This window comes from Pleurodeles waltl, chromosome 9 (assembly GCF_031143425.1).
Source record: "Pleurodeles waltl isolate 20211129_DDA chromosome 9, aPleWal1.hap1.20221129, whole genome shotgun sequence".
NCBI classification, from domain to species: domain Eukaryota; kingdom Metazoa; phylum Chordata; class Amphibia; order Caudata; family Salamandridae; genus Pleurodeles; species Pleurodeles waltl.
The window spans coordinates 974,153,437-974,441,794 of NC_090448.1; the positions used below are offsets into that span (position 1 = coordinate 974,153,437).

Sequence of the window (288,358 nt, forward strand, 5' to 3'; positions counted from 1 at the left end):
ATAGGGGCATGGTCAGAAAGGCCACAGGCAAGTATCTGGATTTGGGTGACTAGGGAAAGGTCAGTGGCAGGTGTAAGGATCATGTCTATACGGGCTTGGGTGTGATATGCCGCTGAAATGTGAGTGGATTGCCGGCGGCAGGGGTGCCACATCCGCCAGGTGTCACAGAGGCCCGTGCTCGTCATCCATTTGGTGAGAGATAGGGAGCGTCTTCGGCACGTGTTTGACAGGGGGCCTTTAATGTCAAGGCTCGGGTTCGAGACTGCGTTCCTGTCGCCACCCATAATTGTAAACCCCACTGGCATCTGGGCCAGTAATGCAGTAAGAATGAGAAGAAGCCCCTCGAGCCCTGTGGGTGGGGCATATCTGCTGAGTAGGTTGAGTTTCTGTCCGTCTGTCCAGCCCGTCGGGGCCACGAACCTCCCCTGTGGGTCCATCCATGTCTGCTGTATCACTAAGGGGCAGTCTCAGTGCAGAAGTATCGCTACCCCTCTGGTTCCCCTTGTGTACCCTGCATGGTAGACCCGGTCAAAGCCATAGAGGGCCAAGAACGGGCGTGTGAATCCCAATAGATCTGTTTCCTGGAGTAGTATAAAGGGGCGGAGGCGCTGCGCATAATTTTGTCAAGGAGACCGCTGACATTCCACAAGACCACAGTGGTGGGCGCCATACGGTGTCGTGAGAAGGAGTTTTCCCCGGTTTCGCTCATGCAGGTGGGGGTACCAGACATTTGCCCGGGTGGGTCGTTGTGAGCAGTGGACCCTGTATAAGCCTAGTGTATGAATAGCGTGTATCTTCCGATGTGCGACATCCAAATGTTAAAGATAGAGAACAAACAACAGTATAGTAACGGAGTCATGCATTGATGAACACCTCCCAACTCCCTCGTCCCAACTTGAAGACGCATCTATCACCCCAGAAAGACCCTGAAAACCAAGGAAAGATTAGGTAAACCCCAGGTGGTGTGGAGTGGCGGACCCCTCCAGTGGGTGGATCTCATATGTCTCCAACTAGTAGACCCATGCTGTGCCACCGTCACCCCGCCGGACAGTCAAATGGGTGGAGTTTGGCTCAATCTTACTCCTTCTTCCAGAGTCGTCTGCCCCAGAGGCCCTGGACCATGGGAGGCCATCCTCCCCCACAGGGGCGATGGCGAGGTGGGGCCTGCACCAATAGCTTGTGAGGCTCGTTGGGATTAGCGTCTTCTACGGTGGGAGCCAGTGCAAACAACAGGACGATTGGAGTCCCTTAAGTCTGCCCCAGGCACGTTGGCTGGTGTCCGTCCGGAGAGAGGGGGGATCATCCCACGTTCCCTCCCCCCCCCCCGCCCGGACCATCCGCTCCTCTGTCACCCACTCCCAGGCCACCTCCGGCTTGTCATAAAAGTGTATCTTGCCTGCATGTAGTCTGTAGTAGGCTGTGAAGTGGAGCATATATTTTACATGTAGCGCCTTCAGTTTTTGGTTCACCTGCTCATATGAGAGTAGCTTTGCTGGACCTCCTGGGAGTAGTCTGAGAAGATCAGTATCTTTGAGTTCTGATAGCAGAGCTCTGACTGAGTTCGGCCTCATGCAGGATAGCATCCTGGTCTCGAAAGTTGAGGAAGCGGGCAATAAGTGCCCTAGGTGGTGCCCCCGGCGGAGTTCTGGCGGAGGTGGGCTCTGTGGCCCCGTTTAATGACAAACCATGTGGACAGTCTGACCGAGGGCATCCATGATCTAAGCCAGGCCTTAAGGAATTTGACCGGGCCAGGTCTCTCGGTCATCTCCGGGAATGTCACAAAACGCAGGTTATTCAACCTTGAGCAGTTTTCAGCATCCTCTGTGTGTTGCTGTAGCTCGTGCATAGGGTTTAGGCGGCAGGACACCTTAGTCTTGAGATCGCGAACCTCGTCCTCCACTTTTGACACACGTGTATCTGCCTTGGTGAGTCGTGCCGAGACATTTTTGAGGTCCTGTCTCAGCAACGCCATATCTACTTTCACCTCCCCAATTTTGTTCTCAACCACTGTCTGGGAGGACTGTATGGCATGTAGGATCTTGTCGGTGTCTCCCCCGTTCTACTCAGTCAGGGCAGGGGCCCCATGGCACCTCCTCTGAGGGCCCCAGCTGGAGTTGATAATTTATCTTTACAAACTTGGGAGGAGAGTGTTTTCCCAGGTTTGTCCTTCCCCATGGTGCCAGGGGCCAACATGCGACAAGTATGGCTGTGTCTGTGGCGCACCGGTAGGGCCCGGTCTCCTCTCTCTCACCAGGCCTCAGTGGAGCTGTAAGGCCTAGTCCCTTGGGGCCATAGTGCCTGTAGGCCTGACAAAACAGGACCCGGGTGGCCGGGGCCAGCAGGCGAGCCAGATCGGCACCAAGCAATTCTTAGTCGTGCCCTGCAGGTCTTGAAGTGTTACGCCGGACCTAGGGCGTCTGCGCACCCAACAGTGCAGGTCCAGTTTCAAGTCCGCCCCGTGGCCCAAAGCCCGACAGCCAAGTGACCTAGCGGCCACAGATTCCACTTGCGGCACCTCTGCACCCCAGGAAGCACCAGGGAGAGCAGTGGCACCCTCCCAAGCCGGTCAGGGAGGCCACCACTTCCCATCTTTATTGTTGGGTCCACAGGCCGCGAGTCAAGGCAGGGGGGCGAAGCAATCCCTCCCGCGGACCAAGGGCCGCGGAGTCCCCCATGCCAGATCTGCTGCGGCCAGCATGCAGGTCAGCATCGTCTGGGCCTTCTTTGCTGGCCTGTGCTCCGCTGCCCCTTCACGGGCCGATATCTGTACCGCCAGCCCAGGCGAGGGGGGTTGGCTGTCACCAGGGTCCTCCAGCACGTGGCCCCGTCTCACCACCAAGTGCGTGAGCTCTCAGGGCAGCGCCGCTCAGGCCTAGCGGTGCCCGCCATCTTGGATGCTCGTCATCTGAGGCCCTCCAGAAGTTCGGGTGCTCCAGCTGGGGGAGGGCTTGCAGCACCTCACCATTCATTCTAGGGCTCCTCCTTAGATAGATAGGGGTCCCGGCACAGGTCCAATGGGTCAACATGCGGCTTGGGTAGCGGCAGATGACGGAGGGGTCCGGAGCACTCTCAGAGTGCGACCGCCATCTTGACGTCCTAAGCCACACCCCTACTGGGGACTTTTAGTGGCATCTAGAGGTGTTGCCAATTGTGCCAATCCATTACTACAGTTTTGGGAAAGAGATCTGGTCTATGGAACCTTGTTAGCAGGGGCCCTGGGACTAACAACTTTGAAACCACATCAAATACCAGGCAAAACATCAGAAGCTAACCATGTCAAAAGAGACACTTTCTCACAGTAATCACTGAATGAAAACCCCTGGCATCTCTTCCTTCACCAACTGCATAGAATTAAAGAATAGCACCCCATTTAGAGGAATAACAGATGGCTGTCAAGTATTGCCTTGGAATTGTCAATCAAGATTATGCAATCCTAAACACAAGGCAATCATGCTTGAAGAAATGAGGCATTAAATGTGACAGCCACTGACACAACCAATGAGGAAACACAGCAGAAGATAACAAATTCTGAACACCATATGTCAAAGAGTGACTATACTTTTTTATCAAGGTTAAATTATCACACCCAGGCTGCAACAAACAGGAAAGCTGAGAGACTAATTATAACCCTAATGAAGACTAGCACTGCTGAAGGAAACAGAAATATCATGAATTGGCTAAGTTTTTATTTCATACAAACTGATGTATGGTTGTCTGTATATTAACACCAGGCAGCCAATGAAAACAATTCATGTAAGGAAATACATTTCCCAAAATTTCCATATTGGCAACATATCTTCTGTGCCCATGATGGCCAACTGTCACCTCTATATAAACCCCTTAGCACCATGCTCATCCTCTTTCTTTGCAGCTCACGATTACAGATAAGTGCACTTTACCATTATTATTTCATGAACCCAGTGTCACGTGTATCTTCCACAGTTTGCATAGTGTTGCCGCTTTTGTTCCCAACACCTGACGAGGGTGCAAGGAGGCAGGGAGACATTGCGAGCTATCATGAGGACTGTTCAGTCCTATTTTACCTCACTGCCTGCGTGTGTGCTGTTCACGCCGTGGGCTCTTTCCTCTATCTGTAGAGGGACACCAGCGAGTGTACGCCTCAGGGCTCAGCAAGTTGATCCTGCTGCCATGCTTCTGAGGCCATAAACTGCCAGATCTCCTCACACGCATCTCTGATCATCTACCCTACGCCCGCTGCCAGGGCAAGTTCAGGCCATTTAGGCTTTTCCTGAGGGGCAGTATATTTTCACATTGTATATATTTACCAGTAATTCTACAGCTTGTGCTGTAGTTGGTTAGCTTTGCCTCCTCTCCTGCAGCCATTATCTCTGCGTTCCCCCCCCCCATCTACCACCCATTTTTGGAAAACACTGAATGCTGTATTTTTCCCACCCATTAAAAACGGCAGCACAAAATATGCTCACCAACCTGTCCTTTGACCAGGACAAAGGTCTTATACTGGCTGGTGACATCATCCATGCCTTAGATGCATCGGTCACCCAGTCAGTAAACAGAGTGCTAGCTCTCGCTCTCAAGCCCATTGCCCGCCAGTTAAAGAGGTATGACTTGTCATACCCCACAAAGTAGCAGACACCCCAGAGCTGGACCCCAACCTCACCACCTTTCTCAAAAGATCCTCCAAGGATCCTAAGAAGGGGATTGACAGGTCCTGGGAGGCCTGTCAAGACAAACTTCTTGGCCTTTGAGGACCTTTGTGTAAGGTACTAGACATGGCTGTTGCTGTGAAACAAAACCACACTCCCACTGACCCTGACACACTGGCAGGCTAGGCTTAACGTGCCCTATGCGTTCTAGGGAATGCCAAATGTGCACTATCAGTAGAGCGCAGACAGTGAGTGCTCGTGCACATTGACCCAAAGCTTACTGAACTGGCAAATGCAGAACCAGGCCCATTGGGGAATGGAACGTTATTTGTCAAGAAATTTGTCAAGGACCTTCAGAAATTTGTTCACACATTCACAGCATTGGACAAAGCCCAGTGTTTGAGCCAAAAGGTCCTTAACCAACACCTTTTATCCATGGCCGGCCATTATAGAGCGCAAACTTCTAGCCGCCTTCCCTCTTGTAGCCTCCACCCTTCCACCTCAACCAGAGGCTGTGGCTATACTGTCCCACCCCAAGAGACCTTCTACCGCACCAGAGCGTGAGGTGGCCGACCTCGCTTCAACAGAAGTTCCTTCTGCACCCAATCCGGCTACAACTGTGGATTTAACATCCAAGGTAAGGCTGATTTCTCCCACCTCAGTGGTATTGGGGAGCAGGACATGAATGTTCATGAACAATTGGTCTTCTCTGACATCAGATCCCTGGGTGCTAGAGATGATTATGGGGTACAGACTGGAGTTCTTTGGTGAACCATATCAGACTTTCCTTCTGTTGCCATTCCTCTTTTCCCAACCAGATCAGATCTTTATTCAGCAGGAAATAGATCAACTGTTGCTGAAGAAAGCAATCTGTCCTTGCCTCCCCGACCCCTCTGGTTTCTGCAGCAATAACTTTGTAGAAAACCAGAAGGGTAGTGGTTCCCGCTTGGTCATCAGCTTGAAGGTCTTCAACAGCTGGATTCTCTACCATCATTTCAAGATAGAGGAGATCCATCTCCTCAGAGATATTCTTCGTCAGGGTAACTGGATGGTTCGCCTCAACCTGAAAGACACCTGCCTTTCAATCCTGATTTGGCACCCGCATCAGAAATTACTCCAATTCAGATGGAAAGACCAGTGGTTTCATTTCAAGATTCTCCCCTTTGGGTTCTCTTCCGCCCCGTGGTGCTTTACCAAGGTCATGCACCTGGTAGTGAAGAATCTACATTGCAAAGGCGTTCATCTGAATATTTACCTAGACGACATCCTGATTATGGCCCAGGACCCACAAACTCTAACTTGTCACCTAGATTGGACCATCCAACTCTTACAGAGTCTAGGCTTCATCATCGAAGAAAATAAGTCGGCTCTTTACCCATCCTGTTGTATGGAATTTCTGGGATTCCAGATCAACTCAACCACCTCCCAAGAGTTATTTCCCACTCACAAATTAAAGTCAGTCCAAAAAAAGATCAGATCCATCCTTCTCAGGACCCAGTTCTCTCTCAAAGCCCTGGCCAGGATTGTAGGACTCCTGGCCTCCTCGATCGAGGTGATCTTCCCAGCCCCTCTGCACTATTGAGCACTACAATGCCTGAAGATACAAGATCTTCAAAGAGGTATGAGTTACTCGGAGCTCATTTCTCTCACTCCTGAGACCAGGACCAAACTACAATGGTGGCTAGACCACATGTCCGCATGGTATGGCAGAGCCATTTTTGGCACCCAGCCGGACATCGTGCTTGAGTCAGATTCCAGTCGATAGGGCTGGGGCACCAGATGTGGCAATGTTTCCAACGAGGGACGATGGTCACAAGAGGAGTCTCGTGTACACATAAACTGCTTGGAACTCTTAGCCAGTGTCTTTGCCATTTAGGCTTTGGCTCCACAGTCCAAATGCTGCATCCTTCTGAGAATGGACAACATATTTGCAGTCCTCTATATAAATAAACTAGGGGGAACAAAATCCCAGGTTCTAGCAGAGATCACAAAGAATTTTAGGCAATATTGCCTTCAACACCACATTTCTGTAACAGCAAAGTACCACCCGGGTCAACACAATGTGGTGCGGACTGGAATATGAGGTTCTTCAAAGATGCCAGCGAGTGGAAACTTCACCACCAAGTCTTTCAAGCCCGTGGAGTCACTGCCACATAGATCTATTTGCCTCACGTCTGTCTCACCAGTTACCCCGTTTTTTCTCTTGGAGACCGGGTCCGTTGGCCACTGCCACAGATGCATTCCTACAGCATTGGAAGGGACCTCTCGATTATGCATTCCCACCTTTCCTGATGATCCAGAGGGTCACAGCTCAAGTCCTTCACCAAAGAATGAAGCTGATTCTGGTCACATGCCAGAAGAGGGCTCATCCTTGGTTCCCCATCCCCTTGGAAATGTCTCAGGACTCTCCAATCGAGATCCGGTCATTTCCAGAACTGTAAACAGACCCAATGGGGAAATCTCATCCACCTCTTCTTCAGCACGGCACCCTTCAGCCAAAGGCTTGGTGCATTTCCAGACACGCTGGTTCGTGCCAGACCTTCCGGACCAGGCTGTTAAATTCACCTCCGCATCCTGGTCAGAGACTACCCATATATGATACGCCTCAGCCTGGCAAAAATGGTTGGGTTGGTGCGACTCACGGGGTTAGGATCCCTTGGGGGTGCCATTACCTCTATCATCAACTTCCTACCTGAAATGGCGTCCAACAGTATTGACTATAGCTCCATCAATAATTATTGATCAGCTACTTGCGTGGGTCACACCTTTCTTGAAGGTAAGTTTATTGGGAAACATTCTCTGATCAGTAGGGTTATGAGAGGGATCCGCTTATCCAACCCTGCTCTTTCAAAGTATTCTGCTCTGTGGGATGTTAATATCATCCTCAAATTCCTCCAACAATGGCCGGCTAATTCCGATTTGTCTCGGAAACAGTTATAAACTAAATTGACGATCTTATTATGCTTGGGCTCCTGCAGAAGGGTGTCTGATGTCAAAGCCCGTAGACCTTTCAGGTAGAGTCTATTCTCAAGGTGGAGTTACCTTTTCCTTGATTAGGCGTACCAAGACCCTTTCAAAACAAATTACCTATCCTAACTTTCCAGTGAATCCTAAACTATGTATTGTTCAATGCATGAAAAATTAAGAAGCTTGCACTGCAGAATTTTGCCAATCCATTGGGGGTCAGCTCCTAATTCCTCTCCAGAAGCCATTTCATCCCATGTCTCCTGCCACTTTGGCTCACTCGGTGAAATAGATTCTATCAGAGGCAGACATAGACACTTCCAGGTTTGGAAAACACTGTTAGAGGAGCCATGGCATCTAAATCTTTCAAACTAGGATCTTACCTTCAAAATATCATGGGGGCAGCAAATTTGTCCGCTGATTCTATGTTTAAAACCTCCTACTACAAACCGATTATTGATGTGGCTTCCTTGGTTCTCCAACAGCTTTAAACAAGCACAATCCGAAGCCTCTGATCCTGACATAAAATAAAAGTTTTTCTAGCTAATGTGTAAATAATTTTCAGTTCTATTAAGGACACAGAGGTGAGGATTATCCTGCCCTTTCATCTCTCAATACAACAGTTCATTATTGTGTAAGGTTGTTATATGCATTTGTACTGATGATTTGTTTCCATCCCACCAGTACTGAATAATGTTGGATGAAAATGTTAATTCGGAGATCTGGGTGTTATGATGCCTTCAGCTCTCTCTTTTTCAGAATCTGAACAAAAGAACGGGTAGCGGAATTTGGTAGCTCCACTTTTGCTTCCAGTTAGGGGCCCGGTTGCTCCTTTGACAACATTGGACTTGTCTGCTCCACTGAAGTTCGCTGTGGATTGTTCTGCAATTGAGGAGATCCAGTGTCTGAAAAAGTTCACAAGAAGAATCAATTCAGGCAAAGAAAAAGGATGATCATGGTGCTCAGGTGTTTATATAGAGGCTACAGGAGGACATCATGGGTGCAGAAGATATGTCGTCAATATGGAATGTTTGGGAAATGTAGTTTCTTACACAAATTGTTTTAATTGGCTGCTATGTGTTTTGTGTTAATAAACATAGAAGAAAGAGAAGCATAATCCTTGCCTCCATGTCCTTAAGTGAATGAGAAATTTCCTAGCTATCGTGAAGGAAAGTTTAAATTCTATTAAGGACACAGAGGCGAGGATTATGCCTTATCTTTCTTCACTCTTTATTAACAGCAAGTTCAAAGTGCAATACAAAAAAACTACAACACCCATGGTACAAGTAGCCATGGCAACCAATGTCCAATCATAACAGTATCCGACAGTCTGTATATATATCCCTGCAAGTCGGTGTCCTTCCTTGTCTTCACTGCGACCGGAAGTTAGTGTTCCTAGGTTGGTGCAGGTTCTGTACCTATGAAAAAAGGAGAATAGTAACATAGGGAACCAAGACCTGCAAAGCATAGGCAGGTACAGTAAATTACAATGGAGCGAAAGCCCATTATCACCCTCAAGAAATTCCCAATAGAATGTTTTCGTCACAGAATCCAGTTATATCATGTACAGTATCACAGTGATTTCACTTCAAATTAATAAATAATGTATACCACCTCCAACATGCCCATTCGGTCCGGGTGGGTGACATGTCCAAAATGTCAGACGGGATAATCCTCACCTCTGTGTCCTTAATAGAATTGAAACTTTCCTTCACAATAGCTAGGAAATGTATCATTCTATGTCAGGACCGGAGGCGAGGATTATGCCTGTTCAAAGCCTACTCACCACCAGTGAGGTTGCCTCGTGGATCGGTTTAAAATAAAATCTTTTTAACGTAGACTCTGATGACCAGTCAGCTGCGTTCATGATGTCTTCCAGCCTTTCCCCTACCTGGATGGCTTTCGAGGCCATCGCCCCCCGAGTGGAGTGCGCTCTGAAGACCTGTACGTTGATGCCAGCTTCCATTAGAATCCATCTGACCCACCTGGCAATGGAGGGGGAAGAAACTGCTTTAAAGGGTTTCCTTAAGGAGATCAATAAGTGACGTTCCCCCGGTGGCCGAAGTTCGGCCGTCATTTCCTCGTAAGCCTTCAGGCATCTTACTACACAGAGCTTGGGGCCTGGTCGAAAGCTGGATAAGTTACCGACCTGGTATTACATTTCGTTCTTCTGGAGACAGTGAACGTTACTCCTTCCGGAGAAAACACTCTGGCTGAAACATCCAGTGCCCTCACGTCCGAGACTCGCTTACACGAGATGAGGCATAACAAGATAGCCAGCTTCGCTGACAACTCTTTGCGTGAGAGATATCTGTTGTCCTGCCAAGAAAAGTTGCAATACCAGGTTAACGTCCCACAATTCCGAATATCGGGGCTCAGGGGGATGGCTTAGTCTGATACCCTTGAGTAACTTGCACACCCATGGGTGTTCCCCCACTGGGCGATTGCTGATTGGGGTGGTGTCCCGCCGAAATCGCTGATCGTGGCGAATTAATCGAGCAATAGGCTTGGCCAGCCTTCGCTAGGTCCACCGAGAAGTTTACGATGTCTGTAATTTGGGCCCCCATGGGATCGATGTGTCTTCCCACACACCAACGAGCCCAGCGATTCCAGGCCAATCTGTATGTTTTACAAGTGCTTGGGGCCCAGGCCTGTCTGATAAACTTTTCAGCCTGTTGCGAAAGTCTGTGGTCCGACCAATGAGACCTGAAATCTTCCAAGCCACCAGAGAGAGATGGCCCTGAAGGACCAGTGGATGAAAATGTCCCTCCGGATTCAAGAGAATGGACGGAAAGTTCGGTAGTAGAATCAGGAAGTCGCAAGAGAGTTCCAGAAGCGCGGGAAACCACACCTGTGACCTCCAGAGGGAGTGATAAGGATCACTGTTGCACCCTGGTGACGTACATGCGCTGTCACTCTCGGAATCAAGAGGAAGGGGGGAAAAGCGTAGGTAAGGTACCCGCTGTTACCGATATCTGCCGCTGTAGGCAATAATGCCAGAAGTCCTTCGCCAACTCGCTAGAGCCTTCGAGCGGGTGTCCCCCAAGCGGTTCACATATTGCACCGCCAAAATATTGTCCATACGCAAGAGTATGCAGCATGAGACTCTGTCCCGCGTCAGGGACTTGATGGCGAATGAGCCTGCCAGGAGCTCTAGGCAGTTGATATGAAGATGGAGCTCCTGCTGGGTCCAACGTCCCCCAAAGGAAATGTTCCCGCATCGAGCCCCCCAGCCATAGCGACTGGCGTCCGACTCTATCACCAGGTCTGGTGAGGCCCGAAGATCGCCCTGCCGTTCCAAGCCTCCATGTGATCCAACCACCATTGGATCTCCGTCGTGCCTCCTGGTAGAGGGAGATCAGCTCGGAGTACGTTAGACCCCGTCGAAGGTGGTGAGCCTTCAGACGCTGAAGGGCCCTGTAATGAAGTGGCCCTGGAAATATGGCCTGTATCGAGGAGGAGAGGAGACCACCTATCCTGGCCAATTGCCGGAGTGAGATCCTGTTGCGCCGTAAGACCTTCGACAGTTCCTTCTTGATTTTGGCTATCTTCAAGCCCGGAAGACTGAGGGTCGCTGTCTGGGAATCAATGAGGAAACCCAGGAAGGTCATGGATTGGGCTGCTGAAAGATCGGACTTCTGGGTGTTTATGACAAACCCCAAGTCCTGGAGGAGCTGCATAGTTATGTTCGCATTGGATACCAGACGTGTGCGCGATTGGTCCATCAGCAGAATATCGTCGAGGTAGATGATCAATCGGATCCCCCTCGACCGAAGGTACTCCACCACTGGTTTGAGAAGTTTCGTGAAGCACCAAGGTGCTGATGACAGGCCGAACGGCAGGGACGTAAACTCGAACACCCGATTCCTCCAGACAAACTGCAGAAATTGGCGATGAGGGGGGAAAATCGGTCCCGTCAGGTAGGCGTCCTTGAGGTCGAGGCGAATCAGCCAATCCCCTTGCAATAGCAAGTCCCTGAGCATGTGGATGCCCTCCATTTTGAAGTGGCAGTAGACCACCCATTCGTTGAAGGCTCTGAGATTGATGACGGGCCGAAACCCTTTGTCCTTCTTCTCGACCAGAAAGAGGTTGCTCACAAACCCCCTGGGATGTCTGACAGATTCGCAGATAGCCTCCTTGCGCAGGAGATCCTGCACCTCTGTGTCTATCAGTGCGGCATCTGGTTCCGAAAAGACGAGCGGACGAGGGAGAACTTCTTGCACAGGAGTCCCCCAGAACTCTATGTGAAACCCTGACACTGTCTGGAGAACCCAGGCGTCCGAAGTTAACTGGGCCCATTTGTGCGTGAACAGACGTAGCCTGCCCCTGATCACCTGAGGGGAAGAAAGGAGAACACTCACCGTTGGCACCTCCGGGGGCGTTTGCTCCACCGCGGGCACCTCTTCTGCCTTTGCCTCTACCCCGATTGGGGAAGAAGGCGCCTTGTCTGCCATCTCTCCATCCATTGTTTCTCGATGGGTAGGAGTTGGGGCCTTGTTGAAACGAGCGGCCGGAGGAGCGACCCCTGCCTCTTCCAGCCCCTCCAAAAACCTTCCCGGGGAAAATCTTTTTGATGGAGGTTTGCGCCTTATCCAGCGCTGAGAAAGTGGCAACAAACTTGGCCAATTACTTTACAAAGGGGTCTCCGAATAGATTCCCCTGGGCAATAGCCCCTGCTTCTGAGCTGGAGAGTTCTCCGAGTTTAGGGTCAACCTTGATGAGAAGGGACCTTCTCCTCTCTGCAGAAAGTGCACAATTCTCATTGCCCAATAAGCATACTGCCCTTTGGGCCCATCCTGCCACAATGTCTGTGGGCAGGGGAGAGTTGGTGCGTTTCGCGTGTTCAGCTAGTTGGATGATCTGGGTGAGGGGCCCCAGGACATCCAACAGCTTGTCCTGGCACCCACGCCAGGAACGATCGATACCCTTTTTAGGATCTTTTACGTACTTAGCAAAAAACGTGCACATTTTAGGGTCGATCTCTGGCGTAGCCACCACCCTGTCAGGTAAGGTCAGGCGCGGGCATTCCGCTCTCAATCGGGCTCTCACCTCTTTATCAAGAGGCTGCCTGATCTTACTGGCGACGTAGTCCACCACCCGTTTCTCAGGACGCCACTCCGAGGACCTGGGGTGGTAAACGTCCTCCGGTTGAAACATGTCCGTGTCGGAGGTCTCAGCCTCCAGCGGGTCTGAAAGAGTAGAACTCGGATGCCACGGACACCCTGAATCACGTTCCTCATCGGAGGAAGAGTCCCCTTCCGTGTCCCCGCCGACCCGCTTGGGAGACCCAAAGTCAGGGTCCGATATGTGGTGAGCCACCTCACCGGTCTCTCCGGGGTCAGAACCCTCCCGGAAGGGTGGACACTTGAGCGTGCGCGCACTCTAGTAGAAGACTTCAGTAAGGGTGGTGAAGCCTTCAAGGTGTCCCGCGTCACGCTTGCGTACAGTCTTGGGTCCCGCCGTACCCTTAAGGCCGGGCCCCATCCCCCCCACCGCCCTCGTCCCCTTAAAAACGTGATCTGAGAGTTTGGCCACGCTCTCTCTCAATGGGCCCAAGGCCCTGGAAATGGCCTGCGTGAGAAGGACGTCCACCTCTGGAGGCAGGGTCCGTTGGGAGGTGCCCTCCCCAGGGGACATGGTGGGGTAATTCTCTTGGTCTTGCATGGACTGCATAGGGTAGGCACGGAAGGGTCCAGACAGGAGGATTCTCCCTAATTTGTATAATGGGAAGCCCCCCGGCGCTCCTGTCAAGCAAAAAATGGGGCGGAGACTAATGTCCCGCCGCGACGCGCTATTGCCACGTGTGCCCACTATTTATTCACAAATCCACCGAAAAACGGTGTCAGAGTGGGGGTTGGAGGGTTCTGGTGAGCAAAAGTCCACTGGAACCCTAGCGCGTCACTCAACAGCGAAACGAGCGCAAATGCGGCTCTAAACGCTGGGAGAACACGTCAGGAACCGAAGTGCGCGAAAGAGCGCCCTCTGGTAGACCTGACGTAGATTAAAGCAATCTGCGCTCGGGCGAAGAGGAAAACGCATGCCGCACGATGTGGTTGCTAAGCAGCCACCAACAACACAGTGAAACCCTAAACAGTCAATTATCAAGTCAAAAAAGCGAAACACAACGCAAGAACAACACTTTCTGTACTCAGAGCAGTTAGGGATAGCACTTAACTGACACGTGAGCAGTGAAGAAAGAGGAAGGACACCGACTTGCAGGGGTATATATATATATATATATATATATATATATATATATATATATATATATGGACTGTCGGATACTGTTATGATAGGACATTGGTTGCCATGGCTGCGTGTACCATGGGTGTTGTAGTTTTTTGTATTGCACTTTGAACTTGCTGTTAATAAAGAGTGAAGAAAGATAAGGCATAATCCTCGCCTCCGGTCCTGACATAGAATTGAAAATTCTTGACGCGTTAGCTGGAAAAAAAATGTTGTTCTCTCCAAACCGGAACACAAGTTCCAAGACCGGTTGGTCGGGGTGCAGAAGCTTCAAACGTGAACCGGTGCCGGTAGCTTTCTCTGGGAAAGTGGCAACTTGCGTGTTTATACTCCTAGGGAGATCGACGTTCCGCTTCTGTAAACTCATGATGCTCGCTGGCGCCACCTGTGCTCCAAATGAAAATGCCAAGCTCACCTACACAAACATAGTTCTATGTAATTGCCATCCCAGTGCAAAATGGCCGCAACGCTCGGGCAGCGCTAGTGAAAACAAACATATCACTTCCAAGATTTTACTCTGTTACTGTTCATTTGGTAATTCTAGCGGAGAGCTCTAATGTCCCCATTTGATAGTCATCACATTATTGATGTCCCGTTTAAGCATTTCAAGATGTCTGCCCTTTGTAGTTGTTCATACAAACAGATGGGTTACGATCCTCTCTTAGATTGATTGCTGCCTTAGTTGCCAGGAGACGCGTGTTGACTCAGAAGACTCACTGTTTCGTCATGGCCGGTCATAACAAATCTACTCCTTAAGAAACTTTTATTGGCTGTTGCTATGGAGACGTTTAAAGCCTAGCGCAGGCTCTGCTTTCAGGGCTTCCCAACTCTGGTGCCGCGTCTGACTTTTCAGAGAACGGCGGGCAGAAACCCAGAAAAGCTATTCTTCGGTTATGTTTGTAATCTAAGAGAGGTGAGCGTCGTTACTGTAAAGGAGAGATTAACAAATTTGGTGGAGAACGTTAAATGAGTTACTTTCCCTGTGTAGGGGCGGTGGTGGCCTGAGTGGCCCAATGTGGGGAGGGAGATGGGTTTCTTTATGGGGGTAACAGATGTGTGTTCTCAAGAGACGGTGTAGAGGCTGCGGGACTGGCCTTGGGTTCAACAGAATCGAGGGTGAAACAAAAAAGAACCCAAGCTCAGCCTTTTTTGTTCTCAGCCCCTCCCCATCTTCTTGTGATTGGTAAATAGGTCGTATCTTTACCCGTCTCTCTTGTCCTCGTCCCAGTCATAACTTTTGAAGTGTCTCATTCTCAGGACAGGCGAAAAGAAACCTCGAAGTATACTATTTGCCAACTACGCCCACCCACGTGGAGACCATAAGGGATTACTAACCCAGCATCCCTCATGTTCTTTTTTTTTTTACTGTCTCGGGCTGAGGAAGAAAACCTGCAGTATGGGATCCCTGCTAAATTTCAGGTCCTTGATGTCACTCCCGTTGTCTGTGCTGGACACGTAACGGTCTCTGTAGCAACGTGTCTTTAAACAACCAGGAAGGGTAAGTAATAGACCTGTAGAACAAGCATTTGCAATACAGTGGGTCTCGAATTTGCTCGAGTTAGAGCTATTAGCGTTGTAAATTTCTAACCGGACTTTTCTTGCCACATAAATTAAAAGTAAAACTGTTTCACATATGCGTGCTGATTCACAGCGCCTCAGCCGCCATGCGTGAAGAGAGACACAAAAGGAAAAAGAAGTTTGTTCACAGTCAAACTTATAGGCAAAAATGCAATTAGCCATGTAACGGGGTGATGGCCAGGGCGGTGACAAAACCTTCCCAAGGAGGGACAAAGGTAAACCATTTACCAGGGTTATCAAAGGATTTTTGAAGGGCAAGCCCTTCAAATGACTGGTAGTGATGGGCGTGAGGTGGGCGTTGTTAAAAGCCCAGATACATACCAACACGTCGGAAAAACAGCACTTGTGCACTGCTATGCTCAACCTTAAAATGACACCGTATTAGAGAGGCTCAGCATTTGTGGAGGAATGAACCCTGATGAAGGGGTTGGGCCAGTCATTGCATAATCAGACACCCAGGGGTGGGTTAGGTTTTGTGCCTGTCACTGTCTCAGCAACCATACAAGACATCACACCACAAAGGCTTGTAAAGGGTAAAATGTGGCTGATCCAGAAGGAGTAGTGGAGCGTGTCTTTGTAGAACTTCCAGTCAAAAGCTAGAGCACCCCGCTTAGTGTGCTTAGGAGTGGGTATGCATTGGAATGGGTAAACAGAATTTAAAGGTAAGGATTCTGTTTCAGTGTGTCAGCAACAAGAAAGTTAGTTTTCCTACATCGTCCAGTTATATTTTCTGTATGCGCATGCTAGCGCCCCTGGTCATTAGTAAGTAAACTTACAAGGGGACGGGTATAGGTCGATGAACCTTTTGAATCGCATGGAGTATCCTAGTAATGCAGTGACTACTGAATCAATAGCTAAGATCAATAATCAAGAAACATTCTATGGAAAACAGCTTAAAACCATCTACTCATGAATAACCACAACTCAGGAATGAGTTAAACAATGTTATTTCACTATTGATTATAATTCTAAATCATCTGTTAGTTCAAGCTTTATTCAATCCGCTCAATTTATTAATTCATTAATAGAAACATTATCACTTGAAAGAAACTTATGTGACAATGCAATTTCATAAACTAAGAATACCACCATTATTAGCGAAGTTCAGCTAATAAGTTTGTCAGTCATTTGTCCCTGTCAACGTCACCCTTAACAGTCTACCTAACCAAGATTAGCATCAGCATGTGGGTCTTCATGCAAATGTTTTTTTGGAGAAAACATTAATTTGGAAAAATCTATCTAAAGAGAATTTCTATAATCAGCGCAGTTGGTACCTAGAAAAAAAGCCATAAAAATTGTCAGTCACATTTTCATTGCTACCTATCCAGGATGGATCAGCAACAAGTCAGTCTTCGTCTTCAGGTCATCAATTAGTCAGCCACAGATCAGGCTCACAGAGTATGAGCCCAATGTCAGCACCTCGGACAGCGTCTCCTGACGTCATCAATTCTCCCCTCTGGCTCTTTCCATCATCATCGTCTCAAATTTTAGCCGCTTGTCATGACTTTTTATTAGGGTCTCCCAGTCCATCCCCCTAATTTCTAATTGGTCAGTCAGTCAGCAGATATAACGTTAACCTATAGTATTTGTTTACCGAATCGACTAATTTCAATGTCAGTCTGTTCACAAGATGCGGATTGGTTCACTTTATGATGTCCTCATCATCCGGCTCTTCAGGTATCGAAATTGTTGCATGTTCCTCTTCAGTCAGTGCCATCATTGTTCAAGTCCTGGGAAAGTACATTTAGCCTACTCTACACATAATTGTATCAAATTGTCTTCATCATCTCCTGTCCGTCGGTACATTGCAGAAAATTCTAGCTAAGCAACTTTAACATCGAGCGGGTCAAGGCTAGTTTGTAGCAGCTTCTTTGCAAATGCGGTTATTGTTTTCTGCTCTCAGTGTGCAAGGCCTAGGGAGACTAGGCCTTTCGTTAAGCTAATTTAGCACTACAAATTAATGCAAAACATAGGTTATACATCTCATTATGACATATTATTAAAATTTTCTCATATATTTTCATTATTTCTTACAGTTTCAGTTCTATTAATACACATGGTGATCACACCCGAGGGCACATTTTCAAACATGCACATTATTTTCTCTATGATTAATTTCTCTACGCATTTCTCATTAGTAAACACATATACATCATTAATAATTTTCTTGATTAGCATATCTGCTTCAACATGCATTTGACGGTCGAGCTATAGTGTTGGTGGCTCCTAGTACATCCTAGTGCAGTTTTTTTTTGGTGTTGCTTTCTATGACCACCTTCACTGATTCCCATACTACCACCTGGCAAAAGTGCCCCTCATCTCTCTATAGCCCGTCTCTCACATACATTTCATTTGTTTTAAAGTGCTGTTAAATACTGTCTTTACTAATCCACTCAGCTACCCAGTACAGATCTGTTTTTTTGCAGCAGGCACATCAACCCTTTGCACTACTTTATGACAAGTCAAAACTTCCACTAGACAAAACTCTGATCTCTTTCTAGTCTAGAAGGAGCATTAATTAAAAAAATTATCTTGCCATTTTTATTGCTGCCTGAAAGCTGGACGCACAAGGTGCTATGCACCCGGTGCTTGCTTTTAAATCGTGTTATTGCTAAACACAGCTCCCCCCCAAAGTCGGTGCCCCCTCTCCAGGTCAGCACCCAATGCAGAAGCACCAGTCACTCCCCCCTAATGCCAGCCCTGAGCATATGTATTAAAGAATAGTGTTTTGATTCATCCTATGCAAGCATGACTTTACACTTTCTTTTTGCCCGTCTTTATATGCCTTCCAGGCTTTATTGTGAAGCAAGTGGGTTTTCAAAGTAAGACGTTATGAGCGCATTCTACCTGTGATTTCAGTTTTTTTGTGATTGTAGCTGTGATTACAGGCAAGCATGCTAAGAAAAGGAATTATGCGAAGGAGTCCTTTTCTTCTTCTTCTAGGTCACCCTCTCCAAACGCCCCGAATACTGCAACATAGATTACCAATTTTAGCAACTCAATTTAGCTGCAGAAAAATCAACATTTAACAGCAATTTATTTTGCTACTGGTAAACATTGCCTCCAAGTTAAACTTGTCTGCTCTGTTCCATAACTACTAGGGTGTTTAACTCATGTTTAATTAGTTACTCTAGTGGTTCACCATGACAAGGATTATCATTATTTACTTGCGCTGGGCACTTACCATAAAATATGTCAGTGAGGTCCTAAAAAATGTGGTACTCACTGGTACTCCTCTTCAGATATAGAACTTTTTTAAACTTGCTAATTGGGTGCACTTTTTAACTCGCTAATTGGGGTAACCTTTTAAATATAAAATTCATCCCCATTAGTGAGTAAGATAGCGTAAAAAGTCTGAAAATTGAATTCATTTTAGACTTGTAGAGACATGCTGTATAAGTGTTTTGTGAGGTATGGAATTGGCATATGGACGCCGTCCTGAAATCTGCTTTTTATATTTACATTTTGAATGAAATAAGCTCTGTGGCTCCGAGATAAAGGGTAAACCTCATGTACGAATAGGGAGAGAAACAGTCTTCTTTCTGTCAATAGCGTTCTTATTCTTTATCTTCTTCTGCCCAGGCATCTGCAAGGTCTTCTTTGCGTCAACCTTCCAGTAGATCTCCTCTCTTCCAATATGAGGAGACAAGGTGACAAGAACTTCTTGGGACATTTTGAGCAAAAGAGCCCCTAACAAGCCTCAGTGCTCCTGACAATGCCAATGATGGCCTGTGGTTGTCAGCTGGAGGCTGTATAAAGCACTTCAAGTCCACCTGGGAGGAATTTACCTCAAATGTACATATACTGAGAGTTTTCAAGGAAGGTTATCACATAGAGTTCTCTTCCATTGCTCCAGATTCTGGGACCATATGTACACAGTGTCCTCACAATTCCTTCAACACGTCTGCAGTGCCTTAAGCAGATCAGTCTGTTTCCGAAGGAAGCCATCACTTGAGTTGTGCAGTAGCATGGGATGGGAGTCTACTTTATTATTTTTCTTGATCCCAAGATGACAGATGAGTATTCAGAATAAAATCAATCTTACCAATAAAATCAATCTGAGAGGTGTCAAGAAATTGACTCAGAGTATTCCATTCAAAATGAAAACTACAACAATAGTAATTCCTTGATTTCTGGAAACAGCCTTCATAATCACAACAGAGTCCAGGGATGCACAATTTCATATTCCTATTGCTGTATCCCATTAGACATTTATGTTGTCTTGTCTAATAGGAAAACATTATTATTTTGATGTATTACCATTTACAATCAAATTTACCTCAAATAATTTTACTAAGGTGATGCCATATGCCATATTACAACTTCAAGCTTGGCATGTCTACCCTCGAATCCATCAAATTGTAGCATGTCACACATGGCTTTGTGTGTGTGTTTTCGATTCTCTGATCATGAATTCATCTTTGTCTGCTGCTTCTTCTCAAGTATTGGAATCCTGTTTCTTAAGACTTCGAAACACTGCTTTCAATGATTGTTCCTTGCTCCATCTTTCTTCAGTGGTCATTGAAGCCGGAATCTCTGGTTAGAGGTTTGCCACTTCATAATGGTCTTTATTTGGCAGTAGCAGTGGTTGTGAGCGGAAAGAGACAGGGAGCAATGCTGCACTATATTTCTGTTCAGGACAGACAGAACTTTAAAGAAGGTCATCTCTCTTTATAATGTCTGCTGTTCTTCAAGTACTGTATCATTTCCAACCCCTTCTGAAGCATTAGCATGTTCTGATTTGGACAGACAGTTTAGTGACCGTGGTCTGTATAAACAGGCAGGGAAGGACACCATGAATCTTTCTCAATTTGGTGGCATTGGAGGTAGGGGCTTTGCATGAACTTAATTTGCTACCTATTAAAGCTGTCCAAATAAGAGGTTCGGAAAATGTTCAGGCAGACAGACTGTCCAAATCAAAAGTCAGAAAAACGCCCAAGCAGGCAGGCTGAACAGAGTATACCTCGCACCTTCAAATCTGTCCATCTAGTGATCTTCATGGTCATTTGCCAGAGCATCAGGACATCTTCCCTAGATCTATTTGTCTCTCCAGAGAATGTGAAACTTCCCAGATTTTGCTCTGCATGTCCTGCTCCAAGGTCTTGGGGTGTGGATGTTCTGTCCATTCCTTCTTCTCTATGCCTTTCTTCCTGTTCTTCGTATTTCTCATTTTCTTCTGAGAATTCAAGAGGATGCAACAGATGTGATAGTGTTTCTTCCTTTCTATCTTTACATTATTTTTAAAGAATTTTATAGATTTCAAAAATATGAATAACATAAAGATTAATTTATTAGCTCAAAAAATTAAAATATATGTATGGCATTCAAATAATTTGATCAATTAATAAAAAAATAAATTACAATAAATGTACTATACAAAAAAAATACTTCCTAAAATATATTGTTTATTTATATTAAATATTAAAACAATAAGGAATAAAACAATGAAGAAATGTATAGATAGTAATAATTTGAAAAATCGTAGGACCCATATTTTAAAACGAAACTATGGTAAATATTTTTTGAAACTATGTAGCATTTTTTATTTTTAAAATACTAAAAACAACAAATATATTAAATAATTTAAAAACACATGTATAAATCCGGAAAGTGTGGGGGCCGGACACACTCACTATTCTAGCCTCAGCCCATGTGGAAAGTGTATGCATTGGTTGGTAAAATTCACAACACCCAAATACTGTAAGTACACATTAAATATTTTCCAGAAATTAAAAAAACACATTTCCAACATCTACAACTCAGTTAAATATCTTAAAATCTGAGAAACTATTAAAAATGTAAAAAGTCTACAAAGGAATCAATCTTTTAAAAAGTGAAATAATAGTATAAATAGTTATAAAAGAAATATTATGCCTCAACCCAATAGCACACCTAAACCTCAAAGAATAATATTTTAAATCTGTTCTAAAATGAAAAAAATATTTCAATAATCAAATAAGCATTCACAATTTTGAACATATTCAACTTTGTAATTATGATTTAATAATATAATTCGCCCAATATGCCCTACAACTCTTAATAAACATATAATAAACATATAATAAATAGTTTTTAAATTAAACATATAAATAAATCATTCAATAACGTGAAAAGTAAACATTGAATGAAAAAACTATTAAAACTTAAAATAATAATATATGAATCGATTAATAATATTAATATATATTTTAATTAAGACTGACCCCAATCTCAAATAAACCCTCACACCCCAAAAATTAAAAACAATAGTAAAACTGTAAAAATTGGAAACAATTATGCCAAAGGACAGTATGTGTATCAAAATGAACACTTTCTTGGCGTGCTTTAACATATGAAAATGGCCACAACTTTATTGTATTAGGCATTTTTGTCACGTACTTGTGTCTAAATATAAGTGCCAGTTTGCTAAAACTTAAAAATAAAAACAGCATTACTTTTTGCTTTAGTTTTGGGTCTGTGTCTGTTTGAGTAAGCACACATTGATGACCTTTTAGCTTTGACATGTTAACTCCTGCCATAGCCCTCCATTCCAAAGGACTGCTTGTGCGCTCACTACTTACACAGCTACACAGAAAAAATATGTGATTGCCTGAGAAGCATGTGCAAAGTGTTCCACCTGCCCGCACCTTGTAACTGTAATAGTCCTATGTTTTTGTTTGGTTTTGGGTCTAGTAGTCATGCATTTATAAGAAAGCAAAACCACACGTACAAGAAGGGAAATAATAAGAATATTCTTTACTTTCATAGCTTAATATAAGTTTAGGATAAGTGTGCTATGTCGAAAACCTTGAACAGAACTCCCAGAATGGACAGAGGTAGTTGTTAAGTATAACTCCCAAGTCTGAAAATTGGTGGTCTGCTGAAATGTAGTGATTCAGCTCTAAAGCCATGTGTTCTTCGTTTGGAGAGGGCCTATGTTGGACAGAACTACTTGGGTAGTGCTTCTACCAGTGCATCCTTGCCCCATCAATGCTAAAAATGGATTTGAGTTTAGAGGAAGCTTAATATATTATTGGAATCTGGCATGAACAGAAATGGATAACTATGTTCCTGTGATGGGGAAGGACATGGAGTGTGCCTTTTTCAGTACAGTGAAGACTTTTTGGGGAAAGTGGTGGACCATTATGAAAGAAAGTGAGGTCTCATTATGAGAAGGAATGGGTCAGTTAAAGCTACGATCGCCAATTGAAAGAATGCCTTTCTAAAACACAAATATATTTATAATGCTTAGACACAAATACACTATATCCATTTCACTTTAGAGTGTACAACAAATGTTATCCTATGGTTGAAGGTTTCAATCTGGCCTTGAAGGGAGCTTTGATGATTCAATAGGAGTATACCCCCTCGGTAGTTCACAAAGGGAAACCCTAGCCAATTAGTCACAAGAACAGACAGGACACTTAAAAAAAAAAAAGCATCGCTCCTTGATCTTTCTCCTTGATACTAGCAATGGCAAGGGGAGAAAAAAAGCTTCACAGATTGAGGGCAAAGATATCACAGTTAAAAACCTGGCAGTTTGAGTTCCTCGTGTATTGTTTGCAAATAACTACACCTATCATCAAAGCAGGAAATTGGGCTTGAGCCAAAAAAGCAAGCGCTCTAGTTGGCAAAAGGAATGTGCAAGATGGTTGATGGGGAATTGTCTAGTTAACTGGGTTGCGTACTGATCACAGCCCATGCCAGTGGTGCTAGCAACTATATAGCAGCAAAGATTGTCACCCAAGTGTGTTATGCGAAGAAAAGATCCCAGGACCTGCAATCTCAGAAATTACACTGTTGCAGCATGAATCCCTGGCCAGAATGAAGAAAGAAATTGAAAAACTAAACTGTGCATTAAGAATGGGCTTTCCAAATTTGAGTCTTTGAGATCTAGCAATTTGGTTACCCATGTGGCTGAGAAGGTTGATGTTAGGTCAGGGCCTGTTGTGGTTGTTCAAGGACAAGGCCAATCTGAACCCCTCACATCGTTTTCAGAAAGGTTGGGATGGCTTGATTGCAGAACTCATGTTTCCAGATTCTCAGTTTTATTAAAAGGGAAAATGTCGTAAAGGAAGCATGTTGTACAAACATGCAGTGTCTTCCCTCTAGCCCTGGTGATTATTGCTTGAGAATACAAGATCAGCGCCCAGTTCAACACCTCTGTATAGGATTTCCTTACACACTGTATTCCCCATGGTCGATCAACTTAGAATGCAGAGCTTGCATTAGAATTGTTCAATGGGGCCCTGATTCAGTTACAGTATGGAGAGTAAATGATCTTAGACTGGATGGGGAGCTCACGAGCCACATGACTTCGCATCTTTAGATTCTGTTTCAGAGCCACTGCCTTCTTCAGTGTGGAGTCTTACTTAAGGGTTTGAAAGGGTCACAATGATGGTGCTGCTCTCTTCAGCATTGAAGGTGCTGGTGACCATGATGGCAGCCTGTGTGTTCTCTGTTTCATATCAACGTTTTGAGAGCCATATTACCTAAGCTGTCTCTTTAAAATGATTTCATCACCTTCAGAATGGTGCTGTAGGTGGGTGATATTTTACTGTCTTTTCCACAAAATTAAAACCTAGTATCTTGAATATTTTTTGTTATATTCCTGGGGTCCAGAAAATGTGCACCACAGTGCGTGCGTTGAGTGAAGCTAAGTGCATGATACAGTAGCAGCTTTAGGCGAAGGTAGTTTGTCATTACCCTGCCGTAAGAGGTTGAAGAGGTAACGTGGATAGAGCTGGAACGGGGCTCTGGAGGGGTCAAGGGATTTGTGCATTGGTCTTGCTTGCTCCAGAATGAGGAACAGAAGTCAGTGATTCCTGCTGAAGTGCAGGTGGGAAAAATACCTGATGAGAGACGGGGAGATTCCTAATTGTGGAAATTATGTAGGTGAGTAGTTCTAGTAGCAGTGTCTCTGTTTTTATTTATTGTGACTTATAAAACGTGAACCCAGCTGGAAAGCAACAGAACTGTAAATAGTGCAGATGTAGGGAATGATTCAAGATTGTGTATAAAGCAGAAAGGAGAGTGGTCTTTATATCTTATCCTAGAAATAAGGAGGAGCTTGGAGGTTCAACAATGTTAGAAATTGAGATGATCTTTGGAAAAATGAATTATCACCTTTCTGAAGTGAAGGAGTGAGACTGATCTACAGAAGAAATATGTTTCTTGTTTTGAACGTGCTGCTTGAAAAGGATTGCCATCTGATCTCTTCTTATTTTTTTAACTTAAGGTCTGGTGAAGGCATGTTTCATGTTTTTGTGCTGGGCTTCTTAGTTGGAGAAATACTATACCGGGTGGGTGGTTTTGTTTTCATAGCTTCATAAGCGATACAGAATGTCTTACATATGGTATCAAAATATTGTTGGCAGAATAATTTCCTATTAAAATATGTGTCCTGCATATTGTTTACAAAAAATAACTCAACTGGTATTAAGCCAAAACCTGTAACCAATGAGACAATATTTTTGTAAAAGGTATTTACGATTCAATGTTTAAATCAGACAATATTTCTGACAACAGTATTTTGACATACAGCCACTTATGAATGAGGTTGTCAGGGGCAAACAGTACACGTCCTATAGGGTAGGAGTTTTGTGGTTGCATTTCCCCTGGGCATTTGCTAGGTTGTGCTGTATTATGCATGGCACTATTTTGGAGCCCTTTTTTCAGCAGAGAATGCCAAAAAGAGGGCGTTACCACAATCAAGGTGGGAAGGGACCAGAATTTGGACGCTTATTCGAAGTCAACCTAGTAGAAGTATGGAAAGAGAGAGCTGCCACCAGTTTAAGTTTTCTTGACAATGCTATTTCTCGAGGTGAGGTCACTTTTGCTGAGGAATCAAAGAGATTTTATATGAGTGGGAGTCAGGTAAGCTTCTTTTTAGAAAAACAGTCATGGGTCTCAACTAGTTTGATTCTGTTGGCCATTGGGATGAATTTGGTTTTAGTAGGGTCCCTTTGAGGTAGACACTCAACATACATGTTTGGTTACGTATGAGATAGACGTTTGAGTGAATTATTTTTCTTGCTAGTTGGGGATTCCATATAGTTGGTTACCTTCAGTGTAGTAACGGACATTGATTCATTGCTTGGACAGTAGTAAGCGGAGAGTGTATTACATTTATAGTTTGAAGATCAAAAACAAGACAATAATTTCTTTGACTAATCTGCAAATCACTGGTAGGAGCGGTGACTTAAAGTTGACCACCGGGAAGAGTTGGTGACAGTTACAGAGACAAAGTGGAAACCCAGTTTAGCCAGTGTTATCAATTCCTATCCATTTTAATAGGAATTCGATCAAGGCTTGATGACCATTTACATATAAAGCTGCTGACAGATCAAGCAAGGTCAGGCTAAAGGAGAACTGTTGCCTTTGATTAGACAGGACTCATCGATAACATGAACAGTTGCCATGTAAATGCTGCAAGGTTGTCTGAATTCTGACTGTCTGGTAGGACTGTGTTGCGACTGAGTAGGTCTTGCAATTAGATGCCAATTGCTTTTTCAGTAATCTTTCCAATAAAGAGGATGTGCCAGTGTTCGTTGCGGTTATTGGGGATGAAGTTTGTTTTTTTCAGCAGGGTATGTTTATTTAGAAGTGCATCGCTGGCTTACTGTGATACAGTTGAAAATAACAGTGAGCAGCAAAGTGAGCGCTTCCTCGGAGCAGGATGCTATGATGATTGTAGGAGTGATATGGCCTTTGCATGTGGTGGCTTTGAGGGTGATGAATATATCAATGTTATCTTTGTGTCTGGCCATTTTGAAGGTATTTTCTTTATTTAGCAACATTTATTTATTATTTTTACAATGTTAATGAAGGTATCCTTTTCAATATGTTGTGTGGCTGAGTGGCAGGAATGATATCATTTACTTGATAATGTTGATTGTACATTCTTCAATCTTATCAGTTTGTTGGGTAGTTGGGATTTTCGCCATTTCCTCTCTAGTTTCATAATGGTTTGTATGCAGTTGGTGAATTCTCTGATGTTCCAGAATGTCGAGGGTCCGGGTTTCATGCAGTACAGGTCTATGGGGATGTGAATGTAAACATTAAGGGCCAGATGTAGCAAAGGGTTTTTCCCATTCGGTGTCAATGGGAAAATGTGTTTGTACATATGGCCCTAACTTTCAGGGTTGAGATTGAGCGAGTCAAGAAGAAGGTTCACATTGGCTCCTCTGTTGCTTGTGCTGGCCAGATTGCAGAGGTCATGAGAGTGTTGATGGTAAAATCCTTTGAAAAACAAAGCTGCTCCTTAGTCAGTTTTGATTGGCCAGGTTGGTACTGGTAGATAAGGATTGGAATGGCTCTCTGGTCTGACCGGTCTAGTGGCAATAAGGGTGATGTGAGAGTGTCTGCATGGTGTTGAGGAGATCAAGAACTTAAACCCTGGTTTGGGTTGGTTCCATGAATTGTTGTAAGATGCTCATGATGTTGATGATTTCTACCGAAATCCAGAAATACCTTCACTCAGTGGGCTTAAAAGTGACAGATGCAACACTTGCTTTTTAGGTTTTGTGTTCTTCTGCACTTTCTCCTAGAAATCGTTCTTTTGTTCTCTTCTGTTGTCCGAAGTCGATAATCTGCTGCAACAGCCGACTTTGTTGTTTGAGTTGTTCTTTCTGTCGTTGTTGGAAGTCTTGACTTACTCTAAAGTCCTTCCGACTGTTTCTGCAGGGCTCCTCCCTGCCTTAAAATGACTCGAAAGTTAAGAGGCTAAACAAAACCCAAACATTGTCTGAATTTTGACAACAGCATGCAAGATGCTAATTAATTTAGTGGTCGTCCTTGCATATATCAAAGTACAGTCACCTCTTTAAAATTATTTTATAATTTGAGCATTAGTGGCTCTGTTATTTTCTGTTATCAAATGGCTGATCGTTTTAATAATGTGATAAATGTAATTGGAAAAAGGATTCGCAGGAGGGCTTTATTCACCATATGTGAGCATAATAACATGATTAAAGCACAACCGCTAACAGTTTTCAGTCCTTTATAGCATACATTTGAGGAGTGTGGTGCTAATATATTTATTGTGTCAATTATTAATTGTCTTCCATGCATCTCACTTAAGGATATTTGTTATTTTACTTTGGTTCGTATGAGATCCATCTGTGAGGAAGCTGTTTAATCTTATAGACAGATAAGAACACAGATATGACTATTAAATCATCCAGTGATCATACCTACCTAGGAGGTGAGTGATGGGCAGGTCACTCGATTTCAAAGTCGCATGATCAGGGAAACCAATTGACACCAACCGCTTCTGTCCTGCTTGAGATTTCTTGAGGTAGGGTGCTTAAGACACTGGTTTTGCAATAGGGATGAGAGCTTATGAACGTTTATGTCATGTGATGCCACCTTCTGCCAAAGCATAAAAGGGCATTTCTTATCTGTGCTGAAAATGTAGCTGACTGTGTGACTTTTACTTGGCCTTTTCTTAAAGAGTGGGACCAGAGACTTCTTTGCAGTCAACAAATCAAACGTGGTCTGTTTCTTATTGGAATGGCGCAACTTTAGCAGCCTGTGATTGTCTCAGAAGTTTCTGAATTCTCCATCCTATTATGGCATTAATCTTTAACCTCGGTATGCTGTGGCTGTCATGTGCATGCCCTCTATCTGAAATCCGGTTTGCCCATAACAACCATATCCTATCACAGCATGAAGCCATTCTCTTGTCTCCCAAAAAATTGCTACTGCTGCAAGCAGACATTCATGCAGAATTTCACCAGATCTTTTTAATGGTATTCAAAGACTCAAAAAAAATAAAGGTGTAACCTCTCTCTGGTGGGCTCAGGCTCTGAGTTTCTCATTTTTGGTGTGTTAAGCCTCATCGGAAGCCCAGGTCAACACCGTGTATATGAAGTTTACTTAAAGGCAAGTTAAGTTCTTTCGTTTTTGAACACAGGTCTCTGTAAGCCAGGAATAACACATTGGACTGACCACATTCTCTCTGACATTACTTGTGTATAGCAGAATTCAGATGCAGCAATTCAGTTTTTTTCAATATGGGATTTATCTTTTTCTTTGTTGCTACAGCCATTGCTGAATCTATGAACAGCTCCTGACATTTGGTAACTGTTAAGGTTTGAAAGGTTAGTAGTTTGTAACATGGTGTTCTCTACTATGCAGGGTCTGTCATACTACTCTAGCAGCCTGCAATGGCTTTGGACAAATTGGACATCACTGGGGACCTGAAGTCTTTTCAGTTTGAGAACGGAGTCGACATCAGTCACTGGCATCTCCTGCCCCTGAGGGAGCGTTCTAAAGGTCTGATGGTGACTGCTTGTGCACATGCTGTCTTCTTCTGCAAACTCCTGCACTCCATGAGGTAAGGTGGGTGTTCCATCTTAGGGTGTGATATGCTTGAAAGGGAAGTTCAACCAAACTCTTTTGGTATTTAATCGACCACTGTACCAAACACTTGGTAGCCGCCATGTTCTTCTTCCTTTCTATTCTCCATTGCAAGTGAAGAAGAGGCACGTGTTTCTTTGTTACTTTATGTGGATGCCTTCCCATGAACGCTTAACATAATGCAACATGTAAAGTTATGTGTGCTGCTCTTGCACTGGAAATGTGGCAGAGAAAGATAGCTGCTGCCAAGGGTTAAATTCCACCTGTTGAAGTAGAAGATTCAATGGAAAAAGTGAAAGAACTGGATGGATCTAGAAATTTGGGCTGTGGGTCATTTGATAGCCAAACAATGTAATGTATGGAAATACCATTTGAAGAGCTACTGGTTTCGAGTCCTGACTAGTCAGCTATTCAAGGTGAATGATCTGTAACCGGTTGGCAGCTGATAACAAGTAATTGAAGAGTGTAACTTTATAAGGAGAAAAGATGTGTATCACATTTCAACTGAGAGATGTAATTTGCACTTAAGCAACACCGCTTACCTGAGTGGACCACCAGTGAAGCTCACTGCAACTGTCATGGATAGCTCATGAATGCATTAACCAATTATGCAAGGGAGGGCACTGTAACAGGAAAAATGTTGCTAATAAAAGATTCACTGCTTCTTTATTACCAGAATCAATAATAGGTACAGGAGGGAGACCAGGTTCAGATTTCTTGCATTAAGAGAACCTGCAAACATCCGTTGACACATTACGGAGAATCATTCACAGGAGATAACTATTATAATTTACAAAAAAATAAAATATCTGGCCTGTATCATCTTTGTGAGTGCATATTAACACATAATCAGAACTATACTTGCGTTCTGCTTTCCTAATTATCTCATATCAGAGCTTACAGAACCTCTCTGGAATGCACTTCTGAGTTCAAAGAAGACCTTTATTGTTGTTAATTCTTCCCCACCCACAAGTTCTTGAGAGACGAATTAATAGACTTCAAGCACACGTTTAAAAGAGTAAAAGTAGTCGCAGCAATGAAAACAAAATATATCACAGTACTTCTCAGTTGCAATGTACACAGCATGTATATATCTTTATATGATCATATTAGCAAAGCATAAAAATCAAAATTCATCACCGTATGAGCAAGTAGGACCTATCTTCAGCTTCATCTTTCTGGGGTCTGCAAGTTGATGACTCCAGTCAACTGCGAGAAAGAGATTATCTACCTACACGGGAGACTGGCAACTGGCGCCTAGTTCCAGCCTGAAGTCAAGCAGATTCGAATCTAACTCACTGTAGCCCCGAGTCATCCTTACAAAAGCGTGCCCCCTCCTCTCAGACTCAGGAAAACTACGCAAGCCTTTGGAGACTGGCCAGATCTCCTAGACTTCTCCTCTTCCCAAGCCTGAGCAGAAAGGAAAACACCAAATGTACTCTCTCTTATCAGGTCTAGTCTGGTGTGAAGAAAACAGCTTGGTTCATCTTGTGGAAAAACATAGCTTGGAAAAATACAGACATCTGCGATGTTTCAACTGCAATGTCTAACTCCACGTTAAAGCCAATAGGCAGCTAACCTAAATATCAAATGTAATGTCTAATGTCATGTCAAAGCCAATAGGCAGCTGAGCTGATTACAAAATGTAAGGTCTAATATAATGTCAAAGCCAATAGGCAGCTAAGCTGAATACAGAATGTAATGTCTAATATCATGTCAAAGCCAATAGGCAGCTGAGCTGAATACAAAATGTAATGTCTAATATCATGTCAAAGCCAATAGGCAGCTGAGCTGAATACAAAATGTAATGTCTAATATCATGTCAAAGCCAATAGGCAGCTGAGCTGAATACAAAATGTAATGTCTAATATCATGTCAAAGCCAATAGGCAGCTGAACTGAATACAGAATGTAATGTCTAATATCATGTCAAAGCCAATAGGCAGCTGAACTGAATACAGCATGTCAAAGCCAATAGGCAGAATACAGAATGTAATGGCTAATGCAATGTCAAAGCCAATAGGCAGCTAAACTAAATACAGCATATCAAAGCCAATAGGCAGAATACAGAAAGTAATGGCTAATGCCATGTCAAAGCCAATAGGCGGCTAAACTGAACAAAACATATAATGTGCTACTGGTGAACATTGAGCAACTAATCTGCGCAGCGGTGAAACACAAAGTCATTGGTCAAACACAATTAATAGCATCACAACTTGACAGCACCATAAATCCTTCTTTTGCAGTCTTCCATTTCAAAATCAGGCTCATGCACCACAATGGCCACATTTCATATATTTCTGTCACTCAACTGCACTACTGTCTTCTCCACACACAACTGTATAGGATGCAGAAAATTTGGCAAACCTTACTCCTTCACTCTGAACAACTTCTGATAAACCACCCACCCTTCCTAAAATTCACGCACTTTTTAATTTTGCTACCAAAATTACCACAATTACTCACATGCTCAAACCTGCTATTTTCGACCCTTACTACCTTGAACACTTTAGCCCAACTTCTACCCTTCATATGTCCCATCTGACTTTCATCTCTTCAAACAGCTTCCTATTTGTGCAACTATGTGAAGGGGTACAAATTGCATACAATTAGCAAATTACTTTTTTCCAGTGCCTTTCTTTACATAGATTTTCAACAGCATGCTCTCCTTTAATACAAAGTACCACTCTCACCAGTCGATTACTTTGTTACAAATATGCAGTTTTTATATGTTGAACATCATGCATGGACAAATACTAATTGCACTCTGTTTGTGGTAATGTTCATATCACAGCATAAGTCTCGTGTATGAACATCTCAGTCAGGTAACAACTTCATGAGTATTCACATGGCTAACAAACTTCGCTTCCACCCACTTCCAGAAATAATTACCAATAGAGATGGGATGTGAAGGACCAGACCCCTTAATAACAGCCAACCCAGAAAAATGCAGTAGCCTTTCTCATTGTGTCGCCAGAAACCTCATCATCTTCCCTGGATACAGTACTGTCTTTTTCAACTTGCAGCGTAGCTCACAAGCTGTGCATGATGTTAAAAGATTAATCTAAAACAAATGGGCAAAGCCAAAGAAGGTGAACCTTTCAGTCTTAGGAAGCCTAGGTAGTTTAGATTATGGTTTAGAGGAATATTTACTTTTAAAGAAAATTTAAATTTTGAAATTTACTTTGAACAAAAGCATTGTTTGACCTGATCATGAGCTTCCTTGTCATTGTATGGTGATTTTATGGGCTCAAAATCGAGCTTCCATGTGCCATTTGCCAAACTCCTCAGAAGTATTCAAGATCAAAGCTAATGCTCTCCTGTGTGTGTTTGGGATAAAAATAATCTGCATGAAGCCCTAATATAGTCTGCAGTAAATAAGCTCCATATATCAATGTTCTCAGACGTGGCTCACTGCGCTTTGAAGGGGAGGGTGCGGTGCGTGGGGGGGGGAACACTTAATAAAAAATAAATGAAAATAAAAACTTACCTGCTCCGTTGACGCCGCGCCGCTCCTCTTCCCCTCGTCACTCCAGGCACAGGCTCCCAGCCTGCCCTGCTGCCAATCCTGACGCTGCTCAGAGCAGTGTTAGGATTGCCCGGGAACACCCAGCCAGAGCGCTCCCAGGCAGACTGAGAGACTTTGCCTGCTCTCCAGCCCAGCAACACAGAGCCGAGCTAGAGAGAGCACAGTGCGCCTGTGTGTTTGGCCAGCCCGAGATGGCCTGCCAAATACACATGCGCCCAGAGGGGAGCACACAGTGCACTCCCCTCAGTGCTCGTCATCCCCAATACCTCGCCCCTTTAATAACGAAAGGATAATAACATTTAGTTTATTATCCTTTTGTTGTTAAAGGATTTGCAGCAGTTGCTGCTGGTGTGAGGAGTGGAGGGAGACGCTCTTCTGCCATAACAGAGGAGTCGCCACTGTTGCAAGGTCAAATTCCTGTTCTGAGCGTCTGACCTGATTGTTCTCCTGTCTGCAGTACCATACCTCTGAGACTCTGATAAGGTCTAACTAAAGGCTGCAAAGGAAACCTTTCAGTATGACAGGGAAGTAATTTGAAATGCGCTAATAGATGTGAAAGCCACACTGTACTCCAGCACCCTGGTACTGGTAATAAAGCCACTATAAAGAAGGTGATCTAGATCTTTTCTTTTAATTTGTTTAGTGCATTTTCAATGAAGTACAGTGATACCAAATCTTTACCTTTGCCTGGCGAGCCTCATATCCACAAACCACATTGTCAAGAGAAATAAAATATAGTAATGAATTAGCAGATGATTGTATTTGATTATTTTAATTATTTAATATAAACTTGCTTCGTTCATGTGCCTATTAGGTGGAGTGCACGCTTGACAGAATTCATAATATGTGACAGTGGCGAGTCTGGTTTCCTGGGCTGTTTCAAATTGAACGATGGCACTAAATCTCAAGCCCCTCACTGGAAGGGAGAGTGAGAGAGGTCTATGTATGAATTGTGGCCAACTTTAACCAGGTATGCTGTCTTTCAGAAAGGAAAAAGATAAGAAAAGCTGTCTCGAGAGCGGGATGTCCAGACTCCTCCTGGGCCATCACAGGGAATGGCTGAAGGTCGGGATTATCGGAGGAGGCCACACAGGAAGGCAGCTGGCACTGGCACTAAAAGAGCTGAGTGGCATCCCAGCAGAGGACATCCACATCTCCACCCGGAGGCCAGAGACCTTGAGTAAGAACACACAACTTCTCATTCCCTCACCTGTGATACCCATGTACAGGCTAGCGGGGGCGCCCCACCCCCAACCAGAGCATGTTATGTTCATTTTGAAAAGCCACATATCCATAATATAAAAGGCGGTTTAGAGACAGGCAACGAAAAATGAGATATAGCCTGAAATAGAAACTCTTGATAATACAAAGGACATATATGAGGAAGTCAAAGAGGAAATAAAGTATGTGTCGCTCCTGATGTTGCTTGAGTAAAGGGGTTGGCTCCAGAAGAATTGTTGGCAATACTGGAAGAGGCCTCTAGTTAAGAATTGTGGACCAACAACAATCTCAACAAGCATTTGCAATGCAATGGGTCTCGCGTATGCTGGAGTTAGAGCTATTCCCGTTTTAAACTCCTAACCGGACTTTTCTTGCCACATGAATTGAAAAATAAAACAGTTTCACATAAGCAAGCCACGGCCACCATGGAGCATGAAGGAGACACACAAAAGTAAATAGAAGTTTGCTCGCAGTGAAAAGTATGGGCAAAAGTGCAATTATCCATGTAACTGGCAAAAGTGCAATTAGCCATGTAACAGTGTTGATGTAATGCAAAGCGCTTTACTACTTCCCAGCGAAATCGCACTGCCTGCGACATAAAGAGAAAAAGTAGTCCAGAAACCATATGCAAAAAACATGGAGCCTCGTATGTTTTCAGTAGTTGGCCTAGGTGCTCGAGGAGGGCTAAACACCGGAAAAGGCATGACATGTGCATGTCTTCCACTAATTAAATGAAGCGAATTGTAAAAGGCAAGCCCATGAACCAACCAAACTCATGGGCTTGACATGGGCTTGGTTACAAGCCTGTAGATAGATAACGGGGCCTGAGTCAGACACAAGGGCTCATTGCACGTCTGTCTTTTGTCTTCAAGCGGTTTCTGCAAACCATTAAGTTATGTCTCACCTTAGGTTTTCTCTACGTAGGATCTGTCTCTTAGGACACAATCTAGCATTTTCAGGAAACTGGACCAAGTAAGTCCTCCAAAATTTGTGAAAAGGAAGGTCAACATGGCGAGCCCATCACCCTTCCTAGTATAAGTGATCTTTTGCGTAGATAACAAAGATGCAAAATGTTTGTATAAAAAATGCTTTGAATTCATTAATCTAACAAGGGGACAATTCCTTTCCACGAAAATTGGCAAGTGTACTCTTCATTATCATTAGTGGCTGCAAATTTAGTTTTCACTTTCTGCTTTACTTGTGTCCTGGGGCAGGAAGGGTCTCGCCACAGTGCTGCCATGAATGGTGTGAGCAATTAGCTCTAAAAATATGTATTCTGGACGTGAGTAGTATCAGCAGAAGAGCATCTTCAACATTAGCTATCTCCTCAGCACACTCAGAGGCTTGTTTTGAGCCCTCATTATTATGCACTATCCCTCATCTTCCTTCAGCTTTTTCACCAGTTCTGATTAATACTTATTCCCGCAGATTCCTCATTTTATGAATAGCCTCCAGGCTCCAGACTGGATCCTGAAACCTTTTTATCCAGCAGTATCTCTCCTGCACTGCCAGGTGGCGCCAACAAAGCCTCAGCGGTGTCTTCACCCACCCAGGATTTGATGACAGTTTAGTATTTAAGGTTCATGGACAGTGCATATCCGAGCTCAGTAACATTCTCACAATATTACTGAACATTAACAATGGAAAATATTGCAGACGTTATATTAGAGCCATTCAAAATCATCCTACAGAAACACGTTCACATTGTAAATTCATTAGTACACAGCCGTTTCATGTTACGCCAACAGGGAGCAGGGATCACATCACAGCTTGTAGGTCATAAATGGTGATGGCTGGTGGTATTTATGACAGGAGTTTTGGGCACACCATGGATTTCAGAGTATAAGTTGCTTGTGTGCCTCACTGCTTTCAGCAGTAGGTGTACTATTGTGTAATAGGACCCATGGAGAGCAGTAACAATTCTGGGCCTCCTGGAAAGACCGACACTTGATAACAAATATGTCTTCCATTCCTATACAGTTGCACTCCCTCCATTGAGTAGTGTCTTCACCTCTGGCTGCTCTCCTAAACCAAGGAATCCCTGCAATGCAGGTTGTGTAAATGTAGTGTCGGTTACACGTTACTCTCCATTAGTCTCCACTTCAGTAAAGCTAGCCAGATGAGGAAAGGTAGTTTAGAGTCCACTGAAGTAAAGGATTAAATGTATTCTCTAAAAAGACTTCACAGACAAATTCCAGACACTTTTAAATCTGATCCAAGCTCTTTTGAGAACCAGAGGATGTAATACTACAGTTACAGCACTATGTAATATCACTCCATAGATGGGAGTTGTAAACCACCAGAATAGTTGTGTTTCAGGGTTTATAGCTTGACCCTACTCTGCATGTCACCACAGACAATTCAAGTCAGGATGCTATATTCCGATCTTTAAATACACTACTGGGTACAGGCATGGGCATCCTTGGAGCAGCACCAGTGTCTTTGCCAACAAAGACTGTCCCTTCAGTGACAACAGTAAAGGTATATAAACGCCTGCTTATTTTCTCAGATTATCAGTCACCCTGTGTAGATTCATTGTATAGCTCTGTATTCCAGAGATTGGGAGTTGTGAAATTAGCATTTGCATAACTCTGCATTTCACAGATTATAAATTGTGGAAAGTAGTAAAATAGTCCTTTTTCACAGCATATGTGCAGGATTAGGAGTCCCAGTCTTTGCCTATTGGGAACGAAATCCATTTATGTCAGAATAGTTTAAGTTCAGAGAATAAATTGAATAATTCTCAGTATTTTATCCACCAAATGTAGGACCCTATAGCATATTGCCGGCTCAAAGGCATTGGATATGTTCCCTTTTAGTTCTCAGCAAGCCCATGCCATATAGGGGACTGTTCTGCATGTATGCAGGCGGTCCACTGCAGCAATGAAGAGCATCAGGAATAGGGCGTACCACCGATTCATGCCTCCTTCAATTCCCAGATGTCAGAGATCCCCATGGTAGTCCTGACATGAGCTACAGTTTTGTATATGGAAGTGTGATACTCACAAAAAATGTGGGACCACAGTTTATGCGGTGAACTGTTTCATGACAAGTGCAGTTCTTCTATGAGACATACAACTACGCTTATTAGCATGAACTGGATTAACAGTCACCTGCTAGAATTGGGGACGCCTATGACTGATATCCTTTTTTTTTTGACCAGCCTGTATTACCCTCTCAGAGAATATCATCAGTGGGGTCTTGAGGAGTCAGGCTCAGGAGAGCTTGCCAGGATCATCTTTGTTAACTCTCTGTTCCCACTCCCAATGACCTTTGAGTGCCCCTCTTGTGCTCCAACACTGTGCAGCGACAATCGCAAGTAGCAGGATTCAGACCTGTACTGCACCAGGAGTTATGGGGAGTAGAACCAAGTGCCGATTTCACCCCTCATGTCTGGAGGCATCTCCTGCTGTCATAAGAGGAGTCTCTTCAGAGGCACCTTGCAACCCTATGGTACAATGTATTGGATAACTAAACCAGATTCAAATAGGATATATTTAGGATCATTAAAATACTCATGGGAGCTGATCCCCCATGTGAAGGCCCTATATAGCGTTCCGCCATGCTCCCTGGCTTCTTGAAATCCATGACTCTACCTCGGTGTCACTGACCTCTTTCCAGTTTTCTTTCAGCCATTTCTTTAGATCTCTCATTATCAAGCTCACTTCACTTTTGCGCTTCTTTCCCTTCATCCCCCTAACACCCTTCACTGTTGCTGTTCTATCAGTTCTTCCTCTGTTTCACTCTATCTCACAAAATAAATTACATTATAATATTGCAGTGAATGCCACAAATATAACCCAAAACCTGCAGCCTTTCCAAAAATAGTTTATCTATGTTAAGCAATTATTTTTATACCAAAAGTTTCTCTTTCATAAGTCTAGATAATAAAATCATAACCATTAGCCTACACTTTTCTGTCACACTAACCTCACTCTATGGAACTTTCGGGTGTGTGGTTGCAGGGATACATTTTACTTTTTTTCCTGAGTTTTCATTTTGTTAGCTTTTAAAATAGCCCCCCTTAGAGCATTATGGCTTTTTAATTTCCTGGGATCTATTAACAAACTGCATGTTGTAGTACATCCTACTACAATATGCTATTCACAAACCTACTTGTGGGGGGGGGTCTCTGCCTCTCCTGTCTTATAGGTGTAGAGATGTCCGTCCCAAAGGGGAGCTCTCCACACATGGAGTTATACGTTTTAGTAGTAACTGTGGAAGGGACAGGCGGAAGTGGGGAATGTTAACAATCAAATGAGAGGGATTCTGGGAGGAGTGAGGCGGGGTCATATGAGGGCTATGGAAAGGCTTAGGGGGGGGCATGCACCAGCCCACAAAAGAGTAAGCTCCTTCCTATTTTCAAACTGCACTTCTGAAGTTACTATAGCCAAATAGGATCCGAAACAATTGTAATTGTATTCCTTCTGTGAGCTGGAGTAAGTACAGCACCATCAGTAGCCATTCACAGGCAATGGAACACCCTCCAACAAACAAAATGGAGGTAACTACTTAACCTAGAACCTTAAAGGAAATAATGTTCAAATAAATGAACTATTTAAAAAATATATATATAACTTTATTTTATTTTGAAAACAAACAAAAAAAATAGTTAATAAATATTTTATTTTAAAATGTAATTAACTTTTTCGGTTTAAAAATGTGCAACTTTATTTATTTTCATTAAATTTGTACATAAGTACATAGTAATTGTCAATATGCAATACATATATATTAAGTATATTAAGAAAATCATTAAAATGATTTTAGTTTAATATACTCTAATTTTATATTCTCTATTTCTCTATTTAATATATATGTGTCTATGTATGTGTATGTGTATATATATATATATATACACACACACATATATATTTTAAAAGATGAGTGGTCACAAGTAAACATTAATTAATTTTCTTATACTTTACTAAAAGGAGATCTCCACCCCGTTTGCAGAGATCTCCAGTAAGTCTTTGGAACGTTAAAGACGGTTGTAAAGGCACTAATAGTGGCTTTACAGTCATATTTGATGGCTTTACTCTCTCTACTCTTCATTTCAGGGAAGGAGGCATGTAAATTGACACTTTTGAGCAACATTACGATTAGAAATGATGAATAGCCAAAAGTAGTAAAGTTACTCCAAAGTGTAAGAGTAAACGTACACGTGTGGATTTACTCACAGGTAAGTTTACCTTTGTGAATAGGCCCCGCTGTGTTCAATTGCACTGCAGAAGATTCTCCATCCATGAAATCTGATAAGACATTGTTCATTTTCTTGTTTTAATTAGAAGGCAATCTGAATCGCAATTCTGAGTAAGCAGTCTTAATTTCCCGTTTTATGTAGCTGCTTGTTTAATGGTTGACAAATGTTCACCTTGAAAACATCCTATTTGTACTGCTGCTAAAATATTAAGCAAGCTATGACATAGCCAAACAAACAGAGAGCACATGCAGCGCAAACTCCCCTCACATATTTCATATGCTTGTTTGCCATTGTGGAGATGATGAGATGTGTTGGTTTGGTGTTGTGTGTGATAATTTTGCAGCATTAGGATGTAAACAGACATGACATAATGGTTGGCTATCTGAACACACACACACCCACACACACACGGAAGGGGCAATGGAATCGAGATTCCATCAGATTGATATAATTCTGAGGTTGTGCAGCCTTTTTGTTCTATATGACAGCCACGACTAAAAATTGCACTGCACTTATGACATTGTTTTGATGAGCGCCTTTCAAAATCACGTTTAAGCACTGTTTGTGTCTGCTCTTTTTTTCACTGTAGTCTCTGTGTACTCCTTCATTTCTGGCATTCTCAATACTACCATCCTGCCTTCTCTCCCACAGAGGATCTTCAAGAATTAGGGATGGATTGTTTCTACAACAATGGGCGTGTAGCTGCCTGGGCGGACGTGCTTTTCCTCTGCTGCCTGCCATCCCATTTGCCCAGCATCTGCTCGGAAATATGCACAAACCTTCCGGAATACTGCATAGTCTACAGCCTGGTCTCAGCTGTACCCATCCCCAGGTAACAGCCTTTCTCCAGCTTCAGGCCTACCTGTCTCTTCCTCTTTAATTAGAACATTAAATAGAGCTAGCCAACCCGCCAGAATTAAAGGACCCAGTAAAAATATTCATTAAAAATGTCAAATACAGCGATTCATCTGGGCTCGTCTGATAAAGCTTTACAATTTAAATCAGCCACTAGTCTGCTTTTTGGTGCATCAACAGCTATAGGATTAGGTTTAAATCTGTTTATTGAATTTTTAGCTTGTGTTCATACCAGCACAATGCTCCAAATCTTGGGAAACAAACAAGTGAGACCCATCCCTCCCATTCTCACTCCTTCCTGCCTTGACTTATGCCCCCAACCTCCACACTGTCTCCACCTAGTACCACCCATCGTTCCCTCCAACTGAGATCTAACACACCTTGATTTGATGTTACTGCACCCTGAACAGCACAGGTGCTCTACTTTTCATACAAAGCAGTAATGGCCACACTTTACTCCTGTTCTTCACTTCGTAAAATGGTAAAGTTTGCTTTTTTCTTGCTGGATAATTCTTGGAACCCTGAAGTAGAGCAGGCTAGTAAGTTGCCAGAATTCCTTGGGCTGAAAGACTAGCACCTGACCCCGTCTGTTGTGAAGTCTCGACCTTTAATTGTCAGTAGGCAAAGTCAAGTTTCCCATAGCTAAACGATTCCAGAGTCGAAGGAGCTATTCATTTGTGGGTGGTATCAACTCTTTTTCCCAGGGAGAGGCTATTGTCTGTTAGGTCCCAGGAGCAATCTGTCTGGCTGTTCTAGAGAGCTGCAGAAAGTAAGTGCAAGGGAACTGGGCTTCTTCCAGGATCACTTACGGGAATGTTCAATAGAGCATCAGCATACCTCTTGTTGACCATTGAAAGTATATTTTACCGGGACTTATGCAATTTAGTGGCTCCAAAGACAATATGCTGGACCATCACAAAGGAGTAGCAGATGAGGCTATTTGGTCCAGGCACTGATCTTTTCAGGGTCCTGTGGTGCCCATGCTAAGTGTATTTTTATATCACAAAAAGGAGGCTCAGACTTCCTTTGTTGTATATTCACAGTAAAGAAGGTAACCTTGGCCATCATTAGGTGTCACCATATGACCAGAAAGGGCCCCTCATCAAAGTTGTTACCTGAGCACCACAAAAGGTTCTGACCAGTCTGACAGTATGTACCAATGCGCCCTTTCCCTCACAGTCCTGCAGCTGTGGTCCTAGTTCGCTCAGTCCCATTTGTGGAATGTTTCTGAGATATATAGCAGCACTCTGATAACAGATGTAGTACACCACTTTCCCTGATGCACTTATGGCCGTCCCACAGGCCCATATAAGGATGTATTTCCATTCTTTGTTGCTGAGATCCGCTACTAAGCTCTTACTCCGAAATTGTTTCACTAGCTCTACTACAACCCCATTTATCTGCAGTGGCAAAATATTGTATTGCATTGCATTGTATTGTAATAGTATTTATATAGCACTTACTACCCCTGACGAGGCGTTGAAGCGCTTTTCGTCGAGTAGCATGCTACTCCAGAACACAAAAGCAATTAGTGGTGGATTAGTATAGGGAAATATGAGTACAGTAGTAGTATTATTGTGAGTTAATTTGAGCAGAGGATATGTGAGTTTGTTTGTTGGATTAACTAGAGTAATGGAGGAATAGAGGAGAGGAGAATCCAGAAGTGTTAATTGGGAGTTTATAGTAATAGGATGAGGCTTGGGATGAGTAAAGGAGAGATGGAGGAGGGAAGAGTCTGTGGAAAGGGTTAGGGAGATCATAATAGCAGGAGGGGTTTTGGATGAGTCAAAGGTGAGATAATTGAGGTAGAATTTTAGGGTTGTTTGGGAGACAGTGGTAGTAAACAGAGGTTTGTGGTGAGCTAGATGTGGTAGAGGAGGGAAGAGCTTAGGCAGGGTTATTTTAGAGATGAAAGTAGTAGAATGGGTTTGGGGGGAGTCAGAGTGGGGATAGAGGATAGATTGATAAAGACACACGGGGATGGGGAGGCCGAGTAAAGTAAATGTATTTATTATTTTATTTATATATATATATGTGTATATATATGTATGTATAATTTCCTAATTAATATTTCTTATTTGATTTATTTATTACTAATATATATAATGTTTTAACTTTAATTTAATTATTTATAATTTGAATTTTATTTATAGATTTTATTTTATTTATTTTCATTTAATTTTTCTCTAGTACAGTAGGACTTGAGTTATAAATAGATATGTACTTTACATAGTAAGGGAATATGTGCAAGGAATATAGAGATTAGACATTAGGCACTTGTTATTAACAGTACCATAAATAAATAAATTCATCAATGCTCTATTTGCCTCTTTCATGATGGTTAGATTGGATACTCAATACCAAACTTGGCAGTAATGGAACTGTTCTCTTTCTGCTATGTGGGGGTAGTTTTTCAATGTGCATAGGACTTAATAGAGCTGTTTTTATACATTTGGGCAATTTCTGTTACCCTTTCTCGTTCCCTTGTGGGTGAAAGCTTGGGTTAAGTTGGGAGTGAATCCTTTTGGTTAAATGGAGACAGAAGGGCCATCAGGCCACCTTCAAGGCTGACTTTGTCCCCTATCGCCAAAGTTGTTCTAGTGTTGGTTGAGTTGAAAAGTTCAAAATATCCTTCTCTGCTTTAAGTTTGTAACTCACAGCCCTTAAGGAGCCCTAATGAGTTTGTGAAGGGGCATCCGCTTAGTCAACCTGTAAGTAACTGCTATGTTGACATTAAAGTTAGAAATAGTGTGATCTTCATACGCAGCATGGTACTCTTCAGCTTGCCAGATGCAGCAAATCATGTGCTGCCAGATAAAGAATAAGTTGAGTCTGTTAATGTGTAGCTCAGTTACATATTAAGAGATTGAATACCAGTATCCCACATACTGAAAATGTCATCAATGTAGCTAAGCCATAACACCACATTTTGACTCTCTTACTTTAATTATTACGTGCTTTCCCAAAATTACAAGAAGTAGTTAAAATACATGGAGCACAGCATCATACACCTGTGCTGTGGTTTTTCATTTAATCATGACAGTCAAAGATTTATGGGGTAATTTATGTTTGGAAGAGCAAGAACATTGTTGTAGATCAGCAGTGCTCCAGTCGTGCCAAACTCATGGTTCCCCAGCTTTCTATTTAGAGTTGGGGTCGGAACTAGGTTTACACCAGCGGCGACTCAGCTGGCCACCGATGTGAACCTCTGACCTGGCAGCCCATCCACTACTTTGCCAATAGGTCACAGAGACAGCTGCCCCACCCTATTTGAAGTGCAGAAACTGTTACTCATTTTCCCATGTCCAGGACCACCAAGCATTGGAAAACACACACTAGCTCTCATTCACAGAGAGAAAACTGTCTGCTTGTTGGGCCATTCAGATTTTTTTTTTGAAAAGCATTTCAAGTTTAGGAATTGGTTTTCAAAAAACAAAATGTTTTGCCGACCAGGCTCATCAAACCGGGTGTCTGCTGTGTAAAGGATTAGTGCCTTCAATGCAGCAGCTCCATTAAAGGCATAGAACTCCTCCCTCGCCTAGCAGGGATCTCTAAATATGGCCAGTGTTCTACCAAAGTGAATGGAGGCCACAATCTCTGCAGATGTGACGAGTCAGCAAGCCACCAACTAGTCTGTAACTGAACCCCAAAGCATTATTTTTCATGGTGATTGGAACCATCTGCAGAAGATCTGAGTATTCAGTTGAAATGAGTTGGATATCTCAACCAGAAAGAGTTTGAGTGCTCACTTCACTGTCATATATAAGCCTTAAAAGGTGTAGAGGGTTTAAACATCCCAATGTTACAATGATGATGATGATATTGTGTTGATCATCTTCAGAATATCATTGGCATCGTGACCAATTGAGTTTAATGGTTGAACATGAGGGAGGAGAAGTTGATGTACAAAAATAGAAAGAATAAGACAATATGGAGTCTGTGCTGATAAGGCTGGAGGAGCCAATCAAAACATGGCTTGGATTTATGATGCCTCTTATGGGAAGGATTTTTCTATCCAGTATGGGAAGAATTAGTCTCTCCAGTATGGAGATGACACCATGGGTTCTGTTTGTACTGCAGAATATGTCCATTGTCTGTTCTAGCCAATGTTTTAAGAGGCTGTATTTGTTGTCTCATATCCTTCTGTGGGGTTAAAGGCACATCACCAATGTCACTTAAATTGCTAAGCCATCAGAAAGGGATTATAGTCCCACATTTACATAAGCGCTTTGTCACAGCACAGACTTGCTGTGTGATGCCCTAGCTTGCACAATAGGAACGAGATCTGTTTATGAGACTTATCAAAAGGTTTATAGCCCCAATACAATTTCACACTTTACAGCTTCTATCTAAAGAAAAAGTAGGGTGAATGCCTGCACATAACTCCAGTGCGTGCTGTATGCCATGCAGCTACAAGAACATCAGGTCCGAAGTGTATATCCACAGTTATGTGACACATTTTGATGTATGCAAACAAACCTTGTTGTAGTGCAGAATCCAGGAAAAGAGAATTTCCTCTTACACTGGGGCTCAAAATACAAGGATGGTAGGCTGATGGGATTCATCGACTTCAGTGCACTTTGGGGTGAATATTATCAATTTCCTAGTGTATACTTAATTGGCAGCTAACGTTAGTAAGGCTTGGCCAGACTTCCCAAAGAAACTAAACCGTGTACGCTCAAACAAATCATTCTGTTACAGGGAAATGGGGGAGGCTGATCACAAATTTGTACAGAGCCTGTATACCATGAGAATTTGTGAGGAGAAATGGGAATCAGACTTGAAGATTACAGTTGAGACTAAGGACTGTTAAAGATTTTATAGGTTCTGCCGGTCAGTAACAGATAACACCAGGATTTCACTGATGCATTATAAATGCGTATGATGCGTATACCTTACCTCATAAATTATGTATAAGTTTGATCCACAGAACATCGACAAATGCCTGAAATGTTCAAATGAATTGGACTTTTACATACATCTCTGGTGGACTTGTGTAGAGATACTGAAGTTACGTTTTGGAGAGGAAATTAATGGTAAATTAAGAGCTGACCACTGGCCAGCTGGGATATATATAGTGACACCCCTTGCATGACTGTTGGGTGATATTCCTCTCAGAAAGAAAGGTAAGCTAGAAAATATGTTGCTGTCAGAACCCCTTTAAGAGGGTCACAGGGCACACAAGAGTTACTGGGCCCAATCATGGGTGTTGAGGCCTTTTACTCCTGTTGTCCCAGGTACCGACCTACTATGAATCCTGAGCGGGGGGCATGGCCAAGATGGTGGCCACATCGGCTGCAGCTTAGCGAGTTCTGTACTTATCCTGCATAAAATCCTAGAATAATCCTCCCCATCCAGCAAGATTGCCGACTAGAGAACGCTCAGGCACTGGCAATGTTTAGAGGATGATGCCTGCCTTAAAATTCTGAGGAAATTATATCACCAACGTGTCCCCGAGGCAGTAGGAAACTACCAGCGAGGTTGGTGCAGCCTTATAGTGCAGGTGCAGCTTTATACTGGCGCTGGGCCCTACAGACCCTGACATTGGTGAACCCCATGGCGGCTGGTGCAACTGACCCCCATCACTACCCCCTCGAGGAGACACGCAAAGACTCCGACATCCAGCCCCACCCCCCTGTTTGGCCCTGAGAGAGGTACTGCCATACCGCAACTCACTGGCCCGTTCAACCACCTCTTGACTGCAAGTCTGGACATGGGAGAATTGTGCAGTTGGAGCAGCCGGGGCCTGCCGGGAATCCTTCCAGAGATAACAGACCTCATCTGTGGTTCAAGCGATATGGGGACAGCCCCATTGTGTGTGTGAGGAGAGGGAATACAGTACTTTCACTGACACCCTGGTAACGTCCTGGGCGGAACCTGTCACTTCTTGGTTGTGGAACTCTCACCCTTTTCAGGCAGAAGCCCTGAAGGAACCTGAAAGGGCTCACTGTGCTGTCTACATACCCCTAGCCTGCCTGCCAACTACCACTGACTCACCCTTCACCCCTTTGGGATCACGCTTACTTATTGGCACCAGAGGGACTGCTTCGATCCCTCGGGCCCTATTGCACGAGCATGTGACCTAGCAGTCACCTACAAGTCCTCAAACATAGAGTGTACTCCCGCCCCACACTCCCTGGTCACGGCACAGACCCCCAGAAATGGAGCACACCCCAGCAAACACTCCATGACAGTGATGAGTGGGGCACTAATGTAAGCCGCAAGCCAGACCCTGAGGTTGACGGAGGGTCTCCCTCGCCAGCATATTAACCCCACAGCCTCAGCACTTGAGTCACACTTTGCTGGACTAAGTCTGTGATATGAACTTGCTACCCTGGATTTCCCTGATGAGATCCTGCAGATAAATGTTGCGACAGAGGCCAGGCCCTCCACCTAGTGAACCACACCATTGACCCAGACTGCTGCGTTGACCTGCAGGGCGCTCCCCTCCTGCTCCGTTGCGGGAAACACGACAAGCCTTCTTTGATATTCTGGCCTATGATATCTCCCCCTTGAGGTGATTGATCCTACGCACCTCACTCTAGGACTGCCTGTACCACACTGTAACTAATTGTGCAGCAATTCAGACGGGCAGTCATCAATAACTTGCCAACCCAGGTTCCCATGCTCAAGCCCCCTCTTCTTGCGATGCAGGGGAATACTGCAGACCACTTGGGAGATCCACACCAGAGATCTTGTATTCTAACCCAGGAATGCCAGAAGCCAACTGCTCGCTTTGAGGACCTGAGCCCACCACACACATGGGGAAACCAAAGACTAAGGCTGTTGGCACCCAACCAAGCACCGGAGAGCTCACACAGCTCCCAGCTGTGGAGTCCAAGGAGACGGACGCGGCGTTGGGATCAATCCCCCTTGACGAAATGCTCATTGCCATAGCTGACAGTAAGGATACCATCTGGCAAGATATTAGCATAGTGTCAGTAGGCATGGGGCTCCTGCAATCCGAGCACCACAAGTTGGCTGACCGTATCAAAGAAGTGGTGACCCCTATAGGAGAACTGCAACCTGACATGAGATGTTCAGTAGCCACCTGGCAGATCTGACTGACAGGTTGCGCATCCTGGAACACCAAGCTGAGGATGCAGAAGGGAATAATCGCTGCAACAATATCCGGGTGGTTGGTCTCCCCAAGGGTGTAAAAGGGATCAATATTGTGACTTACCTTAAATGATGGCTCCAGTTGGAGGTTGCCCTGAACCACCCCACTTCCTTTTTTGCCGAAAAACAAGCTCACAGAGTGCCAGCTCATCTGTCCTCGCCTGGTTGTCCACCTTATCCTGTGGTGCCTAGGTTACTACATTTTAAAGACAAATACATTATAATACAAAAGGCGCGAACAGAGGGACCTGTTCACAGTGGCCAATAGTAAAGTATCTGTGTTCCCTGACTTTACGGCTGCTGTACAAATTAAGCAGGCCTCTTTCCTGGAGGGAAAAAAAGGCTCTCAGAGTGGAAGGCCTACAGTAGTCCTTGACCTTTCCTTCCAAACTCAGGATTGTGCTAGACGTAACCATACACTTTTGTGATGACCTGGTCAAAGCCTGGGAGTGGCTGAGGACCTATAAAGCTGGGACCTCTTTGCCGAAGTCCAGACTCAACTCTGATGCTCCCAGACGTAAACCCCAAAAGCGCTCACAGAGGGCCCAGAGAAGCCAATTGTGGAAGAAACCTTCCCCCTCACAGACTGAACAGAAATGGACTGCTACAATTCAGGCAGTGGCAGAGCTTGCAACGCTGCGAAGATCTGTCTCGGACACTGGCACATAGATGGACCAGAGATTGGTGGTTTTGGAGTCTGGGACTTCTGTGGTGGATGGTGCTGCCTTACCTGTAGTGATTTACCCTTTTCACAGCTGAGCAACTGTCTACATGGACAGATGCGGATTGAAAACAGTTGGCGACTGCTTTCAATTGGGGATACTACTCCCGATGGAGGAGCTGGTGAACCAATATGAGTTACTACCAGGACAACTCCTCACCTATGAGGTGCTGACACAGACCTTTGGGGGCGTGTGCTACAGCGGATAAGACATACCAGTAACACATAAGGTACTACGAATGCTGGTATCTGTGGGCCTTGTACAACACTTGGTGAAATGGCTTTAAAGGCCACTGACCACCATGGTTCCGAAGCCTCTGTCGACCCCTAGGCATAGGTGGGGAGAGATATTGGGCCAAGACCTTACTGATGCGCAGTGTAATTAAGTTCTTGCACACCCTAAGAAGGTCTCCAGAAATATGAGATTGAAATGTACTCAGTTTAATTGTATTGATATGATCTAGCTGACGCCCCATAGACTACAGGTCATTTATGGAGGCGATCCACACAGCTGCCCCAGGTGTACTCTTTTAGATTCAGACTTTTGTCATATGACCTGGAGTTGCCCCTGGTTGCAGCTGTTTAGTGGGGCAGTGATTAGTGCCCTGAATGCCACCCTGAACAGAGTACTTGCTTGTATGATGGATGTTTGCCTGTTGGGGCTGCTTCCTAGATCCCTAAAACATAAGGTTGGTTCTCGATTCTTGGATCTGGATCTAGTATTAGCCAGGAGACGAGTTGCAATGATTTGGAAATCAACACTGGGGCCGGTAGTTGGCACTTGGATAAATGATGTCACCATGTGGGTTAGGACTGAGGAGAGGTCCCTGATACGTGAGGACGTTAGGGGGATATTGCAGTACCTATTGGCGATGTTGTATTTGGAAATACTAGAGACCTAGGAACACCCATAGGCGCAGAAGAAGAGTGCCCAGAGGGGATAGATGAGCTAGCTGGAGGTGACGGGGGAAACTCTTCTGGAGACTCGGAAGATGAAGAGAATGCCTCCCAGGGGTGACAACCCAATGTGCCCGTCTCAATTCTTCCTTCTTTACATGCCAGATGTGGCCTCCTCTCCCTTCCGTTTGGGATTCCTGTCGCCCGCTCTGACACCCAGGGGCCTCCAATAGAGAGTATTTCCTTTTTTTCTTTCTTGCGCAGAAATTTTCCCTCTCCCTATCTGTTCTATGGTTTTCCTTCTCCCGTTATCGTAGGATGCAACCCTCAAGCCAGTTTAGTTCTTTTATTTCTGATATTATTTTTACATATGGGGTTATTTATAATTCCCCTTTCCACTGATCCTGTGACCTACTTTCAACAATGATGATACTTAGCAAAACCAGACGTTTTTTAATTTTATTTCATGTTTGTACATATTCTGAATACCAGAACACAACCATAATGGGATAACAGGGGTGGAGAAATTAAAATATATCCTCCTTAACTGGTGTGTCTATTAGATCTTTTTGCAGGACTCCACCTGGGTCACATAGGGATATTGGATATGTGTGTATTTGTGCCCCATAATTGTAAACTTGATGACTCCTTTTATATAAAGCATGTTTTCTGCAATTACATTTTCTAACCTGAAATGTCAATACATGAGTGCACTGATTTTTTTAAATGCCAATAAACATATGTTTCAAAAAATAAATAAATACTATGGATCCTCAGCAACCGGGCCAAGTACCTCTTCTGCACTTGACTCTCAGTGGTGAGACCATCTAATCTGCTATAAATTAACTTCTTTGCTCTCAGAGAGACCATGCATGCTGACTGTTCCCAGTTATTTGTGCAGTTTTGTCTCACAAGAGATTACCCAGCCTCACAATGCTGACAACTTTAGTTATTCTCTTTCAGGCTAAAACAGCTCCTCTCTCACAACTCGATCGTGCGCCCCAAGTATCAATTTCAGTCGGAGTTCCATGGCTTCCAGTGGGGGACACAAGGCACCATTATTGCTGCCCTTCAGGACAAAGCTGCTGTCCAGGCCACATGTCCATGGAGCCCAAAGGGTAATGTAACTATCTGAATATGTTCTGCTGAAAAGGTGCTTTTATGAGATTCATGAAGTCATATTTTACTTGAAAACTAATCACCTTGTTTTGTAATGGTTGATAGGGGCAGAATCATCTATATCTCACTTACATTCTTCTTCACATTACTTTCAATGAAAACAGTGAGGCAGATCTACTTAATGATTGCTCGTGCTTATGAAGAGTATTTGTTCATTTGCACAGACTAAGCTAGGCAGTGGGCTATAAATTAGTGAGCACCTGGTGGTGTAGAGCAGTATGGGAACACAGTGTATATTTCTTTACGTAAAGGCTACTAGTCACTGGTGTGAATGCTGAACACAGAGAGGAGTTTGGGCAGTCATAACCATCATTGGTGCGGTGCACATGCTAACTTTCCAAGCGGAATTCCTCAGACAAACCAGCAACCTTTGCACAAATTCGGCAGTCTGTTAAATCTATTATATTTCTGCTTGGCATAAGGCCTTCTTGATCCTTATTCACAAGGGTATAATGCTAAGTTTATCCTAGTAACTAGCACTGAATCAAAAACCTACTGTGAAGGTGAAACTTCTTGTCGCAGGTCGATATTGCAAATTATAGTGAAATAAATATATTTATAAACAGCATTTTATTTTTTGGGATATTCAACTGAAGCTTCAGTCAGGATTTTGGAAAAATTAAATAGTGTTGTCATACCAGGTTGTTCAGTGTATGCAGTGGGCAATCGGATAATGATTATGGATGCCTCACTGCATTGTTTGAGTGTTAAAATGGGTTTGCTCCCATTGCAAGCGAAGTGGTTGGAGAACACACTCCTACTAATGTGTTTAAGTTGGGACATCTACAGTTGGCCCTAATGTCACTTTTTGCCTTATTCAAATGGAAGATTTTGCCTCATCTAACAATCTTCATTACCGCTATGTACTCACAAGTAAACAATGGAACAAGGTCCAAAACTTTTCAAAGAGGCATAAGACCTTTGGTGTTTGGCTTTGAAATATTACAAGTAGTTGTCAGCAGGTGGCCTTCTACGAATAGACACGAAAAGTTACATTAGAGGAATATCTCTGTTTAGCTGAAGCTTGATACAGATGTGCTCCAAAAAGTATTTTGCTAGTGGTGAGCTCTCAGGTTGGATCGTTTTGCCCCTCATAATGTGCTAAATGCCCAGAACTTCACATCCAAGTGCCATGACAGAAAAGGACCCAGGACACCACTCTTCTGATTACTTGGACGAGAAGGTCAACACTTTGAGCTTTTCCCCCAATTATGTGAATACACTAGATCATTTGGATGTTAAGGCCATCTGAAGCAACCAGCACGTGTGTTGTAATAGGTCCTTCTACTTATGGTGGCAATAAGTCCACTCCAACCTCTCAACAAGCCTGGCCTCCCATCTAAAATATTCAGAGTCTCTGATCATAATGGTTTGGCATCTGGAGTTCTCAGGTATAACAGTAGGAACTGATTTGATATTTGTTTCAAAACTTAGAATTCAGCTTTGGTGGTGTGTTTCTGGAATATATTAAAAAAAAAGTAAATTCACTGTCCTGGAATGGCAGCCAGCTGGCATTAACGTTTTCGCGAAAGTGCTCCAGACATGTGGCTGGCTGGATTAACCTTGCTAAAACCATCCCTCCTGTTACAGTGGTGATTGCATAATATGGTATAGGAAACTCCCTGGGCCATAAAAGCTAATTTGGGTTATATAGGTAGATATATTTAGTCTCAGGTCAGCGCCAACGGTAGCTCTGAATATCTTGCGCATGCAAAGTTGTCAGTTGCCTTCAAATTGAGGAAGCCTGGTCCTACATCATTAACCAAATGGCAATGGCGCTCATGTGAGATTCTTGCTCTGGAATGTCTTTCCTTTAACTTACCTTTAGTTTACACAGGGGAAATTCCAAGAGTGACTCCACCTAGAAACTATTAATCAATTACTTATCCAAGCGAAGCAGACACTCTCATGCCCTATTGAACTAGTGGCGTTAGCACTATTTTCGTGTGATGTGCCGGATGGGAGGATGGGAATAAGGATGGGAATAAGTAAAGGGGTGAATCCCAAATTGGTGAACAGTGTAAAATTGGACCAGGTATGTTTTTGGGCTTGGTTGGTTATTTGCTAATTTGAGGTAGGCCCTATTTGATTCTTTCTGTTATTAATATGTATATGGTCATGGTGGACCATTATGTGGTTTAAATATGAACTATTGTGGCTTACCTCTATGGTAAAACTTTATTAGAACTATATTTTGTCTGACAATGTTGATGGAAATAGGGTGTATAAAACATACTGTGAATGAATTGTGGCGTACTTTTATAGCAACTTTAAAACTATTTAACTGCATCGAACTCCCAGAAATGGCCACAAAACACTCACTCTAAGGGTGAAAAATGTATTTGTATTTTAAGGGCCTTCATATATATTGTGCGGGTGTAGATTACTAAATGTTGATCCTCATATTTATAATCTCTAGCAGACGGCTATTTTGTTGATGCCTTGTGGGCACTATTAAACTTTTCACCATGTGACTCCCTCTGTGATGTGGCTCAGCTGTGGACCTCCTAATGCACTGAAAAGTGAGAGACGTGCCATGAGGCAAGGCGGTGACAAAGTGCCAAGTCATGCAGTGTCAGTGCAAATGTAGCACTATCAAGTAGTTGAACTCAGATATTGAGAAATCTGCAGTTCACCCCTAAAGGTAGGGTAAATTAAAATACGTGTTTTAAAACCTTCACGTGAGAGGCAGTCACTTTAAAAAGTGTACAATTTTTGAGGATGGCCTTTGCTCTGAAATTGAAGATGATAAGAGTGTGTTGTTAACAGCACTAGCTACCTTGTTGCTCTGATGCCATTGTGAAAATCCTTTTGTCTCTATCTGCTGCATAGGTGGGATCACCATGAATGCCACATGGTTCGGGACTGTGGCGTATGCTGCCCTGAACTGCTGCAAAGCTTGGAGCCTAGCTCACCGAGAGGCTCTTCAGTTACTCAATGATGTGATCCTTCGGCCTCTGGCCCAGAACCAGGAACAGACTCCCTATCCTCTGTTTGTGCGTGAGAACTTCATCAACAAGACCTTTGCTTCCACTATGGCTGAAGATGAGTAAGTTAATGTTGCAGTTGGAAGAGCATGGGGTAGGGACCCAGGGGCTGGATCACTGCACTGTACTGCATCTGTGGTGTCATATGTTTTCCTTCATGGAATTCTCTCAGCTTTTCATGAACAGTTGTGATGTCATAATTTGGTGGGCAGAAGTCCACACGGGGTGATGATGGAGATGTCCAGAAGCAGCCAGTGTACAATGTCCCTGCTTTTCTAGTAATTCGCGTTCTGAAATGAGAGGAGATAAGCACAGGTTGCTGAATATTCTAAGGCTTTTGGGCTCTTTATTCACAAATTGCGGCAGATGCTGAAGCTTTCCCTTGTCACATGACTGGCACAGGAGATGGACATCTTGAAGATGAAAACCGTTGCACTTGTACTAAACATCAAAGGAACACGGGCATTTACTACTGCTACCTTCTGGTAAGTAAGAAAGGCTTACAACAGGAATGTTACTCGATTCTGGACTTGGAGGCAAATAACAAATGCAACAGAACAGAAACGTTGAGCATGCTGGTGCTTAATCACATTTATCTCACGAAGCGACAGTTGGTTCATGCATTTTTGGATTGGCATCAAACACGTTTAATTAATGGGAACGCAGAATGTTCCCATTCGGCCTAATCTCAGCCCATCGGGCATTCAGCAAATGAATGGCAGCTTACCTTTGCCACAAATTAATTTTCATCTACCCTCCCTTGACGATCGGCCACTCAAGCAAAACTCAAAGCACAGACTATGACAATGCTTGATTGCGTCGTTTAGGCCGAATACAAAACCTAGAGCTCCATATCAATGCAGACAAGCATTTCTCTCCACTGCAAACAATACAATGCATGGGACTTCTGCACAAAAATGAAAAAGTGCTTCTTCCAGAGGAGAGACTATATTCTATTGAGGACAAATGTCCTGCTTCCTATAGACTCACCAACTCATAGTCAGGCAGGTCTTTTTCCATCTGGGTTTAATCGTACTGTGTATCTTATTGGTGCCTAATGCCAGACTTAAGATTAGACCACAAAAAATGTTTAGGGGACCAATGGAGCCAAAATAACGGAGATTAAGATGCTCCACTTTAACCTATGTAGTTCAATCTATACTGACATGGTGCAACAGAAAAAAATATATATTCCCAGGAGTCTTGTTCCACCAACCAAAAGTGGATCAGGTCACAGACACAGTTAGAGAATGGAGAGGAGCACATATTAATGCCTTAACAACTTAATGGAAGCGGACTCCCAAAAATCAGTTATCTCAAGTCAACATGTTAAAGCTGTTCTGCATACACGAGGGTGGAACCAGGGTGATTAGGTGTATCTTTATTTGAAGCCAGAGACCTAAGCTTCACTATCTTCTTCTAGGACTAACAGCAAGTGACCATTTCAGAGCCTTTCAGCCACTGTTTCTGAATCTCATAACAAGAACAATACGTAATTTAACAATCGTACTCATTAAAGACTAATGGAGTGTGTGTTCTCTCTCTCTCTCTCTCTCTCTCTCTCTCTCTCTCTCTCTCTCTCTCTCTCTCTCTCTCTCACCATTGCAGCCATGCTCCGAGAAACCCCTTCTGCATCACCACCACCAGACCGCTCTTCAGCAAATGAGGGTACAGCAAAAGTCACCACAAAGCATGTCCAAAATGGACCTATCCTTCACATCACCATCCAAATTCCAGTGCCATGTATTTTCCAGTCACATGCACACAGGCATATTTCACCCCTTAACAGGGCCAGCCTCAACAATGTTTGTTGGTGCTCCCCAATGACCACCTCCGCCACGGTTTCCCTCACTGCCACCCTTTAGCAGTGTCCCTCAAGTCTCCATAACCTCTCTCTCTCTCTCGGATGCTTTTAATTAGTTTTATATCACCACTCATAACAGGGTAGGATGTCGGAGCACTTCACATTGCACACACATTACACAGAGACAATCGATCAAATGTGTGTAAATCAGAGTATACGAAATGTTATATAAGACAAAGGACTACAAGGTATAGGAGTCACATGTCATCCATATTGGTAGGATGTATAGTTTAAAAGTGCTTGTTATGGAGAAGTACAAACTCAGAGTTTGAAATGTAACACCATAGTTGGGGTTTCTCTTGAATAATAAGAATAGATTTCTACCCAAATGAACCCTTTTTGCATCATTAGGATAATGAAAGACGGAGCAAAAATCACAACATTCTAATCTATACCTTGCAGTATGCATGCAGTTCTTTGATGACAGTTAATAGCTTACTGTTCTATATTAAGATTTTACCTTATAAACTACAAGTAACAAAATGACCTCTCTGACAAAAGTAGTAACCCACTGACCTATCTGCATTATATGCACTGTGTCATCTGCATGGTACACGTTCTTTGTAGCAGGCAGATTAACCCTCTGCGCAACCTTAAAAGTTCCAAAAGAGAAAACTCCGATGTTTCTCCAGGCAGACCATTAATCACCAGAGATATTTTAACATATGTATTCTTGCCTGAAGATTGCTGGAGACAGGGAACGCCACAGCAGTTGCTTTTAAAACCATAATACAACCTCAAACACGGCGCCCTCACCTAAAGCCAGCACCTGATGCGGTGGCACCGGTCGAACTGTCCGAGAGCCGGCCATGCCCCTTAATATCGAGCAACTCTCCTCCTCTGATTCTGTCTTCCTTGGCCATTAGTTACCAAATTATTATTCCTCACTTTCATGATAAGTTAAGGTTTGCTAAAACAGATAGTTTACCTCTCAACCACCCACCACCAACCACTTATGATTTGACCAACATTGGATATAGCTTACGTTGTACCCATTATTTCACATCATAAACATGTTTGCTCTTGGCTTGAACTTCATTCACTTTCCTACACAGTGTCGCCAAATTTAGACAACCCCTCTCCTTGTTTCTTCCACAACAACCAAGGACATATCGCACAAATCACTTTTCCTTCCTCTGAGAAGTTTTAAAAGGACTAAGTTTATGAGGAGCAGCAGTACAGAGAGACCCCATTCAGCCCTGCACTCTCTTTCCAAGGTCCACCACCAAACACACCCTACAAAACACCCTAAGAAAGCTTCATGTATTGAAATCTCCCGAACTCCATTGCCCATCAACTATTTTTCTACGTCCCTAACCTTAGATGAGGTTCTGTCCTCGGTTTCGAGAAAAATAATCGACTACAACAAAAGCATATTCATGCGAATGATGCAATGACAGTGAACACCAGTTCCTGTCAGTATCTTTGTGGCCGTTTTACTGCTTCCCTAGGTGCTGCATAAGCCCGCACACCTTGTTGTTCATGTTGCATATTCTGTGCTTCCTCTCCAGTCTGTTAACTGCAGTGTCTGCCACAGACCATCAAAAATATTCCCCAATCACCTTCCTCATTGGTGACCTGCCTGGATGGCCTAGATAGAGGAAAGTGAAAAAAGTGATGGTTAAAATGCTTGAATTCATCTCAACCATTTTTAATTACTCAGACTGCATCTCAGTACTCCATTCTTTTGCCCACCTTGCCACCTACGACAGGAACCAGCCACGTGCAAATCTGCATTGGTCCTGCTCCAATCAGAGTACCGGAACGCAAGCAATTGAGACTGGTTTTGGACTAGCTAGGCCTGCCAATAACGTTTCTTCCCTGGGGGAACACGTTTCACAAATGGTCAACCATTTCTCACATACAGTCTTGCTGTTCCTTCCTTGAAAAACCATTCAACCCTTGTCCAGTCAACCATCGAAGCCACTACATCCACCTCACTCTTTGTCCCATCTGCCTGATGGAGAGAAGTGCTCATTGTTTGGGGACAACCAGAACTTTCCTGAAAGATATTTAGCAGTCACCACGTATTCCTAAAGATTGGAGCGCAGTCATGCTACACCAGCTACTGAACGTTTCAGTCTAATTGGAACCAAAATAAGGATTTAAAGGCTTCTGATCGGTACGCATGTTCCAGTCATTGTCCCATAGAGAGAGAGCCTAAGGGCTGCACCACGCCCACCACTCTGTACTACAGCACCATCCTTTAGCATGCAGGCAGTCGCCGCTTCTTCCAGAATCACATTAGGTGCGCCTTCTTGTTCAAACAACCCAAAAATTTGGTCTCTTATAAGTAAACGTTGTAAATGCTGCACATCTGCAAATTGTTGAACGAACCTGCCTTAGTATTCACACGTGCCACAGAAGGACAGCAGCTGTTATTTGCATTTATGAGAATTGCTGTTTGGCCTAATCCGACCCTCAGGAATCCTATGCCCCAAGTAATCCGCAATACTCTAATTTCCATGTTTCCGATTGAAGAATCAAGCAGCGTTCTGCAGACATAATACACTGTATTCTCAAAGGCTTGTTTCTCAAACCCTGATATTTTTCCCACAATTTTTTAAAAGACTAAGATGTCATCTTCTAAACATTAGACGTATGTATGAATCTATATCCATAAAAATATGGAACATGGCAAGTTCGAACACCGAGGATGTGGGGGCTAATCCGAACCGCATCCTCATCAATGTTCAGACCTAGCTTTGTAACAAAGGGGACGAGATAACTTTTTTCTATAGTTCGAATAACACATTTAAATTATATGTACATTGATATAATTTTAAATGGTGATACAAATGTTTCTGATCTGTCGTCGGGGCCATCCTCCCCTACAGTGCACACAGTTTGAAATATAGAGAGTGACAATGAACTATATCATACAATGCACATAGGAGTGTAATACTGAGGCATTGAACATGCCCAGGTTGAGATCTCCTTCAGTAGGGAGCCATGGACAACCTGCTCAGTCATTTATCCACTACTATCAGCAACGTGATCAGTCTGTCCTTGAAATGTCCACTCCGGTGTGTGGGTCTGGAGATAGGAGTGTAGAGGTTGCCAAATATCCCAGGGTCTGGACGTGTGTGTCAGTAATTCTGCATAGAATGTCAGTCAGTTGTTCTTTAAAGTATATCAAATCTGCAAGCCAGGCCTTGAACGTAGGAGGTCGCTCCCTTCCCCATCTACAGACCACCTTTCTTTTGGCCAGCAAGAATGCCAGGTCACGAGTCTCCTATATGGTGTGGCACATCTTTTATGTGGCCCAGCTGTGCTGCCACAGCGGTGAGCTGCACTCCCTATACTGCACAGGAGAGACTGCTGCCTATATTTCCATTCAATAGGATTGTACTGTACCGCAAGTCCATGCCAAGTGAAAGAAATCAGCACCCCGTGATCTGCACCTGTCACATTGGTCGTCCTTCCTCAGACCAAATCTGCACAAACTCGCCAGCGTGTAATAGGCCCGCTGTAGGAATTTATAACGATTGATCCTAAGCCGGCTACTGGACGAGATCTGGCCCGTCTGTGCACAACAGTAACACCATTGGCTATTGCTACTACTCACTGGTAAGCGGACCACACAGAGAAGGCAGAGTTTTTCTCCTTTGCTGAATGGTAAAGGGATGTGATTAAATGTTTGGCGCTGGTGTTCTGTAGCAGGCCATGCAGTGTGACAAAGATGGGAGGTTCTGCTGAGAATCTCGGTATGGCAGCCCTGCAGCTGCTTTCAAGTCGGTGATATGTAAATATATGAAGGTGGGACCCAAGAGCATCTCCCATATACTTAGCCAGCGCGAGGGGGGAATGAGATAATTAACCCTGGATCCAGCTTAATTTTATGGTGCACTGAATAGAGATCCAGACAGCGGTGTAGCTTCAGTGGGGTGTTTGGGGTGCTACACACCCCCTTATAAGTGTATTAAGTAATAAATAGTTGGTACATGTGTTTTCAATCAGGTATGGTGTGGTGTCTGTTGGATTTCCCAGGAATCTTTTCACACCTAGACAAAAACGCACACATTCTCTCTCCCTCTCTCTGTAAAGACCTACATTTTTTTTATTATTCCACAAAGTAATGTGCTTTCTCTCACTTAGTTTCTCTACCAATCCGCATAACTCTTCCTTTTTGCTGCCCCTTAAACTCCTCAGTGCGCCCTGCTTGTTGTATAATATATTTTAACATTACTGTATGTGTGAGCGTGATTGTTGGGAACTCAGAAGCTCACACCCCTCCAATCTTACTGACCAAGCTGCTCCTCCTGGATCCAGACTAAAAAATAGCGATGGACCTCCCAAAATATTCACCTTTACCCAATGTTATTGTCCGGTAAGAATCAAGCAAAATGTTCACATTAAGACCCCGGAGATCAACGCACACCTTTCAGACTTTAATGACTCTTATGTGTCAAAACCACAGATGACATTAACTCCTATGGCGCCAAGTCCTCAATAACCCCATCTTTTGACATTTCTAATATCATCCTTTTGAAATGCACATGTACAGGAATGTGTATTCTGTGCATCCTATTATTCATTGGCAAAACAAATCTTAAGCATGCAACCCTTTTATTTTCGTAATTGTCTGTCTAATATTTTGAGACACACTTTTATGTGACATTCCTTAAATTCTCTATAATTCAAAGGTAACACATGCTCATCAGAACAAGTGTCTAGATTAATGCAGAACGCCCATTAGTCTCTCTGTCCTAAAAGAGGAACACTTTAGTTGGCTACACACACTCTGGCCACTGCTTCTTTTCCTTTAAATTTTAATAGAAGTTGTTCAGGTGATACATCTGGTTGCTTCACTACACCAAAACCATTATATCCTATGGAACTTGTAACATGGCGGACGGGATATCCGTCACATTTGGGACGGAGTAATCCCCTTCGCCAAGGTCCTAACCACGCCTTGATCATGGTATATGTGAACCTAATTCTGCGATTGGCATACCCAAACACCTTTTGTGTCCACCACCTGCATTCTTTCCCTGCAGACCCCCACTTTCCCTCTGCAGCCATATATATATATATATCTTACTTTCTCGTTCCTAACAAGTATCTTTTTCAACTGAAGGTATTCTAAGTCCTACAGCATACTCCAAGTATCCTTCCTTTAAATAGAGTTGGGTGGATTTTTTTTTATTCCCCTGGCACCGTAATGGTACCTAGGGCTGAGAGAAAGCAGTCCCTCTATTTTAAAAAAACACTGCAGTTTTAACTTGAATCTTCAGTGATTTTTAAAAACAGAGGGATTGCTCCCTCTTCCAGCCCTGTTTAGGTACCACTTCAGTACATATACCCCTCGGTACCCTTACATTCGTATGTAAGGGCACTGAGGAGTGTGCATTGCTAATTGCGCTTCCCATCCTGCCCCTTGGCAGAATCAAGGGCAATTCCACAGAATGTTAATGTAATTCTGTAGAATGAAACTCTGCCAATTCCACCCGCCCTTCCTTTTAAACAAATTGCATCCCCCCACGCCTCCATTTCAAAAGTAACCCTTTTTCCTAAGGTCAAGTATTTACATACTCTGCTGCCTACTCAATGGCATTCAAAGTGCAAATATTCTTTGTCATTATTGGATCATCCATTATCCACAAGACTTTTTGAACCTTTCCATTGCCAATGAAGATTTTGTTTAAATACATTCCTAAAATAATCAGTATCACATTGAATGTATACTTCCCTGCATAACGTCTGTAACATTAAAGATCCTACCACTCTTAATTTTCAGGCTACTGATCAGCATCTATGGCTAACATATACATGATTAATTCATCTTTCCACTTTTTACATGAAATCAGTGAATTATCTTTTCTTTGCAAAAAAATGTAAGTGGCGGCTCAGTTCAGTTCCATCGATGGTGTCCACTCAGCTAATGGCGGGTTACTAAAAGCATAAGGACCCGGTGTTCCTCTGTTAAAATAAGCTAGGAAGAAGGGAAATGATCTGGCTTCCTCTTTGAAAAGGATGAAGAGCTGCCGCCCACCCAAGGGTAGCATGTTTCATCACAGAACCTGCTCCTCACTTGTGTTAGTATCTTATAAGACGAGGAGGGTCACTTTATTAGGGAGTTACTTGTGATGGAATGTAATGATTTGGGTTATGGAGACTCATGGAACACTAGCTCATTGTTTTATAAAGGTGCGGAGGGGACTGTGCAAAGCACTAAAATTACCTTGTGGCAGTCCCACGACTTTTTTCTGGTTTTAAATTGGTAAACCTAAAGACAAACAGGAATAATGCAACCCAGATTTCAGGTCAAGAAGTTACATCCCCTATCGTAGGCCTGAATAGGTCTAGGGATTTTTGTCAGAGCCGACTATTGGTGAATGTGTGCCTGTGGGACCCACCAGTGCGTAATTTAGGTGACCTGGCCTCCTTTTGCAAAGTATTTAAAGTTAATAAAATCAAAGACGCTGGACTCCAGTGGCCTTGGCCACCCTGCTGCACTTACTTTATTTTTTTTTTATTTTTTTTTTTTTTATTTATTCATTTATGCTTAAAACATACAAACAAACAAGGGAACCCCTTCAGCTCACATATCATTAAAATAAACGTAACTACAGCCTAATTCAGCCACAAAGTATCGCCGGGCACTCACAGTACCATGTGTCTCGAGTAGTCCACTGAGTTCTAGCAAACAGTGTTCAGCAGCAATGTCCATTTGTAGACAGCATGTAGCCGTACCAGCCTCAGCAAGCTGCCGAGCCCAAGGGACGAACACAGAAGAAACAAACAACAGAGAAAAGCAAGGAGGCCGGGGAGGAAGCAGACAGTACCATCGGCAGTCATCCCAATCAACAGCAATGCACAGGATCGAGGACTCAGACAATTCCACATTTATGCCCAGTCAGCAGAAGAGCTCCTTATGTATGCACAGATGTAAGATAGGATCGGAGAGGTGCCCAAATGTCACGTGGCCTGTAGCCCTCCGGTGCCAATTCCCAATAAATTGTCAGTTGTTCCTGACAAAACACGGCATCCCGCAGCCAATCGGAGACTCGAGGGGGTCGACCCCGGCCCCAGCAAATTGCCACCCTGCGCTTAGCCAATAGCAGCAGCATGCCTACTAATCTTCTCACCGTCAACGGCGCCCCGTCCACCTTACCCAGCAACGCCAGCACAGGAGAAGGAGTCAGCTCCAGTCCAGTCATCCCTTCAATCGCATGAAAAACCTCCCGCCAGAAGTCATGTACCTCCGCACAGTGCCACGCCAAATGGAGAAAGCCGGCGTCCGGAGCGTGACATCTTACACAAGTGTCATCCGCTCGCAGCCCCATAGCGCAGAAGCCTCGAGGAGTGTAATACAAGCGGTGCAGAAACTTAAAGTGAATGAGGCGCAGCCTATAGTTGGGCGATAGATCTCTCATATGCGCACTGCACGCCCTCCAGACGTCATCTGAAATGTCCTCCCCCACATCAGCTGCCCACTTCGCCCCAGCAGCCACCACCAGCCCTCCCCCCTGCTCCTGTATACAACCATACAATTTAGTGATAAGCTTCTTCGGCGACTGCACACTCCACAGCACCTCCAAAGCGCGGCATGTCAGCGGAATCTCAGGGAGACTAGGATACCGTGCTCGTAGCATAGCGCATACCCGCAACACAAACAAGCGGTGTAGCGCATTAGCAGGCTCATCCCCAGCACCTCCCCCGGGATATCAACCTCCCAGCCACGAACCAGTCTTCCAAAGATAGCAAGTCCGAATCACGGAGATAATTCCGAAGCTGTGAATCGCAAAACATCGCCTCATCAGCCACAGCCGCCACAGACCTTGACGGCGCAAAAAGCACACGCACACCATATCGCTTCAGCAGGACCGTCCAGGCCCTAACGGTGCACGCCACTGTATCCACACCCCGGGGGTGAGCCCTCGATAGGCTCCCCAGCACTCGCTCAAGACCATCCGGCCACACCGCATCACTCTCCGGGGGAAGATGCGGCAAATAACGAACCAGACGAATCCAGTAATATGCAAAGTAATTCTGCGCACAGTAATAATAGAGCTCCAGATCAGGGGCCGCAAGTCTGCCCGACTCAAACGGTAGCACCAATTCTCCCATGTGATGCGAGGCTGACCCCCAGCCCAGACCAGTCGTATCATAGCAGAACGGAGCCGCTGCAAAAAAACAACTGTGAGAACCAGAGGGAGATTAATGAACAGGTACAGAAATTTAGGCAGTACCAACATCTTTGCCACAGCAATCTGTTCGGTCAAAGACAAGGGCAATTCCACAATTCTGTCCTCTAACCAAGACATAGCTTTACCATAGTTGGCCAGCCAGAGCGCCTCAACATCACAACTCAGCCAAATTCCCAAATACCGAACCGGGTCGTCCGCCCACACAATAGCATATCGGGACCGACAAACCGCCGTTCCCGGCGAAAGAGGCAGCACCATGGACTTAGACCAATTTATCATTATTCCAGAAATTCCCCCAAATCGGACAATCTCATCCAGCAACACGTCTAAATTGTGAACGGGTTCCCGCACGTTTTACACAACGTCGTCCGCATACATAGATATCACGATTGACCTCTGACGAAACGGCAACCCTCTAGCCTGCTGCACTTACTTTAGTTATTTCTTTTCAGACTTGAAAAAACAAAGGATGAAATATATGAATTCGGATAGCGAAGGTCAAAAGAGTGTAGTAAAACTGTCAGCAGTTCATTGCTTTTGCGGAGTCTCATCTCATATCACGATTCTCACTGTGTCTTCAAAATAACCTAATCAGTCATGTCATATTCTGTATAATGCCAAGATATTCATTATATGTATGTTCCCTTTTTTAACGATAAAGTAATCTTCCTAGCAGGGCTACAACCAGCTGTGTCACAGTCAGTAACAGTGAAAACTGTTTCTTAGACACCAGAACAAGTATTTCACCTACATTTGCAGTGCGAGATTCCCTAACACACTGAACAAAAGAACATGGCTCTCATTAGCACAGCAGGTGCAGTGGTACGAGTACCAAGGGCTGTGTATGGGCCACTACACCCTAATTGTGCCTGTCCTTTACTACTAGACAATGGTCCATTTTCTTATTTCCCCTACTTTTCCAAAATATTTTCGGTGTGAACCTCTTAAATCCCTCTAGATGAAGGTAGGCTCATTCACAGTACAGCATAGAGGGGTGCAAGTGGTCAGTGCCTATGGGAGAAATGGAAGCACAAATTGTAAAAGTAGACATTGGCATCTCAAGAAAATGTTTGATCCACCTGCACTTATTTGTTTACAAATTAAGTACCAGGGCCAAGGTCTGTATCTGCATTGCTTCACTGGACTACTTATGCATTGAGAATGTCCCTAAGGTCAGTACTCTGATGTCTGGAGATGTGTATTTAAAAAAACAAAAGTCAAAGCAATACTAGACCAGATGATCTGGATTCTGGTGACAAGTAGAGGTGATACTGTCTGCTAATTGTGGTATGAGTCAATAATGCAGAGAAACCTCTGACTAGGTCAGTGTGTAACTCAATACCAGCTTTTGTACTACTCCTGAGAGGCACGAGCACCAACCGCTCCCTCACATCTCAATAGCAACTGACTCTTTCACGCCTTCCCCTCCCACTGTTCTGTAATCCCATAGCAATCGTAGCAAAACACAAATGGATACACAATTCAGTGTCTCAACCCATCCACCCCACCACCTTTTAAAGGCAGTCCACCTAGCTCTGAATTCCCTATCCCCATTCCCAGAAGAAGCTTTGAAATAGATTCTTCTTCAGATGAATACAGGCACAACGTGTTACCTTACCCAACAGTGGGCCACCACTTTTAGAGGAGCTTCTTGCAAGGGGCATTCAGCTTTTGGAGGTCCATTTTATGGACCTTCCAAACTTGACAGTTGAAGAACTCAACTAACATCTGCTAGAGAACCATGAATAGATACTCAAAGAGGAGGTCATTGCAAATCCTTCAATGTGAGGGGTTCTCCAGACATAGACTTTTTTGCCAGAGATACAATTACTTAAGGACAAGTCTTCACCTTTGGATTAACCAAGCCTCTGCCCATGCGGTCAGTCTCTCTGCTTCCAAAGGTAATCTTCAGAATCAAATGGTGCAAAGCTTGCCCTTATGATACAGATTGTGCCAGACTAGCCCTGTCAGGATTAGTACTCCTATTTTCTGCAATTAGCAATTCTTCCCAACAGGAGGCTTCCAAGCAGACTGAAACTGTTCTCCAGAATGTCAAGCATTATTGCTGTCTTTAGCCTTCCATTAATTAACATGACTGCTTTGTTCCTGGGGAACTGCAGTAGAGATTCCTGGACCTTCCAGATGGCTGCATGAACACCCTGGAGGAAGCCAGCTGTTTTTCAACTAGATCCTGCCTAATATTTCAAGTGGATCCGATCTTATCTAGGTGTCTGAGAAGCAGGTGGATCAGAGACTGTGCTAGGTTGATATGGTACTACATAATCTTCTTTACCTACCTAAATCTGGTTTGCAGTTGCCCTGTATTAAGGCTGTCATCAATACTTATTGAACATGTTTTTTTCACCCATCTTTCTTTTCAATCCCAGGTTTCAAGATTTCCTAGAACGCAATGAAAGACTTCCTTTCCCTGCTTTCCTCTTTCTCCATAGGAACTGTATATAGTACTGTCCAAGTTAATAGATCCACCTTTTGAGCCTATGCACAAAACAGACAGCAAGCATCTGTTTTGAAAGTTCACAATTTTAGAGGCTACAGCCTAAGCTAAAAGGGTGAGTGGGCTTCAGGTTCCCTGTACGAGAAATTTAACAAAGTTTCTCTTCAGAGTTATTCATTTTTTCTAAGCAAGTCACCTCTGATGTACATTTCCAATTTCCATATCCCAAATTAACTATCTTCGAGTGAGAGAAATTTGCATACATTGGATGTCAAGAGGGTTTTATATTATTACACACAAAGCCAAGCAGTTGTTTTCAGCTATGGAGATGATTTCAGCTATGCATATTGGAATTCTATCCTCAAAGCAGACCATAGCCAGATGTATTGTCTGTTGCCATAACATGTTACCAGAATGCTAATAGACCACTTCCAAGTAAGGCTAGATTTTTTTCAGTCACTGGTAAACCAGCCATGGCTACTCTGATGAGAAAATGCCCTATTTCAGCTAATTTGAGAGAGGCCACTCGCATATTCTGAATTCTGACTTCATAACGGGTGTTTTAGTGAAGCAGGCTTCCCTGCGGACTGCCTTTGCTTAGGCGCTCACTCTGTGTTCCTTTTCCTTTCTCTAGACTTGAGTTAAACTTGCTATTGTAGTCTAATATTTATGAATACCAATGAGAAACCTATGATGGACAAGGAAAGTTTTCTAACTTGTAATCCTATTTCTCTTTTATGTCTACTTTCTCTCAAATAATAAACATCTCCCTCCCCCCCCTAAGTACCAAGATCATGGACAGTGTAGAGCAGTGGCTGCTCCATATCAGTGGCTTCTGGGCCCAGCCTTGCCTCCTGTGAGGCCCCACATTTTGTCCCTTGCCTCTCCCAACACTGTGCACCATTTAATTTAGCAGTATTTATGAAATCATGGCTTTTGTGTCTTCATACACTCGGTCAGTGCACTGGTGAGCCGTGTTGGCCTCATCTCCAGGCTCCTGATGATGTGAGGAAGAGGATTGCTCTATCTACAGAACAGCACTCTGTAGATGCATGTCTGGATTGTGTATTTGATGGGAGTATGTCAACTATGATCCCCTCACACAGGCACAATCCATTTTGTTTACCAGACCTACTGTGCATACCTCAGGCAGACCAGTATATTGGCTAAAATGTGGCTCTCATGGCTCACATCAGTGCATCCCTGTGGCCAACGAGGAACCACACAGAATAGCAGGGACAGGATCTCCAGCACTTCTCATAGGGCTGTGCTTGTAGTCCTATCAAGAAGCTGGGAGAGGGATTGAGGTGGGTGTTCCCCTTTTTAAACCGAGCCGTGCTGCTTTGTGTGGCTCCTTGCTGGAATCATGGCTTACTGGTTCCAGTGTTCAGCTGCAGATTACTGCTCTGCTGTTGCCATAGAGCCTCCAAATTTCTAGCAAAGGAAATTAGGTAAATAAAAAGTGGTTTCTCAGGACATGTGCATGTGTATTTATGATTGAATGAATTAGTGTTAGTGCATTAGAAGGAGTGAGTGATTGAAAATTGTGTGAGAGAGTGAAAGTGAGGTAGATGTCTAGCTATCAATGGTGCAGCAAGTGCAGTTGCACCAGGGCCCAGAGTCAAGGAGTGTGAAAGGGTGAGAGTATGTGTACATGTATTTGTCCGTGACCGTGAGAATGAGTGAGTATGTTTTGTGTGAGTAACGGTGAGTATGAGTGAGAAGGATGAACTGAGAGTATGAGTTAGAGTGAGGGAGGAAAGAGAGAATGAATGTGAGAGAGTTGGTATGAGTAAAAGTGTGAGTGAGTAAGTGTGTGTTTATTTGTGTGTTTTATGCTTGTAAGTCTGTTGCTGGCAATGGCATGATCAATGTAATTCTGGGCTTATGGCTTCACTCAAGGTAGCATGCTACTGCTGACATATTGGAAATAATTCTTGGCATAAGGAAGAACACCATGGCAAAATGTAGGCCCTGGAATACTAGAAGTAATTCTTGGCATAGCGGGCCCTATGGAAAAATGCTGGCACTTGCATTTGCTGGAAATTCTCAGCAGGGGGCACCCATGGAAAAATGCAAGCTCTGAACAATGCAGGTAATTCATAAATTGGAAGTAATACTTAAGGGGACACCTATGGCAGAATGCTAGTGCTGGTATACTGGAAGGAATTATTTGACCCTGGGATGGCAGACATAGCTTATTAAGACTGAGGCAGGTTGGGGGAAGCAAACCATGGTATTATGCTGGCTCTGTAGTACTGGTGATAATTTTTGACATATGGACCACCCATGGTATATGGACTGTGCCAATGGCAAAATTCTGATACTAAAATATTATATGCAATTTTAGCCATAAGGGGGTAGCCATAGCAAAGTGGGGCATTGGAACAATGAAAGCAATTCTTAGCATACAGGGAACTCAAAGCAAATTTAAAAAAGAATGAGGTGAACACCTGGTGGGTATTACACACCACCACTTTTCAAAGATCATTACCCACCACTGGTTTAGGGATATTCGTAGATCCTTCCTTAATCTATTGTTCTATAGAACGTATGAGACAGTGACGTAAAACACAAAGTGATGGGGCCCCCTGCAGTATATGATGAGAGGCCCATTAGTCTACAATATCTCAAGGATATTCATTGGTGTTGGGGGTAAAAGGGCCCCCCAAGAAGTGATTGCCCCCCTACTGCGCTGCAAGCGCTATAGGCGCCTGTGTTACACCCTTGATACAGTGCAAAGGGACCAGTGTCTCCTCTCAGTCCCTTTGCTGACAGTTTGTTATGGCCATGGAGTGTCACACAATCAGCAACATTATTTCAGCTCGATGGGGAAAAAAAGGTTTCACCAGCTGTTGCTTTACAAGCCACCGCAGATAGTGGGGGGGCCCCCCTTGGATGCCGAAGCATGGCCCACTCCCACCTCCCCCACCACCCCATGGACACTGCAGGGCCCTATGTTACACCCTTGATATCAGGTGTCGGGAATTCTTAAAGAAGCAGAGTCTATTTTTACTTTCATTATAGCCTATGCAAGAAGCACCAAGCTTTATTTTAATTTTGTCAACTGTTTTGTTTTTTGGTATTTTCACTTTAGTGTATCTTAGCTACTGATATGGGTTAATTATCCATTAAAAAGAAAGAAAATGTTGTTATATGAAGGCTTGTTTTCCGTTCTAAAATAATTCCAAAATGGATATATTAAAAACAATTATGATCTGAGATCTCCCACTTTTGCAGAGATAACCAGTTGTTTATTAATTCAGAGAGAATACTCTTGATGGAGAACAGTTTTACAAGTAAGTACAATAATAACAGTTTTATCTTCGATTTGTCGAATTGGCAATTTCTCCATGCTTGAATCTTCCCTGTCGTCGTAGTGGGAGTCACATGATAATTTTAACAAGCAGTATATAGGATCGCATTTTAGAATCATGTTTAAAAAAGCGACATTGTTAAATCAATTCACATAATTTAAAGACGAACCAAACTTCAGCCAACCAGGAAGCAGCTCCTGGAGCACTCTTCCCGTCAAGGGTCGCCATACCTCAGATTTATAACTGCTCGTCATGTGAAGGGAGTATTCCTCAGCTTTGCTCAATTTATCTTCATCAAAACTGTTGTCAAATTTTGAACATTAGCAGGCTACACCTTTATGGTACCATATGTTATGTGTTAATTCTGACAAGGAGGTATGTCAGATGCCTCTAAAAAAGACTTTAAGACTTTGTGCTTTTTGTGAAAAACTTGGCTGTACTCTGAAGACCCTCATAAGTAAGGAGTGCCTCTACTGCCTTCACACTACTCATAAAGCCAAAGACTGTCAATTACTGCTGTACATTGTATTTTTTTTAAAAACCTCAAAAATAGAGGAGGCAGGCCACTGATTTGGTCCCAAAAAATTAAGGCAAAGGAAAATCCAGTCTCCGGAGATGTAGGTGAGGGAACATCTCCTTTCAAAAAGACTAACAAGGGAGAAAACCCTGTGGAAACAGAATCTTCTAGGAGCCTTCCAAAAAGATCCACAAGGGCTAAGAAAAGCAGCAATTGGGCAGGAGTCCTGCCTTAGAGGTAGGAGAACTCATGAATAAAAATGACTCATCCTCTCAACAAGGCCTGAGAAAACCAAGGTAAGAGCCTTCTACAGTTTCATGAAACCTTCCTCCTAGTTCTCACACAAAGAAGGCATTGGTGGAGCCCTTGTTGGCATGAGATGAGTCGTCATAGAAACAGTTGACGAAACATCTGTAACCGACAACAATGGCAGCTTTTTCATCACGAACATCGATGATGACAACATCGTTGGTGAAGGTCAATGACTATGCTGTCTACAAGACCAGCACTGTTGACAATGACATCGTCAAGGGCGCCCACTTCAACAGCTTCATTGTCGGAGTATGTAACCTTTTTCAAACCCAAAATATCATTATTGATGTGCCAGCTGGCAAAGCAATTAAACATTTTTCAAATTACAGAGAAGGGAATACCAGTTCCCCTTCTGCTGGAAAGATATTTCGCACCAAAGTCTCTCCTCTCTCACCTATGCACTTACTGGATGTTGATGAGGGGGAGGATGAAGGTCCTTTTGGCCCTCTTTTCAGTCCCACACAACACATTTAAAGTGTCAGGAGGATGATGAGTATATAGGGGGAGACTTTTCTTTCCAGATCTTTTGAGGCTTTGCAAGGTAGTATTCTTGTTATCCATATGATGATCAAGACCAGTATCAAGAGACAATGGTGAGGACCCCCGCAGCTTTAGTCACGGACTGTCGTCAAATGCTGTCAGATTATTACAAAATATTTCCAGATCTGGGTGGTTCTTCTGCACTTCCACAACTGATTCCTGCTCCTCAACATACTACATATTCTCGTACTGCTCATCTATTCAAGACTTCAAGGTCTTGCGGGCCCCATGCTCCCCCAAGCTTATGTGTGTCCTAAAGCTAGGCATTTTGAAGTTTACCTTCACTGGTCTTCAGTGGAAAAGGTGGGAATTAGGACATGTATCTTCGAGTGGCGGCCACCGCATATGTCAAAGAGGAGGGCAAGGGGTGGGGATGAGGTCGACGGGGGTAAAATTTAATACAAAAAACATTTACTTTGTGACGCCCGTCTCCCGTCGCTGTCTCCTGCTGCCTCTCTCCTCTTTTGGTGCCCCAGCTTTCGCTGGGACACCAGTGCAGGCTCCACAGCAATCTTGGCGCTGCGTAAATGCTAAACATAGCATGTAAGCAGCGTCGGGATTGGTCTGAGTGGCAGTCAATGCCGCTCAGACACAAGCCTGTGGTCTGTGCTGTTTCTCCAGCGGGTTGTGTGTTGCCCTGCCAGAAACGTCCAGCCAAACACACTTGCTCGCCTAGTCACTCTCCCACCTCCACGTGGCCAAGTGCTGCCCCTCTCTGCTGGCTGAGCCAGCAGATGAAAAATAAAACAATCGCAAGCTATTTTTTATCTTTCATCTGCTGGTTCATCCAGGGGGGCGACGCCCCTCCACCACTGCAGAGGAGCTGCCCCTGGTATCTTCAACTGTGTTTCCTGGTTTTCACCTTAGCTGTCATTGTGGGTTTGTGAGCTGTGCTGCTAAAAGTTCCAAAATGAAGCATTTTTGCAACCTGCTAACTGTTCCAGCCTTAAACACGTTCACAATTAGTGCTTTCCTTTTACTTTTTCCATTTACGCTAGTTTTCCTTTATGTTGCCACTTGCACTCCTAAACGGTTGCCAAGCATTCAGTTTTCTTAGTAGAGTAATTTGCAGTTTGCTTATGTGTGAGGTTTTAATGCCTTCTATGCAGGGGCATTGGCATTACGTGGTAATGAAAGACCAAATTATGCAATGTAGTTGACCAAATTATGTGGCAAGAAATGGCAAATGATACATCCCCTTGTGTGCACATTCTATGGTAGTGGTATTACTCAATTTTGTAATGTTCATATACGTCAATATGGTAATTAGGACTAGTTTGACGCCTGAATGCAGTAAACTACAAATGAAAGGGTACCGGTGAAGTTGTTTGCAAAAGGTCTGGAACTTTGTGACACCACGTTTGGTATATTTTTATTACATTTTTATTAATTTAAGATAGAAACAATTGTTTGTTAAAATCAGCAAATTATCAGTAGATGTTTGATTATTGGACAAGTGCAAAAACTACAAAAGTATGCATAAAATACATCAGCCAAGAGAATCACACAATTCCAATGGTCTACCAGAAGAAAAGAAGAATGAAGATAAGGCAGCTATACCAGATGGCATCAAAGCAGTTGAAATCATTAACATGTCCATGGATGTTGCCTCTACCAGCTTTCACCAGCGTGCTGGAGCAGCTATCTTGAAGAGGCAAGGGTGGTTCAAGGTGACATCTTTTAGACCTGAGGTTCAGGCTAAAAAATTGGACATGCCCTGTGATGAAGAGACCATATTTGGCGAACATGTAAGTCACTCTTTCCAATCCATAAAAACGGCGACAGCAACAGCAAGTTCTTTTGGGGTTTTACAGCAGCGATTGTGATCCTAGAGGGAGGGGCCAGTTCACGTACAGAGGAAGCTTCCAATCCTACAGATACAAGCCCTACATCCAACCCTAACCAAGTTACAGCCACTAGTACTCCCAACAGCAGTACAGACCGCCGCTGACTGCAGCCTACCCAAGATAACTGTCGAGGGGTCAGTGACATCTTTCAGGCACAAAAAACTTTGTTCCCCCGCAACAGGTGGGCAGAAGGCTCTCTAATTACTACAACAGCTGGAAATCTATTACTATATATCAATGGGTGCTGGATCTAATTCAACATTGCCACATCTTAGAATTTGTCCAGAAACCCCGTCAAAATCCACCTTGTAGGAAGTCACATCAATATCATTGTATGTTAAAGTTGGAGATTCTCTCGCTCCTCCAGTCGCAACTTATTTGAGATAGAATGGGCATCAGAATTTCCTATACCTGGAGAGCTAGCTTGTAAAATGTACTTCATATGACACTGCAAAGAAATACACAAGGCCCTGTCTTCAAGTGTCGAATGTAGGTCTTGCACTAGACATGAAGAAATCTTGCCTTCAACCCAGCAGAAAAATAATTTATTGGGGCAATTTTGAATACAGTCTCATTCATAGCCTTCCCTAATTAAGGATGCTGAGACTAACCAATTTAGCCACTTCCCTCTCGAAAATAAAATGTGTTTCAGCTTGACCATTCAAATCATTTCTGGGAATGATGTCCTCCTGCATTCATCTAATCATCACTGTTGCCTATGCATGAGGCTGTTTTATGAGGTGATAGACACACAGTGGACCCAAAGTCAAGGATCTTTCAAAAACATAATTCAGCTCATTCCCAGAATGAGGTCTGCCACACTTTGGTGGATGTAGAAAGAGAACACCTTGCTAGACCTAATATTCCTAAACTCACTTCCTCAATTTGCGATGACTGCAGATGCATCCCTAAAAGGATGGGTAGCACATTTACAGGGCATGGAAGTTGAATTAAAATGGTCAGCTCAAGAAACCAAAATGCATACCAATCACTTAGAGATAAGGGTAGTTACCCTAGGACTTCAAGCCTTTCTTTCAAGAATAAAACGCTTATCGGTGGTAGTTTGTACAGACAACAATCTACTACCTGAACATGCAAGAAGGAATGAAGTCACGCCTGAAATAAGACTGTTTGAAAAGTGTGACGTCTTTTTGTGACGTGAACAGTATTACACCTGGCCCGTAATTCTGCAGCCCCGAGATGATTGAAAGAGAAGGAAAAGTATACTGGAACACATTTCAAGCAACAAGTTGCAGACAACTGAAAGCTTAATGCGTTGCAGGACAATGCTCCTAGTGATTAATGCTTGGAGAAGACATGTGGCCAAACATGGCAACCTGACGAATTTCTGCAGTGTATTTGCTTTCAGGCAGGCCAACCCAATAATCCCCCAGGAGACTGGGTATGAAATTGGTAAGTAGCCCCCGAAGGAATAAGTGAGGAAGCAATATGAATAAATACTGGAATATTTGTATTGTATGGATCTAAACCATTCAACAATTGGTCATCCTCAAAAGAGAATACATAAATATAGACAGACATATTCTGTACAAATCAACAACCGACATGAGCAATTTATTTTGCTAACACGTTTTTTTCAATGCTAAATCAGAGTCACTGGTGGTGTTCATGTATACAGGGTCAGGACAATTGTATTCGCTGATGTCTGCCACGCTATTATTTTATTTAAAGTCCATAGCTATGTAAGTGGCATCAATCAGTGAAACTTCCACTTGGCAACAGAAAAAGTGTCAATCAAAATCTTTATAGTCGTAATGAAGGAGGTACTGTGAAAAAATATGGGGCCAATGTGGAATAATTGCCGGCATTAAGGTATCAAAGGTGCACAGTATGTGAGACTATCTCTGGACTATGTGACTTGCTTTCAAAATGACTGACCTTGTAATATATATATATTTATTTATTATATCAAAACACTGCAAGAGTCACGGGGGATAGGAGTGAAGAAAACCTGCACTCCAAGAGTTGTGCAAATGGAGTTTATTTATGTTTCGCGTTCTTGGACACCTTTGTCCCACCCTGTCAGTATGTGCAGTAAATATAGACCAGGGACCAAAAGAAATACGCCCCAGTAGTATATTTTCTTGTTATTACATAAGCTGCCCAATTGGGAGCCTTTAGCACTTAACGGTTAACATTTGTACAGTAAGCACATGTCTATGGGAAGCCTGTAATGCAGTCTCATCTCTAATGGCACAAGTGTGAAGCCTCAGAAAATGCCGAACCCCTGTGATATCAAAGTCCTTCAGTAGGCGCAAGACCATGTCAGTGGAGCTGACTTCCCCAATGAGCCAGTTGGGAGGAACTGACATCTACAGTGACAGTGTAGTGCTCTAGCAGTTCAACATCTTCAGTGCCTAGTATATGTGTTAAGTACTTCGTATTTACTGCTTCACACTGTAAGTTTAACTTTGTATCTCGAACCCTCTTACGTTGCAATTTCAGTGATTCTTGCGATCTTCTTTCCTCAGAACATTCCCCTGGTTTGACCTGACAGTTGTGCAGAGCAGGGAAACTCCACTAAGTCGACTCCTAACAAGCAGAGCTGAAGTACGTGACACCCTCGCCCAGGTGTACTGTGCCTTCTTTGGGGCTTCTTTGGAGAAACGTGGAGAGCATTGCCTCGTTGTTTCCTCGGGCACATAACAGGCCGCTTCTTTGGCACTGAGTCGATGCCCACACAGACTGCAAGAACTCCTCAGCAGAAAGAGAGAACCGGATGAGCAGCAGCCCTGCTCGTGTGCCAGAGACAGGCCAAACAGACTTCTTTTTCCCCTCTGATGGCCCCCAGACTGCCGCACGAGCTTAGAAATGAGGAGCTGAGGTACTGATCAACAGATTGTTCAGGGGTATTAAGGCCAACAGGACCAGGTCCAGGCCGTATTTTCAAAATGTTCACATAAGATTAATTTACAAATCATCTAACTGAAGCTATTTTAGATAGCTAGTGGTTTTCCTGAAAAGCTGGGATGGACCCAACCCTTCTGGACCTCTGGTTGTACTCTGCCAGCCAATGAGACACGGTGTTATAATTTCATGGCAGTGTACTTTATTAAAGTAAACATTGGGCAAACACCAGAAACGTGAATTAAGTCATATAAAAGTATATTTTACTGTTGAGTTTTGTTACATTTTAAGCCACCTGACCAAATTAGAGATATAAAGACTCATCAATTAAATAACTTAAGGACTCGGAAAACAAAAATGTGAACGTTTATTTTCCTTTTAGGCAGCCAATGTCAACTCTTTTCCCTGCAGATCCCACATATCTCCTCCTTTGCCCCAATTTCCACAAGGCTTATCCCTTGTTGTACAGGCTCTCACTTAGCTGACAATACACAGACACGGATCACTCTGGCTAAAGGTCTGCCATCTTAGGGCCAGATTTATGAAAAAGTGGTGCAGTGCAGCACAGCAAGTCGCTGCCCTGCGTCACCTGGAAAGGGCAGGAATGCCCGTATTTAAGGAATATGGGGGCATATCTAAGAGCCTCTAGCTCCTCCTTATGGTACATAAGCATCATTTTTTTGACCTAATGTGGCCCAACGAGGCCAAAGTGGCGCAACGTATGCACTGCACCAGTTTGTAACCCTTTGTGCTACATTATGCCTGTGCTAGGTTTAATGTATGCAAAGGGGGCGTTCCCCCGATAGGGGGGGGGGGGGGGGGCGGGCCGAACAATTGGCACAAAGAAACCTAAGAGATTTATTTGTGTATTTTTTTCTGGAATTTTTAACGCCTGCTCAGAGCAGGCATTAAAAGGAGGCTCCCATTGGTTTCAATTGGCCTCTGGGTGCTTTGCAGAATGTGTCAACATTTTTGACGCTAATCCTGCAAAGCGCCGAACTAGTGCCAAAAATTCTGACGCTAGTTCCCCAACTACCGCCATGGTGCACCGTATATTAAATACGATGCACACATCGTGGCGTTAGGGAGGTCCTAAGGGGCGCAAGAAAAGTGCTTTTTGTAAGTATGCCCCATGGTGCATTCCTGTCTTTTCCTCCTGCGCTGGAGCACAATTGACTTCCTAGCACCAACCCAGGCACCCTTGCACCATAGTGCCTGCTGGATTGTTTTTGTGCAGTAAGGGACACGTTTCTGGGTAAAAATAATCCTGGGAGGCTTTTTCCTCTTTCTATATGTGCTTCAGATTGCAGCACACATAGAATGAGAAAACAATGAGGAGAAATAAAGATATTTCTCCTCGTTGTGCCTCCCCTTGTTTTGGCGCATCCCTAGGTTTAGAGGCTCTTGTAAACCTGGGGATGCATCAAAAGCCATGGGTGTTGCGTGGGAACACCGACCGCTATGCCCATGGAACACCTCCTCCACGCAGAGTAAAGCAAGGCAGCAATTTGTGCTGCCTTGCTCCGTATCTAGGAGGCCATTCAAAGACACAGAAAGTGGCTTTGCATGGCCTCATAGATATGGTTGAAAGATTTGAGCCGCCTTGCCAACATTTGAGAAGTTCTGGATGTACTGTAGTTTAAATAGTAGCCTGTGTTTTGTGGATCACCAATGAAGTACTTTACAATAAGGGACAGCTGGAGTATCAACATGACTAGCCAAGTACCAGTTAGTCCACCTGGATTTACATAAATCCGATCAAGGTTTCAAAGATGACACCCAGATACAGTGAATGCAGTACTCCAAATTAGGGCACCCCATATCAAGGACCAATGTAGTCTTAATCAGGCATGTTTAGAATTGCAAGATATGTAGAGGTACTTGATTCTGATGGATACAACTACCTGTGGATTCCTCACCTAATGAATACTCCCATTGCGCCAGCACTCAACGGAAATCTTCTTCCTAGCTTCTGCACGTCGACGAGGACGTCACATTTGCCCACGCGACGCCGTCTGACGTCATACAGGCAATAAGAGGTCCTCGCCGACGTGCCGACGTCAGTTCCCTTTTTTCCGTGCCATTCGAAACGGTTATCTTCGAGGGAGCTACTGTTGCTGTTCGACAGTCACAATGTGTTTTTTGGCTGTGTTTTTTCTCTGAGATTACAATGTCGCAGAGGAAGTCAGGTTTTAAGCCCTGTCGTGAGTTTGGGGGCAAAATGTCGGTAACGGACACATTCTGACTGTTTGTGGTGTCTGAGTTCCGATCATGATGTTGGCAGGTGTGATTCATGTCAGCATATGAATCCGAAGGCCCTGAAAGAGCGAGAGGCCAAGCTTTTTATGGCGAAGTCGAAAAAGAAGGAGAAGAGACACCATCGAAAATCCTCGTCACCGAAGTCTCATCGGCGTCATCGGGACTCCCGGCATCGTCGAGAATCACGGCGCCGGTCGAGTAAAGAGAGGTCTCGGTCGAGGTCGCCATCGACTCGGCGTCGGAAGACTTGGGAGGTCAGTCCCACAGTCACTCCCCATCCGTCGACGCCGTTGCCTTCTCCAGCCTCACTGACTTCGCCCGGGTCTTTGGGCCAACCGCCTTCAGTGTTTGAGGTTCCACAGCCCCAACTGTTTTCTCCGATGTTACAGACGTCGAGGCCGGCGTCGGTGTCGCCTTCGATCCAGGCACCCCAGTACCCGGCTTTTCCGGCCCCTGGAGCCGATAATACCGCATTTTTAAATGCGATGTTCTCCATCTTTCAGCAGATGGCTCCAGGTGGTGCACCGGCTGGGCCTTCGGGCCCTTTGGCTTTTAACATGGGTGCTCCGGCTCCGCTTCGACCGGCACCCTTTATGCCCTTTCTCCCCCTGGGGAACGTGGGCTCGGCACCGGTGTCGGCTCCGGTGGCTCCAGAGACTTCGGCTCCGAGAGTTTCGGCTCCAGCGGCCTCAGTGTTTCGGCCAGTGACGCCGTCTAGGCCTTGTACGACTCCGAAGCAGTCTTCTCTCCATCCGACTCCTGGTTCGGCGCCGAAGGTACCTGCGGCGCCTGTAGACCCGACGTCGGATGGATCCGGAGATCGGCGTCGTTCTTCGACATCTGCTGACGCCATGTCGACGCCGAGGATTGAGGAGCGGCTGCACTCGAGAAGGCTTGCTCTCCGTCTCCTGGAAGAACAGGAGTACCAGCAGAACCTGAAGGAAGGAGAGATTTAGGACTCTTGTGAGGGTCTCCATGGGCTGGACACGGCTAGTGGCCTGGATACTTCCCCTGAGTGGGACTTGTCATCTCCTGGGGAGTATACAGAAGAGGCAGACACTTTTCATGCTGTTATCAGGAAGGCAGCTAACTTCTTGGATCTGCCTTTGCCGGTGACTGAAGCGAAGCAGAATCTGTTGACAGAGGTGTTGCACCCGGCCTCTACATCAGCAGAACCACTTTTGCCATTCAATGAGGCGCTGCTGGAACCTGTTTTGGAGGTCTGGAAGAAGCCGGTGTCTTCTTCGGCTGTCAATAGGTCTGTGGCTAGGAGGTATCGGGTTGCACCGGCTGACCCTGGCTTTCTTACCTGAAAGCTTGGTGGTCCAGGCTTCCTGCTCGGCAAGGTCTGCGCCTGGGTCTTTTCCATCTGTGCCATCAGATAGAGACTCCAAGAAGATGGACATGGCATCCAAAAAGGTGTTCTCGTCATGTAGCATGGCATTAAAGTCCACCAATGCTACATGTATTTTAGGGAGGTACATTTATGCTCTGATGGACGAAATTACATCTACGCATACGGAGATCCCTCAAGGGCTGTTGAATCTGGTATCGGATGCTCAAGCTGCTGCAACTCAGGTTATCCAGTCTGGGTTGGATACAACAGACTCTGTGGCTAGAGCAATGGGCACTGCTGTAGTTACGAGGAGGCAGGCTTGGCTTCGTAACTCAGGGTTTTCATCGGATGTACAGTCGACCCTGCTGGACCTCCCTTTTGATGGGGACAAGCTCTTTGGTGCCAAGGCAGATTCGGCCTTAGAGAGGTTTAAGGAGAGCAGGGCCACGGCCAAGTCGCTAGGCTTGCAAGCCACTTCTTCTGCCTCCTCCAGATTTTTTAGGAGGTTTCGAGGATTTGGTTGTGGCTCCTCTTCCTCCTTCTTTCGGGGGAAATTCCAGCAGCCTACCTCTGCTCTCTCCTATAGATCTTTTAGAGGGAGGGGTAGGGTCCGTACCAGGGGAGCCTCTCAACAGCACTCTGCCTCTTCCTCTGGAGGGGTGCAGCAGTGGAAGCATCCTTAGGCTTCCACCAATTCCCACTCACTCTTCTCCTGTAGGGGGGAGGTTACTGTATTTTCTCCACAAGTGGGAGGTCATCACATCAGACTCCTGGGTTACCAGCATTGTGAGAAAAGACTACACTCTTCCCTTTCGGGAGTTTCCACCCCCCATCCCGCCGCGCCCATCTTATTGTTCAGAAGAACACCTCCTGTTGTTAGAACAGGAGGTTCAAGTCCTCCTTTCAAAGGGCGCGGTGGAGTTGGTTCCAGAGCAGGAAAGGGGTCAAGGTTGTTACTCGAGGTACTTCCTGATTCCCAAGAAGGATGGTCGGTTGAGACCAATCCTGGACCTGAGGATTTTGAATTGGTTCCTCAAACAGGAAAAGTTCAAGATGCTGACCCTAGCTCAGGTGCTTTTGGCGTTGAACAAGGGAGATTGGATGGTGTCTGTCGAATTGCAGAATGCCTACTTTCATATCCCGATACTCAAGTCGCACAGGAAGTATCTCCGGTTTGTGGTGGGGTCGCAGCACTATCAGTTTGCGGTCCTCCCGTTTGGTCTTACTTCAGCACCTCGAGTCTTCACGAAGGTGATGTCGGTGGTTGCGGCAGAGCTCAGAAGGAAGGGGATAGCAGTATTCCCTTACCTGGACGATTGGTTGATCAAAGCCAAGTCCCCGGAGCTCGTGTCGCATCATCTGCAGTCGACAACCCAGTTGTTGTTCGACCTGGGCTTTTCGGTGAACGTGCCCAAATCTCACCTAGAGCCCTCTCAGCGCCTCCTGTTCATAGGGGCAGTACTGGATACAACATTGAATCGAGCCTTTCCTCCACCTCAGCGGATTCAAGACATTCAGGCGTTGGTTCCAATGTTTCAAAGTGGAGCGGTCATTCCAGTCCTCAAGGTCCTACGTCTGCTCGGTTTGTTTGCCTCCTGCATACTGTTGGTCACGCATGCTCGCTGGCACATGAGGGCTCTTCAGTGGTGCTTCTGAAGGCAGTGGTCTCAACACAAAGGAGATCTCGAAGGTTCTGTAAAGATCTCCAGAGATGCTGCCTCGGATTTGAAGTGGTGGATTGCGGGCGACAATCTTTCCCGGGGAAGGCCGTTCACGCACCACGGTCATAACGGATGCTTCCACTCTAGGGTGGGGAGCTCATCTGGGGGACCTGGAGATCAAAGGGATTTGGTCTCCAGTGGAACAGGTGTTTCATATCAATCTGTTGGAGTTACGGGCTGTACGTCTGGCTCTCAAGGCCTTCCTCCCATCCCTTCGCGGTCAGTCGGTTCAGGTCCTGACGGACAATACTACCACGATGTGGTATATAAACAAACAGGGAGGGGTGGGGTCGTACCTTCTCTGCAGAGAAGTTCTTCGGCTATGGTCCTGGGCAAAGGACCATCAGATTTGCTTGGTAGCAAATCATCTGGCCGGAGTCTTGAATGTACGTGCGGACAGTCTCAGTCGCCATTTCTCGGCCGACCACGAGTGGCGTCTCCATCCAGATCAAGTCCTTCTAATCTTCCAGATGTGGGGGTTTCCTCGGATAGATCTGTTTGCCACCCGGGAGAACTCGCACTGCCCGTTATTCTGCAGCCTCCAGTATCCGGTGCAAGGAGCGTTGGGGGATGCGTTTCAAAGAACCTGGTGCGACCAGTTGCTTTACGCGTTTCCCCCCATACCCTTGATTCCTCGAGTGTTGAGGAAAATACATCAAGACCGGGCCCAAGTAATCTTAATTGCTCCGGATTGGCCAAGGAGGGTGTGGTATTCCGACCTTCTTCAACTCTCAATGTGCCCTCCGCTCCGTCTCCCTCTCAGGGCAGACCTCCTCTCACAGTCGCAGGGGCAGGGGCAGGTTTTACACCCCAACCTCCCGAGCCTGCACCTTCATGCCTGGAGATTGAACGGGGCAACCTGAGTTCCTTTTCTCTCCCGCCTGATGTAGTGGATGTTATCTTAGCGGCCAGGCGACACTCCACTAAATCTATCTACGCTAATAGGTGGTCTAAATTTGTGGTATGGTGTGGAGAGAGGCAGATTGATCCCTTACGTGCTCATTTGTCGGATGTTCTATCTTTTGCTTTGTCTTTAGCACAGAGGGGTTGTGCAGTGGCTACTGTTAAGGGTTACTTGTCTGCCTTGTCAGCCTTTATTTGTCTTCCAGACCAGCCTTCGTTATTTAAATCTCCTATAGTACTTAGATTCTTGAAGGGCCTTATGAATAAATTTCCTCCAAATCCTTTCGTTATGCCTCAATGGGATTTGTCCTTGGTTCTAACTTTCCTTATGGGATCCCCTTTTGAGCCTATGCATTCTTGCCCCATAAGATTGTTAGTTCTTAAAACAGTTTTCCTGGTTGCTATAACATCTGCAAGGAGAGTGAGTGAGTTGCAGGCTCTGTCGGTAAAACCCACTTATACAACTTTTTATGGGGATAAGGTGGTGTTGAGGACCAAGGCTGCTTTCCTTCCGAAGGTTGTTTCACCCTTTCATTTGGCCAGACAATTACTCTTTCCACGTTTTATCCTCCGCCTCATCCTTCAAAGGAAGAAGAGAGACTACACCGCTTGGACCCAAAGAGGGCGTTAAGCTTTTACATAGACAGGACAAAGGATTTCAGGCTGGAGGATCAGCTTTTCATCGGTTACGTGGGAAAGAGGAGAGGAAAGGCAGTCCACAAGAGAACACTCTCCAGGTGGGTTGTTCTTTGCATTAAAATGTGTTACTCTTTAGCGAAGAAAGAACCCCCTGATGGTATAAGAGCTCATTCCACCAGAGCTAAGTCGGCCTCCTTGGCCTTGGCTAGAGGTGTTCCTGTGGTCGACATCTGCAAGGCCGCAACTTGGTCGTCCCTTCACACTTTTGCGAAGCATTACTGTTTGGACTCTGAGGTCAGAAGGGACGGCCATTTTGCACGGTCAGTGCTGCAGGATTTCTTGGTTTGACCATTCAGGCACCCACCACCGAGTGCGGTACTGCTTTGGGACTCTATTCATTAGGTGAGGAATCCACAGGTAGTTGTATCCATCAGAAGAACGAGTTACTTACCTTCGGTAACGACTTTTCTGGTGGATACATTAGCTACCTGTGGATTCCTCACGGTCCCACCCGCCTCCCTGTTGCCTGTTTGGTCTAACCAAGTAATTCTTGAGTGTGCTCCTCTTGGTTTTGAGGATTGGTATATATCATGTATATATGTTTATGTGTGTGTGTATATATATATATATTTATATATATATATATAGTTCATATATTTATTTACTTGTTTTAAAAAATTAAAAAATGAATAGACCGACTTCTCAGAATGATGTGTTTGTTTGAAATGTCAGTAAATATTGCTATTGTTCTTTCATCTCAATGGATTATTATTCTCAGGCATGTAAAAAATTTTGGTACTGACGTCGGCACGTCGGCGAGGACCTCTTATTGCCTGTATGACGTCAGACGGCGTCGCGTGGGCAAATGTGACGTCCTCGTCGACGTGCAGAAGCTAGGAAGAAGATTTCCGTCGAGTGCTGGCGCAATGGGAGTATTCATTAGGTGAGGAATCCACAGGTAGCTAATGTATCCACCAGAAAAGTTGTTACCGAAGGTAAGTAACTCGTTCTTCTGGGCCATTTTAAAAGCACTGGACCTATAGGGGCATTGGTTTCAATCGGATGTTAATGGGGTCATTCTCTCATCTAGGCTTCCACTTTCACCTCAAAGTGCATCTGAATATTGGTTGTATCCATGTGGAACCTAAGATTTGGTGGCAATTATTGTCATCCAAGAGTTTATACTACAGACAAATAAACACCAGACAGACCAGCAACCCTTTTCGGACCTCACATGTCACTAGGATAGTACTATGAAAAGAGATTCCTTATTATGTGTTGTACTCAGTGAAAGAGAAATCTCGAGATCAATGAAAGGGGTTTGCTCTGTCCGGTACATCTTTAGGGCAGAAAAGATATGGAAGGCAGGCAGGAGAGCATAGTCACTGCCATATGATGTCCAATGAGGAGGGCTTAATAAGAGCAGCCAGATGCTATTCACTGCTATTTTGAAGGGCGGTGGTTTCCTGCCCCTCAACCCTCAAAAACATGGAGAAAATGAACATTTCCAAGGAAGATGGGGAGGGGCCGTAACCGGCAACTATTTTCAGGTTGGGTGGGAGGGATATTATCCCAACATATCGACTTTTTAGTTGCTCTGCTGCCTATCAGTAAGAGGAAACTGTACAGTGTACCCCCAGAACAGTGGGGATGTTTTTAAGCAGACTGAAGTCTCATTGTGCAAAACATATAAGTATACCTAATTTGGGCCTTCATCATGCATCCCTAGGTACAGGTGTCCATTTAGACATATCCCCAAGACACCCCCCCCACACCCTCCCAAAAAGACATGGAGGAGGAAAGGAAGGTCAGCGTCTAAATAACATACAAGCTTTCCAAACATTTGGGGGAGTCCTCACAATTCTACGATGGCATTACGTTTGACTCTCAATGGTCAAACAATAAGGTCTTCTTTGGATTTTTCTAAACCTCATTCTTGACATACACCGTTCATCATAGAAGTCTGCTGCACCCATTTACCAATGCAACTGGCAAGTCCTGTTTAGAATGTTGTTGTGAGATATGTTTTTTGTTCCTGCTCTGCATGTTTCAACAACACTTTTTGAAGATTCTTGATCTTTGCGACCTTGGGAAGTTTCTTCAGCTCCAGCTAGGCTGTTCTACCCAATACGGAACCAGAATCTCAGAATGCACCAAGTTTGGTACACCAGAGTCTCCGGGCTACACGATCGTCACCAACAGACGGGCCTACTGGTAGCGTATGTTTGATGAATCCTGTCTCCATCCTGCTTTGCTTGTTCATGGCAAACCAAATGTGGTATCCAGTGCTGCATCATACCAAGTAAGTGTGATGGTAAAGATATGACTTTGTATTCTGAGATGGTACAAGCAAGGTTATTCAAGCATGTTTTGTTGTCAAGTGCTGGAAAATAAGTAGTGTTTCCCTCAGGTGACAAAAGCAGCCAAATCAGCCTTCGTAAATCAGAGGTGATTGTGGGTTCTTCGAAATATACTGGGCATCAGGACCAGCAAGAAAGAACTGGAACCACAATTGCTTAAATGTTTGCTTTCTGTTGAGCATAGTCATTGATGATGTGGGAGTCACTGATTTGTCTTCCACTAATTTTATATAAAAAGAAGAGATGAGCCACTTTACTCTTCAAAATTGGCATTTAACTTTGAGTTTACCAAACAAGGGTTCTGTAGTCATCTTAGTTATTGGTTGTGCCATAAACAACAGGCAAGCTGTATAAATGTCTGGAAAGCTGAAACTGTTCCTTATTTTATTCATTAGAAGTTATCCCAGGGTGAATAGCATCAAAAGCAGACAAAGCAGCCCTTAAGTGTGGCATTTCAGCTAGTCAAGTTGTGCAATGACTATGTTGCATTCCTTTATAGAACATATTCATTTTGATCCTCTCTTTGATTGGTGCACGGCTATGGTGTTTCAGGAGCACATTTAGTAGTAACATCTAACTTTTGAAAGGTGGTGCTTGTTCAGTTTCACAAGTATCACCTAACCCTCCATACTGTCACAAACCACTATTGCCTGGACAGTCAGTGGCACAGGGGCATTTTGCCCATTCGGTCCTGCAGGACTTTATATTTTGAGTCAGTTCACGGACCCATATCCAAACAGGTACTACTATGGTTTCGATTCAAAAGGTGAGAAATATGAGGCTGATAGTCTGAAGAACAAGTTACTTACCTTGGGTAATGCTCTTTTTGGTAGGTACTCTATCTAAACACAGATTCCTCAATGAGTTGCCTTGTTCTGTGACTGGACTCTATTCATTAATAAGATCTCAAGTCTAGGACTCTGCACACTAGTCACAACCAATTTGCTCTTTGGGCACTGTGTCTGGGGACATGGACAGCCTTGAAAGCACAGATGTCAGCTTGCATGGTGAAACCTATATATGCCCGCACATCATTTCCGGAACAGTATCAGTGTGGTGCTGCATGGCATCAACTGATGGCATGCAGAGTTACTGGTGATAAGATTCCAGATCTGGTCTGACGACTGGGGAATATTCAAAAGGTGAGGAATCTGCGGGTAGATAGAGTCTCTAACAGAAAGAACATTACTGAATTGTGTAACTTGTTTTATGCTAACGCAGGTAGCTGGGGCAGAGGTGGATGGAAATCATTGGACTTCATGATGAAGTCCTGGGAGGAATAAATACCTTGGAATACTTTGATTCGGGTATTGCTGGGAACCTGACTCACTACTCTTGCTAGTGGCAATAACTGGGGACCTGCAGGGTTGAAACAAACTGCAGATACCGCCTTGGGAAAGGTAGCACAGTACAAAATGATTATACATCCCAAAAGTCCCTACATTTGCCAAAATGTCCCATATGAGTTTCCCAGCTGTTCTTTGACAGGTTCTGAGCAAGTGTGCATAGATTCTTCTGGGCCAGCATGTAAGTAAGAGGAAGGTCTGAAGGTCACAGGCATGAATCTCTACTATTGGGTGCCCAATTGGTTAAAGTGAATGACTGGTTCTTCGGGATGTATATGATCTTGCATGCCACCTCAAACCAGACTTGTTTGAGGAATCTAATCTACAGTGAATTCTCTGTTATTTCTCATCTCTACAACCTTCCTTTCCATAATGAAGATGGTTTTGGATAGCAGGAGTAAGGCCCTCTGATGGATTGGATGAGGGGGCTGACTGGCACAAGAGGCACCTCTGTAGCATGGAACATGCCTTCTATACTCAGCTGTCCTGACAAGATTTGGGAAGCGGGACCAAATAGGAATATTAAAACTAGGGCATGTCTAGGAACGAGCCATATGCTATTCTTTGTGACTCTATAGGAAGATTATGAGCATCACAGATTCCAATTCCACAAGTACTTGCAACTACGGCATGCTCTCAAGTTTCATTGGGAGCAGGCAATTGTCCTTCCCAAATATAGCAATCTTGATGCCAAGTTAGTAACTGCCCAATATAGTAATCTTGATGCCAAGTAAGTAACTGGCCACCTGAGAAGAGGTTTTGAGATTATACCATTTCCGAATGTCCTCCTGTCCCTTTCATGTAAAGGTAAAACAAAAGCTTTGTTATCAGAGAGCCAGACAACAATGGTACCCAGATCTTCTACACTTCAGTTGTGTCCAACATTGGCCATTGCTTCTAAAGTGAAACCTAAGGCAAAAGAATGGAGCAGTTCTTAACCTCAGCCTTCACGCTGTAGTGAATCCTATCTTGTTTGAATGGAAAGCAGGAGTTAGCTTAGCCTTCTGGTTTGCAGGCTTGTGTCCCCGTCACCCAGTGACTCTACTTAGCTTGCTCTGTTTTAGCGCAATTATTTAATTATATCTTTTCAAGATGGCTGCATTGTTTTTAGTTAGGACAATGTTTTAGGTTCATTCTGTCAGTGCCACTCTGCTAAGGCGTCACTATGAGCGCCAAAGCTAGGTAAGATGTGGGTATTCACATTAGGTACTTTCCCACTTTGCTTTCGAGGGAATTGTTTATGTAATTGCCGTCCCAAGCATGTCTTGTTATCTGTTGTTTGGGAACAGACCTACATCAGGGGTCCGATCAGACCTGTATAAATGCACCCTACACAGACAGTCAGAGGGATTCCTACCAGATGCCATCGACGCTATCTATGCTACACGTCGCATTGATGCTGACCCAGTGTTCGTGTCCCTACGGCGTCTGATCTAGAGACTTCATTCCAAGGTAACAGGGGGTTGGGGGCTCTTCTCATGGGCATGTTACCGGCAGATTAGGTTTAACACACCTAGATCTCTTTAGGTTAGGTTCACCATGCTAGGGTATTAGGACATATTTCATAGCTCATGTCATTTAATGTTATTGCAAGACGGTGGGGGGCTTTCTATTAATGACTCTCGTGTTCACAATTCTGCTTCTTGCACTGTTCATTATCCTAATCATTACAGCCCATGCAACTTATCGTAGATTGCAGTCTTGTTAATAAAACCTATTGAAACTTTACTGCATCTCATTCATTGCCTGTGTTTGATTGAGACAGGTTGTTCATGCGGGAAAGGGGTAACCTCCGTTTAACTACGACCTCCCTGAGATGTCGCACTCTTGAGTCCATGCGTAAAGGCTGCCACAAATCACCTTTTACTGTTTGGGTTTTTGGCAAGGTACTGCTTGTGAGCCGGGAGGGTTGGGACGACAGTTGCCACTTGTTGTAGGATTGGCATTGTCACCTACAAACATATGTACTCTCATCCTTAAACCAGCAGTCTTGCCTAGAGCAAGAGTCAAACTACAACAACACTTTCAATCTTAATACCTGGAACTTCAGGAGTCCCCTGAAAGTATTGGATGTCCTTGTAGCAAGTAGGAAACCGCTCACAAAGGCAGTTTACTCAGGTGTGTTCCAGGTAGTGCATGGGAAAGGGCCTGCCTCCTCTGTAGGTGGAATTTGTGACTGATTTACAGTTTACAATTTATCCATCAGAAAAACACCAGGGGCAGTTGTGGCTATATGCCACCATTTTGGCATGCCTATATTCCCGTATCTAAAGGTCGCTGTTCAGGAAGCCTAGAACGGTGTTATTCCTCAAAGATTTGCACAATAGGTTTCCAACTTCACCTCTAGCTTTCCTACCAGGGGATCTAAATCTGGTAGTAACATTTTTAATGGGTCCACCTTTTGAGCCTTAACACTTCAGTACTGTTACATCAGCAAGAGAAGTAAGAGAGTTAAGTTGAAGGCTAAGCATACCTCCTTTGCTCCAAAGTTGGGTCACAATTCCATTTGTCACAGGAGATTTCAAGGTCTGTCATTTATTCTCCTTCTCATCCCTCGAAGAAGAGGGACATCTTCTTAGGATGACCCAAGAAGAGCGCAAAACCACTTTATACAAACAACAAAGGACACTTACCAATCTATTAGTAGGTAACAAGCCTTTTAGCTGGCTATTCAGGGGCAAACGATATCTCGATGGTTCGGTTTGAGTGTCAAAAGGTTGCTGTGAGTTGCCAGTTCCTTAAGTTTTTAAGATGCATTCTACAAGAGGTAAAGAGGTGACTTCTGCTCTCAACCTTAGAATCCTGGAACATACAAAATGTCAGGCCATCTGGTGTTCCATTCACTCAGTTAGATTACTCTTTGGATTCAGGCATAAGAGAGTAATTTCAGTTATGCTACTCTCCGACTCAATACTTTCTTTTATAATATGCCAGAAAGATGGCTCTGGAAGTTAAATTTGTTGTTAAATATCTGCTGTGATTTGGAGGCCGAGATTTTGAAGGGCCACCAAAGCAGACTCAGCCTTCCATCCTTCTGAAGACGGTAAAATGAGAACCATTAAACAGAGAAATAGCATCATCTGTTATTTACAGCACTTATAAAAAACTGAAGTGTGGTATAAATCGCTATATGAAAACAAGTTATAATAATAATATTCCAATTACCACTGAAGCCCCAGCCTGCCTCCATTTACAGACAGCTTTGGGAGTGGTTCACACAAGGAATCTAGAAGAAGGAACATCAATTAGAAGTACAAGATATTCACCTCAAGTAACATTCTGCCTGATGGTTGTGCAGCTTCCAGCATATACCTTGTCGCCCTTCTGCCTCCCTTTTGGAGAGTTTCAATTAGTTTGTTTTTTTATGTACATTTGTTTTGGATGGACCGTATTCACCCCTAGCCTACATGAAGTGTGGAAAAAAATGGCACAGCTGACATCACCAGCTCCTGTTGTGCCCTAGGCAGGCCCACATGGATCGGTGGCGAAAGCTGCAGTGACTATAAGGTGTCACTGATGTCAAAGATGTCTGAGATATAAGGTGTCAAAGATGGATCCAGTCTAATGCGTGTGAAGGGGACCACATATGGAATCTTGTGGGAAGCAGCACATCCATGAGAAGAAGTAACCTGTTCATGCAAGCTATGCTTGATGTGTACACACTGTTCTGTCTGAGTCCTGCTGAATGTTGGAGTGTAATTGATTTGTGGGCAAGCTAACCAACTATATGGCCTGTCTGTGCTGAGCTGGAAGTGTGTGCACTGTTCTGTGTAACGTCATGTTGATTGTTTTATGTGTTACTTCTTGGTAGTGAGTGCTGATGGGAGCTCTGAGATCACCAACTATGGGCCTATTAAGGCAGTGTTTGGAGTATGTGATGTGTGATGTATTCCCATGGATGTCTAGGCATCCAGTAGAAGTGGCGCAGACAGTACTAAAAGGTTCTGCTGCTATGTTAAAATGGCTGCTATCCATCCCCTTACGACGAATATTGAAAAACAACTATTAGGAACATTTGCAGCAATATCAGGGTGGGAGGTAATCAGTTGAATCAAGAGATAACACTTTCTTCTTTACAATATTACATCACAATTCTTTGAACGGTGTATATTACAACGCGCTATTTCTTTAAAAGAAAACGTATTTCATTATACTTTGGTTGTGTGTGTCGCTGAGTGGGGTGTATTACTGTACTTGTGTTTGCTGAACATGTATGAGACTCCCTTTTACATGCTAAACTATAGAAACAACTATTTTGCCTATTATATCACGGAAGAGTGAATGGTTTCCCTTGGAAAATGTGGGGAAAGTATCTGACAAAGGAAGAACGGGTGACCTTCAAAGTATTGGTAAGTCTTGCTTTAAATCTGATGAAGTATTACAGATACTTCAACTTTATGGTAGTAGTAGATTCCCCACCAAAGTAGGGTCAGGATAGGCGAGGAGTGTGGCCTACTTAAGGTTAGCTGGATAACTCCAGAACTTTAGGTTAAAGACCCCATCGCCGACATGAGAAATGCATGGAATTTGGAGGGTTCCCAACTTCCTGGAGAGAATAATTAGTGAGGGCCAGCCGCCTACGGTATTTTAGGAACGTAGAGGTTTACTTATTTCTTGACAAATATTTGTATTTGTGAGGTTGATCCAATTAGAATGTTTGATGAAAATGAACACATTAAATTCCCATCAACGTGAGTTAGAGGTATTCACAGGTGTGGATTACCAGGATAGTAGTGTGTGACTCAGTTCCGACGGAAGACACACACACTCATTTCCTAGAGACGAGGTTTGTAGTTATGGGTCAAAAGTTTGTGTGGTCCACACAGATATGGTTTGTGAACAACAGTGATGCTAGATCTCCTAGGACCTGTTTGTAAGGTTCATCCATCTGCAATGTAAAAGGAACATTCACTTCCTGTGATAGAATATTTGTGGTGTCAACCAGAATAGATATTCAAGGAATATGGAAGGCTAATCTGTTGCTTAAAGTGTATTTGTGAGTTCCAACCAAGAAGCGATATCCATGAAGTGCAGATAGGGATCCTGTTCTTAGAGCAAAATATATGTAGTTTTGTCACAGGCAGGGACAAAGGGATATAATCCATTCCTTGAAATTATTTGAGAATATCACCCAGGTACACTAGGTACGTTGTAGAGTACCTTTAAAATCAAAAGTAGTTAACTAATCCATCTTTTCGTTTGAGATTATTGTACAATAGAGCATTACTCAGTTGCTAGACAATATATTTGTGTTTGTGGGTATCATTTGTATGTACTTTACCATGACAGAAACTTGTAGGCACATAAAGAGGTGAGGGTAACTTAGGTGTAGAATGTTATTTTATTTCAAGGATAAAATATTGAGAACCACCCATTTACAATTACTGTGAAATAGCGAACTACTCTGTAAATATTTGTGTGGTCCACCCATATATAATTTACAGGACCTCTGATAGCTACTCTGTTCCTCAAAACATAATGAGGCCAAGAAAGAAATCTAGCTGCCACCTTTCTAGGCAATCTACTAGAAGTGGGGAAAGGCCATATAGGTGATATTTAGTTATTTGATATTTTTTAAACCTGTATGATATGTAGTATTACAGTTATGGAATACTGTCAAACATACTTAGTTGCACGTGGTACATGACTCTTCACATGAGGTGACAGCTGATATTTTTTTTTCTGTAGGTGCTGAAAAAGACAAATGTTCTGGTCTGACTGATGGGAGGCACTAGAGCAGTGGTTCCCAACCTTTTGACTTCTGTGGACCCTCACTTTATCAGTACTGCAACCCATGGACCCCAACAAATCATTACTGGAATCAGGGGACCCCCCCACTAAGTCATTACTGAAAGCTGGGGACCTAATCTTTCAAAATTATTACATTTTCTAAGCAGTCACGGAGCCCCTGAGAAAGCTTTGCGGACCCCCAGGGGTTCTCAGACCACAGGTTGGGAACCACTGCACTAGAGGATGGCTGGGCAACAGCGTGCCCTGAAAAAGGGGATTAGAAACGGCAGATAAAGTCAAGTGACCGAAACACAGGAAAATACACATCAGTCAGGTTACGTCAATTAATTCAGCTGGACTGACAGGTTTTGCAACACGTGACTTAGCTGCCAATCACTGCTCACCTACAGGAGAGCAAGAGTGCCTTCTAGCTGTCTTTCCTTCGTCTCCTGTAGAGGAAGGACAGCAAGAGACAGAGCCATGTAAGGACACAAAGGGGAACATAACGGGGAAAGAAGTGGGAGGACAGATCTTATGCAAGAAAGGGAACTTGGAAGCGTGGACAAAAGCGGGAAACTGAAGCGGAAAAGAAAAAGGCAACATGAACAAAAGTTTGACACATAAAGCAAGGGCCACCGAAAAGATAAATTGGTTGGATGAAAGAAGGGCTACATAGCTAATGGGGGCCACAGACAACACACAGTGGGATCAGGCAAGAAAAGTGGCAAAGATCGAAAAGGAGGAGACAGAAATGTATAGATTAGTGGGTGGAGTAAGGGTAAATAAACAGCATGAATTGGTACTAAAATAAGGAATAATGGGGCGAACAGAAACCAACAAGAAACTCACATGTCCACTGAAGGAAATGGATACTGATTAGGAAGAGAGGGTGCAGGAGCATCTATCAGACTAGGAAAAGCTGTTATGGGCAAGAGAGGCCAGATCATTGAGGGAGAATGGCCAGAGGCAATCCCACATAACAGGACTTAAGATCACATAGAACAAATTCCATGGATGTACAGTGACTACAGTAAAATCCTTCATTTAGACTTGGTCTTGACCAACATTTCACACCACGCAGGAGGGCATGACCCATAAAAAGCAAGCTTTGCATAAGGTTGTGTAGAACTTGCCTTACTGACGCGTGCCTTACAAAAGCACACTACCAGCCGAGAGGAGTGCATTTCCCCGACAGACTCACTGCATCTCCCACAGTTTTGTATGGATTGGGAAAACCATGTTTGAACAATAAGTACAGATGCAGAGTTCTTTATTTGGAGGAACACCCGTTGTGAGCCAGCGTCTCTACAGCTTCTGTTCCTTTATAAACTGGATGTAGGTGAGGGCATCGCCTCGTGGTCCGCTCTGCGACTTCTGCTCCAAGAAGAGGCCCATGTTGTCCCGGTGAGGCATGGAGATGCTCCTGCTGAAAAGGGACTCTTCAATGCCCAGCAGCTCACGTACCCGAAGAGAAATCTCCTGAAATGTAATGAAACGGGGGACATCGTACGTCAAGAGTAGACATCGAATGTTCATGGCTGGGTGCACAGGCGGCCTTCAACGCAGCATGTTGTGCACACATTCTAAACTTTTTCTTAGCGGTTATTACCAGTGTGCCTATCAAAGCATAGTTACTCGGGCTCTGGGGAGACTGCTCCAAGTAACAATGACCTATTAGGTCACAGCAATTCCTCATTACATGGAAAAATAAAGAATCAACACAAACAGCACGTTTCTGAGTGATAGCTGCAGTATTTCCTGGCTGCTGACATGAAATGTCACCTAAGTGAGAATGGTGTCAGAACTCACATATTCACTCACTCATCCTTCTATACATTCTGTCACTGAGTTAAACACCTCACTCGTAAGCTAATTGTCACTAAAATCTTTACTGTACATGTTCTGTGGGTGATGAAAGTTTGTACAACGCTGCCCTGCTGGATCTGTTCTGTGGGAAATGGAAGATTACAATTACTGCCTTGTGTGAGAGAGGGAGGCTTGCTTTGCTACTGGTATGATGTACTTATTCTGTGAGGCTCTGAAGCTTTAGCTCCTGCTGCCTAATTTGTACCTGTCCTGTGGTGGGGAATGCTTGTGCTAATGCTACACTAGCTGTTCCTGTTCTACAGAAGAGGGAAGCTTGCACTGTTCCTGCCCAACATGTAGCTGTTGTATGAGCAGGGTTGCGTCCCCTGCTGTGGTCTCATCCCATAAAAAGGATATTTTGAATGCACGTAGATTAGCTGCCCAAGCCAGTCAGAAGCTTTTGCTGAACATAGGACAAAAGTAGTAGCAAGGCTATCATATACAGACCCTGATTTCAATCAGAGCTTCCCAGTGTGACCCTGGCAATTACTTTTCTCCCTCTGCATCCTTTTCAGTGATCATCACATTTGAGAGCACTTTGAAATAATAAAGTTCAAGTTCATGTATGTAGTTTAATATACCATAATGCTCTATAACAGCAAGGCCTTGTGGAGGAGGCACAACACAACAAACTTGCCTCTTGGGTCACTCATAAAATTATAATCAGGGCTGAAGGAGGAAAGAATGTGATATCCATCCAGCGTCTGAATTGCACAATGTCTGTTCAGGGAACCTGATTTCAATCCCAGCTTCTAAGCTTGAGTAAACAGAGTGGTGGTAGTAAATTACTTTTAATCGCTGTGCCTCCTTTTCAATGATCTTCACATTTGAGAGCACCTTGAAATAGTTCAGGGTATGCTCTGAACAATAACCTCTCATGCGTATGGTTTAATACACAATTTTGTTTCATTTACAAAAAAAGTCTTGTACAGAAGAAACATCACAATTTGAGTCATTAATAAATATGTCACACCAGAAAGGGCGTGGTTGACAATTTTTAATAAATGCTATTCAGTGCAATAATATCATCTAAGGTGCTAAAGTGAAACAATCTAAAATACACTTTTTTATGTGAAAGTTATAAATGAAGTGCCAGTCTGGGCATAAGGTCCAGGCTGAGCTAAGAGCTGTTCCCTTCAGCCTTCATGGAGATGAGACAACGGAGTATTATGGGACCTGGCTGTCACCACCTCACTTCCACTGCCCTATTGGCACTGGTAGCGTGGTAGGAGAAGCTTTGATGTTGGGTGCACAGTTTGCAGTCTCAAGGGTTATGCACTCCTGCTGCCCATACCTAGTATGCTGCAACTGTGGCTTGGCAATGTGGCACAGGCCATGAATACAGTGACTCACCATGTGAAACATTATAACTGTGCTCACAGCCTCATCAACAGCAAGTCGCAAGACCTCTTCAACGAGTGGGGCCTGAGGAAATTCGCTGCATGATGATGATGTGTATGATGCAAGCAAGATACCTGTATTCCGGGAGAAGATGGCTGAGCCCATAGAGGCATATTCGAGCACTAAAACATGTTGATGGAAAAGAGACGCATGTTACATTACTCAGCTGTTAGAAATGGGGTTCCAGGTTGGCTAGGATAGGCACCTCAGCTATGCAGGGACCACCACTCTAGTCATGGTAAGGATGCTACACACCCAAGATAACCCCCTGCTCACCACCTTGGTAGCTTGGCACGAGCAGTCAGGCTTATTACACACACACACACAACTGTGTCAAGCTCTACCAGCTGTGGGGAGGAAGTGGTTGAGGCATGGACAAGATTTCTCCTCAACTCATCAAAACGTTCAGCCTAGGAGTACAGCGGATTAACTGCAGATCCTGAGAGTATTCACATTACCCAGGTGAGGCAAGAACGACATATGATATTACATCAGGAAAGATATCACAAAGACCGAGGGGGAAAGAACACAGTGGTGAAACACAGGACAAAAGGTAGTCACCAACAATGCCATATACATGAAGGCTGCAACGTGTCTGCGCTTCCTTTAGAAGTTGTATGGTGAGTAGAACAGCGCACTACACCCAACTCAGAAGCTCCCACGCTTCTAACAAAGATCATACGGTAATCCGAAGGGGCTGGGCAGGTATGGGGCCTCCGTTGACGTTTTCCTCCCCAATCTGCCAACCACAGGCGTGTGCCCCGAAACTATGCTCCTACATCTTGGTGGCCAGGGGCGGAATACACACACACCCTGTACGCTGGCAGGAAAAGCTTCCCTGACCTGACGCATTAAGGACAACGGTCCCTACAGGTTCCCCTCCAACAGGGGCAATACGGTAGGCTACTCGTAATCCGGGAGCAACCCCTTTCCTCCTACAAGGGCTGTTACTGCAGCAAATACCTCCCAGCTGGGGGTGTCCCCAGTAATGGAATGATGATGAAAGCCCTCCCTCGGCTTCCACCTTATGTGGGCTCAAGGAGATCCGCATGGTAGCCGTCCACGTCCGTGCGGCACAGCTACTGGTTTCTCCTCGCACCGCCATCCACTGGAGCCCTCCAGGGCCTCCCGGGTTGCTACCATCCTCCGTATAGGGTGGCCCAGCTTAGGGAGCCTCCTGGCCGCGGGCCAGCTCCTCCTTTCGCTCCCGCCCAGGTCGTGGCAGTAAATGCACCACAGTATGTGCTTGCTTGTGCCCTGGGAGCAGCAGGGGAAGTGGGCGCTTTTTCCACACTCCCCAAAGAACACAGACCAGTGATCCTAGCCGCACTCTTTCTTCTCCCCGATTCTCCAGAGGCACTCCAATCACCTGGCAGAGGACAACCACAAAATGCGACACAACGCAGAGGTGACATGGGGGCACACTACCCCTCCTCTGGAGACCGCTATGGGGGCACAAGGATGAAGGGCCCCAGCCAGCAGGCCAGCACAGGGGTTTTAGGAGCAGTGGCAGTCCCTTTCAGTGACCTAGCAGGTCAGAGCAGTCCCAACGCGGTTCCTGGCGAGTCATTCCAGCATCTCATGCCCAGTTCATCAAAGTCCATCAGAGTCTCCTCCTGTCTCTAAATGTGGGAGACAACACACTTATACTCGTTTTGTGAAGCCCCCACAAAAGGGGGAGAGGTGGCTCCAACCAGCACTAACCGGTTCCAGGAATGTCCCCTTTCTCTTCCAGCACTGTCTCCAGACATCAGTAGGGAGGTAAACGAGCCCTTTGTGTAAGGCCGGGGCACACCCTTTACAGATGCAGGTGTGCCCGCCTCTACCTCTCCCAGCTCAGGAAGACCATTCAGGATGCAGATGTTCTCTTGTTACACCTCCACCCTCCCTGTGTACAGGCTCTCTGAAACGTATTAACAAAGCCCAGCTGTCTCTCTGCCCCAGACGTGAATTGGAGTCAAGCTGCAAAACACCAGAGTCATAAGAACAGAGAAATGCCCACTTTCTAAAAGTGGCATTTCTACAATGGTAATAAAAAAATCCACCTACACCACTAAGCAGCATTTCTCACTACCATTCTAACCATACCAAACATGTCTTCTCTACCCCTCACATATCAGACAATACCACTTAGCCATATGAAAGGGCATTTCCTGTGCCATCCTGTGAGGGAGGCAGCACTCACAGTACTGATAAACTAAATAGCCTGATTGTCACTGCTAGGATAGGCCACACAACGAGGCATATGTCCTACCTTCTACCTACCTAGCACCATGCCCATAGGGCTAGCTTCGGTCTACCTTAGGGGTGACTTATATGTGGTAAAAGGGGAGTTCCGAGCCTGGCAAGTAAATTTAGTTGCCTAGTCCATGTGGCAGTAAACTGTGCACACAGGCCCTGCTGTGGCAGGCCTGAGACAGGTTTGAAAGGCTACTTCTGTGGATGGCGCAAGCTGCGCTACATGCCCTCTAGTAGCATTTAATTTACAGGCCCTGGGTATAAGGGATACCAATGTACAAGGGACTTATAGGTAAATTAAACGTGCCAATCAGGTGTAAGCCAATTATACCAAGTTTAAAAGGGAGAGCCCATGCACTTTAGCAGTGATAAAGTGCTCAGAGTCCTAAAGCCAACAAAAAGAGGGTCAGAAAAATAGGAGGAGGAAGGCAAATATTTTTGAGATGCCCTGCAAAAAGGGCTAGGTCCAACATCAGCCCTTCTGTTTTTAATCTTGTGGTTGGGAGATACCAATGAAACACATTTGCAGATCACCGATATACAATTTTAATATAGGTCTGATCATTTAACAAACGGAGAATATAAATGTCAACATAAGTGACATAACCTTACTCAAACCAGAGAACCCACAACTAGGAAACTGTATAACCAGCGAACATTAGTACTCTTGAACTCTTTTCAGTGCAAGATATGGAACTCACTGATGTAGCATTGCATACTAGGTAGGTGAATGTTCATCATTCTGTGTGATCACATCATTGGATTATAACTCCATAGGAGGTTTGGCTGTTTCTTGCAGGAGTTTTGTACTTCTCCTGTGTTTGTCTATTTTGTTATACCATAATTGTGTTGTGAAGCTGGGTGTACAATTTTGCACTACACATCAGCAAAATCAATCCACATTGCCAGTGCTTGTTTGAATGCATGATATGAGTGAAACCTCACAAAATATGTGAGCAGGGTTTACTTTTTTTTACCCCTTAAACAAGCAGTTTCTGAAATGGAGTAGGAAAAGTTGCAGAATTTAAAAACATAGCTGACAAGTGGCTCCACTTAATGTATAACACATCCCGCTAATTTTAGCCAACAGCACTTTGCATGCTGAGGTTTTGAGCCCATAATAAAATTGTTTAAAACAAAACTACAAACCCCATAATGCAACTTGCTGTTGGCTGAAAAAAATGCACGTTGGTATCCTGTGCCATAGTGCCAAAACGCAGAGTTGTGAAATGCAAAATAAAATCTATTATCTGGCTTTCTACCTTTTTTATTGTAGACAGTCAGGTTAAACAATACACTGGGTGAGAGGGCAGAGACAGTCTGCGAGATGCAAATGAGAATATCTCTTGATAATGGGCTCTTATTAACACTCCTAAGACAATCTACATGTTAAAAGACCTTATTATTTCCAGTACAGTGACAGCATCAGCTGCTAGACTCGTTTTTGGTCACAGATAAAGGAAAATTAATGTCCTGTAACCCTGGCTGGTCGAGCCCATCCTCTTGTGTGATCTAGATGGCGCATTTACAGCACCACTATGATGCGCCTTGTGCTGAACAAGTGCAGAATATGCTTTAGGTGCTGCCTAGCAAAGGCTACCAGTGGTTGGATGAGAGCTCAGAAATTCTGGGGCTGCTGGGCAGCTCAGCTATCTGGCACATGGTTAAGAGACTGTTTGCCAAACCTATCAATACTTGGAAGCTGGTTCGGGTACGGAAAAGACAAGGGTTATTGCTATATGGTGGCATGATAGCTGCAGTACAATGTGTAGAACAGTTACAGCACAGAGGCCACAGATGGAATGACAGACAGTCTCAAGTAACCCTTTTCCAAATGAAAATATTTTACTCATAATGATAGAGCTGCATGCCCTGCTACATATAACGTACATGTACTAAGTGCACAGATGGATATATGAACATATTGATGGGTAGATATGTAGATGGATGGATAGGTGGCCGGATGAATGGATGGATGGGGCAATGGGTGGTAGACGGAAAGGTGAAGGGATGGATAGCTGGATGGATGAATAGATGAAAGGGTAAATGAAAGGATAAATGGAAGGAGGGTGAAAGGAGCTTTTCTAAGGAGAGTCACATTTGGTTGTGGTGCATGCTCGTTCTGAATTAGACCCTGATCTCTGTGACTCAGGGGTGAATGCATTGTTCAGCATTCCATCCATCATCTGCTCTTTTTGCCTTTGTCACCATAAGTGGGAAGGGTATGCTCAGACGTGGGCCCCTGCACCACTGGCCTCAAGCTAGCCTGGCTAATGAGGGGTGATACCCCAAAACCATTCCCAGGATGCTTGTTTCCGGTCCAGGGAGGACCTGACCTGGCAGTTCGGAGTGGACTGTTCCCAGGGGGAGCAGGGTCAAGACTGATTTGCATATGGGTGAGTCCCAAACTGGGGTGGGGTGGTGGGCTAACAAAAAACGATGGATTAAACCCAGATCTCTGTGACGGGGGGGGATGTATGCATTATTCAGCATTCCCTTCATCATCTGTTATTTTTGCCTCTTTCTGAATTAGAGGCACGTTTCAAGTGGAGGGTATTTAAATTTTCTAGCTACTCCTTTGTGCGGATGAGTGCGTAAGACTGAATGCAGATTGTTCTTTCAAGGTTTGTGTGATACCAGTGCTTTGTGCGAGGAAATCTTTACTGCTAACAGCCCTGTGCTCATTCTGTGCATTTTCAGGGATGCTTACCTATTCTATGTGTGAGCAAATAGTGCACTCCTGATGCTTACGTGTATGAGAAGACATGGCGGTATATGGGTAATAAGCAGGGGTTTAACCAGTGTTCCAATACTTTATGAGAACACTCCATATTCTGTATTGAATACCGACGGTAAGCGCGTCGACACCTCGGCAGTAGAAGCGCTATCATAAATACAATTACAAAATAATTACTTAATTTTATCGTGATTCTGTTACACTCCGTCCACATTAGCGCCTTCGTTATCAATCTGTGGTAAAGCTCGACACCTACTGGCCAGAATGGACACTGCTTCTAAGATGTTCAAAAGTCTTGGAATGCCTGGCACAATTCATTTTACTTCTTACGTGCGTGAATATCTACAAAACGTCAGTTCTCAAAAAAACAAAACGGCAGTTCTTCTTCTTTGCTCCAACGGCTGAGGGGCTGGTCAGAGTTGATAATGAGAGAACCTACGGCAAAGGAGGTAAGCACATCACAGTGAAAGAAGACTTCATTCTGGTGGTACGGTCCATTCTTAAAGTCAGTTGGCTGTTTTAGGGGACAGCTGCAGCATGGGGCAATTTAGGTCAATGCAAACAGGTTCCATACAACGTCAGGCCAAATTGCTTTGGTAGGAAACCTCAAAAACGAAATGGGCATAGGATTCGTGTTCTACAACTGTGCCCTACATGGTTCTGTGGTAACTTAGGTATATGCATGGAGAACACAGCCGGCTTTAGCGCTGGTGGCACCCAGCACAATAATCTTTTTTGTCGCCCCCGTGACTCCCTCCTCCGATTAGCTAGCTACCACCCAGTAAAAGGGACCCTCATCTCTCCATAGCCCCTCTCGCACATATATTTTAAAGCTCTGGTAAAGGCTGGCTTTACTAATCTACTCAGCTATCCACATAAAATACTGATCTGTTATTTGCAGCAGGCACATTAACAATCTGCACTACTTTATGGCGAGTCAACACTGCTCTAGACAAAACTCCATCTCTAGCTCTCTGGCAGGAACATTAATCACCTTGACATTTTTATTGCTGCCTAAAGCTGGACACAATGAACTCTGCAGCAGGTGCTTTTAAATCATATTTATTATTCAATACAACCCCCTGCCTACAAAAACCCTCTCCTCCCCAGGTCAGCGCCCAGTGCGGTCGCACCTGTCGCTCTCCCAAAAGAAGTGCACCTGCCCCTCAGAAGTAATTTGATGACCTCTTTGGCAATGCTCCCCACCCCCAGTGAGTTCCAAGGGCCATTAGGACAACTGTGTTTTTTTACATTATTAACGGTTTTTGCTCTTTTGTTTTTTTACCACCTACTTTTGGGGGGGTGGGGGGGGTCGAAAATGCCAGTACATTCACTTGTGCATGCACCTCACTTGCAAGACACTGTTGTGTACAGTAAAGGGCTTGGAGCCTGCATGGCACTCTTCTTCACTACCTCATAATTCGTCACTGCAGGCCAGGCATAATTTCTGTTCCTTTGTGTGGGGCAGGAACCAAGCACTGGTTGATTCAACTTAATCAGTGCCCGTCTGCTGCTCCCGACATGATTGAGGTACTATTATGTTCTTTTTATCTTCTAGTGCCCTGCAAACAGAAGTCTTGTGACTGGCAAAAATGTGCCCAGCAGGACACACACAATTGCAAAGTTTTATTTTTATAGCTTTATAGTCGTCTTTTCTCCCTTTACACTCATTTTTTCTTGTTTTTGTCCATAAGTGATGTTCTCAAAAGAGGTCTATTATCATGTTCTAAATATTACAGCGACATTGTTTATTATGTGTAATTTCCGAAAAGATGCTTTAACACATAATCATGTAGTACAACCTAATCTGCCCCGCTACAATCCACCCGCCTCACCTCACCCCACTACAATCCATCACCCAATCCAACCCATACCCACACCAATTTACGCCATTCCAACCCAAAAACCTAAAACAATCTGCACCACTCCAAAATATTCTGCCCCATTCCAATCCAAAACAGTCTGCCCAACTCCAATCCAAAACAATATGCCCCAATCCCATGTACCCCACTCCAATCTGCCCCACTCCAATCCAAAACAATCTGCCCCACTCCAATCCAAAACAATCTGGCAACGTCCAATCCACCTCACTGCAATCTGCCCCAATTTAATCCAAAACAATCTGCCCCACTCTAATCTCACCCACTCCAATCGAATACAATCTGTTCCACTCAAATACACGCCATTCCAATCTACCCCACTCCAATTCAAAAGTCTGCCCCACTCCAATCCAAAGCAATCTGTCCTACTAAAATCTGCCCCACTCTAATCCAAAACAATATGTCTCACTCCAATCCAAAACAATACACCCCACTCCAATCCAATCCACCTCACCCCAATCCAATCCACCCTACATAATCCCAATTCACTCCACTCCAATCCACCACACTCCCATCCAATCCACCCCATCCCAGAACAATCCACCCCACTCCAATCCAACGCAATCCGCTCCAATCTGCCCAGCTCTAATTTGCCCCACCCCATTCTTCCCAACTCCAAACCAAAACAATTGGCCCCACTCCAATCCAATCTGTCCTAGTCCAATCTGCCCCACTCCAATCTATTTCAATCTGCCCCACTCCAATCTATTTCAGTCTGCCCCACTCCATTGTGCTCCACGCCAATCTGCCCCACTTCAGTCCAAAACAATCTTCCCCACTCCAACCTGCCCCACTCCAATCCCAAAAAAACACTCCCATCCCAAACAATCAGTCCCACTCCAAATCCAATCCCCCTCACCCCAATCCAATCCAATCCACCCCACTCCATCCCTATTCACCCCACTCAGTCCACCCCACTACAACCCACTCCATCACACACCACTCCAACCCGCCAAAATCTAATTGACTCCACTCCAATCCAATGCACCCTACTCCACTCCAGTCCGATCCACCCCACTCAAACCTATCCCTCTCCAATCCATCCCACCCCACTCCAATCCAATCCAACCCAACCTACTCAAATCTAACCCACCCCACTCCAACCCAATCCACCAACTCCAATCAAGACTACTGCTACCCAATCCACCACATTCCAATCCATTCCACCCACACCACCCCAATTCATCCCACTCCAATACAAACCCGCTTTAATCCACCCTACTCCAGTCCAATTTTTCCATCCAATTCCAGTCCAATCTACCTCACTCCAAACCACCTTAATTTACCTCATTCCAATCCAGTCCACCCCTCTCCAGTTAATCCACTCCACACCAATCCAACCCACACCAATCCACCCCAATTTATTTTGCAGTTTTATATAGTGCAAACTCAACCCAAAGGTACTGGAGCACTTTATATAAGCATCAGTTATATTACGAAAGTAGACATTCATTTTGTGGTAGGCACGGGGAGGTTAAGTTATTTGCCCAGAATCACAGGATGTTGAGCAGACGGTAAGACTCCTAGCTCCAAAGTTGGTAGCTCTGGCTGTTAGACCACATCCTCTCTCCTATCCACCTCTCTCCAATCCAACCCACCCACTCCAATCCAATCCAATCCAATCCAATCCAATGTAACCCACTCCAATCCAATCCCCCCTAATCCACCCCACCCCTATCCAATCCATCCCAATCCAACCAACCACACCAAATCCAATCCACCCCACCCCCCCCCTTATCATCCCACTCAATCCAGTCCACCCCACTCCTATCCAATCCATCCAAATCAACTACACTCATTCCAAACCACCCCACCCTAATCCACCCCACTCAATCCACTCCACCCCAATCCGATCCACCCTAATCCGATCCACTCCAGTCCACACCACTCCAGTCCATCACACTCCAATCCAAGTCACCCCATGCCAATCCAATCCACCTCACATCAATACAATCCACCTCACCCCAATCCAATCATTCTAACCCACCCTCTCAAACCCACCCCACCCCAATCCACCCCATCCTACCCTATCTCAGTTCAGTCCACCACACCACACTCCAATAAAATCCAATACGATCCATCCAGCCTACCCTAGTCCAAACCACCCCAATCCAATACACCCCAAGCCAATCAAATCAAATCCACTCCACCCCACTCCAATCCAATCCACCCCACCCCTGTACAGCCACCCCACTCCAATCCACCACACCTCAATGCAATTCACCCCACCCCACCCCACTCCAATCCACCCACCCACTCCACTGCAATCCACCCCATTCCAATCCATCACACTGCAGCCCACTAAACCCCAATCCAGTCCACCCCACCCCATTAATATCCACCCACACCAATCCAATCCCACTTCAACCCACTCCAATCCACATCACTCACTCCAATCCACCACACACTAACCCAGTCCAATCCACCCCAGTCCACCCTACTCCAAACCATCCAGTCCACCCCACCCCAATCCTTCCCACTCTAATCCAATCCACCCCACTACAACCCAACCCAATCCAGTTCACCCCACTCCAATGGACTCCATCCAATTCACCCCACTCCAGTCCAAACCAACCCCCAATCCAGTGAATCCACTCCAATTCAAACTAATCCACTCCAGTCCAATCTAATCCACCGCATTCCAGGTGAATCCACCCCTATCACTCCATTCCATTCCACCCACTCTAATCTAATTCACCTCACCCCATTTCAATCCACCCCACCTGCATCCCAACTGGAATCCACCTCACCCCATGTCAATCCACCCACCTCACTCCAATCTGATCTACCCCACATCAATCCACCCCACTCTACCCCAGTCATACTGACACCACTCTACTCCAATCCAATCTACCCCACTACTTAAATCCACTCCAACCCACTACACTCTACAACACTCTCTGCCACTGAATCACTCTACTCCCGTCTACAACACTCTCCTTTCACTACTCCACTGTACACCACTCCAACAAATCCACTTTACGACACTGTACTCCACCACTCCACATCATTACAATGTGGCAAAACACATTGCCAAAGCCAATAGCTTTTATATAGGTGAGACCTACTTTCTTTGCCAATGCTTGGTTGTTTACTTATTGTTCCCACCTTTTGTCTCCACCACATTAGTATCTCCCATTTACAAATAACATTAAGCACCTCATTTTCCTGCATGGGCAATGGCTCTTTACAGTAGTGTTGCTTTTTGCTCTCTCACTAATCTCCTGAACATAGCGGTCTACTGGGTGACTAAAGTATCCAAAAGCTGGTTGCCTCCAGGCCTCGAACATGGAGTTCAGACATTCTGGAACGATTTCCTCCTTGTGGGGAGCAGAGAGGCCAGATCATCCCCTGAGGACCGTCAGAACCACCAAAGGCCTTCACAGCATTCATACCACTGAAACCTAGGAGACAAAAGTTTCACAGCCTATGTTTCAAGTCAAAAGCACAGACGTAATGAATCTGTCAATTGCTTTTCAAACAAAATATCCAGCATCAGAAAAAAAAGTGAAACCTTCTTGACAGAAGCTCACCATAGTCAACCTCTGTGGCCAAAAATAAGGTGGCTGTATGGAACACTTTTGCTTTCTACATAATACAAGTGATGATGGCATGATAAGGCCAATATATCTAGTTTGACCTCTGCTGCATGTATGGTTGCCCATACTGATGTATTTTATTGATGGTACTTTAGTCGGGCCCATACGCTGTAAGGTTAAGCATAAATTACTGAAACGTCATGTTAGGTTTACACTCTTGCATCTGTCCATACACCACTCTTCCAGCATTTGTTCGCTATGTGTATCTTAACCTACCTTCAATATTCATATTTATCTGAATCCGGTTACTAAAGCTTAAAAGTGCTCTGCCCTATCAAGGATTTCACATGACTGCTATACTCTGCAATAGACATGTTTTTGCTGTCAGTTTCAATGCTTGTCCCCTGGCTACATATTCTTAGATATGTTTTGGGTCTTTTTTTCTGGTAAAACCACATGGGTAGTATAGTCAGGTGAACCTTCTTAAGTTGATCGTAAGCGTACGGCCGCTTGTATACTTTTAGTACATTTACTTCTCTGGGCTTAAAACTATTTAATTTGTTTGTTTCAGTGTCATTTATAAATCCTTGCTTCCTAGTGGTCAGTCATTCCTCTTTGTCCCCCCTCTTTCTCTTTGGGAGCAGGGAATAACTACTGTATAATTACGCTTTGTCGTGTTTATCTGTTATTTTGGTGGACTTTTTTTTCCTTGGTTTCCTGCTCCTGTGAGTCAATGAGTTTACAATGCTGAGCTCGGGGGCACTGTACACACACCCTCCTGCTTCGTCCATAGCACTTAAATCGCACTCCCCCATGCCGTATTCTTGCTTGCCTCGCCACCCAATCACTCTCCTGTGCCTCCGTGGCCGCTTGTTCTACTGTAGGAAGAGATGTATCACACAGCTTAAGGTTCATTCTCCAGTTTTACTCTCTGGTAACCAGCGCTTAGCAGTATATATTTCTGATAATTTGCATTTTGGACTTAAAGTGTGTAATTGCTCAAGTGAAAATAGGCACATGCCCTTCTAGCTTCGAACTAAAACTCGGGCAGACGGAGTTTTTCATGTAGATGGTTCCTATAATCCCAATTATTTCTCCAAAGGCTCTTTTAGAACAAGCCTAAAAATCATGAGGGAACATGAGGCTGAGATAGCAGTAACCATGGAGCTGGAAATGAAGAACAATTAGGGGGTGAAGAACGAAGGAATGGAGAAGAAGAGTGAGTTCTGTGATGTTTTGAAAGTGAGACGAGTAAAGCAGAAGCATTAGCCGAAAGCAAGGTGGGGAAGGCACAACAATCTTGGTCAGGCAAGTAAATCACAGGTGTTGATGAAGGGATGTGGTCAGCGCATACGGAGGAGTGTATTACTTAGCCAGAAGAAGGAAACTGACAATGCCAGAGAGGCCGGGAGATATTAATAGATAGCGAAGAACCATGCAACATGGTATTTTGGGCTGAGGAAGACAGATGTGACCTCCAGATAATGCAAATACTGAAAGGGGGAGCAGAGAAAGAGGAATAAAGACTAATCATTAGAAATAACAGAACGAATGAGTATCATAAGCAGGAAGTGCTGGACTTAATCTTTTAGACCAGTCTATACCTTCATGTGCTCGAAGTCTGTGATCCCCATCTGAGGCAAGTTCGAACAGTTCACAAAGATGAGTTTGCGGCCATTGATGTAGTTCTCCGTGAAACATTCCTGTTGGGAACAGAAGCCGCAGATTTGTCACCTACTCAAACGGCCCCCCATTTCTACGTTTACCAAAAGTATTTCTGCACATTGAAAAATAATATGGTTCAGACAGACTTCCCACTTTAGGGCATAGGGTATATCATGTATTTCAGAGAAAATTCCAGAGATCCTTTCTTTGTTTGTCATGCGTGTTAAAGGCCTTTTTATCCAAGACATAGAATAACTTAAACAGCGTGTGTAAGTAGTGCTGCAGACTTACAATGGCAACAGTTCTGCTAAGACTGAGAAATGATTTTTATAGCATAGCCTGAGGCAATAAAATAATACGCTATGATCTTTTTTTCGGTAAAGTCAGACGCAAAACGTACTCCACTATAACACCTTAAAATAAAGAGACGCTACTATAAGGGCACATAGAGGAAATGAATCTGACTAAAACCAATAACTGCCCCAGTCTCAGCAGCTTACGTCACATGTTTTCTTATGGCTCCACCTACTGGTCAGAAATTGGTTTCAGTAAACGTACATTTTGCTGTGCAGTCATAGAGATCTTAGGCTCATTACGCTCTGAGGGGAATTTCTGGTACTGTGTGCGAACTTGTTATATCACGTAGATATCTGATTCTATGTCAGGACCGGAGGCTTCGTATTATGCTTCTCTCTCTATGCTTTAATTACCACAGCAGCCAATCACAAGAGAGTAACCAAAACAAAAACATATCCCAGCATTCAATGGATAACGTCACAACCATCGAGACCGACACTGTGTATATAAACTAACGAGGATAAAGCACTTCCTCTTTCTTTGCTGCTGCCGCAGCCAGTTAAGTGCATTTCAAGTTTTCTTCCAGAATTTGTACTGTTTATATTGAGCGCGCTCTACGCGTCTATTGGCACCGTGGAGTGGGAGCGGGAGTTCGCCTGCGAGGCTCTGCCCCTGGCGATGATCGGTTTTTCCGATCGGAGTTCCGGCTGTTTTTGCCCCCGCACGCGCGCGTTCATTCCGTTTCCTGCCGACCGGCCCTTCCCATTCAAGGCTTGGCGGCATTTTGCAACGGGGTGCTCGCACGTGGATCGCAGCCCGTTTTTCCCTGTATTTGCTGGTCGGCCCAGGGTTGAAATAATTGGCATAGGCTCTGCCTAGAGTGCAGCAGGCTGCTCCCTCCACGCTCAACTATCCTTTGGTGCCTTATAGCCTGCTGGGGTTCGCACTCCCCCCGATTGTAGTCCTTGGCTACCTTGATCGCAGTTACCCATACTGCCCTGAACATGTCTCACTCCTTTGCTTATGAGGAGGAGGATTATTATGGCGAAGACGCCCTTTCTTTGGAAGAGTCCCTTGTGGGTGCCCTTGACAATAGCGTCCAGCTGTCCGTAAACAAAGCCTTGACTAAGGCTTTGGGACCCCTGACTCACCACTTTGAAAACTTTGCTCGCCAGAAGGGCTGGGTCCCTCCCATCCCCCCGGCTGAAGATGCCCATAAAGACACCCATGAGAATCGCCCCTCTACCTCCAAGGGCAAGTCTAAACATCAGAAATGGGCACATTCAGAAATGTTTGACAAGCTGGCCGCCTCCATTCAATCAGAGCATGGTTATAGCTCAGCCAATTTGCAAGAGGTTCAAGATTCGGACACCTCTTCTAATAACTCCCCTCCAAATGTCTCGCCAGATTCTGACTCCGACTCTGTGCGAAGTGTCCCTTCAGTCCCTACTAAGCGCAAGAAGCATTCCAAGACCAAACATCAGGTCCCCAAGGCTCCTCGTCTTCTTAATTTTAAGCCCGAAGACAACCCGGAGGTAGCGTTGTACATGCAGGAGCATGTTAGAGCTGGCTTCGATAAAGAAGTTCGGGCGAGACTAAAGGCGGAATGCCCCAGGCCAGATCTAGAGGGCAAAGTCACCGATACTCCAGATGTCGATCCCACAATGGTGACATTCTTAAAGAAGTGGGCTAAAGGCCCTAAGAAGGGCCTTGATCGGGCATGGAGATCATGCCAAGATAAACTGCTTGACCTCACCGGCCCCCTAGCAAAAATGTTGGAGTTAGCCTATGTTTCCAAAGAGTCTAATGCCCCCATTGATCCTGACATTCTTATGGGTTGGGCACAACGTTCCATCTGCCTCCTGGGGAATGCCAATGTGGCGATCTCATCGGAACGACGTCGTTCGATATTGATGCGGGTTGATCCCCAGCTCAATGAACTGGCTTCCTCGGAAGCGGGTCAGGCCACCCAAGGCCTCCTTTTCGGAGCTCCTTTCCTCAAGGACTTGTCCAGGTTTGCTGCTACGTTTAATTCCATGGATAAGGCGCAGCTTTCCCTTAAGAAGGTCTTCAGGGAGACTCTTTTTCGTAGGGCCGGACGCGGTCGGGGCCGCTCGTCAGGCCGCTCTTTCTATCAAGGCCCCAGAAGAGACTCATTCTCCCGTGGCAGAGGTTTCTACAGAGATCAGCAGGCAGAGAATACCTTCTACCCCACACGTCCCCGCGCAGGGAGGCCCCGTTTCCGTAGAAACGCCTACAAGGGTCAGCAGGGAAGCTCCCAGGATGCCTCCTCTTCAGGTGAGACTCATTCCTTTTTCAGAGGTGCTGCTGGGGGGCAGGGTCCAAACATGTCTGGGGGAATGGCAGAGGATAACCAAGGACCCTTGGGTGTTGGAAACCGCTCGAGGTTTCAAACTGGAGTTCTATCGCTCTCCTGTCCAACCTTTCATCCCTCCCCTTCACCGTTTTTCCCGTCCCGACCAAGAAATCATGAATACGGAAATTCTTGCCCTTCTCAAAAAAGGGGCTATTTGTCGGGCAGACCCTCATCCTCGAGGGTTCATCAGCCCCATCTTTTTAGTAGAAAAGAAGGGCGGCGGTTCGAGACTGGTTCTAAACCTCAAGGATTTCAACGCCTGGGTAGTTTACAGGCATTTCAAAATGGAGGGAATCCACCTCCTAAGAGATGTGCTCCAAGAATCAGATTGGATGGTCCGTCTAGACTTAAAAGACGCATACCTAAGCATTCCTATCTTCCCTCCGCATCGACGTTTTCTCCAGTTCTTCTGGATGAACCAATGTTTCGAGTTTCAGGTTCTCCCCTTTGGGCTTTCTTCCGCTCCTTGGTGCTTTACCAAGATGATGCGCCCTGTGGTCAAAACCCTGCGTGGCAAGGGAGTTTGTCTGATCGTCTATCTTGACGATCTGATCATTATGGCTCAAGACCCGTTGGTTCTTCAGTAACACTTGTCCTGGGCAATCAATCTTCTTCAGAGCCTGGGCTTTCTCATCAATCAGCCCAAATCTTGCCTCGTCCCCTCCCAACGGATGGAATTCTTGGGGTTCCAAATAGACTCTATTCGCTCCCTTCTGATCCTTCCTTCCCAGAAGATTCGCAACATCAAGAAGGAGTTGCGTCTTCTGTTGTCGAAACAGAATGTGTCCTTGAGGAGCTTAGCGCGGATGGTAGGTCTTTTATCCTCCTCGATTCAGGCCATCTTCCCGGGCCCTCTTCATTACAGGGCCCTTCAACGTCTCAAGATTTCCCACCTTCAGAAGGGCCTGTCGTATTCAGACAAGATTCCTCTGTCGGAGGAGGCCCGTTCGGAGATTCAGTGGTGGCTGGACCACATGGACGCCTGGAATGGTCGGGCGATATTCGGTTCTTCGCCGGATGTGATACTGGAGGCAGACGCCAGCAGATGGGGCTGGGGAGCTCGCTGCGGTTCTCTGACCACGGGCGGCCGTTGGTCCCAGGAGGAACTTCTCCTCCACATCAATTGCCTGGAACTTCTGGCCGGTTCCTTTGCGATTCGGAGTCTTTCTCCCCTGAAATCAGATTGTTGCATCCTTTTGAGGATGGACAACATATCTGCGGTCAGATTTTGCGGTTTCGGCACGAGAAGACGTTTTTCCCTATGGGATTGACCACAGGAAGGTTAGAAAATGACGTTTCTTTGGGAATTTCTTCACTGGAAATGAAATAAGTACAGATGTGTAGCACCACAGTACCCTACTGGACAAACAGATTTTGAAAAGTTCATACCAAATGCGAAGGAACGAGCCTTGAGAAAGTCCCTTTCAGGGACGAAACACGTGTCGGCTGAACTTGGTTTGGATTCTGCAACAAATTGTTTTGCATTGGACATTAAGAAATTGCATTGCTTCAAGTCAACATATGGGACAACGTACACCCTTGTCACGGACTATTTGGACTTGGGTGTTTTTTGATTCTTAAATCTCTGGAGTTCAAGGATATGGACTTTACAGACGAGTTGTGTCAAATTTGTGATATTTATTTCTTCAATTTTCTATTGTTATTTTGATTATTAGTCTTATTTGTATAGATGTGTTTCTGTTTTGTATTAAATGTGAATCTCAAATAGTGTAGCCAATAATTAGAACTTATTATGTATTTATTATGTATTTAAATTGTACTAGGGTTGTCTATTGAAGTTTAAATAGAGTCAAAGGACTCAGGGTTTCAATCATTATTGGAAGTAAATCAATAATAGTGTGCTCCATTCTTCCTTTTGATTATAGATATGTGAACAAACTGGGTGGTACGAGATCTCGGATTCTTGCTCAGATTGAGAGTTTTGGCAGTTCTGTCTTCAGCACCGCATTTCAGTGATTGCGGAACATCTCCCAGGAGTGGACAACACCGTAGCGGATTGGAACTCCAGGTTTCTGCGGGACGGCAGCGACTGGAGGCACCTTCCTCAAGTGTTTCGTCACCTCCACCTGTTGTGGGGTCCCTTCTCCATCGACCTCTTTGCATCGCGCCTGAACCGACAACTTCCATTGTTTTTCAGTTGGAGACCGGATCCGGAAGCGGCAGCCACGGATGCCTTCCTTCAGGACTGGTCTCCCCATCTGGGATATGCGTTTCCTCCATTCAGCATGATCCCCCGAGTTTTGTCTCCGGTTCGACGCCAGCGTGTGGTGATCTCTCTCGTGACCCCCCTTTGGAGAGAACAGGCTTGGTTTCCCCTAGCTCTGGAGTTATTGTGCGATTTTCCGCTCTTGATTCCGCATCATCTCAACCTGATGCTGGACCCTCTGGGGAATCCTCATCCTCTGATGTTGTCAGGCCAGTTACAACTAGTGGCGTGGAAACTTTCCGGAGACAATGGCTTTTGCCAGGTATTTCAGAACAAGCTTCAAAGCTCATCCTTCAGGCATGATCCTCTGATACGCACAAACGTTATGCCTCCGCCTGGAAGCATTGGGTTACTTGGTGTACGGAACGGGATTCCGATCCCTTTAAAGCAGATGTCAATCTAGTAGTCAATTTTCTGGCCTCTTTAGCGGCTTCTGGTCTCGCTTACAGATCTATTAACAATTATCGGTCTTTCATTTCCCGGTGTCAGGTAAGCCTATAGGCGAACACTTTGTTGTTTGTAAACTGATGAGAGGTATTCGGCTTGCTAAACCTCCTCTCCCGCGTTATTCCTCTCTTTGGGATGTTAACGTGGTCCTGTCTTTTGTTTCCTCATGGCCTGACAATAAATACTTGTCACGTAAACAACTGTCGGCCAAGCTTACATTACTTCTGTGTCTTGTTTCATGTAAAAGAGTGTCTGATGTTAAAGCTCTGGATCTGTCGGGAAGGATGTTTACTCCATCCGGAGTCTCTTTTTCGATTTTCCGTCGTACTAAGACAGGTACTTCTTCGGTTTCCTATCCTTCGTTTCCTCACAATCCTAAACTTTGTGTAGTTCAGTGCCTGAAGGCTTATGAAGCGTCTACAGAGGAATTCCGGAGAGACCCTGGTGGGCAACTTTTGATTGCTCTCCATAAACCTTTTAACCCTGTCTCCTCAGCTACTCTAGCGAGATGGATTTGGTGGCTTCTGGCCGAGGCTTTCATTGACATCTACGTTTTTGGGGCCCATTCGGTTCGTGGAGCTATGGCTTCAAAATCTTTTTCTCTTGGGGTTAGATTAGAAGACATTATGAGAGCGGCGGACTGGTCTGCTGAGTCTACTTTTAAGACTTTCTATTATAAACCCATTGTGGATATCGCGTCAGTCAGCTTTGAACTAGCATAATACGAAGCCTCCGGTCCTGACATAGAATAAAAAAAAATCTAGCTTTCGCGTCAAGAATTTTCAATTCTATTAAGGACACGGAGGCGAGGATTATCCCATCCCGGATTACAGGAATTAACATACTTAAGAGTTAAGTATTTTAAGATTTACATTTACACTGTTGTTTTGATTGTATGCCCTCCCTTTGTATAAGTGGATTTGAGGTTGGGTTTTATGATTTTTTCCGTTGTCTATGACTGGTTCTGTTTGTGTCCTCTAGGTTTTGAACAGAAACAATGAGGAACTGGACGTTCGCTGGATTCTCGGATTGTTTTCCTTTGGATCCTTGGTCCCCCATTTTCAGCGTGGTCTGTGGATTTCGTTGGGATCCTGTTATTGACTTTTATTGACTGTTATTGTTGAATTTTGTTCAGCATTCGCAAAGAAAGAGGAAGTGCTTTATCCTCGTTAGTTTATATACACAGTGTCGGTCTCGATGGTTGTGACGTTATCCATTGAATGCTGGGATATGTTTTTGTTTTGGTTACTCTCTTGTGATTGGCTGCTGTGGTAATTAAAGCATAGAGAGAGAAGCATAATCCTCGCCTCCGTGTCCTTAATAGAATTGAAAATTCTTGACGCGAAAGCTAGAATTTTTTTTATTTATATGTACGGTTGTCTGCTTTTTGTAGCTAACTCTCCTCACCACAATGTCAGTTTTTTCCCACTTGAAAAGTTAAGGGTGAAATACTTGAATTAATTTCCGACACTAGCGGTCTTATTCCATTCCATTGTTTTTAGCCTGTCCTTGCCATTACAAACTGGGACCGACCGTATACTAATCAGACTTGATCCCATCACAGAAGGGACAGCCCGGACTGAACTGTTAGGGATGGTCCCCTCTGAACAGGAACACAAGCAACCATCAATCACGGTTGGCCCTGTTGTGATGTGCAGCGTGGGTCCTGTGGCACAGACAAACTAAAAATGATGAAACGAAATGTACCGGCACATCTCAAGAAACCCGTAATACTTTTAAGTGGAGAGTACCAGCACTTCTCAGAAACAAGCATGTACTCTGGCACAGAGAACCTGCACTTTATTTTTTCCATTTCAAGCACTGGCCGAGAGTAATTATAAGTGGCTAAGGTTAATTCAAGTTAAGGCTTTTTTGGTTAGTCCTGGTCTTTACTGGCAAGGTGAGCCAAAAAAAAAAAAAGAACACAAGGGCTTGGATTGTGGCTCATTGCAATTACCATTGACTGAGAATAATTCAAGCATTCCAATCATCCGTTCTGGGGTTTTCACAGTGAGTAGGGTCAGGAGCAGATGGAATTAATTTTTGGTCAGTTGTTTTACTACATAAGATGCGGGCCAAGTCACCGTGATATCATCAGTGTATGAACTGCTTCCATAATCCAGCTGGTCAGAGGATCCCGGGGCACGGATACAAAGCCCCAGGGTCCTTGAATTCATAGCCTCAATGAGGTGCTCGAATATGTCTACCTCCTTTCCGTTCTTTTTTTCCTATTGAACAAAAATGACATGTTTTAATTAGAGGAGGTTAATATCTAAAAGAAGGACAATGACGTAGACCCATATCTTTGACACAGGATCCCATTTCCAGTTGGGTCCCTGGCAAACTACTGAAGTGAAGTATGATGATGGTCTAACATGTCAATAAAGTATAGTTCCTTGAACTAGCTCCTTCCACCTGGCTTAGACCAATACATCAGTAAGGCCCAGTGGCAGTCCACAAGGTGTGTGAGAGATTGGACGTTTTGTCAGCCTAACTAGAATAGCTTCTCACAGAGCCTAGAGCATGGGTACTAACAAACATTTGCCCAGAGGCCACAAAGTATGGTCTGTTGTGTGACCAAGGGCCGCACTGATGCCAGCAGGGTGGTTGTAGGGGGTCCTGGTGGGTCAGGGAATGTGTAAGGTGGTTGTAGGGGAAGCAAAACATCTAGTGGCTGAATTCCGCAATGTGGAACCACAAAACCTGGGATCAATCTCATCTTTCACCTTAATCAAACGGTGTGATCCTAGCCAATTTTTTTCACTTTGCTTCTTTTTTCATCATTATGACATATAAGAGGAATTCGAAATACATAAGTTCTGAATGTGTGCTGTACAAAACCTTTTCCTGTGTTTGATTATAATGTTGTTCAGATGTATTATAAACCTAGACCTAGGTGCAAATGACAACTGATTTTCCACTTAGTGCACTATTAGCATTGTTGTCAGGGTGGGGTGGGGAAGTTTTAATGTTTCTAAAGTCATGTTTGAAAACTATCACTTAAAAAAATACATCTCAGTGTAGTGGTATGGCAAAACTCTTCTGCACGTTAATGAAATACACTATTTTAAAAGAAATGTAATCCTATATTTACACGTTTGTCATAATATGTCTTTAAAAATAAATGTGTTCCTAAAGTTAAGTGGCATGGGACACCACCATAGTTACTTCATAAATTCAGATAGCCTGCAAATTAATACTTGCCGTTTCTTTAACATTTTTTAGGCTGAGCGTGCAAGCGCTATGGCCTGTTGTAATCTATCTGTGGGCTTTTAACCAAGAGGTTTGCCACTACTAGTAGCTGGGCAGTCAAGAGGCCAAATTGCAGACAGCCAAAAGTTGTACCATGTCTGCCGGACCTGGAAGTGCTATTAAAGTCTGGATACACTGTACCCAAGGGACACTAGCCTCCACCTAAGGAATTTGCCCCAAACGTGGTGTGGACTGACCAGCAGCCCAGCATCAGCTTGCCTGCTCCTGCAACATAGAGGACTTCGAGGAACCCCGATATCTGTAGCCAAGTTCACCCCACTTCACACATGACTGAGGAGCAACCACAAAGAGACCCCCATCGATTGTACCACAAACAGTGCATCCTTTGAGCATCTTTTTGCCCTTATCCCTCAACATCAGGACCGATCCACCAATGTATATGTTGGTAGTCCAGTAAAGTTTGGATCTTGCTTTTTAAAAATGCACTGGGTGCCAGGAAACTGTCCAAAGTATCCTTCCTGGCCCCCTGGTTCTCTGTCCTGCTGGACTGGGTAGCCCAAGTCAGGCTTTTCAAAAGTTTACAACGTTTTGTTGGCCAATGCATGTTTGTGGTTGATATAAAAGTTATGTATTACTTCTAAAAGTCCTATCTACGTAACCCTCAGAAGGATTTTAATGATTAAGATCTCTCAAAAGTCATAAAAGTATAATTCATATTAATAAATTGTTGTCCTATTTCTATTGTGTTGTGTGACTTTCTTATTTCATAGTTTGGTGCTAAAGGCTTTACACATAGTTATTTTGCCAAGCCTTACTGCTTGCAGCCCCAGCTACCCAGAGTTGAGCTTAAGGTTAAGTAAACAAGCCTGACTGGACCCAAGATAGTGTGAGTGCACTACACAATAAGGCCACACTGCCATATCATATAGTATACCCAAATCCTCACAATTACAATATTGAAAATACATGTCACCATCCGTGAATATTAGGTGGAAAGACATTTAGAATTTAGACCACTGTGCCTGTCATGATGTCAGGGACCTGGCCAAAGAGGGCATGAAAGAGCTGTAATTAGATCATAAATTCAAAGCTGTTCCAAACTGGGGCCATCAAAATACGTCTGGCCCGGGCCCCCCAAAATCCTTAAGATGTCCCTCCTGTTGAGGACCTCATTTCACTATGAACCCACTGGATAATTTAAAATGGCTTTCCTAAAAAGCGGGTAAGCCCCAAAACTAAGTGACTCAGACCGGGATGGCAGTCTGTCAAAGGAGGTGTAAAGGATTTTCACCTAAGTGAGTATTTAGTACCTCATACATGTTGGATGGATGTCATGGTGAGATTACTAGAGTAGGGCTGGAGGTCTTACACCTGAATTCATGAATAACCAGAGGGTATAAAAGGCATAAACCACCTAATGTTAGAACCACAATATATTAATGTTCAATCATTCATAAGATACAGGGAATGGGTTCCCTCTTCCAGGGTGATGAAATACATAAATAATTGGCTTTGAAGAAGGTCAGAGCATAACCCAGAGCTGAGTACCTCAGAGCAGAGGTCAAGGGTAGGGTAGTAAGCCAAAATGATTAGCTACATATCCAAGTATTTACCTGATCTCAAGAAGGCATTGAGCAAGCTTCAGCATTCATGCCCAATGCATGGTATGTGATCTCTCAGATCCTCACTCTAAGATTACAGAAATGGTGAAGGATGGATCTTCCTTAGGTGTTTAAATGGGCACAAAAGTTCCAAGTGGTCTGATCCAATGCCAGGTGGCAGATAGACCAAGGAGTGAAAGCAACCGTCAAACAAGTAGTCCAAATGTTGTCACCTCAGAGACCCTATAATCTCTTTCCTGGAGCAGGACCAGTTTGTTCTAACCAACCATGGACCCAAACCACTTGCTCCCATCTGCTTCAGAAAACATTCTCCACTTAGCTCACAAGTTGCATCTCATGAAAGAATTACCACTCTCCGCTTTAAGATTGTCTGGCAAAAAAAGATCAAATGGCACAGACGTGTGAAAAAGAATATCTTTCTCACTCTGTTCCACATCGAGTCTCATGAAGATGCTTAAAGACACCATCGCACCATGCACGCCTAGTACTTTGTTCAGCTACAAGAATACTTTTTGGCTAGAATGACAAGGCTCAAGTCAGTAAAGAACTGGAATCTATTTGTTTACTTATGAACAGATGCCTGAAAGGCGGATTCTCCACTTTCTCCAGCACCACCATCACCATACCTAACCAGGATACGGTCCTTACCAAGTTTTTTTAGAGAAGCATGCATGCTTTTAAAACCATCGTTGGTGTTCCACTTCCTGCTTTCCCTTCAGCTCTCTAAGAATCTTCTTCTGCAAGTGAGGGAGCACGAACTGTCAATGGGACACCAAGGACTCGAAGATGAGTGCTGCATCCCAGTTTATCTACCATATCAATCCTCACCTCTATCTATACCATAATGTCAACAGCACAAGTCTTAAAGGAATATGATCCTCCAATGTGTCAGCCTATCCCTTAGTCTGATCATTCAATTTCTGGACCCAGACAGAGGTTTGTGTCTGCACCTCTGCAGGCACACAAGTTTTAGGGTGTCTGCTTTCCCTTCTACAGCCTTTAGAGCAGTCTATGTGGTCTTGATCTTAGTCTTGAGGTCTGCATGTTTTGGAGCTGAGCAGGTTCCTCTTAACTCTAGCCATCTCAGCATCCTCAGGAAAGCCTTCTGCTGTATCGTTTTGGATGTATTACTGTGTTGCCCAGCAAGGCTTAAAAAAACGTTTTGTTAGTTTTCTGCTTCTCTGCCAATGCCCCTAACTGCAAACAAGTGATGAAATTGAAGGAATACGCTTGAAAGCTATATGACTACTCAATGTTTAGCTTTTAGAGGGCAGTGGACAAGAAGGGTGTTTTCTCCATAGCAATGTCTGCTTTTGTAGGTATTACTGAAAGATGAGAGAGAAGGTCAGATTATGCAACTGTTCATAAAGGAATAAGGAATGGGTTCTTGGTCTTCTTTTTATAAGACGTGCAAACTAAGCCCGAGCCCTTGCCTCTGGTTCCCAAAGTAATCACTGAAAGACTTCTACATTTTAGATAGCACAATCCTATCCTGTAGGCAGAGAGGATGAGGGAATAATGTACTGCTGCTGTTCCCTGGCTTTACAGCAGCTGAAACGCTGAAACGAAGAAGCTGCTTCGACGCTGCCAAAATGATACTGTACATAAAATATTTGATGCTGTACCTGACCAGACCTGAGGTCATTGAAAATGGGAAGACCTGGCACGAGAAGAGTTTTGGGTGTGGCTGCAATAGTTGAACACTGCTTTACATCATGGCAATAAAGATTCCAAGTGTGTATTGCGAGCATCTGGAGAAACACAAAGGTTTTGTCATGCTATTAAGCTGAAGGTTAGAGATATACCATTGTCTATGTGTAAGGGTGTATCAGAATGGTTAAAGCAAACATGTAATGATGGTATCATTAAGACCATTAGGTCATCTTTATGGCTAACCCCAGTTGTCGCTGCATCCAAGAAAAGTGGAGAGGTGAGACTCTGCATCTGTTTAAGAGCCCTGCACAAAAATATAGTGGATTGCTTCTCATTACCCAAGGTTTATGAGTTAATAGCAACTCTGCATGGTGCCCACATATTTAGCTATTTTGACTTAAGTAGTGCATATCATTAAATTTATCACTTGCAATCAATCACCAAAGAGTAAACATATCTTAACAGTTGTAGAAAAGCATGATGACCTATGACTCTTTCACAAAACTCTTATCATCATTGAACTAACTAGGGATGTGCTCATTGTTACTTGTCTGTTTGGGCTTGATATGCTACGTTTTAACCTTGTGATTGGCTGGGGAACCATTAGCCAGTAGTTCATTGGCTGTCCTCCCTTATCTGGAGTATGCACGATTTCCTGGCACAGAATTTGACTCTTGCATGTACCTTCCTTTTGTCAACAGGCTCTGTACTGCCCTCAGTTACCTGAGCCGACTGGAAGAATCAGGCCGCAATCTGTGTAACCTTCACTGAAGAGAGGCATATGTTTGACTTGGTGCTACATATGCCCCTGCAGCAGTTTTAGTTGTGTCCTCTAGTGCCAAGTCACTAGTCACACAGAGCTTTGGAGTTAGTGACAGAGGCCGCAGTAAGGGCTAGTACCGGTTGATTGGCACTTGGTACAGCATCAGCAAGCTAGTAATCACCCAGATAGCCGCAGAGGTCGGGCGCAGTAATAGAGAAGGCTCTAACGACTCGTCATGCAGTTAAAGGATTTTTAGACTAATGGTAGTAAGTGATGGCACAATGGGGGCATTCATGGGATTATGTTGGTCATTAATAGCATTATATTAGCCCTTACATAATGGTAGCAATTCCAGGCATACTCGGAATACCCACGGTTTGATGGAACTCTCTTCTTTCAGACTACAGAATTGGCTACAATGGAGACGATTCCTAATATATTCTGAGCATCTTTTAAACAAAGACACCCACCCTTGACACAATGCTGGTCCTGGTATAGTGGTATTAATTGTTGGCAAAATATGAAAAGTGTAGGCATGTTGGTCCTCATAACTAACGGTAGTCCCTATATCGTGATGGCAAGTGTGCATATTCATTCACATGCACTGTTATGTTGATACAATACTTGACATGCTGTGGAGCCAAAGTCCTTTGAGTCTTACTCTGAAGATTTCAAGCCATGTCCAATGCCCTGTAGGCATCTCTAACAAGACCCATTTATCCATTCTTTCATGTGCTCGCTTCTCAACTTACCCATTCACTCGTCCATGAAATCATTCATTCATCTGTCCAAGAATCCATCCATGTGCCCGTTTATCCACCCGTTTCAGCTCTCATACATCCATTCTTCCAACAACTGATTAACTCCTGCATTCATCTACTGGCCTGCACCACTAGTTTCAAGAGGTTGGAGTAGCCTGGGGACAGGGGAACGACGTTTCCAAGCTTTATCAGTTTGATCAAAAAAGTTCCCATCCGTGTTATTTAAAAAAACAATCACTTCTGAACGGTTTAGTTGCTGCGAGTTGAAAGGGGAGAAGGGTCTCCTTTACTGTGAAGTGGGAGAAAGGAGCGGCAGATTAAGAAGAAACAATCCTTCTGTCCAGTTGAATGCTACCAGAAAGAAATGTAAACATGTGCAGTTGGTCAATTTGCCAGTCTGAGGGCTGCTTGGGGGCCAGTATCGGTTTTATTTGATTGACAGAATCTTGAATTTGTCCTTTTAAAGGGAAACCATAAAAAGGTTTGCACTAGCTATAATCATTCCATTACTAAGACATAATTACATAACACTTGAAAGCACTGTAAACATTTAAACAACTTGTTTGCACATTTTGCGACACCCTGTGTGGAACCTATCGTACTGTCTATAGTGCATGTTTTAAACTAATGATTCACTTAGTCCACTGTGCATTCTTTCACAGGCTTGTACCTCATAGCACTATAAATACATGTCACTATTGCCCACAGGCAATGACCAGGATTCAAATATGTGTTGTCTAGGTACACACACGGATATCTGATGTGATTGCATTAACCAACTGGACTGTCTTACTAGAAAATGCATTTCCCATAGATGAATACAAGTTACATTTATTTTCAATTTGAAGTGAGTGACTTATAATTCATATTCAGCTACCTGTATGTCACAGGCTAACAAAATGTCAATAGAATATTGTGTTCTTGTAGCTACGTCTCTGACCCCCACCCGACACTTGCTGGTCAGGCCCCAATTTTATGTCAAGAGCGGAGGCTCCTATTATGCTTACTTTTCCTGCTTTCATTTCAATAGCAGGTGCAGTCAAGAACGTTAACCAATCCCAGATGGTTAGCAGAACAAGCTACCAATGGAAACAAAGAGCTGCAAATGACCAATCAAAACACAATACACATAAAGAAATACCAAACTTGACTGCAAGCAGCTCTCTTTTCTTGCTGCTCGCAGTCAAGATAAGAATATCTTTCTTTCCGATGTGAATTCTTTATGTGTATTAACTTATTTATTTAGTGATCCTCCTCCTCCCCATCCTCCTCCTCCTGCTATATTTAGACTTTGTTCCTTCATTGGTCTTCTCCAGGCACAGTTTCCACCTCACAGAAGCTTGCATCACCTCAGGAGGCACGGCCTTTCTGCCTCTTCATACCGGTTGCCAGGATTTTTTTCCTCTGTTACACGCCCCTTAACCCTGGGTCCTCCCCCTTCAGTTTTAACCCCGTTTTTTGCCAGTTTGGAGTTTCTCCTGCAATTACAATGGATTTTTCCTTGTTTTTTTGAGGAAAATAATGAGGATTTCTCCAATAATTTGAACAAATGTATTCAATCCTCAGTGAAAAGGCAGTTTCTGCCCCTATGTCTAAAATTTCTAAACAGTTGGAAAATACTGTCTCATCCTGTTTATCACAATCTCATTTGGCCCTATCTGCGGGGGAAAGCAGAAAGCGCAAAGCCACGGAGGCTTCTCAAGATATTCAGACTAATGTATCCTCTGGGCTTTTGACTAGTGAGACTGCCTCACACAGGACAGAGGATGAAGTTCCTCACAGGCCTCCTAGTAAGGAGGGGAAAAATTTGGGCTCTAAGACTAAAGCGAAAACAAAACATGTACTCTCAGCTCACAAGATTGTGATTTATAATATAAAAGATACAGATGATGACATGGATGACATAGATTCTGATAAAGATACGGATAATACCAGCAATTCCGATTTTTGGATTGGTCCTCCTACCAAAAGCATAAATTGTTGGCGTCAGAAGACCCTCTATCCTCCATTCCTATTCTGGACGCTGAAGGGAATCCCATGTTCGATCCCAAACTAATTCACCATCCTAATTCCACGGAATGGCTTCCTTCTGAGCATGTTGCAGAATATAGTATGGCCAAGCTACGCCTTCCGCTAGATAAACAAGCGCGGGCCAAACTTCGCTCTGAATGTCCCAGACCTTCTCTCCCACTCCATATTACTTCTACCCCCTCCATCGATTCTTCCATGATTACCTTCTTCTCCAAGTTTGGAAAAGACCAGCGTAAAGGGGTTCATAGGGCTTGGTCAGTCTGTCAAGACAAATTATTGGAAATTGTGGGTCCTTTAGCTCGCATTTTTGTTATTGGCAGAATGCGCCAGGTTAAACAATGACTCAGTTGATCCTGGAGAACTTTCACTTTGGATTCAGCAAGCTTTCTGTTTACTTGGGAATGCAAATTCCGCTATGACTCACAAGAGATGTAAGGGTCTTCTTCTCAAATTGGACTCTAAACTTGCTAACCCTGCTGTTATGGACCCAGGCCCCAAAGCTGACAGTTTATTATTCGGTGATTCCTTTATCAAGGAATTAAGTAAATATGTCACAACCTTTGTGTCACTGAATAAAGCACAACTATCTCTCAAAAACGTTTTTAATGCCCAGGTTTTTACCAGGGCCGGTAGAGGAAGGAGTTGCTTTACCAGCCGTTACGCCAGATACCAAGGCTACAGAGGCTCCTATAACTATATATATCCCAACAAGATTTCTGACCTCAATTCTACTCTCAAAGATCCAGAGGCAGAAATCAACGTAATACCAAAACCTAGCCACCCTCAGGTAAGCCCACATTCTGGCCATCTTTCAGTAGGGGGTTGTCTAAAATTATTTTTCCACAGGTGGAAGGATATTACTTCAGACCCTTGGGTCCTCAACACAGTCCAAGGTTATTCCATAGAATTTTCCAACACCCCTTTTCAAATGTCTTTTCCTCCTCCTCTAAAATTCTCCACAGACATGTCAGCTCTGATTTCCTCAGAAATCCAGACCCTTCTTCACAAACACGCCATTCAGTCTTCTCAGCTTCATCAGTCAGGATTTTTAAGTTCCATTTTTCTAGTTGTTAGGAAAAACAAATAAATCAGACCAGTTATAAACCTCAAACAATTCAACCAATTTGCTGTCTATCGCCACTTCAAAATAGAGACGATTCTGCATCTCAGAGACTCTCTTCTATTGAACGATTGGATGGTTCGTCTAGACCTTCAAGACACTTATCTGACTGTGCCTATTCACCATGCTCATAGAAAATGTCTTCAGTTTCAATGGAAACACCAAACCTATCAATTCACTGGTCTTCCGATCAGGCTTTCTTCAGCCCCTGGTCGCTCACCTCAGGGCACAAGGTTACAGATTGATCATTTACCTAGATGACATCCTTTTCATGCATCAAAATGTGAACAATCTTCTCAATCAGCTTTCTTACACATCTTCTCTTCTGTCGGACTTGGGTTTCATAATCAACACCTCAAAATCTGTCCTAGTTCCCTCCCAATCCAAAGAGTTTCTAGGATTTCTCGTAAATTCCTCTCAAGGCACCCTTCAAATACCAGAATCTAAAATAAAATCCATAAAATCAGAAATAATCCACTCTTTACGGCAGACTTCTCTCTCCCTAAGGTCTCTTGCAAGGATTGTAGGTCTTCTTTCCTCTTCGATTCAAGCGATCTTCCCAGGTCCCCTTCATTATCGCGCTCTCCAAAGATTGAAGATCCAACATCTGCGCAAGGGTCTTGCTTATTCAGACTCTATCCTCCTCGATCAAGAATCCCATACAGAACTTCAATGGTGGTTAGGCCACCTAGAAGCTTGGAACGGCAGGACTATCTTTGCATCAGCCCCAGATCTTGTATTAGAATCCGATGCAAGCCTAACAGGTTGGGGCGCAAGGTGTAGTCAAATATCGACTGGAGGCACATGGACTCCACAGGAGTTTTCATTGCACATCAATTGTGACCAGATCCTCAAGCTTTAGCAACAGATGCTTTTCTCCAAGATTGGTCAAACTCAACACATTATGCCTTCCCTCCATTCATCATGATCAACAGAGTTCTCACCCAAGTACGTCGTCAGAGGGCAACCGTAGTTCTAGTAGTCACATTTTGGCAGTCCCAAGTCTGGTTCCCTCCACTCCTCGAATTAATCAATGGATTCCCCAGTCCTCCTCCCCTCTTTTCCCACCCTCCCTTTCAACCCCAAGATCTTCCCCACAATCTGATTCTCAACAAATCTCTCCTTCTGTCAGCCTGGAAGGTTACAGGTCTTCAATTTCCTATCCAGGAATGAATTTTGATCGAAGATTCAGCCTATATCAACAACTCTTGGTACATCTAAAGCATACAATTCCACATGGTCAATTTGGTCCATCTGGTGTTTGAGAAAATCTAGTAATCCCTTTTTTAGCAGATATCAGCTTAATAGCTAATTTTCTTGCTTCTTAGGATAGTTCTGGAAAATCTTACAGGACTATCAACCTCTATCGTTCAGCTATCTCTTTACATCACCCCTTCATCAACGGTAAGCCTGTTGGCGAACATCCTCACATTTGCCGTCTATTAATGGGAGTAAAATTTTCCAATCCTCCTCAACCCAGGTATAGTGTTTCGTGAGATGTTAACCTTGTTTTACAAATGTTTTTATTTTGGCAGGATAATGACCTGTTGTCTCTCAAAATGCTTTCTGCTAAATTGAAAATGTTATTGTGTTTAGTTTCTATCAAACGTCTTTCAGATGTCAGAGCTCTTGATATATCTGCTCGCCATTTTACTCTTACAGGTGTTCTTAACGTTTCAAGACGTACTAAAACCAATATCTCTTCTGTGTTCTACCCTTTCTTCCCCAATTATCCAAAATTATGTGTTGGTAACTGTTTAAAGGTTTATGAACAAAAGACTATTGATCTCAGAAGGTCTTCGGCCACCCAACTTTTAATTTCCTTTAGGAAACCCCAAAAGCCAGTTTCTTCCCCCACCTTAGCTCTTTGGGTCAAATGGATTATGTCCCTTGCTGGAATTGATACGTCCATATTTGGAGCCCATTCCTCCCGGGGTGCAATGGCGTCCACAGCCTTCTGGGCGGGTTCTCGTCTGGAAGACATTCTGAGATCAGCTGATTGGTCAAATTATGTTACCTTTCGTACTTTCTATTGTAAACCTATTAATACTGCATCTTCAGTGGTAACTGATATGCTTTAAACAAGCTTAATAGGAGCCTCCGGTCTTGACATAAAATGTAGATTTTCCAAATAAATTATGATGGAAAGTATTAATTTTATTAAAGACACAGAGGTGAGTATTTTCCCACTGCTCGTCTACTATAATTATGTTTATTCTTCCCTCCCTTTAGTCTCTACAAATGCTACGCCGACTTCCTCATAACAAGCCTCTTCGATCATCATCCATCATGGGACAGGATTTTTCTCCTCCAGTTCTGCCCAAGGATTCTTTCCATCTTCCTTTTCACAAGACTGATATTGTATTATAATTGGATTGGATCCAAGATCGGTTCTCTTTCATTTTAGCTGCTTGTATAATTGCTTGTATATTTCCTATTTTTAAATCTTATTCATGACTTTCTCACAGAAGAAAAGAGGGCTGCTTGCAATCAAGTTTGGTATTTCTTTACAAACATTGCGTTTTGATTGGTCATTTGTAACTCTGTTTCCCATTGGTAGCTTGTTCTGCTAACCATCTGGGATTGGTTAACGTTCTTGACTGCAGCTGCTATTAAAATTAAAACAGGAAAAGTAAGCATAATACTCTACTCCGTGTCTTTAATAAAATTAAGACTTTCCATCATAATGTAGATTTTCCAAGTATTTTATGATGGAAAGTCTTAATTTTATTAAAGACACGGAGGCGAGTATTATGCTTTCTTTTCCTGCTTTATTTTAATAGCAGCCAAGAGAAACAGACCAATCCCAGGGCTTGCGAAACACGCAGCCAATGGGAGTTAAGAGAAATAACGTTAACCAATCAGTATATTATATCATGTAAGAAATACCAATCCTGACTGCAGGCAGCCCTTTTTTCAGTTGCGAGACAGTCAAGAAAAGGATTTGAATAAAGGTACAATACAACAAATTAAACATATTGCCAGGATTAGAGCAAAAAAGTATTGAATTCTGTCCAGGATAGGAGAGTAGGACGGCTTGACAGGGTGATGGATGCAGAAATCCGAGTTCGATGGAAATTGCGGTGAATGGATACTGCGAGGAGAATCGGCCTCCGTTGAATTAGGTTGAAGCGGATGTTGGAGCGTTGGTAGTAACTAGAAGGGGTGGGAAAGAACAAAGTTAGTGCAAAAAGCGGTGGGATAATACTCGCCTCTGTGTCTTTAATAAAATTAAGACTTTCCATCATAAAATACTTGGAAAATCTACATTTTATGACAAGACCGGAGGCTCCTATTATGCTTGTTTAAAGCATGTTAACTACTACAGAAGTTGCTGTACTAACAGGTTTACAATAAAATGTGCGAAAGGTAGAATCATTTGACCAATCTGCTGATCTTAGAATATCTTCCAAGCGTGAACCAACCCAAAAGGCTTTTGACGCCATGGCCCCTCTAGCAGAATGGGCACCAAATTTTGAGGTATCGATACCCGCTAGGGACATCACCCATTTGACCCAACGAGCTAAGGTAGGGGAAGATACAAGTTTATGGGGTTTCCTGAAGGAAATTAAGAGCTGAGAAGCGGAAGATCGGCCGTTTTCTGTTCATAAACTTTTAAACAGTTTCCCACACAGAGTTTCGGGTGATTTGGAAAGAAGGGATAGAAAACAAAAGTAATATTGGTTTTGGTACGACGAGAAACATTGAACAGAACACCAGTAGGAGTGAAGTGACGAGCCGAGATATCTTGGGCTTTGACATCAGACAGACGTTTGATAGACACAAGACAAAGTAACATTGTTAGCTTAGCTGAAAGCATTTTCAAAGATAAGGAGTCGTTATCCTGCCATGAAACAAACATTTGTAGAACGAGGTTCACGTCCCATAAAGTGGAATATATGGAAATTGGGGGATTGGAGAATTTTACTCCTTTCAATAGACGACAAATAATAGGATGTTCTCCTACAGGTTTTCCATTTATAAACAGGTGATGTAGACATATAGCTGATCTATATAGATTGATGGTTCTGTATGATTTGCCGGCCCTAGCTTGGGAAGCAAGAAAATTAGCAATTAGAGTTAGATCTGCTGAAAAGGGATCACATGCTTTTCCCAAACACCAGCTAGACCATATGGATCAAGCTGATTTGTAAGCCTTGGAAGTGCCTGGGGCCCAGGAATTGTTGATGTAGGTTGAAGCCTCAAGTGAAATTCCTGGATAAGATGAGGAAGACCTGAAACTTTCCAGGCGGTTAGGAGAAGGGTTTTGTTGAGAATGAGTTTGTGAGGGAGACCTTGTGGATTGAGAAGTAGGGAGGGAAAGGAGGGTAGAAGTATGGGGAAGTCGATGGCTAATTCTAGGAGAGTGGGATACCACACTTGGGCTTGCCACAACGGGACTACTAAAACTAATATGGCTTTTTGACGTCGAAGATGGGTGAGGACTCTGTTTATCATTATAAAAGGAGGGAATGCGAAGTTTATGGCAAGATTCCATTGCTGAAGAAATGCATCGGTCGCCAAGGCATGAGGATCTGGTCTCCAGCTGAAGAAACAAGGAAGTTGAGCATTCAAACGGGATGCGAAGAGATCTATATGGAAGGGACCCCATTTGCGATGAATAGAGTTGAAGACTGAAGAGTGAAGCTTCCATTCGCTGTAATCAGAAAGATGGCGAGAATACCAGTCTGCATCTGAGTTGAGAGAACCTGGCAAGTATTCTGCTTGAACTGACATTTTTCGATGAAGGCAGAATTCCCAAAAGCTTTTTGCTAGTTCTGCTAGGGGTTTGGACTTGGTGCCGCCGAGGTGATTAATGTATTTTACCGCTGTGAGATTGTCCATACGAAGGAGAACGAAACAAGAGACTCTGTTTTTGGTGAAGGTTTTTATTGCAAAGGAGCCTGCAAGCATCTCTAAATAGTTGATGTGCAATGAAGACTCCTGTCGAGACCATGTGCCTCCAGTCGATATCTGTCCACACCTTGCGCCCCAGCCTGTTAGACTTGCGTTGGATTCTAATACAAGATCTGGGGCTGAGGCAAAGATGGTCCTGCCATTCCAGGCTTCGAGATGATCGAGCCACCATTGGAGTTCTGCACGGGATTCGAGGTCGAGGGGGATGAAATCTGAATAAGCAAGACCTTTGCGCAAGTGTCAGATTTTCAATCTTTGGAGCGCCCGATAGTGCAGGGGGCCTGGGAAAATTGCCTGAATCGAGGAAGAAAGAAGACCTACAATCCTTTCAAGAGACCTGAGGGAGAGAGAAGTCTGCTGTAAAGATAGGGTTATCTCGGTTTTGATACTTTTTATTTTTGAGGCCGGGAGTTGTAGGAGGCCTTAAGAGGAACTGATTAGGAATCCTAGGAATTCCATTGTCTGTGACGGGATAAACATCGATTTCTCGTTGTTGATTAGGAAGCCTAGATCTGACAGGAGTGAGATTGTGAAAGATAGTTGAGATCGGAGTGTAGAAATGTCTTGATGCATAAGAAGAATATCGTCCAGATAGATTATCAGTCTGAAACCCTGAGATCGGAGAAGAGCTACAATAGGTTTCATTAACTTGGTGAAGCACCAGGGGGCCGAAGAAAGACCGAAGGGTAGGCAAGTGAACTGATAGGTGTGATAGTTCCATTGGAATTGAAGAAACTTTCTGTGGGAGTGATGTATAGGGACTGTTAAGTAAGCGTCTTGAAGACCTAGACGAACCATCCAGTCGTTGAGGAGAAGGGAATCTCTTAGATGGAGAATCGTTTCCATCTTGAAGTGTCTGTAGACAACAAACTGATTGAATTGCCCGAGATTGATGACGGGTCTTATTTTCTTGTTTTTTCTGATTACTAGAAAGAGGGGGCTTATAAAGCCTGAGTGAAGGGGACGAGCTGGTTGGATAGCACGTTTTTGAAGAAGTTCTTGGATTTCTGAATTGATAAGATTTGACATTTCTTCTGAAAATCTGAGGGGAAGAAGGGGGGATGGTTGAAAGGGAGTTTCGTAAGTTCTATTAAATAGCCTTTGACAGTATTGAGAACCCAGGGGTCTGAGGTAATTTCTTTCCATTTGTGGAGAAATTTTTTTAGATGACCCCCTATAGAAAGATGGCCAGAAAGTTGGCTTACCTGAGTTATTATAGGACCTGCGTTGGTTCCTTCCTCTGAACCCTCTGGAACGCTGGGGGTAGAATTGTGGACGAAAGTCCTGCTGCTGTTGTTGGTAATTATAGGAGCCTCTGAAGCCTTGGTTCCTGAAGGACCGGCCGGTGGAGCGGCTTCTTCCTCTACCGGCCCTGGCAAAAACCTGTGAGTTAAATACCTTTTTGATTGACTGTTGGGCTTTGTCCAGTGAGGCGAAGGTGGTGACGTATTTACTGAGTTCTTTGATAAAATTATCTCCAAAGAGTAAACCATCAGCTTTAGCACCTGGATCCATAGCTGCTAAATTTGCAAGTTTAGGATCTAGTTTGAGCAGTAGACTTTTCCGACGCTCGTGCGTCATGGCTGAGTTTGCGTTACCCAACAGACAAAAGGCTCTCTGGATCCAGAGGGACAGTTCTTCAGGATCAATGGATTCATCATTGATTCTAGCGGATTCTGCTAGGTCAAAAATGCGGGATAAGGGACCGACCAAATCAAGGACTTTATCCTGACACAGGGCCCAGGCTCTGTCCACCCCTTTACGGGGATCTTTCCCAAATTTGGAGAAAAAGGTTAGAAGGGACGGATCTATAGACGGAGTAGCAGTAATGTGTAAGGGAAGGGAGGGTCTGGGACATTCTGAGCGAAGCTTAGCTCGTACTTGTTTGTCTAGAGGAAGACGTAATTTTGCAAGAATGTAACTTGCAACATGGTCAGAAGGTAACCATTCAGTGGAATTGGGATGGTGAATTAGACCAGGATCAAACATGGGGTTACCATCTGAATCTAATAGAGGGGCGTGGGATTGTTCAGATGGTGTTGACTTAGATTTTTTTTTTGGGGGGGGGGACCAATCCAAAAGTTTGAGGTGTTGTCGTCCTCATTGTCAGAGGAAGAATCATTGATGTCACCATCATCATCAGTGTCTCTAATGTCCGCAATCACGATTTTATGGGTCTTAGACACATTTTTTGATTTAGATTTACTTTTAGTACCCATAACTTTGTTCCCCTCCTTAGTAGGAGGCCTTTGAGGAACTTCGTCCTCCATCCTGTGTGAGCTTGACTCACCATCCGTTAGCGCAGATGAGGCGTTAGCCTGATTAGAAGAAGCCTCCGAGGCTTTGCGCTTTCTGATTTCCCCCGCAGAATGGGCCACTTGTGATTGGGACAAACAGGATGATACTGTAGATTGAATTTGTTTAGAAATCTTTCCCATAGAAGCAGAAACTGCTTTCTAAACTGAAGATTGAATAAAGTTATTTAAATTATAGGAGAAATTCTCTTCAGAATCATCATTTTCTGTGAAGAAATCTGAAAAATCCATTTTGCTAAAAGGAAGAGGCAAAAAACTGGTAAGTAAGGGGTTAACTAAGAAGGGCAGTCTCTGGGGATAAGAGGCGAGTGACTTACCAAAAAGACAGGAGATAAACGCTGTAACTCGAGGCCAAGATTCACTGTAATGTAAATAGAATAGACGCCGTGCAGAGGAGCTCCGAGGGAACATGAAGAAATGTGTTAAACACTGCAGACAGCCACAATAAGACGAGCGCTTCAGAAGGAATGCGCTCTGGAATGTGAAAAATGAGCATTTGAAGCTCGTGTCGGCCGGCGTTCAAAATAGAACGTTCACGGCGACGCAAGGGGAATGGGGAATGGGGACGCTGCAGGCGGCCGTTCTCTCCGCACGTGAGAGGAAAAAGGCTAAAAAATAGCCGAATAGATAAGAACGAGCGCGCATTCAGGGTCATAGCATCAATAAAGGTATAAGTTACACGTAAAGTAGTAAAAACCACATGTAAAATACGATAAAATTACAATAAACTTAACGAAATGTATGGAGCAACGAAAGATATACTTATCTTGACTACGAGCAGCAAGAAAAGAGGGCTGCCTGCAGTCAGGATTGGTATATCTTACATGATATAATACACTGATTGGTTAACTTTATTTCTCTTAACTCCCATTGGCTGCGTGTTTCGCAAGCCCTGGGATTGGTCTGTTTCTCTTGGCTGCTATTAAAATAAAGCAGGAAAAGAAAGCATAATAGGAGCCTCCGGTCTTGTCATAAAATTTATTTGGAAAATCTACATTGTACTCAGGCTAATTTTCCCATCCTTTTCTTTATTTGCTTCGACTGCTAACTTACACACATCGCAGTTCGCGAAGAAGCACTTCGCGTGTTAAAAGAGGCAGGCTTTTAGGTTTTGTCAATAGTTATTTTCTTTGCATTACGTTTGCAGTACTCCATTACCAAAGAAAACCCAGTACCAGTTTAGAAAGTAAGAGAGTAAACCATAGCTTGATACAACACTCTCAACAAGAGTGCGGATATTTAAAGTCTCTAATGTGAACCCTTTCTACGCTACGCTTTCGTCCTTTACCTGATATTGTGGAAAGCCGCAGCGTTCGATCCAGGCCGCTACGTCCTCGCAACTCCATCGAAGACAATCCGGAGCCCTGCAGTCCACCACTAGCGCCATCTTTCAGCGTCCACCGTCGGCATGGCAACGCGCATTTCCAGGCACTTTGCGTGGTGCTAGTTCGGTTTCGCTCTTGAAGTGATATCGGCGGCCATAGCGGAGTGTCACCTCGTTACGTAATGTAATAGGGAGTTACAAGAAAGCACATAGTTTTAAGTAAAGGTATGTTTTCCGATTGCTCACGACTCAATTACATGTTTGCAACCGATGAAACACGCAGTTATCTTTAAATGTGGATTTGGCATGTGGCTTGGGCATTTGTCCTGGTATATGCAACGCATGATTAAGTACAATGTGGTAAGTAAAATATAATCTGCTTCAATACTGTATTCGAGCAGGACCGCCATTCCACATCCACACTCCCCGCCCCCATAATTTTCCCTTTGACGTCAAAATAATAGCACAAGTAAAAAACTTTGCTGATCTTTAATTAGTTGACGACTTAAGTGCCGGCAAAACAAAGCAGCACGCTTCATCGAATGATTTGGCCAAAATGCGAATTCCAAGTGCTATTAGATGGCCTCCGTAGATTCAGACGGACTTGATTCACCATCGAAAATCGTTTCCCATCATTGCAACGTATTTCACAAGATTGGAAGGTTGGGCTGTCTAGTGTTGTAGTGACAACTGACGAGACTTGTTCCCATTCCAAGAAGGCCGCTGCTTATCGCGCCTACTTTTTCCGGAGATTACCGAAGTCTCTTCCTTCCTTCTGTCGTTCTCCGGAAATTACCGAAGCGCTGCAAGCACAGATATCGCAGACGTTGACAGCAGTAGGATCGCAACCCGAGACGTTCGTTACCTGCGGAAGTAAGGTTCTGGGGCCTAGAGAGTTGTAGCAAATACCGGGAGAGGCAAAAGAGTCAGCTTTTTTTGCAGACAGTAGGACTCAATCCGCCTTAAGGGGAGAGAAAGGTGTTTTTTGGTGGTGGTGAGTGGGGCACTACCCGGGGTAGAATAGTGAAGGGGAGAGCAGTGTATGTTGCAGGATGTAACCTCCATCTAGAAATTGACACTGCTAGCACAGAGACCCGTCCGAGGACTGGGGGCGTCAACACCGCCGAACACCAAGGACACAGTGAGCCCTAAAACCGAGCCCCTCCCACCAACCCCCACGAAGAACCAGTGAGAAGCCTACTAATAAGTAAGATACATTTATTTTACTATGGATGTTGCATGGAGCCGTGTAAAGGCTGGGTTTAATCTCGGCAGACCTACTCAACATTTCACCCTTAAGGAATAGAAATCTGGGTTCTATTGAGCTAAGTGATAATAAGTGATTCTACTGAGCTAAGTGATAATAATACTTACTTCATGGAAAGTGACCCTTTTTTAGCCCTTTCAGGTTTTTGAATGTTCTCTCTTGCAGCAGACGGGATTGTATGTGGTCATTGCCCATGTTCTCTGCACTGTCCCCTGGCATCCGGCCCGGTTCAAAGACTCTGGATCTAGGAGAATCATGGGTGGGCCATGAAGTAGGCTGCAGGAACGGGCAAAATGCTAACTTTTTATCCTTCCACTCGTGCATTTTCAATATTGGGTGCTTGTCTCCTCGCTCGTGTGATGCTGTCGCTCCCAGTGTGCCAATCCAGCGGTGACTATTTAGCCACGGCATGGTCCTACAGTCTGTTTAGACGTCTGACTGTTGTGAAATAAAATTGGTAAAGGATCAAATGATTTAGGTGAGTGTCATGTCCTTGCTATGCTTAAATGCGACCCGAGGCTAGTACTCACTTCTTTGTCATTAGGTCTTACAATTCATTATTGTGCAAAGCTTACCCACGCAAACTCTTTATATTCCAGTTGCTATTTGGGTGCTTGCTTTAATGATCTGCGTATGCTCGTACATCAGCAAAAATCTTTTGTTATGGTGCAGATTAAGGTGAGAGTGGGGCTGCAGGCCCATGTAAAGTGTCTACAAGAAACAACCAACCGCTTTCCACTTTAAAAAACGTTTCGGTGGACCAAAGGTTTCTCTTGGGTGGGCGTAGTCCCCCCTCTACAACCGGACTTCCGGGCATCTCTGGTCCTCTATAGCACCCACTTCGTGTGGCCCCGGCTTTGGGGGGGACGACGTTTGCGTCTCTCCTGACCTTTACATGCGGTCCTCCGGTCAACTGGAGCACCGGGTTGCTTTTTACCCGACTCAGCACTAACATTACAAGGATGTTATATAAGTGGGCAAACATTTATATAGAGGTTAATTGCGTTTAAATAAAGGGAGTAACCAGGGTGTCCTGCACTGCTTAATTTTAAGAACACTATCATTTTTAAAGACATCTTGCAACAAATATGTTAAAATATGAAAAGGTCTCTTCAAAATTCAAAAAGTGTGTTTCATTACCATGCAGAACCATTTCACATTAGTAAATCAGATTATGTCAGTGCATTGAAAAATATATTTTAAAAGTGATTGTTTTCAAATATGAATTTAGTAGCATTCATGTTTGCACCCCACAACAATGCCAATAGTGAACTAAGAGATAAGTTAGTTGTTATGTGCAACCTTTGGGTGGCTGGATTTGCTATTTTACATAAACACCATAGATTAGTAAATCAAACACAGGAGTACATTTTGCATAGCTTAAATCATGTATTTTGAGTTCCTCTTATATGTGATAAGGAAGAGAAAGTGGGGAAAGTGAACCAAAAGAATTGCCGAGGATTCCACCATTTGGTCAAGTGGGGAATCCAGAATCGATCCCTGGTTTTCTTGGTCCTCATTGTGCAATTCAATTCAGCCACAAGATGTACTTGCTTTCTTTCCCCTGCACCCAGTTTACCCCTGCCCACAACCATCACCATGCTAGCATCAGTGCAGCCCTCAGTCACACCACATCCAATATTTTCTGACCCCTGGAAAAATGTTTGCGAGTACTCATACTTTAGTGCCATCAGCAACTCTTGTCTTTGATTGCTCAATGGCTGTCAAGAGTTCTCTGGTCGTTACATGGTTTTAAATCGTTTGCTGATTACACTGGTCATTTAGTTGTTTCTTGTTCATTGATTTCTTTGAGATTATAAATGGTATACAGATCGTCTTGATTTAATTAGCTGGTTATTAATTTCCATGTGATAATTGATCAAGTTTATTGATTGAGGTGTGCTTTTTGTTCCCAGTTTGATCAGTATAACTGTTTCTTTTTCCATGTTGTTGCTCAGCTGCTCTCCTGTGTTCCCAGGAGAGATTATTTCATTAGTCCTTCTTGGTAACGGATACAAATGGGGGAGGGGAGGATGTTTCACTCCAACAAGCTTTGTTCACAATATCCTTTTTAACCAGGCATAAAAATATAAAGCATTTGGAACTTCCTTCAACTCATGGAAGCACCCCTCAGGGTTTCTAAAGTTACAAAGGCTTTGGAATGGGTAATATCTTGAATTGCAATATGGATTATTAGACAGTTCGCCCTTTGATAGAACTAAATCTCAAGACCCAGTCACTGCCTGTCTTAGGTGATTATGAAGAGTTCCACAAACGAAAAACATTCTGGTCATATCACTTCCTCTCATGCCCAGAGTTCTTCTAGTTACCACAGCTGAGTTACAAAAAGTTCAATGTAGCAGGCAAGTTAACCCACTGAGTGATAATACTAAAATTTTAAGATGGATGGCATACACATACACGTCATGCCTTTTTCCAGCAGTGTCCTTCCCTGCTGACTGTGTCCCAGTCGTTCTTTTGGGGCTAATGATGCCCCTGGTTCAAAGACAATTATCTGTTAAGCTTCAGGAAAACCATTTGCCAAGTTGTTGGACGAATCCTGGAACATCCCTGTTGACAACATGAAAGAATGTGTGAACCTTCCTAGTTGTGTAGCATAGTTGTTCAGTGTGGAATGGCTTGAGGTCGTGGGCTGCCTTTCAGAAGCTTGACATTCAACACTTGACTTAAATGTTTTGTTTCCGTTAATAAAAAACATGCTGAAACAACAGCATTCAAGTACATTTCAAAGTTAAAAAGTGTATTTGTGCAGAAGTTATTGGCAAATGTCCTAGATGAGAAACACTGTAGAAGACAGGTTAAATGATTATCATAAGTTCTCTTTCGAGGGTTCAAAGGGTTTGCTGAACCCTCTGGGAGTTAACGCTGACGCTTGTACTTGTAATGACTAATACAAGGAGGGGAATGGGTGCCTTTGATTCTGCACCTAGCTAACAACCACCCCCAAAGTCTTTTCGAAGAGCACAGCAGTCTTAAGGAAGAAGTTCAATCACTTGGCTCCAAGGCTTCTCGAATCTCACCAGGGCAGCTAAACAATTGCCTTTCTTCGAAAGTGCATAGTGCAAGCATGTTTGATGGTTTGCCCAATAAAATATCAGACAGAATATCTGGGCTGGTATTTAGCATAAATGTAGATTCATAGTGCCACAGTCTGACTGGGACTTGAGTGGAAATCATTGATGTATCAAGTATTGAAAAAGCAGTACTCCTAAGATGGACGTTTGGCCCCTTAAATCTAAAATCTATTGGATATATTCAGTGCAGCTAGACAGTTACTCTTCAGCAAAAGTGCTTAGTGCTCTGCCCAAAATGAATGCCAGGCAAGATGTTTGGGTTCAAGATTTAACGTAAGTATACATTCTTAGGGCACATGCTGGCTGGTACTTAAGTGGGACTCACGGATGAGTGAGCAGCTGGTGACAGCAGGAGATGTAATTTTATCTATCAACAATAAAAGGGACAGGGAGGTTGCTGGTCCAGTGTACGGTCTCCCAAATGACTAATCATACAATAAATGGGTACATTGTTCCAAAAAGAAATAAATCTAGGGGAACTTTATTGATTAGGAGCAAGAGCCCTCACACATCCTACTGGATGTCATGCTTCATCATCGAGTTGCTCCTGGTCAGACTGGCACTGCAATGTCTGACGGGCTCCCCGTTAGGGGGCTCTTTGCCGGAAATCTTTTTAAAGTGACTGCCATGGTATTGAACTCGCTAAAAAATGTTGAGGTCAGACACTATTTCTGGCAGGAGAGTAATAAATTAACATTGGTTCTATGCCCCACAGAAATCAGCATTATTTAATGTGTCAGAAAGACAGGGCTAAGACCAAGATTAAAAACACAAGGAAAGTGGAAAATGAGAGTTCATGCTCAACCACTTTCTAACAATACATGGAGATATGGGAAATTATCACCTATTCCCTAAAACATGGTCAACATGTTTCGCGTACGGTGGTCTATACAGATCCTATGACCCTTCTTCAGGACCAACAAGTAAACAGGACTTCTTCTGACTCATAATCAATTAAAGGGATTTAAATAGTTTTTAAATCCAATACAACACTACTTTGTGTATGCATAAGTCACAGTCACTTACATTCGAGTAAACTGTCTGTCAAAAATAAGGAACCAAAAAGGTCGCCCATCCCTAGTCATAGGAGGGGCCCCTTGGGAAGTAGCATGCCTTAAGCGGTCACTATCGTTCTGTGCCGGTCGCGGTCTGTCACACCTACCCTGACGCGCTCTCCCTTCTCCCATTTATTGGATGTAATTTTATCACCTACACCGAAAAGTTTGACTTGCAACTGCCCCTTAAGGCTTTTTGCCAGATTCTGTTACCAGTGGTCTTAAGGCAAGGACTGTGTCCACTATGTTAATAAATTTAATGAATGTTGCAGTAGCGACTGGGAAGTTTCCCTGCAGGCAGAAAATTACAGCATATTGACATGATCTGACTCAAATTTGGTTAAAAATATTATGAAGCCTAAAAGACGTTTGTTTAATAGAAAAGTTGAGGTGCACATAATATGAGGGAGCAATTTGTCCCTGTTATTGCTGAGACGACACAACCTTAACAAGGCTTTCGGAAGCCACTTTGTCCAGTGGTCCAAAGTTAGCGGATTGCCTAACCGGAGTTGCAGCAACCCTGTTTTGTAATAGCGTTTATACTTCTCTACATAGATGCCGGTTGAATCAAGTTTTTATGGTCATCAGGAGTGGCTTCTACTTCTAAATGCCTTTGCCTGTAGCAAGCAAGTTTAGTCTGACTTGTTTGTAAGAAGATGTTTGAATTGCTTTCTTGTTATAGGCCGATCCCAAAACTGTTCTGCTTTAATTGCTGAGAGTGTCTTTCAGTGTGGTTGCCCAGGCATTCTTATGAGTTTGTTTCCATTTCTTTCCAGTTTAGCGCATTGGGAGTCTCAGTGTCTGCACTACTCAAAGGAAAGAAGCATTTGAGGAGCCCAGATTTATGGGCCAGCCCTTTTTCGATTAGCCCAAACTCAAGCCTTATTTGGGGTTGCAAAGCATCGGCTGGTAACCCGAAAAGTATGTGGAAAACTTAACACTGGGAAATGTGTAAATGGGATGCCATTTTGAGGTGTAAAACTTCTGGGCCATAGCGGAAAATTGGTGTTTGCTTTGCCTTCACTACGCAAATCTGCAGACTCAAAGATAGATTTGCTGTATTAGCCAGAAGTTCTCGAAAGGCAAAAATGAGCGAGGCAGTCCTAGGTATCAAGGTGTTCAGATGCAGAAGATGAGAGGTGCACTGCTGAAGACAGACACCCAGATATTTATACACTTTTGTTCTCTGTACATGCACCCACCTAGGTGCCATGAGCCTTCTTGTCCCAAAAATAAGAATGTTTTTCCAAGATTGACCAACTTGACATTTTCCTTGCAGTGTTCATCCAGGCATTTTAGTAATCTCTGGAGGCTGACTCCTGTTAGTTTAGCAAGACCACATCGTTGACACTGAAGGTGGCCCAATCTTGATGAATGTGAATCTGCTTGGTTCTATCAAGTGGTGAGATCTCACAGAAATCGATTTAAGAGAAAGGGGTTGAAGGTAGTTTGTTGAGGACACAACCTTGACTTTAGACCTCAATTAGTTTGAATTTTGGAGGAGAGCAACAGATTTTCGCAAATTTGATTTAGGCCCACTCATTTGTGTACAAGAGATGGATTGTGCGGAGGAGGTTAGACAGAATGTTCCTAGCTTGAATTTTCTTCCAAAGTAATCCCCTATTAATGTGGTCAGACACTATTGAGAAGTCAATGAAATCGGTATATAGCAGCTGGGTTTTGCTTATTAGTCTTTCCACCTGTAATTGGAGACCTATCAAGCTGTCTAGTGTGCTCAAGTTGGGTCTGGTTGAAAGAAATTAACTTTTTGGACACCATCCAAGATTCCAGGTCCCTTAACAAACTTCTTGGGAAGTGTTTCCTCGGTGTCCAGCAAGGCAGTTCATTTGTAGCTCTGTGGATTTGTATACACCTCTGAAGGGGTGGATCACAGAGCTGCAGCAGAAGCCCAGGACTGACACTGTTTTCCTACAGTGGTTGAACAATTTAAGAAAAAACACTGCCCAATATGTTGGATCTTGTTAAAAAAAAAAAACGAAAGAAGACCATTTAGGCTGGGTACTCTGTTGTCCCAGCTTTTGCAAATGCAATTTTCTGTGCCCTTGCTCCAAGAGTGACGAAGGTGGTAGCTGAAACTCTAAGGAGAGCTCTGGCGTTTCCACAGCGTATAATGTTTGAATGTGGGATAGCCATGTTGTTTGCTCTACAATTCCTGTGAGCCCTCTTTCAAATTGGTTGATCACACACCAGAAGTCTCGCTGATTTCTGCTGGTACATGCCTTATAAAGTTATAACCAAGTCCCATTATTTTTGTTTTGTTTGGCTTCCCAAAGAGATCTTTGATAGTTTTTCCTTTTAATGTCCTAACGTTTTCTCCCACCCCCTTCCCCGGTTGGTTCTTTTGAGGCAGTAATTGCCTTGATTTCTTTATCCAGTCTTCTCAGGGCTTTTTTGTAGCATTTTTTTATGTTGAGGCTTTCTTTGAGTGTGTTGAAAATTTGTGTGAGATCCAAGAAACTGTTCAGGTTCCACTTGGATAATTTCCCGGGTTTGAGGAGGATTACTTCTTCCTAAATTGTAGCATCTATGGCTGAGTACCATTCCTTGTAGCATACTGGAGGTAAGATATTTCAGGGCAAATGACCTCTTGAATGTGTGTCAGTTTGCGAACCAATATGCTGTATTGAATGGTGAGGAATGTTATGATTTTGTCTTACTATCTTTTGCAGATGGTTGGTTGCTTTCACATCTAGGGTTTATTTCAAAGGTGCTAATCTTGCAGAGATAAGGTGTAGTCAATCGCTGCACTGCTCGTATGAGCCTTGTGTGTGTAGGACATTGTTATATCTGGGGGTTGGGACCATAGTCGGACCAGCTTTCTTGTATGCATAAGATGTCATTAAATGTTAGAAAATCTTCCAAATCTGAGTCTAGCAAGATCTTTTTTTATCCCTGCTATGTTCCAAGATATTATTGAGATTGCGGTTGGCTTCATTGTGCCTTGAGGGGCTCCTTGGCCAATAGTTCAAGCTGACTTCCTTGTGATTCAGGAAGAACGGGATCCAGGACCAGTCTTCTTGTTACAATATGTTACGGTCATGGAAGAATTTTCAGTTCCGCCCTTGAGTTTGAGACCAGTTGATCGTCAGCATTGCCCTGGATGATGAATTTTCAGGTGAATGAGGCCTCATCACACTCTTTATTGACATTTGCGACATTGGGGGCCTCTTCGATGATGGTTGAAGGACAGTATAAGTGTCTTTATTAGTACAAAAATGCTGATGGAATTTTGGGAACTGAAACTTCCCTTGTTTTAATCCCCCACCTTTTGAAAGAGTAGATGATTTGCCATTATTTGATTGGCAGTGTGAACAGAGGCCCATGTAAAAATGGTGGTTTCATTGCCAGGACTATCTGGGTGTGTGTGAACTTTATAACTTCAATATCTCAAGATTTTAAGTGAGCTAGATCTTTGTTTGCTTCTAAACGTTTTACAATATATCCTCGGTTATGGATCTGCCCTCTTGATTTGAATTCAGGAAAGGAAGCAGTTTTATTACTTGTAGACGACTTATGCCAAGGGCTTGTGATTTTAACTATCTGACGGTCGGATGGCTGAGTATTTGGAAGATATGCTGTCTTAACCTTTTTTATCCCATCTGGTTCTGTGCTGGAGCTCTCTTCCAAATTCATGTTGTTAATTATGGAGTTATGAGGAAAAGAGGTACCTGACTTGGTGCTCAGAAGGTCAGGATTGGCAGTATTATCCTAGGGTTCTTATATTGTGAATTCCTGATTCCAGTGTATTCTAGCTGGGACCTTCTTCGGGAAGATGAGAGGTTTTCACATTTACTTTAAAGCAGGGGATGGTTTGATGGATTGTAGATCATGTCACCCAGCTTGGTTCTAGGCTGGGCATCATCTGTGTTTTTCCTGCAAAATGCTGAGGAGGTGTGGAGATAGGGAGGGTTTTTGGAACAGAGAATATTGGAAAATATTTAGCAGTTGTTTGTTATTTCATCCTTCTATTTTGTTTGCCCTTTAATAAATCTGAATTGGCCATCTGTGCCGATTTGGTGAATGAGTTCCTTACTTTCCTTACTGGGGAGGCAAAGGATTTGTTCCCTGATCCAAGTTAATTATTTTGTCACTCCCAGTGGGTGTGAAACAGTTCTCTTGCCTTCTGGCTATGAAATCGGATGCAGATACATTTCAGCATCAGTTGTTTGGGTAATTTGAGTCCTACTGTCTTCAGTGGTCCATGAACTGTTCATTGGGAGTAAAGGTGTTACCTTATTTTGGCAAGAATATAGATTGTGATATGACGGATTGATGTGTTTTGCGCTCTCCCGATGAAGCTATTGCTTTGGAATTTTTGACCTTGTCAACCTGGGCGGTTAAAAGAGCTGTCAGAGATGTTAATTTTTCCGGAATTGGTTCACAGAAGCATCTGGGATTTGGGGGTACAGAAGCCATGGATGATTCTTCTAAAACAGAGGTCTCCAACCTTTTCTGTAGTAAGAGCTACTTCTGATCAGTGAAAAACATCATGAGCTACTAAACGCTAAACAACTGGTGCATTAATACCAGACACCCTGACACCCAGCTTTCTTGACCTTATACCTAATGTCCATAGAGCCAGATACTATGGCTTGAACAAAATAATTACACCAAGATCAATATGACAGGGCTTCTATGTGTCAGTAAGGGAGTGATCTTTGGAGGATGTATGAACATGTGTGCATATGAATGGGATATCTGTGTATGGGTGACTGAGAGCCTGTGTCGAGACATACCTTTTGCCATATGTGGTACTGTTACATGTATAACACAAACATACAGACATTTGTTTTTAGATGGGAGAAATTTAAAGTGCAAAAATGTTCAGGAACATTTTTCTGCACTTTAAATTTCTCCTATTTAAAAACAAATGACTGCATTTTTCAGGTATAAATATAGCACAGTGTTCTACTGGCCACTGGATGCAAGAGACCTTCTGTTTGTAAATGCAACACTTTGGAAAGAACATTGAGAAAATTCAAGTGAAAAGTTAACTTGATTATAAGGTAACCTTTCATTTCAATTTTGGCTGATTTAAACGTATTACTTTTCTTCTCTCCAAGCAAAAAGTAGCTGAGGGAAAACAAAGCATGTACATGGGGTGGTCAGTGAGCCATGATTATTTTGAGTGTTTCGTTCCATACTGCCCTCTCAATTAAGCCCTTAGTCTCTAGAAGAATCATACATTTGACAATACTGTGTTTTGCTGCATCTGAATAGCTATTCCTTTACTGGAATTTGAGGTTAGCCTTCTCTGCTTGCTCTTGCTACCTTGGGAGAGTGAAGTGTAAAAAGGAAGTAACTTGATTATTGAATTACAATGAAATAGGATTGCACAATGTGAAACCAGAAAACTCTGGATCAGGCCCAGCTTCCTCTCTTGACCAAATTGTGTGATCTTAGGCAATAGTTTTTATTTCTCCTTTCCTCCTTTTTCTTTGTCATCACATCTAACAGTACCTTGAAATAAGGGAGTTTGAATACATGCTGTACAAAACCTTGTCTTGTGTTTAATAAACTATAATGTTGTCCGTGTATAACAACAACACAGGCCACAGATTGTTCCTCGATTGGGTTCTTCCCAGATAAGTGGCGTGGCTTGAAAGGGCATTGAGGTCTGCTACAAGTACTGAGGGTGAGGTGTCTCCATTGCATATTAGATTATTTATTGCATCTGGAATGGGGGAGGGGCTTCCCAAGATGCATTTTTCATCTACAAAAGAAGATGTCTTTAGTGAGGTGGAGAGATAGCCAAAGTATCTTCCAGGTTGTTCCATGTGACAACTGACTTCCTTCTTAGTTCACTATTGGCATTGTCACCGTGAGAGGAGGCATGAATGTATCCACATTTATTTTTGAAAATAATCACTTTAAACATTTTTAAAAAAAAACTTCTCAATCCACTGATATGATCTGATGTACTAAGGTGAAATACTTCTGTATATTATCAAAATACATGTTTTTGAATTATTTATCATAGGTTTATACATATGTTGCATGCGGTCTTAAAAAATTAATTGCGTTCCTAAATTTAAGTGGTGCAGGACACTGTATTTGCTTCTTTTATTTCACTTAGATACTTATTTTCCTTCACTCAAACTCTTGCCTGTTTATTTAACATCTTTCATCTTCATCTTTTTCTTCATTTCAGTGCTCTCTTACATAAACAGCATTCCAGTGCTGTCATTCAGTGCGGGTTGCATGTGAAGATCAACAGGGCCGCAAGCGGTCCCTGTGCTTGCTTAGGGTATCACTGTATTAGACTTTTACATGACCTTATTTACTCAGATCAGGGAGGCTTTCTACTCAACCGAGCTACTAGTGGTAAGACTAAACAAGCTCTACATTTTTCAACAGGAAAGCCAGGAAGAAACACAGAGCAGCAGTTCTCCTGTCACTCAATGCAAAAAAAGTATTTGATAGGATGGACTGACTGGGCTGTTTGGTACCCTGAAGAAGCTTGGCTTGGGCAGCCGGGTTTTTTAGCTGGATTACCATTCTCTATTTTAACCCCAGGATGAGAGCATGAGTTAATGGCTAAACATCTATTCCTGTGCTTACATACTGAGGTACCCACCAAGGATGCCCTGCATCCCTGCTTTTCTTTAACCTCTTCTTAGAACATCTCCTGCAGAAAATTAGGATTCATGGTATCTCTTTCTGTTGAGATACTTTTAAAATGTCAGCTTTTGCAGTCAATTTACTCCTCACACTCGCAGAACCCAACAGTCACTCCAGTCTCTAGTACCTCTTCTAGAGGAATTTCAGTCATCTGCAGGTTTACAGATTAACATGACCAAATCTGAGGGCTTATTTTTATTGGAAAGGAACCCCTGGGCAGAATCGCCAAACAGTATAACTTATCTGGATTGTGACTTCCATTAAATATCTGGGAGTCCAGTTTGATGCCCAACCTCTTATGTACCAAGGCAAATTTTGAGCTCCTCTTACGTGAGGCCAAATCCATCGTGGTGGCATGGAGGAACCACTCCCTTTCCTAGGTAGGGCGTCTTTCTGCATTCAGAGTGTCTCTACTTCCGTGTACCCTAAGCATTTTTCAAACAATGCTCCTTCCTGTTAGCATGGAAGATATTTCTCGTCTTCAGACAGCCTGCATGAGTTATATCTCGGAGGGAAAACAAGAGTCAAAATCAAGACCTGCATAAATACCCCAGTGAAGGTGGGTTGGGGGTTCCACTTACAGTTGGATGCTTACCAGTTGGATGGTTTAGAGGCGAAACAGGAAAACGCTGGTGCTTCATTGACCAAAACCTTGCGCATAGTCCAGTGGGTGAAATGCTGTGGGTCCCTAAAAACTTGAGGCCAGCTCCTATCTGTCTACCCAGCCACTAGAGCAATGCTCAGTGTCTGGAATTCCACTGCAGATTGAGGCGGCCTCTCCTCCAGTCCTCCCCCTCTTATGCCAATCATTGATATAGCAGACTCGCACCAGGTTTGTCAGCCTGTGACTTTCTGATTTGGAGATTGAGGGATTGGCTTTGCCTTCGAGATTTTAATGCAGAATGCAACTTGAATTCTTTGGAGATAAAACATGACTATGGGATCTCCGAGGCAAAGTGCATTCACTATCTCCAGTTTAGTCAAGGGGTCCCGCAGTGCAGTTTCAGAGCGAGCACTTACACCCTTTAAAAAAGTGCCTCCAGCACCTCACACCACCCAAACATCTGGTCTCGAAAATCTACAGCATTAAAAAAATCCCAGTAGCTACACATGCTTCCTCTTTCCAACTACAGTGAAAGAAAGACTTCAGTTTTAAACTTGACTCCAAAAAATGACACAAGATATTTGTTTGTACCAATAGTTTTGCTTGACATGCCCGAGCAGAGAAATCCTATATAAAATATTATTATGTTGGCACCTCACCCTGGTGCCCTCATGTCACCAGCTCTGCCTACCCAAACACCTGTGTTGCGGTTGTGCATATCCTATGGTCTTGACCACACCAAAATTATTTTTAGTACAAAGTCTTCCCTGCCACGTCAGAGATCCAGGGCAAGAACATGGACAAACTTCCTGAGCTGGCTTTTCTTGGCAGATTATCAGAGGGTTTCTGCCCCTCCACTCGGTTGCAGGTAATCTGATCTGCCACCTTCCCTTGGCAGGTAAACATACCATACTTTCCCTCTGGGGGAAATCCATTAAGCCAACAAACTCTGGTTACACAAACCTAGTCATTTATTAGAGCATGAGAAAATAGCATATGATCTTGTTGACGGAATACCACTTTTTATTAAATTATGGAATCCAGGCCTTTTTGTCCTTATACAAGACGTACACAAGCACAACATGCCCACAAATCCTGTGAGCACTGGGACTCATCAATCCTTTTTTTGAGCCCTCCTTTTGCTTCCTCTGTAGTCTTGGACACTAATGAATAATGGATTTCTTATTTGACTATGAGTGGTCTAGTATGGGATGTGGTATTGCAGGAGGTGGGCTGGGAGTTAAATGTTGGTGGTTGCACCCCCTGGAAGTTGTTTTGACTGCTTTCTTATATTATACAACATATTCATTGAATAAAATGGCTAATAGTAAATCTCTGATCCCTGTTATTATACCTACATTTGAACCTGCGACCAGAGAGCTGCACCCAGATTTCTGTCAAATACTTGAATCTACCGTTGTAGTGCAAATTCCTCTGCCACCTGCTCAAATAGCCTTTCAAAGCATGTGCTTCTCTTGGTGTGATAAGTAGCCGCCATTACAAGGCATGGATATTAAAAAACAAAATCCACAGAGGGCTGGTGTAGTGCATCAGTCCCTTTAAAGAACATGCTCTTGCTATGCTGCAAGCTAGCGAAGCAGTCATTATTTAAGTCCGTAAATGCAGGAGCTGTTCCCACTATAGTCTTTCTTCTAACTCTTATATTCTCTTGTATGTTGCTAGCTGTGGTGTAGTGGTCTAAGGAAAAGCCCCTCAAAATGTTATCACCTTGTTAATGTTCAATATTTTTGCGCCTCTTTTTTCCATGCCTTGTGAAAAATACCTCAAAACATAAAATTTGCAGTGAAGTTTGAAGTGTTGGTTTACTGTTGGTTGTATAGAAATTATTTCATAACGTGGTTTAGTAAAACAATGTTATTTTAAACAGGATGTGACTTAAAACGCGTTTTAGAGGAGATTTTGGTACTCTGGTGGTGTTCATTTTTTAGGAGAAAACAGCTTGCCGTTTGCTTATTTTACAGTACATTGAGCAAGTAATCGTGGGCAAAATCTAATAGCACTCGGGCCACAAAAACTCTACTCTCCCACTCGCTATGGCTGGTCAGATTTTATCAGGGCAAGCTATTTTTAGGGCCTCCTAGTCCTTTCTGCTGAGAGAGCTGGAACTGCTAAAGAACAGATGTTCTGTTTGTTCAGCAAGTGGATGAGCAGTACAAATGCCTTTAAATCTTGTTTTATCTTGTCACATTTGCTGTGATCAAAGACAGCGGTCAAATGTCAGCTTTTGTCTTCTTACAAGTTGCTGCTTTGTTTTATTCTGAAGAATGGTGTTTACTTTTCTTTTTCTGAATGCGAAATTAGAGGATTTTGTAAAGTGACATTCAGAGACAAAGAATCTAATAGGACCAAAACATATCAGAACGCTTTACTTGGTGAGGTGCAAATTATAAAATTTTGCAGAAATCCAATTTTGTGACCATTTCGAAAATCTACTGTCTGTAAATAAGTGTGCTCCCACATCATTCTTTAGTAATATATTTATGAAAAGTGAGAGGTTTTTAAACATGAATTGAGAAACGTGTGCTGCACCCTTATGACAGTGCTGTTAGTCAACGAAGAGGAAAGTCAGGAGTCATATGGAAGGGTGGATGGAATGTTTCATTCTGACCACGTAATTTGGCATCTCTGCATTACTCTTGTAACATGGAGTTCTGACCAAATTTCACCAATCGCTGTGGGGCAGACTTTTTTCCAGCAAAGCTTGAAAAAAGCAAGCTGGGAAGAGTGAGCAACATTTGTCATTCCCTGGTACAGTTTTCTAAGGAGGGCCGTTGCGGTAAGAGGGCTGCTTTTCAAGTAGATTTTCTGCAGTTCGAGTAGGGTTTCTACTTGAGCAGCTGCAAAACCAAGTCATATGGCCACACGCTCTTGTGCACTGCATCAGGCCGTTCATGCTGACATTTTTTTGTAGCGCTGAGCGCGCTAGCAGCACTAAATTACAGGACAACATGCATAGTTTCTGGCCATTGGTGGAACTCCACGGAAACTTGCGGATATTTTTTATCTAACTCCTCAAGTTCCGCCAACCCCTCATCATATGCGGGCTAGACACTTATTATTCATGGGGAAACAGTTTAGTCTATTAAATCAAGAGTCTTTTACAAAGCAGACATGCTGAAATTTGAAGGTGCTCTCATGTGATAATCAAGAAAAGGAAGGATTGGTGAAATAAAATGCCAAGCATCACAGAATTTTAGACCAGTTTGTGGACCAAGAGCATTACAATTAGATTAAAAAGATTATTCAAGTCTCTAGACCTGTAGGTCTAGTAACGTTTTCATGATTTTTTTTAAGACCTGGTACCGGACAGGGGAGGTTTGGGTAAGCAACACATGGCCTAGGGTGGGGGGAGCAGCATGGGGGTATGGGTGACATTTTAAAAAATTGTGAAGTGGAGAGCATTTACGAGCTCTGTGGATGAGTCCCATTGGTCAGGACATCACAGGGTTTAAAGATAACCTTATAGCAGTGATTGGGGAGAGGTTCAACAATTTGTAACATTAACGTTGCTAGTAAACATGTGAAGAGTAAGATGATGCACTTTTCTTTGACCTAACAGCAGGTTTTTTGATCTCTCTCTCTTTCTTTCTTTCTCTCTCCCTCTCTCCCTCTCTCTGATGCCCTTCACACGTGTATTGTCTAACACTTGTTGATTCACAGTCACACATACTCATGCTCATAATATCAATCCCTGATACTTTTTACACAAGATTACTCACACACACTTGTTCACACGTCGTACCCTCGCAATGCAGACACAGTTGTCTTTCACGCACAAACAATTGGAGTTTCAGGTACGTACTAACTAATGGGCAAGAGAAAGATGAAGTAGTTAAATGAAGATCAGAGACCAATGGGTCCATGATCTGAGTGCGCAATGGTTGGTGTTACTGGATTGACGTATGTTCCTGCTTGATGCCTACATTACACCCGGTGTCACAAACCTATAAAGTCAGAACTAGAAGGGGTAGAGCAAGTATTTTTGCCACTCTTGGCAAAATGTATTTTTCCTCCATTATCCCTTTCACATAACGGCCCAGAAAGTGTCATTGTTAAACTCGGAACAGATTCTCAAAAGAGAGGTAAAATGAGTGCAGCTCTACATATTTAACTCCTTCGCTGCCAGGCCTTTTCCCCTCCTGTATCGAGCCTTTTTTTGGCTATTAGAGGGCAGACCACGCTTAGGCCCTCATACCTTTTGGTCCACATAAGCTACCCATGCCAAATTTGCGTCCTTTTTTCCCAACATTCTAGGGATTCTAGAGGTACCCAGACTTTGTGGGTTCCCCTGAAGGAGACCAAGAAATTAGCCAAAATACAGCAAAAAGTTCGTTTTTTTGAGAAAAAAAAATGGGGGGAAAAGGGCTACAGAAGAAGGCTTGTGGTTTTTCCCCTGAAAATGGCATCAACAGAGGGTTTGGGGTGGTAAAATCACACGTTTCCTGGCTTTCAGGAACAGGCAGACTTGAATTAGAAAACCCAATTTTTCAACACATTTCTGACATTTTACTGGGACATACCCCATTTTTACTATTTTTTGTGCTTTCAGCCTCCTTCCAGTTAGTGACTGAAATGGGTGTGAAACCAATGCTGGAGTCCAGAAAGCTAAACATGTCTGAAAAGTAGACCAAATTCTGAATTCAGCAAGGGGTCATTTGTGTAGATCCTACAAGTGTTTCTTACAGAAAATAACAGCTGAAATAAAAGAATATTGAAATTAAGGTGAAAAAAACAGCCATTTTTCTCCACATTTTACACTGTAACTTTTTCCTGCGATGCCAGATTTTTGAAAGCAATATACTGTTACGTCAGCTGGACTCTTCTGGTTGCGGGGATATATAGGGCCTGTAGGTTCATCAAGAACCCTAGGTACCCAGAGCCAATAAATGAGCTGCACCTTGCAATGGTTTTCATTCTATACCGGGCATACAGCAATTCATTTGCTGAAATATAAAAAGTGAAAAATAGTTATCAGGAAAACCTTTGTATTTCCAATATGGCCACAAGATAAGGTGTTGAGAAGCAGTGGTTATTTGCGCATCTCTAAATTCCAGGGTGCCCATACTAGCATGTGAATTACAAGGCATTTCTCCGATAGATGTATTTTTTTACACACTGTCTTACATTTGGAAGGAAACAATGTAGAGAAAGACAAGGGGCAATAACACTTGTTTTGCTATTCTGTGTTCCCCCAAGTCTCCCGATAAAAACGGTACCTCACTTGCGTGGGTAGGCCTAGCGCCCGCGACAGGAAACGCAAAATGGACACATCACATTTTCACAAAGAAAACAGAGCTGTTTTTTGCAAAGTGCCTAGCTGTGAATTTTGGCCTCTAGCTCAGCTGGCACCTAGGGAAGTCTAGCAAACCTGTGCAATTTTGAAAACTAGACACCTAGGGGAATCCAAGATGGGGTGAGTTGTGGGGCTCTGACCAGGTTCTGTTACCCAGAATCCTTTGCAAACCTCAAAATTTGGCCAAAAAAACACTTTTCCCTCTCAATTCGGTGACAGAAAGTTCTGAAATCTGAGAGGAGCCACAAATTTCCTTCCACCCAGCATTCCCCCAAGTATCCCGATAAAAACGGTACCTTACTTTTGTGGGTAGGCCTACTGCCCGCAAAAGGAAATGCCCCCAAACACTATCTGGACACATCAAAATTATCAAATACAAAACTACTTTTTTGTGTGTGTATTGTGGGGGAGGTGGGCTGGATTTTTGGTCCTGGGCTCAGCAGCCATCTAGGGAAACTAACCGAGCCCAGACATTTCTGAAAACTAGACACCCAAGAGAGTCCAGGGAGGTGTGACTTGTGTGGATCCCCCCCAATGTTTTCTTACCCAGAATCCTCAGCAAACCTCAAATTTAGCTTAACAAAATCACATTTTTCCCACATTTCTGTGTGGGATCACCGCACCAAGACAAATTTCATACCACCCAACGTTCCCCTCAGTCTCCCGGTGAAAATGATACCTCATTTGTGTAGGTGGGCCAAGTGCTTGTGACAGGGAAGAGCCAAAAACATGTCGAAATTGAGGGGGAACCAAAGCGGGTCCAAAAGGGTAGTTTGCAAAAAAACATTTTTAGGCTGACAAGTGCAGCAGAATTTTTATAGGTATAGATGAGATAATGCTGGGTGGTAGGAATTTTGTGATTTCCAGCAAAGTTGGAGGTTTGTAGGGCATTGTGGGTAAGAAAGTGGTGCAGGGTGCATGTGAAACACACCACCCTGGAATCACCCAGATGTTTAGTTTTAAGATGTGTCTAGGTCTTGTGGATTTTTCTACATGGCAGCGTCCCAAAGTCCATAAAGTGCAGCCCTCACCATTCCAAGTGGGACAAATTTGAGAGTTAGCCAAGCTCTCATGGCCCAAATGTAAAACCAAAACCCAAAATAATCAAATGTCTTCTTGCTTGCTGTGGGATAAGATGTTTTAGAGTGCGGGGAGAGCTGAAAGACTGTTACCCCCTTCAGTTGGGGTGGGGGCATAACCAGGCCCATACTGGCTGGTAGCCACCACCCAACAATTCTTTTTTATTTTTTTTATTCTCTGGCATGTTGTAGACTTTATGCCCCCACCTCCTCTCCCCTCCCCGGGGTGTGGATCAGGGGTAATTGCTCCATCTGCAGAACAACTTTGGCCCCATTTACATGGGGTGGGGGTATGGGCATACACCTACCCTCTTATTTTTGTTAAAAAAAAAAAAAAAACTTCCCTGGTCTCTGGTGGGCATTCTGCTCCCCCTTGGGGGCAGATGGGCCTTCCAAAAATAGGCCAATCTACCCCCAAGCAAACTGTAATGTGCCCCCATGGGGAGCGACCCTTACCCAAGGGGCTGCCCCCTAAAGAGAAAACACACATACACACACACACCAATCCCTGGTGCCTAAGGGGTTTGGCCCCCCCCCTCCAAGGGGAGGGGGGTGGGCAGATCGGCCTAATAGAAATACGCCGATCTGCCCCCAAGGGGAGCAGAAATGGGCAAAAATAAATTTGCCCCCCCATGGGAGCAACCCTTGCCTAAGGGGTTGCTCCATACCTCTAAAAAACAAAAAAAAAATGATCCCTGGCGCCTAGAGGCTTCTGCCCCCCCCCCCCCTCCCCCCAGGGGCAAATTGGCCTAATAACAATAGGCCGAAATGGCCTAAAATAAATTTGACCCACCCCCAGGGAGCGACCCTTGCCTAAGGGGTCGCTCCCCTTGTGTGAAATTGGCGCAAAAAAAGAAATCCCCGGTGCCTAGTGGTTTCTGCACCCCTAGGGGGCAGATTGGCCTAACAAAAATCGGCCGATCTGCCCCCAAGGGGGGCAGAAATGGACTAAAATAAATTTGCCCCCAGGAAGTGACCCTTGCGTAAGGGGTCGCTCCCTTTCCGTGAATTCGTCATAAAAAATAAACTCCCTGGTGTCTAGTGGTGGCCTCATAAAAATAGGCCGATCTGCCGCCAAGGGGGGCAGAAATGGCCTAAATATCATTTGCCCACAAGAAGAGTGACCCTTGCCTAAGGGGTCGCTCCCCAACCAAAAAAAAACACACCAACCCCCCAAAAATGATCCCTGGCGCCCAGTGGTTTCAGCCCCCCCTGGGGGCAGATCGATCTAACAACAATAGGCAGATCTGCCCCCGGGGTGGGGGGGGGGGGCAGAAAAGGCCTTGAAAAATATTGCCCCCCTGGGGAGCGACCCTTGCCCAATGGGTCACTCCCCTCATGCCAGTTTCCATTTCAAACAAAAATCCCTGGTGTCTAGTGGGCATTTCAGAAGTCGGATTGCTTTACGATCCGGCTTCTGGAATGTTCAGAGAGACTTCAAAGGGAAGGAAATTCCTTTCCTTCCCTTTGAAGCCTATCAGGCCCCCATCACATGATCGGAAGAGAAATGCAAAGCATTTCTCTTCCGATCGCGCTGGAAGCGGCCTCTGATGAGGTCAGCGCGCGAATGCGTGCTGACGTCATCAGACGTTACTGGGGTGGTCGGGGTGGAAGGGGAAGGGCTTCCCCTTCCATCCCTGCCTTGGGAGGGGTGGGAGGGAAGCCCACAGAGGGAGCGCTAGCGCTCCCTCTGAGCTCAGTGCCGAGGACGTAATGGTTACGTCCTCGGCACATGAGCACTGTGCCGTTGGACGTAACCATTACATCCATGGCACAGAAGGGGTTAAGCTGCTGATGTCAACACTGCACCTCAGTCGCCGGTCTACTATCCCAATCCCGCAAGTAGAATATGTAAAATCACAGTATTGGTATTTCTCCCCATCACAGTAAGGATAATTATGAAAACTGAGAACATTTAAAGTTGCACGCACAATTAACCATCCTGCGTGAGCACATTTACATTTACTATGCAAAAGGATCACAGCATATAAGAAGAAGAATATGCAGATTTGTATAGTGTGACTAATCACCTGTGAGCGTATCCAGGCGCTGTCCATAGGCATGGGGATATTAAGTGATTTGCCCAGAATATGTCAATGAAAAGTTTCAGTGGATTAAATGCGGGGGGAAAAAGAAGTGCATGTGCCCACCATAGAGACAAGTGAAAAATTGTGCACAAGCAGAAAGCAATGACCTCACAGTACCAGTGCTTCAAATATATTACTGTGGTCTAATAAAATGGAAAGGTGGCACAGGAATGGATGAGAGAAGGAGCGCAAGAGAGGGATGAGAGAGTCCGAAGTGGCGGAGCCTCTAAAGACTGATGGCCATTAAGGAGGGACATGAAACGAGGAGTAGCAGTTAGTGAGGAAGGTAGTCAGGTGGACATAGCAACAGCAGTATAGAGTGTACAGTCATGGAGAAACTTGAAAGAAGAGTTGAGAGAAGTTACAGTGAAGGGCAGAGGGAGAAATCGAGATCAACAGAGGTACTAAAAAAGAGCGAGAGACGGTGAGTAGTATCAAGGAGAGAAATAGAGGCCATGAATGGTGTGTGCTTGTGTGAGAGACAGACGTACGCAGAGAAATACAGATATGGTAGGAAATGGGACAAGAGAAGTGGTCTAGGTGTACACCTACAAAATGAAGTGGGCCCCATTTTTTCTTATTACTTACCGATCCAAGATTGATTAAAAAAAATATATATATTTCTTTTTTTTAAAGATAGTTCAGAATCATTTTTTGTTATTAATTTTTTTTTGCCAAAAATGGGTGGTGGGAGAGCAACACGGATGGTGCTAGTGGGAGGAAAGCAATACAGTGGGCTCAAATGGGGGAAGCACACGCAATGTCTGATGGGGGAAGCAAGCAACACAAAGGGCATAGGTGGGTTAAGCAACATGAACGGCACAGGTGGAGGGGCCCAACATGAAGGGCACGGGTGGGGGAAGCAACACAGAGGACATGGGTGGGGGGAGCAACATGGATGGGAGAGAAGCAACACGCAGGGCAGAGAAGAATATGGGTGCACAAGACTGCAACACTGTACACATGAGGGAGCAACACAGGGGTTTGCGCTCACACAACAGACCAACATGGGGGCACATGTGGGAGAGCAACATGGGGGTGAGAAAAAGCATTACTGGGAGGGCGCTTAGAGAGCAACATGGGGAGCACAAGCGAAAGAGATCGAGACAACCACAGGGATGGGAAAGAAGCAGACGATGAAGATAGCTAGAAAGATTACATAATGGTTCCTGACTCTGGCACAGTGGTGGTAATTCCTCTCATTTTCTGCATCCACAGTACAATTTGTGCCCTATTGTGGATATTTTTTATGCACAGTGGTGGTAATTCATGATATATTTTAGGATTCCATGTATGTCATTCCTATTAGAAGGCCGCACTGTCCATTATGGTGGAGGTGAGAGAGAAAACGTTCTCTGCATGGCTTGGGAAAGTCTGGACCTCTGTCCTATGTTTCCCATAGTTAATCTCTGGTCATTTTCTTTGTTCTGTGCGCTGATGACAGGAGAAAAAAAATAATCGTGCGTATTCATTGTCAGTCTGCTCCTTCATGGATTGAGATCCAGAGCAGTTCTGAAGGGGCAGAATATGTACATACTTCCTTTTCTGGGTAATACTACCATCAGCTTTTCTGGCTGATGGGCCAGACTGCTGCTGCTGTGTGTGAGGTTCCCTTTCAATGCTCCTGGGATGTTGGGGTGCGGACAGGAATGCTTTGTTCAGCCAGCGTTTGTATTCACACAGTGTGTGCCATAAGCAGCCAAGAAGTGGGCGGACAGTAGTGCCTAATGTAGTCAGGCGAGGATGCTATAGGTGTGCATCTTACAGCCAGGGGAACAGGTGAACTGGTTTGCTGTCTCTGGGTTCAAGCCAGTGAGGGGTTGGGCTAATTCTGGGTGACATTGGAGGATGGGGGGGGATTCCTAGTTTCTTTCAGTTTTTTTTTTTTTGTTATCTCCCATGCTAAAAACTCTAGCAGTTACTCTTTTAACTTTGTAGTGCAGAGAATGTGTATTTTGTACGTGCATGCCAACAGTTTTACTTCGTTTTCCCAGCAAGAAACTAGAATGGCATGCCGAAGTACTCATTTTCTGGTATGGTAAAGTACAAAACGTAAAATTAGCTCCTTTGTGGAACAGCTTGAAAATCCAAACATATTTAATTTGAGTTATGAGGACCTCGTAGTGCTTTGCCTTCACAGACTATCCGAATCAGAGGCACTGACTTGATGGAAGGGAATTACCATGTAGCGCGTTTTATGTGTATGGCAACTATATACATTTTTACCCATCCTAACAACAAGAATAAACGCCTTCACCCCTTCCTTTAAAATCTGCTGGCTAGGGAAAAATAGTTGCATTCTTTAAGTGTTGATTAAACTCTCTTATCACACCAAAAACACATGAACTATTTCTTAGTTTGATTGGAAGGCTGATATGAGTATACAGTACCCTCAAGGACCCTCCCTAATAGAAGAAGTCCTCCAGAATATTAGGCTTAGCAACACCCGCTTCCTGTTTTCTCAGTAGAGATGATTGGTCCTTCTGGTTTAAGATTGGCCATGGATGCCTCATCCCATCTCTCTCCCTCTTCTACACATCTTATATTTGATGCATCAGAGATCAAAGACTGGTGCTTGGACCTGATGTTTTATTTCAAGCCTTCACCATGCATTTGGTTAAGACCACATAGTCAAGGGAGCCTTTGCTAGGCTAAGATGTAACCGTTTTTATTCCAAAGCCTTTCAACAATACTACTCCTTATTGTTGGACTGTGTAATATTTGCCGTATATTTTCCTAATGTATGTTTGTTTTATCATCATTGTTTGTAGATGATGCAGGTCCCTGCAGTGACTCCGAGCCTGTAGTACACATGGCAACACTCTCCGTTTCGGAATCCACACAAGAAGCTTTGACTGAGGGGTATGTGTCGCAGGGGTAGCATTCAGTGAACGGACTACAAGGGACAATTCTTGCTGCTCATGGCTTAAGTTGTTAAAACTAAATTTATTGTATACTTTAATGTGTATGCCTTCTGGAGTTATTTCTCCCCCGGTTAAGAAAAAATGACTTCCAGATCTTTTTCCCCATCATCTCAATGTCACCAACCCACCGTAGGGCACCCTCTGTTTCTTTTGTAGAGTACTTTCATTAAGATTTCCTTTCTTTCTGAATCAGATATGCACTGTAGTGATCCCTTCGAGGAATGTCCTGTCAAGCTAGACTTGTACATGCTTATTGCTGCATGCCACAGTTGTACTGATTCTTCTTCCAAGACCCAACCCAATGCATCTAATAGGGTACTGGCTGTCTCCACTGCATACGAGGTCTGTCTTCTATTCCAAGGGCATTCGTCAGAGCCATACTCTGGTCAGAGGGTATCTTTGCTGTGCTATTATTTGCTTTATCCAGGACTGTAGCCAGTGCATTACAGCTCCCTGATGACATTGGTAAATGACATAAAAATGATGAACTTGGCTGCACTGGGGTCTGCTCCATGCATACCCTCGAAAGTGGATCTTATTTTGTTATTCTGTCAAAGCTTTACCAGCATTTCTCTTCTCTCCGCCAAAGTTGGGTGCAGTGTAGAGCCGTCTGGTTCAAGCCAAGATTATCAAAACTGAAGCTCTTGCACTGTGGCCTGTAGCATTATCCACTACTTTGTTAGGGTATTGCACATGCGTGCTCTACCTAACAAGATATCGAAGGGAGAGTAACAAGTATAAATAAGCAGAGACATCAAAAACAAATAGATTTTATGTTGTCCAAATAATGTTGATTTGTTTTGTGATGCCTCTCTTTCAAAGTGTGAGTGATATCTTTTTCTCTGAGAGGTCACAAATTGTGTCACCGCTGAATTCTGCAGAAGATGCTGGGAAACATCAGAATGTGCCAGAGAAACTAGCTGTAACTGGGGAGGACGTGCTGCAGAGCAACGGAACCTTATCAGCCTGCAAGGTATGAGCCATGCCAGGCTATTGGCATACTGTGATGAAATATCCTATGAATTTCCACAGGGTCGAAACTCTTGAACATGTCTAATCCTACACACATAGCTGTTCGGTAATGACCAAGAGTTTTTTTTTATGCACTTGGGTACCTACTTTCTTTGGTTTGGCACTTTGTCACTGACTTTCCATTAATAATGAATTATTTTTATCAAACAAGCTCAGATCCAGGACTTGCTTTCCAACATGAAGGTCAAATAAGTCACACACACTCTCTTCACAGGCACAAGCTCTCTTGAATTCTTTACCAGTGACTCTCCATCATGAATGAGGACCTTGAGACCCGTTCAAGGTGGATGAATCTCCGCATTCTAGGTGTCCCTGAATCGACAGAAATGGGACGTATAGAGGATTATGTGGAAAACATGTTAACGTCGCTTTTCCCCAGTGCTCTTTCCCCGCTGCTAGTGGTTGATCAAGCTCCTAGATCCTCGGCCCGAGGCCTCCACCGGAAACCCCTGCCCAACCCATTATAGTGTGCTTGCTGAACTATAGGGATCAAGATACAGTGCTTGGTCTGGCCCGTGAGCGCAGACCAGTTATCTACAATAACCACACGCTCTACATCTTCCGAGACTACACCCCTGGCGTCCAGGTGGCGTGAAGGGCTTTTCTACTGGTGTAGCGCTCGAACAGCAGCTACATATTCCTTAATCTACCCAGCACAACTGAGAATCCAGCTCAAGGGAAAGCTGTATTTTATTAACAGATCCGAAACAAGCTGTGAAATTTGTAAAAACTGTCCCTAAGAAATCTGGCTTGTCTGCCCTAAAGTGGGACGGGGGTGCTGCCTGAGTGATAACAACTGAGTACAACATGTGCTGAAGGAGTATTGAGCTGCTGGTTGAACCCTGGCCTAGGGAGTTGAACAACATGATTCACAGCATAGATTGCTCCATGTTTGCTCTTTTTCCACTTGTGTTTCTCCTGTCCACCCATCCCTTAATTGGGAAGGGGACCGATGGCCTCTCCAGTGCCCCTAAGGATGAGTCCATGGATATGGTTACACCCATGGAGTTTGGGGTTGTTTTTGGGGATGGCTTGGGTGGGTGTAGGTTGTCTGGTCCATTTGGGGGGCCGACGCGGGTGGTGTGACTCCTCCCCCCACTCAGACAAACTGGGCGCCTCCATAGGATGAGTGTAATTTCTACATGGCATCCGTGATGCTGCATGAAGCCTCAAGGAGATAGTTTAACGTTAAGATGTCTGTCTTGGAATATAAGGGGGCTGAATGACATGCTCAAAATGCGCCTGATATGCCGACATGCTATAGATGTCTGTATGCTGCAGGAAGTCCATTTAGCTGCAGAATCTAGGTCGCAGGTTGGATGGGGGGAGTGTCCTATTGCGGTGTACTCCAGTTATGCTTGTGGCATGACAAAATAATATTCGTAGGGGACTTCCGTAGCGCACGGGGGAAGATGATTTGTGACCCAAACAGATGCTGTGTGATGCTCACTGGTGTGCTTTACGATCGTCCATTTCAACTGCTATCGGTATATGACCCCAGCGTGGATGATCCGGAGTTTTTTTTGCAGGAGTTTGGCGCTTGGCGGGTATGCTCGGCTCTGGGACTCTGTTATGGTGGGGGTGATTTTTTACGTGACACTTAATCCAGCTGTGGACCGTGGCAGCTGCGCACAGTCCCAAAATCCGTGTGCTACAAAGGTTTTGAATGATATAATGATGGAGCATGCCCTGGTTGATATTTGGTGAGCCAAACGTGGTATGCTTATGGAAGGCACCTGTATTAATATGGTGCACAACAGTTGGTCCTGTATTGACCTGTTGCTTGGCACTAGAGAGGAGGAGCGCTGGGCGGCAGAGGTTAAGCTTCTGCCGCAAACATCATCATACCACTCTCCGGTGTTTCTTGAGCTGCAGATTTCTTGGAGTGTTAGATGTGCCTTCACCTCGTGCCTCCCTGCAGGTGCTCTGCCTGACCAGGTATTTAGAGCGAAGGTGCAGGAGGCTATTGTGAAATATTTTGCCCATAACAAGTGATCAGTGTCTTGCAGCGGTGTGCTCTGGTGGTGGAGTATGCCTTGCCAAACAACATGACGTGCTCCGGGTGTTATGTCGGGAGCTGGCTGATCTGGAGGGTCAGCTTGCTTCCTTGGAGTGATGCTATTAAGAGTCCTTGGATGGTGCCCTCCTAGCGAAGCCCAAGGACAAGATGACACAGTACGATGAAGCAGCACATTGTGAAGTTTGGTTTTTGGGAAAGGAGGCAACGGAGAACACGCTGGAAGGATGCTCGGCGCGATCTTGAGGAAACCCTGAGCAGGTGACTACTTTGCTGAACTCAGGGATGAAAGGGGGATGCGGTGCGCGGGGATGGTAGCAGTGCAGAGAGTTATGAAGGACTTTTACACATCTTTGTACTCCTTGCTGAATGTACCAGACCCCGAGCAGTACACTGAGTATTTTGACACGATCAGCCTGCTCTGGCTGGAGGGCATGCACAGGCAATGCTTGGAATCCCCTTTCTCTGAGGATGATGTCATACGCGGTCTACAAAGCGATAAGGTGCCGGGACTTGATGGTCTTACAGCAGCCTTTTATAAGGAATTATGTGGAGCTGTTGGCGCCGCAATTGTTAAATATATTTGCCGAGTCCCTAGAGGGAGGCACACTTACTCCTTCACTTTTCAAGGCATTCATAGTCACTGTGTTGAAGCCTGGGAAGGATCCTGGTCTTTGTGATTCCTATAGACTGCTGTCGTTGATAAATGTAGGCAACAAGATTTTGGCAAAGTTGATTGCATCTAGACTGCAGCTTCTGCTCCATACCATTGTGCTCACAGACCAGTCGGGGTTCATGCCTGGCTACTCTACCATGTATAGTTTACGCACCTTTTTTGCAGTGGCCCAGATGGTGGATCCTAAGAGTCAAGCTGCAGTGATTTTTAGGGTCGAGCCTGCGTCGCATGCGATCGTGCACGTGTATCTCTAGCGAGATGCTTTAGGTATTAGAAAAGGGCTTGGAGCCCCGTCGACGTCACGTCGGTGTCTTTCATTGGCAAGTTGGCTTGCCTGTTAGAATCCGCTTCTTTTGATTAGTGGAAGGCACGCACACGTCATGCCTTTTCCGGTGGTTAGCCCTCCTCGAGCGCAGCAACCAAGTACAGAAAACATGCGAGGCTCGCTGGGTTTGTGGACTACATTTTCTCTATTTTCGCAGCGCGATCTCACTTGGCAGAAGTCGAGCACTTCGCATACTATCGATCTTGTTACACAGTTAATTGCACTTTTGCCGGTTACGTTCATAATAGCACTTTTGCCGATAGGTATTATTAAGTGTGAACTGTAGCAGCGCGATCGTGCTGTGTTTTTTTTTTTTTTTTTTTTTTTTTTTTTTTTTAATGCAAGAAAAATCCGATTGGGAGTTTACAGCTGTGAACAGCTGTAACTCCGACAAATGCGAGACCCTAGTGCATTGCAAATGTTTGTTTTCTTAGATGCCACAAAGGCATTTGATTCTCTTGCGAGGCCCTACTTATTCGCAACTTTTGACCAGTTGGGCCAAAGCCCCAGATTTATTCAATTGATCCAGCTCCTTTACTCTAACCAACTGCTAGGTTGAGAATCTTTCCCGATATCCAGGGTCATCTGGCAAGGATGTCCCCTTTCGCCACTGCTGTTTGCGGGTGCGTGCTTGCGACATCATCATCATCATCATAATCTGGGATTGGCGTATCGCCAGCGTCCTATTTTAGTGTCAATGTACGCTAATGATGTCACCTTGTATGTGCGAGACCGACCTATTCACCAGGACCCCATTATAGAAGAATTTGCATGGTTCGTTCTACTCTTAGGTGTTGCAATAAATTGGGATAAATCCATTATCTTTCCATTGTCAGACGCTATGACTCCACACACCTTGGCTTATCCACTACGTTGGACAACTGAGCCAGGTTGATACTTGAGAATCTGGTTGCACAGAGATGTGAATTATATTTGGACCGAAAACTGGCAGGGCGATCTCCTGTCTGGAGGATAAGATCGAAACCTGGCACTGTCCTCCCCCACTCTCGTTTAAGGGACAAATTCTTATATTTATTCATCAAGATCCCCATGCCTCTCAAATCCTGGTTTAAGAGGAGACTTTGTTCGATATTAGTATCACTGGTACAGGAGGGTAGGCATCCCAGAATTTCATGGGAAATGCTAACCCAGCCATTGGAACTGGCACTTGGAGCTATATTACAGCTGCGCCCAGGCATACTGCCCACTTCTGGATCCATCCTATCAGATATCTACGGTACACGGCCCATGAGCAGGATTTCATATGGTCGCGCACACTTTCTAGGGCATTATGTCTCTCCCCACGTCGGCCGCGCTTGGGCATAAACATTGTAGCGTGGACAACCCTTGCTTTACAGATGCTATTTCACTGCACGGGCGCTTCTACTTTGTATGCACCTTCTATGCTGCTACTTGACCAACCTGGGTTGCCGGTTACGGGGGAGGGTAATGTACGCACGCTCCTTTGCAACATGGAGTTGACCACTAAGGGCTCCTTGTACATGGATGGTCAATTTGTGGCCCCCATGACAACTCGCCGCGAACCCTACAACACTGCACTATACTATTTGACCTATTTTCAGTTCAGAGCGGCAGTATATGCATGGTACAGCGACTTTCCCTCCCCAACACGTCTATTTCAGACCTTGGTGCTACTATACACCGCCCCAACTCCCAGGAGGTTCATTATTCGCTTATATGCAACTATGCAGAGTACTGCTCCCTCTACTGGACCAAACGCTAGAGCGCACTGGGAACACGATTTAGATATGCCCCTGTCCGACGAGTTCTGGAAATACTGCTGTGAGCATATGCAAGACCTTTTCCCAATTATAGGCTGCCTTTAATTCATTTAAAGTTTATAAATCGCTTATACTGTACCCCTCAGTGGCTCAGCCATATGGGATTGCGCGCAGACTCGGCATTCCCTAGGTGTAGGAGGCTGGACTGGCTTGTAGTGAGTACCAAGGGGTACTTGCACCTTGCACCAGGCTCAGTTATCCCTTATTAGTGTATAGGGTGTCTAGCAGCTTAGGCTGATAGATAATGGTAGCTTAGCAGAGCAGCTTAGGCTGAACTAGGAGACGTGTGAAGCTACTACAGTACCACAAGGGTCACTTGCACAATATCATAAGAAAACACAATACACAGTTATACTAAAAATAAAGGTACTTTATTTTTATGACAATATGCCAAAGTATCTTAGAGTGTACCCTCAGTGAGAGGATAGGAAATATACACAAGATATATATACACAATAGCAAAAATATGCAGTATAGTCTTAGAAAACAGTGCAAACAATGTATAGTTACAATAGGATGCAATGGGGACACATAGGGATAGGGGCAACACAAACCATATACTCCAAGTGGAATGCGAACCACGAATGGACCCCAAACCTATGTGACCTTGTAGAGGGTCGCTGGGACTATTAGAAAATAGTGAGAGTTAGAAAATTAGCCCTCCCCAAGACCCTGAAAAGTGAGTGCAAAGTGCACTAAAGTTCCCCAAAAGACAAAGAAGTCGTGATAGAGGAATAATGCAGGAAAGACACAAACCAACAATGCAACAACGATTGATTTCCAATCTAGGGTACCTGTGGAACAAGGGGACCAAGTCCAAAAGTCACAAGCAAGTCGGAGATGGGCATATGCCCAGGAAATGCCAGCTGTGGGTGCAAAGAAGCTTCTACTGGACAGAAGAAGCTGAGGTTTCTGCAGGAACGAAAAGGGCTAGAGACTTCCCCTTTGGTGGACGGATCCCTCTCGCCGTGGAGAGTCGTGCAGAAGTGTTTTCCCGCCGAAAGAACGCCAACAAGCCTTGCTAGCTGCAAATCGTGCGGTTAGTGTTTTTGGACGCTGCTGTGGCCCTGGAGGGACCAGGAGGTCGCAAATTGGACCAGGAGAGAGAGGGGACATCGACCGAGACAAGGAGCCCTCTCAGCAGCAGGTAGCACCCGGAGAAGTGCCAGAAACAGGCACTACGAGGATGCGTGAAACGGTGCTCACCCGAAGTTACACAAAGGAGTCCCACGTCGCCGGAGACCAACTTAGAAAGTCGTGCAATGCAGGTTAGAGTGCCGTGGACCCAGGCTGGACTGTGCACAAAGGATTTCCGCCGGAAGTGCACGGAGGCCCGAGTAGCTGCAAAAGTCGCGGTTCCCAGCAATGCAGTCTAGCGAGGTGAGGCAAGAACTTACCTCCACCAAACTTGGACTGAAGAGTCCCTGGACTGTGGGGGCCACTTGGACAGAGTTGCTGGATTCGAGAGACCTCGCTCGTCGTGCTGAGAGGAGACCCAAGGGACCGGTAATGCAGCTTTTTGGTGCCTGCGGTTGCAGGGGGAAGATTCCGTCGACCCACGGGAGATTTCTTCGGAGCTTCTGGTGCAGAGAGGAGGCAGACTACCCCCACAGCATGCACAGACAGGAAAACAGTCGAGAAGGCGGCAGGATCAGCGTTACAGAGTTGCAGTAGTCGTCTTAGCTACTTTGTTGCAGGTTTGCAGGCTTCCAGCGCGGTCAGCAGTCGATTCCTTATCAGAAGGTGAAGAGAGAGATGCAGAGGAACTCGGCTGAGCTCTTGCATTCGTTATCTAAAGTTTCCCCAGAGACAGAGACCCTAAATAGCCAGAAAAGAGGGTTTGGCTACTTAGGAGCGAGGATAGGCTAGCAACACCTGAAGGAGCCTATCACAAGGAGTCTCTGACGTCACCTGGTGGCACTGGCCACTCAGAGCAGTCCAGTGTGCCAGCAGCACCTCTGTTTCCAAGATGGCAGAGGTCTGGAGCACACTGGAGGAGCTCTGGACACCTCCCAGGGGAGGTGCAGGTCAGGGGAGTGGTCACTCCCCTTTCCTTTGTCCAGTTTCGCGCCAGAGCAGGGGCTAAGGGGTCCCTGAACCGGTGTAGACTGGCTTATGCAGAATTGGGCACATCTGTGCCCAAGAAAGCATTTCCAGAGGCTGGGGGAGCTACCCCTCCCCTGCCTTCACACCATTTTCCAAAGGGAGAGGGTGTAACACCCTCTCTCAGAGGAAGTCCTTTGTTCTGCCATCCTGGGACAAGCCTGGCTTGACCCCAGGAGGGCAGAAACCTGTCTGAGGGGTTGGCAGCAGCAGCAGCTGCAGTGAAACCCCAGGAAAGGCAGTTTGGCAGTGCCAGGGTCTGTGCTACAGACCACTGGGATCATCGAATTGTGCCAACAATGCCAGGATGGCATAGAGGGGGCAATTCCATGATCTTAGACATGTTACATGGCCATATTCGGAGTTACCATTGTGAAGCTACATATAGGTATTGACCTATATGTAGTGCACGCGTGTAATGGTGTCCCCGCACTCACAAAGTTCAGGGAATTGGCTCTGAACAATGTGGGGGCACCTTGGCTAGTGCCAGGGTGCCCTCACACTAAGTAACTTTGCACCTAACCTTTACCAGGTAAAGGTTAGACATATAGGTGACTTATAAGTTACTTAAGTGCAGTGAAAAATGGCTGTGAAATAACATGGATGTTATTTCACTCAGGCTGCAGTGGCAGGCCTGTGTAAGAATTGTCAGAGCTCCCTATGGGTGGCAAAAGAAATGCTGCAGCCCATAGGGATCTCCTGGAACCCCAATACCCTGGGTACCTCAGTACCATATACTAGGGAATTATAAGGGTGTTCCAGTAAGCCAATGTAAATTGGTAAAATTGGTCACTAGCCTGTTAGTGACAATTTAGAAAGAAATGAGAGAGCATAACCACTGAGGTTCTGATTAGCAGAGCCTCAGTGAGACAGTTAGTCACTACACAGGTAACACATTCAGGCACACTTATGAGCACTGGGGCCCTGGTGAACAGGGTCCCAGTGACACATACAACTAAAACAACATATATACAGTGAAAAATGGGGGTAACATGCCAGGCAAGATGGTACTTTCCTACACAACCCCCCCCCCCCCAAACGAAGGACAATAAGACTAGCCATGACCTGATGAGTCTTCATTGTCTAAGTGGAAATATCTGGAGAGTCCATCTGCATTGGAGTGGCTACTCCCAGGTCTATGTTCCACTGTATAGTCCATTCCCTGTAGGGATATGGACCACCTCAACAATTTAGGATTTTCACCTTTCATTTGTTTTAGCCAAAGTAGAGGTTTGTGGTCTGTCTGAACAATGAAGTGAGTGCCAAACAAGTATGGCCTCAACTTCTTCAGAGCCCAGACCACAGCAAAGGCCTCCCTCTCAATGGCAGACAAACGCTTTTCTCTAGGGGTCAACCTCCTACTAATAAAAGCAACAGGTTGATCCTGGCCCTCAGAATTAAGTTGTGATAGGACTGCCCCTACTCCTAATTCAGATGCATCAGTCTGGACATAGACTTTTTTAGAGTAACAAGGGCTTTTCAGGACAGGTGCAGAGCACATGGCCTGCTTCAGCTCCTCAAAAGCTTTCTGACAGTTTGCTGTCCATAATACCTTTTTAGGCATCTTTTTGGAAGTGAGGTCATTAAGAGGGGCTGCAATGGAGCCATAGTTCTTAATGAACCTCCTGTAATACCCAGTGAGGCCTAGGAAGGCTCTCACCTGAGTCTGTGTAGTAGGGGGAACCCAATCAATAATTGTTTGGATTTTCCCCTGTAGTGGTGCAATCTGTTCCCCACCAACAAGGTGTCCCAGATAAACCACCTTACCCTGCCCTATCTGGCACTTTGAAGCCTTGATAGTGAGGCCTGCCTTTTGCAGGGCCTCCAAAACTTTCCATACGTGGACCAGGTGATCATCCCAGCTGGAGCTAAAGACAGCTATATCGTCCAAATATGCTGCACTGAAAGCTTCCAGCCCTTGCATGACTGTATTCACCAACCTCTGAAAAGTGGCAGGTGCATTCTTCAATCCAAAAGGCATTACAGTAAACTGGTAATGTCCTCCAATGGTTGAAAATGCTGTTTTAGGTTTAGCATCTTCTGACAATTTGATCTGCCAATACCCTGCAGTCAAGTCAAAAGTGCTTAGATACTTGGCAGATGCCAGTGTATCTATGAGCTCATCTGCCCTGGGTATAGGGTGAGCATCAGTTTTGGTTACAAAGTTGAGACCTCTATAGTCTACACAAAACCGCATTTCCTTCTTTCCATCTTTGGAATGGGGTTTTGGTACAAGTACCACAGGAGAAGCCCATGGACTGTCAGAGTGCTCAACCACTCCTAGTTCCAACATTTTCTGGACCTCTTGCTTTATGCAGTCCCTGACATGGTCAGGCTGCCTATAGATCTTACTTTTGACAGGCAAGCTGTCTCCAGTATCTATAGTGTGCTCACACCAAGAAGTGGTACCTGGCACAGTAGAGAAGAGTTCAGAGAATTGATCTAGAAGATTTATGCAATTATCTTTCTGCTCAGCAGTAAGACAATCAGCCAAAACTACACCTTCCACAAGAGCATCTTGTTCTGTGGAAGAGAAGAGATCAGGTAGAGGATCACTGTCTTCTTCCTGTCCCTCATCAGTTGCCATGATCAGGGTGAGATCAGCCCTGTCATAGTAGGGTTTTAGGCGGTTTACATGGAGCACCCTAAGGGGACGCCTTGCAGTGCCTAAGTCAACCAAATAGGTGACTTCACCCTTTTTCTCAACAATTGTGTGGGGACCACTCCTTTTATCTTGGAGTGCTCTTAGGGCCACAGGCTCCAAGACCCACACTTTCTGCCCTGGTTGGTACTGAACCAAAACAGCCTTCTGATCATGCCATTGCTTCTGGAGCTCTTGGCTGGCCTGAAGGTTTTTACTGGCCTTTTTCATGTACTCAGCCATCCTTGATCTGAGGCCAAGTACATAATCCACAATATCCTGCTTAGGAGCTTTTAAAGGTTGTTCCCAACCCTCCTTTACAAGTGTTAGTGGACCCCTAACAGGGTGTCCAAAAAGAAGTTCAAAGGGGCTAAAGCCCACTCCTTTCTGGGGTACCTCCCTGTAGGCAAAAGGGAGGCATGGTAGAAGGATATCCCATCTCCTGCAGAGTTTTTCAGGGAGACCCATAATCATGCCTTTGAGAGTTTTGTTAAATCTCTCCACCAGTCCATTTGTTTGTGGATGATAGGGTGTTGTGAACTTATAAGTTACACCACACTCCTTCCACATGGCCTTTAAGTATGCAGACATGAAATTGCTTCCCCTGTCTGATACTACTTCCTTTGGGAAGCCCACCCTGGAAAATATTCCCAGGAGGGCCTTTGCCACTGCAGGAGCTGTAGTGGTCCTTAAAGGAATAGCTTCAGGATATCTTGTGGCATGGTCCACTACCACCAAGATGAATCTATTGCCTGAAGCAGTAGGAGGGTCAAGGGGGCCAACTATGTCAACCCCTACCCTTTCAAAGGGAACCCCAACCACAGGCAGTGGAATAAGGGGTGCCTTTGGGGTGCCACCTGTCTTGCCACTGGCTTGACAGGTTTCACAGGACTTACAAAACTCCTTTGTGTCCTCAGACATCCTAGGCCAATGAAACAAGGGAACAAGCCTGTCCCAAGTTTTCATTTGTCCCAGGTGCCCAGCTAGGGGAATGTCGTGTGCCAGAGTTAGGAGGAACTTTCTGTACTCCTGAGGAATCACTAATCTCCTGGCAGCTCCAGGTTTAGGATCCCTATGCTCAGTGTACAAGAGGTTGTCCTCCCAGTAAACTCTGTGAGAGTCACTGACATCCCCATTAGCCTGTTTGACAGCTTGCTGTCTTAGACCCTCTAATGTGGGACAGGTTTGCTGTGCCACACTCAGCTCCTCTCTGGCAGGCCCCCCTTCACCCAAAAGCTCAGCAGTATCTGCTTCAAGCTCCTCTGGTGTAGGTTCTGCACAGGGAGGGAATTCTTCTTCCTCTGAAGTTGAATCCACTGTAGAGGGAGGGATAGTAGGAAGTGGTTTGCTTCTACTAGCCCTAGCTTTAGGGAGCACTTGGTCCATTGTTCCAGGATCCAAGCTTCCCTGTCCTTTTTTGCTTTTTGGCCTGAGCCCTTGTCAAAGCAAAAATATGCCCTGGGATGCCCAGCATTGCTGCATGGGCCTCCAACTCCACATCTGACCAAGCTGATGTCTCCAAATCATTCCCTAATAGACAGTCTACAGGTAAATCTGAAGCTACCACAACTTTCTTTGGACCAGTAAACCCCCCCCCCCCCCCCCCAGTTGAGATTAACAACAGCCATGGGGTGGCTAAGTGTGTTGTTGTGAGCATCGGTTACTTGGTACTGGTGACCAAGTAGGTGTTGTTCAGGGTGGACCAGTTTCTCTATGACCATAGTCACACTGGCACCAGTGTCCCTGTAGGCCTGAACCTCAACACCATTTATTAGGGGTAGCTGCTTGTACTTATCCATATTAAGGGGACAAGCAACTAAGGTGGCTAAATCAATAGCCCCCTCAGAGACTAACACAGCCTCTGTGGCCTCCCTAACAAGGCCAACCCCAACTAAGTTACCAATAGTGAGCCCAGCTACTCCCTTGGATTGGCTATTAGTAGGTTTGCTCCCACCACCACTGCTATTAGTAGGGACACTAGGTGTAGCAGTAGGGGTTGTGGTGGTAGGAGGCTTGGTGCTTTTCTTTGGATAACTGAGATCTGTTGCCCAATGGCCTTTTTCTTTACAAAAATAGCACCATGGTTTCTTTTCCTTGTTCTGATTAAAAGAGGATTTGGGCCCACCACCCCCACCAGAGTGTTTTTGTGGGCCTGATGAAGACTAATTTTTAGATTTGTCCCCACCCTTGTCAGAAGACTTACCACCCTTCTTTTTGTTGCCATCTTTGTCACCCCCTGTATGAACTTTTCTGTTCACTCTTGTTCTGACCCACTTGTCTGCCTTCTTTCCCAATTCTTGGGGAGAGGTCAGATCAGAGTCCACCAAGTACTGGTGCAACAAATCAGACACACAATTATTAAGAATATGCTCTCTCAGGATCAAGTTACACAGGCTGTCATAATCAGTAACTTTACTGCCATGTAACCACCCCTCCAAGGCCTTCACTGAATGGTCAATGAAATCAACCCAGTCTTGTGAAGACTCCTTTTTGGTCTCTCTGAACTTTATCCTGTATTGTTCAGTGGTTAAGCCATAACCATCCAGGAGTGCATTCTTAAGAACTTGGAAATTATTAGCATCATTTTCGTTCACAGTAAGGAGCCTATCCCTACCTTTTCCACTAAATGATAGCCATAGGATAGCAGCCCACTGCCTTTGAGGGACATCCTGTACAACACAGGCCCTCTCAAGTGCAGCAAACCACTTGTTAATGTCATCCCCCTCCTTATAAGGGGGAACTATCTTGTGCAGATTCCTGGAATCATGCTCTTTTGCAGGATGACTATGGGGAATACTGCTGCTGCCACCATGGGTTTCTAAACCCAACTTCTGTCTTTCCTTCTCTAGTTCAAAAGACTGTCTATCCAAATCCAGCTGTTGCTTTTTAAGCTTCAGTCTGGTTTGTTCCACCCTCAACTTATTGAGTTCCCTCTCTAACATTCTGTCATCAGGGTTGGTGGGAGGGACATTCCTAGATACAGAGGTATGATGGGAATGAACAGAAGGAGACCTGTCCCTTACAGAAGCCACCCTAACAGCTTGGCTAACAGAAACATTACTACCAGTATGGTGAGAATAAATGCTTTTGCTATGATGTGAGACAACACTATTTGTATGGTGTGGCTCATCATCATTACCAACTATGCTAGACTGTCTAGTAATGGGCAGGCTAGGAAGTTTCTTTCCTGAATCTTTTCCTGGGGGAGTCCCTGAATCAGATTGGGAACTATTAGGTACTTTTTCAACAGATGGGGCGCCTATAGCCTTATCTTGTTCTCTAAGCATGTTAATTAACAGTTCCAAAGAAGGATTCTTCCCTACACTCAAACCTCTCTCTATGCAGAGACTCCTTGCTCCTTTCCAGCTAAGGTGATCATATGCAAGTTTGGACAGATCAACATTTTGGCCTGTGCCAGACATTTTTAGAGAGAGTTAAAGTGATAGAAAAAGAGAAAAAAAGTTTTCAGAACTTTTTAGAAAGATAGAAAAAAAACTTTTTAAACTTTTAAGAACCTTTTTGAAAGTTTAGAAGTACTTTTCAGCACTTAGAAAAGAGTGAAAAGAGGAAATGCAAAACTTTTTGGCTATGTGTATATACACTGACCTTGTTTTGTATATTTTTCTCTTATGAAAAGTACAATGACAAGAGTGGTAAGTAGTCTCAAAGCACTTATCCCACCACTGCACAACCAATGTAGGAGGCTGGACTGGCTTGTAGTGAGTACCAAGGGGTACTTGCACCTTGCACCAGGCCCAGTTATCCCTTATTAGTGTATAGGGTGTCTAGCAGCTTAGGCTGATAGATAATGGTAGCTTAGCAGAGCAGCTTAGGCTGAACTAGGAGACGTGTGAAGCTACTACAGTATCACAAGGGTCACTTGCACAATATCATAAGAAAACACAATACACAGTTATACTAAAAATAAAGGTACTTTATTTTTATGACAATATGCCAAAGTATCTTAGAGTGTACCCTCAGTGAGAGGATAGGAAATATACACAAGATATATATACACAATAGCAAAAATATGCAGTATAGTCTAAGAAAACAGTGCAAACAATGTATAGTTACAATAGGATGCAATGGGGACACATAGGGATAGGGGCAACACAAACCATATACTCCAAAAGTGGAATGCGAACCACAAATGGACCCCAAACCTATGTGACCTTGTAGAGGGTCGCTGGGACTATTAGAAAATAGTGAGAGTTAGAAAATTAGCCCTCCCCAAGACCCTGAAAAGTGAGTGCAAAGTGCACTAAAGCTCCCCAAAAGACAAAGAAGTCGTGATAGAGGAATCATGCAGGAAAGACACAAACCAACAATGCAACAACGATGGATTTCCAATCTAGGGTACCTGTGGAACAAGGGGACCAAGTCCAAAAGTCACAAGCAAGTCGGAGATGGGCATATGCCCAGGAAATGCCAGCTGTGGGTGCAAAGAAGCTTCTACTGGACAGAAGAAGCTGAGGTTTCTGCAGGAACGAAAAGGGCTAGAGACTTCCCCTTTGGTGGACGGATCCCTCTCGCCGTGGAAAGTCGTGCAGAAGTGTTTTCCCGCCGAAAGAACGCCAACAAGCCTTGCTAGCTGCAAATCGTGCGGTTAGCGTTTTTGGACGCTGCTGTGGCCCTGGAGGGACCAGGAGGTCGCAAATTGGACCAGGAGAGAGAGGGGACGTCGAGCAAGACAAGGAGCCCTCTCAGCAGCAGGTAGCACCCGGAGAAGTGCCAGAAACAGGCACTACGAGGATGCGTGAAACGGTGCTCACCCGAAGTTACACAAAGGAGTCCCACGTCGCCGGAGACCAACTTAGAAAGTCGTGCAATGCAGGTTAGAGTGCCGTGGACCCAGGCTGGACTGTGCACAAAGGATTTCCGCCGGAAGTGCACGGAGGCCGGAGTAACTGCAAAAGTCGCGGTTCCCAGCAATGCAGTCTAGCGAGGTGAGGCAAGGACTTACCTCCACCAAACTTGGACTGAAGAGTCACTGGACTGTGGGGGCCACTTGGACAGAGTTGCTGGATTCGAGGGACCTCTCTCGTCGTGCTGAGAGGAGACCCAAGGGACCGGTAATGCAGCTTTTTGGTGCCTGCGGTTGCAGGGGGAAGATTCCGTCGACCCACGGGAGATTTCTTCGGAGCTTCTGGTGCAGAGAGGAGGCAGACTACCCCCACAGCTTGCACAGACAGGAAAACAGTCGAGAAGGCGGCAGGATCAGCGTTACAGAGTTGCAGTAGTCGTCTTAGCTACTTTGTTGCAGGTTTGCAGGCTTCCAGCGCGGTCAGCAGTCGATTCCTTATCAGAAGGTGAAGAGAGAGATGCAGAGGAACTCGGCTGAGCTCTTGCATTCGTTATCTAAAGTTTCCCCAGAGACAGAGACCCTAAATAGCCAGAAAAGAGGGTTTGGCTACTTAGGAGAGAGGATAGGCTAGCAACACCTGAAGGAGCCTATCACAAGGAGTCTCTGACGTCACCTGGTGGCACTGGCCACTCAGAGCAGTCCAGTGTGCCAGCAGCACCTCTGTTTCCAAGATGGCAGAGGTCTGGAGCACACTGGAGGAGCTCTGGACACCTCCCAGGGGAGGTGCAGGTCAGGGGAGTGGTCACTCCCCTTTCCTTTGTCCAGTTTCGCGCCAGAGCAGGGGCTAAGGGGTCCCTGAACCGGTGTAGACTGGCTTATGCAGAATTGGGCACATCTGTGCCCAAGAAAGCATTTCCAGAGGCTGGGGGAGGCTACCCCTCCCCTGCCTTCACACCATTTTCCAAAGGGAGAGGGTGTAACACCCTCTCTCAGAGGAAGTCCTTTGTTCTGCCATCCTGGGACAAGCCTGGCTTGACCCCAGGAGGGCAGAAACCTGTCTGAGGGGTTGGCAGTAGCAGCAGCTGCAGTGAAACCCCAGGAAAGGCAGTTTGGCAGTGCCAGGGTCTGTGCTACAGACCACTGGGATCATCGAATTGTGCCAACAATGCCAGGATGGCATAGAGGGGGCAATTCCATGATCTTAGACATGTTACATGGCCATATTCGGAGTTACCATTGTGAAGCTACATATAGGTATTGACCTATATGTAGTGCACGCGTGTAATGGTGTCCCCGCACTCACAAAGTTCAGGGAATTGGCTCTGAACAATGTGGGGGCACCTTGGCTAGTGCCAGGGTGCCCTCACACTAAGTAACTTTGCACCTAACCTTTACCAGGTAAAGGTTAGACATATAGGTGACTTATAAGTTACTTAAGTGCAGTGAAAAATGGCTGTGAAATAACGTGGACGTTATTTCACTCAGGCTGCAGTGGCAGGCCTGTGTAAGAATTGTCAGAGCTCCCTATGGGTGGCAAAAGAAATGCTGCAGCCCATAGGGATCTCCTGGAACCCCAATACCCTGGGTACCTCAGTACCATATACTAGGGAATTATAAGGGTGTTCCAGTAAGCCAATGTAAATTGGTAAAATTGTCACTAACAGGCTAGTGACCAATTTAGAAAGAAATGAGAGAGCATAACCACTGAGGTTCTGATTAGCAGAGCCTCAGTGAGACAGTTAGTCACTACACAGGTAACACATTCAGGCACACTTATGAGCACTGGGGCCCTGGTGAACAGGGTCCCAGTGACACATACAACTAAAACAACATATATACAGTGAAAAATGGGGGTAACATGCCAGGCAAGATGGTACTTTCCTACACTAGGTGCGTGACAACTAAAGCAGACTTTCTGCACTCAGCTTGGAGTTGTACTAGGATATAGGCATTTTGGCAAGAAGTATTCGATGTGATTCTGGTTTTAGTGCTTCCATGCACTCCTCTGCTCGCACTCCTTGGGTATGTCAAGAACCTACAGCCTGATTTTAGGAAACTGGTCAGTATGTTGCTAATTTTAGCGAATAGCATTGTATTGGCAGGAGCGGCTCGCATGGCGGGGGTACGGGGGGCACGGGGAAAAAAATAATTAAATAATAATTTTAAAAAACTTACCTCTGCTCCCATGTCGCTCCTCTCCCGTCGCTGCTGCAGGCACAGGCTCACAGCCTGCCCTGCGCTAATCCTGGCGCTGCTCAAAATAAGTGTGCGTATTGGCTGGGAGCGCCCAGCCAGGGCGCTCCCAGGCAGACTGGGAGCCTGTGTAGGCTCTCTCCAGCCCAGCACCCGTGTTGCTGGGCTGGAGAGACCCCACAGCGCAAGTAGGTTTGGCCGGCCCAAGACAGCGGGCCAAACATGCATGGGCTCCGAGGGGAGTGCACAGAGCACTCCCCTCGGCTCGTCACCCCCAAATGCCCGCCCCTTTTACACAGAAAGGATAATAAAGAGTTTATTATCCTTTCCTTTTAAAAGGATTTGCAGCAGTTGCTGGGGGGGAGGGGGGGAATGTTCCTCCGTCCATACGGAGGAGCTGCATTTGTGTATTGGGGTCACGACCGCACCCCGCGTAAGGTAGACTGGCTGAAAGATGCTGCTTACTGTCAGGAACAGCTGAAGCTTTACTGGGATCTAATGCCACCAAATTCATGCCATATATATATAATATAGTCTCTCTCTCCCCCCATACCCCTTTCAGGCATTTCTAAAACACTTAGGACTTAGGTGACGCTGATTTCCTGCACCGCGCTAGAGTCGGCTGGACTGCCATGTAGTCCTACCCTGGAGGTTGCCCAAGATATATAGGGTAGAGATTCTGTATTGTGAAGGCAGCGTGCATGTTCCTCAACCCCCCCCCCCCCCCCCCCCTCCGTCCTAAAAAACTATCCACTGTCAGGGATTTTATCGCCATTGTTAATGGCCTATACAGTTACATGCAAATATTTCAGACTATCACCTCTGTTAAAATAGCCTGTTTCAGGTGTATCTTGGGCGACAGATGACTTTGAGTGTTCGATTGGTCATCGGTGAACTGTTTAATTTGTGTTGCTTAGCTATTTGTTGTTATTTTTATGTGAAACCCAATAAAAAATAAATTAAAAAACTCTCCATCATAACTAACATTTTCACAAAAACTCAGGGTAGTAACAGCTCGAACTTAAGTGCATAATGAAACCATACCTTACCAAATTTGATTACAGGATAAAGGTCCCAACCCGGAGCTGGTGTTAACACAAAATTAGCTTGTGTTCCTTACTGTTCCGTGTTATCACCAAGGGCGTCTTTGTGCCATGTTTCAACTTATCCCACATATGAAAAAGCATAAGTGCATCACTCTTACCCTCACTTCTGTCGGTCTGCATCTCCTGCAAATACTGCTGTATTTCTTAGAAGTCTGTAACATCACTCTGAAGTCTTTACAACAAACACGGGTATGACATTCAAAGACTTGAAATCAAGGCATGCTTTAAGAAAACAAATAGAAGACAATCCATTTCAAGCCAAGCGCTGAAGATCTGGAACAGCAGTACTCCAAGCTTCAGGGTCACTCCTTTACTCATAAACTTCAGAAATCAACGGAAAAAATCCATTCTTCAAACAACATGTTATCTCCCGGGGGTAGAACATCTTCCAGCTCTTCCTGCCCAGGGACCAAACTATAAAGAGAACTGGCCCATTCCTCCCCTCACCTGCTTTTGGATACCTCCCTTGACCCTTACCCATTACTTTGTACAGGTCCCTGTTTACCCTTACTATGTTCATGCTCTTTATGTTCCCATACATAATCATACAGAAATGTTCTGGAGACCTATATGGTCAGACTGAAGAGAGCTTTAGCCTCCACAGGCAATGGGGAACAGAAGTGGACAAAGCGCACAACAAGAAGTAAACAGAAATTATGTTTTTAACATAGCCTTTAGCTACACACAGCATGCAACTGCTTTGTGTTTACTCTGTGGTCTTCCCTTAAATAGTGCCAGTCACTAGTATTCTGTGTTCATTAAGTTTCAGGAAATTGAATGTTCAGGGGTGGCAGCGACTGCTGGAGAGGGACATATGGGCCTTCCTTGTGTAGCAATGTGTTAGGACAAAGGAAATCAGCCTAGAATGATGAACATGGTGGTCTAGTCTTCCAGAAATAACCACATAATGACCGAAATATGACTCTTGCTGTAACCTAATTAATATTTCTGAAAGGCCTGTAGGACTCGAGCAGTTTAAATCAAAAGTAGGTAATCTGAGTGGGAACATGCTCTACCAGCATGCACAACTGCTCAGGAGGAAAGGCCAATAGGAAAGAGCGAAATCTACATATAAAAGACAGCCAAAAATGGTAAAACACCATTTTTAGAAGTATATCCTCAAAGTTGAGATGCTGTGGCACTGTCTAAGTGTATTGGACTATCCCATTGTAAAGCTTTGCCGAGAAGTGGAAGGCTGTGTTGGTTCAGCTTCGACTCAAACCAGTGAAATACAGGCTAACCACCTATCCTTGCAATAGATGCATAAAACTGTTCAGCTGTATTTCCAATATTGAAACAATAGTGTTGAGAAATGCTGGTACGATCTCATAAATGGAATATTAATTCTCTAGAGAGAGAACAGCTGTTATGCTCCACGGTATGCTTAAGCTTATATAAAGCACAAGTGTGCTTTACATAAGCTTAAAAGCGTAAGCAGGAATTCATACTAAATTCTCATTTAATCCTAGATCTGTCTGCTAACAAGTGCCACTAATTTCTTCATGTACACAGTTTTATATAACTAGCGGCACAACACATATTCCTATACAAAAGCTATACTATAAAATCACTCTTACTGAAATGCTAAACTATACATTTGTCATCTTCTCCGTGATTATCTTGATTTTAATTGTGAATTCCCCATTTCTAGACTTAATGCAATGCCTTCTTTTAGAGCTGCACTTCGAATGGAAAAATGCTTTCTGACATTCATCTGGATGAAATTCGCACCATATTTTGACGAATGCTAAGTCACTCTGATTTGCTCTTGGCACCCACCTCTGCCTCGAGCAACACCTTGCCTAGAAAATTACAGTGACTTAATGCTTTTAAAGAAAGTTGAATCCATTCCTTCCGGAAAGCAACAGAGAACCCATGGTGGGGCTTAAACAAATCTTTCAGCGCAAAAGATTCCTTAGAGTTCCTCAAGACTGGGATATAACCTGTGTGCAAGAAACGTGAACTCGTTCTGTCCTGCTGAAAAAACACGCATGGGAGACAATCAGGAGGGTTCTGGATGTATATGTCCACACTATAAATAACGTGAACGTTGTGGAGCAAAACTCAATGTTTCAAACCACAGCTTTTAGAGAACACAACCTAGCCATACTAAGTAAAACAATACTTATAATAAATGCTTACCTGAATTTGTTCAAAAGGACTCGAGGACACTTTAGGAAACGTGTGCAACTCTCTGAAAGAATTACTCTGCAGCTCTCCAGCCTACGAGATTCTGCTTGCAGATGATTTTGACACTATAGACCTGGCGGAAACTGCTCCCAATATCGAAGGCCCATCCAAAAAAGACACAAATGGCAGTATACATTACAGGGGGATAACCTTCCCTTATCCTATGGATGTCTACATTTCATACCACTTGAACAAGTAATTACAGCACGCATGGAAGTGGGTCAACACTAGATTATATTGTTGTAACTAAAACTCTCAGGGGGCTCTGCAGATAAACTTAGTAATCCTTCAGCGAAGAGAAATCAGCCATTCTCTCCTGATTGCCAGTTTCGAATACGAAGGAGGAACAAACTTACCAACAGTTGGCACCTCCAATGGCTCCGAGTCCTGTGCTGTGAGCAGGGGGGATAAGATGGTGGACGAGTGACAGAATACGGTTTAAACGTTGGCAATTCAGGTCAACAGAAGCATAATCTCCACCAAATCTTGAAAAACGTACAGACATTATAACAAAATGGCCAGATATAATCACTTCTATACACAGTTCACTAGTGGGCAAATAGACATATTTGAGTGAACAAACAAAAGTCTAGTCCCGGTCTTACGAACCTAAAACCTTCGTACAACTGTATGCTAAAAAACATAACGCAGGTCTAAGGAAAGCACGTAGAAGGTATAAGTGTCAAACTATAAACGAAAAGGCGAAGCACAGGTTACTTGAAAGGAGAGGTTCAGTAACATCTTTGGGAGGCAAAAATGTATTACGAAGAGCAGTGACTTAAACTGCACACATTGTCTGCACGCAATAATCATTCCATATCCTGGAACTATACTTACATTACTTAACACCATTGAACCAAGCCTCTTTTACGCATGTGCACATTCTGGAATTGGGGCGCAAATTTATATTGCATCCAATATACAAAAAGGGGAATACAGAGGGCTCAGCAAACTACCCGTTAATAGTTTTATTAGACGTGAAGTCGAAAGCATATGCAAGAATTCTTCTTAAGGACCTAGAAAAGATTGGTCTGAAAAAGGTATGCCAATACCCTATCATCGGACTGGATAGAGGCATAAAGCTTCAGCCTTAGATAATAACGTTGCACTCTCCTATCTGGCCCACCATTTGAACTGATCTTCTCAGGCACTGGTCTTCGCTTGCATTGTAGACTATCCCCTGGCTTTCAACGGAGTGGAACGGCAAATATTATGGAAGAAATAAGTTGATTGGGATATACCCCAAACATTACTCAAAGCAATAATTGCACTGGACTCTGACCCATGGGTATGAGTCAAACTCGATCAGGGAGAGAAGGTGTCAGATAAAATCTTTACAAATTGGGGCATTAAAGAAGGCTGGATATTGGCCCGGTTGCTATTCAACCTTTACACCGCTGACTTGGGAGCGCAATGAAAAGGGCAAAATCATTTTCTCCAACGATCGGGCCACACAAAATTCTGATTCTACAATGTGCAGACGATTTAGTCATAGTGGGTGAAACAAAAATAGGATTATAGGAGTTGTTGAGTGAGCTCCAAAAATGCAGTTTGAGCAACAAACTGGTGGCAAATGCTACCAAAACGAAAGTAATGGTTTTCGAGAAACTGAAAATCAAAAAGTCTCGAAACTAGGTTCAGCCAAGATTGACTACTCCACAACATACAACTATCTAGGGATCTGCTGTGGGGCAAGAGTAAAGCACTAACCCAACTATGATAAATCGGGAAAAAAAGCATGCAGCCTAATGTTTGCGTTATGGAGATTAAACACAGTTATACAGCCAATCAGCAGAAGCAGTCATTAAGGTAATAAAGGCTAAATTAATTCCAACAGTCTTGTGCTGTCAAAAACCCTTTTTGTCTAAAATGGATTCTGTCCTAAGCAAGCATCAATGCATTACCTATGGAAGTATATTCCAGCTGCCACAGTACACCTGACGGGCCCAAATTCAACTGGAATTAGGACTATCAAAAAAGATACGGTATTCAAATTTCAATTTCATAGAAATTACCATCAGATAAACCATGCTAAAGATGGAACATTAAAAACAAGACTGCAAGAGTTTTTTAGGGACCAGATAACTAACTAAACCCAGCAAGTTCTGACCTAGATCGGAATTAAGACCCGTTAAGATCAAACAGTCTATCTTATTCAGCTGTGAAACAAATTATGAAAAAACAGGTTGCAGCCACATCAAGAGAAGCCGTATTAGAATCTGTCAAGCACATGAACAGTACAAACCCATTTTTCGTCATATAAAACTCCACGCTTACAATATTACTTGAAAGAATCATTGAGTTGGGCATGTAGGAGAAACGTCATGCTTGCCACGTTCGTGCACTTCCGATCAGTGACCTTTGACCAACAACTTGGAACTAACCCAAAGTAGATATCCCTGTCACCTCTTTTTACTGGTTTCTCCACAGTATAGAACACTGGAAGATCACTTGATTTAAAAAGTTTTATTAACCAAAGATTGAGCTTCAGTGTGAGTGCCTTGGACTACCCGCACACATACTTGTCTGGTTTTACCAATTATACATTAGTGTATTTTAAGACTAACACAATAGGAACTACGATAGCTATACTTCAAAAGTCAAACATTTTGCATTCTGTACTTTGTATCCTGTATAAGGAGTTTTAATAATATCGGATTATTTGTAAATATTTAATTATTAAAATACAATAAAAGTAACATATATCAATTTCAATAACTATCCAAACTTCATAAATGCTGGTCATGCCCTCGTACTTGTGCATCTGGATGATGGCATAGCCCAACTCCATGCCTCACAGGCTTCACATTGGCCTCACTTCAATAGCATCCACACACCACAATATGCCAGATTATGAGGCTAAAGCGCTATGACCACACCATCCTTCTTTAATGGAAATCTGACTCCACTTGGCCAGCTCCAACCATCTTCAAGGACAGTTGCCTTAAGTACAAAGCCATCGCGCCTGACTTCCTGGATGACAAGTATGCCGTCTCTTGTGGCTTTCTGTACAGCTGCAGCTAGGACAGCATGAAACTGGGGACAAACAAATGCCAAAAGGAAAGCGCTACACAACCAGCCTTACTCACTAGTGCATTTAGGATCTGCAATGATTCATGGGGGCTTCCCTAATCCTCAGAATACAAAACAATGGAAGACATGCCTCTTTAAAGTACAGTACATTTCTGTACAGTCACTAATTCACCTCCACTTTTGGAACGCAGCAACCGGTCTTGATTCCCTCTGTCGAGATCCCAGTCTTTGCCCTTAATTAGTGCTCCACAGACTTTTAGCTAGCATAGCTCCAAAAAAAAAATCACATACACTGATGCACGTGGTGAATTGTCACATTGCTTTTAATTTACAACTGTATGATCCTAAAAGAAAACAAACTTTTCCCATGGGTATTTAGTATAAAAATGTATTTCCAGCAAACTTTATTTGACGATGCTCTAACTTTTTTCATTTTCTAGAACGTTTTATTAGAAGACACAATAGCTACAATCATACAAAGTAACCAAAAATCAATTACTACATGTAGGAAGACTCTTCATAGCACTGCATTAACATGCTACTGTACGAAATGTGCTACTATTTGGAGTGGGGGGGGCTACCCCTCTCAAGGAATAATTTCAACCCTGTTGAGGTCACTAATTTAACCTGAGCTCAATCCCCTAGTAGCAAAGACACAAGTCAGAAAGGATTAACTTGGGGCAGTGTGTAAGGTATTTATATAGTATAAAACAGTAATAAATAGAGTACATTTTAATAAACAAAATGACACACAAATCCAATAAGGGGGCCCAGGGATAAGATTTTTTAAAGTCTGAAGTAGAAATAGGCCTAAAAATCAAAAAGCTCCAACGATAGCCAGTGTTTGTAGTAGACTGAGACTTAGGAGCAATTTGAGGCTAACTGCGATGGCGTGCAGGTTGGATACACCTACAAGCTCATCCTGATCAAAGATTTCACTTACTGACTTGGTCCTTTAACTTCCGGCCTACCACAGGAATACACTTCTAAAGCCCCCCAAGACATCAAGGGAGGCACTTCGAGACTCACAGGGTGTCAAGCAGAGGCTAACAGCAGGCAGTACACGTTCAGCTGCCATTGGGTACTTCCAGGAAAAGACTTCTTGTACATTGTTGTTTCCATGTAGCTTGAACAGGAGGTCAGCCTTATGACCCTTTGAGTCCACTTCTCTCTCCTGGGTACAAGAGAGAGAGAGCAGCTCCAGTCCCCCAGGGCTCCTCTCCGGTCAAAGGAAGGAGATCCAGTCCTGTTCTGATCTTCCACAGGTCTGGAAAGTGTTCTGAAGTAGGTACTGGGTGGTAATGACTCTTGAGCAAGCCCCAACCAATGTGGTAAATGTTCCCGGGACAAACCTACCCACTGGGCATTTTCAAGATGATGAACGTGTTTGCCACACACAACTTGGGCTCTGAGGGCCCAGAGTATATTTGGTGACTATACTGTGGTAATCCTAGTGTCCTCCCATATCTAACACTAAAATAAGTTTTGAGGCCTCTACTGTACCCACAACAAACCCACATCTGGTAGGACAAAGCTATGACATCAGCAATCAAATAGTGCACACACAAGCAGTGTCTCAGTATCCTATTCTTTCCCCTTTCACGGGTGCCCCAAGTGATGTGTATGAACCCAGCAGACCTATTTCACAGTATTTGACAGTCAAGTAGAGTCTGACACTTTAGTGTCAGAAAGGATACCCATAGCCCTCACCTTGAATAATCTGAGGTTCAGAGGAGTTGTCTCTACCCAGTCAGGGCAGCCTATCGTTTGCTCCTAGGAGGCATTGCAGACCTCTTCAGGGCTACCAACTGACTGTAAATTAGTCCCCAGGAATGTCAGGTGAGGAAACGATAACTTTCTAAAAGTAACTTTCCCTTAATATTCATTAAGCGATTTCTCCATTGAATTAGATTTTTTATAACTAATTATTTTTGTATCTGTTCCGATTCCAGAGATACAGTATTAGTATTTTCTCTACTTTGATTTTCTACATAGGACAGCCAGGCCTGTTACAGTAAAAATAGATTTTGGGTGGTAGTTGCTATAAGGACATGTTGACATTAAAAGTCTACATATCTTACCTTTAAATACCTTGCACTTTGCTTTCTGGGCCTATAAGGCCTACATAGCGGTGACTTTTTTTTTTTTAAAGGGGGTTGTCAATTAGAAAGGTTTTATTTTGAAAGGTTGCAGTGCATATTTTTGCATTCTTAGAGTCCGGCTGCAGTGGTAGGCCTGAAGTCATGTTTGCGTTCCCACTATAGTCTATGGTACAGTAGGTACTGCAGTTCACTAGTTTTGTTTAACTTCTAGGCCCTGGGTACACTTTGGACCATATACTAGTTACTTCTAGGGAAGTTTTTTGCCAATTAGGAGTATGAAAATTCAGCCACGTTTAAAGGGGAAGCCCAGACACTTTACTTCTGGTTATCAGGGGGAAATGTCCACAGAGCCCTACAGCTAGCAAAAATGTACGATCCAGCCCAGCAAGATGCGGACAGTGCGGTTGATCAGACAGAAAAGGTGAATTATTTACAGCCGCAATATCAATTTTAAAATTACAAGTTTCAGAGTACAGCTGTGTGCCATAACAAACTGAAGATGTTTTTGTCATAATTTGTTTTTCCCCATGATTTCAGTTTGAGGTGGATTCTTTGCTTTTCAAGGCATGAAAAAGCAACATTTGAATTGTGAGGAAATTGAAGACTTTAGACATGTTTTAGTGCTCTGTATTCCCTTTCCAATTTTAATGAAACATACAAACCTTGAACATTACGTAATTTAGAAAAGTTTTTTTTGTTTTATCCAAAGATTATTTTCTGATAGCTCTTTTTTTAGCTATGCAGATCATGGCTGGATAGTAGTTTAATTTTGCAGCTGGTAAATTCAGTATGTAGGGTATCATGAATCGCATATGCTCCAGTGTAGGAAGAAAGTTCACAGATTCGAGACCTCTGGTGTTCATGACTAGGTATCCTTATCCTCAACCATATTTCTATCATGAGACAAAGCCCCAACAAATACATTTGAAAGGAGATAAAGACTTCAGCGCTCTTGTTTATCTGGTCCCCTGCCCTGTTCATACAGAAATGGAAGAACCACTAAAACCTTAATGTTGCCTTCAGTTTATGAGGATATAAAATGCCTGTATACATGCACATGTATTGAACTAGAGCAGTGGAATCTATAAGGTGATATGTATAGAGTTTAAAGAAACTTGTATTCCTGGTATACAGCTTCTATTGGCTCTGCTGCAAGGGAAGGGGGAATTGATATATTTGTAGTGGCAAGGCCTCAAGTGAGTCTTTGTGGTACTGTTCACGTTTGCACTAACTAAATGCAACCTGAATTGTGTCAACAAATATCTTTGATTGCCATGTACCTCCTCTAAAGTCTAGTCTGTTTATGCTGTGACCCATTACTGCAATGTTGTATTTTTTTTTTAGTTGTACATGTTTCTACAGAAATGTAAACAACCCCTGTTAATAAAATAATATATATACACAATGCATCAGCTTTTTTGTGATGCATTCTGTCCTCAAGAACTATTGCACCCAGATGTGGGTGCATGTACTCTTCTGAGACTATTCCTTAACTTATAAATCTCCACAACAATTCTATTTGGCATGGGTATTCTCCCTGATTGTTTCCTGTGATACTTACTCTTGAGCTGCCAGCATTGTCTGAGAACCGGTATGTTACCTCACTGTTCTGTAAATAAGATGTTGCTGCAAATACTGCATCTCTGCACTCTACCCAAGATGTTGATGGGACTGCTGTGTCCCTGGCATTTGTTTTTAAACTGATTTTCTGCTGTTTGATTTTGGTCAACTTTAGACAATGTAATTCTGTTCATTTTCCATCCCCTGTGTTCAACAAGACCAGATCCTTTTCAGTGTAACATATTGTCTTTGCCACGCTATATGTAATGTGAAACTAAGAATAAAGCTGCCTTGGCTTTATCTGATTTTACTCTCTATAACCTTCAAAAGATTTCATTGTACTAATTATAAGTAGACAAGTCTGGCGAAGCGTCACACACATGCTAGATACAGAAGACCGTCTAATAGCAGTCAACTTTAATTCATCCGTTACCTACTCACACTTGCCTTAAGACCTGGAACACTCTTGCTAGTAGCATGTATACTTTTTTTCAGGTTTTTCTGTACTTTCACTAAAAATGTAAACTTTATGCTGTATATCATAAACCCTTTATTTAAGATGTTGATGCTGTGCTCGGTCTCCAATCTCTTTTTCCTTGTCTCCCCTCAGGAGCCAGAAGCCCACAGGCCCTGTTATCAAGTTCAAAAGATACCAACCGACATCCTGATGATTCAGTCTGAGCACACTGGCAGGGTGGACATTGTCCAGGCCGAGCTTTCTGAGCTCGAAAAGGACCAGCTGAAAGGTGAGAAAAAAACAGGTACAGTGATTCTGTCAAGGCTGAGCAGGGGTCTTCAAAAAGGAACAACTGAAAGGTGACCTTGGAGAGTGAGAACCCAGTGGAAATATTCAAGACTGAACTGTAGGACATAGAAAGTGAGCACAAGACTGTGTTGTTGCTGGAAATAGAATGGCCTTGACTTCAAACCAAGAATGACAAGTTTTATTAGCAAAGTATAAATGAAGGTGGGTAAATTCAGATTGCTTGGCGTATGAAAGGATCTCTTTTTGAAAGACCACCACCCAGCACTTATTTGACTGATGCTGATGTTTGAGGCTATGATACAGTAAGCTCTGCTGTCCAGACCCAAGTGTTTTTGCTCTGACCTCCAAAGTACGGGTACAATTGGCTAATACTTGATTGGGTCAATTCATTTATTTACCACTCCCTAGTAAAGTGGTACATGAGGTTCCCAGGGCTAAAAAGCTAAATGTCACTAGTGGAATGCAGTACTTAATTGGGACACCACTGCAGTGACAAGGTGAAAATGTAACTCTAGGCCTGCCACTGTAGCCTATTAGAGCAGCTTTGAGCCTGTAAACTCAAAATGGCAATTTAAGCCAGGCCAAATCCTTACTTTTTTAGATTAGGTCTGGCCTAAAGACAGATTTAGCTGCTTTGCCATCATCATGTTCTACAAAAAAATATCAAACCAAAAAAAATACCTACAGTCAACTTTTTCACTATTAGTCTGACATGTTACTCAAATTACTCTCCCTCCCAACCCCAGCAGAAGGTATAGGTCAACAGACCAGCTCACTCCAGCCATTGAATGCCTTCATTTTAAGTGACTGCATTTTTCCTTTACACATGTACACTTACACCTAAAAAAAAATAGCTCCTCAAAAACAGAAATTGTTAGGCACTTGTACTTCCCAATGACTGATGGTCCCTATGCACTGCAGGGTTACATCAACTACTTTCATAACTCTCAAAACATTTATTGTAAATCACAATGTTCTTTCCTCTCTATAAATCAGATTTTGTATATTTATTTATCCTACTGAAAATTAGCAAATCATTAGAGTAGCTAAAATTGTATATGCAGATTTTTATGTTCAAACCACACCCACAGGTTTATAATTGCCATTTCAGCCACCTGAGTGAGCCCTTTAGTAACTACCTATGGAGCTACATCACCGTTGTTGGAATGTTGTACCAGCATTGTCAGTATGCGGGAAACTCTCCACTCAACTCAAAGACCATACTTACACCCACCAAAACATAAACAGCCAAAATAAGCTATCTAAATGTACTTGTACTTACCAGGGAATAAAAGGTCATATGAATAGTAGGGTGTGATTACACATTAAAAAAAAAATGTACTGAGATCTGTAATTTTGACTGGTTATTAGGAACCAGATTTGGCAAATAATTAATTGTATGGAAAACCAGTACAAACTATTAAAACAGCAAAAGTGTGTATGCAAATTTCTTCACGACCCCCCCCCCCCCCCCCCCCCCCAAAAGCTTGCAGGTCATTTGAAGCAGTTGCTTCTGACTTGAGCTTGTCCTCTGGTAACAACAAGTGGAAGTGCAGCCTTAGGTGAGACTTTCAATGTTTTGCATTTGACATGTGAGTAACACCTAGTAACGACTAGTGGAACTGTAGATTCATATAAGAATGTCAATGCTTTTGCATTCGACCTTTGACTGATACCCAACGACCCAAGAATTCCAGTGCTTTTGCATTAGAATGTACAGGCCTTGAGGAACTGAAGCGCTAGGCTGTAATTTTGAAGATGTAGAATTTGACTTGAGAGAGACATCTAGTTACAGCTGCTGAATTTCTGTGGTTTTGTGCAAGGAATTTCAGACCTAACTATAACGTCCCTGTAACTGTTGTTTTTTTTTCAGTGTCTTTCTACGTTTTTTTTTTTTTTTGCACGCACAGATGTAAATATTACCAGCACCAAATGGCCTTTGGCCGTGCATGACGTGTGTTGGCCACAGGGCCTAGCCTATGCCCAGGCCCAGCGGCCAACCCTCCTATATGCATCCAAACCCAAGCTGCGCATGGCCTTCAGCCAGTGGATCTGCAGGTCCACGGATCCATGGGTTGGACAGAAATACTAGTACTTGGGGGGGGGGGTGTTTAGTAGTCTGCTTGCTACCACCTCAGAAACCATGGCGGAAAGCCAGCTCCTAATACTGCCTGCGGTCTTCTGTTGGCCTCATGGTTGGAGATGCTCGGCAGCTCCAACCACCCTGGCGGTATGAGTGGAGATGTGGCGGACAGCACCGCCAGCCTGTTGGAGGTGGGACCTCCACATTTGCCAGGGTCAAAATAAGGGCCTATGTGGTTTTGCACTCTTCTTTTCCCACCCCGACCTGATGCATCAACCAAAATGTTGGCTGCAACCTTTCTGCTAGGTTGCGGCCAACCAATCGGGGCCTTGCTCTTTCCGCAGAACTAGATCCGTGGAGGAGCCACATCCCTATATATCTATTTTTTTTTTTTTTTTTTTAACTCTGATACCTCAGAAACTAATGAAAGGATTTACACCAAATCACAAAAAGTGTGCTTTCTGGACTAACAGCTAGCTTTCTGCCAAATTTGGTGTAATTTTGTTCTGTGGTTCGGGCTGTAGTTGTGTTCAGAAATTTGAAAACTTCCCATTGACTTAGAATGGGGAAAAAGTGTTTTGGGACCCCTCTTTTTCTCGGCCTCCGCTTAACTTATCACCCTGAAACTTTCAAGACAGCAACTGAACTGACCAAAGTGTAAGTTTTGAAAATTTCATGAAGATTCTTCAAACAGTGCCAAAGTTTTTGACAGAACAAAAAAATGCCCTGTTTGTGGTTTAAAAAAAGGTCCTAAATACAACTACTTAGTGGCAAGCGCCACTAGGTAAAATATATACACCTAAAAAAACAAAGGTTCCAGGGAGGTTATAGTTAGGCTCCCATTTTAACCGCACAAAACCATAGAAATTCACCTGTGATAGGTATTTCAAGTAACTATAACTTGTGCCCTAAGTAACTATACCTCGTGCCCTAACCATGCACTGCTGTTTACCCCAGATATTACAGAAATTGTGACATCTTTTATAAAATCACTGATAAAATCACTGCAACTTTTGCTGTAAAATTATTCATTAAAAAACTGCATTGTGGGGGTGTGAGTTATAGTTACCTTAGGGCTGCGACCAGGACCAACAAGCCAAGCCCCTATAACCACCCAACCCTGTGTCGTACACAACCTTTGGCTGTGTGTGGAGGAGGTTGGCTGCAAGCCAGGCCCTGCGACCAACCCCCTATAACCAGCCAGACATGCACAGTGAGGGTTGGGCATGACAGGCTCTGTGACCAACCCCCTATAACCACCCAGCCCCTTGCCGCGCAGCTGATATATATCCAAATGACAAATTCCTCCAAGGAAGCGCTCACACTGGGTCATTGAATGCAAACCTCTTTAATGGCAAAACGAACCATTTTGCCATGAAAGGGGTTTGCACTTGGCCCGTGTGAGCGTTTCCTTGGAGTAATTTGGTTGTAGGATATTTGTTGGGCAGCTTGCTCCGCCATCCAGAACATTCTGCCCCCCCATTGGCGCAGGTTTCCTGTGTGGAGCATTTTGGAGTGTTAGGACCACCCCAAAATTGCTGTGATAAACCAAATTAAATGTTCAATTAAAAACCTGCTGTGGAATGCAAGGAGGGGGCTGGCGTGCCCCCATAGATCCTGTTACAAACTTTACCAGAGGTAGGAGTAGTGTAGAGGGAGTCACAGGACTGCACTCGCACTGCCGTATTTCCCAGGGTTATAGCTAATTTTCAGAATAGCGGGAATCAGTGTAACCCACACTTTGGTTTATTAAAGAGAGTGGTTGCGTGGCAGCAGAGAAATCAAGTGTGCACTTTGATTATCGGCTGCGAACGAGGAGGAATGCATGGAGAGAGAGCAGGAAGCTCTGGAGTTATTTGCAGAAAGTGGGAGCGTGAGTTTACCGAGTATTAGCTCCAGTGCATCAGGAGGCGTGACTAACAGTTTGTGGCAGAATTTACAACTGTTGGAAAAACTAAAGAAGCATGAAATAGCACGCCGGTGTGAAAATACTTCCCTTAAAAAATATGTTGAAGTAAGACGAGTGACACGTGGTCTCCATATTATGATAGTACCTGCATATAAGAACCCCACTTAGATTTATTGGATTTATTGAAAGAATGGGCAGACCATAATGCCAAGAGTTCCCAAGGCATATGCAGAAATAGAAAGATCTGAAGTCTTGAATAAAATAAAGGACTTAACTACAATAATAGAGAAAGATTAAGATGCAGAGAAAGTGTCTACATGTATCAAGGGGTTAAAAAAAGATTGACTAAATACGAACAAAGAAAAGAAAAGAAAAACGGAATGCAAGCAAATGTCAATGGGATCGAATGGATCATGAAGGAGGCCACATTTACACCTTTACTAAGAGATTCAATTCCCTGAGAAGACAGCGAGTGCAGGGCGTCAATAAAACACAACAGGATTCAACTTATAGTTCTGATCCTGGATCTGAAGCGGATGAAACAGGAGTTAGAGAGATGATAACAAATAGTACATCTCTAGCAGATGAGTTAAATTTTTTACACACAGAGTTGAGAAAGAGTTCAATCTCAAGAGAGGACAGGGCAGACCAAGAGGAGGAGGCAGGGTTCAATCCCAAGAAAGGACAGGGCAGAGATTGAAGAGATGAAAAGGAAGGAGCACCAGGGAGGGACACCAGGAGCAGTCAAAAAGCAATAACATGGCCCCTCAGATACGGTCTAATACAGTAGTGCCTCTAACGGATAATGATGTAAACAACCTTTCCCTGGGACTATATTGTCAATAATAAATTTCAGTTATTCACGTGCTATAATCGATCTATATAACTTGGTGAGGAACCTGAAACTGGCGAAAATTCATAAAAATAAAAAGCCTAAAAAAACCAACCACTGAAACAAGGAATCTGAGTGGAGAAAACCTATTTGCCTCGGACTTTGAATTGTTACCAGACCTCCTAGAAATGGAACAAGAATCGGGAGGAAGAGGAGAAAGTCTGGAAGAAAGATTAGAGCAAGAATTATTCAAGATTGATACTGTTGATGGAGGAGAATCACCATTTTGAATGAAGTCCAAAACTGTCCACCAAACAAGCAGAGACAATAGATATATTTTCGAACAATATGATCAAAGAGATACAGGACATTCATGTGAAAGCTAATAAAAGGAAAAGACCACTCGACATGGAAAATATGGAAATAATATAAACCGTAGCAAAAGTTCTGTATATGATCAATGTAAGTGTAAAACCCTCTGAAAAGGTGGAAATGTAGTGTTGTGGCATAGACATTCATATTTAAGAGAAGACTACAAACACCTTAATAATAAAGAATGTTAACCACGTGATTACTACTTTGGAATTCCAAAAGGGTAATGAGTATTATACAAACCTACTGAAAGAATGGCGTGAAAAAGAACTTTTGAGTTGGGATGAACTGTTTTCTCAAACAAAACCACCCTAAGGTACCAACATTTTATCTTATTCCGAAAGTGCACAAAGATTCTATTTCACCTTATGGCCGCCCTATAACAGCAGCTCAAGAAAGCAACTTTGACACATCAAAATACATTACCTTCTTCCTTAATCCTATAGTCTAGTTACTACCATTGTATATTCAGGATAGTGCAGATTTATTATGCAGAATATTCAATGTTAGATGGGAGGAAGATATTTACCTGTGGACCTAATGTAGCATAATGCCCTCCTGCTAGAAAGTGTGAATCATTCCCAGGGAATAAAGAGAATTGCTTTGCTAAAGTGAGGAGGTGTGACCTCCTCCAGCAGGACTGATACAGATGGCTCAACTTCAAAGAGGCAACAGCCTCGGTGAAGCAAATAGCGATCACACCTCTGCCTGCCCGCTCCTTTGCGTAGACAGAGATGCTGGCATCTCCTCGAGAGGAGGAAAACCTGTTGCAGAACCAGTTTTCCAGGAAGAGTGGCTCATTATGAAGGTACACTCTAGGAATGTGCTCAGGACTCCTCAGAGGCGAAGAAGGATTGCAGCAACTTCATTTAAGGTAGAGATGGGTATCCCTTTGGTAACCAAATTCCCTCAATGCAACTATAGCCCCGTTAGCTAAGGAGTTTCCACCTTCACGTAAATGAGGACATGGCATAAAAGAGGCACCCCAGACACACAGTCCTCGAATCACTACTGGATTTGAAAGAAGGCAGGAGGACTGCTGCTGCTCTGCTGTTCCCTGGACACACACAGGCTGCACCAAAGACTGGACTCTGTACCTCTGGCACCCGAGGGACCCACGGAGTGAAATGTGCCTGCTGTGCCCACTGGTGGAAAAGAGCTCCATTCTTGCCATGGCGAAAAAAAATGACTCTAGGGCTAGGTGGCTAGCCTCCTATTAAGCTTCAGGGTCACCAAAAGCTAAAGAAATATGCACTTATCGAAAGCCCAACAGCCAAGAATCCCTGCTGCTGGACAATAAAGTGCCTGCTGGGCACCCACCGCTGGAGCTTCCTGAAGTGTCCCCTAGCCCATGGAACCCATAGCCAGAGTCTATCTAAGAGGACACTTGTCCTCCAAAGCAAATGATTTGCTTATCTGTAAGAAGCCACTGTAACTGGGAGACCAGTTGGCCAGTGGCACCTGGACCTGCAGTGAACTCCCCTGCAGCAACATGGACCTCAAGTCCTGAGGCCAGATGCAACCCCTGAAGTTCGTGGACCCCATAGGGGCCAAGGAAAACTCACCACGTTTCTTCAGCATCTCTAAAGCATTTTCAGCATCATCATTCTTCATCCCCATCATCAGGACGAAAAGTGCACGGAGGACCATGAGACTGCTGACTACCGAAGGTAAACTGTCCTCCTGGACCTGAGTAGTCCCTGTGCCTTACCTCAGCCCATTGTGGCTAGTCCAAGAGGATTCTAACAGGTGTTTTAGCCCTTTGGCTACCAACCACTTGCAACGGTTTATTGCATCTGAAAAATTTAAGTTAAACTATTTTACTTACATTTGAAAAATCATATCTCTGGTTTCCCTCAATAGTTTTTTTTTTGTTTTAGTGTCTCTTTATAGCTATAAATACACTTTTTTTTATAAATCTGTGTCAGATTTGTATTGTGTTGTTTCTTACTTATCTGCTGTTTTTGGCATTTCTAACTGCTCTGTGCCACAGCTACTCAGCCATGAGCTAAGGGATTTCTCAAAGAAACCGAACTGGACCAGATAAAGACTGTGACATTACTACATGTTGAGGTCTCGCAACCAAACCACATAATAATACACATTCATACACTTATTGTTCATGGGACAGGTAGACCAGCAAAAAGAATAATGTTATGAAAGCTTTATAGCAGGTCAGCTAATTGATTAAATGCTCACTGATTTTATCTTGGAATCATAAGACTTGAAGAGATTCAGTAGAAACCAAATGTAATTGTTATAGGACTTATCTTAGAGTGCTGTGCAAGCCAGGTTATTATCCATTTGTTTGTTGTGTGCTGCAGTCACTTTGCAGAGTTCTGTTGTTAAAAATGGATGTGCCAGCCTATTAAAAAATCTATAATTATTTACTATTTTTATTCTCATATCACAGCGCAACCTCCACCTCTGGCCCCTGCAACAACATGGACATCGCCCAAGATGAAGGAATTCAAGGCAAAGATGGAGCAGGAGAGGAGCGCAAAGATGACTGTTAGGCGGGGAGAGGTTGTGACAATTCGCGTACCCACCCACCCAGATGGCAAACGCATCTGCTGGGAGTTTGCTACAGATGACTATGACATTGGCTTTGGTCTTTACTTCGACTGGGCCCCTGTCACTTCCACTGCCATCACTGTGCAGGTCAGCGAATCCAGTGATGAGGAAGATGAAGATGAGGAGGAGATTGAAGGAAGCTGTGAGTGGGCAAGCTTTTTTTCTTTTTCCTAGTTATTTCGGGTAGTAGCCATGTACAGCAGAGCTGCCGATAATTGTTTTTGAAAGAGTATGATGAAAGAAACATGCCAAGCATCGTTATTAGGGCAACCCGAATGCAAGTGTGGCATTATTTAGTTTTATGAGAAGTCTTTGGTCAATTTTAATTTTCTTTAGAGGCACAGCTCTCGTTGCTAAAGTGTTGGTTTCTATTGCCTTAGTGTGCATTTAGAGAGACATCTTTTAAATTGTTTTCCCAGGCATGGGAACCTTGGTTAAATATTTATTTCCAAGTAAGTAACTTGTCGACCCACATTAAACATCCTCAGATCCTGCAGCCTCTAAATTTTCCTTTGTAACTATCAACTGCTGTGGATTTTTACTTTGCACACAAAACTGGTTTTGTTTTGCATTTTATTGATCATTTGCTTTTTTCACGATTTCAAAAACTTTACTTGTCCAGTTTTCACCAAACATTAGTTAAGTGGAGTTTCATGAGGCAATAAAGCTACTAAGAAAGATGTGCATGCTACTTGTTTTGATTTGCTTTGGTGATGCTGCAAGGCTTCCAGATGTGGCCACACAGAGTTCTGTGATGAAATGAGGTCCAGTGTCGAGGCATAGACTTCTGTGAATTGGTTACAACTTATCACTTAAATGCGTAAGTATATATAGGAAGAACTGATTTTCAGTCTTCTATGAAACCAACCCAAAAATGCACTGTTATGACGGCAGAAAATTGCAAGATTTGGCTTCATCTGCTGTTTCAGACACAGTTCAGGATCCTGCATCATATGGACATGTATGGTGATGGTAATTGGAGGCACTAACATAATATCACTCTCTAAGTTGATAAGTAGGATTACTGACTCAGCTAAGAAGCTATACAATAATAACGAATAACATTAATAGAACATTTTTCGGATTAAAATGTTTTAGAAGAACCCAATTAATTATTAATATGTAAAAGTCAGAAAAGGGGAAAAATCACTAGGAACTCAAAAGAAGTTTTTCACGGGCAAATAATGACTAATATTGTTGCAAGTTGGCACCTAGTCAGACACTATGCTTTGTGGATGTGTGCAGCAACAAGAAAATAGACACTGAGGGTGTCCGACCAATAACCTCATGGCTTTCATAGTGGTTTTGCCTTCTTGTTGTGTAAATAGGATTGACATTCTTCTTTGAGGAGCCGGTATCAGTGTATATAAAAACATGCATGAATAATTGTTTCTTTCAAGCCTGTTTTTTTCTGGCCATCTTGTGGTAAATGAACCAATTGACAAACTCCTGAATGTGAAATACAAGGATAGACCTATATCGAGTTTGAATCTAGAGGGGTCTCAAGGCCATGCTCTGCTTTCACTTTGAAGTCATTTTGAAGATTGGTGGGATCCACCAAGATAATTGTTAGTGGAGACCAACAATGTGATGTCCCAGTACTTGGGTTTTGTAATATGTAATTGCTAAAGACAGTCTGGCCTTCTTCTCCTCTCTCATCATCATGATGTGCCCACCAAGTCCGAGCATCTGTAGGCCTTCCATGCTCCCCAAATCTTTTTCCAATTTCTAGTGCAACCCCTCCCTTTTATATATCACCCATTCTGCCCTCTGGCACCAATCTAAATCCCCTTCCCAATCTGACAGTCCAGGAACCTCCTGCTTGACCCAGGCCTTTGCGATATTATGCTTTGCAATTCCCAAGGCTAGTTTCAAACAAATTCCTCGATACCTTGGCCGCGGGACATCCCCCTGCAGGGGTGTGGAATTTATTCAAATATCTACTTGTCCAGGGGACAGGTTGCTTCTCAAATCTACTTGTCCTGTAAAAAGATCTACTTGTCCCTTTAGTGCCATGTAGTGTGGCGACAAATTATGGCAGCAATCTCATTATGTAAGAGCTCTGATAATAGCCTCTCTGATTATGCCAGGGCTACTACCATAGTAGGGCTTGAATACTTGCAGTTTCAATCCCTACTGTAGCAATTTCCTTATTTTGCCACCTTTCTGCAGATATGCATACTGGGGCTGGAGGAAGCAGTAAGCAATAGTTCCAGGGCTGGAATGCCTTTGAGTCTGCAAACCTACTAACCTGCATGTTTTAAATATTTTCACCAGTTTCTCTCTAATATTTTCCCATAATAAGAAAGGTTGGACATTTACTCCTGACAATGGCAGAATTAGAACTTCTTCCAGGGTTGGGAAGAAAGTGGCCGGAGGGAAAATGAACTTGCAAATGCTCAATAGATTTTCACATGAGCAAATCTACACATGCGTATTTACCCATGCTAAAATACAGTTCACAAATATTTTATAGGGGTACGACATATACCATGGGTGCACTTTTGTGACTTTCTTTAAGAATTTGGGGCCACATGTGGGTAGGTTCAGATTTGCGACACGCAAATTGCGAGTCGCAAATCCGAATGTAGGATGGTGTCCCTGACACCATTTGTGATTCGCAAGGGCTTCGCAAATGCCCACCTAGTGAATAATCATGAGGTGGGTTGCAATTTGCGACCCCCTTGCGAATAGCGGCCCTCACAGGGATGGTGGCCTGCTGGAGACAGCAGACCACCATGTCTGCGACTGCTTCCTTAAAGGAAAACGAGATGCATTACAAAAACGAAAAATGTAATGTTTTTGTTTCATTTTTTCAGAGCAGGCAGTGGTCCGCAGGACCACTGCCTGCTCTGAAAAAATGTTTACAGTGACATTCACAATGGGGAAGGGGTCCCATGGGGACCCCTTCCCTTTTGCGAAAGTGTTAGCACCCATTTGAAATGGGTGCAAACTGCGATTGGTTTGCGCCCGCGTTCGCGGTCACAAAACAATCCTACATTGCACTGCGACTCGCAATTAGGAAGGGAACACCCCTTCCTAATTGCGAGTCGCTGACCCGTTTTGCGATTCGGTAACCAAGTTACTGAATCGCAAAACTGGGTTTGTGCATCGCAATGTGCTTTTTGCACGTCGCAAACAGCGAAAGTCGCTGTTTGCGACATGCAAAAAGCTACCTACATGTGGGTCTTGGTCCCTAATTTGGTCTGGTGTTAACAAAGACATTTTGTTTTTACTAAACTTCTATTTCTGATGGATACAACTACCTGTGGATTCCTCACCTAATGAATACTCCCATGGCGCCAGCATTCGATGGAAATCTTCTTCCTAGCTTCTGCACGTCGACGAGGACGTCACATTGGCCCACGCGCCGACGTCAGTTGCCTTTTTTCCGTGCATTCGAAACGGTTATCTTCGGGGAGCTACTGTTACTTTCATAGTTACAGTGTATTTTCTGCTGCGTGGATTTTCTCAGCAGTAATAATGTCTCAGAGGAAGTCGGGTTTCAAGCCCTGTCGAGAGTGTGGGGGCAAGATGTCTGTTACTGATCCTCACTCCGACTGTTTATGGTGCTTAAGCTCCGACCACAACGTCGCTACATGTGATTCATGTCAGCACATGAATCCGAAGGCCCTGAAAGAACGTGAGGCTAAACTATTCATGGCAAAGTCGAAGAGGAAAGAGAGAAAACATCATAAGAAGTCTTCTTCGCCACGGTCTCATCGGCGTCATCGAGACTCCCGGGGCCGTAGGGATTCACGGCGCCATTCCAGCAAGGAGTCTCGTTCGAGGTCGCCTTCGGCTCGGCGTCTGAAGACTTGGGAGGTCAGTCCCACGGTCACGCCACATCCATCGACGCCGTTGCCTTCTCCGGCGTCACCGACTTCGCCTGGACAGGCGTCTGTGATTGAGGTGACGCAGCCTCAGGCGTTTTCTCCGGCGTCACAGACGTCGAGGCTGGCGTCGGGGTTGCCTTCGATCCAGGCACCCCAGTACCCGGCTTTTCCCGCCCCTGGAGCCGATAATACCGCATTTCTAAATGCGATGTATACCATCTTTCAGCAGATGGCTCCAGGCGGTGCTCCGGCTGGTCCTTCGGGGCCGTTGGCCTTTTCTTTGGGTGGTCCTGCGCCTTTACGGCCGGCACCCTTTATGCCCTTTCTCCCTTTGGGGAATGTGGGCTCTGCGCCGGTGGCCGCTCCGGTGGCTCCAGAGGTTTTGGCCCCGGAGGTTTCCATCCCGTCAACTTCAGGATTTCGTCCTGTGACTCCGGCAGGTCCATCGGAGTCTCCAAGACGTGACTTTCTTCGTCCGGCTCCTACCTCGGCGCCGAAGCTGCCTGTGGCGCCGGGCGTGGCGTCGGATGGTTCCGGAGATCGGCGCCGATCCTCGACGTCAGCGGAGGCCATGTCGACTCCGCGTATTGAGGAAAGACTGCACTCGAGAAGGCGTGCTCTTCGCCTGTTGGAAGAGCAAGAATACCAACGAGTCTTGGAGGAAGGAGAGGTTGAGGACTCTGGTGATGGACTCCATGGTCTGGATACAGCCAGTGGGCTGAATACTTCCCCTGAGTGGGACCCATCATCTCCAGGGGAGTATACGGAGGAGGCTGCTACCTTTCACGCTGTGGTTAGAAAGGCAGCTAACTTTCTGGACCTGCCTTTGCCGGTGGCAGAGGCGAAGCAGAATTTGCTGACTGAAGTACTGCATCCGGCCTCTACTGCAGCGGAGCCTCTTTTGCCATTCAATGAGGCTTTGCTTGATCCGGTGTTAGAGGTGTGGAAGAAGCCAGTATCTTCCTCGGCTGTTCATAGGGCTGTGGCCAGGAGATATCGGGCTGCGCCATCTGACCCTGGCTTTCTGTCTAGACACCCTACACCGGAGAGCTTGGTGGTACAAGCCTCCTGTTCTTCTAGGTCAGCGCCTGGGTCTTTCCCAACGGTACCAGGGGACAGGGACTCCAAAAAGTTGGATGCACAATCCAAGAAGATATTTACGTCTGGCAGTATGGCGTTGAAGGCACCAACGCGACTTGCATTCTGGGGAGATACATCCATGCTCTTATGGACGACATATCATCTTCATTTACGGAGCTTCCCCAGGGTCTTTTGAACATTTTTTCGGATGCCCAAGCTGCCGCGACCCAGATTATCCAGTCTGGGCTGGACACGACCGATTCGGTGGCTAGGGCGATGGGTACGGCTGTGGTGGCGAGGAGACAGGCTTGGCTCCGCAACTCAGGGTTCTCTGCGGACGTGCAGTCGACCCTGTTGGACCTCCCGTTTGATGGGGACAAACTGTTTGGAGCCAAGGCTCACTCAGCCTTGGAAAGGTTTAAAGAAAGCAGGGGCACAGCCAGATCATTAGGGCTGCAGGCCCCTTCTTCTGCCTCCTCCAGATTCTTCAGGAGGTTTCGTGGATTTGGACGTGGCTCTTCCTCCTCTTCCTTTCCGGGGAGATTCCAGCAACCCACCTCCTCCCTCCCCTATAGATCATTTAGAGGGACGGGTAAGGCCCGCACCAGGGGAGCCTCTCAGCAGCACTCTGCCTCTTCCTCGTCCTCTGGAGGGGTGCAGCAGGGAAAGCAGCCTTAGGCTTCCACCATTTCCCACTCACTCCTCTCCTGTAGGGGGAAGGTTACAGCATTTTCTCCACAAGTGGGAGACTATTACATCGGACACTTGGGTTATCAGCATTGTGGGAAAAGGCTACACCCTTCCTTTTCGGGAGTTTCCACCCCCAATCCCGCCCCGCCCATCTTATTGTTCAGAAGAACACCTCCTGTTGTTAGAACAGGAGGTTCAAGTCCTCCTTTCAAAGGGCGCGGTGGAGTTGGTCCCAGAGCAGGAAAGGGGTCGAGGTTGTTACTCAAAGTACTTCCTGATTCCCAAGAAGGATGGTCGGTTGAGACCAATCCTGGACCTGAGGATTTTGAATTGGTTCCTCAAACAGGAAAAGTTCAAGATGCTGACCCTAGCTCAGGTGCTTTTGGCGTTGAACAAGGGAGATTGGATGGTGTCTGTCGACTTGCAGGATGCTTACTTTCATATCCCGATACTCAAGTCGCACAGGAAGTATCTCCGGTTTGTGGTGGGGTCGCAGCACTATCAGTTTGCGGTCCTCCCGTTTGGTCTTACTTCAGAACCTCGAGTCTTCACGGAGGTGATGTCGGTGGTTGCGGCAGAGCTCAGAAGGAAGGGGATAGCAGTATTCCCTTACTTGGACGGCTGGTTGATCAAAGCCAAGTCCCCGGAGCTTGTGCTGCATCATCTGCAGTCGACAACTCAGTTGTTGTTCGACCTGGGCTTTTCGGTGAACGTGCCCAAATCTCACCTGGAGCCCTCTCAGCGCCTCCTGTTCATAGGGGCAGTACTGGATCCAACATTGAATCGAGCCTTTCCTCTGCCTCAGCGGGTTCAAGATATTCAGGAGTTGGTTCCAATGTTTCGAAATGGAGCGGTAGTTCCAGTCCTCAAGGTCCTTCGTCTGCTCGGTCTGTTTGCCTCCTGCATACTGTTGGTCACGCATGCTCGCTGGCACATGAGGGCTGTTCAGTGGTGCCTCCGAAGGCAGTGGTCTCAACACAAAGGAGATCCAGAAGGTGCTGTCAAGATCTCCAGAGATGCTGCTGTGGACTTGAAGTGGTGGATTGCGGGCAACAATCTTTCACAGGGAAAGCCGTCCGCGCAGTCACCACCGGTGACCACGGTCATAACGGATGCTTCCACTCTAGGGTGGGGAGCTCATCTGGGGGATCTGGAGATCAAAGGGCTTTGGTCTCCAGAGGAACAGATTTTTCATATCAATCTGTTGGAGTTGCGGGCTGTATGTCTGGCTCTCAAGGCCTTCCTCCCATCCCTTCGCGGTCAGTCGGTACAGGTCCTGACGGACAACACTACCGCGATGTGGTACATAAACAAACAGGGAGGAGTAGGGTCGTACCTTCTCTGCAGAGAAGCTCTTTGACTATGGTCCTGGGCAGAGGACCATCAGATTTGCTTAGCAGCAAATCATCTGGCCGGGGTCTTGAATATACGTGCGGACAGTCTCAGTCGCCATTTCTCGGCCGACCACGAGTGGCGTCTCCATCCAGATCAAGTCCGTCCAATCTTCCAGATGTAGGGGTTTCCTCGGATAGATCTGTTTGCCACTCTAGAGAACGCGCACTGTCCGTTATACTGCAGCCTCCAGTATCCGGTGCAGGGAGCGTTGGGGGACGCGTTTCAGATAACCTGGTGCGACCAGTTCCTTTATGCGTTTCCCCCCATACCCTTGATTCCTCGAGTGTTGAGGAAGATTCGCCAAGACCGGGCCCAAGTCATTTTAATAGCTCCGGATTGGCCAAGGAGGGTGCGGTACTCCGACCTTCAACTCTCGGTGTGCCCTCCGCTCCGTCTCCTTCTCAGGGCAGACCTCCTCTCGCAGTCGCAGGGGCAGGTTTTACACCCCAACCTCCAGAGTCTGCACCTACATGCCTGGAGATTGAACGGGCAACCTGAGTTCCTTCTCTCTCCCGCCTGATGTAGTGGATGTTTATATTAGCGGCCAGGCGACACTCCACTAAATCTATCTACGCTAATAGGTGGTCTAAATTTGTTATGTGGTGTGGAGAGAGACAGATTGATCCCTTACATGCTCATCTGTCAGATATTTTGTCTTTTGCTTTGTCACTAGCGCAGAAAGGTTGTGCAGTGGCTACTATTAAAGGTTACTTGTCTGCCTTGTCAGCCTTCATTTGCCTTCCAGACCAACCATCGTTATTTAAATCCCCTGTTGTTCTTAGATTCTTGAAAGGTCTTCTAAATAAATATCCTCCAAAACCATTTGTTATGCCTCAATGGGATTTGTCCTTGGTCCTGACTTTCCTTATGGGGTCCCCTTTTGAGCCTATGCATTCTTGCCCCTTAAGGTACTTAGTTATTAAAACAGTCTTCTTAGTGGCTATAACATCTGAAAGGAGAATGAGTGAGTTGCAGGCCTTATCGGTAAAACCCCCTTATACAAACTTTTATGGGGATAAGGTAGTGTTGAGGACCAAGGCTGCTTTTCTCCCGAAGGTTTTTTCACCCTTCCATTTGGTTCAGACAATTACTTTGTCCACGTTCTATCCTCCGCCTCATCCTTCAAAGGAGGAAGAGAGACTACACCGCTTGGACCCAAAGAGGGCGTTAAGCTTCTACATTGATAGAACGAAGGACTTCAGGCTGGAGGATCAGCTGTTCATCGGATACGTGGGCAAGAGGAGAGGAAAGGCAGTCCACAAGAGAACACTCTCCAGGTGGGTTGTTGTTTGCATTAAAATCTGTTACTCTTTAGCAAAGAAGGATCCTCCTGATGGTATTAGAGCTCATTCCACCAGAGCTAAGTCGGCCACTTCGGCCTTGGCTAGGGGTGTTCCTGTGGTTGACATCTGCAAGGCCGCAACTTGGTCGTCCCTTCACACTTTTGCGAAGCACTACTGCTTGGACTCTGAGGTCAGGAGGGACGGCCATTTTGCACGGTCAGTGCTGCAGGATTTCTTGGTTTGACCATGCAGGCACCCACCGCCGGGCGTGGTACTGCTTTGGGACTCTATTCATTAGGTGAGGAATCCACAGGTAGTTGTATCCATCAGAAGAACGAGTTACTTACCTTCGGTAACGACTCTTCTGGTGGATACATTAGCTACCTGTGGATTCCTCACGGTCCCACCCGCCTCCCCGTTGCCTTTTTGGTCTCCTTGAGTGTGCTCCTCTTGGTCTTTAAGGCTGCAATGGATTTTGTACATATGATACTTGTATATATATATATATATATATCTCTTTGTGTGTATACATAATTAGTGTATATTTGTTTTGTTTAAAAAAAAAAAAAAAAAAAAAAGAGGAGTTATATTAAATATACAGCCTTTTTATTGCAATGTTGTGTGATTGACAATGTTATAGGATGTTGCCTTAATCTTTCATTGCATCGGGTTATTGTTCTCATGCACGTAAAAAATGTTGGTACTGACGTCGGCGAGGACCTCTTATTGTCTGTATGACGTCAGACGGCGTCGCGTGAGCCAATGTGACGTCCTCGTCGATGTGCAGAAACTAGGAAGAAGATTTCCGTTGAATGCTGGCGCCATGGGAGCATTCATTAGGTGAGGAATCAACAGGTAGCTAACGTATCCACCAGAAAAGTCGTTACCGAAGGTAAGTAACTCGTTCTTCTCTCTCTTTCGGCTGGCTTTACTGTGAGTGATCGCATTCTGCTCTTCCACAAGGGACATATTGGCACACAAAGTAGTTTTGTTCAGTGTCAGGAACTACAGTGGCAATCAGTGACGTAACAAAACTGGAGGGTGCCCCTTTGCAAAGAACATAGAGGAGCCCCCTCTCCAGACTCACTCAGGGCATCTGCTGTGCTGAAGGGGCCCCCTGGAGGGCGTCAGTGGGGACTTTGTTATGCCACTGGTGGCAACGTGTGCTTTTAGAGTTCAAAAACATTTGGGTTTTTTTTTGCCAGTGTTTTTTACAATGTTGAGGGCCTGGTAGCTCCCACAACAATAAAGTGTTACAAAAGCCATGTCAAAACAAGACACGCATTGATGAAACTAAAAGACTTATAAAAAATATGTCGGACCAGTTGGTTTTGTCAGTGTTTGTTTATTTTCATGCTTCCCATATTCGTTTTGAAAATGGTTACACTGATTTTCCATTCGAAATATTTTTGGGAAATACTAGCATGCATCAACACATTTTACTAAATGACACTTCATTTGCATCTAATCAGAGAGCATTCTGGGAGCATTATACTTAGCCTCATAGCCTAAACGTTTCAAACGTGTATACACGTTTTTTTGTTTGCACTGGAACCAACGTCAGTAGTGAAGTGTGACCTTAAAACATTTATTTACAGCACTCACCCTAATAATGAAGGCTTTCAAATAATGAACCATAAATACAAGTTCGAACAGCATTATTTTTTGGAAACACATTACCTCAACTGCAGAGAGTTCCACTCTCTGTAAACAGGCAGCCAAAGGGTTTGTGCTGCAGAGGGTTGGGCCTACTTGTCCCAAGGACAAAGTAAACATAAAAACTTGTTGCCCTTGACCCCAAACAAGATGTCCCGGGGGCGATAGGAATTCCACATCCCTGCCCTGCACCCCCAACAGTAATATTTTAGCTTCTAGGGGAATCTCTAATTCTACGACTTGGGACATCATGCAAATTAGTTTGGACCAATACCCTTGTATTAAGGGGCACCCCCATATAGTGTGGAAAAATTTGCCCTCTTCAGCACCACCCCTTGTGCACAATGGTGAGTCCGCTTTCCCTATATTATGTCGAAGGGTCGGAGTATAATATTATCTATGGAGTATTCGAAGTTGGATCAGTCGAAAGCGCGCTCTTATTGCAATTTCCCCGAGGTTCCCTCAATGCCTCCTCCAATTCCTCATCTTCTAGAGTCCCCAGATCTGCAGACTATGCCTCTCTCAAACCTCCCATTAAGTCTGGAATGTAACAATGGCAGATCCCCTCCACACATTTCCCAGATGCTCAGTTCCTATCAGTTCCTACTGATTGAACACTGTCAGGCACCTCATTACCAACAACAAATCACTGTGCCAAATTGGAGTGAGTGCGGTTAGCTTCCATCCCCCCGAGCCTAGAAATGCATTTGCCTCCTTCCAAGCTCATACCACTACCATTGTGTTTCGCAGGAGGAGTCTTTCTCATCGTGCATCGCACAGCGGGGCCTCAGGGCCACCCCTGCCCATTGTACTCCTGTCCACTCGGTAGGCTGGATCTTGTTGATCTGCGAAAATCCAGTCATTAATTAACAGGTTTGCAGCCCAATAGTACTTTCTAACATCTGAAATTGCTAAGCCTCCATCATAAACACTGTTTTGTAGCTTAGCCAGGGAAATCCTAGGTCTTCCCCCACCCCCTCACACCCCCACATTCCAAAGCAGGCAGCATATCTCTTTGTCTATGCTCTAAAAGACCTCCCTGGAGACCCTAAAGGGTGTATTCTGCAAACCATACAGGAGCCTGGGCAGACTAATCATTTTGTATAGCGCAGCTCCCCCCATTAATGTTAATGGGAGTTCCGGCCAAAGGGTCACATCCTCTTGCAGTCTCTCTACCTGGAGGAGTATATTTTTGCACTGGAATTTCCTGGGGTCCTGCATAATATATATTCAAGTACTCAAAACCCTCAGTGGACACCGGTGCTGCATGTTCCCAGGGCAGTCTGGGTCCTTCCCCTGAAAGAGGATACACAACAGATTTGGACCAGTTGATGGTGTATTCAGAATGATCCCCAAAAATCCCAAGAATCTGCATAAGCCTGTCAATTTTTAAGGTGGGCTGAGTCACATATGGAAGGACATCAGCATATAGGGCTATGCGCTCCCCCCAACCATCTGGGGCTCCGATCCGCTGCACCAGTGGGTCACAGTGGATTCACGCCGCTAATCACTCCAGTGCTAAGGCAAAGAGCATTGAGGACATGGGACAGCTTTGCCGAGTCCCTCTTTGCAGCCTCATTTCCCGGCTTTACTCCCCCATTCACCCGTACTCTTGCCTTGGGAGAGTTGTTCAGGAGTCTCACCCATGCTCAAAATCTGGGACCAAACCCCAGCTGTTCCAGTATGGCAAACATATAGTTCCACTCAAGGAAATCGAAGGCCATCCTGGCATCTAACACCATTAAGACCGCCTGCTCTACTGATGGGTACTCCATCATATGGAGCACGCCGTAGAGGCGGGGAAGATTAGGCTTAGTGCTCCTATTTGGAATAACGCCTGACTAGTCGGGGTGGATAAGCGCGGTAATCACCCCCTGAGTCTGGATGGCAGGGCCATAGCCAACACTTTGACCTCCACATTCAACAGAGAGATCGGTCTGTAGGAGCCACACTCCGTTGGCAGCTTACCCTCCTTGTGCACCACTACTTTTTGTTGCGGTTCTTTGATCTTCCGATAGGCTTCCTCAATGATATGATTCTCTCAACATGTCCAACATTGGCTTAACAATAACACTGCCTAACCCCACTTACATCTCAATTGTAGGCTGTTAGGACCTGGAGCTTTTGCCGATTGTATGCCTCTTCTGTCCCTTTCCTCCTCAGTGAACTGTCGGTAAGGAATGTCTTTTAAAAAAGTATACACAGTCCTCCCCCGACATTCTAGCATTGGATGCATATATGCCCTTGTATTACGTTGCAAATGTTTCTGCAAAAGCCGCGCTCGTTGTCTGCAGTGCCCCATCCTCAGAGTGCACACTGTGCACTCAAGACTGCTCCCTGCCCCGTCCTTTCCAGCTGTGCCAGTAATTTATTAGCCTGTTCTCCTACATCACATAGCCTACGCTGCATCGAAAGGGCATGTTTGCGTACCTGATTCTCTGCCAGCACTCTTAACTCCTGCTGACGCAACCTTAATTTATGGTGTTCCGCCGACTTCCCCGAATCCCAGACCTTCTCCTCCAGTCAGGCTAAATCCCTTTCTATGACCGTACATTCTAGTTGAGTTTCTTTCCTTCGTGCTCCAATTATGGCTTGTGCCTGCCTCCTTATAACGGACTTGAAGGTCTCCCATATAACTCCTTACGAGGAGACCAAGCCCTGATTTTCTTTAAAATAAGGCTCTGTTCCTTCCCTACATTTTCCCTGGATCTCCCTGTCTCTGACTCCACGCATCCAAGCGAGGTGGCAACCTGAAGTCTCTTGAGGGCCCCTTAACTGGAACCCCCCCCCCCTCCTCCAGAACCAGAGTGCCTGTAGGGAGGCTCACCAGAAGATCCCCATATCCAGGAAAGTGACATCCTGGAGTCGAGGTGGGACAAACAATGAGCAAAGGTTCAGTGTTGTGCTCTCCCAAGTGTTGGACGGTGCCACATAGTGCCCTGCTACATCCTCCCAAACCTGGTGAATGAGAAAAAGGCCACTGATTTTCTTAATAAGGATTCCCACCCTTCTTGAGTCCGTAGTGTAGCCAGAATGTGCTCTTAGTATGTATCCAAACCTATCTAGGGCCTTATAGTTCCACTTGAGATGGGTTTCCTGCATCAGTATAATGTCTGGGGCGTGACGCTTCAAGTATTGTAGGACCAGTGTGCATTTCACCAAGCTACCAAGGCCATTGACGTTCTATGACCAGATAGTTAGGTTTGTGTTCATGGTGTAAGGCATTCATTTTGGTCCATGTCCATGACAGGATATCTGGTTCACTAAGTGTGGTTCCTCTCACCCCACTATGGCCTATGCTGAGTCTCAATGCCAGGCAATTCCCCTCCAACCTCAAAAATATGGAAACCGAAAACATAATAGCATTAAACCAGAATAAAAGAACAATTCCACCTCCCTCCCCCCCCAAACTCCACCATCCCTGCTACCCAGCTGAGTGAGTTATAACATTCCCACCCCAACATGCAGAGCGCCTGTCGCCCCAAACCATACATTCTTTATTTAGGGTGAGCCATCGCCTGCTCAATACACAATGGATATTAGAGCATATAACATTCGAGTCCACTCCCCCTAGAAATCAAGAATACATCCCATCCACCTTTGATCACTGGACCAATTCTCTCGGGCCCATCTGCCCCCTCTGTCTCTTGCTGTGGAGGCAAGTCCCCAATGCATGTTGCCCACCTTTTCTCTGCAGCCAAGTCGTCCCTCATGAGTCCCTTGCGTTGTGCTTCATCTGGTGCTTCCCCAGGAAGGTAGCGGGACCTCCATTCATCCTTTCAGCTTGCCCAGGCAGGTTCTTTTGACTCTTGCCCACAACCCTTCCCCCTCCAGCGAGTCCCACGCCTCCTCCGGGGACACAAAATGCCACGTCTTCCTATCTGCCACCACTTGCAACCTTTCACCTCCTTGGCTCGCATTGCCTTTTTGACATCCTCAAAGCATTTCCTTTGACGCTTCACCTGAAGGGTGAAGTCAGGGAGAGGGGGGGGAAGGCGGATCACTGCAATGTCTACCAACAAGTCCCCATGTGACCTAGCTGCCTACAGTATTGCATCTCTGTCTCTATAATTCAGGATCCTGGCAATGAACGTTCGCAGTGGGGCTCCCGGCTTAGGAGGCAGGCCGGCATCCTGTGCACCCTCTCGACTGTGAAGAAATTCAACAATCTCTTTGGCTGCAGCTTGCTAAATATAAGATCCACAACAAACAGATCTACACTGGGGCCCTCCATGCCCTTCGGTACACCAGCTATCCAAATATTATTGCATCTGGCACTGCCCTCCTAGTCCTCCATCTGGGCTGCCATTGCCGAAGTTTGCTTTGTGAGGGACCGAACCTGTTCCTCTAGCTTCATCGTGGTCGAGAGCAGTCCCTCAATATGTCTCTCCATGGCCACCATCACCTCAGATATGTTCCCAAAATCTGCCCTCAACAGATTGACCTCCAGCGTCACTGTGTCCAGTTTAGGCTCAATGGGCAAGATTGAGCCTCTGAGATCTGGAATGGCAGCCATTATGGAGCTTAGAGATGGTTTCCCACTCTGTATTGGGCACACTTCAGGCGCATCGCCCCTCAGGCTGCCTTGCTGTCCCCCAGAGGCTGCCATCTTCACTCCGTACCTGTCCAGTCTTTTAACTTGCAACAATTTGGTCTGCTTTCCCTTGACCATGACCCAGTGATACTGTCCCTTCCCGCACTTCTCACTGGAACGTCCCAGACGCAGCTGCCTCCTTCTGTCCTGGGACTTCCTGATGCTCGCTTGTGTCCCTAATGGAGGCCAAATCCCTTTTCCCTTGTGCATAGACTGAATATATTGGAGGGGGGGGCTCTTTTCCCTGTTTATAGGCTGAGCTTCCATTCACAGGACCTCCTAGGGGGCAGTCATCCAGTCTTCCACGCTGTGGTCTCTGTCCTCAATGATAGCCGGTGGGGGAAAGGGGCAGGCGGGAACTCGGCACTGCTCACTGGGCTTAATATGGGCAGTGTTTACCGTCTGCTGCTTCCCCTCCGCCAATAGCAGTTCTTCTCACTCAGCCCCGCTGAGTCCCCTCATGGCCTCCTGAGAGCTGGCTCTGCTCCTGGTTCCCCTCGGCCACTCCGTCAACAAGGGGGGGGGGGGACTATTCACTTCCCCACTCTAATAAGACCTCATCTCTGGTGCACCCCTTCCCCCCACGCTCTGTCACCAAAACTGCCGGAGGCCCTTGGGCCCCCCATCCGCCACTCAACCCCGATCACTGTTCCTCCCGTCTCCAGGCACCCCCACCAAACCGAATGCCAGAGGAATGTTCTCCTTCCTCTGTAACACCGCTTCAGCTGGCTGCCACTCACAACCGATCAATCGTTCAATTCCGCTCTGACCGCCTTCTTGGCCAGGGGCGCCGAGTGCCTGGATGTCTCCTATCTGGCACCAGGCCGATCACCGCCAGTCCAGCACTACCATGGCATGCCCATGCCGTTCAGGATCCTCACTGTTGTCCATGGTGGTTGGTTATGGCAGAGTATGTAACGCATTAAAGGGGAGTATGAGCAGGCAATATCAGAGCTGGCTCAGCCTGCAGCCATCTTTGCCGGCAGCTGGCCACGCCTCTTGACTTCTGATTCTTGATCATAAATGTTACTTTGGTTGTACTGATCATTTATTTTGTAGCCTGGTGGTGTGCTTCATACACTCTTAGCATACAGTGCATTTACAGCTCGGTGCAAGCTAGAAGAACTGCATCTCCAGCAAATAGGGGCACATGCTCCTCATAGCTTTAAGTCTGGTAGATGGTCAGCAACATAAGTGGATTGTCAGCAGATTAATTTATACATACATTAAAGAGGAGCGGCGGAATACCACATTTGTACTGCCTTGTTTCAGCATTCTAGTGGCCAGTGTATACAGGAACATCATTTCTTCAGTTGTCTGTTACTTTACCTCTGTGCGCTAAACACTCAAAGAAGGGTCATGGCTTGCAGTCCACCCTAAATGATCCTCCTTTTTGCTTGCAGTGGAGCTAGGTCAACAAATCTACATTCCAGTTTCTTCAAGGCAACATGATCAAACAGGCCCAGCGGCAGATATCTGTAGACTCCTCAAGGAGAAAGTCAACTGCCTTCTTTTTGGTGTCTTAGTCTTGATGAAGGTTCTGGTCAGTGCAGAGCATTTCCATGTTATACGCAGGATGTCTGCCTCTACCCAATCCCATAGGACCACCCTCTGAGCAGGTACCAAAGATTCTGGATAAACTGACCAGGATCCGGCATGTTTGATAGAAGAATTAAACTGCAGCAGTTTAAGCGTATGCTAGATACATTTGCCAAAACCACGTAACATTCAGCATCACCTGCTTCTCTCATTATTTCCAGCGACAATTTTTCTCTTAGACTAGCCAGTGAATTATCTGGATAAGAAAAATGATCCATAGTGAATGTGTAATCCTTACATAATCTCTACGAGACCCTTGGTCTCTAATCCTTTTATCACCACTGCCTGAGATTCTGTGACGAAAGTACGGAAGTGGAAATAGCTGGGCAGGCAAGTCAGAGTTGGAATAGTGTCACAGAACCCCATGCTCCCTCCCCCACCCACTGCCTCCAGGAACCATTTGGTTGTAGTTTATAATGTCCTTGTGAAATTAGCTTACTGTTGATTTGCCTGTGTTTGCATTATACAAAAGACAACCGCTTAATCTGTCTTTCTGCCACCTGCTTCCTAAAACACAGTATTTGTGAGTCAAAAGTGCAATTCAAATGTATTGGTCTCCATGACAATGTCACATAATGTTTCCCTTTAAGTAAATGTTGCTTATAATCATTGTGTAAGTTTGTGTTCCAGATGTCAGATCTACTTTAGGTATATTCTCCTTGTTTTTAGTTTGCATTAAGATCTCAACACAAAATCTGACAAAGTATCATTTGTGTCTATCCAAGGATGCTCAAAAATAGATGTTTCAAATAAATAATATATTCACTGGCTGTAATAACGCTAGGTGTATGTCTGTTTCCATCCTCTCTCTTGCTCTTCCGTTTTCCCTTGTTCTCCCCTTTGCCATTGCTGACTTTTACCCTATCCTTATTTTTCTAACCCTCCCCTCTTTCACTTCCCTTTGCCCCCCTTTCCTATTACTTTTCCTTTAATGCCGCTGCTTCTCATCCCTCCTTTTGCTTTTCCTTTTCTTCATAACCGTCGCCCATGAACTTTTCTGTTTTTCTCTCCTCGTTTTCTTCTTCTACTCCTGCCTTGCTCTCCATTGTATTGCTTGCTCGCCATCCTCTTTCCTTTAATCTCTTCTTCACTTTCCAATTCCCCTTCTTTTTCCACTTCCACTTCCACTTCTTCCTCTGTGCTCTTCCTTTCCTGTGTGTCCTCTCAAACACAGGGCACGTTCCTGTTGGAGACGTTGAACGAGGCTCGAAGAGTCGCCTGCGGAACCGGTACGGGGAGATCATGCCGGTGTACCGCCGAGACAGTCACCGCGAAGTGCAGGCTGGCAGTCATGACTACCCTGGAGAAGGAATCTATCTGCTAAAGCTTGACAATTCATATTCCCTGCTGCGCAACAAGATGCTGTACTTTCACGTATATTACACCAGCTGAGACCAGCGTTTGTGTAGTGAGGGCAACTCCAGGGGTGGGGGGGAGTTTGGAGGGACTCTGTCCAGGACCTGAATTGGTTCACCACCAGCAGGAGCTGATGGTGAGGGTTTGGCTTTGCTGTCTGGTAGGTTGGTAATGTGCCATTACCCTTCTGGACATCAGTTTCGACAGAGGGCTAATCACCCATATTTTAAAATCTGGCTCTGCTTTTCTCCTCTAGGAAGAATTAGAATAAGTTGTGGGGAGCAGAAAGAGGAGGAACTGCAGCTCCAGCATAGAATGAAGAGACTTAATAGAATTTCCTGCTGGCTGAGGGGGTACTCATAGCTTGTTAGAAGCTGTGCAGTCTCCTTTGCACAAGAGGAGGAATACACTCCCGGAGCACCACTCAAACCTCTCAACTCATTTACTTTCAGGTTCCTGATAAGTCTCCTACCACCAAACTCATTCTGCCCAAACAAATAGGTCAAGTTCTTTGCCGTGCTGTGCCACAAGCCCATTTTGTCTCCACCACCTGGAGATACGTCGATAAGTTGCACTTAGAAAACAGTCTCCAGAAGCTTTTCCATCTGCTGCTGCTCAATGCACCTGGAAGCTGATCAGTACTCCGAGGAGCAAGCTGTGCCAGAAAGGGCTGGGGAGGCTGGAGTGGGGTCGAGAGAGGGGTCTGCAGGAATGGTGTATGGTTCTGCAGGAAACTGTGGAACTTTTGTGAACTATATACATTACCACGTATGAATAGGAGCTCTCATTTTGTATATTCAAATTGGTTCTCTTTCCAGTCTTCATAGTGTGTGTCTGGACCCTCATGGGGATGTATTGATGAATGATCACGAGCCACTCTCCTTGGAATAGATGATCAAGCGTCTCCAGGTGACGTGATATGCATATCAGATGTATATATTTGTACCCTCACTTTCGCTGGGTCTGTCCCCATCTCATTTGCTCAGTGGCCCTCGGAGCACGGCAGTGCTCATTGCGTTTCCGAAATATGGGAATGTTTTCAAAGGATGAAAGCTTTGGTGGTGGATACTGTGATGGAGGAAACTTGTTTTAAAGGGAAAGGACAATCAGTGTAAATATGTTTTTGCCTATGTGTGATATTCAGTTGCATCTTCATATTATTATGTACTTTTCTTGGCCTAATCCTTATTTGTTATTTGCAAAACCTTTTTAAGATAATATGCATTTAAAAAACATCATTGGAAGTGTCGTCCAGTGGTTCCCCCGACAAAATATCAAAACACAGGAATCTGGGGAGCTAGTTACGAAAAGTTTGTGATTGACAAAAATGTGGGCCAGTGGAGCGCGTAGATAAAGAAGTTCGATGCAATGTAGATTAAATGTAATCATCTAGGATTCCATCACGTGTTTGAAGTCTGTGCAAAATTGTGCAGCCTCTTTACTGAAATGAATGCTGCACTTGCTGCAGAAACAATGGCCACCTTCCGATTTCAGGTATGAAAGTTTACCAGGAAACAGGGCCCATCAGTGGATATAGCCTGTGTTTTCTTTTTAATGAAATTCTGGGTCATGTGTTTTTTTGAGTGGTGATAGACAGGCACTACTCTGCTACAGTAGTGGAACATGCCTGTATTTTTATTAACCTGGCTGCCAAGACCGTTCACTGTTTGCTGCAGCAAGGATGCACATAGAGGATATATGCTTTTCTGCAGTAAAATTAGAATCTTGATAGAAACGTGCACATAAAGCGGCTGACAGGTTTATAGGGAAATCTTATGATTTTTAGGTCTTGCTTAACACCGTGCATGAGCTGTCTCTTGCAAGGTATTGTGCTAACCTATGGTGGGCTTGGAGACTACCTATTGTTTACCATTGATTGTCCTCATTGTCACTGTCATTTTCTTGCATCTGAATTGGTGGTTTGTATGGGCTTTACTTCCCTGTCATGAGTTTGTCCTTCCCCTGGAGCATGTACTCATTACCGTGTCTTTACACTGTGGTTTTTTGTTTTTTTTGGTGCTACTTTTTTCTTTTGAGTTAAGCACTATACAAGAGTACTTGTGTTTTCCGGCGTCTCCCTCGTGTGCCTCTGTGGCCCTCTTGTCTCCGTGTTGCCCTGTCTCACTGTGTGCTCCTCTGCCCCCTTGTCTCTGTGTTGCTGTGTCTTGCAGTGCACCTTTTTGCCCCCTCCCCTTGCCCCTGACCTGTCTCCATGCTGCATTGTTTCTCTGTGTGCTCTCTGCCTCTCCTGTGTTATTTCCATTACTTGTAATGCTTCCCTCATCTTAGTTTTGGTCTCTCTATTTTGCTCTGCCTCGCAGCATGCTTCTGTGCCTCTCCTGTGGGTGTTTCCTGGCCCCTGTTGCTCCCAGTTGCCAGCATCAACTGTTTTGCCTTCCTGTCTGTGTACCCCGTTTGCTTCTGTGCCCCTTCCTTGCGTTCTTTTTGCATTTTAGTTACAAATTTAATTCAGATTAGTAACTAAGAATATTTTTCAAAAGTCCCTACGTCATTTTGTAGGCATGTGTGCGCACGTGCCTATAGTTCTTCAGCCATGCAGCACATCATCATGGATGTTGTGCAGCACGACTAAAACCCATTGGAACAGCCAGTAGGTCCCAAAGGCGTAACCTATTGGCTTTCCCAATGCTTATTGTGTAGGCCATTGCATCAGAAGGGCCAAGTGTTCTACTTGCTTTGTAATGGGTAAATCCGGGCTACGTTACAGAGTTTGTGTTAGTAACAAACGTCATTTAGAAATGAGAAAATCCAGTTTCTGGCTATTCAGACTTTGTTTGGGATGCAGGTCAGGTTTGAGGTCCACTGCAGGGCATTGTGTGTACCACAATATTTGAACAGCATGTGTCCTGCAGTTGATTCTGAAGATATATTAGTATGTGAAGCACTGGAGTAGCAGGAGATGGTGTAAAATATGACTGGATAGAAGCGGATTGGCAGACATGGTTTTGGTCTTAATGGCAGACTAGCAAATGGTAGAGTACCACCTTATTGTGGCTTTAATCTCACCCGAAAGATCTGCGAACTAAAACGTCCTTAACCACTCAAGCATAAACAAACCAAAAGTGATGGCATCAGGCTGCAGCTTCAGTCATAAAATACTCTGGAGGTAACCAAAGATGGATTATATACTTGTAAAGTATCATTCTACGAGTAAAGAACACTTTCACAGTATAAATGTGTTCACACCACCTTCAAAAGTGATCTCAGAGGCTGTTTGATGCCTGCCAGGTCCTGGTAAGGAATTGTCAAATCTAGAGTAGACCTCCGCTTTGACTCTGAGCTCTCATGTAGGATCAGATATACAACCTGAATGGGTGTCAAAAAGTGTGAATCTGTGTTGCTCCACACAATTTCTAGGCATATTGGATGTTTACTTTTAAAACAACAAATTTATCCCTTAATAGATCTTAACCTTTATTGCAGAACATCTTAAGAAAGCTGCACTTATGGGACTCGCTTATTGTGTGTTTGTACATGTTCATTGTTGTAGAATGTAGGTAGTATTACTCCTGTGTCTGTTTCCTTCTGCCTTATTATTGAGATGTTCTATAGAAGCAAGAGGGCACAGCAGCAGATTTGCATAGCACAAAGTATAACATTGATTTGAAAGCCCTGAACCAAACGTGACTGCACCGGTGCTCTGTGACATTTTACATGTCTTTCAACTTACTGTCCTGGAGTAAAAGCACTCTGCATTCCTGTATTCGTTTGGTAGTTTGATGTAAGTTAAGTCTTCAAGCCCTGCTTACTCTGTCCACTTCTTCTCATCTCATGGTCATTCAGAATCAAGATATGCTGCTTATTCCTGAGACGAGCTAGCTTTATACTCCTGCTTCTCGGAGATTGATTTGAGAACTAGAAGTCCTGTACCATTTTTGACCTCCTTTTCTTGTCTTTCTTCTCAAGGAGATCTTCCAAGACGATCTCCCCAATTAAAGTCAGTTATCATCTGTTCCAGAAGGAATAACTGTCCTCAATAGACTTTAAAGGTGTGTGTGGTGTATTTCCATATTCCCATCTGGCAGCCATATAGAAGGTACTACCTGCTTGTGGCTTTGTATCAGTACAAAAATGCTCTTAATGCTCTACCCTATTAAGTCTTAACTGTGGTTATAGCAATTATGCCATCCATTTGAAATACTGGAGTGTGTGTGTATATACATACATACTTGTGCCACATATCACACAGAAACACACTCACACCCAGCCCCCACCCCACTTGCATACTCCCAACTTGAAGACTGGCAGGTGACGATCTAGTCTGCTCTGGGAACATTAGACTTATCTGAACTGTTAAATGGGCCCAGAAGGGGATACCTGAATTTCCATCTCAGGAAGGGTACCTTAATATCGATCTGTGGGAACTCTTAGACCGGAAATGGTAAAATGTGGCTAACTATGTGGTTGGAATGTCAGACCTCACCATGAGATGTGTTTGACAATTTACTTTGTCAAATACATCTCAAATGTGTTCAATACTGTTAGGATTTATGTGACATTCTGGGTCCCTTGTATGTTCCCAGCATACCAGTACATTCCCATAAATATCTTTAAGATAAAAAAACAGCCTTAGCACTTGAAGGCTGTCCTCCTGAGAAGTACCAATGCAACGTTTTATAGAACCAAAAAGTTGTGTTATGTGAATAATCTATGTATGCTGGCTGTGAAATCTTATTGCACTCTTTCAACATCTGGGCCACCGGGCAGGTGAGGATCTAGTCTGCCCTGCGAACATTGGCGTTCTTTCCACTATTGAATGGGACCAGGACAGGATACCTGAATACACATCCCAGGAACATCTCCGGCATGGATTGGTAAAATGTCTAACAACGCGTTTGTAAAACCAGGTCTCACCATGGGATGTCTTTGACATATTTGTTAAAATTGTGTGTGTGTGTGTGTGTGTGTGTGTGTGTGTGAGATATATATCTATATATATATATATATATATATATATATATATATATATATATATATCCTTGTATGTTCCTAGCAGACCACCACTTTCCCCATAAACATGTTTAAGTTAAAACTACTCTTAGCACTTGGAAGGCTTTTCTCCTGAACAGTATCACTGCAAAGTTTCATAGAAATGTACTCAAGTGAATAATCTATGTATGCTGGCTGTGCAGCTGTTTCTGCACTCTTTGTACAAGAAATTATTCCACCCACCTAATATACAAAATATGCCAATGAGAGCATCAACAAATTCTCATTATGCATTTTGGTACCTTGTTACATGTAAGAAGGCACCTCTTCACTTCCAAAGTCAATACAAAGTGTACCCTTTTCACTCCTAGATGGATAAGGAGACCGACTATCCAGAGAAGAGCTCTTGGCTTCTAGTTTGATAAATAGTGTGCCGAGCAGTGAACAGACCTTACTTGCCACAAGTGATGTGCTTAATCCAGACACGTTGACATCTATTACTTCCAGTACTCACTTGGATATCCTTTCGGTTTTGTTTGAATGTTTACCATAGGGACAAGTCCCAGAATTGTTTTGCAAGCATATGAAGTATGCACCAAGGCAGCCTCACTCTTTACTACAACATGTGCCTTCGGAAGAAATAGGCAAAGCAGCCACATGGACTTTGCCATAAAGCTTTTGTAAACATGACAGATTGGAGATTTGTTCTGAGATGATGCTCGGTTTGACCAAGCTAATCTTTAGAAAATATTTGACTGGAACTAGATCTTAATTGGAGGTTACTGTTTTCAATTGTGATTTTGAATGCTTCATTGGGAAGATTACAATGAGGCGGATATGGGGTTGGCATGTATAAGTTACTCACTGGAATGACTCATGAACTGCCAGTCCTCTTTGTTTAAAGCGGCACATCTCCCATCTCTGACCTCTGCCCCAATATCTTTGTGTGGAAATGGGAAATTCATCTGAAATCTTGTGGAGGTGATTGGCTTGTGTCAGAGCTTCCAAAGCGGCATGCAGTGCTGTGCGAAAGGGCCCTAGTCAGTGCCTCTATATAGCTGATGCCTCCTAATTGTCCAAAAGGGAGTGATAGGACTGAAAATACAAAAGCCATTAACGGAGAGAGTAGAATCAGTGACAGACAGATTGACCTTTATAGATGTGGAAAGAATGTCCAAACAGGCCAACAAGACCAGAAGTTACAGTCATATCTCAGCCTAAGCTTGTGTCGTCCTGTCATATATATTCCCCTTTCCTCCTTAATTCATCGCTGTTTAGAAATCAGTAAGCCCATTGCCCTTTGCGAGGGTATTTCCTGGAAAATGTCAGTTTGTAAAAGAGCGACACCTTGTAGAACGTTCAATTTCTATTTCAAATAAAAGCAAAAAAAAACTTTTGCGAATGGCCTACTATTGATCATGCAATTTACACTAGTTAAACTGTTTGTTTTAATTGATTAATTTGCCATTGCGAAGTATACCCACTTGCTGAAAACCACTGTTTTGAAATATATGTTTGCACCCTTCGGTTGGATCTTTCGAGGACCACTATCACATGCGGTGTAAAATTCACTATCCAAGTATTTGCCATGTTGGTGTGATTTTTAAAAGGGCAAATCTATGATTCTTCAATGGAAGGGATTGCATTTCACATCTCTGTGTTTCTTTGACCTCTCTGTGTCTAATCCCCTGAAGCATTTTATAAAGACATCTAGCCCACACAGTGTTAGAAACCGAATACTTTTACTTTTTCACCCTCGATACTGTCATTGTCATTTTTACCATGCCCTGCAGGAAATCACGAGTAATGTTTTTAGTGCCTCCGATTCGTGAAATAGCTGCATACTTAAGGTGTTGTGTCAAGATTTATATACGTATATATAATAATAGACGTAAATATATTTATATTTTATTTCATCAGGAGTTGGACTAAATGTTTTAATGGCATTGCGCACACTTTTAAAAGAGTTGACTATATATTTATAGATTGGTCACTTTTGTCTCTGTATATTTATATGTTGAACAGTTGTTGTGATTTTTGTCTTTAGTTTTTATTTTTGTTCCACTTGTAGATGTTTGTGAATAAACTTTTTCACCCGAGTATGTTTCTCTTCTTAAAACGAGGGATAGGTGCTTGTTTTCTTGAGTTGACTGGGGACTGTAGTTTCATACTTTCCTTATGCAGAAAATGGGCACAGCCATTGTATTGGCAGTGCCGGCAGCATAAATTATCTTCATATAGTGGTCAAATGCAGCGTGGGTGGCAGTAGTTTGAGGCTGTCGCACACAAGCAATCCAGCACCATAGCAAGCTTCCCTCGCTTACAAAACCGGTACAGCACGTTTTCTGTCTCAATTTCTAATTCACTTTATGCCTGGTCTTTCTCACTGTTTTGTCTGATTGCTCTTACTCTTTGTCTGGTCTTTTTCAGTTTATCTTTCATATTCTGCTCAACTTAGTATTATTACTCTAAGTAGACCCCATGAAACCAAGAAGTATGTACATAACTCCTAGACAGTTTATATAAAAAAAATCTACACTTTTGGTAGTCAAACCAAAATGACAGATTATACAGCATTTCACACATGCAATGACTATTGGTCCTTTTGCTATGAAACTAATAGCAGTGACAATATTAGTTGCACATCCTTTTCAAGTATGAGGCTTTGTGGGAGGGAAAACCGGGACCACCACAACAACAGTTCAATTTTAGATGACAGTGTGGTGCTCTGGACAAACCAAAATACCCTGCTACCAAAAGTGTTATATATTTGATTCCCAAGAATCAGGGGCCCATTTATGACATGAAAAAGTTTGGTGCACACTTAGAATCTGTATAAAGTGGTCACAAAGTCTGATAGGCATGTAGTTCAGTCCCTAAATTTCGATTGTTTTCTTCATCACAGGTGGTCAACGTTTACAGTCTTTAAGGATGAACAGCTTATTACATAGACCAGTCAGTGCACCAGACACATGTTTTATCCTTTTGGACTTTATCAAGGCTGCAATACAGCACAATTAAAAAAATAAGTCATAATGTGCGTATTTATATATGTGATATGGTTTACGAAATGTCTTTGGACCTGCACAACAAAGAGGTCAATGCAGAAAAACAAAGTGACACCTGAGGGGGTGACTTTTGATCCTTTAAGACGAGGCATTACAATGAGCATGACTTTGCTCTTCAAAGTTTCTCCTGTACCTATCAGCCTGCTCTATTCTTACTGACATTTGCTACATCGCTTGGCTTCTGGCCCGATATGCACCATCCCCTATATTATTAAAATCTTTGAAATTTCATTCCAATCCATCTGCGCACTTATCAAATCATTTGCATGAACGCACAACTCTCCTATAAGCAATAACTTCCCTCTTGTAATTAAACACTTCCTTTATATAACTAACATCCTGATTGAACAATCCAAAATAAATTATATAAATTACAAAGAATCTTAAATACGATGCCTTTAATTATTCATCTTGAAGAACACATAACTAAAACCTATTAACTTCTGCCACAGAAATCCTAGACAAATGCATAAAATCTTTAATGTCTGAAGAGTACAAATGGGAAACTTAAGTCATTTAACCGTGGACTAACCCTTGGTTCTTGGATTCACATGTTTGTAGCAAAAAAGTGCTTTAATTCCTTGCCAGAGGTAATAGTGCGATATAAAATCTATTACAGTACAATACAACAAGCAGCACATAAGATGCCTCAATCACAGAGTAAATCCAGCACAGGCTACAACACAAGCTTTCCTTGCAGCTGGGCAGACATCTGAATTCCGGTCGGACCAGCTGCGTCTTTCAGCTTTCCTGAAGTTTGAGAAGACCTGGTCCAGAGCAATCATGAAGTCTGTCTCATGTCATTCTTTCACCATTTTGAGACGAAAAGTTTCTGCAGCTACCATTCCTTTAGTGGGATCCTGCATGTACTAACGTAGTTTGTTACACCTAGGGTGACGAGTTTGTGCTATTAAATGAATATACCTGATGAAACACAGCAGGCTGAACGGTATAAGGGGGTCTGTGAATACGACTATATCTCCCACCACCATTGGGCACTGCAGTAGCACTCAATTAAGGACACGGTTACCTTCAAGTTTCTCTACTGTGACCATGCTGCTGTACCTTGCTGCTATTTCCAGAAGCAATAATCTAAGGCAAGAGCTCTTCTAAAACCATCTCCTGTCATAAATAGAACCACCTCCATCTTTCTTTGCAATAGTGCAAGAGGGTCATGATCTTTTCAGTCTTGACACCCTTCATTTAGAATGGCTTACCCTGGAACTCATGGAGTATAATAACTCGAATTTTATGAAACAATACAAGACTTTCATTTTCCTGCACTAAGAGAAGTTGACTCGTAACATGCCTTTGACAGCCACCCTTGCCACAGCACCATTAAATGCCATTATGAATAAGCAAAGGAAAACAAACTGGGTGGATGGTTTACCACTCAAACTAGACCACAAATCATCTGGTTCTTTAGAAGGACAGGCTAAACCCATTAATGCAGACTGATACATCCTAATTTTAAGAAAGGAGAGCCTAAGATCAGGTCCTTGAATTTCCATTAAATGTGATTTCAGTTATGCCTTGCAAACATATAAGTGAGCCAGCAAACACAATTTCCATGCCTGTTTCCTCCGCTTTATGCAGGGGCAGCCATTATTCCCATGTTTTTAAATAGGTGTACAGTGGGAGAGGTTTAAGAACATTGAAGTCAAAATGTATAACAATTTATTCTTAAATTAAAAGCATCTGTCAATTTATTACACAAGACTAAAAGTATACACAATATTTTTAAACAATGACTCCTTTGTAACATTCTATGCATAGTGGTGGGGGCATCCTAAACATCTGAAAATGTTGCCATGGATTCGGTGCTCCTGCATTGGACATCTCTGTGCTAAGAGCCAAAAACATCCTTTTTGTTTTTCTTAAATGTACATATGTTCCACTTTGTGCTTCAGATTTTTAGACTTTATTGTTGAGCAATCATACATAGCTTTTAACAATAAGAGTTGCGTGTGTTCTTATTGCTGACTGCTGCCATATGACACCAGTGGAAAAAAATCAAGAAGCATTGGCAAAGCCAATATGCCTAATGCCTTTGCATGTGCATTTTAGCCATGTTGTACACCAGCGTGGCTGCTGTTCAGCTTGGCTAAAAGTTAGTGGTATAGAAGGGAGTGGAGTGTTGTTGAGTTGAGTAGACTGGTGTAGCTTGGAGTGTCGTTGAGTAAATTGGCATTGTGTTTAGTGGAGAGATTCATATAATATGTGCCAACTTGAAGCTCATACCTCTGTGCGTTTGTTCAATGAAACTAAAATCCTGCTCTGTGTATCTCAAATCTAAATAAGTGAAACCCAAATCCTCCCAAAGCCATCTGGAGCGAGACCAACCGGCAAAATTAAACCAACCCACCAGCTGTTAACTAATGAAGACAAAAGAAGTGAGAGTGATTAAGATGCCAACAAAAGGTAAGGAATTGGTTGGCTCTAAGTCCTTTTTAGGTTGAAGATACAGTAGGTCTTGAAGAGAGAGCGCATGTGTGCTGCCTCAGGTGAGACCTAAAAATGTGTTTTGCTGCTGTGTCAGAGCAAAGCTCTAATCAGTGGTCTTCGACCTATCAGCCTTAGGGTGGTCTTCCCCCAAATGTTTTGCAGTCCTCCTATTATTTTGCTGATCTTGTTTTTACTGGCCTTAGGACTCTGTACACTTTACCAGTGCTAAAGTGTATGTGCTCTCTCCTTAAAACATGGTAACATTGGCTTATCCCCAATTGGAATATTTAATTTACTTTTAAGTCCCTAGTAAAGTGGCACTACATGTATCCAGGGCCTGTAATTAAATGCTACAAGTGGGCCTGCAGCACTGATTGTACCACCCACTTACGTAGCCCTTTAACCATGTCTCAGGCCTACCATTGCAACCTGTGCATGCAGTTTTAAACTGCCATTTCGACCTGGCAAAATAATCCTTTTCCCATAGCCAAACCTTTCTTTTTAATACATATGTCACCCCTGGGTGGGGTGGGGTCTAAACAGCCCACAGGGCAGGGTGCAATGTAATTTGAAAGTTGGACATGCACTTTTAAGTTTAACATGTCCTGGTAGTGAAAAACTCTTAAATTTGTTTTTTTCACTTCTGGAAGGTCTACCTCTCCCATAGGATAACATGGGAGTTACCAAAATACATTTAGTAAGCTGTAACTTCCAAATGGGAACATGTAACCAGTACTTGTTTGGTGTTTTGGGAATTGTAATGACAAACCCCCTCTCATGGTGAAGTCTGATTTTAAATTACAATTTTGAAATTGCCACTTTTAGAAACTTGGCATTTTCCTGCCTTAGCCACTTAGTGCCTGTAGCTTGCCTGTGCGTCACAGGACTGGGTGTAGCTAACAGTTGGGCTTTGTGTATTGCTCCTAGACAGTTGCGCACAATAGAGAGCTTAGGTGTGCCTGAATGGGCCATCACTGGCAGGATGGGAGGGCAGAGATTGGCACAGCCATACTTACACTTGAGTAGACTGTATCCTGCCTCCACACAAAGACCTGCATCCCCCTGTAGTCAGTCTGGAGCCTGAACAGAAAGCCTGTGAACTTCAAAAGAAACCCTCTAGCAGCTTCTCCCACTTCAAAGAAAGAACTGGTATAACTATTGGACCTCAGACACCAACTCTTCAGTACACTTCTGGACCTATGGATACTCTGGCAGGAAGAACTGCTGTGCTGCTGACAGGACAGCCATTCTGCTGCTTTTTAGGACTGCTGCCTGTTGTGCTGACCTTCTGCTCTCTTGCATGGATGAGAACTACTGGACATGAACTTGTTGCTCCCAGGACCCCAAAGTGACTCCAAGGCTAGTTGGCTAGCCGCAGGGATAGAAGGCTCGAATAACCTTAAACCCAGCACCTGAACTCTGCCATCAGTGAGTCCTACTCTGTCATGTGTTGCCACACCAGTCCTAGACCCTTGGAAGTGTGACTGAAGGTGCTTTGATAGAACATCTGTGGATCCAGTACAACTGATGCATCTTCTCTGCTACAGGGTACAATCCCGATCAGAACCAACGCATCGCCTCTGAAGCAAGGGTTCTCTCAGCGCAAGGATTCCACATCAACCTTGCAACCTGTATCGTAACCACCGCTGTGCGAAGCTGGACAGGCTCTTGCATCTCCAGTATCTTGTGTCGACGGCAGCCTTGATGATGCAGGTTCTCGCATTGCAGCTCTTTGGAATCCGGGCCTCACCTCGACTGCACGATGTTTCCTTTACGCTAGACATCGTATCGCAAGACCTTACAGACCGGATCCTCAACTATGCAGAGCCTTGCACTGATGCTCCCCAGCTCCTGGGAACCATCACATCGGCTGTGCAATGCATCCTCAGGGCTGGACCTCTCAACACTCCCCAGCCAGGATGCAAGGTACTCTTTCAGCGGGCCTAACTGGGTCCCTGTAGCTGGCCCTTGCTCCATCCCGGTCAGCCTGATCTTGTGACATTGTCATGGTCTGGAGTGATCAGGTTAGCGCTTTGTGCCGCTATTTTTACTGAAACCTTTAAAATGTAATATCTTTGCATTTACTGATGGGATTTGTTGTTGTTTTGGTCTTGTATTATTTATTAAAAATGACTTGTGTGTTTTTATTTTATTACTGTTTGGAGTCTTGCACAAATACTGTACACAATGTCTTTGAGTTAAACCTGACTGCTCTGTGCCAAGCTTCCCCAGGGTTGGGCACAGGTTAATTTAGGGTTTCCTAGTGACTTCACCCTGACAAGGACTGAGGTTCCTGCTTGAGTAGGGTTCCCCCTCCCCCACCAGTAACCCAATTTCTTACGAGGGGAAGTGATGGGGTGGTACCACCAGCACTGCCACCTTCATCAGGTCCCCAAAGAATAGAAGTAGTGGAATGGTAGGTGCTAAACCCACGCCACACCGTATCCATCAGTTGCTAGACTGCACAGACAGAATCTAAGTGGTGGAACCGCTTGGGCGCTCTCGTATCTGGGTATAGTGTCTTGGGCCCACACTGCTGTAACCTGATTGGCTCTTGTGCTTTACATGCTGCTGTTATGTCGAACTAGGCTGGCTATGGTTCTTTACAATTTGGGGCAGTAGTAGCGTGGTTCTTATGTTCTACATACTGTCACACTACGAAAATTGCTCTGCTTCCACAAATAAAGATTATGATACCAACTTAATTTTTAGTTTCAAGTTTCTTCAAATTTACAGAGCCTTTTAAAACTTTGAATTATCAATTTTTATTTTTTATTTTTAATGTCCACGGACCACAGGTGGAAGAAACACTATTCTAACACATTGTGGCAGAGGGCCTAGTTCTGGTGCTTCCCATACTAGGGCACTGTGAAAATACTTCCGACTATGATGCATCTAAGTCTTACTGGGGAATTGTGAAAACTGTTCTGGGGTTGATGCAGTTAATGCTGGGTGATGTAGAACTGCTCTGGCTTTAATGTTGTACATGCCAGATTATTAAAATAATTCATTGAATCTCTGTCACAAAGCAAGTAAAATCTTTTGTTTTCTAGCTATTTAATAAATTCTGCTATACAGTGTGTTATTTATCCCCATATTTCCCTACTATTTTGGAGGAATAACCAGGAGAGGGTTCGGCTCGTTCACTATGTTCCGTGCGGTTTGGGGCTCACATTAAAATCACGTCTAGCCTGTTTTGTGTTTCCCTTTTTATTGCTGCCTAAATCCACCTAAATATTTGTGGCCTGGAGTGATGATCACTGTCCAGCAGCATTCCTCAAGAAACCTGACAGTTCCAACAGTAAAGAAGACCAAGAAGAATCATCAAGTATTGTTAAATCAGGGTTATAATTGGAAATCTAGACGTGCTGGTACTCACTATCCAGAGTTTGTCTGTTCCTAAGAAGTGCTGGTACTCTCCCACTAAATGTATTGCAGCAGTGCTGGGAATGCTGGTGCTCTCCATTTAAAATTAAAGAAGTGCAGGTACTCAAGTACCTGCCCATTTAAAGCACTGTGTTAAATATAATTATGCAAAGTTGGTAGAGACTTGTCTCTACAAAGTAAACGCCAAAATTGTTATCAAAGGTGATACCACCAAGTTTTACCTCTGGGGTTGGGGACATATCAGGTAACCTTTTAGCTGCACTTTTAAACTAGCCTGCCTGATATGGGGTGATACCCCAAAACTGGTCCTAGGATGCTTGTTTCCAGTCCAAGGAGGACCTGGCCTGGCAGTTCGGACTGGACTGTTCCCATGTGGAGCAGGGTCAAGACTGATTTCCATATGGCTGGGTCCAAACTGGTATAGCATTGGGGGGGGGGGGGGGGGGGTGTAAATTGATGGATTGGGTGTGCCCCGAGCGAGTGCCAGTGGCTGAGATTAATTATGCAGGAAGGAAGGAGGATTGGAAAACATTATTGCAGACTTTCTGAGTTTGCAAGTTGTAGGCAGATGACATAGAGTAGGTAGTATGTGACAGCAAGGTAATATAGATTGACACCAGTAGTGCTGGGCTAAGCATTCAACTTTAGAGTTGAAACGGGTTGTTGGATTACCGCTGTCAAATAATCAGGTTTGAGCAAAGAGCGTACAGCTGAAAAGTTAAAAAAATGGAGAGAGAAAACAGGGACAATTGAAGATAAGGTAAAGAGAGAGGAATACGCCAGTACATCACTGCTGCAGGACCTGGATTTGTTGTACAGAATGTCTCAGTTGTGCTATTGGAGCGCCTAGCTATTTGGATGTAATGCGTGACCTCGTGCCAGAGTTTCTTCCCTTTTATGATTCTGAAATGCGATTGGCTTATATTTGTGGCTGTGTGAGACACCTATGACCTCCAAGAGCATAGAGTTAACATCGTTGCATTTTGCAGTAGCAGGGAACTGTCTTGGAGGCAGTATCAGTCAGTTTGTCGAACAATAGATCGTATTTGTGTTTCAAAATCTCTAGTGGGTCTACGAAAACTACAAAGAATCCATGCAATTTGAATTTTAATATCACAGTTCACCAATTCGTATTGATCTTCCGATTTCTTCCAAGAAAGGCATAACCTTGTTACAATGGAATATCTCATACAACAGGTTGCCTTTAGCTGAGGTCCATTTGAAACTTTTTGACTTCTCCTTTCTGAGTATTTGATGATGTAATCGCCATGAGACCACAGAATGGGGTGCAGGCAGTGTTCTGTGTTTCATGGTCCTGAAAGTTGATGGCAGTTAGTGACTGTGGAGTGGGACCGAAGCAAGTGGATGCCAGTTCCTGGTAAGACAGGTAAGTCTTAGGTGTATTGCATCCTGCGTCATAAGAATAAGTAAGAAGTTTTTTTTTAAACTGTTACAGATGTCTTTTTTACAGGGACCTGCCACGTGTTATCACTCACTCTCTGCCAGATGTCTATGTCAGCCATGACAAATATTGCCACCTCTTGTGTCGCAGCCTGGCAGGAGGTGTCTGGGGACTGCTGTGATGGAGATGAAAGTTTCTCGCAGTGTTAAGGAGGAGCACTCTGGAGAAGACTAGAAGACAATTAGTAAGGACTTAGCAAAAGCTTCCTGCTACGTGCTCTAACTCAACAGGCAGGAGCATGAATTGCAACCCCGGGCTTTAAAAGTGGCTCGTTGCAATGGTGTAAGTGGGTGGCCAAGCTACACACTATAATTTTGCCAGGGTCTTGGACAATTGATGCACAGAGCTGCTACTGTGGGAGGTGATGGTGCTGTGTTGTATGATGTATTTTAGAGTAGACTGTGCATCAGTGTTGTTCCTATCTTTGTGTTGGTGTTATATTCTGGGGTGTTCGTCTGTGTTGATGTTCTCAATTTCTATGTTCTTCGTGAGGGTGAATGTGTTTTTTTTTTCCTCTTAGTGTCACTTGTCCTGTCTAGGTGTCGATGGATAAGAGGATGTAGCCGCCTGTGATTTTAGGTAGTATGGTGTGAGAGGGTGTATATATTTATTTTATAAAATCCACCCATTACACGGGATTGCAAACTCTCAATTGATGTCAAATGTATGGTTTCCACTTCTGACAATAACTACTGATGCTGAGGGTTCATGTTCGTTCTATTTCCCCCCCCTTGCAAATGCTAACAACTTGAAAGTATTAAATGTTGTCTCCCAGATGACATCCGCCCAATTATGGTTCTCAAATCCGTTGCACCAACTGTTAGAGGCCGAGCTACTGATATTTTCAGCAGTTCCCTGCCCTTTGTTTCGGTGCCTGACCAAGGGAGCGCTGGACAACTTATTCTCTTCTCAAGAAAGACTACTTGGATGGTTTACTGTTTGATAACTGTCTCATATATCCCCATCACAAATGCCTCCCACTATCCTAAACAGTTATTAAAGCAATCCCCACAGTGCCCATCCAGCCATCCCCTTTATCACCCAGGGTGATCAGAGCAATTTGCTGTTTTTCCGTCTTATCCCCTGCCCACTAACCCTGAGATGTGCCCCACACACCTCCTTGATCATGAAGAGAAGCAATCGTATAAAACATCTCGGTCCCCGCCTTCAAAGTTCCCACATGGAGAGTGGTTCAGCAAGACAGCTGTATACAATACACTCGACCAATATCACCCAACAAAACAACTCTCACTCTAGAACTCCTAACGTGCACACATCGTCTGTGTGCACCTTGAGCGAGAATAACCCTCCCTCTAACCCACCACCATCCCAAATCATCCAAACAACCAACCCTGCCCCAGTTCACCTTAGCGCCCATTTCAGAGGAAATGCCCATCACCTACCAAATCTAATTCTCTTCATCAAAACTGGATAATTTGAAATACTTTAACCATGAACCAAATACCCTGGCCTGAGAGCTTACCACACACCCCAGTCAGTAAGACCAACTTATCAGCACCCGTCCTGCACCACCAACTCTGCCTAACCCCTCCTTGTGGTCTGCATTATATGCAATCTATTGTCCTATAACCTTCATGACACTCGATCCATCTCCCAGATGTACTCACCTCCATCCACCGATCACACCTCAGACTGCTCTTTACCTCCAAGATCACAAAGGATCACAAAGTCCCATCCACTCAATTGCTTTCACCTCACATTGCACCTTCTAATAAACTATAATCTGTATGCTTCTAAACACAGGCCCCATGTCCAAACAGTGCATTGATGCCTATGATATTCTACTCCGAGGAACTATTTATCTTGTAATTGTAAGAGAAACATCTTCCTAAGGAATGTGTTCCAATCATACATGATGTTATACCTGACAAATATAACCTAGTATACCAGAAAAGAACGAAACATAGGAAGAGATATTGCAGTGGCACCAGAAAGACATAACGCCTCTAACAGCAAATCGAATCTCACCAGACAGCAAATTCCTTTCCTTACACATTTCAGCCACACACAATACCACCCTTTCTTACCTTTAAAGATATAAGACATTCTCCCTATAATTGTAAATTCTCTGAATCCCTCATTTATTCACGTGAAGTCATAGTTCTTACCCACTAAAGAATAACCGTCTTAGGAGCCTCCAGCATAAGGTCGGACCTCCCTCACACTCAGCTCATTTTAATTTCCAGCCTAGAATATCTAGGTATGAAGTGACTAGGTAAAGGCTCAACTTCCCGAGCAGGAAATACATTGGACACTATCTTCAGCTCTTGTGCCTCTCATGCTACTACCTTGAGGCAACCTCCCGCATTCCTTTTACAATGTATATCCCTTGACTCATCACACAGCCAACCAAATCTGGAAAATGCTACATGGATGAATTTGGAAAAACAGACATTTCTGATCTCACCGATACTCTCACCTGTCCCTTCCCTTCACACCCCATTGCGATTTCCCATCTCCTAACCTTGATTCAATCTGTCACTGGCTAATTGATTGCCATCAACACTATAGCAACAAAAACGACTTGAAAGTAAATGGTATTCCTTGTACTCCTCAGAAGACAGACTAGCATTCCATCAACAAGTGATACACTAAAGGGTACCCACTTGTACTGCAAAAAGACACACTACACAAACGGCCTCTGCTAACACCCTGCAAAAAAAAAAAAAAAGCTCTTTAATGTCACCTCTGATTTCAGCAAAGGAAACGCTCTGATCAACAGTGCTGTCCCTTCCCAGGAGCTCTGTTACATACTGGCCATGCACTTCCTGAACAAAATTCAAGAAATACATTGATATATTCCTAAGATCACTTCAGCAATCCACCAGTAAAATAAGCAATCTCCCTTCTATCCTACCACAGACCAACAGAACCTCAAATACTTGCTTCCCTTCTATCGCATGTCTCTTCCTACTGTGCATAAACCTGTAAGATCTAGTAGACCAGCAGGCTATCCAGTGGATCACCAGCTTTTCTCTAAGACCTGATAGCACTGCCATGTGTTGCAGAGACTTTCCTGTTTCTCTTCCAACTTCTCCTCATAACAAGGAAAGGGCACCTGGATCAATTCAAACAAGCTCAAGTCAGACCAAGTGTCAAAAAACATTCCTGCGACCAATTAGCTTCTTGCAACTGCAGCCTTACCTCCAGTATTCCCTTCATGGCAAAAGTACAAGAGCAGCAGATCTTCGAACAAAACCTCTTACAACTCGATTCTCACTTCCTCCTTGACCTAGCACAAGTAGGATCAGATATATGAGAGAAATAGAACCAGAACTGGTCTATTAAGGGTGCTTTAAGAACCATAATAGGCATTGAACTCAGGGAGCCTCATCTTCATGGACCACTCCACAGCATTTGACACAGTGAACCATCAGATTCTGCTCAACAGATTAAGCAAACGGGGATCTTGGACTCTGTTCTAGCCTGGGTCACATCTTTTCTAAGCAGCAGAACTCAAAACATACTCATGGCCCCTGACCCCTTTAAGATCATCCCAATGACTTGGTGTCCACCAAAGGTAGACCTTTCACCACCACTTTTTAGTGTGTACAGGACACTGTTAATCAAACTCCGCATCATTTCTGTTTGACTTGCTGTGCTGGTGAAACACTGATCATCTTCAAAGTAACAAAGCCACCAGAAGTAATCACCAACAGTCCTAAACTGCTTGCAATTGTGATCTATCATGGTTTGATCAAAGTGGGGATGACTTTGCCTCTTAACTTTGGCCCACCTCCCCCTTCAGCCCAGTGAAAACCTTGGGTTTCTTATTGAGTCAAAACACTCCCTAGAGACTCATGACAATAAAGTAGTAAAAATATATCTCTCATCTCCACACTCTCTATCGCATATTCCCATATCTGGCATACCCTCAAAGACTTCGTCTGTAATCTCACTCACACTCTCCCAAGATACCTCACAGAAAGAATCCAAAAGCTGCAAAATGCTTGTGCCAGGCACCTTCTTCACCTCATGCTCAGAGAACACATCTCCATCACTCTAAAAACTTTTCATTGAGTCCCTATCGCACAGTCATATTCAAGATTCGCTGTTTCATTCACAGAGCCTACTATGACCAATAACCTAAATTCTTCCAGTTCAAACTCCACTAATGGAAACAATTATACACTATCAAATCCAGCATTGCTCAGCTCATTAAAAAGCATTTAAAAAAAGAATGAAGGGACGCTCATTCTTCCCAGTCTTTGCTGCTGCCATATGGACACTTCTCACTATTATGTTAAAACCTAAATCACCTCCTCTTCAGAGAGACTCTAAAAACCTGGCTGTTTGAAACTATATAGAATACCTTCACACCACTCATTCAATTTAATCAAACACATGGCCCACACAAAATGTCAGTCATCTCAGCCCCCACTAACTCTTTCTTCCCAATTCCTCTTTTTAAAAGAAAAAATATAATATCCCCTTCTCCCCTGACACTCCACATAAACATTTAATACAAGCAACTACAGAACAGTACACATCTGAACACAAACCTACAAACGCTAATAACATGTTCCCTTTTCTACCTCTGAACCAACCTTCCTAAATGAAAATACACACAAGTCTGACATGCTTCTGACCACAGTAACATATCCTCCTTTTGCCTTTTCTCAACCATCTTATTATAGCATCTTCCAATTTTGATCTGCCCCATCTGTCTAGTTTTTAGCTACACACTCTATGCTGACCACCAAACACAAAGATACAATCTACAACATATACCTGTGTGCTAGAGACGCCATACATCTGTAGCACTTCCCTAGATATCCCAATCCCAGTATCATCCACATACTTTCAACACAATCCTAACTGTTGGAGGTATTGGCTAGGACTGGTGGCAGGGGAGACAAAGTAGGCAGAATACTGGCTTTAGAGCTGCCCAAGATCACACACAGAGTTGGAGGAGAGAGGGGATCCAAAAGGGAAGCTCTATTCAAGGGAATAACAGAGTTAAAGCTCAGAAAGTACAGGCTTTAAAGAGGCAATGTGGTATTCAGGCTAATACCCCGGAGGACTGCGCAAGATATATATATTCTCTCTCTTTATTACTCTCTCTCAGGGTAAAGCATGCAGGAGCTCCACACAGTGGGACTGAAGCTCAGTAAGTTCCTCGCCCACATTTGCTGTAACAGATTCTGACTGCTAATATCCATATATTGGACATACAAGCAAAGGTAAGGTCCGTGGAGCTGATACCTATGATAATGTTATAAAAGTAACTCGAAGACAATACTCAAAGTGGACAAGAAACACCACCTAGGTTGTCAGCTGAGCTCACGGATCCTGGCAGTCAAACAGGGACACGGAAGGTGGTAAAAGCTATGGTGTAGGACTAAATACACAACCACCATAGACAAGGAGCTAGCAAGGAGGAGTGCTTAACAGGAAAGAAGAGAAAACTAAGGGCACACTTGGCAGAAAGCAAGTAACAAACATACAATGAAACTAGAAGCAAGACAGCAAACTAGGAATTGGAACAAGGAAATGGGAAGAAAGGCAAGGGCTGGAAATAGGTAAATATAGAAGGAGAAGCTTCAAGGAAGCACAAGAAGTCCTGGTATCAAGGAAACAAGTAACACTGTAGGCAGAAATAGATCAAGGAATAGCTTAGGCTCGGGAGTCAAGGTAGCACTGCAGGGAGTACTCTTTCGGGAACAAGGATTTGCTATGGCTCAGGAGTCAAGGTAGTACTGCAGACAATGCAGTTTGAGAAGAAGGATTTGCTATGGCTCAAAAGTCAAGGTAGTACTGCAGGCAGTGCTAGTAAAAGCCACAAGGAATGTCTAAAGCTTAGGAACAAGGAATAACTATGGCTCAGAAAAATAATAATAGCAAAAGCTCCAGAAACAAGGCCCTGTCTCCCTGGAACACAACTATAATGACCAACTCTGGATTGCAGGGAGCTGGAGCTTGAAAGAGCTCACAGTAATCACATGCATTAGGCGCGAGCAGGCTAGCAGCTGCAAGCCACAGGTGTGCGGAATTCCTTCACCTATTCTTGGCCTGCAGGGGTGGAGATGAAGCAGTGAGCAGGGGATAATAGGTATTGGAGTTCCAAGCTTGAGCAGACTGACTTCCACAAAACCAGTCATGGATTAGGAATGGCTGGGCATTTCCAAGTAGCGTCCAAATGGCTGGAAGTTAGGATATGCATGCAAGGGAATGTCCGGAAGCTTACTAGAGAATTGGGAAGTCCACAATTCGGCCCACTGATGGTGGGCACAAGAGCAAATTGTGACAAACTCCCTCTATGTCTCGATATACAGAACACTATGTCTCATACAACAATTTACTGTTTTCTTCACCACAAACCAATAAATGGCACTGTCACACTCGACTACCAATAGGGAACCCTCCACGCAGGTAGGACAGGTGCAATTTTGAAGTGAAGTGGGATCCTTTAAATGCACATATCTTGGTTTAACTCCTGGACAACTGACCATTCTTTCCTTACACTGTTCACCCATCCTATGAATTACCCCTAGAAATGCTGGAACCCCCATTGCAGAAAACATATTGGTCCCGAATATCGAAGAAATTTAAGCAGGGTTTATGGTGCCTTGCATTGGGAATTTCAGACAAGAAGAAATGCCAACGCTGACTCATCAGTAAGTTCCTTTTAAATGGGGGAGTGAAAACTAAATTGACGTCCCCACTATTTTACTAAACTATATCTATAAAAATGTATCAATTATTTTTCACAAAAATGTCAAACACAAAAGGCGAACAGTGAATGAACATTTAAAAATAAAAAAAAATGAAAATCATTTGCACCACCATAAACATATTTCACAATCATATATTAAAAAACATCACACATATACAATAACACACATTGATAAAAACTTAGTATCCAGGTTCTGAACAAGTTATCAAATAGAGGAAAAGAAAAAGAGCCCCATATATTTCAAATTCATTTACAGATCTTGATTGTAGAGCCAAGTCCAAAGGCACAACAATCTGAACAATACATGTGGCATATAACAAGGGGACTGTGTTCCAGAGCATCAATTCTAATTCTCCCTGTTAGTCCAATTAAACTCCACTTGTGTTCTTTGGGTGCTCCGTTATAGATGACTCATTTCGAACCCACACATCTTAATTTTCTCTTCAGGACTCGGAACTCTCCGGATACACTCCTAATCACAAAGAGCTGGAGACTACAACCAGTCCAGCGCCAAACCCTAATACAAGGGAGGAACCTTCTTTCTTCGCAATGGATTCTATGGCGTGCCGCCAGCCAATTTTTAAAATCACATTCATTCAAAAAACAGCCACCTTCAAAGTATCTTCAAACTCCCCATAAACAATTTGATGATGGATATAACCGGACTAGTCGCCTCACAGTACAAAAAAGCATTGGGAATGTGGCATTCGCATTAAAAATAAATAGGAAACTCGGGGAATCAAGGACAGGTGTTAGGACACAACCACACAAGTGTATCACCCATCAGTCAGGGCGTCATGGGATAGCCCACAATTAGCGCATTGGGCACAAGTCAACAAGAGTAGATGCTAATCCTTTACTGAGATATTACCTTCCCACACCAGGTCACCCAGTAGATATACCACCTTATGGCTACCCACTCTAGCTACATTCAGGTATTAAAGGGATCCAACACTCACCAGCCACAAGAGGGCCATCTGAACAAAACTTCTGAGAGGCAGCCATTGGCTGACACAGGTCTGGTGGGGGCTAGAAGCCCGAACCTCACTGGAAACCAGGGGGTAGAGATGAGCCGCCATTCACTCACACAGGTTAGGTTGGCAGGTTGAGAGCCTACAATAAGGGCAACATGCACCCTTCTCTCCAAGGCGCACACACCCCAAAAGGGACTCAGGGATAATGTACTGGCTTTAGGGCAGTGTGACTGGTGCGTCCACACTAAGCTGACCTGGGGAGAGGAACTGGGGTGCTGTGTTTAGCAGTCATGATTTTAAAAAAACACCTGCTGCAGAGTTCCTTGTGCATCCAGCAGTAACAAAAATGTCAAGATAGCTCTTGTGATTAATGTTCCTGCTAGAGAGCGAGTTCAGATTTTTGACTAGTGGCAGTTTTGACTCACCATAAAGTAGCACAAAAGGTCAATATGCCTGCTGCAAAGACCACCTATGGGCAGATCACAGATCTGTATTTTATGTGGATAGCTGAGTGGATTACTGCTTTTGTCACAGAGATTCTTTTATTACTACATCTCATAAGCTACAACCCTTAAATAGAACTGTGACTGTTGCGAACTGTCATCAAAGACCTGCTGCAAACTGCATAAAATAGGTTAGGACTCTGTTTTTCCCCCCGCAGTTTCTTTTGTCTATTCCTAATGCTGCTTAAAAGGGGTTGTTTAGGTAGAAATACATTCTTACTAACAAAGCCAGCCTTTACCAGTGCTTTAAAACAAATGAAATGTATGTGGGATAGGGGCTATGGAGAAATGAGCAGCACTTTTGTCCAGTGGCAGTGAGGGAATCTGAGGAGGAGGTCATGGGGGCGATGGGGCACCAAAAGTTATTGTTGCACTGGGCGCCACCAGTGCTAGAACCGGCCCTGCACCCAAGTAAGAAAGCTCCACTGGATGAATCACAAATGCAGACCATAGATTGTATCAGCCCCAAGAGACCAGGTAATTGGTGAATGCTCCACTATATAAATAACTAATTACATGGGCTAATTTAACGTAACATAAGACAATATATGAAGGTATCAGTTAGACTTGTGGCCTATTTATGCTGTCACTGGACTTGAGATACCTTTTCTTTGTTCCAGCATCTTTGTGAATTGTCATCATACCAGTGGAGAATGCATTGCTTAAGGCAAAAATGTCATTGTGATGACTATAGGGCACTGTTTATCTTTGCAATGTAACAAGGAAGTGTGTTCTACTGGCAGGGTAACTAACTTGATTCAAGTCATTGTGGCACTGTGAGAAAATGACTCTTTTGTCATGGTTAGCCCCCAATTTTTGCCTGGTATTTGATATGGTCTCAAAGTTTTTAGTGCCCAGGGCCCCTGCTAACCCAGTCCCCTGGGCCAGATATCTTTCCCTAAAACTATTGTGATGCATTGGCACAACTGGAACAGATTTAGCTGCCAATATAAGTCCCCTAGTAAATGGTACTTAGGTACCCATGGCATGGAGTACTAAGGGTAGGCCCCTGAGGGCAGCAGCACAGATTGTGCCACCCTCTAGGGCCATGCACCCAGAAGCAACCAGCACTGCCATTGCAGGCCGAGTGTTCTGATGCAATCCCAAAATAAAAACTCAACATGGCACATAGCCTGTGTGCCCTGTCCACTACACACTACATGCAATAAGGTAAGTCACCCCTCTGGCAAACCCCCCAGCCCTAAGGCAGGGTGCTCTGTACTGTATGTGTGGGCATAGATGCATGAGCCATATGCCCCTACTGTGTCCTTGCCAAACCTGGGACATAGTAAGTGAACACAGTAGCCATTTTAATACATGTGTTGGACACTGATCAGTACGAGTTTCACAGCTGCATGGTGGCCACTCTGAACCCTAGGTTGTTTGGTATCAAACAACTCAGAATGATAAATCCAAACTGGTACCAGTATTAGATTTATTAACAAATGTACCCAGGTGTCACCTTAGAGGTGCCCCCTGCAAAAGCTAACTCTCGTGGCGTGGTTGCTGGCTATTCACAACCAGCCTGCCACCATCAGACAAGATTCTGGAACCCTGGGGTGAGAGATCCTGCATTCTGGGTCCCAGAACAAAGCCCTTCCTGGGTAGCGGTGCAAACACCTCCTCCCTCAGGAATGTGCACTGCCCTGCTAGCGAGCTTCAAAGGGCTTTACCGCCCTTGAAACTCGACCCCCAAGCCTGCTGGTAGCAGCAGATGGCCACCCCTGTTGCAAACCCCCACTTTTGGCAGGAGCAATGGCAGGAAACAACACAAAGGACAGGAGGAGTAGTCAGCCCCAGCTTGCACCATCCCTAAGGTGTTGAATGCGAGGTGACCGCTCCATTTTTCCTCCATCTTGCATGGAAGGAAAATAGCCAATCGGGTATAGGGATGTGACCTGTGACCACAGGAAGTGGTCACTTAGTGGGTGTAACAACCCTAAGGTAGATGGCTCATTGGTCACTACTAGGTAATCCCCTAAATGCCCACTAAATATAGTATTTAGCGGGCAGCCTTGACCAGATAATCAGATTCAAAGAACCAAAGAAGACAAGCAACAAAGTGTAGTGAATCCTAGTTCGTTTTAATGGGATAACAGGAGTTAGCTTAGCCTCCGGCTTGTAGACTCGTGCCCCCGTCACCTAGTGACTTTTAACCTACTTAGCTTGCTCTGTCTTAGCCCATTTCATAATTTATTTCTTCTAAGATGGCTGCCTTGTTTATAGTTAGGCCACTTGTTATGGGTAACATTATCAGTGTCACCGCGCCAAGGTGTCAAGATCAAGCACCAAAGACAAACAAACAGTAGGTGTTCACACTTAGGGATTTTCCCTCTCTATACTTTCGAGGGATTGTTGATATTAATTGCCGTCCCAAGCATGTCTGTTATCTATTGTTTAGGAACACACCTACGTCAGGGGACCTTGTAGATCTGTATAAATACATCACACTTTAGACAGATAATCAGAGGGATTCCGACCAGAGGGCACCGCCACCATCGCTGATACCGATGCTGCAGTCGTCTTGACGCTGACCCAGTCTTCGTGTCCCCGCGGAGTCTGAGATAGAGACCTCATTCCAAGGTAACGAGGGTTGGGGGCTCCTCTCATGGACATGGCATTGGCAGATTAGGTTTAACAAACCAAGCTCTCCTTTAGGTAGGTGGTTAGGCCTTTTCACATTAGGGTATTAGGGCATAATACATCTCATATCTTTTTTATATATTGCAAGATGGTGGGGGTCTTTGTAATAATGACTCTCGTCTTCACAATACTATTTCTTGCTTTATTCATTATCCTAATCATTGTAGCCCATGCAACTTAACGCAAATTGCAGTTATGTTAAATAAAAACTATTGTAACTTTACTGCATCTGTGTCATTGCCTGTGTTTGTATGAGACATAATATATCTGTGTCAAAAGGGTAATCTTCGTTTAACCACGACACTCCCTGAGATATCTTATTTTCGAGTCCATGCGTAAACGGCTGCCATAAATTACCTTTTCCTATTGTGTTTCTGGTGAGGTGCTGCTAGTGAGCCGGTAAGGTTGGGACAACAGTTGCGACTTGTTGTAGGAAAGACGTTGTCGCCTACAAACAAAAGTACTGTCATCCCTAAACCAGCAGTCTTGCTCAGAACAAGAGTCCAAACTAAGACAAAAGAAGGCCCAAGACTTGAGACCTGAAGTCCTGCCGCACAAAGAAAAAGCACCAAACCCTGCCTGCTGCACCCAGGACTCTACAATCACCACTGAGGGGTTGCTTGGACACTGGACGGACTCTACAAACCCCTAGAAGACCTCCACTCATTCGAAAAGCGCTGAAGATCTTCCTCTAGAGTGAAAGCATCACTCTGTTGCAACCAAAAAACAAAGACCCAGTGAAGGCCATTTTACTGACCGGTTGCTGACCAAGGAACTGGACACCACAGCCAGACCAAACTCCACCCGATGTACTGTGAGGACAAACCCCACAATTGTGTCAAGTGTGGTGGCACTGCAATCTCCAGTGGCTGAACCGTGCAATAGTCCCAGGTAGTGGTCACCTGATGTCAGACATCCAGAAGGACAGTCCATTCCAGACTGCAAAAAGACCAGGAGGAAGCCCCAGTCGAGGGACTTCAGAAACCACCAGGACCTCCCATCAGAGTGCCCCTGCTGACCTGCGAGCAACCCTCAAATTGACCTACCTCCTGCTTTCAAGGGCACCTTTGCGCACAGCTCCTGGCTCACCGATATGCCTTTCACCCGGTGGCCCTGTGACCTGCACCAAATATCCAGCTGTGCCCTAAGGGTCCCCCACCCCTTGCGACCTTGACACTCCAAGTGGTCTTACCTTTAAGTTCACCTGTGCAACGCTTTACTAAGTGGTCCCCTGCAGTGGCCTGGCACCAGCTTCAATGACTTTGGGCAGCTGCTCCTACCAAAACCGGAAACCGCCCTATCTTCTCCAGCTGGTCCATAGTGCCCACCAACGACCTCGACACACCTGCAAAAGGAGACATTGGTAAACGCATTGTCTGATTTTATATGCATTTTTAAAGTATTTCTCCATTGATTCCTATGGTACGTAATTATGCACAAAAAGACTATTTTTGCTGAACTTTCTAAATTCATAACTTAAAAAGTACTTACACCCGATTTTGATGATCTTGGTCTTAGAATTTTATAAAAATCTGAAGTATTATTGTAAATTGGCTTTAAGTTATTCTTTTGAGTGTGTGTCTTGTTTTATTGATACTGTGAGTACAACAAATGCTGTGCACTTCTCCAAGATTAGCCTAACTGCTCGACCAACCTACCATAAAAATTAGAGCATTAGGTGGTCTAGTTTGTTCCTCTGTAAACCAACCTGTGGCTGTCCGGAACCTCTGCACAGTGTGCCTGGTTTTGCACATTATATAGAGGGCCAGCCTCCTACAGGCACATTGCCAGCCACTGTCAATGTTAGCTCATCCAGGCCTTCACTTCTAGTATTAGCATAAAAGTATGAGCCCGAAAATACAACACAGGACTTGATGATCTACATTTTGGGCTGATTTTGTCCCGGCACCTAATCAGGTCTATTTAGTCCACTAAACTGGATTACTTTATTTAGGGCCACCATATCGCTACATTGTATGCTGCAAGATCCAGCGTTTACAATCCTGGTTTATCATTTTACCAATTCAGTGCATTCTGGGAGTTGTAGTCTGTGTTTGCCATACTAGTACCAAATAGTCAAGCGCACCTGATTGCCATGATTAATTCAAGGAACGCCCAGGCCTGGTAACCTGGTGCACTGCTGACACGGTGCGACATGGCAACGAAAAGATTTTACGCGATTTTCTAGCAGACTATTACAAGCATTGTTTACTGTCACTGCAAAGTATGTGGAATGAGTTTCAGTGGCAATGTGCGTTAACAGCCCAAACTGTCCGAACATTATTCACTTATCCTGGCCAATTTGAGACCCACCTCATTTGTGGGCCTGTCCTAACCTATCAGGAAGGTGCAATGACCTCTCGTGGGCTTGTGGTCCACTTAAGGTATTGGGAATACATCTTCACAGAAATATCAAATATCCTGGCGTGACGAGGGTGACTTTCAGCCATTGTTTTGTTTGTTTGTTTATGAGTCCATAGCTTGCCTGGGTTGTAGGCCCAGCCTTTTAACGGGAATAGCGAAACTACAGAATAAACAATACTGGAGGAAGGAGAATTTTATTGCAAGGAGCCATTTCGAGGTTTTGTAGTAACTGGTGGGTTCTGACCTTATTGATTACATTTCGGAGACGTGATACGGCTCGATTTGGTGAGATGGGAGAGCAATGATATCTGTTCGGAGAGATTTAGTATCATGTGAATGTACCCATTAGACATAAGGTAAAGCTCCCAGGATCCGAAATCCACGTGTGAGTAGCTCACCTAATCCAGGTTTTTGCTTTGCATTATGAGACTGCAGACCTGTTAGTACATAATCAAATAGGCATTACACATCCCAGAATGCAAAGCTAAACTCTGCACTGAGTGAACTATTCACGCACGGAGCAAGAAAACTTCAGTACTTCATTAAGGACATTTACCTCCATTAACATCAAGTTCGAACTAGTAAGGATCCTTTTTACCTGACTTGTTTTTCAACCAACGTCACTGTGCCGCCTTTGATATGTAGTTCCACTTTTCCCATCCCAAACAGATCCTAAATTCTTAGTGCTGAAGCTTGAAAAGTCATAACTGACCAAAAATCACCCACATTAGATGCTACAGGTTGACAGCTGTGGTGCTGAAGGTATTGGGGTTAGAAAGTACATGATATTATTTCCTGTGATGTCATCAGGGTCGAAGGTTGTCAGATATTACTTCCTGTGAGGTAACGGGATATGCTAATTACTGCGTCCACCTGCAACATTTGAAAAACTTGATATCAGTGCCATGTCCCGGCTGGAGTTCTTCACGCTCTGGTCAGTGGAGGAGCCGCCCCGGCAGCTGCTAAGGTTAGTAGTGAGAGACGAGCACAGACCAGCCCAGGCGTTATGAGACGATAGAGAAAGTGGTAGAGAGAGATAAACATCTCCTGGTGTAATGATCTCTCCCGCCGCCCCCTATTTCCTGGTTCAATGGTACGCTCAATCTCTTGATTTAATGGCGCCCTCTAAAGCACTGGTCTCTTTTTGTTACGTGTCTCTTCAGATCTCCCGCCGGGTAGTGTTACAACTCAATCTCCTGAAGTAAGGATGCTCGCATCTCCTGCTGCAAATGATGTCTCAACTCTATCCACCGGAGCAGTGATGCTTCTCGTTTCCTGGCATAACATGGATCATTCAGTCTTCTGCTTTAAGGCCGTCGCCCCTCTCCATCGTTTTAATAATGGCTGCCTCGTGCCCCTCCCCATTTCCCCGGCATGGTGAGCCCATCACGCTTAATGCTTCTACTGTTAGCACTCTCCCCTGGGCTAAGAGTGCCCCACCCTCCTGCCGTCGTAGTGACCTATTCAGAGGCATGTCACAGTGAGCAGGGACCCCTGATTGAGCCAGCTCCGTTTTGCAGTCTTGTGTTGATGACCTTGAATAATTCTTACTATTGTTTTATGTACTGTTCTCCTTTAATTTATTGTTAATGTGGGTGATATGAGGGATTCTATTACAGACCTTTTTGTTTTATGCAACATTCTTAAAAAAAGTTCCCCTTAAATCAAAAAGGGACGTCATGTGCGAAATTGCAAGGGGTGATGACGATTATTTGCACGGATTTTGGTGTCTTGCTGCTGTTTTTTTACAATATTGAAAACACAGTCACTTTCCCCGAATATTAGATGTAAGCACGTGTAGAATTTGGGCCAGTGCGCCTGCACTGTAAGTGACCTGGCCAAAAGGGGCGAGACAGAGGTGAAATGGGATCATAAATTCATAGCTGTTTTGAACAGGGGACCTGAAAATACGTTTGGCCAAGGGTCCCTAAAAACCTTAAGATGTCTCTGGACCTAATCCCTACTGTAATAATAATGCCCTCCCCAATCGCTTTATGCATTGAAGACTCCCTTTCTCCCATTTCTCTTGTGAGGCTGTATCCTCTCCTGGTGTGGGTGCCCCTTCATGAAATTTTGCCTCCACCCGTCTTCTGGTGTGGTTATGGGCCCGGCCCATCTGCTGTTGAACAATGGCCTACATCTGGTGCTTTTACGACGTCCCTCCAGATCCTGTAGGGATGTTGCTATACTGTGCGACAATGCCATAGAGCCCCTTGGTGTAACAATGCCCTGTCTCCAGTTTTTGGTGTGATGTTGCACTCGCAGTCTCCAGTTACCTCGTGCAACGATGCCACTTCTGTTCCCTTCTGTAAAAATGCCCTTCTCGCCACAATCTTCTCTCCTAATGTAACAATGCTTTTTTTGGCCTGTCTCCTGTAGCAGTGTCCTTCTAGCCAGCCTCCTACTATTATCAATGATTATCTGGTCACAGTCTCTTTATGTAACAATAATGTTCTTGTCACAGTCTCCTTATGTAACAATGTTGTTCTTGTCACAGTCTCTTTGTGTAACAACAATCATCTGGTCACAGTCTCTTTGTGTAACAAGGGCCTTCAAGCCACAATTCCCTTCCGTAACAAGGCCCCTTCAGTCCTCTTCTGAAGCAGTGCCTCTCTACCCCAGTCTTCTTAGATAACAGTGCTATTCTATCCACAGTCTCTTTCTGTAATACCCATTATGCCGACTGGCATGCAGGGCAGCAATGAAGGACCTTTGCCTCTGTCTGTCTTGGGCAAGTTTCTATATGGTGCCCCAGCTGTGGTTCAGGGTCTTATATTCTGTTTCCACAGTTCGCCTCGAGGTGTTCTTTGGCCTGCCTCTCTTCTGTGTCTCTTCCTGTTGAGTGCTGTTCTGTGATGGAGTTTCGTTCTCTTCTGATGGCATGTCCTATCCATCTCTATATTTTTCTTTATAACGATGCTCCTTTGCTTGCTTTTTGTTGTGCAGTTCCTGATTGGAGATGGTTCACAGACAGACAAATGCACAAGAATTTTCTCAGGTTACGGAGGGTGGAATGCTGACAGTTTGGTGATAAGAATTTTCATCATCAACCAGCATTCTGATCCATATAAGAGGTTTGACAGTATGCAGCTTTGGTAAAGCCTCAGCTTGGTGTTTTTGCTGTTCTGAGATGACCTCCACAAATTGTTCAGCATCCTGAAGGCTTTCCTGGGTCATGATGTCACTCCCTGCCCCTCTATCATGATAGGTACTGCCTAGGTAAGTGAAGTTTTCAGTCTTGGCTAGATCCTCTCCCTCCACCTTGATTGGTGAAGGTTTTGGGATGTTGCACGACGGGGCTTCTGATTTCTTCATGTTGATCTTCAGGCTCACTTGCTGTGTGTAGATGTTGAGGCGAGATGTCCTTTCCTGCATATGCTGGTGTAAGAGAGCAATGCTGGGTCATCCGCATAGTCCAAGTCCTCCAGTGCAGAGAACAAGGTCCTTCAAATGCCTCTGACTTGGTTTTCACTTGTATGTCTCATCACCCAGTCAATGACTAATTGAAGAGTAACATTGATATCGTGAATCCCTGTCTCACACAGGTTGTGACTTCAAAGTTACACTTACTATCTCCCACCTTGCAGGTAAAATTATCATAGAAGCCCTGGATGAGAACTACCTGCTTTGGTCTTCTGTAGGCTCCTAGTGTATGCCAGAGTCTGCCACGGTGGATACTGTCAAAGGCTTTCTCAAAATCAATAAAGGTGCAGCATGATTCTCTGCTACTCTGTGCACTGCTCCTGGATGTCGCATTGAGTAAGGATCTGCTCAACACACACACTTCCCTTGCAGAACCCAGCCTTTTCTCTTCTTAATTGCTTGTCCACTGCCTCACAAATGCGCTGTATAAAGATTTTCACCAGTAGTTTACTCGGGCTTGCAGAAGGATAACTCCAGGCCAGGTGTTACAGTTGGTTAATGCTCCCTTCTTCAGAATCTTGACGATGATGCCTTGGTTCCAGTCATCTGGTACTTTCCTTTTCTCCCAAATCCAATGTAAACCCTGGTTTTGAGATCCTAGCTAATGTTTCAGGGTCTGCCTTGAACATTTCTGCATTCAGGTTGTCTTGGCCAATATATTTTCTGTACTCGAGAGATCGGATGGCAGAGAGGATGTATTTTTTTCTGTGGTGGGGCAATGTTCACATCTGCTTCTTGGATGTCCGCATCACTTTTTGGTACTAGTTTGTTCAAGACTTTTTTGAAGTGCTCGGACCAGCATGCTTCCTGCTGTTTGCCTGTTGTGAGTAGTCTGCCTTGCTTGTCCATGATAGAGGTGTTGTATGTTGCACATGATTTATCACTAATTATCCTCATAATCTTGCAGACCTTCCCCGATTCTCCTTTAATGGCTGGTGAGTTATCCATGCACACAGCAGGGCGTATCACTTTTTTGACTTCTCTTTGCTTCTATGTACTGTTGCTTGTACATTGCCTACAGTCTCTGATTTGGCCTCCATCAGTTTGTTTTGCGGCCTTCATGTCTTCAATGGCATGCCATATGTCCTGCCTTATCCATTCTTTTCAATTCCTTGTCTTAGTCCACAGGCATGTTTCACTGCTCTTCACATATATTGAAGAGACGTGTTCCTGTTTATAGTTCATTGTTTCTGCAGCTGGCTCAGATTTATCTTCCATGTCTGCCACTGCCAGGAGTTGGAACCTGTTTTTGATTTGTAAGACAGATGCCTTCTGTGACTTTGGGTTCTGTAATATTGCCACATCAAAGTGCTGTTATCCTTATATTTGCGTTCTGTTTTTCTTAGCTTCAGCTTAACAAGAGTTGTCACTAGAGGGTGATCACTGCCAACGTCTGCTCCTTTAATCACTCTGACATCTTGCAGTGAGCACTTCCAGATGCCATTTATCAATAGGTGGTCAATTTTTGTTTCTTTCCCTGCCATTGGGTGAGCACCATCTTAGTTTGTGAATATCGTCGGGGAAGAGATTCCCTCCTATGACCAGATCATGTGTGGCGCAAAATTCCAACAGTCTTTTTCCATTAGTTTATTGTTCACAACCTTCCTTTCCTGTGGCTCTGCCATGGTGCGTTTTGTCATTTCCCACTTTAGCATTCAGACCTTCCATCACGATCTTCAGGTCGTAGTTCAGCACATCTTCATGCTCATCTTGCATCTATTGGTAGAATATGTCCTTGACTGTTTCCTCTGCGTCATTCATTTGAGAACAGCAATGGATAATGGTTGTATTAATGTGCCTGCTATTTAACCTGGCTGCCACATGTCTGATGTTAACTGGCTTCCCCTAAATTAGGCATTTCTTTGTCCTCTTGCTTAGGATGATGGCTACTTCTTTCTGATTTTGGCATCATCCCTTCCTGAGTACAGTACCATCTCTCCTGTGGTGGCTTACATTTGCCACCCCTGGTTTAACCTACTTTCTCTGACCCCTAGGATGTGTCGGTTGTAATGCCTCATCTCAGATGTTATTTAAGCTGGTTTTCCTGTCATACATAGTCCGTACATTCCATTATCTGATTCTGACCTTGCACTTGGCCCTCAGAACTTCTATAATCCTATCAGTAGTTCCCTTATGGCTTTGACTACTGTTAATCATGATTTTCATACAGAAACTCTGGAAGTTACTTGTGCCTAAAAGGTTTAGTGGGTCTTGCTGCTGTTTTCATAACAAATACTTTACATGGTGCTAGGTTGTTAGCCTTGCGCCCAACCTCCAGCCTGGAGTACCAGTGGATCATGCATTGTCTGGTCTCTGCCCATTGCTTGTCCGTCCCTGCCAGGAGAATAAGCTTCTGTTATTATTGCTTTCCAGGTCACTGAGATATGCGAGCCCCTCGACCCCTTCAAGGTAGCAACCCTCCAAAGAGTCCTTCTGTAATACTGCTCTTCTAGTCCCAGCGGCTTAATGTAACAATGATGTTCTAGCTAGTCTCTTTATGTAAAACAATTCTAGTCAGTCTCTATGTAACAAGGTTCTTCAATCTACAGTCTCCTTCTGTAACAAGGCAATTCTAACCACAGTCTCCGTCAGTAACAATGCCTTTCCAGTTAGTCTCCTCCAGTAACAAAGTCCTTCTAACCGGTCTCCTTCTGTAGCCATCCCTTCTAGCCACAGTTCCCTGCTATAAAACAACCCTTTTAGCGACAGTCTCTTCTGTATCAGTAACATCACCCTTTAACTCCGTCTTCTTTTGTAACAATGTCCTTTTTAGCCACAGTCTCCCTCTGCAACAATGGCCATCTAAGCTCATGATGTAATGCTGCTCAGCACTCTCCTGTTATAACAATGCCCTATCTCCTCTCTCTTTTTTTTATGGACCACCAATGTTTCTGTTCTCTTCATGTATTGCCTCGCCACATTTCAAAGTCCCTCTTACTCCAATATAACTGGTAACCCCAAATCTCAATTTAATAATGTACCCTTCAGTCTACTGATATGATAAAGTTTCTACTTTTTCAGGTATAATGCAGTCCCGACTTCCTATTTTAGTAATCCAACCCTCCCCCTATTTTTAGATATAATTAAGGACCTCACATCCGTTTATAACAACGCTAATCTCATCTGCCTCAGGGAATGATGTCTCCTAAATCTGAAGTTCTACTAGTGCCCATCCCTTCTGCTTTTTAGATAATACCTGCATCTCTTACTTTTTCAGATTCTGCTGTCTACCCGAGTCAAGGATGTGGCTCCAATATCCTCTTAAGACAAAGGCTTTGCCTCTGGCCCTATATCCTCTGGGGCCAGGGGCGTGTGCATCTGGCCCCACATCCTCTTAGGCCAGGGGCCTATGTATCCACCCCTATATCTTCCTATGGGGTTCAAAGGCTGCCCCCTTTCAGTCCATACAAGAATTACAATGGTCCCCATATCCTGAGATAACATTGTATCTCCACCTCTGCCCCTCAAATATCTGGGTGCACCACTGCAGCACCCAGTGTTTAGATATAACATTCCATCCTGCCATCCCTTAGTGTGCAGTACCTCCTTCTCCAGAAAAACAAACATCGTGGTGTAATGATGCCTTCTTGAGTCTACTGGGACAACCTAGCAATTCAAAGAGACATAGTACATAGCTGATGTGTGATAGACAAGGTGAGGTGCAGGTGGACAAAACAACAAAGTTTGGCCATTAACAACACCATCACACACCTATTTGTAAGTAAATCTTGATAACCTGATTATCCTTTGAGGGCAAAGTTTCACTTCCTAGAAATGGCATTTCGAGCTCAATGGCTCCATCATTCTCTGAAACAGTATCGCTAAATACAGGCAGAGCTACCCTTCTCCAGCAATAGAATTTTACAAAGCAGTTCTGTTCACACACAGAAAAGTAAGTGAATTAGCAATACACACCAGATCATCCTGGCACAGCAAATAAGAATTCTTTGCACTCTGGTTCTAACCTTGAAATGTATGTGCCAGCCTGGGACTGAAACATTGTTCCCTCCCTACAATTTTCCCAGCACAGAGAGTTGAGCTCTGCAAAATACCATACACAGTCAGTTTGTTAATTCTAAATCTTGTTCATGTACTGCTGGTGCAACCAAGTAGTCTTAGCAGGATGGTCAGTTAGGTTTCATAATACTCCTAAGGGGGTGGTAAATATGATGTGTTTGTGAGAGATCCATGGGAGTTGCTGAAATGGTCTAAATGTGAAGTGCCACATTGTGACCTTTTCAGGATGATTAAGATGCTGGTTTTCATAATAGTTAAGGGAGTTTGATAGTAGCTGATCACCGAATGGCCTTGTAATGTATGGCAAGAAACTTCTAATGCCCCTTGTGCTTGGCTGATAACCATCCAACATGGCGACTCTGTAGTCCGATATGAACCTTTCTGGCCGGACAAAACTGTATACGAACAAACAAATTCATGTTTGGGTAATCCCTTCACCAGGTTATTGCAGTGATAAACCTTGCTGAAAATAAACACCTAGATTAGGGAATTCGCAACTTAAAGCCTAAGATGTTGGTAGATTCTTCTTACATTGAGGTGCTGGAAATCGCATCAATCAATCATTTCTAAAGCACGGCTAATCAACCGTATTGTCTCAAGACGCTGTTTGTGGGTGTGCTGCTCAATGGAAGAGTCAGGTCTTCAGGTCACCCTGAACTGCTTGAGTGATGCTGTCTGCCTGATTTTGAGAGGTAGCATGTTCCATGTCCGGGCTGCAAGGTAGGAGAAGGATCTTCCTCCTGCTGTGCTTTTCTGTATTTTGGGAATGGCCGCGAAGATGAGATGGGACAAACTGAGTTGTCTGTTGGGTATGTGGAAGGCAAGGTGGTGGTTAAGGTATGCTGGTCCTATGTTGTGTAGTGCCTTGTAGGTGTGGATCCGGAATTTGTTTATGATGCGCTTGTTGCTTGGGAGCCAGTGTAGGTCTCTGAGGATGGAGGAGATGTGGCTGTGTCGGGGGATGTCCAGGGTGAGTCTGGTTGCTGCATTCTGAATTCTTTGTAGTCTTGATTGCAGTTTCTTGGTGATGCCTGCAGAGTGTGTTGCCATAGTCCAGTTTGCTAGTGATGAGTGCATGTGTGACTGTCTTCCTTGTGTTGGAGGGGATCCAGTCGAAGATATTTCAGAGGGTTTGGAAGCATGACGAAGAGACTGCATTGACTTGATGAGTCATGGATAGTGAGGAGACCAGGATGATGCCTAGATTACATGCGTGGTTCTTGGGGCGTTACCCAGAGCGGTGGGCCACCAGGAGCCATTCCAGGCAGAGGGGGGGGAGCTGATTACGAGGCTCTCTGTCTTGTCTGAGTTGAGTTTGAGGCAGCTAGCTTCTGTCCGGGCGGCAATTGCTTTCATTCCATTGTGAAAACTTCCCTTGGTCTTCACAGGTTCGCCGGACAGAGAGAGGATCAGTTGGGTATCGTCAACGCAGGAGACTACTTTTAGACATTGTTGTTTGGTGATCTTGGCTAGCGGGGCCATGTAGATGTTGAAAAGTGTTGGGCTGAGTGATGATCCTTGGGGTACTCAGCAGGATGTATCTTTGGGTTCTGATGTGAACAACGGTAGTCTGACACTCTGTGCTCTTCTGGTGAGGAAGGACCTGATCCATTCCAGTGCTTTATCTTGGATGCTGACGTCATGGAGTCTGGCGTATACGGTGGGGTGGGAAACAATGTTGAATGCAGCGGATAGGTCGAGGAGTATGAGTGCGGCCATGCCTAGCATGGCGTGTATGTCATCTATGGCTGCTAGCAGTGCGGTTTTGGTGCTTTGGTTGCTTCTGAATCTAGACTGGGAAGGGACTAGGATTTGGTGTGTCTCAAGGAATTCGGTGAGTTGCTGGTTGACTGTCTTTTCTGTTACTTTGGCTGGGAAAGGAAGCTGGAGATGGGTCCAGAGTTCTTCAGCTCCCTTGATCGGCAGTGGGTTTCTCGAATAGCGGGTTGATGTAGGCGTGCTTCCCATCTGATGGGAAGGAGATGGTCTTGAATGATCGGCTGATAGTTCGGCAGAGCTCAGGTACTATGGTGGTGCTGGCTAGGTTGAAGATGTGATGAGGGCACGGATCCAAGGGTGCTCCCGAGTGGATGGAGTTCATGAGTCTTTCGGTGTCCTCTTTAGTGATGGGGGTCCAGGAGTTCAGGATCTGGTGTGGTGCTAGGTCTGTGGTGGTATTTGTGAGCAGTGCTGGAGGGTTTTGGTTCTTGAAAGCCTTCGTAAATGTCCTGGATTTTTCGGTGTACGAAGGTGGCAAGGCCGTCGCAGAGGTCTTAGGAGGGATGGATGAGGTGTCTGTCCAGGGGTTCATGAATTCTGTGATGATGGTGAAGAGCTCTTTACTGTTGTGAGTGCGGGGCTGAAGCGTTCTTGAATGGGGGATTTTTTTGGCGGCTCTGATGGTGCATGGGGACTTTGTTCTTGTGGGCTACACGGTCTTCCGTTGATTTGCTGTTCCTCAATTTCCATTCCAGTCTTCTGCAGGAGCGTTTGGACTCTTGTAGGTCCGACGTGAACCATTTAGGTGTTTTGCTATGTCTGTTTCCAGCTGGTTTCTTGAGGGGGGGGGAGGGTTACGCTGTTGGTGCATTCTGATAGCCAGCGGTGTAGATTGCATGCGGCTTCATTAGCGTCTGCTGTGGGGGTGGTGGTGGCTAAGAGTATTGGTGAGTTGCGCTTCAGTAACTTTGCCCCAGCATCTGCTGGAGGGGTGGGGTGCAGAGAGACATGTAGTTTTCTTTATGAAGGTAAAGTGGATGTATTTGTGGCCAGTCCAGTGATGTTCGGAGGTGAGGGAGATGGTGATTGTTGGAAATGACCTTTCTGCGGGCTTAACTCCAAATTTTTGCCTTCCTCTTTTTCTGACCTCATTTTTGCTGGATTTAGGACACTGTACACTTTACCAGTGCTAAAGTGCATATGCTCTATTCCTAAAACATGGTGAAATTGGCTTGTACCCAATTGGCATATTTAATTTACTTGTCAATCCCTAGCGAAGTGCACTACATGTGCCCAGGGCCTGTAAATTAAATACTACTAGTGGACCTGCAGTGCTGGTTGTGCCACCCACATAATTAGCACGTAACCATGTCTCAGGCCTGCCACTGAAAGGCCTGTGTGTGCAGTTGCACTGCCACTTCGACTTGGCATTTAAAAGTCATTGCCAAGCCGTAAACTCCCCCTTTTCTACATATGTCACCCCTAAGGTAGGCCCTAGGTAGCCCATAGGGCAGGGTGCTATGTAAGTAAAAGGCAGGACATGAACATGTGTGTTTTATATGTCCCGGTAGTCTAAAACTCCCAAATTCCTTTTACACTTCTGTGAGGCCACCTTCTTTCATAGGATAGCATTAGGGCTATCCTCCTATTCTGTTTGAGTGGTAGATTGCGATCTGAAAGGAGTAGCCAGGTCATATTTAGTATGGCCAGAATGGTAATAGAAAATCCTGATTATTGGTGAAGTTGGACTTAATATTACTATTCTAGAAATGCCACTTTTAGAAAGTGAACATTTCTCTACACTTAAATCCTTCTGTGCCTTCCAATCCACATCTGGCTGGGTTAGTTGACAGCTTCCTTGTGCATTTCACTCAGACAACTCCAAAGACAGGATGCTCAGTCGGACCTGCACACATCTGCATACTGAATGGGTCTTCCTGGGCTGGGAGGGTGGAGGGCCTGACACTCACATGTCAAAGGACAGTGGTCTGCCCTCACACAATGGACTGCCAAACCCCTACTGGGACCCTGGGAGACAGGATGGAACTGAAAGGAGGCCTTCTGCACTTCTAAGCCACTCTTTGAAGTCCCCCCCCCCCCCCCCCCCCCCACTTCAAAGGCACATTTGGGTATATAAATAAGACCTCTGACCCTACCAACTCCGACACTTCTGAAGTCGGACACTTCTGGACACCCCAAGATACTCCTTGGGACAGACACTCTAACCCAGAACCTGCAACCTCCCAAAAGGAACTGCCTGGCTGCCCAAAGGACTCGCCTGAACTGCTTTTCTGAGAAGGGCTGCTTCCTTGCTGTTGCCCTGCTGCCTTGCCGCCCTCTGGCTCTGCTGAGAAGTGCTCTCCAAGGGCTTGTATTGAGCTTGCCTCCTGTTTTCGAAAGTCTCTGGGCCAAAAATACTTTATCTCTGCAAAGAACTCCTTGTGCGGCGAAAAATCGATGCACAGCCTGCCGGAATCGACACACAGCCTGCACTGCTGTGAGAAAATCACCACATGCTGAACCGGACCGTCACAGCTTGGCTCCCCGAGTGGAGATTGACGCAGCGCTGTGACTGGAACTTCGACACATGGCCCACTGGATCAACGCATTGCCGTAACGACAAAGCCCAACTTCCTGTGAAGAGGAATCGACACAGCACCTGCTGAGTGACAGAAATTTCCCGCATCGCCCACTGGATCGACGCAGCTCCTGTGACTTTGTCCCGCATGCCCAGGATTTCTCTAAATCGTCCGCGGGCATCCAAATACCCCGCAACCTGAAGAGGACCCAAGTCCACGCACCAGAAATTGACGCAAGGCCCTTGCTGCGTGGAAAATATCGAAGCATTATCTGTGTGCGCCCAGAGAAACTGACGCTCACCTTCCAGTTTTCCCCGCATCTCCTCTTCTGCAGTCCCTTGTGGATAATTTAGACCAGGTACTTTGTGCTTGCAAGAGACACTTATTGCTTTTAAGAACTTAAAACTCTTTTTATCATTTTCTAAAGTGATATTTCAACGTGGACTCATCAAATCTTGATCGTTTTGACCTGCACTTAATCAGATAAATATTCTATATTTTTCTAAACCTGGAGGTGTATTTTTGTGGTGGTTATACTGTGTTATTGCAGGATTTATTGCACAAATACTTTACACGTTGCCTTCTAAGTTAAGCCTGACTGCTCAGTGCCAAGCTACCGGATGGTGGGCACAGGATAATGTGGATTGTGTGTGGCTTAGCATGACTAGAGTGAGGGTCCTTGCTTGGACGGGGGTAACCTGACTGCCAATCAAAGACCACATTTCCAACAGTGATGTTCCCTGCTGAGAAGACTGGGTCGAGTATGTGTCTGGTTCTGTGGGTGGGGACGTTGACCAGTTGTTTGAGGCAGAGTGTTGTGAGGTTATCCAAGAGGTTTGTGGTGTTGGGGTCATTGTGTCAAGGTAGAAGTTGAGGTTGCCAAGTAGGATGTAGTCTGAGGAGGTGAGGGCTTGAGTGGCGATGGGGTCAGCAAAGTCTTTTCAGAATTGAGGTCGGGGTTCGGGTGACTTGTAGATGAGTATGCCAGAGAGAGCGAGAGAGAGGAGTTGGGGCTGGTCTGAATCTGTAAGTGTTTATGGGTTGGCTGCGGCTGTGACTAGTTGGTGATTGTCAGGCAGAGGATGTTTTTGTAGACTACGGCAATGCCTCCTCCAGGCCGCTTGGCTCTCTCCTTGTGGATGATTTTGTAGTTGTCCAGGATAGCCGTGGCAATGGCTGAGGTGGGGGTGATTCACGTCTCCGTAAAGAAGGCAACAACTGTGGCAGTCTAGGAGGTCCCAGACTTCTACTGCATCTTCTACATCAGCTTAAAGTAAAATTCCCATGTTTCTTAAACAGGCAGAGGGTGTTGGGAGGGTATATGATTGATATCTCTGAGGGTGTTGGCAACATTGCAAACTTCAGTTTTCAATGAGTTTGAGAGAACAGAGTAATGTAGGGTATGACTGCCATAAGACAGAGATTTTTCATTGGAGTTTGAGTCAACGTTGAGATGGGGACAATTTGTTTGTCATTGGCATATAAATGAAAGGTGAAGGTGAAAGAATGTATAATGTTGCTATCAAGAGTGGTACAGTGGAATAACTGGGGCACATGGGCTGGTAGTAAGTGAACGGAATAAGGAGCACCAGGAATTAGGAGTGGCTTGAAAGGTACCACTGAAACTGTCCTAGGGATGGCTAAAGATGTAATGGTTTGGAAGATAGTAGAATGATTAGCAGTGTAGGAAAGTGCTGAGAGCAACGATTGACATAGTATTGTGAAGAGCAGAAGAGAGAAAATTTGAGATTCATGTCAGAGTACTTTTCATGGTGTGGCATAGAAAAAAACTAGATGGGGGGGGGGGGGGGGTGTGGCCAAAATCGCACAAGGGTCGGACACTTGGAGAAGGAGCCCTGCTGTCATTGAGGCCCAGCATCATTGATACTGCCCTTGTCCTTCGTCTGCCCTCCTTGATGACCCTGAGCCTCCCGGAGTGGGAAAGACCCTCCTCGGGTGCTCTGGCAGAGCTGCAGAGGGGACCGGGAGAGTCGAGTCGAGGTGAGGGGAGCATGCCGTGACTGCGGACCCCACCTTTCGCTGGGGACTGTGGGTCAGATTCTTCCCACAGCTGCTGGTGCCAGTTACCTGTGAGGATGCGGCAGCGTGCTCTCACAGCGACCGACACCCCTTGCTGCGGAGGCTGCTCCTGGACCTGTGAGGGAGACGGCCTTGTGGCACTTGCAGGCCTTCCTGCCGCTAGAAAACCATCAGGAGGTGGTGAGATGTGTGCTGGGGCCCGGGTGAATTTTTTTCAGACCCCGGCGACAAAGATGATGAGGCGCTGGCAGACTGAGTGTCGGTGGGCCCATGCCTTGATACACAGTGTACCTGGGCTGACACGTGGTGATAAATGGAAATAGCCAGGCCTGATTAGCTTGCTGGTGCCCTGCTATGATGGTGAGACAGGGTGGCGAGTGCTCGGAGTGGCGGAAGCCCTTTCTAAGGTTAAGGGGGAGCACATACAGAGGTGCTAGAGTACCTTTGGGAGAGCCCTTACCTGCAAAAAAGACTGTCTACACATTTGACTATTGTGGGCCCAGTGCAGAGTGGCTGATGACCTAGTGTTTACTGCTTTACCTCTGGCCTTTGACCACTTGGAGCAAACTGCAAGCCTGTTGATTCCCCTTTATCCCCCTTCCCCCCCCGATAGAGGACTCCATCCTGAGGCGCTGGAATTGTGCTGCACCGGTGAGGGATTGCCATAATGTCCCCTGGGGATATGTACTGCTAGACTGATTGACCCCGTTGTAGTGTGATTTGGTGGACACCGGCTAGCGCACCCTGCCCCCAGCTTTGGAACTTAGAGGCGCCCACTCAGAAGTGCGCCATTGTTGCTGACCGCTTGGTGATGTCTCCGAGATAGCATGGCACCCAGCATAAGTGTCAGCTAAGTGTTTCTGTGGCTGAATTCACACCAAGTGCCGTGGTGACGGGCCCTGATATCTTCTGTGGACTGGCCATGGTTGGTTCAAAAGCATCCAGACCCACAACCCCAGAGTCCATCATGGCCATGCTGGGTGCCACACAGTCTCATACAGACTGTATCAAACTGCTGGAGAACACACTTGAGAAGCATACGAACATGCTTGATAAAATCCTACAGGCTATACAGGACTTCAGGATGGCAATGGAAGCCCAAATGAGAACCTTACAAGTTGAGACTGGCCTGATGCTGGCAGATCATGCCAAGCTGGTGGAGCAGGATGATGAAGCAGCGTCCTCACTGGCCTCCCTCACACCTCCAATGAAGTACATACAGGACCAACTGAAAGGCCTCCAGACCAAGGTACAGGTGCTCCAGGCAAGACCTGAGGCTGCAGAGGGACGTTTTCGCCACAATAATGTTTGTTTCATTGACTTCCCATAGAAGGCCGAGAGTCCAAACATAGAGCTCTTCCTTGAAGGTTGGCTGATGAACACGGTTTTAATCAATAAAGTCCTGAAATTTTTTGTAATTGAAAGGGCGCATAGGGTCCGAGGCCATCTCTCCACCGCACCCAATTATAGCATGCTTACTTAATTTTTAGGACCGAGATCTGATACTGCAGTTATCTAGAGCCAAGGGCCCCGGGTCCTTTAATGGGACTAACAGTATTTCGGCATACCAGGACTACACAGCGGAGGACCAGAAGCGATGCAGCCCCTTTACAGGCTTCAAGGCTCAGCTCCACACCCTGAAACTCTCCTATGCTTTGTTTCCGGCATGTCTGCGGGTGGTGGACGCTGGCACCACACATTGCTTCACAATGCTAGAAGAAGCCTGGCAGTGGCTCTGCACTAAAGGGATACCTGAGAATCCCAACATACAAAGTCGACTGGACCGTGCATAAGCCTAGGTGATGCTGCCGTCCATGTGGCTCGCAGTCTCTTCCCACAAAGGAGCAGGCCACTCTGGAAAGGGCACGGGTGGTGGCAGAGATTTCCACACATGGTGCCATCTGGTACCACACGCTTGCACCAGACACAGATCTGGACTCTGAACCAGGAGCCCTCGGCTCTGGTGCGCCAAGTCGGGATTACTGCAGATGCCGCTGGGTTCTACCCAGAAGAGACCCGAACTCCTGAGATCTGTGGGTGGTGATTCGTTACTGATCTTGTTCAATGTGGGAGGATACATGGTTGCTAGCACATGCATCAAGGAAGCCATATAAGAGACATTGACTATGGACAGGACATTATTGTAACTGTAAATTCTATAGCTAGGCCTGTGGCGGGAAGCCAGTGTTGCTTCTGCCACATGAGAAACGTTAATTGGCTCCCCCCACCTCACATCAGAGCTTTCCGTATGGACTTGTTCTTGATGTGGGTATACATAGCATGCCTGTTGCATTGTTTGGGGTATTGCAGCATGAGGCCGACAGGCATTCAGGCCTGGGATAGGGGAGTTGTTCATCATAGTTGTTAAACATTTTTTTCCCATTTGGCTGATGTTGGGTAGGTAGGGGCATGGGTTGGGATTGTTAACTATTCTGAAGATTTTAACATGTATTCTATGCACATATGGCTGTCGGTATTAGTGCCTTGACCTAGAACATCCATAACATGGTGATCCCAGCTAGGAGACACAAAATGTATGCCTCTGTCCGGTGCAGCCATGCTCAGTTTGCTTGCTTCCAAGAGATACATTTGACCTCTGTGGAGCTTGACAAAGTTAGTAAATGCTAGAGTGGTCAGGTGTATGGTATGGGATACTTGGCCTGCACCTGAGTTGTTGTGATTTGGATTGCCCCTGAGGTACCGTTTGTGAAATATAGGCTCCTGGAGATGGCTGATATGTGATTCTAGAGGGGGCTCTGGATGGACGCCCTTTCTTTGTGCCATCTCTTTATGCCCCAAGCACTTCACAGGGTGAGTTTTTGGAGTCCATCTCCCTGACTCTAATACTTGACCTTCAAGCTCCGGGGTTTTGGAGAGTTGACTTTAATTGTGTCCAAAACATTGATCTAGATCACTCTGTCCCTCCACTCCCAGACAACCAAGGTATACAGGCCGCAAAACATTTCCAACAATGGTCCCGGTCCATTAATGTGCACAGTGTGTGGCGCCTAGCACACCATGGGAGCGGGGGTACTCCTATTATGCACCAGTTCACAAGGTTCATACTAAACTTGATTATTTATCCTGCAACGCCGACTGTTAGCCTCTCATCCGCAGTTCTGAATATTTAGGCAGGACTTTTTCAGACCATGACCCCCTAGGGGTCACGTTCTAGTGGGCCTGGTGACTCTGTACGGAAGTGCTGCAAGATGCAGCGTACAGACACACTATGGCTACACAGCTCACCCTTTTCTTCGTTGATAATACAGGATCTGTGGATTCAATAGGGCTAGAATGGGACGCCATAAAGGTTGTCATGAGAGGTCATTGTATTAGTACAACATGTGGAGCTCGGACAACACTCACACACACGGTATTGGATATAGAGATACCTGCGGATGGTGGAGGTAAAGGCGGTGACAATACCAGGCTCCTGCCCTTGCCTTGTAGCCCTACTTCACCAATATCAGGAGGAGGTTGGATGTTTGTGCCCTAGACAAAAAGACCTTCTTAGCTGTTGTGGTGCTTTTGTTGCCCTAAGTGAGAAGGGTATGCCCACATTCTTATTTTCATAGGAAGGGGAACCAGACCGGGGTGTTCCCTATCCTGGTGCTTTTTGCACTAGCAGTGGAGCCTCTGGCTGTTCAGTTACGCACCAGGGGCCCGACATCAATAAATCAATTTGTAAAGTGCAGTTTATCACCCCGGGGGGGGGGGAGGGTATCCAGGCACTGTGTTTATGTATGTGGATGATATCTTGGTCTACTTAAGAGACCACACGCATACCCTTCCGGCCTTTTATGACCTGCTTAGATCTCTTTGGAGATATGGCCAGCCCCAAGGTTAACTGAAGCAAGTCCTGCATTTTTCCATTATGTCTGATCGAACCTGAGAGAAGCATGTGGCATTGGTGGGGGAGTGGCTCCCTTGGAACTTCAAAACTTTCCGTTACCTACGGGTAAATGTATATCATGCAGACAAAGACTTGGGCAACGACAACTATGGTCAGACCATGACTTCACTCAGTCAATCCCTCCAATGTTTGATGCGACTGCCCCTCTCACCAATGGGTAGATCGTCCATAGCGAAAATGATCGTTCTTTCTAGGCTCCTATACTTTTTTGCTGCCTTACCAGTGGTCTCGCGCAAATCTATTTTTGATGCTGTACGTGGTCTGGAGTCTGCCCTCAGCTGGTGTTCTGGGCGGAATCTAACTTTGCTCCCCATGCTTGAGTCGGGGCTCGGAATCCCTGACCTGGGGCTCTATTTTGCAGTGGCTCAGCTGCAGTGGCCCATGCGGTGGCTGACTGGTGATGAGACTGGGGAGGGTCGATATGTGCGTGTGAACTTGAAAGATATGAATATACTAGACTGGCTGCTTTCACGAAGAGGCCCGCTAAAGGAATTGGTAAGCTTACGCGTGTAGCCAAACATATTTGGGCCCGCAAGATGCAGCCCTGCCGATTCCCTATGCACCGCAGTTACCCTTTTGGAGCCTACCTGCTCTTAAAACATTGCTTACGGCTCATGACCCCTCTCCATGGTGTGATGCGGGGATTACCCATCTGGGGGATTTATATAGTGGGGGTGTACTGTTCTCCTTCCAGGGCCTAAAGGAACTGTATAGGTTGGGGTCCTGGCCCCTTTCTGATTTATAATGCCATTGTGGTTGAGATAGGGGGGGTGTGGTCCCTGGGGCCGGCTGAACCGCCTCTGCACATGGGATTGCAGTGCTTCCTAAGACGGGGACACAGCTACCGAGCGGTATCTGCATGATACGCCACACCACTAGTGGCCTGTGCAGCTCTACTGGCCTGTGATAAGGCCAGATGGGATGAATACCTAGGTACAGTTTTGACGACCGAGCAGTAGACTATGGCTCTGGAATGGGTGAAATGCATTTCCCGTAACACCTGCCTGAAATTTACACAATTCAATTATCTTCAGTCTTACCTCACTTTCCACAACCGCCACAAAATGTTTCCAGGGGTCTCTCCGGTCTGTCCTCCCTGTGTACATACAGGTGCTACATTTATGCATATGGTGTAGGAATGCCCCCCATTGTTGCGTATTTGGACTTGCGTGTTGGAAGAGGTATTAACGATAATTGAGGTCCAGTTATCATTCGATCCCATCCTTTGTCTTCTGGGGATTATGAAATGCACCAAGCGTAACGAACACTATTTAAAGCTAGTGGATCTGCCTTAGCTTTATTTAAAAGCCTCATCGCTATGGCTTGAAAGGCCCAGCACCCACCCACATTTCGCTGTTGGCTCAAAGTGACTCATAAATGGGCCCTTGTGGAGGTGGACATCATGACACATGTTCACTGGCATGCGGGGGGATGCTGCCACGCTCTGGGACACTTAAGTGCTCAAACTATTCGGTAAGCAGCATGGCACCCCTTTACCACAGACCCCAACACATAGGGTGTGACTCAGGTGTGTAATTTAATAAAATTTCTACCTAAGTTACTACATAAGTCTACTTGTCCTGTTGGGGAAAAAAAAATCCACTTCTGCAAAAAAAATAAAAAATAAAAATCCACTTGTCCCTTTGGTGCCACGTAGTTCAGCAATAAATTATGTAAGCAATCTCATTATATAAGATCTCTGATAGTAGCCTCTTTGACTATGCCAGGTCTCATACTATAGTAATTCCCACATTTTCCCATCTTTTCACAGATGTACATAATGGGGCTGGAGGTAGCATTAAGCAATAGTTCCAGGGTTGGAACGCACTTTGTAATCTATGCAAACCTACTAGCTTGCATGTTTTAGGGGTTTTCACCAACGCTTTTCTAATCTTTCCTCATACTGAGAATGGTTGGAAACGTACTCCTCACAATGGCAAAGATAAAAATTCCACACATTTGGGGGGGGAAGTGTTTGGAGGTAAAGTGAACTTTTAAATGCTTAACAGATTTTCTCATGAGCCAAATCTACACATGCAGATTTGCTTGCGCCAAAATCCGGTTCACAAATATTTTCTAGTAGTACTAGTTCCTGGCCTACTTCTGTAAATTATTGTGAATTCATGAAAACTAAAAGTCTGCACTAATGCAAGGGCATATACCATGGGTGCACTTTGTGACTTTATTTAGGAATTTAGCCCCTAATCAGGTCTTGAGTCAACCAGGCCTTTGGTTTTTATTAAAATTCTGTCTCTCTTTATATCTATTTATCTATAGGCTGGCTTCACTTTGAGTGACCACATACTACTCTTTCACAGGGTGCATATCTGCACACAAAGTAGTTTTGTTCCGTGCCAGAGACTACTGTGGCTTTTTAAGACCAAAAATTATTATTATTTCCCAACGCTTGTTATAATGTTGAGGGCCTGGCAGCTTCCACAACATTAAAGTTTTACAGAAACAATGTCAAAACGAGACCTGCATTGACAAACCCAAAAGGCTGGTCACCAATGTCAGATTATTGTCTTTAACAATTATTGTTAATTTTCATATTTCCCATAATCTTGTTGAAACTGGTTGCACTGATTTTCCATTAAGAATATTTTTGGGAAATACTAACATTTAATTTGAAAACAGACTCCTCAATCTTGCTTTGAAGCCTCTGCAAATATTTGCATCTAATCAGAGAGCATTCTGGGGACATTATACTTAGCCCCATAATGTTAAACTTTGCAAATGTGTACACGTTTTGATGCTGGGACCACTTTCAGCAGTGCAGTCCAAGCTTACATTTCCTTACAGCTCTCACCCTGATTTTAAAGGCTTTGCGTTAATGAGCCATAAATTTAAGTTCAAACAGCATTACCATATGGCCACGAATATTACCTCAACTGCAGACCATACCCTTCCCTGATCCATAATGTGGTACTGTAAACTGACAGCCAAAGGGTTTGTGCAGTAGGGGATTGGGCCTACTTGTCCAAGGACAAAGTAAACGTGAAAACTTATTGTCCTTGACCCCAAACTACATGTCCTGGGACATATACACAGACATGTTGGGTCAGAATGGGGATATAGGCTTCCCCCATTATGGGCATAGTGTGATGGTGCATTTCACCTCTGCAACCCCTCCCCTCCCCTCCCCCCCCACCCATCCCAGAGTTGCCCGTGGCAACATCAGTTGCTGAGAATTTCTGTTATTTGTTTCTCGTTGAGTTATTTGCATTATACTATGGGCATCATGATCACTCATCTATAGGATTGGATGCAGTAAGGAAATTTGAGGTAGTATCCTGATTCTCACATGCAACATGCCGTTGTCTTTAGTGGGTGATTTGCTGATTGAACATGATCCCTGTATACGAAGGAAACCCTATCTGATCCTAGATTGTACTTTCTATTGCATTCTGCATTATATGTGACATCTTATATATAAATGCCACTAAAAAAAAAAAAAAAAAAAAAAAGACAAAACTAGGTAGGAGTGGAATCTGAGTACTGTAAGAGGTGACATAGCGCAAGCCTTTTAGAAAACGTACTGAGAACTAGTTAGATTAGTATGATGGGATTTTGTGAAATTGAGTAGTGGGAGACCAGTCTAAGATTTTAAATCTGGCATTTGTTTGTGATTTCATATAGCACAAACGAGCTCCACCACACCAGCATAGCACTCCACATAGGAATAAGGGGTACAGTACAATCATAATATAGCTGTAGACAGTTATTATGAAATAGAGGCGATGAGTACAGAACAAGGGGGAAACAAGTCATAAGGGTAGTGTATTGACCTATGCAGTATGAGGGGAAGAATTGAGAATAATGCATACAGTTCACTGCCTGCAGTATACTGTAAGAAATTGGGGTACTAGTTGAGGGTGCTAGGCACTCACCTTGGGTTATTACCACATTCCTTGTCAGGATGAACCCTCAAAGTCACTAAATTAACTTGAGCTAGCTCAATCCCCTAGTAGCTATGGCACAAACCAGGCAGGCTTAACTAGGAGACAATGTGATGAATTAGAAAAATAGTGACATTTAATAAATAAAATTACAAAAATCCAAATCGGGTAACTGAAGATATTATTTTTTAAAGTTTAAGTAACAATAGTGCCAAGAAGCACAAGAGTCAATAGTCGCCAGCATAAATGTGAACAAGACGTAGATTTAGTTTGACGATGACTGCAATGGTGTATGTGTCAGATATACCAACCAGCTCTGTCCTGGGTAAAATATTTTTCCTTTTGATTTTAGCCCTTTTAACCCCTTGGGTGCCTTGGACCAGCTGGTCTCTCTCTTGGCCACGGCGCTCGTGTGCTGAGGACGAGACTAGATCGTCCTGCACCTGGCCCACGGGGGGGCGCTAGCAGAAACCCCTAGACACCAGGGATATTTTATTTTTTGTGTTTACTTTGTTTTTATGTATTGGGAGCGACCCCTTAGGCAAGGGCCGCTCCCCCAGGGGGGGGGGGATTTTAGGCCATTTCTGCTCCCCTTGGGGGCAGATCAGCCTATTTAAATTAGACCGATCTGCACCCGGGGGGAGGCAGAAGCCACTTAGGCACTAGGGATTGATGTGTGTGTTTTGTTTGGGGGGGGGGCAGCCCTTGGGCAAGGGTCGCTTCCCATGAGGGCACATTACTGTTGGCCATATCGGCCTATTTTTGGAAGGCCCATCTGCCCACAAGGTGGGCAGAAAGCCCACCAGAGACCAGGGAAGATTATTTTTTTTCTTTCAAATTGAGGGTGGGGGTATGGCCATACCCCCACCCCAAATAAATGGGGCCAAAGTTGTTCTAGCCACCAGTGGGCAGATGGGGCAATTACCCCCCGATCCACACCCCGGGTTTAGAAAGTCTTCTAGATGCCAGGGAATTAACAAAATAAATACATAATAGAGTGGTGGTGGCTACCAACCACTATGGGCATGGTTATGCCCCCACCCCAACTGATGAGGGTAACAGTCTTTCAGCTCTCCTCCCACACACTAAAACATCTTATCCCACGGTAAGCAAGAGGACATTTGATTGTTTTGGGTTTTGGTTTTACATTTGGGCCATGAGAGCTTGGCTAACTCTCAAAATCGTCCCCCTTGGAATGGTGAGGGCTGCACTTTTTGGACTTTGGGACGCTGCCATGTAGAAAAATCCATAAGACCTAGACACATCTGAAAACTAAACATCTGGGTGAGTCCAGGGTGGTGTGTTTCACATACACCCCGCACCTGCGGGGCATTGTGCCCTACAAACCTCCAACTTTGCTGGAAATCACAAATTTTTTCCACATTTTTGTGATGGAACATTCCGGAATCTACAATAATCCCCAAAATTCCTACCACCCAGCATTGTCTCATCTATACCGATAAAATGTTTGCCCCACTTGTCAGCCTAAGAATGTTTTTTTTTTTTTTCAAACTGCCCTTTTGGACCCGCTTTGGTTCCCCCTCAATTTTTACATGTTTTGGGCTCTTCCCTGTCGCAGCCACTTGGCCCACCTACACAATTGAGGTATTATTTTTACCAGGAGACTGAGGGGAACGTTCGGTGGTAGGAAATTCGTCCCGGAGCGGTGATCCCACACAGAAATGTGAGAAATGTGGGTAGAAAACATTGGGGGATCCACGCAAGTCACAGCTCCCTGGATTCCCTCTAGTGTCAATTTTTCAAAAATGGGTTTGGTAGGTTTCCCTATATGGCTGCTGAGCCCAGGGCCAAAAATGCAGGAGCCACCCCCTGCCAAAAACAGCTAGTTTAATACTTGATCACTTTGATGTGTCCACATAGTGTTTTGGGGCATTTACTTTCACGGACACTAGGCCTACCCACACAAGTGAGGTACCGTTTTTATCGTGAGACTTGGGTAAACACTGGGGGGGAAGGAAATTTGTGGCTCCTCTCGGATTCCAGAACTTTCTGTCGCCGAAATGTGAGGAAAAAGGTTATTTTTTTTGGGGCCAAATTTTGAGGTTTGCAAAGGATTCTGGGTAACAGAACCTGGTGAAAGCCCCACAAGTCACCCCATCTTGGATTCCCCTAGGCGTCTAGTTTTAAAAAATGCACAGGCTTTGGTTTCCCTAGGTGCCGGCTGAGCTAGGGGCCAAAATACACAGCTTGGCACTTTGCAAAAAACAGCTCTGTTTTCTTTGGGAAAATGTGATGTGTCCACGTTTTGTACTGTGGCATTTCCTGTCACAGGCGCTAGACCTACCCACACAAGTGAGGTACCATTTGTATCTGGTGACTTTAGGGAACGCTCGGCGGAAGGAAATTTGTGGCTCCTCTCAGATTCCAGAACTTTGTGTCACCGAAATGTGAGGATAAAGTGTGTTTGTGGCGAAATTTTGAGGTTTATGAAGAATTCAGAACCTGGTGAGAGCCCTACAATGCACCCCATATTGGATTCCCCTAGGTGTCTAGTTTTCAAAAATGCACAGGTTTGGTAGGTTTCCCTAGGTGCTGGCTGAGCTAGAGGCCAAAAAACACATCAGATTTCAATGTAAAAATGTGATGTGTCCATGTTGCCTTTCCTGTCCCAGGCATTAGACCTACCCACACAAGTGAGGTACCATTTGGAGACTTGGGGAACACAGAATAGCAAAACAATTGGTGTTGCCCCTTGTCTTTCTCTAAATTCTTTCCTTCCAAATGTAAGACTTTGTAAAAAAGACGTCTATTTGAGAAATGCCCTGTAATTCACATGCTAGTATGGGCACCCCGTAATTCAGATAACCACTGCTTATCGACACCTCATCTTGTCCCCATTTTGGAAATACAAAGGCTTTATTGATAACCTATTTTTCACTCTTTATATTTCAGTAAATGAATTGCTGTATTCCCGGTAAAAAGAATGAAAACCCATTGCAAGGTGCAGCTCCTTTATTGGCTCTGGGTACATAGGGTTCTTGATGAACCTACAAGCCCTATATATCCCCACAACCAGAAGCATCCAGCAGATGTAACGGTATATTACTTTTTGAAAATCTGACATCGCAGGAAAAAGTTAGAGTAAAACTTGGAGAAAAATGGCAGTTTTTTTTTGTTCGTTTTTTTTTCACCTCAATTTCAATATTTTTTTATTTCATCTGTTATTTTCTGTAGGAAAGCCTTGTAGGGTCTACACAAATTACCCCTAGCTTTATTTAGAATTTCGTCTACTTTTCAGAATTGTTTAGCTTTCTGGGATCCAGCATTGGTTCCATACCCATTGCTGTCACTAACTGGAAGGAGGCTGAAAGCACAAAAAATAGTAAAAATGGGGCATGCCCGGTAAAATGCCAAAATTGTGTTGAAAAATTGGGTTTTCTGATTCAAGTCTGTCTGTTCTTAAAAGCTCGGAAGCTGGTGATTTTAGCACCGCAAACCCTTTGTTGATGACATTTTTGGAGGAAAAACCACAAGCCTTCTTCTGCAGCCCTTTTTTTCCCATTTTGTTTGGGGGGAAAAACGATATTCGTGCTGTATTTTGGCTAATTTCTTGGTCTCCTTCAGGGGAACCCACAAACTCTGGGTACCTATAGAATCCCTAGAATGTTGGGAAAGAAAGGACGCAAATTTGGCGTGGGTAGCTTATCTGGACAAAAAGTTAAGAGGACCTAAGCACGAACTGCTCCAAATGGCCAAAAAAAGGCTTGGCAGACAGGGGGGGTAGATGGGGGGGGGGGGGAGGCCTAGCAGCGAAGAGGTTAAATCTCATTCCACCACAGGTGTAGACTTCTAAAGTCCCCCAGGACCTCAGTGGAGGCACTTGGAGATTCACAGGGTGGAAGGGAGATGCCAGCAAAAGGGTCCAGTCCAGGTCCAGTTGCAGGAAAAGACCTCTTGTAGCTTGTTGTGTCCCTGTAGCTTTAACAAGAGGTCAGCCTTATGACCCTCGGGGTCCGCTCCTTTGTCCTGGGTACAAAAGGGAGGGCAAGTCCAGTCTTATAGACTTCTTCTCTAGTCTCAGACAGCTGGTTTGGTCTTCCTCTTATCTTCCACAGGTCTGGGAGAGTTGTGAAGTGGGTACTTGGATGTGCCACATTTGTCTGGCACAAGCTAGTGGGTAGAAATTACCCCTGGGGACTCCCTAACCAATGAAGTAAAGTATCCCACGGCTAACCCATCCCACTTTGGGAATTTTACGAAATGGTCAAAGGCTTCATCCACACTAAACTTGGACTCTGAGGGTTGGGGGTGTGTGTGAAGGGTATACTGTGGGAATCCTTCACCACCCCACCCCACCCCTGCCTCCACCACCACATCTACAATTAAAGCCGATTTTAAGGCAGTCTCTTTACCCCAAAAAAAGGCTGGTAAAATCAAAGCTGGGCTTTAAGCAACCAGACAGTGGCTTGACACACTGTTTTGGCATTCTGTTTCCCTCCTTTGAAGTGTGCCCCAAATATTATGTGTAAAACCAGCAGACTTGTCAAACCGACTTTGACAGTATAAGTTCAAGTGTCCCACTGTGATTGGGCTCTGACTGGCTAGTAGACCACGTGTCAGGCAATATTTGCCTGTGACAGTGGATACCTCTATGAAGTCTGCCCCAAGTGTCATATGACACCACCACACAAATTAAGCATGATGTGACATTTGGAGCAGCAGTCAACACGTAAATGCCAAAGAGGATCCTCCCAGCCTCCCCTGCATATTCTGTCAGGTTCAGATGGGTCGTCTCTGCTCCTTAAGGTCAGCCTGTTTGCTCCTGGAAGCAATTCAGGCCTCACCACAGGATAGCCATCAGCCACCAATTGACATTTGCAAGGCACTGTAAGGTCTTCGAAGCTTTAGGCAGGTAAAAGGTAACTTTTTATGAAAGCCTATTCCAAAATGTTTATTACAAATCTAACTTAGTTGATGGGGCTTGTAATAAATATTTGAAAGAGTCTAAATATGAACTTTGAGGCTACTTCCTTAGAAGAGCTAGCTAATATTGCAACCCAATTCCTCCCTATGGAACAAGCACCACTGCTACAGTGAAAATAGCTCTGATCACATTTTCACTCTATGGACATATTTGACATTAATTTATATGTCCTACTTTTAAATACCATGCACTCTGCCTTGTTGATTTGTAAGGCCAAAACAAAGGTGACAATATATAAAAGGAGGGGTTTAGCCCTGTCAAAAGGGGCTATTTTAACAGGTCAAATCTGTAGTTTAAGCCTGCACAACCAGGTTACTGGTGGCAGGCCTGCAGTCATGGTTACTCCATCACTACCATAGATGGCACAATGAGTGCTGCAGTCCAATTGTAACATTTAACTTACAAGCCCTGGGTACACTATGGTACCATATACTAGGGACTTATATACAAGTTAAATATGCCAACCAGGGCTGTTCAGGGCTATGCCAGTTTCATCATGTTGAAAGGGGCAGCACAGCCACTATACAACTGGTTGGCAGCACATACAGTTCTACAGCCAGGAAAACAAACAGCCAGGGCAAACATCTTGAGTCTGACCACACAAAGGACAGTTATTTCCAAAATATACTACCTAAGAGATAAGAACATTGGTCACACTGAGTGTTTCTTCATGTCCACTTGATCAGGATCCTACTGGAGCAGAGTATGGGGCTGAGTTCAGCTGAGAGGAAGGGGGGGGGGCGTTAAAGGAGCTAAGCAAGAGGGAGGAAGATGAACATTTATTAAAAGTATTTACTAGGGTGCCAAGTGGCTTTCTGATGACAGAGAGTATTGTAGTATACTAGGAAGCAACTGCAGTTTTGGGCTCAGATCACCTGAAAGACTTGAACAATTAGAGGAGAGGTTGTCAACAAAACACAATACAGTACATGGGGATGCAGCAGGCACAATCGCTTGATTAGGAGGAGGGGAGGTGCAACAAAATGCAAAAGGCAGAAGGGGTTGGCATATGAAGGCTAGGGTACAGCAATCACTGAATTAGGGTGGAAAGTTTGCAAATTAATACCTAACGAAGGAGGAGGATTGGTTGCACTAGGTGAAATTAGACAATCCTTTAACATGTTGGTGATTGTGAACCAGGTGGAAAGGAGGTGAACATACACCTATGGCCATCTCATTAAGCGTCTCAACACCGATTGACTTTGCTTACATCACCTCATGCCACTCTACAGAAGCTGACAATAATGTAGGGTAGGTGTGGAAGGATGGATTCGGGAACTGAGGGGATTATGGTGCATTCTGAAATGGTAGCTTAGGGTTGGAAGCACGTTGACTATGTTCCAAATTATGGTGTAGCTGGTAGGCATGGCAAACCTCTGTAGAACTGTCATATTCTTGTGCAATTCTGCCCCTATCTGTTGTGGGAAAGCAGAACCCTCTAACTCTTGGGGAGATGATGCCTCGAATACCTTGAACTGAAGATGCCCACTATCATTATTTCTTTTGGTAACGATGCCCTCATCTCCTTGTGTAATTTTGCCCACCTCAAAATTCAATAATGCTCCCACCTTATCATTTATATAATGATGCCTCCCATCATCTTCTGGTTTAATTTTGTTTCTGCCTCCCATTGTAAGGGTGCCATATTTTCCTTGTCTAAGGATTGTCCTGGTGTAATAATTGCCCCTCATCTCATTTTTTTTTGTATATGTGTGAATTTGACTAATATAGCACAGACATGGCCACAAAGCTGTGGACATTTGGAATGCAAGTAGGCAGGGGTGTATAGGGTAAGAGAGGAGAGTAGCAGTAGAGAATGGGGTAAGAGAGTAAGAGGAGACAGAAGATGCACAAGAAATTGAGTGAGGGGATCAGCCAGAGGAGTGCTCCTCCAAGATTGCACTGAGGAGGCTATGCTGCAGTGAGAGGTTGTTTGAAGAGATGAAATCTTCAGCTCCTTTTGGGGTTTCATGCTCTGGGTGTGTAGTAAGAGAAAACTTGGTGTTTTTTCTGCTTCTTTTTTATTACCTTATTTTAGTCTGATGTAGTTGCAGCAGGCTTTGCAGGTTCCACCAGCGATCTTGAGTTTGGTAACATGTTAAAGTGGGGTGCTGAAGTCGGTTACTTTGTAGACGATGTGCCTCTATGTGTACGATGCTCTGGACATCTCACTCAACAATGATAGCCTTTGCAGATCATGGTGCTTATAGACTGATCCATAAACAAGTGTAAGTGTACGCTTCAAATTTTTTTTTTTTTTTTTTAAACCTCAACAGTACAAACATTACTCCTAAACAAGCCCATTTCAGACAAAGGACATACATTAGAGCCTTGATAGTCTGAAGGAAAAAGGGATATGCACAGGTGAGTTTCTTGTCTTTTCACTCTTTGAAGCTCTTCTCAGTAAGGCGGCTGCTAACGGTCTGAACATACTGACTGATATGCTTTCCATTCAACATTTAAAGTGTCAGTAGTGGAAATCACTAAATGTCCTGCATGTAAAGATGGACTTTTCATTTTTTGACAAAGGCTACAAATTATGACAAAAACCGTGACTGACACAGAGGTACAGGTATTAATCCTACAAGGTGATGCCCTCAAGTCTCCTACTGTCCTGACAGCCACTCCATCCTCCATCCTCCATTCTCCTACTGCAGTGAAACCTACCCCTGACTTCCTAAAGTTATGCCCGCCCTATTATTCTGGTGCAGTGATGTTCTCCCTCATCTACTAATGTAAGGATTCATCCAAATTCCCTGATGTTTGGCGTTCATGTGTCCCATCTTTTGGTGTAATGACCTCCCCTATATCTCATAGTAAAAATGCCTCCTAATCTCCTTGGGTTTTGCCCTCTCCTTTCTTTTGGAGTAGTGTTAGTACAGCATCATTTGCATGGATTAAGGAGCCACCCCTCTAATCTCTTGGGATAAAAATGCTCCCTTCTCTTTGGGTAACAATAGCCATTCATTGATGGGAAATGTTCCCGCGTTGTCTCCTGATGCAATAACGCTCAATATTCCCATCTTATATCGTAACATTAATGTTCATGTAGTTTTGTTCCCCTGTTTCTTCTCGTAACAATACTCTTTTTGTAAGGTTCTCATGCTTTTCACTCTTTGTACCACCTTTCTCCAGTCATAAGGATGTCCCCTTCTTCCACATCTGAGTGCAAGGGTATCCTAACCACTCCATTTCCTCATGTAAAGCTGCCCTTATGTTTGTGTCTAATAGTGCACATCAAAGCAATTTCCCCTATCCTGGCTGACTGTTGGCAGCCAACATCACACCTCCCAAACGTCTATCATTTACTCTGGAAATTTGGTCAATCTTTAACAAAATCTTATGCACTGCTCAGAGTACTTCATACCTCAACCTGTCTCCCTCCTAGCTTTGCAGCAGCCATTTAAACTGCGATTGACTATAAAATAATACAAATACCAGAAGCTCTCCACTTCAAACATGACCCATTTAACCCTTTCCCCTGCCACCTTGACAACAAATCCCTTGCACAAAATACCTGCCTGGCACTCCCACTCTTTTATCGCTTCAGTCACATATCACAGTCCTGGTCCTGGCACCAACTAAAATACACAATGCAATACTGCACAAACACTTGATTTCTCCCTTAACGCTTTTTACAATAATAAGTATATCCTAGAACCATTGCCTTTCTCTACATCTCTCATGCCTTCTTGTCCTAAACATTCAATAGAATAATTTATTTTCCCATACCCTACCCACACCTTCCTCTAATTTCAACATCTTTGCCCAATAGCTTTTCCTTTCAATAACCAACTCTTTTCCTTCTGATCATGTTCTACTGAACATGACCAAAAATGTTCTACCTTCAAGTAGTCCCCTTGTATCCAAAAGAAAAAAAATCACGAGGCTTATTCATCAAATTCACCATGACCTTGGTCCCATTCTTGACTTCTCATATTATTCATTCCATGAAATTCTTTTGTGGCACTTTAAATTGTTATATGCAGCCAGGCAGATAGAAGAAATCCTGAACTCCTTAAGTGCCTTGGGGATTGTAAGCAACCTCTCAAAGGCATGTTTAAGTTGCTTACTTTCAAGACCTTCTTCCCTTCCCCTGTGCCCAAGACGTACTTAGCTTCTTCCAGCACCACCCTAACTGTATCAAGCAAAGTCAGTCAAATCAACACTATCATACAACTCCAGTACAGACCTCATACTGTTCTCCAGACCACTAACTTTTCACTGAACCCTCCAACTTATTCAGCCTGCAAACAAAGCCTGTGGCTGTCTTCTCCAGAGTCCTAGCCTGCCACACCACTCTTTTACACCACACCCTCCTTGCAGTCCAATATATGCCATTTATATGTCTGATGTTAGCCACAATCTTTTGATTTTACAGAAACTAGTGTGTGTATATGTGTGTGTGTGTGTGTGTGTGTGTGTGTGTGTATATATGTGTATATATATAATCTTGCGCCCCCATGCGCTGTGCAGACTAACCCCCAAGTTTGGTTTGGGGGGTTGGCCAAGGGACTGGTCGGCAGCCAGGCCCTGCAGTCAACCCCTACGTGTAGCCAACACCACTCCGCACACGGCTGAAGGCTGTGCGTGGCAGGAGGGGGTTGTCCACAGGGCCTGGCCTTGTGACCAACTCCCCAAAGGTAGCTAACCCGGGAGGGGGCACACAGCCCCTCTCTCTGGGACAGTTTTGGCCCTGGAGACCCCTTCTCTCGTGCCCAACCCCATTTGAAGTGGGAAGGGGCACACAGGCCCCCTCCCTGAGCTAGTATTGGCCTGGGAACTCCATTTTCAGCATAAGCCAGTAAATGGAGGGTGCCCTGGAGCCCATCCAGGGCACACACTGCGTCTTTTTTGGGGGCTTCGGGGAAGCCCCGATGGCCCTATCCAGTGCCTTGCCTCCAGCATTAGCCAGCATTGCTCCAGCTCGTAGGAAGCAGCTAAAAATGCTGCTCCCTGCAGGTGGGAGCAATTTTTTCATGGTTCCTTCTCCTCTTCAGTGCAGGTAGGTAAACAGATAAAGTCCACTCCTAGTGGCAGGAGCGTTTTTGATTCTCTGCCTGCTGGGAGCTGCCTTGGGGCCTGATTTAGATCTTGACAAACCGGGTTTATCCCGCCACATCGGTGGATGGATATCCGGTCCACCAAAATAAAAATCCCATAGGAGAAAATGTGATTTGTATTTCAGTGGACGGGATATCTGTCACCGTTTTGATGGAGTAACATGTCCTCCGATATCTAAATCAGGCCCTTCGTGTTTGCTTTCACTTGGTGGGAGCTTTAAAATTGCTCCCACCAACTGAGAGAAGATGCAAGTTTCCCTGTCCGCACCAGCGCAGGCAGGGAAATCGCTATGTCCGAGGGTGTTCACCAAAGACCGAGCTGGAGCTGGGCCCAGGGGATGGTGTTTCCCAGACCCATTAACGGCTTTGGGGTGGGGGGGGGGTGGGACTCATCACCCCCCTCCCTCTTGTCTGCAAAGGTAGGCCCTGTGGGTTGGGGTCCCCGGGAATGGAAACAGCTCTCACGCCATGCAGTTTTTTTTTTTTTTTTTTTCAGAATAATTTAACTTCTAATCCTTCATTGATATTTTTATTGTTGACATTGTAAAAGTGGTCATATATGCTGTAATATCTGGGGTAATTAGCAGTGCATGGTGAGGGTGGAAGGTATAGTGACATTAGGTGAGTAAATTCAGAACCTAACTATAACGTCCCTGTAACCTTTGTGTTTTTTTTTTTTTTCTGTGAATTTCTGTGGCTTTTTTTAACAAAGATTAATTGTCCTTCTCACACATTATTCCAAACATGGCCGTGGGCATTGGCAGCAGGGCCTGGACTGTGGCCAACCCCCAAGCCAGCAAACCACACATTGTGCATGGCCTTTGGTCATGCACAGCGGGAGTTGGCAGCTGTCTGTTTGGGTGTGAGAATGTGTGTTAGAGGGTGTCTCTGGGTGTGAGAGTGGGTGTGAAAGGATCTATGTGTGTGAGTGTTGAATTGGTCTCCAATAGATGAACGATGCATTCACCTCCGCAAAGGATTTCAGATTGTTTTTCAATAAGGAATCATGAAGTAAGCACACTTGCTTTGCCTTCACCAAGCCCAGGAGTTCGGGTTATATGTCCCTTCCAAAAGAGGAGCTTCAACTGGGACACCTGCTACGTTTATATTTGTAAGTGCTTCCTGTTGAGCTTCAATTTCTGTGAAATAAGTATCATGGCCAGAACAGAAGCTCACCTGCTTGTTTATCCAACAATAGTCCACAGTTTACACAAAATGTCTAGCCAACTTGAGCACTCTTTACTGTTTAGTTAGTAAGTGCTACCTCGTTGGGTAAATGTCCAGTGTGGGGGAGGGGGGCATGCAGCCCCCTCCCCCTGCCGATTCTGCCCTAGGGACCCCATCCCCAGGGCCCCCTACAATTCCAGTTCTACCTAAGAATCCTGTCCAGGTCCCTGCAGAATCTAAAATGTGAACAGATGGCTGGAATTCTATTTTGGGAAAGGTGGCAACCCTAACCCAACCCCTCCAAGCAAAAACCCAACCCCTTGAATCAAAAAACAAATGAAAAACCAAAGGCTTCTAAGGCTGCGTCCAATGTCCTGGGGAGGTTTCACTCCCAAAAACACACCTTGGAAAACCACTGTGAAGCGGTTCCATCTTTGCTTTTGCATACATGCTAACAGTTTAGATGAGGAAAGTGGGAGATCTGGGGAAAAAAAAAATCTGGAGAATACATATCCCCTATTGCAGTGGTTCCCACCCTTTTGACTTCTGTGGACCCCCATTTTATCAATACTGGAGCCCGGGGACCCCCACTGACTCATTATTGGAGTCCGTGGACCCCCACTGAGCCATTACTGATAGTTGGAACCTAATATTATAAAATTTTCTAAGCAGTCGCGGACCCCCTAAGGAGGCTTCGTGGACCCCCAGGTGTCCCCGGCCCACAGGTTGGGAACCACTGCCCTATTGACTTATATTGAAGCAAAGTCGGTTTCGGGTGCCTGAATAGGGTCTATTCGCATGTATGCTTTTGATACCACCATGTGGTAACAGCTCTTCACTGAGATACCTGTGAAGGGAGACGATTATTGCGTGGCACACAGTAGCTCCACCAGCGTGAGTTGGAAGGGCTGGTATCAACTTGTATTTTACTGTTCTTTCGTCTACATATTTCACCTCAGGAACAGTAGTTGTTTTGTGCTGATTCACTTAAAAAACCAAAGTATCCGTAATTCCTGTTTTACGTCTCTGTATTATGATAAACTGAACAAGGGGCCTCGCTCATAAAAGAGGCTGCTACTTTCTTCTTTCCTGTAAATCCTTTCTCCTGAATTCTTCCTCCAGTACTCTGCTTTTCTTCACCTCATGCAGTCATCTTTCTTTGCAGCAAGTGTGGGCACATGCGTTTCCAGACACCTCTACCCCTGCCTTTACCTAAGCTGCTGGTGATTTTTGGCCTGGGAGACTGGAGCGGATACTCGCGTGAGACGGAAGTGACGGCAGAGGTGTGCCTGTCCCCTGATAAGCAGTCCCAGCGGATAGGAAAGCTCTCGACTGACTCAAGGTAATTAATTGATGCTCCTAGTGGGTACAAGTGACTCCTGCTAATTGGCTGTACTGTTACCGACTAATTACAAGCCAGCTAGGGTTGTCACCTTTCACAGAGAGAAACACCAGCCATTTGTTCACATTTCAGATTCCGAGAAGGGCCCGGACATAATCCCTGAATTGAACGTTAGAGAAAATCGTCTAAATTAATTTTAACGTGGATTTTATGTTTTGTTTACTTTAGTTATTAGTCCAGAATCATTTTAAGTAACGCTGGCCCATTTGTTTTTTTAATGTTTTCTTCTTATATTTGCTGTTCAAAGTATGTGCTGATAAGAGGAGAAACATACCCGCTTTAGGAGGTGATCCTAATTTTTGTACTGTCCAGGAAATTAAAATACTAGCCATGCTGTTAGATAAACAGCCAAGTACCTCCGTTTGCTGTAGGTGCAAAAACTGGCAAGAAAAAATAAATACGACACATCACTTCTTGTTTTACTCCTGATGGTTTGGTGCTTCATGCCAAGTTTCGAAGTTTGGTGGGGGAGTAAGATTGGTTGTGGTATTACTACACGTGAAAACTGCACGCTTTCCTCATTTCCGGCCTGTACAAACCACCATATCATCTCATTTGTGCAGGCCAATATGCTTGATCTGACAACACATTTCACTCTACTCTCTAAAATCACGCGCAAATGCAGTTTGAGTTCCCCTTTGTATGTGTTGGCGGACTCACAATAAGCTGGTTAATATTTAGGCCCTATTCCAAGCGGTTAATTACATTCCTATATGTTCGGATATTCCTGCTACTGCATGTCATGCACTGGAATGTTGAGTTTTGTAGCAAATCCTGCACCCCCACAATTTCCTTGGTGGGTGTTTATATAAGGCTTTGTACCTCTGTAGCATCTGATGCTCTGGAAATGTTGAGTTATGCCTTCTAAGGTCTTCTCTGGCCCTCTTAGTTCTTGCCAAATTTGAGCCTACGTGTGCCGATTACACCTAGACTTCTCCCATGGGCTGTATCAACATTACTTGTTCTAAAGAGATCGATGAAGTCTTGCTGGTGAGATCAAATGGACTCTTAAGCAGCTATGAATGTTGCTTCACTGAGGGTCTGCCAGAAATACCCACATGTATTATATAGTGCGGTATGTTTTTGTACAGTGCATTGTCCATATGCTAAAGGTTGGGTATATCATTAGCATGAAATAAAAAGAATATGAGAAATCAATATATTCGGTCTCAAATTTCTGCTAGAGTTAGGTCGGGTTTGCCCTGGTCATGTGATCAATTTTTATTATTAATTGGTTGTTGTAGACCTAGGTACTGGGGCAGTCAATCAATCAATCAATCAATCAATCAAGGATTTATAGAGCGCACTAATCACCCGTTAGGGTCTCAAGGCGTCGGGGGGGGGGGGAGAGAAGCTACTGGTCGTAGAGCCATGTCTTGAGGCGTTTCCTGAATGTCAAGAGGTCTTGGGTCTGGCGAAAGTGGAGCGGTAGGGAGTTCCAGGTCGTGGCGGCTAGGTGAGAGAAGGATCTTCCGGCGGTGGTGCGGCGGATGGAGGCGAGGACGAGGCTGGCGGAGCGAAGATTGCGGGTGGGGGTGTGGAAGGTGAGTCGGTCGTTGAGCTAGGCTGGGCCTGTGTTGTGGAGGGCCTTGTGTGCGTGGATGAGGAGTTTGAAGGTGATCCTCTTTGATACTGGTAGCCAGTGAAGGTCTCTGAGGTGGGGGGAAATGTGGTCATGGCGTGGGATGTCCAGAATGAGGCGGGCGGATGCGTTCTGGATTCTTTGCAGTTTTGTTAGGAGTTTGGTTGTTATTCCTGCATATAGGGCGTTTCTGTAGTCCAGTCAGCTGCTGACCAGAGCGTGGGTGACAGTTTTCCTTGTTTCTACGGGAATCCACTTGAAGATGTTGCAGAGCATGCGGATAGTGTTGTAGCAGGAAGAGGAGATGGCATTGACCTGCTGAGTCATGCTGAGTGTGGATTTTTTCTGTACTCAAATCAGTAGTAATACTGATATGAGTACAGAAAAACTACTTCAGCAAGCTTGTCTTTGTCAAAGTTGCTTCAGTAAATCTTTATCCACTCCCACACAAACATGTAAGAATTCCTGCAATGTCTGCCTTCAATATATTTTTTTAATTACATTCTTTTGTCTCCTAAGATCAGTTTCTCAAAATACCTAAAATTTCCTATTAAATGCAATACTTTCATTTTAAGTAAACAAACTAATTTCGCTCAAACAAAATCATGTCATTTTCTAGACCAACGTTTGTTTTTACTTGAAATGCCAGTTTTCATTTTTCACCATATGTTTGATCCTCAAACACTAGTTTGCCATTTTCATTGTGTAATTCAGTATACAACTACTTTGTATGTCAATTAATAATAAATGGTCAGGATGATAACCTTACTGCAAAGCATGGTCACCATTATGCCAGGGTCATCACTGTGTCGAGGTAGGAGACTATAACGGTGTCCTTTTCTAACCTAATCACTAAATTCAAACTGCTTTCCTTTCTCTTTCCCAGTCTATTTTACTTATATGTACCTTTTTGAACTTTTTTTAATGTTCAATGTTTTCTTCTGAGTTGATTACTCAACATTTTCTTTTCCTGAGGTATTTGACCCAAAATATGAATGAACACCTTTTTAATTACTACCTTTTGCCAGTAGTGGCTACTTTTAGTCCATCATTGCTTGCATTATGCTAATAAGGGTAACCAAACTGGCATGTTTGGACACTGAAATGCTAAGTTGGTGCTCAATATGTCAAGGGATGGGCACTGTTCGGCTATGGTTAGCCAAAATTAGGTCAGGCTTGCCCACAGTATGTTCGGAAGGATCACCATTATGCCATTTCCACTGCTAGGATAGGGATGACTCCCATGTGACGAGGTGGCCCCCAGACAGCAGTCATGGTGCAGGAGATCGGGGAATGCAAACAAGGATGAATGCCACATAGCCTATCTTGCATATGCTAAGGCAAAGTCTCCCCTAACTCCCATGTTCCTCTCTTGCACTCTTTCCTTTACCTCCTCTCCCGCTCTTGCCCCCAGTGCTCTCTCCTGTTTTTATCTCTTTTGCTCCCATCTGTCTCTCTCGCCCCTAAATATTTCCTCTCAGCTTTGTCCCCTTCTCTTCTTAATTTCTGTGATTGTTACCTTGCATTTAGATTCCTGCAGTCGTACATTAGAACTGCTGTACTTCAGCTACCACTGGTATTCTTCTTTCGTGTGTGTGTGTGTGTGTGTGTGTGTGTGTGTGTGTGTGTGTGTGTGTGTGTGTAAACAAAAAAAAAAATATATATATATATATATATATATATATATATATATATATATATATATATATACACATACACATGCGCCTTCAAATTGGCCCTCTGCTGTGTGCCTGTGAATAGTAGCAGTCTCCATTGCCTTTTCTTAATAGTGACAAACCTTTATCAACATTATTTGGAAATGCACCAAGAATTTATCATTTGAGATGGAATTTGTTAGGATGAGCCTAGTCAGCTAATGTACCTGTACTGTGTCTCCATAGACTCACTATTGCGGCATCTGTGGTATGACGTGGGTCTCGCCTCCACTATGGTGAATGATATCTGTATGAATTGGACATCAGGCTGTAGCGTCCTTTGCTTTGTTTGTCTAGATTCTTTGTGAGCCTGCGTGCCCTGATTGCCTGTAAATAGTATCTGCAAATATTACCAATATTTCGTTTCTGGGTAGTTTCTAAAGAGCCTTCACTATGGCTGCATGTCTGTAGGTTACTCTTCTATAAACCTGGAAAGACTTTTTGTCATTAGGATCCGGAGGCCTCCAGACGGCCCACACTCCCTCCACCAGAAATACGCAGAGCAACAAGTTTTTATCGTTGGAAGAGGTTACTTTATTCTTAGAGACACATTTCAAAGAACATCTCATAACTCATCAAGCCAAAATATTTATAACAAGTTGTCCTCCCGGGGGCCCAACCTTGGGGACCCCCCCTGTTGTTTCTAGTCACAATTATATCTCAATTTCCAAAACCTCACTTCCAAACATTCCAAAAGAAAGGAGAGGGTGGGTGGGTCAATCGCGGGCTCCTGCACAGGTCCGACCTCCCCAACACAGGTAAAGAAGGACTAGCCTTCTTGGGGGGGGGGGGGGGGGGGGCTCTTAAGTAGCCCCCCACCGGTTTGCGGCGGCCGGATCCGGACAAGAACCAACGATGGCCCCACGACAGGCCCCCTGCTGCACTTCTGCCCCAACGCCTCGCGACTGCGGAAGTCCGGCCGACACCGCGCACCCCTGGCGAAATGAAAAGAAAGGGGGAGTGCACCCAGGGCCTCGGAGGCCCTGACCCCTAAAGGGCCGTGCCCCCCCCACTTCGGTGAGGGCGCTTTTCCCTTAGATGGCTTGCTGTATCCAGTACATGCCTTGGGTCACTCCTATGTGGATCATCAGACAACTCTTCTGGGCCCTTACTCTATTGCTCTTGGGTGGACCATATAAGGCATGAAGAACATGCCGTGGAATACTCTATTGCTCCTGGGCAGTTCCTATGAGCGCTTCTCTGACTGTATATCCCTGTTCATGCCTGAGAATTACTCCTCGGCACTCGTATCATTCACCATGGCCATCTGAGTTCAGTGCCTATTGCAGATTGTTCAGTTGTTGCTCTGGGGGAATTCTCAGAACGTCTGCAATGATTGCCCATGTCCAGTATAAGCTGTGAAATGCGCTCCTTTCACTTGGCAGATTCTACAGAGACCTGCTCAAGCAGGCATCGCCACCATAAATTAAGATGACCTCCATGCTTTCTCAGGCACAGAGATCTAACATAAGTTCACAGCACCACTCTAGTCCGTCACACACGGCACCAGCGTGCTTCCCACATAGGCCACACTGCAATTCAAAACTCATCCAGCCAAGCACTCCCTCAAGACGCAGCGTGCTTTCCTTCCGCTAATGAACTTCTGTGCCTAGTCAGGGATATGACGAGCTACATAACAGCATTTACAGTACAAAAGCAGAGTTGGGGTTACAATCGCCGTGTATTGGCGGCTATCAGGCTTCCAACAAGGCAAAAGACCGCACTGTCCCTCTGATGTGCAATAGCAGATAAAATCCAAACATAAGCGGATATGTATGCTAGCAGATAAGCATAAAACTTGTATGATATCCAGCAGTATCCTGGCGGTGATTTAGAACCCTTAAGACTTCCTCCCATATATATATTTTTTTTTTTTGCATGAGCCAAACAATTATGGAAAGGTGTTAAGTTCCAGCATAAATCTTACGAAATTCGAGGCTACATCTTGCCTTCTGAAGGGCGATGGTGGGAGGGGAGGAGGTCGCTTAAAGACAATCCAAGAGTGTTCCCTTTTAGATGGGCGAATAACCCCAACACTTCCATGGGGTTTAGTGTCACATAAACACTTACTATGTTCTGTATAGGTAGGTGGGTGCTAGAAGGCCAGACCCTTCCTCCTGGGGACTGCACACCCAATATTTCACAGATGAACATATTTTTTTTTTCTATCAAAACGGACATATTTTGCTGAATCTTCTATTTCTTCAAGGCATGTTTCTTTTGCCCTCGTGGAGTTGTTTTCTGTGGAAGAGCGGGTTACCAGCACTTCCACAGTAATTCGTTCTAATGTAGGTAGATGAAGGTGTAGCTATACTGGTGCTCACCACGCACCGTTAAGAGACCATTGTTGGTGTCCCATTACTAGTGTCCATTTAATTCCGCTCGGGCCACTAAACCGTTCCCAACCCTGTCTGAATTACAAGGTCTCTAGATTTACCGCAGACCAAAATGAGGAGTTACTGGAGCAAGCGGGCCCCATCCCCCCGTAATAATTAATTTCTTAATGAGCCATTTAGGTGTAACTCATAATACCTATACCAGAGGAAACGGCGTAATTGGCCCGTTTTCCGGACCATGCCTAATGAAGCCTCTAGTGTTGGAAAGACCATCTAAATTTAGCTGTGAGAAACATGAACTAAAAATTAGGAGGCAACTTGGCTTTATGATGTGGATCAGTGCTTAATTTGTAAATAAAAACGTGCCGTGCCCAAAGCTCTCCTCTCAAACACGCGGCTGCTGCATTTAAATGTGAGAGCACGGAATACTAAGGCAGCTTAATCCTGAAGCCATCTCGGACCTCTTCAAACCATTTAAAGCCATTCCCTGACCCTTCCGCTCACTCCAGCATCTTTCTGCTTTCAACCTTTGTGACGCTTTTTCGTTTTTCTCTTCCTCCGTCTTTCCCATAAGTCTCTTTTGGTCGCAGCAAATGTTTGAGGCAGAAGTCTAAGCACCGGCCCTCAAAAATAAGTGCCGGTGCTCAGGACCAGAAACAAAAAACACAAATTAGGCACTGATGTGGATGCACAATAGCGTAGTAAGCATGTTATGGTCCCCAGTGCAAGCAAGGAAAATGACCCCTCTGACTTCTCTTGGGGTAGGTAAATACAGCAATTGTCAGTGTACAATGGGCTCCTCCGAGCTCTAGGCTCAGGTGGCACTGCACCTGCTGCACCAATGGGAGCTAAAACCCTGTTCTTTTCTTTTTTTTTTTTTAATGGGGGAGTTGGTGTGGATACGTGCTAGAAGCGATATGGACCTGTGATGTGGCACTTTGATTATGCACAGGCGTGAACTAGTAGCAGCATGTGTATGTGTGCATGTGCATACAGCTGCTTGTCCAGGAAGGGACGCATCTTCCGGTGGAGCAGTTTCAGTCCCGTGTTCAGGCACTACACTGAGGTCCCCCTTGGGCCCTGTCTTGGCCTGCAGTGCAGTTGCCATTAGCAGTGGGTCACAGGGCATAGGGGTGACGTGTTGTGCGTATGAGCCTGGCTCTGCAGTTTCTCTTTACCCAGTCCTAGGTCCGCATTATACTTCTAATATGCCCACAGGTCGGCCCTGGGGCTTAGACAGTGCTTTGATAGCTCTTCCAAACAAGCATTGGCAATGCCACTAGGTCTGGCTTATCAATTCACTGGCAATCAGTACCCCAAAAAACATGTGCTTTAATGACTTCCTCCTCCCATCTGCGCAGTGGCCAGAGAAAAAAACTTAAATTATTGACTTATCTAAGACACTTGAATAGAATTACAATGGCATGTGTGCGCTACTGCAAGTTCATGATCAGGCAGTTGGAAAAATAAACAATATGATTGCAGTTGTGGGGAGTGCAAGCACTTTTTTTTTTATGAAAGCACACAACTTCTGCCCAATCAAAACGTACTACTGAATTCCGAACGTGTAGACACAGCCAAAGCTTCTCTCCTGGTGTATCTCATCTAATTCTCTAGCAACAGCTGCGCTGTCAAGCCAGATCATAAAAACATCATGACACACATGCCTTCTCCTGTATATTTAACATGAATAATTTCTTGATTTTTATAAAGAATGCAATTGCTTATAGTTTTATCTTGCTGAACACCGGGTGCAGAGTTTTTGTAAAAATACATGATAGAATGCATAGTTGCCAGGTTTTCAGTAAGTGTGGATGGCATCATCATTGTTTTAATGTGCTTATAAGTGATAGGCAATTGCCTAATTTGTGACAGTTTGAGTGATTCCGCATAGTGAGTAAAATAAAGCAACAGTGAAATACATAGTGGGCTAAATATTTTCCTGTTGCACAGCGAGATCCTCTAGTAAAATGGCCTTCAAACAGCTTCTACAATCCCAAGTGCTGATGAAAGGTCACTAACTCATTTCCCCTAACTTACATGGTCATACTAGAAACAAGTGTGACGTCATGATATTTAATTGGGATTTCGATCCAGTCTGATTCTGAGGCTATTTTTATTTTTTTCTCAAGGAAAGGCTGCAATTTGATTAAATTATAATAAATATATTTCAGTTCACAACGTTTTAAACATGTTACCCCTATGTTAATTCCCATAAACCGAACCACTGGACGGAATTACACCAAATGTGGCTGAAAGGTAGCTGTTGGTCCAGAAAGCGCCATTTTTTCATTTGGTGTAAATCTGTTCAGTAGTTTTTGAGATATTAAAGAAAAATCTAATTTGTCTGTTTTATAGGAACGCAATGGCTCCACAAACCCTCCTGATCTTGTGCTGAGATCTGATTGGCTCCTTACCCTTCAACCAGACCGTGTTGTCAGCCATCTTGGGACTCTGCTTCAGCTTATTTTTTTTGTAAAAAAAAAAAAAAAAGGGGCAGGCGTAGGGACATCGTGACCCCTTAGCTCTGGTGCAAAAATTTTGTTTTTTTTGTTTTTTTATTTATTTTCACAGAAAACTGTGACAGATCTGCGACTTCAGCGAAATTGTAAAAAAGAAAAAAAAAAAAACAGACTTGTGCGCTTGTTTTGAAAAAGCCCCCAGGTGGGCCTAGTCCCCGAGGCATTATTCAAGAAAGGGGTGAGGGCCCAGAGACCCCCCCCCCCCCTCTTGAAGCCCTGGAGACCACCACTTCCCCACTGCTTTATTTATTAAAAGGAAAAAAGGAGGGAGGCACACAGGGCCCTCCTCCTGAGTCTGTATAAGTCCCAGGGACCACCACCTCCCTGGGGCTAAATCAGCAGTAGTGCGAGGCCCCGCAGATCCGCCCTGGGGACCTCCACCTCCCCAGGGGCAAATGTGCCACCCCTGTAGGCCACATACTTCCCCGGGGTCATTCCTGAAAAGTAAAGGATGGGGAGGCACACAGCCCCACTCCGGGCCGGCTCCTGCTATGTCCCGGGGTGCCCACCCCGAGACGCAGCTGTTTGATTTTGCTTGGTGGGAGCTTTGATAGGTCTCACCAGGCAAAAGCAACTACTCCGGTTCCAGTGGGCGGGAACTGTCAAAGTGCACCAGGCAGGGAAAGAGATGAAACGATTGCTCTTGAACACAGGGAGCTCCATTTCCAGCAGCTCCCTGTGTGTAATAGCAATGCCGGCTCCCGCAGGAGGTGGGGAGCTGGCTGGAATCACTGAGGCCTTGAGGCCCCGGCCGTGGTCCTGATCCTGCACACTGGGGGCCAGAGGGCTGGTCAGGCCCTGGCGGATGGGATTCCCGGAGCCCAAATTGGCCAGGGGATGGGGGCCGCACACATGCACGCCACCCCCACCTCCTTGCCCATTTCTGTTAGTATTGAAAAGTCTTCCTGCCTTTTGCTAGGATGATGGGCAGCTTACCGAAGGCCCCCCCCTCAGTGCGTTTGCCGCTGATTTTTGGTGGCGCGTTCTTGCTCCCAAGTGATATATGGATATCTCCAAATAACAAAGAAGCACTTTCCTCATATAGATAAGAGGAAGGATCCTGGTTTGATGGAGATATATGTCTATGTAGTCGTGTTTGCCTCTCTATAGGAGGATTCATGTCATCACAGAATTTTGGAGAAAGACGCATAAGTCACAGTCACATTGCCAAACGCACACAAGGCTGCTGGAGACATTTCCTCGTGGTCCACTGCGCAGCTATAGAGTAACATACGTACTGGACGTTTACCCAAAGAGGCAGAAAGAACTCTTATTTGTGTAGATGTTTTGTGCAAAACTGTGAACTATTGTTGGATAAAAGGGCAGGTGAAGTTCCTTTGTTGCCAAGTCACTCACACACCCACTCAGACGCATGTGCTCACTCACAGACCCACACAGCCACTCTGCACCCACTCACAGACCCCTTTTAGACCCTCATGCACCCAGTCACAGACACTCTCCTACTCAGTCATGCATCCACTCACTCATCCACTCACTCATCCACTCAGATTCATGCACCCACTCACAGATCCACTCAGAGACCCATGCAGCCATTGACAGACCCACTGAGGTACTCATGCACACACTCACAAACCCACTCAGAGGCTTATGCATGTGGGGTTAGGTGATTATGGGGGGTTGGTCTCAGGGCCCGGCCAGACCCTGCTTCAAACCCCTGCTGCGCACAGCCTTACGGCCGTGCGTGGCACAGGATTGAGTGGTGTTGGACCTGGCCCTTTTTGCAGTGTTAATCCAAAACTTTTTGCCGCCTTCCTCCAATTTTTCTTCTGACCTGTTTTTGTTGGCTTTAGGGCTCTGGGTACTTTACCACTACTAACCAATGCTAAAGAGCATATGCTCCCTGTCTAAATTGTATTGGTGACTGTTTTATCCATGATTGCCATATCTGATTTATTAGTAAGTGCCTAGTATAGTGCACTATGTGTGCCCACAGCCTGGAAATCAAATGCTACTAGTGGGCCTGCAGCACTGATTGTGCCATCGACATGAGTAGCCATGTAAACATGTCTCAGACCTGCCAGTGCAGTGTCTATGTGAGTAGTTTTAAACTGCTATTTCGACCTGGCAAGTGCCCGCACTAGTTAAGCCCAAACATTCCCCTTTAGTACATATAAGGCGCACCTAAGGTAGGCCCAATGTAGCCCAATAGGCAGGGTGCAGTGTATTTAAAAGTTAGGACATATACTGGTGTGTTTTGCATATCCTGGTAGTGAAATACTGCTAAGTTTGTTTTTCACTATTGCAAGGCCTATTTCTCTGTGGAGTAACATGGGGATTGCCTTGAATTATCTTTGAAGTGTAATTTCCCATTGGGAGCATATAAAGATATGGAGTTTAGGGTCTCTAACCTCACAATTTAAAAATACATCTTTTGGTGAAGTTGGTGTTTGGTTTATAAGTTTAAAATTACACTTTTAGAAAGTATTCTAGCTTAACTATTCTGTGCCTCTGCACGTCTGCCGAATACACATCTGGGTCCGGATGACAGTTGGGCTGTTTGTGCATTCCCTTTAGACCGTCACATAAAGGGAGCTGATCGGGGCCCTGTAATATCCTGATGGCCTATCACCAGGCTGATGGGTCTTCCTAAGCTAGAGTGGTGGGAGGAATTGACACACCTGAATAGGGCTGTGCCTGTCCTCACACAAAGCAGTTTCCAACCCCCAGGAGTGTCTGGGGCCAGGGTCTTGTGCACTACAAAGATTTCTCTTAGATGTTTGCCTATTTCAAAGACCGAAATGGGTATAAGTACTGGACTTCTGTCACCACAGAGTTAGAACACTTCTGGACTAAAGAAATTCTGCCAGGAAGAAGAGCTGAATGCTGTATGAGGGACTGCCACTCTGCCTGTTGCTTTCCAGTGCTGGCCTGCTGCTTGTTGCTTCTGTTCAAAGAGTGAAAAGACTGGACTTGGCTTTATACATCCTGCTTCCAGAGGTTCTCCAAGGGCTTGAACTGAGCTTGCCTCCTGTTAAGAAGTCTCGGGGCCATCGAAGACTTCACCTGCCAGCGCATGGGCTCTTTTGCTGAGAGTCCTGACTTGCCAAGTAGCCCTTGGAACTGAGCCCTGGTGCAACCAAGAAGAAACTAAGCAAATTGACTCCAGAGTAACTTTGGAACTGGTGCTGCTGTCTGACTCTGGGCCGCTGCCTGCACTGGAGCAGTGGTCCCCACTGAGTGCAACAACTGTGACCTGCAACACAGGCCCGATGCCGTTGCAGGGCCGCCAAAGCCCCACCACAGTGTGAGTCCTGAGTGCCGACATCACTGATATCCGTGGCACCCAACTCCGACTCGGCGTTTGTGTCACTGTGGTGTGATCGTGACACCACAAAGTTGACGCCTCACATCTGGACCTGCTGAATTAATTGATTCCCTCCCCCCCCCCCCACCTTGTTAAGAACAGCCACCTCGCAACCGATGCCTCATCACCTCTGCAACCATAAGGGACCAACACCTAACCTCCTCTGCCTAGCAGTAAGAAACCGACACCTCACCACCCCGGTAGCAGTAAGGAACCAATGCCGCACCGGCTCCTGCAACCCTTAGCTCCCTGGCTCTGTGCAATGCCTTTGTTTCATCATCGTTTTCCAAAGTACAGTGCCCGGGGTCTGTGCTACTCAGTGACCGGCCTGCACTCCCTCACGAGTGGCGTCAGATTGTTGAAAGCGACTCCGTCAACACGCCATGATAGCTGCAGTTGGCGCTTTTGTGTTTCTAAGCTTTGTACTAAGATTTAATCTTTGAAAAAATTTGCATCTTTACTTGTGTATGTTGGTTTTTTGTTGCTTTGTTTTTGTTTTACTCAAATATTGGATATTTTTCTAAACTGGTGTGAAGTACTTTTGTGGTGTTTTTTTTTTGTGTGTGTGTGTGTATACACGTACACACACATACTTTACACATAGCCTCTGAGATAAGCCTAACTGCTTGCGCCAAGCTACCTAGGGGGTGAGCAGGGGTTATCCTAGCTGTGTGGTTCCCTTACCCTGACTAGAGTGAGGGTCCCTTCTTGGACAGGGTGCAAACTACTGCCAATTGGATACCTCATTTCTAAAGGCCGCGCAGGGTTGGGTAGGTATAGCGGATTGGCCTCTAATCCAACCACCACCGTAGGGTTTGGTTGCAGTCTATAGTAATTAAAATTACGTACATTACAAAAACATAGAAATTCTCTGAAAAAAACAAAGGTTACAGGGACGTTATAGTTGGGGGTGGGGGGAGGGGAGCATAGAAATTCACTTAAACAACCAAAGGTTACAGGGACTTCCTAGTTGGGTTCTGAATTTACTCATACAAAACCATAGAAATGCAGCAATTACGTTATTTCAAGAAACTAAAACTCACGCCGTAAGGTAACTATAACTCACACCCTCGCCACGCACTGCTAAGTGCCTCAGATATTGCAGCCCTCATGGCAACTTTTATAATGTCAATAGAAATATCAATGAAATAGCAGTCAAATTATTGAAGAAACTGTATGGTGGGGGCGCGAGTTATGGTTATCTTAGATATGTATGAGAAAAAGATTGCTGGATGAGTGCACTGTGGGATTGTGGAGAGGCAATGTCTAGCCCAGCTTTAGATTCCCCTCTCTGCTGAAAAGAACAGTGCCACTTCGTGTGAAGTTATGCAGGTTCAAAGGTCACATGTCACTTCATGAGGTCAAAGGTACTATGATGTCAGTTCCTATGCTACCATTTGGAGTCAAAGGGCATGTAATATCACTTCCTCTAGCCCTGGCATTTTGGTGAAACGTCTGTGGACTGCCGCTAGGTCCTTCACGTTCCGTAAGTGACATATATTCTATCCACTGCCATTTCCGCTTCTGAATTCACAACAAATTCAGAGAAAATCCTCTTTCAGGGTTGGTTTAGCACCAGATCATAAGTGGAGGTTCTGACCAGGTACCTAAGCAACATGAGCAAATATGTCATGTAATAACACACTAGATAAAACTGGGAAACCTATTCCTGGACTGGTTATCTAAAAGTTGGAGCAATTCTCTTGTCACAATATGGTGGTTGTCAGTTGGACTAGGACAAAAAATCGGCCCGGGTACCAAAATAAAACGGGTTCCTATTAGCGAATCACATAGCTAAGTGGCAATATTTGCAACTGGTGCTAGTTTTGAACTTCTGGTGTGGCACTGTATAGGTTTATTATGTGGTATGAGAGTGCACCTCACAATGCATTTGTGCTTACTATAGTTAATGTTTGTGATATCAGGGAAATCACCAGTAAAATCCAGTGAAAAATCGAACAGGCTCTCAAACGGCCAACCACTGTCCCACACACTCACTTGTCAAACCAGCTCTTCTTGCACTGCCCTATAGACCAGTCTGACTCTGGGGTTTGTGTCCAGTAATCCAGCATTTGCAGACTGCAGGTTTTATCTGTTATGAAATCGATAATGCAAATCCACCATTCAATCGGGGGCGGCTCCTCCGCAATCGCGGAGGAGCATCGCCCCAGAGGCTAAGAGATGGCAGCAGAAAAATAAAACTATATTTGAATATAGTTTTATTTTTCTGCTGCTGGATCAGCCAGCAGGTGCAGGGATGTTCGGGGCTTGGCCTCGTGAGGGGGGGATGAGGACTTGTGCGCATGTGTGTTTGGACAGTCTAAGACGGCCATCCAAACACACATGTGCAATTAGGTTTCTCCAGCCAGGCAGTGTACACTGCCGGACTGGAGAAACTGCACAAGACACAGGGTTGTGTCTGAGCGGCAGTCACTGCCACTCAGACCAATCCTGACACTGCTTACATGCTATGCTTAGCATGTAGGCAACACTAGGATTGCTTGGGAGCCTCTTCTGTTGTCCCAGCAAATGCTGGGACACCAGAACAGGAAAGGCTGGATGAACGAGGTGGCAGGAGTGAACAGCAACGAACGGTACTTTAAAAAAAATTATTAATTTTTTTTTAATTTTTAATTTTTTATTCCAAGTCTCCCCCCCACCCCTCCCTCCCTTGATATCTTCAGCAGCCGCCGCTGCAGTCTTTTGGTTTCTGCTAACATGAACCTTGTAAATCGTGACCCTCACGGGCCTTCTCTGGTCACTGAGCGTAATCTGCAGCTGCAGTTTATACCTGGAAAACGGGAACCGTCTTGTTTGCTGCTTCTGATTCTGTTAAAAAAAAAAAAAAAAAAAAAAAAAAAAAAAGTGATCAGTAGAAAGGAGATATTTATGCAACATTTTTTTTTTCCCATGCTGTAGGTGTTACCAGAAGTTCGAATCTCTGCATGTTTCTACACAATCTTATCTGCAATATTAAAAAAAATCTGATTTATATTTAACGGCTTCTAATATATTTTTGTGAAAGTGGTAAAAGTATTTTTCTGTGTTTTTTTAATTTCACAGTACTTATTCTGCTTTTATTCATCATTTCTAAAATGAATATGAAATATGAATACCTCAAAGGTTTAATTGGTAGGGTGAGGGTATGAACCTGTATTACAAGTAATAAACTACCATTTGAAATACACTATAAAGATATTAGAAGTCACCTCAAAGTGCAATGACATAATTAAGGAATTTGGCCCTTCGCCTCAGCTCTCAGTATGGAAGTGGAACTCCTTGGTAACTTGCAATATCCTTAGTTCCACTGGGGGAACTGCATCTCATTTTTTTTGTTGCACAGTGTCTTTCTCCATCTTCGTGCTCTCCTCATGCTGAAATAACTGTTGATATGACGGGCACTTACTGAATAAGAAATGTACATGTTTTGGGAACTCAACAGAATATATAGTTGTTTAATGAGAGAAGGAATTGGCAGACTGAAAAAGGACCCGTTACATGAACTCAATAAATGACTTTATCCCCCTGGAATGCCATTCTCTGGGTCCCCACACTGGAAAGTCCATCACCGAGGATGGCACTGTCACCCATGTAGGAGGTAGATGAAGGGAGTATGATCAGTGGCATAACATTAGCCCCTGCGGTGTGTAGAAGGGAACCCCGAGCTCCAGGGGGCTCCCCCTTCAGCACAGTTCACTGTGCATGGGCGGCGGACTCCTGACTGCATTGGGGTAATGTTTCAGTCCGCAACTGAGTATGATCAACATTCAACTATCGAGGATGGCCCTTGTGATTGGTAACTTCGTAGAGGGTGAAGCCAGTTTACTCTCCTGATGAAGGTTTTTCACAAATTGTTGTAATTAGACCATTATTGTTTCACCAGTAATTTAAGCACTGGCATGATCACTGCATTGACATTGGTGCGGGAGCTGTGTTTAATAAAAAATAATAATAATAACTTGTGGTGTTAGAAGCACGTAAACCTGCTTGTGCATCCAGCAGTTTTCAGGAAACAATACAAATCTCAATATAACTCTGGTGAATGAGAGATCAGAATTTTGTCTAGTGGCAGTTTTTACTCACCATAAAGTAGCGCAGAGGGATAATGTGCCTGCTGCAAGGAACATGTACTATGCAGATCACAAAATAGTGAGGGAACTTTGAGTAGCTCTTCAAAAAATAAAAAGAATCGTGTGTCAGGGGCTTATGGAGAGGTGAGGGCCAATGTTGGAGAGTGATAGGGAGGGAATTGGTGAAGAAGAAGGTCATGGGGAAGGGTGCCACCAGCGATAAAGCAGGCCTTGCGTGGGAGGGCATCCTTTATATTTTTTGCAGGCCCCCCCCACCCCCTCAACTTTTGTTATACCACTGAGGGGGTAGTGGGACAACTTCAGACTTGTCATGAGGAGACCTTTACTGCCATTTAAATATGGAGGTTAATGCAGATGGTTACGTTGTTACTCCTGGTTATAACACAGCATTTGTATGGCAGGGCTCATAAATTGGTGAGCCAGCTACTTAATTGGAGTGAGGCAGTGCCTTCAACTGTCTTAATTTTATTGGTTTGAAGTTCTGAATCTGCCCCACTGCAATCCGCCTCACTCTAGTCCACCGCACTCCAGTCTGGTCCACTCCAGTCTGCCCCATTCCGATCCAAAACAATACGCCCCACTCCAGTCCAATCCACCTCACCCCAATCCAATCAGCCCTACTCCATCCCAGTTCACCTCAATCAAATCCACCCCACCAACCTAGTCCACCCCACTCCTCCCTAATACAATGTGCCACAATCCAGTCGAGAACAATGTGCCCCACTCCAGTCTGTCCACTCAAATTCAAAGCATTCTGTCCCACTTCAATCTGCACCACTCCAATCTGCCCCATTCCAATCCAGTCCAAAACAACCTGTCCCTCCTCAACATGCACCACTCCACCCTGCCCCACTCTAATCCCAAACAACCCACTTCAATCCAAAACAATCTGCCCCACTCCAATCCAAACCACCTCACCCCAATCCACTCCACTCAATCTCAATTCACCCTACTCCAATCCACCCCACACCAGTGCAGTCCATGTCACTCCAATCCAGCCCAGTCCAATCTTCCCCACTCCAATTCAGTACATCTCTCCCCAGTGCAGTCCACCCTATCCCAATCCAATACACCCCTATCCACTCCAGTCCACCCGACTCCAGTTCACCCTACTCCAGTCCACCACAACCCACCCTACTCCAACCCAACCAACTTTACTCCAGTCCATCCCACCCCCTTCAAATTAAACCCACCCCACTGCAGTTTGATCCACCCCAGTCCATCCCACTCCAATACACAATAATCCACCCTACTCAGGTCCAATCCATCCCACTCCAAACCATCTTAATCTACTCCACTTCAATCCAATCCACCACACTCACTTCACCCCAATCCAACCCATCTGAATCCACTCCGATCCACCCCACTCTACCCTAATGTACCCACCCAATCCCAGTTCAGGCCACTGCACCCCAATCCAGCCATCC

At 44.5% G+C, this 288,358-nt stretch overlaps 4 protein-coding genes across 6 annotated transcripts in view; 3 read left to right on the plus strand and 1 right to left on the minus strand.

The window, feature by feature from the left end:
* Window positions 1-14,616: 14,616 nt before the first annotated feature.
* NOXRED1 (NADP dependent oxidoreductase domain containing 1) lies at window positions 14,617-74,685 on the plus strand. Of its 2 annotated transcripts, none has more exons than XM_069208410.1 (7): window positions 14,617-14,748; window positions 28,533-28,731; window positions 33,269-33,462; window positions 39,358-39,538; window positions 49,262-49,416; window positions 52,310-52,526; window positions 73,962-74,685. In XM_069208410.1, exons 2-7 carry the CDS (start codon window positions 28,562-28,564, stop codon window positions 74,134-74,136), a joined length of 1,092 nt encoding a protein of 363 aa, XP_069064511.1. In that variant the 5' UTR covers window positions 14,617-14,748; window positions 28,533-28,561; the 3' UTR covers window positions 74,137-74,685. The 2 variants fall into 2 exon arrangements, with proteins under 2 accessions (XP_069064511.1, XP_069064512.1); XM_069208411.1 differs by lacking the exon at window positions 14,617-14,748 and adding an exon at window positions 15,215-15,333 and having other exon boundaries at window positions 73,962-74,260.
* Window positions 74,686-90,120: 15,435 nt separating this feature from the next.
* SAMD15 (sterile alpha motif domain containing 15) lies at window positions 90,121-131,124 on the minus strand. Its single transcript, XM_069208412.1, has 3 exons — window positions 130,989-131,124; window positions 105,897-105,995; window positions 90,121-92,110 (listed from the first exon to the last, which is right to left on the minus strand). The coding sequence occupies exons 1-3, from the start codon at window positions 131,085-131,087 to the stop codon at window positions 91,937-91,939; spliced, it is 372 nt and encodes a 123-aa protein (XP_069064513.1). The 5' UTR covers window positions 131,088-131,124; the 3' UTR covers window positions 90,121-91,936.
* Window positions 131,125-131,366: 242 nt separating this feature from the next.
* Window positions 131,367-215,749, plus strand: TMED8 (transmembrane p24 trafficking protein family member 8). The gene is made up of 7 exons (XM_069207652.1): window positions 131,367-131,384; window positions 131,741-131,897; window positions 154,939-155,029; window positions 155,941-156,064; window positions 183,286-183,421; window positions 191,051-191,353; window positions 208,519-215,749. Exons 1-7 carry the CDS (start codon window positions 131,367-131,369, stop codon window positions 208,734-208,736), a joined length of 1,047 nt encoding a protein of 348 aa, XP_069063753.1. The 3' UTR covers window positions 208,737-215,749.
* Window positions 215,750-238,072: 22,323 nt separating this feature from the next.
* Window positions 238,073-288,358, plus strand: part of LOC138260173 (rab9 effector protein with kelch motifs-like) — a 145,461-nt gene continuing 95,175 nt past the window's right edge. For both annotated transcript variants that reach the window (XM_069208413.1, XM_069208414.1), the window contains exons 1-2: window positions 238,073-238,160; window positions 271,124-271,300. In XM_069208413.1, coding sequence (XP_069064514.1) covers window positions 238,099-238,160; window positions 271,124-271,300 — 239 coding nt within the window. In that variant the 5' untranslated portion in view covers window positions 238,073-238,098. The remainder of the gene's footprint in view (window positions 238,161-271,123; window positions 271,301-288,358) is intronic.

Excerpts from the sequence above, each read along its gene's own strand:
- SAMD15 (XM_069208412.1), bottom strand. The coding sequence starts at position 131,087 with ATGGCGCTAGTGGTGGACTGCAGGGCTCCGGATTGTCTTCGATGGAGT. Across the intron at positions 105,996-130,988 it reads GCGGCTTTCCACAATATCAG|GAATGTTTCACGGAGAACTA; the intron begins GTAAAGGACGAA and ends TGTTCCCAACAG. Across the intron at positions 92,111-105,896 it reads CAGACTTCGAGCACATGAAG|GAGATTTCTCTTCGGGTACG; the intron begins GTATAGACTGGT and ends ATTACATTTCAG.
- NOXRED1 (XM_069208410.1), top strand. The coding sequence starts at position 28,562 with ATGGCTTTGGACAAATTGGACATCACTGGGGACCTGAAGTCTTTTCAG. Across the intron at positions 33,463-39,357 it reads CCGGAGGCCAGAGACCTTGA|AGGATCTTCAAGAATTAGGG; the intron begins GTAAGAACACAC and ends TCTCTCCCACAG. Across the intron at positions 49,417-52,309 it reads ATGTCCATGGAGCCCAAAGG|GTGGGATCACCATGAATGCC; the intron begins GTAATGTAACTA and ends TCTGCTGCATAG.
- TMED8 (XM_069207652.1), top strand. Across the intron at positions 156,065-183,285 it reads GAACCTTATCAGCCTGCAAG|GAGCCAGAAGCCCACAGGCC; the intron begins GTATGAGCCATG and ends GTCTCCCCTCAG. Across the intron at positions 191,354-208,518 it reads GGAGGAGATTGAAGGAAGCT|GGCACGTTCCTGTTGGAGAC; the intron begins GTGAGTGGGCAA and ends TCTCAAACACAG.